We start from the raw sequence: 266,176 nt of genomic DNA on the forward strand, positions 1-266,176 counted from the left end.
AATGTAATAGTTATTAGATATACAATATGGAACATTGATGGAACATACAATATGGAAATATTGATGTAGAATATTTTTAAGGGTAAAATGAACAAAAAATAAAATGAGGGTTTAATGTCAAGGAAAGTCAATAAAGGTGAGAGCCTGAAATAAACATGGCTACTTGAATGTTTAGCTCCAATAATAATAGAAACAACTCTCTCTGAAGCCAAAGAATATACACTAAGAAGAATCAAAATCAGTGTGTTCAGAGAATTAGGACACTATCCAAGGGCTATTTCTGCACTGGCCTGCCAAGATGTCAGAGCTTTCAGACCTTTTCCTGAAGAGACTCTGTAGCTGATGTGACTGGTCCTGTTTGCTCCCTGAGCAGTCTCCTCTCCACACAGAACCCAGGAGCCTGGATCCACCTGGACCTGGGACTCTGAGAGTCCTTTCTGCCCTCCACCTCTCTTCTCCTGGTCCAGCCAGGAAATCACATCTATGTAGAGTCAAAAACCCTCTGTGGAAAAATGTACATGGATGTGCAGTTCTGTGTTATCTGTGTGTGGTCTTCAAGTTCCCATCAGGAGGAGAGGCAAGGTGAACAGTAAAGAGCAGCTCAGGAAAAGACGTCTTGAGCCCTGGACACACTGCCAGCCCCTTCCCAGAGCAGGGAGGACACTGACGCTGGGCTCAGAAGTCCAGGAACTGTCTACTCATGCTCAAACCCAGGCCCAAGGTGGCTGACAGAATCTCTTTTTCCCCTTTCCTGTGACCACTGTGAATCACCTGTTCTATAGTGGACTGAACTTTATTTTAAAAAAATATCCAGTAACATAACTCAGTCCCAACTCCAAGAATTGTATTTTAAAGGGATAATGTCTGCTCTATTTAACTTTGTATGGTTGAATTCCACCATGGTTTGCACAGCAGAAAGTTTCTATCCATTTAATGCCCCCATGAAATGAGTGCCCAGCACTGCTCTGAGTGTTCTATATGGAGCAATAAGAAAGACATACGATTGTTTTCAGAAAGCCTACAATCGCTTGACATGCTCAAGATGAAATAACCAAATGAACAGAATCTCTTCCTCCATGTCCTAAGTGCTGTAGGAGAGTGTGTGTGTCTGGGTAGAGGGGAGTGAGCTCTGGGGAAGCTCTTCTAGGTGATTCTCTAGTAAGTAAATAAATGCTGACAGTCTCACCCACAGCGAACAGGTGAGCAGATGACCGCTGATCTCTAGCATCGCATCCTTAGGCAGCTTCCTCTGGGAGGGGCCTGGCAGGGCCATCCTTGTCAGATAAAGTTCACAGTCACACTTTAAAGGTCACTGATTCCTAAAAGCATGCTGGGCATTCTGGTCCAGGTCACTCCATGCCCCAAATGTCCAGAGCTGATGGTTGAGGATGACAGTGCTAGGAAAGGGCAGCCGTGTGTGTCAAAATCGCAAGCCTGCTGAATTGAAGTCTGATATTCATTTGGGCTGACTTGGCATTTGCCTTTCAGATTTATCAGAGATGTGCACACTCTGAATACACAATGACTTTCATGAATGAAGGAACATCACATGAGGGGTGGGGTGAAATAACATGGACATTCTCCAACAACAGATCATAAATTCCCACTTACTGACTGATGATTATAAAATTTTTTACTTGTGAGTTTATAAATATATTCTGCTCCACATCAACATTAATTAAATCTACAGACTAAATACAAGGTAAGCAAGAGCCACGTTCTGCCCTTTACCAGCTTTGATGATGGACAAATTATGTCCCCTTTTGAACCTCACAATTTTCATGTGTGAGTAAGGTTCATTACTTCCTGAGAGAGAAGAGTGATTGAAAGATCTAATAGGTAAGTGCTTAGAACAGAAAAAAAACTCAAATAAAAGCTACATATTATATGCTACTTACTAGTTATCCAGGAATGTTGTCATTAAAAAGCGAGGTCTTGATGCAATATCCACAACTCTGCACGACTGAAGGTTTGTCCTAAACGTGGGGTCAGGAGGTGGTGCCTGTATCATCTCCACTGTGACCAGGCATCCTCATCAGATGTGAGGAGAAAGTGCGCACCATGTGTCCAGGAGCCAGAGTTCTGTTGTCCCCTTAGTTGGCACCTGCTGTGGGAGAGAACATCCTTCCATTGGGAAAACTGCTCAAGGCTCACGGAGAGAAGGCTGCACCCATTGGGGTGGGGCCGGCAGCCCCTGTGGGGAACGATCTGTGGCGGGGAGTGGGGGGGGGGGGTACTGAGTGACTGGTTGGGGTGGGGACACCCAGGACGAGGAAGGAGGCCCTGGGGGGAATGATCGGGGGGACTGAGTGAATGGCTTGGGGTGGGGGGGGGGGTTGTGGCGGGCACCCAGGACGAGGAAGGAGGCCTGAGCCCAGGTCTGTAGGGTCCAGGTTGCCTCCCACCCCACTTGGCTCTGGGTGCAGGAGGAGCACAGACATTGAGGGGCTGGGATGCCAGTTGCCAATCTGGAGGCTGTAGTTGGAGAGGGCAGAAAAGTAGGAGGTGTGGCCCATCTTTATTTCTAGAGACGTTCACTTTTCTGACTCCAGAGACTAGGTTACAAGGAAGACTTGATTTTTGTGTTTTTTTTTTAAATTGGTTAAGCAATTTTAATTCCTTTGTCTTTCCATCCAAATTTATTTAAATGATAAATGTTCTATTTTTTGAAAAATAACACCATTGGGAGTTCTACAACTTGTTATTTTCGTTGAATAGTTCATTCCCAACTCCCTTCCAAGTACCTGCAGATTTATCTCATTTAAAAATCATTAATAACCAAAACGCAAATTGCCGATTGTCTTGCGTGGTTGTACTAGAATTTACTACCTACTTCCTCTTAATGGCTATAATTTCAAATGCTCTTCTTCTATATTAAGTAACGCTGATCTCAATTTTTTTTACTATACATGAATTTGCACACGTGTTCCCCAGATACCCGTTTGTTATCATGGGTCTTTGCGAAATATGTAAAGATCAGTTTGTAGTCAATTTTATGGTTCATTTCTTTGATGAGTTCTAGACTTAAAAAGTACTTTACAAGGCCTCCATTCTGAAATCACAGTATGAATGATACATAAAGATTTCTCTGATTACTTTCATGGTTGCAGTTTTACAGTCCATGCAGTTCAAGTCCGCCTTGTTGCCCCCTCCGCGTCGGGAGTCGCGCGAGGGAGCCCGTCTCCGCGGAAGCGCCCCAGGGAGCTCTTTTCCACTCTTCGTCCTCCCCTCCCGCTCCAGGGTCCCGCGCGTCCCCGCGGCGAGCTGTGCGGAGCCGGGAGCCGCTCCAGGGCAGACGGCCCAGGAAGAGCTAGGGCGTTTGCCGGCGCGGCTGTGTCCTCCGCGGCAAGCCGGTGACAGGGATCCGCCCTGGGGCTGTTCCAGCCGGCTGTCCGGAGCCGCTAGACTACCGCTTTGAGATTGTTCGTTCCCTCTGGTGGCGCTCGTGGTAAAGACCCTGCCTGCCAGTGCAGGAGATGGAAGAGACGTGAGTTCGATCCCTGAGTTGGGCAGATCCCCGGGAGGAGGGCATAGCAACCCGCTTCAGGATTCTTGACTGGGAAATCCCACGGACAGAGGAGCCTGGTGAGCTACATAGTCCGTGTGGTCGCAGAGTCTGACACGTCTGAGCACTCAAGAATCACACTTCCCTTTGGAGCGTCTGCGACCTCTGTAAGGGCTGTGACTTGGCAGCCAGGCGCGAGGAAGCGTTCCAGGAGCCGGCAACACTGGCGGCGAAAGTCCCGGCATTTCTGAGGCCTAGGTGTTTCCTGCTATCGCTGAAGATTGTGCTTGCAGGGCTATTTAGGATGGTGACCGTTGAGGCGCCCTGAAGTTCCTGGTTGCTTGACTGGGTCGATCAGCACTCCTGGGTGCTCTTCTGCTCACAGACCCGCCTGTGGTTGTACGATGTGATGTTGGTGCCTGAGACTGTCCAGTGTGTTCCGTTTACAAGTGGCCTGGAGATGGAACAACCGCGCCGGCTGTCCGCGTCTCTGACCCGTGCATCCAGTTAACCCTAATCCCCAATCTCTGACATCTTTCCCGGGGGAGGGACGGGCCCGAATGCGCAACTAGGACTCGGAAATCGAGCCCGAACCTCCGCTTTCTCCATCCTGTGGGACCGCGATGACCCTGCCCACGGGCGGCTCAGGGTGCGTTCTTCGTCCTTGGGGCCTAGGGCCGCCCCGGCGCGGCTGTTCAAAGGCGGCCACGTTCGCTTCTCAGGTCCGGCGGGAACAGGGCTCCGGACGGTGCCGCCGCGGACCCCTCCGCAGGTCGTGTTGACCCTGACTTGGGAAACACCGCAGGTCTCCTCCCTGCGGTGGCCACGGGGACCCCGCAGGTTGGCGGGGGGCACGCACGTCCCGTACGCCAATCCCGCTGGGGGGTCGGAAGCGCCTAACGGATGTTGGGAGACAGGGACCTGCCTCCGCCACACAGTGATGGTCAAGAGAACCCCAACTGAACTCCTGGCGGGGCCGATCGTCAGAGGCTTCTCCAGAATCTGGCCTCCGTGCGCGGGGACACTGAGTGCTCTGGGACGGGCAACGCGATGCCTAATGGCCGTGCTTGAAGCTGGGTGCTCCCGCGGACCTTTGCCCGTGTGCGACCCAGGTCCCCCAGGTGAGGTGCGCAAACAGTGGTGCGTTGTGTGGTGTCTGTGGCGCGAGGTCGATCAGAAGGCCGCACGGTGGTGTTTCACATAATAAAAATGAGTGAATCGTTTTCATTAAGTCACTAGAACAATATAACCAAATTCTAAAATTCACAATAGTGAAAGTCGCCTTTGTTCCCACTGTGATCACTTTGCAGTCAATTTTTAAAACGTTGAATACAGTTTCTTTGTCCACACTATTTGAAGATCATGAAAGACATGTTCCACGATTCAGAATTTTCTAAATCCTTCCTGGGAGCCGCTGATCCTCTCCCTCCAAACAGGCCCACACCTTGTAGCAACCAACCCAGGAAGCCAAATCCCACCCTCTACAGCAATACGCCCCAAGATCAATGCCTCACACCTTCCTCCTTTCCAGCCTTTCCCTTTACAGTGGAAATGTAATGCCAAATCTGTTCCCCCAAGAAATCACGTGGGAACACATCTCTGTCAACCTGCCTCCAGCTCATCACAATTTCAAGCCTGGAAAGCCTGCCTGTTGTTTCACCAGAAATCGTCCCCACTCCCACGCGTGCCCAGTGTTTCAGCCTCAGGTGAGTAGTGGTGGCTGACTCCTCTGCTATACGGACAAGTTCTGGATAAACTTGCTTGTTCCTATTCGGAAGCTTTGTGGGTGCCTCAGTGGCAAAGAATTCACCTGTCAATGTGGATGTGAGGTCAATCCCTGGGTTGGGAAGAGTGCCGGGGGAAGAAAATGGCAACGGAATCCAGTATGCTTGCCTGGAGAATTCTGTGGACAGAGGAGCCTGGAGGTTTACAGTTCATAGATTGCAGAGTCTAACATGACTGAACATGCACGCACATTCTCCTTTGAGGAGGAGGTCTTTGCTCGTGTCTGCAGAAATTATTAGCGTGAGAACCAAATTTAGGATGTCATGCTTTCATGTTCTTTCTAAAAAATTGCATGCTAATGTTTAAAGAGAAAATGTACATCATAAAATTCACCCTTTCAGAAGCTTACAATGGAATGATTCAGTTTACACAGAAATTTGCTCAACTGTCATCACAATAAATTCAGAATATTTCATTACCTCAGAAAGAAATCAAAAACTCACTAAACAGCCACTTCCCCTTTCCCTAGCCCTCAACAATCACCTGGGTGCTGTTTACCGGTGGGCTTGCCTGTTCTGTGTATTTCAGATAATTGGAGTTGCACAAGTGGACATTTCTGGCTGGCTTCTCACACTTAGTGTCAGGCTTTTGAGGCTCACCCATGTTTTAGCCAAGGGTTGGTTCCTCTCTTTTGCTTAAGAATTGCCCATTCTAAGTGCATTAAGAAGCTTAGAGACACAATCTTTTTTACTGTGAACAATACACAGATTATAACAATTGCCATCATTTTATACATTCCAGTCCAGGGCATTGCATCTTGCTATCCTGCAGATCCTCAACTCGCCCCACCACCCCGGAGCTACCATCAAGCTCAATGGACAGAAGCTCAGCCCTGCTGCCTCTCAAAACCCCACATGCCTGCCACCCTGAGCAGGACTCCACCGATGGATGTCTCCTGATAGCGGCTAAAGAAAAGGGGTCCTGTGCAGGAGGAGTTGAGGTTAGTGTGACAAACGAGAGGGCAGAAGAGAAAGGTGGCAAAATCCTGACCCTCCAGAATTTGAAGTCTCCCAACCAAGTACTGACCAGGCTCCTCAGGGAGGTGTGGCCACTGATGCCCCCAGGCTGGGCACCCCACCAGCCAGGCTCCAGTCCCCAGTGTGCTCTGAGCCCTGGGCTTCACAGGTTCCTGTGTGTGGGCTGCTCCTGACATGCCCTTCAGCCCTCTTCGGGCCGTGCCCCTCAAGCTGGGACTTTAGCACATGGGAGCTTGTGTTGCTGACTTAAAATTCATAATGTTGAGAGTGGTGAGTTGTCTTATTTGGGGCAGAATGATGGCCTGGGGGACAGAGTCTCAGATGGCATTGAGAAACTGCTGCAGAGGTAGGGGAAGTTCTGTAAATGTGACTTTGGTGGAGATGTAATCAAGCCTGTAGATTTTCCCAGAAAGTTTGTCTCATGCAGATGACTGTTTCGTCAAAGAGCAGAAGTTACCATGAAGGATTTTAGTGCTTTTCTAAATATGAGGAGATACAAGGCTGGGCTCATAAAATCATCTTCTGAAAATGTCTATCTGAAGCCTTGTCGTGCCAGTTTTTCCCACAGCACACGTGACTCCTTTACGCTCTCCACCCTGAGCTCCTCTAGGGGTGCTGAAAGGCAGCAACTGCAGCAGCTCTTTAATCCTGCAGAGGTAGAGGGCAACTGCTCATGTAGTGGCACGCTCAGGGAATGTGGCCCGTGGCGTTACACCGGGGCCCACTGGAGGTGCCCAAGGTCCAGTTCTCTGTATTTTGGTGCCACCCTGACAGTGTCCACCTTCCCTACTCGCTCCCATGTTCCTCCATAAGACATTCACCTCTATGTTGCAGGCTGGAGGTTTAGGAACAGCAAGAGCTCTAGCCTCTCACAGTCATCGGGAACTCAGCCAAGCCTGACCTATGGAAGGTTGTCTGGCAGAGAAAAGCAGATTTACTTGGCATTAGGAACAGAAAATCCAAGAGGAAGAGTGACTTGTCCTAGGTCACACAGAGAGCTTAGAATTGAGGTCTGCTGCTGCTAGGTCGCTTCAGTCATGTCCGACCCCATAGACATCAGCCCACCAGGCTCCCACATCCCTGGGATTCTCCAGGCAAGAACACTGGAGTGGGTTGCCATTTCCTTCAATGCATGAAAGTGAAAAGTGAAAAGTTGCTCAGTCGTGTCCGACTCCTAGCGACCCCATGGACTGCAGCCTACCAGGCTCCTCCATCCATGGGATTTTCCAGGCAAGAGTACTGGAATGGGATGCCATTGACTTCTCCAAGAATTGAGGTCTGGTGGCCTCTAAATCTGTCTCCAAAAGACATACCATCCAAGGAGAGACCTTGAATTACAGCTGTAGTCAGCTAATTATGAGGCATGTTGGTTAAGTCCAAAGAGGGAGCAAGTGTGTCCTGGTGGCAGAGGGTGAAGACTGCACCCATCTGTTTGTTTTCCTACTTCCTGCTGCCCAGGGGCCCAGATATCTTATGTCCCAGAATGTCTTATTTTGGCTCGGGTATCTGGAAGGAGTCCTGCCATTTGTTTCTCAAGGAGATACAGTCATGAAATTTCTTTATTCAATTGAAAATAAAAATTCTGCTAACTACTAAAGTGTCAAATGAGGTGAGGGTGAGACACGGCCCCTCAGCTCCTGGTCCCAGAAAGAGGGAAGACAAGAAAGAGACCTTTGATGAACTCACATGTGGTGTGTTTCTTTTACTGCTCATTGAGGCATCATCACAGTTTGAGTTCCTTCCTCACAGATCTCACAGGCTGGAGAGGTAATCAAGCATGATCAGAGCCCTGGGGAGTTTCGGATGAGCCCAGATGCACCAAGAAGAAGGGGTGGCCATTAGCAAGTCTTCATGGAGTGGGCACCTTCTGAACTGGGCCTCTAAGGGTGAGTTAGTTATCTAGCCGAAGACTGGCACTGGGTGCAAAGACAAAACACAAGGTGAGTGAATGAACGGGGCATCCCTCAACACAGGAGGCAGCCCACCAAGACGGTAGCCTGAGATCACAGGCCCCCCTGAGGAACTGGGGGAAGGGGCTGCAGTGTGCTGCCTGCCTCAACCCCCGTGTGAACTTTGCTGCCACACTGACCTGTCTCTACCTGCTCAGGGAGACCTTTCTGCTCTCTGCTCTGGCATAGCTCCTCTTCACGGGCAATGACCACACATGGTGTTCTGTGTGCGATTGCCCTCCATTTGAGGGGAGTGGCTTGGTGCAGAGGTGAAGGACAGTGTGCAGTCTGAGGCTGGAGACAACGGTGGGGAGTTCTGCAGTGGTGGGATCACGGTGGGAGGTGCTTGGGTGCGACGAGGCAGACGCCACTCCTGGGACTTGAGGGCAGGGCAATTAGTGACTACCCTTAAAGGATGGACTCATTTGGGGCCACATTGCCTTTGAGCAGTTTGGTGGATCTTTGGTTAGAAACATTTGGAAGGAATTACAGAGGATGAAGATATGAGAGTATTTGGACCAGAATTCACGACCCAGGTGAGGGCAGGAGAAAGTGGCCTCAGGACATGGTGGAAATTCATGACCAAGGTCATCAAGGGAGAGACTTTCATGTCCATTCCACAGCCTCCTGGTTACTCCCACAGTGCCAGGCCCAGAGAGACCACTCAATAAACAGGTGCTCACTTGATCCAAAATCACTGAAGCTTTCACTTTGATTCATCACAATATAATATGCTGAATTCCAGAGATTGGTGCCCAGGTTTATATTAATGAGCTAGAAAAGAGAAAGGAAAATAGACTCAAGAAAAATCAAAGAATCCACACTATTAAAACTCTGAACATGCTTTCCACTGTGGCCTCAGGGTCTTGGCACTTGCTGCAGTCCCAGCTCAGAACACTCTGCCATCCCCATTGATTACTCTCTAAACACACTCTGAAATTTACCTAAACTTCCTGATTTTATTTTTCTCCAAGATACATATTACCATTGGACTTTGTGTACATTTTATTTTTTCTGTCTCTGAGCCTGTCAGTTTCATGTAAGAATTGGGGTCTGCAGCATCCTGCTTGACATACAGCTGAGCCCATGTCTGGAATGGGCCAGAAACAAAGTGGGGCCCATGCTCTGGGGAGGGAACCCTGAGTGTGTAGTGGACAGCAGGTGTCATGAAGCACTGTTCCAGGCTGTGAGTGAAGAGGTTGGAGGGCAACCTGATGAAGGTCTTAACTCTTTTGTTTTGCATCTGTCTTATGTAATCAGGATTGAACATCAGGCCCAGAGAAGGCGGCTGCTCTGACCTGGGGACAGCTGTACACACAGTAACCCGCAGCTCTGGTGCTGAGATCAAGAAGGATGGATGCCAGGTCCAGGCTCTCACCGGGAGCTCTCCTCCTCTACCATCGCCTCATTTCTCTCTGAGAAACCTGCACTCAGGACTGGTGAGTCCTGCCCAAGGCCACAGAAGCCGAGCCCAGGACCAATGACACTTCTGAAGGTAACTCAGCCCTTTGTAACCATTGCCAAAAACCCCCAATCATCACTAATAAGCTTCCTGACTCCCAATTAGGCAAAGATGCCCACTCCAGTAAACACCCCATAGCACCCTAATCAATCACCTGATGCCAGCCCTACAGCAGGAATTTTTTTCTTGAGCTATAAAAATTGGTTATTAAACCCACAAAAACTGCCAAATCTCCCTGGTCTACAGGAGGTCAGCCCACTGTGCTGGCAATGCCCACATTTATCTCTTTGTTTGTAATCAACCCACTGCCTTCTGAAATGCTGTGCCTGGAGATTCCTTTCCAGCCCACACTCAGACTGCCTCAACAAGGATGCCAACCAATCCCTCCATTTGGTGGGGCAGGTTCTGAGCGGTCCGTAATTCCAGCTCAGAAAAGACTTGGCCTGTGCTTTGCAACTTAGAAACCCCTGCCCTCCACACTGGACCCACTTGAGTCTCACCTGCCCTGCAGCCACCCCACTTCCAGAGGCATTTGCAGTCTTTGTTCAGCGGGTGAGAACCCAGAGGGCAGGCACTGAGGCTCTTCAAGCTGCCAAGATCCCCCTACACCTCCGTGAGGAGTCCTGAGCCTCTGAGGGGATGGGGCCCCCTCCGTGGGTCTCCCTGGGGCTGTGACAGAACCTCCTTCCTCCTGGACTGGCACAAGGATGACTTGTCCATATCCATAAAGGGTCAGGTAGGAGTGCAGAGCGGCCCTGAGGGCCCAACGCCCTGGGATCCTGGGGGTGGAAGCGGCAAGGGAAGGGGCCAGCAGGGTGGCTCACCCGGTGTGGGGGCCGGGACGCCAGGCTGCTTCCAAGTGTTGGCCGCACCAGCCACAGACGCTGATGGGGACAAAGTGCTCCGTGTCTATGCGAGCCAGTCACTCAGTGAGTGCTCTCAGAACCAGCGTTTATGGTAAAACACCTGTGCTGATTGGCAACTGGAGAAGGGATGACTGTGACCCGGGAAACTCTCCCCTAACCTTCAGGAAACACTCTGACAGGGTCTCTGAAGATGCAAAAAAAAAAAAAAAGTCTGCTTTGGTTAAGAAGACATGGGAGGAATTGAACATTGGCTGCAAAATTACATTTTTGAAGAAGTAGAAAACAGCATTATTTCTAAATTAAAAGCCTATGTTTAGAACAAGATTACTTAGATGACTAATTGTATAATGCAGGCATTGGTGAAAATAAAAGCTATGTTATAAGCTGTTTTAACATCAATTTGTATTTTCCTAAATTCCACGTTAGTCTAAAGTTGGGTGTCACTGTTTGGGAGGTGCTAGTTCTGCGCCAGTGTGCTTCAGTCTTTAGGAGAAGTGATAACATCTGTTTACACCTGTGTGCGGCGTGGGGCACAGGTGTCTGGGGCCCCTGGGCTGTGGAGACAGAAGGAAGAGGGTTGTCCAGGGAGGGTGGGTCCTGCCCTCGGGCTTCTGCTTTGCCCACTCAGGGTCCCCTGGTTCACTTTTGACCTACTAATGGGGGAGACAGACAAGAGGAGCCATAGGGGGAGCTGTAGTCCGCGCCTTCCATGTACTCTCCATTTACATCTTGGGCATGGAGCACTCTTGAAGCTCTTCAAAGGTCTAGGTTCTTCTGATGTCTCTGGTCTTCACTAGTCTTCTTGCCAATGTGTCAGTGTGTGCATACATGCTGTCGCTTCAGTCAGGTCTGACTGCGATGCTATGTACTATAGTCTGCCATGCTCCTCTATCCACAGGGTTCTCCGGGCAAGAATACTGCAGTGGGAGCCACTCCCCTCTCCAGGACATCTCCACCTGGGGATCGAGCCTGGGTCTCCTGCACTGCAGGCAGACTCAGACTCTTTACCATCTGAACCATCAGGGAAGTAATTACTTAATTGTAGTTATTTTCCTACAACACTATGTGGGGGTTGACCCTAAGTGTATCCCCGTGTTTTCCTTTCCCCTGTGATGTTAAGCCTCTGCTGACACCTTGGTGCTCCCACTGGGTACCTTATTATTGTTCGCCCACACTGCCTGCCCCAGTGCTGCCCCGGGCCAGAGACACTCTGTGATTCAGCAATGGAGTTCAATCAATGACCTACCAGCAAATCTAATGAAAACGACCCATGAACTTATGATTTTCAGCCCATTCCTTAAATGTGAATGGATGCAATTTGAAGGACAAACTCTCATACAGCAAGAGCTCTGGGAAGGGCGTGGGTAGAGGGAACATGGCAGAGACGCCCATTTGGCTCCTAGAAGTCTGGTCACTTCTCTCCTGGGGTGATTGCACACTCAGTTTTGAACTGAGCACATGGATGCCCGAGACTACAGACATTCCCAACATCCTCTGAAGCTGGGATGCTTGTGAGACAAGCTGTCCTTCCTGGATTTAGGAAAAACAATTTGTGCAACTTGTTGACTATTTTCTAGGTGAGAGAACCTGGCTCTTCCTTCTCCTGCTGTCTTGCTGCTGGGAACGTCAGCCTAGAAGGGGAAGCTCCATTCTGCTCCATGTCCACCCTGGAGGGGGCAAATGCCCCTGGGATGACAGGACAGTATTCCTAGGACAGGAGTGGAGCTTTCTGGAACAGCCCTGCCAGACCAACCCTGGGCTGCCTCCCTCTGCATCTAAATGCACACTTCTCCTGGCTGTAATTTTGTGGGGACTTTTTTTTTTCCCACAACCTTGACTGGCACGTTGGGCTTTGAGGGGGGTTTCTGTGCAGTGGCCTTGTCAGGCTGCTCCAACATGCAGTAGTCTGGTATTTTCAGCTCTCCTTTCTGTGGAAGGACAGCCAAGCTCAGCTCCAATCCGCTGTCCTCACCAGCTGCGTCTCTGAAAACCTATGTGGAAAACAGATGCTCCCGACTCAGTGAATCAGGAGCTGATCCCTCTACCTTCCAGGGAGATGGACTTGTTCCTTCCCCTGCATCATCCCCTGCCCCCACTCTCCCCTAAACACATAGTTTGCTTTGAAATGTGTGCTCTTTCCCTGATAATATGGGCAGTTTCTAACTGCACAGCCTCAAGGCACAGGCATCTTGTGTGTGGAGTAACTGGATTATCACAAGAAAGATGAATTTCACTCTGGTAGGTCCCCTGCTAAACTGATGCATTGAAAACTTTAATTGGAAATATCACTAAAATCCATTTTCAGTATTAAGCTAAAATTTGGGAAGTTGCTAAGTTTTGCCCTAACCTCTCAGTTCAAGGAGACAGATATCTAGGACTTCCCAGGGGTCTGATCTTGTCTATGTAATTTCTTAGATGTCCTTTACCCTTATGGAACCTACTAGTTTATAGAGAAAAAAACCCATATAGTGAAATATTAAACTGCTTGAGAACATGGTAATAAGTTTTAGAATTTATTTATTCATTTGTGCTTGTCTTAAAAGTGTCTTCTCTTTCAGGGCTAGTTTAAAATAGAATTTATTAATAGAAAATGTCCTTCAGGTAAATGTGAGCCTTAGAAGAGGCAGGGGGGATGAGAGTTGACTCTGGCCAAGCTGTTCTGGGTGATTCTCTATTAAATAGTGACAGTCTCACCCACAGATGACTGATGTCTCCAGCATCACAAGACAGGGCTGGTCTTTTTGGATGAAGCTCACAACCACATCCTTACAGGTCACTGATTCCTGAAAACAAAGTGGGTGTTCCACATCAGGTGGTACTGTTGCAGGAAGGGAGACCCCTTCCAGGGCCCGAAACTGGGCTCCTGTTGAACACTCAGAAGTGAATTGTCTGAGGAGACACATGTCTGACAAAGCCAGAGATTTTATTGGGAAAGGGCACCTGCATGGAGAGCAGTAGGGTAAGGGAACCCAGAACAGCTCTGCCACACTGCTCACAGTGGTTTTATGGTGATGGGATTAGTTTTCAGGTTGTCTTTAGCTGGTCATTCTGACTCAGAGTCTTTCCTGCTGGTGCACACCTTGTTCAGCCAAGATGGATGTCAGAGAGAAGGATTCTGGGAGGTGGTCGGACATGTGGTGTGTCCTTTTGACCTTTCCTGAACTCTTTTGGTTGGTGGTGGCTTATTAGTTCCGTGTTCCTTACCAGGACCTCCTGTCATAAAACAACTCGTGCAAATGGTTACTGTGGTTCCTGGCCAGGGTGGGCAGTTTCAGTCAGCATGCTTCCTCTCACAGTTCCACTGTGGTTTTATAGATCAGGCCATAGCATCCTGCATCCCCTGGGTCAAATTCTACCACAACCTGTGCTGGTTGGACCTACAAGCTGAGAATGGTTTTTATTATTTAAAATGTTATAAAGTTTTTTGAGACCTATGAATTATATGACTGCCAAATTTCAGTGTCTATAAAGATATCTAAGACTGCTTTCCTGCTGCAATAACAGAATTGAGTAGATGCAGCAGAGGTCATATGACAGTCTAAAATATTTACTATCTGCTCTTTAGAAAAACTTGCCAGCTCTCGCTCTGGAAAGTAGTATTTTTTTAAATACTGTATGATGGAGTTTTGCTTGAAGAAAGGTAAAGTTTTATTAAATTTTGCCCCATGAAATAAATATTTTTAAAGTAAATGTAAAACTGGTCACGTTACTCTCAGTAATCTCAGAATAAACACAAGGACAACAAATATTTATTGATAATTGAAAATTTATTAAAGAATCAAGTCATTTAGATGATCTTACTTCTGCAAGACACATTGACATGGTTGATTCCAGAGTTGCATTTTCCCTTAGGATCAGGTGGATTCTATAGCCTCTCCTGTGTGTGTGTCTGTGTGTGTGGCTTGAATGATTGCATGCTGCTTCTTTATTCTTACCACCCTGGTGTTGCTTAGAGACCCTGGATATTTCATGAAATCAATGGCCACACCACACTAAGAGGCCTAACCCTGTCTCTGTCTTGTGTCTTCAGGAGCTGAGTGCATACCAAATGTGCATGAAAGGTCCAGATATAAAAGCTCAGGAGTCCCATTGACTCACACCTCCTATATAAAGGCAATGGTCTTCTTTTACCCTCATGGGGATAATAGGGGCCAGATGTGAGGACAAAGTGTACGATGGGTCCAGGTGCAAAAAGTCAGTTATCCCCTTGCTTCATACCTGCGGTGCAAAGGGAAAATCCTTCCTTTGGGAAAAGAGCTCAGAGCTCATAGAGACAAGGGCTGCCCCCTGCAGAGTGGGGCCAGTAGCCTCTGGTGGGGAAGTCTGGGGTGATGACTGACTGGCTGGGGGCTCCCAGGATGAGGCAAGAGGCTGAGGAGCCCAAGTCTGCACAGCCAAGGTCATACCAACCCCTCCTTGGATCTGCGTCTGTCTGAGTGGAGCAGTGACTTTAAGGGCCTAGGATGCCAGCTGCCTGCCTGGAGGTTACAGGAGGAGGAGGGGGCAGAAAAGCAGGCGGTGTGGTTCCTTTTGATTTCTGAAGACACTTCTTTCTGGCACCAGGTGCCAAGCTATGGGAAAGCTTGTATTCTTTTTATAAAACTGCTTTAGCTGTTCTAATTCATATGCCTTTCCATCTTAGTTCATGGATAAAAGATAAATGTACAAATGTATATATTTTTCTTTTAGCACCAGTGGAAATCCTATAACTTGGCTACTTTTATCCAACAATTCATTATACAGATCTTTCCAGGTCAGTACCGATACAAATTTCCTTCCCAGATCCCTCTTAATGGCTGTTTCCTGAATGTTCTGTTTTTATACTGAGTGATACTAATATCAATAATCTTAGTACACAAGTATTTGCACAAATATTCCTCCCACGCTGAGTTGTTCTCATTGGACCTTCCGGTGTACAATATGAAATGTGGATTTATGACTGTTTATCATTCATTTATTTGATGGCTTCTGAAGAGACTGTTTTTTTTTTAATGTTGTATCATGATTCCAATCTTTCTACTCCACAGAATAAAAATCATTCATATATGTTTTTACCCAGTCCTTTCATGGTTTCAGTTTTACAGTCCACACAATCTAAGTTTCACTAAATTCCTAAGTCCGCCTGGGAGCAGGGACCTGCCCTCTGGGCCGCCTGGGTCCGAGCCTCGAGCCTCGGGAATCGCTGAGGAGCGCGCCTTCTCCCGCAGCTGCCCGGGGAGGTCTTCCCAGCTCCCGCCCTCCCGTCTGGTGTCTGGGTCTCCGCGCCCTGCCGGGCCGGGAGCCGGCTCCCAGGCGGACGCCCGGGACAAGCGGGGCGTCAGGGCGGCCCGGCGTTCGGGGTCCGCCCGGGGCCGTGTGCGCCGCCCGTCGGGAGCCACCCAAAGGACGCCGTGAGCCGGTCCCTTCCCGGGGAACGTTGGCGACTCCCGCGAAGGTTCGGCCGCCGAGCCCGGGGCAGAGCTCCAGAGGCCGGGGGTGACAGCGGCAACGCTCCCGGTGCCATGAGACCCGGGAAGAGCCTGCTGTCGCCGGAGATTCGAGCTGCAGGTCCGCGGCCTGGGCGGGCGGCGGCGGTCGGTGTCGCTGCCCGGCCGGGTGGACCAGAGCGCCGCGAGGCCCCTTCTGCCCCCGGGCACCGCTGGGGCAGCTGAGCACGAGCAGGAAAGGTCACGGCGCCGGCGTCCGCGGGGTTACACCTTCTCCATGTTTCCCACTCGCCCGGAGGTGCGGACCACACGGACGCACGCAGACATGTCCAGTCTTCCCAGCCTCCCCCATGGACCCCGATAGTCCCGATTCACAAACGTGTGTCCTCTCCCCGGAGACGGCCGGCCCTGGTGTCCAGAACAGGAGGCACCGGAAGGGACCACGGGCCGCCCGTCCTCCTCCCCAAAGGGCGCCCGGAAGCGCTTCCTTGCCACCTTGGGGGAACGGTCGTCCCGCTGCCTTCCCGGCGCTGACGCTGCTCCCAGGCGGCCACGGTTCCCGGTGACGTGCTCAGGACTCAGCAGACGGATTTCCTGCGGGTCCGGCTGCATCTATTCGAGGGGCGCCAGGAGTCCCTTCTGTTCTCCTCGGGCTCGGAAGTAGAAAGGATGGTGTCCGTGTGGAGGCGCTGTGTTTCGTGGGTGTGAGACGCGGATACGTCTGTGTGAGGATCACAAAGCCGACAGATTGGTGGCCGCTGTGGCGAGGTCGACCAGATGGCCCGACAGGTTGTTGGGGATTTTTGTTACTATCTGTACTGTAATGTAGGTATTCAATGAGAAATCTTGAAATTAATTATAATGAAAATCACCATTATCATTGTTACTCAACAATAACGTAATTATTACCTTTGTTTGCAGTTAATTTAAGAAACACTGTTTCAAGTTTATCCACAGAGTATCCAATTGAAGACGACCAGAGAAGGATGTTGAAGTGAAGAACTTTCTTAACACACTGGGAAGTTGGGGAACCTCTCCTTCTAGCCACGAGGCCCTGCCCTGCAGCAACCGACCTGGAAAACCAGACCCCAGCCCCTGCAGCAATGGGCTCCAGGATTCAGTGCGTGGTCAGTGACTGTCACCTTCCTTATTTTTCTTCCTTTCAATTTAGTACCAAATGGGGGAAGCCAAATCTCATCTAAGCAGTCACCTGGTATGGCCCTCTTCCTGCCAGCCTGTCTCCAGCTTCCCCACATTACACGCTCTGAGCAGGACACACTTTCCCTCTTTCCCACCAGAGTGCGTCCCCACTCCTGTGTGTGCCCTGAGTCTCAGCCTAGGTGAGTGGTGCTGGCTGACTCCTTGCTCTGGAGACAAATTCTGAAGAAACAGTGAAGGATCAGGAAAATGTCCTGGAGTAGGAAACGGCCACCCACTCCAGTATTCTTGCCTGGAAAATTCCATGAACAGAGGAGCATGGCCTTCTGCAGGCCATGGGGTCACAACGAGTCAAACATGACTGAGCACGCACACACAGACACAGGCACCTTTGTTTATGTCTACAGAGCTTAGAGTGAGAACCACATAAAGCACTGAGGATAATATGTGGGTTTTGTTATTTTTGAAAAAAAAATCAAATTAATCATTTTAAGTTGAGATATATATCATATACCAAAAAATTCTCCTTTGAGCACTATATTTTAGTGATTGCCTATTTATATAGTTGTGTAGCCATCATCACTATCTGATCCAGAATATTTTATATTTTATCTCCCTACAAAGACACCTAGTGTTCCTTAATCAGTCACTTTAAATTCCACATTCCTCACTCTTTCATCCTTATGGAATTGCCTATTCTGTGTATTTCAAGCACATGGGTTTGTACAACTGTGGCCATTTAGGTCCGGTTTCTTACACAGTGTCATGTTTTTGAAGCTTATTCATATTTTATCATGTGATCCAATTTTTTGTTTGACTTCAGAATTTTCCTAAGTCTTTAACACACGCACACACACACACAGAGAGAGACATGCTACAGTTTTTTTAATGTGGAAAATACACAGAGGTCCAATGTCACCATTAGAACCATTTTATGCAGACAGTTCCATGGCATAAAGTACTGCCTTCCTGTAGGCACTCAACCTGCCCACCAACCCAGAGCGGCCAGCAAGCACAGAGGATGCCAGCACAACTGTGCTGCCCATTGTCAGAACCCCGCACAGCACCCACCCAGGCCAAGACTCAACAATAGGTGCACCTCCCAATGGCCAAAGGAGAGCCCATCTGTGCCAGCAGAGGGGGCGGTGGACAAGGGTGAGAGAGATGAAAGAAGAGACAAGCGGGAAAGTCCACAGCACCTGGTCTTTCCAGCTGGTCTTGCAACCAAGTACTAATCAGGCTCAACCTTGCTTTAGCTTCTGAGCTCAGAAATTACCAGGGGCCTTCATGGTGCTATGGCCCTAGATGATGGCAGCTCCAACCAGGCACCCCAATACTCTGTGCTGTGGGGCCCTGCCATGCCAGCCTCACCAGCCCCTGTCAGAGCCCTGGAGTGCCCAGCATCTGTGGGCAAACCGCTCCTGACACATCCTTCAGCCCTCTGGAGGCCCAGCCATCAGGCTGTGACTTGGAGTTCCCAGGAGATGGTTATCACTCAGGGTATGTGGCCAGTGGCAATAGGGCCTGACCCTCTGGAAGTGAGTGGAGAAAAGCCCAGTGCTCTAATTCAAGTGCTGTCCTGGCACCAACTGAGTGTCTCTTGCTGACATCTTGACTGCTTCATCCAGATATTCCACGTACCACTCGTGTTCCGGCTGGGGTTCTAGGGGCAGCCTTCACAGGGCTGCAGCCTTTCCCAGTGACCAATCCCAAGTGCCGATGCCTCTGCCTCTGGACCCTCACATAGGTAGTACCGCTGTCAATGCTTAGGGATAAAACAGCAGATCTAAGACGCTGAAGACTTGTCCTAGGTCTTGCAAACAGCTCAGAACTGATGTCTGGTGGCCTTTAATGCTGTGACCTAAGACCATACCATCTACCAGCAGACATGTCAATCTCCAGATAATCAGAATCAGATTGATTAAGTAAAAAGAGAGACAAATGTGTCATGTTGGGAGGAGGGAGGTGGAAACAACACCCCTCTGCCTTTGTCTCCCTCCTTCCAGCTGCCCAGGGGACCAAGTCATCCCAATATTCTGTGTTCACATATTGTTCTCTTTTGACTTAGACAACATGGAGGGTCCCTGCCCCTCAAGTAGTAATTTTCTCAGTTTTGAGGGGTACAGTCATGAAATGTCTTCCAGTGTACAAATAGAGAAAAGATAAAACTCACCCAGACCACTGGAGTTCCATATGAGGTGAGGGTGATATAAGGTCCCTTGAACTTCTGTTCTGGAAAGAGGGAGGGAGGAGGAAGAAAAAGCTAATCTTCAGTGAATGTAACCTTCACATGGACTCTGTTTAGTCATTTTATCTGTACAGCTCTTCAGTCATCATAACATTTACTCAAGGTCTTTTATCTTTCTGGCCTGATGTTCTCATGGAGCTCACAGGCTGAAGAGGTACTCGAAGTGAGAGAGTCAATTCCTAGGCAGGTTGATAAGAAGCCCAGGGGAAGCTGAGGAGAGAGGGGCCTGGAGTTCTCAAGGAGGAGGAAAGGACAAACATCTTTTTTTTTTCTTCTCTACATTCCTTAGTCTTAGTCACTTAAAACATTTGTTTTTGTTTTGTTTCTTTCTTTCTTTAGGCCCAGAACTGATGATTACACAACTGAGTTTAAACTCTGTGAAAGAAAGTAAAGTTGCTCGGTCATGCCTGACTCTGCAACCCCATGGACTGTAGCCTACCAGGCTCCTTTGTCCATGGGATTTTCCAGGCAAGAGTACTGGAGTGGGTTGCTGTTTCCTTCTCCAGGGGATCTTCCCAAGCCAGGGATCCAGCCTGGGTCTCCCACATTGTAGGCAGATGCTTTCCCATCTGAGCCACTTAAACTCTGTACTAGGGATCATATAACAACAATGTATCCTGCTTGAGGACAGTTTCTCCTTCCTGAAAACCTTCTGATTAATCCTGATATCTTAGAATGTATATTATGGGAATGGGTCTGGTAGGATCTTTCTGTTAAATTCTAATCCTGTTATCCTAAAATGCTAATTGTGGGAGTGGGTCTGGTAAACCTTTCACAAACTTGAGACATTCTTTTGATTTAATGTAGAAACTAATTTAAAAAGTATATACATCCCTTGCTAACACTAGCAAGGGGGGGCACTCTCCACCCCCTTCTGCTGTCCATGTCAGAAGCTTTCTCTGACCTTTTCCCACTGTCATGAAACTCTGCTACACAAACGCTCTTGAGTGATCAATCCTGGTCCCTGGTCCTGAAGCTAAATCTTCTTCGGAGATCCTGAATCCGACATCGTTCATAGTAAGCTCAATTGAATCTATAACAATCTCTTAAAAGCCAAATATAATCTTAAAATAAGCTATGCTGCTGCTAAGTCACTTCAGTCGTGTCCAACTCTGTGTGACCCCATAGACGGCAGCCCACCAGGCTCCCCCATCCCTGGGACATGCCCTCTTGTGATGCATGTCCCAGGGATATGCGTCACATATGACACTTCCTGCATGTCCCAGGGATATGCGTCTTATGACACTTCCTGCAGTGTTCTCCAGGCAAGAACACTGGGGTGGGTTGCCATTTGAAAAATCAAAGTGAAGTCTCTCAGTCGTGTCCGACTCTTAGCGACCACATGGACTGCAGCCCACCAGGCTCCTCCATCCATGGGATTTTCCAGGCAAGAGTACTGGAGTGGGATGCCATTGCCTTCTCCAAAATAAGCTATAAGCCCTATTAAAATAAAATTCAACTGAGTAAAATTTTAAATCTTATGTGCCTTTATTTAAATGAATGAGGCAGCATCCAATTTAGCAGTTAGAAACTCTGAGGAGTTGCACAAAATGAAAGACTTTTATAGGCATAAGGGATCAGGAACAAGGAAGTTGTACTGGGCAAAGAATCCAAGTGGTTACTGCGAGGTTACTTTCCAATAGAGGCTGGAAAGCTTTCTCAGGCAGATGACTTAACTAGTGATAGTCAGAAGATTCCTGGCTGACTGGTTCAAGATTTCATTTCTGGAAGAGCCAAAACTGCATTTAAGTCTATTTTGCTAGCATGGTTCCTAACTAGGCAACTCCTCTGGGGCTGTTGTCTTGTTTTTAACAGTCCCCCGGGGGCAGCAACAAGGCTTCCCACTGCTGGTTCTTCCCAAATGCTGAGAGCGCACGTGCTCTGTGCCAGGCCTGTGCTGGGGGCAGGGACCCAGCCACGACACCTCACAGTCCTTGACATTCAAGAGGAGAGTAAAACAGAAGACCACCACACTTTAAAAAGAAAGGATTCTGCTGCTCCCACAAAGCTGACGCTGTGGAACCAGACAAGGAATAAACAGAACAGCTTGTAGAAGAATCAGCTCCATGAAGTGAAGGGCGGGAAACGGCACAGCGGGATGGGGGGGCTGGGGCAGAGAGGGGCAGGGAGGAGAAGAGTCCTGGGGCCCGAGGATGGATGGGTGATGAGCCCCAGCGGGTGCAGACAGGGCCGGCCCTGGTGCTGTGAAGGACCGAGGTGGTAAGGGTAGGAGACATGGGGGAGCTGTCACCGCAGATGCACACGGGGACGTGTCTCTGAGGAGGTGACATTTAAGCTGCGCTCTGGGCCACTGTCCCCTTCCCTTGTCACCCAGAGCCAGACACCGAGGATGGCCGCTAACATCACGTGCACCAGCTAGTCCTGAGCCTGTGCACCCAGCTCACTGTTCCCTCCTGAGGAGTCACAGTCAAGGCCCCTGTGCTGAGTTCCCCTCCCTCCCTCTCTGGACAAGTCCATTCCTTTCCCATGTGGCCCAATGGCGTGGCCTGTCCCTCCTCTTGGGAACTTTAAGTCATCAACTCTCTTCTTGATGACAGTCATCTCCTGATCTGTTTGCCTTATTATGCCTCCAATTTCCTATTAATACACTATATTTTAAATTAGCCAAGAATGACAGCGCACTCTCGACACAGAGTGTCTTAACTGAGCACACTCAATTAAGTGTGGACAAATGGAGAATGAACTAGGACACTTCCCGCAATGTCCTCAATCAGTTTAACGTTTATTGTGTGTTAAGCGTGTGTTTTGTGTTTTCCCGCCTGGTTAGTTTCCTCTGGGTCAGCTGTGCTTTCTTTCACCAACTCTTTCTCCTGACAAAATTACTTGCAAGCACAACTGAAGTTCAGAATATGTTCAAATTGTTCCCTACAGGGCAGGCATCTTAGAGAAAACTTTACTGCAGTGCTGATAAGGTGTCATGTCTTTCTCCAAGTTGGCTGAGAACGAGCAGAGTAGGACTTGTGTGGTTAGTCCCTCTGTTGTGTCCAGCTCCTTGTGACCCATCCTTTGAGAGGAGCCTGGCAGGCTACAGGCCCTGGAGTCCCAAAGAGCTGGACACGACTGAGCGACTATATATTCTTCTGGATTCTTTCCCGTTACAGGTCGTCACAAGATACTGAGTATAGCTCCCTCACTACACAGCAGCTCCTTATGTCACCTGGTGTACATACAGCAGTGTGTGCGTACTGACCCCAAATTCCTGACTCACCTCTCCCACATGCCCGTGTCCTCTTTGGTAACCATAAGCGTGTTTTCTATGTCTGTGACTCTACCTCTGCTTTGTAAATAAGTTCATCTGTATCATTCTTCAATATTCCACATATGTGATATCATACGATGCTTGTCTCTTTCTGTCTGACTTACTTCACTTAAAGTGAAATCACCATGTTCATCCATGTTGCTACAAATGGCATTATTTCATTTGATTTTATGACTAATTTTCCATTGTATATATATTCCACATCTTCTGGAGCAAGCACTTCTTAGACTGTACAGCTTGACTTCCTTTAAAGGAACAAAAATTGTGAGGAAACCTAAGTTTTTTTAGAGATAGAGAATTTCTCTGCAATGATTCATATATCATTAATTAGCATTCAATGGATTAGGAGACCAAGAATAGTAGGTAAAATTGGTGTGTCGTTTTGTTTTATGTCACTTATGTCAAGTTCTCATGCTGCTGCTGCTAAGTTGCTTCGACTCTGTGTGACCCCATAGATGGCAGCCCACCAGGCTCCCCCGCCCCTGGGATTCTCCAGGCAGGAACACTGGAGGCGGTTGCCATTTCCTTCTCCAATGCACGCAAGTGAAAAGTGAAAGTGAAGTCACTCAGTTGTGTCTGAATCCTATCAGGGTTAAATTATGTTCACAAAATACAGATTTCTTCTGTTCGTCTATTCTTGATTCTCTAAAATTATGTGGTGCTTTTGTAGTCAGTTGTTCTTTGCTTGCATAGCCTTCACATGATTTTCAGAAGTAATTCTTGAAAAAATTTTATTTTATAGCCTTCCTTGCTTATTTTTCTTTTGTTACAGCTGCTTTAAATATTGGTCTTGAGAATTCATATTTTTCCAGAAAGTAGTCAATTTCTTGAATATTCTCGTATATTTGCAGTGTATATAAAGGGGTTTATATTCATTTTTGTGGGTGGGTATGAGATAATATGAAATATACATTGGACTTGTTATCTGACACAGGACCCCTAAATGTCTTGAAGTTTCCTGGGTGATAGAAATGTCTTTTGGTTTGTTTTCTTTGTATGTTTCCTGAAAGTGTTAATTTTGCTTTTTCCTGATAGGAAATGATTACCTTCATAGCAGACACGTTTGAGGATTATTGCTAAGGTTTGTTAGTACAATTCTATGTGCCCTTTATTTTAAGGCTTGTGATTAGTTTCATCTCTTTCTCTCTCTCTCTCTCTCTCTTTTTTTTTTTTTTTTAGTTTCAGCTCTAATATATACATTTTCTGTCTCAGTTGAATGCCCCACATATTCAAGGAGGTTTCTTCACTCTGGCTGGTGAGGATTCTCAGCCCCACGTGAATGTTGCACATTATTCAATGCATTCAGTTCAGTTCAGTTCAGTCATTCAGTCATGTCCAACTCTTTGCAACCCCATGAACCGCAGCACGCCAGGCTTCCCTGTCCATCACCAACTCCCTGAGTTCACCCAAACTCATGTTCATTGAATCGGTGATGCCATCCAACTATCTCATCCTCTGTCATCCCCTTCTCCTCCTGCCCCCAATTCCTCCCAGCATCAGAGTCTTTTCCAATGAATCAGCTCTTCACATCAGGTGGCCAAAGTATTGGAGTTTCAGCTTCAGCATCAGTCCTTCCAGTGAACACCCAGGACTGATCTCCTTTAGGATGGACTTGTTGGATCTCCTTGCTGTCCAAGGGACTCTCAAGAGTCTTCTCCAAAAGCATTAATTCTTCTCTGCTAAGTTTTCTTTATAGTCCAACTCTCACATCCATACACGACTACTGGAAAAACTATAGCTTTGACTAGATGGACTTTTGTTGGCAAAGTACTGTCTCTGCTTTTTAATATGCTGTCTGGTTTTGTCATAACTTTCCTTCCAAGGAGTAAGCATCTTTTAATTTCATGGATGCAATCACCATCTGTGGTGATTTGGGAGCCCACCAAAATAAAGTCAGCCACTGTTTCCACTATTACCCCATCTATTTGTTGAGCTATTTCAAATCCTAAAAGATGATTCTGTGAAAGTCCTGCACTCAGTATGTCAGCAAATTTGGAAAACTCAGCAGTGGCCACAGGACTGGAAAAGGTCAGTGTTCATTCCAATCCCAAAGAAAGGCAATGCCAAAGAATGCTCAAACTACCATACAATTGCACTCATCTCACACGCTAGTAAAGTAATGTTCAAAATTCTCCAAGCCAGGCTTCAGCAATATGTGAACCGTGAACTTCCTGATGTTCAAGGTGATTTTAGAAAAGGCAGAGGAACCAGAGATCAAATTGCCAACATCCACTGGATCATCAAAAAAAGAAAAGAGTTCCAGAAAAATATCTATTTCTGCTTTATTGACTATGCCAAAGCCTTTGACTGTGTGGATCACAACAAACTGTGGAAAATTCTGGAAGAGATGGGAATACCAGACCACCTGACCTGCCTCTTGAGAAACCTGTAGGAAGAAACAGTTAGAACTGGACATGGAACAACAGACTGGTTCCAAATAGGAAAAGGAGTACATCAAGGCTGTATATTGTTATCCTGCTTATTTAACTTATATGAAGAGTGCAATGGCACCCCACTCCAGTACTCTTGCCTGGAAAATCCCATTGATGGAGGAGCCTGGTGGGCTGTAGTCCCTGGGGTCGCTAAGAGTCAGGCACGACTGAACGACTTCACTTTCACTTTTCACTTTCATGCATTGGAGAAGGAACTGGCCACCCACTCCAGTGTTCTTGCCTGGAGAACCCCAGGGACTGGGGAGCCTGGTGGGCTGCCATCTATGGGGTCACACAGAGTTGGACATGACTGAAGTGACTTAGCAGTAGCAGTAGTAGAGAAGTACATCATGAGAAACGCTGGGCTGGAGGAAGCACAAGCTGGAATCAAGATTGCTGGGAGAAATATCAACAACCTCAGAGATTCAGATGACACCACCCTTATGGCAGAAAGTGAAGAGGAACTAAAGAACCTCTTGATGAAAGTGAAAGAGAGAGTGAAAAAGTTGGCTTAAAGCTCAACATTCAGAAAACTAAGATCATGGCATCCAGTCCCACTCAATGCATAGATCTCCAGTAATAATTCTTTCCTCAAAAGTTGTTCCTGCCCAGCCTTGTGGAATGTCACCTGTGTGTGATCAGATGACAGAGACTCAGCAGGCTCATTAGGCACTTGTAATCATTCTTTCTGTCTGAGTAGCTCTCTCCTTTGGATCCCCTGCCCAACACATATCACCTTCTGAGCCTCCCTGGCTCACCTGTGTTCTAAGATCAGGGCTTTGCTGGGCTGCATCTGGGTTCCCCTCCCTGTACCTGCAACATGGAAATTGCCTGAAGGCAGACAGCCAGGAGTCATCAGATGGATTTGTGTATCCATCTTCACTCTAGGAACTTAGTCCTGTGTGGCCTGCTGTCCAGGATCTGAAAACAGTTGTTCCCAGTATTTTGTTCAGGTTTCTAATTACCAGTGCCAGGTGAGGAAGTTCAGATACTGTTCCTCTTAAAGCTGGAAGTCGAAGTCACATTTTATTTTTACAGACACTCTTTCAATCAGTAATTCTAAGTCAGTTAACCATATATGTTCAAAAGTACCTTTTGCTTCATTTTATGTGTTTTGCTCTTGCAAATGTAAAACAAAACCAAATATCAAGAGACACACTAAAACAGGTTTTGTTTTCTGTTTTTCCTGGTTGAACTTTATGCCAACAAGTCCTAGGTAAGGACTTAGGAAGCTGCAGTAAGTCAAGGCACCAGCAAGATCACAGGATCTGCAATCAACAGGGATCTTAATGGTACCAGAGAGCCTTTTTTTTGCCATGCCATAGGAGGTGGATGCAGTAGTTGAGGGGCTAGAGACATCCCAGGACCTTAATGACACCAGTGAGCCAACTAAAATACAGGAGGCTGAGGCCAGGTACAGCATGTTTGGCCAATGTGAGCTGAAACATATTTCATTCTGAATTTCCAGAACCATAACCTCAAATAAAATGTTCACCTTTTTCTGATATTCACATAGAAAGATTGCACAGAATCTTTTGCCCAGAAATTCTACTTCCATGAAAGAAAGCCACCAGGAAGATTGCTTGGAGAATTTAAGAGATGTGTGGTTTTTAGGTGGAGAAAGATGAAGTGAGTAAATGGCAAATGTGGTTCAGAAATGGAAAGGGGTCTGTGCAAACCCAGCAGGCTCTCTTTGGTGGAAGGCAGGCCGTGCACTCACTGCTCCTTCCCCCTTTTGCTGAGGTCACTTTTATCATGTTTTAGGTAGCTCCAATGAAAACTTCAAGTACAGGGGCTTCCCTGGTGGTCCAGTGGTTAAGAATCTACCTTGCGGTGCAGGGGACACCGGTTCAATCTCTGGTCCCCAGAAGATCCCACATGCCACAGAGAAATTAAGTCTGTACACCGCCAATACTGAGCCCAGGCATCCTAGAGCCCAGCGCTCCACAGCAAGAGGAGCCACCAAAGCAGGAAGCCCAACCACCCAACTAGAGCACAGGCCCTGCTCGCTGCAAGTGGAGAGAGCCTGCAGGCAGCAAAGAAGACCCAGGGCAGCCAAAAGGAAATAAAATTATATTTAAACAAAAACCCCTTCAAGTACAGTGACTCTCAATGGCTCAAGTAACTCCTGCTCGATGTTCTCAGCACACCGGCATATGGGGTCTACAGGACCCTCCTCGTCCCGTGAAGGCCCAGCGTCTCCATCGACCATGTGTCTCCACCACTGTGCTGTGCCATCTCCCCGTTCTCCTCTGCACAGAACTGCTTCTGATGGTGTCACTCTTTAGGCAGGGGAGTCATTCTTGTGAATCACCATCTAAGAATTAATATCATCTCACCTGCAATTTTATTTCTATATTCCTTAAAAGGAGTTCCTTAAAATCCCAATTGTATTACTTAAAAGGGCGTTTTAACAAAATCTTGATTTGAACATCTATGTTTTTATTTATCAACTTTTATGTCTCCTTCATTGTGTCCTGTACTCTGGCTCACCCTCTCTTGGTCTCTGCTCTTGGCCTCTCAGGAAACAGCATACAGGATGTATTAGTTGCATCCGCCCTCCCCTCTCACTGGCTCTTTTCCATCCTCCCTCATCTCCGTGACATGGGTAACTCTGTGCACATCACTATCACCATGACACCCTCCCTCCCTTGGGAAGCCTGTTATCACCTTCCTGCTCCTTTCTCTGCTGCCCCGTGTATGTCCCTGCCCAACACTCACAGCAGCCTCACAGCAGGCGCTCTCCCTCACTCTTCTCTCCAGAGCTCCTGCTGGAATTTCTGGACACCACCTCCCAAGTATTTACCTCTGACTCTGACTTCTCCTTCCCTGGTGGGCCCTGTAGCATCTTCCCCTGAATGAAGACCACAGATAAAACCTAAATTCTCCTTCGTCCCCAGTTACCTTATACTCCCCTGTGGATGTCTCCTTCTTATCCAGGCTCAGTGATTCAATATCATCCATGAACCATTTTTCTATACTCAACCATCTATCTGGCCGTATTGATACCGTCTCTAGGGGAGTGGGTGGAGCAATGATGGGCAATGTTGAGATGGCAGGTAGAGACCAGACCAGGCAATGAGGGCGTGAGAATGAAGGACAGTGCTAAGAAAAGGAGCAGATTATAGAGAAGTCACAAGGGTAGAAGAGGTTGGAGAATTTTTAAAAACAGATCAGGGAGAAATCTGGGAGAGGAGAGGTTGAGTCTTAAGGAAAGAGAAATGATCATTGCATAGCTCCTCGGTGGAGTGGGGGAGGGGGGGGAATCCAGCAACCTGCTAGTTTACCAGCAACATCCTATCAGATGCTACATTTCAGTTGGAAACACTTCAGGCTACAAATCCGTTACATTTGTAGAAATTCCTAATGCATTAGAAATTGATACATTTTCCTGCAATGGAATAAATTAGGCTAAGATTATGCATTACATTGCTTATTGTGATGTCAAGATGTCATTTTATATTAGTGTTTATTCCAATGTGGACCAGTAAAGCATATTATAGTACATCATCTATTCAGTGGACTGATTTGTGGAAAATAGTGTCCCAAGAGAGAATATTCCCCAAGATATTGTCAGCTGAATATAAGCAAGATACCATAGAACACTGTGCACAGTGTGCGACCATGTATGGTTTTAAATGTGGTTGTGCTCAGTCACTCAGTCATGTCCCACACTTTGTGACACTATGGACTGTAGCCCACCGGGCTCCTCTGCCCATGGCGATTCTCCAGGCACGGATACTAGAGTGTGTTGCCATTTCCTGCTCCAGAGGATCTTCCGGACCCAGGGATTGAATCTGAGTCCCTTATGTCTCCTGCACAGGGAGGTGGGTTCTTTACCACCAGCACCACATGTGGAGTGAAGAAGAAATAGATATTCATAGTTGCTTGTGTATCCATAGAATGCCATTCTGGGCCGTCTCTCCTGATCCAGGGGCTAAGACTCTGCACTCTCATTGTAAGGGCCTGAGTTTAATCCCTTGTCAGGAAAGTAGAACCCACAGGCCACAGCTAAGACTTCCCATGGAAAAGGTCCCGCAGGCACAGCCAAATAAATACTTAGAAAAAAACAAACAAACAAAAAAAGTCTGGAAACTATTCCTGAGAAACAAAACACGTGGCTGACTGTGGAAGCAGCAGGGCCTTGACAAGAAGAAAGGGGGTAGGAAGAACGATGTAATATAAAGTATTTTATATTTCTAGGTTCTTGAACCTTGTACATGTATTACAAGTTTCTCAGAAATGCCAAGACATTACAAAAAAATTTTAAACCTCTAAAGAATAAAACTCACAGCGTTATTTCTACAAACTGAAAGAAAGTCAAGTTTGTTTTATCAGAAAGATTATCTGGCTTCTCTAACATATCTTCTCAGGCTTTTCCCACGCTACCCAGACAGTGGTCCATACGGCACTGTCTGGATTCTTGTCATAACGTGAAGTGAATCTTTTGCACTATCCTGGGTCCTTGATGTCAGGCAAATGAAGGACGACACCATCACATTCCTTGCAGCAGGGGCCCTCTTAGGTAGCACCGATTTTTACTTCCCAATGGAGCAGTACATCTACAGAAGGAAAAGTGGCGGCGTCTACATTAGGAATATGAAGAGAACCTGGGAGAAGCTTCTGTAGGCAGCTCATGCCATCGTTGCCACTGAAAACCCAGCTGCTGTCACTGCTGTGTCCTCCAGGAACCTTTGCCAGCGAGCTGAGCTGCAGTTTGCTGCCACCGCTTCTCTGGTCGGGTACTTTGCTCCTGGAGCCTCCACTAACCAGACCCAGGCAGCTTCCAGGAGCCAAGACTCCTAGTGGTTACGATCCCAGGGCTGACCGCCAGCCTCTCCCAGAGGCATGTATGTGAACTTCTTACCATCGGTCTGTGTGACACGGACTCTCCTCTGCACTCTGGAGACCACCCATCCCCGGCAACTAGGGAGTTCAGTTGGTGGGTCTGACTTGGCAGATGCTTACCCAGGAAGTTCTGCCCATTTCCTGTGAACATTCTTGGGAGATAGTGCCTGATCTCTACGTCTGAAGATTCTGAAATGTTGGGAAGCGCAGTACAAAACAGCCGGTTGGAAGAAGTCCTTGGAAAAATGGCGAAGGGCCAGAGATACCCTGGCTTGATGTGCTGTGGGCAAAAAAACATCTCCTGCCTTTGGTTATGCCCAGCAGCAAGATTTAATAATAAATATTAAAGATGTTACTTGAAAAAATGGGTTACAGGATAAACACACAGGTCACTTAGAGAGTGCTGTCCTTAAAATATTTTTACTGATTAGATGTTAACCCCGTACACACTCTGCTGGCTGTATACTCTAAGCTCTTTGTTCCTGCTTCTATAAAAAGACTTGACTACAAAAATAAACTTGTCAGTCCTTACAAGAGACTGTCTGACTGTCTTCTTTCAAGTTCATCGCTTCCAAGTCCTGGAAAAAAAATCCCCAACACTGAAGAGATTAAAAGGGAAGAGCAGGCGGCAGCTGAGCAAGCTCTGACCAAGGAGGACTTCACCGTGAATGGGTCACTTCAGCAGTTCAGTGCAACGCTACTGGATCTGAGGTGCTGGCCTAGTCCACAGGCGGGCAGGCGAGCTCGCTGCCTACTCCGCAGTTTCCCCTGAAGGCTGGCCTGCAGCGCCCACTGCTCAGGCCACTGGGTGGGTAGGCACAGCACTGGGTGGGCTTCAGCTGTTCCTTCACAGGCTCTTTTCTTGGGTGGGGGCTGTGCTGGGTCCTTGCTGCTGCACAGGTTTGCTCTGGTTGCAGTGAGTGGGGCGCACTCTCTGGTTGTGGTGTCTGCCTTCTCGTTGCAGCAGCTTCTCTTGTTATGGAGCGTGGGCCCCAGGGCCCCCAGGCTTCAGTGGTGGCAGAGCGTGGGCTCAGTGGCTGTGGCCCCCAGGCTGTGTAGCACAGGCTCAGTGGTTGTGGTTCACAACCTTAGTTCCTCTGAGGCACGTGGGATCTTCTTGGACCAGGGATTGAACTCATGTCTCCTGCATTGTCAGGATTCTTTACCATGAGCCATTATGGAAACCCCACAAACTCTTAAAATGGAAATTGGTTGACAGAAAATAAGCAGTTTCTAAATAAATAAAAATAAATAAATATGTCTACTCATGAGGATGTTCTGTGACTTTTGCTGTTTTCCTTTCACATAAGAGGAAAATTTCCTAATTCATAATTCATTATGTTCTTCCCTTAAACAACATTTGCAACTGCTAATTTTATTAGCTAAGGTTGATCCAATTTTTAAACCACTTTTCTCCCACTTTCCCCTATGCACTGTACATTCATTATCAATTGAAATAATATTTTATCATTGTTCAGTCACTCAGTCATGTCCAACTCTTTGCGACCCCATGGACTGCAGCACACCAGGCTTCCCTGTCCTTCACCATCTCCCAGAGATTATATTTATATACTTCATATGGATAGGAGGATAATCAGTTGACTTCATCCTTGAATTATTTCTCTGAATCCGACATATTAATATTCTAGTAAGATATAAAACACTTGACTGACTTCAGCATAATAAAAAATAATAGAATCAGGTGACCATATCTTAAGACTGATTATAAAAGCAGCAGCCATGTTGATGAGGAGCAGTGACACACGGGGGGACATTTTATGTGGTGAGAGAGAGGGGTGCTGGCCTCAGGGATTTAAAGGGCTGCTTGAAAACAGAATGGAACTTGGCTCAGTGGCTGGACCTCCTGGGAGTCACTTCCCAGGGACACACAGGACAGAGTCCCGAGCATCCTGTGTGCCCACAAGGCAGTCTGAAGCGGTGGCCAGGGCACCCCTCTGGGTATCAGTGGAGATGGTAGCTGTATTGTGTGTCTGTATGAGTCTGTATAAGGTGACCCTGCGTGAAGAAAAGTAAATTTGACTAAATGGCAGATGGCCTCAGCTCTAATAGTAAGATCTTTTCTTAAATCAATTTCTTTCTCCTCTCAGCTTTTCCATCTGAACGGATTTACTCTTCATGAGACCCATTCTTTTTTAATTCCCTTCTTCAAAGCCTCAAATTTTGTAGCTTTTTTTCAGTTAGTATCTTTCCATGTTTATTCCTCAGACAAGATAAACAAGAGTAAAATTTTCTTATTGGACTTAAAAGATACACAAATACTTTTAAAATCAGAAGTTCCAAAAGTTCTAAATTCAGTCATGTTCTCACTTTAGTGTCTTCAATCCTAAGCCTATAATTAGCATTTTTACTTGACTCACCGGGAGAAATATCAATAACCTCAGATATGCAGATGACACCACCCTTATGGCAGAAAGTGAAGAGGAACTAAAAAGCCTCTTGATGAAAGTGAAAGTGGAGAGTGGAAAAGTTGGCTAAAACCTCAACATTCAGAAAATGAAGATCATGGCATCTGGTCCCATCACTTCATGGGAAACAGATGGGGAAACAGTGTCAGACTTTATTTTTGGGGGCTCCAAAATCACTGCAGATGGTGACTGCAGCCATGAAATTAAAAGACGCTTACTCCTTGGAAGGAAAGTTATAACCAACCTAGATAGCATATTGAAAAGCAGAGACATTACTTTGCCAACAAAGGTCCAGCTAGTCAAGGCTATGGTTTTTCCTGTGGTCATGTATGGATGTTAGAGTTGGACTGTGAAGAAAGCTGAGCACCGAAGAACTGATGCTTTTGAAGTGTGGTGTTGGAGAAGACTCTTGAGAGTCCCTTGGACTGCAAGGAGATCCAACCAGTCCCTTCTGAAGGAGATCAGCCCTGGGATTTCTTTGGAAGGAATGATGCTAAAGCTGAAACTCCAGTCCTTTGGCCACCTCATGCGAAGAGTTGACTCATTGGAAAAGACTCTGATGCTGGGAGGGATTGGGGGCAGGAGGAGAAGGGGACAACAGAGGATGAGATGGCTGGATGGCATCAACGACTTGATGGAAGTGAGTTTGAGTGAACTCCTGGAGTTGGTGATGGACAGGGAGGCCTGGCCTGCTGTGATTCATGGGGTCGTGAAGAGTCGGACACGACTGAGCGACTGGACTGAACTGAACTGAACTGAAGTAAATTACTTTGATTTTTTTGTTGCTGCTGTTATTGTTGACTCTGTATCTCTGTAGAGGTTATAGACCTACAACAATCTTAATTTCATTGCTTTGAGTGAACCTTATAACTGGCCTCTCATATTCCATCAGATGATTATACTTAAAGTCTAGATTTTAAGGTGAACTGTTGGCCTCAACATATATAAAACACAAGTCTACACGATTGGAAGAGGTGGTGCTGAATTTAACTATCTCTCATCACTATGAGATTTGAATTGCAGTATCTTTGCCTCTAAACAGGTAAAATAATTTCAGTTCCCTGGCATTTCCATTAAAAATAAGTATTTTTTACTCTTAATATTCTGTAAAATAAAGTGAGATAAGGTAAAGGACTGTGTGCTTTGCAAATTGGTATTCAAATGTGAAGTATTATTATATGATATATAATAAATTCTGTTATTATATGATATTATTATAACTGTTTTATGCAATATGGGTTGATCTAATAGTTTAGACATGTGTATTATCAAGAAAGCTGAGCACCAAAGAATTGATGCTTTTGAACTGTGATGTTGGAGAAGACTCTTGAGAGTCCCTTCAACTGCAAGGAGATCCAACCAGTCCATCCTAAAAGAAATCAGTCCTGAAAAGTCATTGGAAGGACTGATGCTGAAGCTGAAACTCCAATACTTTGGCCACCTGATGCGAAGAACTGATTCATTTGAAAAGACCCCGATGCTGGGAAAGATTGAACATGGGAGTAGAAGAGGCAACAGAGGATGAGATGGTTGGGTGGCATCACCGACTTGATGGACATGAGTTTGAATAAGCTCCGGGAGTTGGTGATGGACAACGAAGCCTGGTGTGCTGCAGTCCATGGGGTCACAAAGACTCAGACATGACTGAGAGGCTGAACTGAACTAATTATCAAGTCACGTTTTATCTCTTTGTGTGTGTGTGTGTTAGTTGCTCAGCCATGTCCGACTTCTTTGTGATCCCATGGACTGTACCTCACCAGGGTCCTCTGTCCGTGAAATTCCCCAGGCAAAAACATTGGATTGGATTGCCATTTCCTTATCCAGAGTTCCTGTAGGAGAAATTAGAATTGGACACCTCAAGTCCAAGGGAGCTATGCATATCTATGTATATTTCTTTACATAAACTTTTAGGTAACACTCGACCAATTAATCTTGTTCCCCTCCCAAAAAAAAAAGTCCCAAGGAGGGGAAAAAAAAAAAAGCCAGAGATAAATCACAGGAGAAAAGTGTGATTTGCTGAGGACCATGTCTCTTGTGCTTCAGGCTAAAGAGAGTGTGACATGAATCAGTCATGGGTGTACATGTATCCCCCCCATCCTGAAACCCCCTCCCACCACCCTCCATCTCCCATCCCTCTGGGTTGTCCTAGAGCACTGGCTTTGAGTGCCCTGCTTCATATATTGAACTCACACTGGTCATCAGTTTCACTGATGGTAATGTACAGGTTTCAATGCTATTCTTTCAAACCATCCCACTCTCGCCTTCTCCCACAGAGTGCAAAAGTCTGTTCTTTACATCCGTGTCTTTTGCTATATTGTATATAGGGCTGTTACCATCTTTCTAAACTCCATAAAAATGTGTCAATATACTGTATTGGTGTTTTCCTTTCTGACTTACTTCCCTCTGTATAATATACCCAGTTTCATCCACATCATTAGAACTGACTCAAATGTGTTCCTTTTTTATAGCTGAGTAATATTCCATTGTGTATATGTACCACTTTTCTTATCCATTCGTAGGCGGATGGACAGCTAGGCTGCTTCTACTTCTTAGCTATAGGAAATAGTGCTACAGTGAACACTGGGATACACATGTCTGTTTCGGTTCTGGTTTCCCTCCATGTGTGTGTCCAACACTGGGATTGCTCAGGTGCATGAAAGTTCTATTTCCAGATTTTTAAGGAATCTCCACACTGTTCTCCATAGTGGCTTACTAGTTTGCATTTCCCCCAGTCTAAGAGGGTTTACTTTTCTTCACACCGTCTCCAGCATTTCTTCTTTGCAGACTTGTTGACGGCAGCCATTCTGACTGGCAGAGGTGGTACTCGTTGTGGCTTTAATTTGCATTTCTCTGATAATGAGCAATGTTGAGCATTTTTTCTTGTGTTTGTTAGCCATCTGTATGTCTTCTTTGAAGAAATGTCTGTTTAGTTCTTTGGCCCATTTTTTTTTTGATGGGATCATTTATTTTTCAGTTATTGAGCTGCTTGTATGTTTTGGAGATTAATTCTTCATCAGCTGTTTTGTAAGCTCTTATGTTCTCCCATTCTGAAGGCCGCTTATCACCTTGCTTATAGTTTTCTTCATTGTGCAAAAGCATTTGAGTTTAATCAGGTCCTATTTCTATTTTTTCTTGTATTTCTATTATTTGAGACCTGGGTCATAGAGGATCTTGCTGTGACATATGCCAGAGGGTGTTCTGACTATGTTTTCTGCTAAGAGTTTTATAATTTCTGGTCTTATGTTTAGATCTTTAATCCATTTTGAATTTATGTTTGTATATGGTTAGAAAGTGTCCTAGTTCCATTCTTTTACAGGTGGCTGACCAGTTTTCCGAGCACCACTTGTTAAAGAGATTGCTATTTTCCATTGTATATTTTGCCTCCTTGTCAAAGATAAGGTGTCCATAGGTACATGGGTTTATCTCTGGGCTTTTTATTTTGTTCCATTGATCTATATTTCTGTCTTTGTGCAATTACCATACTGTCTTGATGACTGTAGCTTTGTGGTATAGTCTGAAGTCAGGCAGGTTGATTCCTCCAGTTCCATTTTTCTTTCTTAAGATTACTTGGCTATTGGAGGCTTTTTGGTGTGTTTCCATACAAAGTGTGAAATTATTTGTTCTAGTTCTGTGAAAAATACCATTGGTAGCTTGATTGTGATTGCATTTAATCTATAGGTTGTTTTGTGTATTATACCGATTTTCGCTATATTGATCATTCTGATCAATGAACATGGTATGTTTCTCCATCTATTTGTGTCGATTTTTATTTGTTTTATCAGTGCTTTATAGTTTTCTGTAGGTCTTTTGTTTCTACAGGTAAATTTACTCCTAAGTATTTCATTCTTCTTGTTGCAATGGTGAATGGGATTGTTTCATTAATTTCTCTTTGCTTTCTCATTGTCAGTGTATAGGAATACAAAGGATTTCTGTGTGTTAACTTCATATCTGGCAACTTTACTACATTCATTGATTAGCTCTAGTAATTTTATGGAAGTCTCTTGTGGGTTTTCTACATAGAGAATCTCATCATCTCTAAACAGGGAGAGTTTTACTTCTTCTTTTCCAAACTGGATTCATTTTATTTCTTTTTCTACTCTGATTCCTGTGGCTAAGACTTCCAAAACTATGTTGAATAGTAGTGTTGAGAGTTGGCACCTTTGTCTTACTCCTGACTTTAGAGGAAATGCTTTAAGTTTTTTGCCATTGAGGATAATGTTTGCTGTGGGTTTGTTATAGATGGCTTTTATGTTGAAGTATGTTCCTTTCATGCCTGTTTGCATCTACTGAGATAATCATATTGTTTTTATCTTTCAATTTAATCTAGTGTATTAAGTTAATATGGTGTATCACATTGATTGGGGAATATTGAAGAATCCTTGCATCCTTGGAATAAAACCCACTTGGTCATGATGTATGATCTTTTTAATATGTAGTTGGATACTGTTTTCTAGAATTTTGTTGAGGATAATTGCATCTATGTTCATCACTGATATTGGCCTGTCGTTTTCTTTCTTGTGGCATCTTCATCTGGTTTTGGCTAAGGTGATAGTAACCTCATAGAATTAGTTTGGGAGTTTACCTTTCTCTGCAATTTTCTTGAAGAGTTTGAGTAGGATAGGTGTTGGCTCTTTTCTAAATTTTTCACAGAATTTACCTATTAAGGTATCTGGTCCGGGGCTTTTGTTTGCTGAAAGATTTTTTTTTTATTACATTTTTGATTTCCATGCTTGTGCTGGGTCTGTTAAGCTTTTCTATTTTTTCCTGGTTCAGTTTTGGAACATTATGCTTTTCTAAGAATTTGTCCATTTTTTCCAAGTTGTTTATTGGTATACATTTCCTGATAGTAGTGTCTAATGATCCTTTGTATTTCTGTGTTATTTGTTGTGATTGCTCCATTTTCATTTCTAGTTTTATTGATTTGGTTCTTCCCTAACCACCTGATGCGAAGAACTGACTCATTAGAAAAGACCCTGATGCTGGGAAAGATTGATGGCAGGAGGAGAAGGGGATGACAGAGGATGAATTGGTTGGATGGCATCACCAACTCTATGGATATGAGTTTGAGCAAGCTCTGGGAGTTGGTGATGGACAGAGAAGCCTGGTGTGCCTGCAGTCCATGGGATGGCAAAGGGTCGGATATGACTGAGTCACTGAACTGAGCCCCAGTGTTCATTGCAGCACTATTTACAATAGCTAGAACATGGAAGCACCTAGATGTCCATCGACAGATGAACAGAAGCTGTGGTACATATACAGAATGCAATATTACTCAGCCATAAAAAGGAATGCATTTTAGTCAGTTCTAATGAGGTGAACGAACCTAGAGCCTATTACACAAAGTAAAGTAAGTCAGAAAGATAAAGATAAATTATCATATACTAATGCATATATACAGAATCTAGAAAGATGGTACCAAAGAATTTATTTTCAGGGCAGCAATGGAGAAACAGATAGAGAACAGACTTATGGACATAGGGAGAGGGGAGGAGAGGGTGAGAGTAAGTAAGTATGGAGAGAGTAGGATGGAAACTTACATTACCATGTGTAAAATAGATGGCCAATGGGAATTTGCTGTATGTCTCAGGAAACTCAAACAGGGGCCTGGTATCAACCTAGAGGGGTGGGATAAGGAGGGAGATAGGAGGGAGGTTCAAGAGGGAGGGGATATATGTATACCTATGGCTGATTAATATTGAGGTTTGACATAAAACAACAGAAGTGTGTAAAGCAATTATCCTTCAATTATAAATAATTGAATTTTTTAAATATTAGAGAAATGGAAACCAAAATGTCAGAAGAGCCATTGTTTAAAACTCCACAGACAGTATGTTGTAAAGAGGGTGTGAGCAAAAGGGAACTCTCCCCCACTGCAGCTGAGGATGTAAATTGGTAACAATCACAATAGATGACATTGTGGAGGTTCCTTAAACAATGAAAATGAGAGTGAGATGGGAAGAGTTCCTAATGCCATACACCAAAAGAAACTACAAGCAATGTAAGCCCCCAGAACCCCTGGTACAGGCAGGCCCTCCTTGAGGAAATCCAAGTCCACCGCACAGAAACGAAGTGGAGCCTCTAGGCTGCAAGAGCTTTCAAAAGACCCTGGGCTCCATGTGTCTCTTGGGCTGGGGTTTTCGCCACTGGCCACTGGTCATCTTACTATGACCACTATATGGATGATCACATCCTTCCCAGTGTGGTTTTGCAGAAGCTAGGATGTGTCCCTGGAATCAAAGGTAAAGGGAAAAAGTGAAGAGACACAAGCCTTGGATGTTTCTCCTAGCCCATTCCACTCCAATTGACAATTATCGCACACAGAATTTTCCCTGAGGCTCTGCTTGCCCAAGGAACAAGTCAGGCATGAAGAAACGCTTCCATCTTGTGACCACATCCTGTAACAACAAATGTGAAACCAGCTCCTATGTGCTCTTAGCGTTCAAAGGGCCTTTGCTGTGTTCAGTCGCTCGTCCTGTCTTGAGATCCCATGAACTGCAGCACTCCAGGCTGCCCTTTCCTTCATCATCTCAGTAATGTTTCCAGAAAAGAAAATGGGATCGCAATGGGAAAATGCATTTCCATACAGTTGGGATGGCTGGTGACGTTTGAAGTGGGCCTGTGAATAGGATTATAAGGTGGAACCATAAAATTTCCTTGTTTGAGGGTTATGTGCTGGTTCCCGGGAACAGTGTCCCTGTTTGGGGTAAAACACACTGGAGTATTTTGAGTCAAGTATCAAATGCATGTTGGCAATTACTGAAAAGTGGATTATTTCTCAAAACAATCATGGCAATACCACATCAGAGAAGCAGGGAAGACATCAAGCCTCATTATAGAGGCCAGGCCTTACTGAGGTCCAATTCAACCAAAGTTGCTAAAGACCCTGTTAGGAGTCCACTGCTTATTAAGGAACATTGCGAAGATTATATTAGAAGCCATCATATCTTGGGTGCTGTGGATGATCTGGGATATGGTAGAAACAGTGGGATTTTATAATTAAAATTTTTCACATCACTTCACAAAAAAATTGAGAGAAAAAATTCACTAAATTTACAGAGTACAAAAACAAAGTACAAAAATCAGTTGCCTTTCCAAACACTAATAAACCATTAAGAAGAGAAATTAAGAAAACAATCCCATTTACAATTACATCAAAAAGAACAAAAATCCTAGGAATAAATTTAACCAAGGGCATGAAAAACCTGCACACTGAAATCTATAAGACATTGATAAACAAATTGAAGAAGACAAAAATAAATAATCTCCTGTGTTCATGGAATGGAAGAACTAATATTGCTAAAATGTCCATTCTACCAGTGTATATACATACCCTACCAAAATTCCAATGGCATTTTTCATGGAATTAAAATAAACCATCCTCACATCTGTGGAGAACAACAAAGGACCCTGAATAGCCAAAGGGATTTTGAGGAGGCGGGGCCGGGGGCGGGACAGGCTGGAGGCATCTCGTTCCCTAACTTCATGCTACATCACAACACTGTGATCACCAAAACAGTGTTGAATAGGCACAAAAACAGACATGCAGACCAGAGAGCTCAGAAATAAACCTACGGGCGTGTGGTCAGTTAATTCACAAGACAGGAACCAAGAACACACATCGAGGAAAGCACAGCCCCTCAATAAACGGAGCGGGAAACCGGACACTGCACGTCAAAGAGCAACGCGCCCTGCCGGTACCACGGACACAAGCTGGCTGAGACCCCAGAGTTGTCCGCATCAATTCCTTCCCCTCCTGGATCCTCTAAGGATAGACTCCCAGCAGTCAGGCAGGCACAGAAAGCCTCTCCCCACCTTTTCCTCCAACAGCACCACCTCCTGGCAGGTCCTGGGGAGACCCGGCTCCCATCAGCTACCACTCAGTCACTGCGGGCCTCAGGGAAGCACAGGCCACGCAAGCGCACAGTCCAGTCAGGCCCCACACCGTTAGCAGATCTGCTTCATACAGTACCCTTTGGAAAATCAAGCTGAAATGCAGTCAAGCATCCTGCTGTGTCTTTTGGTTGAAAGACGGTGTTATAATTTAGAACCATTGTTTTCCAGATCCCAAGGAGTAATGAGTAGGGTTGCAATAAAATACCATTTCTTTTATTCATAGCAGTATAGCTGAAGATCTTCCCAGCTTTGCAAAGTATACCCTAGGGGACTACAGGATGGAGCAGAGCTCTGATCACCCACACTCTATTTTTCACTACCAGTGTTGTCAAATATCAAATAAACATCAAACCAGGGCAGAACAGTCTCTTAAGGCAGCAGTTCCCATGGCTTCCCTGATGGCCCAGTGGTAAAGAATCTGCCTGCCAACGCAGGAGACACAGCTTCGATCCCTGATATGGGAAGATCCCATGTGCTGCAGAGCAGCTAAACCTGTGTTAACTATCGAGCCTGTGCTCTAGGCCCGGGAGCAGCAACTCCTGAGCCCGGGCGCTGCAGTGGAGATCATGCTCCATGGCAAGAGAAGCCACGGCAGTGAGAGGTCTGCATGCTGCAACCAGAGAGTAGCCCCTGCTTGCCACAACTAGAGAAAAGCCCGCGCAGTGAAGACCCAACACAACCAAAACTGAATCAATAATTAATAATAATGATAATAAGGTCACAGTTCCCAGCACCCAAAAAGGGAGATTCCCAACCAACACCCCATCAGTCAGAGATGAATCCAAAAGACCAAGCTTGAGTCCGAAAGCAAGAACGCCAACCAACGCCCCATCTGAGACGGGGTCACATGGCCAACCAACGCCCCATCTGAGACGGGGTCACATGACCAACCAACGCCCCATCTGAGACGGGGTCACATGACCAACCAATGCCCCATCTGAGACAGGGTCAGATGAACAAGCCTTAGTCCCAACCAGTGCTCTGCTGTGAGCAAAGCCAATGTGGTGGGAAGAACATCTTGGTGTCATCACCCTCGAGCTCCGTTACCAGGGACATGACAGCCAGCCAGAGCAGGCACTGATACACACACGCTACAGACAACAAACACCATGGTTCAGATAAGAGATCAGATGAGGTGTCGTCCGAATATTCCACTCCCACTCCCAGATGGAGGTGGCCAAACAGGTAGGCCCAGCTCCTGAAAGGGAACCCAGAGTGGCTCCTTTCTCATGGAATGAACTCAGATGGAGCAGGTAGAACTCCTAGCCGGCACAAACTGGAGTGACTCGCCCCCAAACAACTCTGAGTATGGACTGTGGCTCAGGATATTTATTGGCCTCAAACAGTCTCATGTCTGGAAGGCCAGTGCCTGTCAGGAAGAATCCCTTCAAGTTCCCTGGAATGAAATGAGTTCCAGTAGCTACTGCGGACTCAGGGAAGGGGCTTCCCTGTCTGGGGTCACCCACCATGGATACGGACTCCTAGTTGACTTGAAAAATTGCTGTTGATCCAAGTTTGTATGTCCAACACATAGTGAGGACAAAAAAGTTGAAACATCAGAGTTTGGAGCAGAGAAAAGTTATTGCAAGAGCAGAGCAGAAGAACAGGTGGCTCATGCTCAAAAAACGGGAACTCCCAGATGGTTTGGGGGGAGGCATTTTTAAAGGCAAATTAAAGGGTGAGAGCTGCAGAGTACGTCACTTTCTTCTGGGGTAACACAGTGGTGCTCCAGGAATCTTGCATTCAGCAAGAATTTACCATCCTCCACCTGGGTGGGGGCCTTAGCTCCTGCAGAAGAACTCAAAGATATGTTAAGTCCATCTCTCAAGGAGGAATCAGGACCTGGCTTTATTGCTGCTCTATTGTTACTTGACTGCTCCTCTTTTACTCCTGTATTCCCTCCCTTCCCTAATCAGTAACTGCATCTGTCCTTTGGAATTCAGAGAAGGTCTAGGAGGTTGAAGCCTTTTTCCTACAGAAAAGAAACAGGGGACATGGAAAGGCTTTTGTAGCCAAGAGGGCCCCACAAGGTCCTGCTTGGTTTCATTATTTTTCATTATAACTTGGTGAATACAGTTATTGATAAGATGGCAATTGTTCCAAGATATATGTAGTTTGAATGCAGCTGCTGCTGCTAAGTCGCTTCAGTCGTGTCCGACTCTGTGCGACCCCATAGACGGCAGCCCACTAGGCTCCTCTGTCCCTGGGACTCTCCAGGCAAGAATACTGGAGTGGGCTGCCATTTCCTTCTCCAATGCATGAAAGTGAAAAGTGAAAGTGAGGTCGCTCAGTCGTACCCAGCTCCCAGCGACCCCATGGACTGCAGCCCACCAGGCCTCTCCGTGCACGGGATTTTCCAGGCAAGAGTACTGGAGTGGGTGCCATTGCCTTCTCCAATGCATGAAAGTGAAAAGTGAAAGTGAAGTCGCTCAGTCGTACCCAGCTCCCAGCGACCCCATGGACTGCAGCCCACCAGGCCTCTCCGTGCACGGGATTTTCCAGGCAAGAGGACTGGAGTGGGTGCCATTGCCTTCTCCAATGCATGAAAGTGAAAAGTGAAAGTGAAGTCGCTCAGTCGTACCCAGCTCCCAGCGACCCCATGGACTGCAGCCCACCAGGCCTCTCCGTGCACGGGATTTTCCAGGCAAGAGGACTGGAGTGGGTGCCATTGCCTTCTCCAATGCATGAAAGTGAAAAGTGAAAGTGAGGTCGCTCAGTCGTACCCAGCTCCCAGCGACCCCATGGACTGCAGCCCACCAGGCCTCTCCGTGCACGGGATTTTCCAGGCAAGAGGACTGGAGTGGGTGCCATTGCCTTCTCCAATGCATGAAAGTGAAAAGTGAAAGTGAGGTCGCTCAGTCGTACCCAGCTCCCAGCGACCCCATGGACTGCAGCCCACCAGGCCTCTCCGTGCACGGGATTTTCCAGGCAAGAGGACTGGAGTGGGTGCCATTGCCTTCTCCAATGCATGAAAGTGAAAAGTGAAAGTGAGGTCGCTCAGTCGTACCCAGCTCCCAGCGACCCCATGGACTGCAGCCCACCAGGCCTCTCCGTGCACGGGATTTTCCAGGCAAGAGGACTGGAGTGGGTGCCATTGCCCTTATGATGATGTAAAAAAACACATATTAAGTTTTAGCCTTATTACCAACCAAACTGTTAGCTCTAAGCCATATGAGATCTAAACTATTTTCAGATATGATGGTTATCCAGGGGAGGATTCGTACTAAGAGACTTTGACTACAGAAAGAACTCTCAGTATTTCTACAAGAAAAACAGCCACTTTCAGCCTCTGGCTCATTCACAACATGAATCAGACAGTCTGACTTACCAACGTGATATCTTCAATGCCAGAACTGAATGTCACATACTTTCATGAGGGCACTAAAGTCATAGGGCACAAATAAATGTTCAAAAACTAGAAGAACAGAGACTTTAAAGTTTGAGGAGATGAGTTTCATAACTTAACAAATATGATCTTGTATTTGCACATCTCTGAAAATTCCAACTGAGCAAATTATGGATTGATAGAATCCGGTGGGGTCTTTTTAAAGAACATTTTGACTGTAATTTTCCATCAAAAGAAGATCCATGCCTAAAGTGTTGATGAATGCAGAGTCTACTTTTTGCTCCCCATTAGCCAAACCCAACCTGAAAACAGAAGACTGGGAGCCTCCTGGGGCTCCAAGTGAGATTAAGTTGAGTGGAGAGTGGTCTGAGGAGCCAAGAGGAAGCCCCCCAGCGCTGGTGCTACGGGGCAGCTTTTGTTGTGCTGTATTTGGCTTACAGATGAGTCATGTTATAGCAGGAGTAAATGTCGATGAGGATGATGCAGTAGAGATAAAGACATGATACTGCAGAAAGAGATGACAAAGCCTTTATTTGGGGAGAAGTGATGGAGGAGGATTGTCTTTGGTGTGTGTGAAGACAGGTCCTCTCTCACAAGGCAAGGTCTTAGCATGAGGTCAGCACATCCTGCTGAGTGGGCAGGAGGAGAGAAAGAGGTGGCACCAGCCAGTGTTGGGGAAGAGGGTGCGAGGGGAAGGGTTTTGGTGTGACTGAAGAAAGGTTCCTAGCCATGGCCCAGAGATCCAGGCCAGGTGGACTGTGAAGGTTCACCAGAGCAGTTTCTAAGTAACTGCTGGGCACCAGACGCAGCAAGCTGAGGGATGGGACATAGCCAGAGGCAGGGGCACTTAAAATGGAAATTGAGAAGGGAGTGCAGTTATCTTATCGGTATTACAGAGACCAGGGAATAACCTTGACAGTGACTGACTGAAGTGTGTGGAGGGCAAGACCACAGTAGGTGAGGCCTGAGGGATGAGGGTCCGGTGAGATGGGTTAGCTATGTGTGTAGCAAAGTCACCAAGAATGGTGCCTGGAGGAGTAAGCGGAGCAAGACAGAATCGAGATGCTCGAATCCTCTGCAACTGTGAGAGATTGCTGGGGATCTGTAACTGACAGTGCCTGTGAAGGGCTTCAGGAGCACCACTGAATAGCATGTCACCCCAGAGGGCTGGGTTTGCTGAAAAAGAACATCAGCAGTCCTAAGGTAGTACAGGGGGCACCTCGTCCTCCACCAGTCTGGGGAGTTATTTTGTTGGGAGTGGACAGCAAATTATGCTTGAGACTGAGATTGTCTTTGCCCATAGTTTATTTAACACAAAATTATAACAATTGCATAAGCCAGTAACATGCAGGATAATGTTTCCGTGTAATAAACCAATAAAGAAATAACATAATCCAAACAAATGATAAATTAATTACACTGCTGTTCCGCAGAAGGGGAGATGACAAGAATAAAGTCCAAATTCAGTTGAAATTATTTATTGCTTGAGGTGTGGCTTCTCTAAGAGGTTCTCCAGAGTCAGGAGCCAGCCAGGAGCCGACATTCCATGGCCTGTTGCTAGGGAATGATCCTGACACTGCTCGCTTCATTCTTAAATCAACTTTACTTCCAAAACAACCTCTTTTGGCCTTTGTCATAAAGAAGTATATTAAAACAACTTCACTTACATCATAAAAAGTGCATTTGAAATCATATCAAACCAACACACAGCACTCTGGAGACTGGGAGGAAGTGGAGGAAGGGGAATGATGCTGGCCCCTCTCTGCTGGGGCCGGAGGGATTCAGAAGGACAGGGATCCAGGCCCCACCCCAGGGACCCTGCTTCCATGGGTCTGCACCGTGTCGAAGCCGTAGGGACAGCACTTTTAAACGTCTCTCCAGGTGACCTGGCAAGCAGCCCGAGGACCACAAAGTTAAAGAAGGTGATGGGTCCATCGGAGCGCAATCAGAGCAAGGGCTGTCCCACTGACTAGATCCTTCGGGCCGTGGGGACAGGATGGGGCTCACATTTGCTGACTGCAGTCTCACCCATACAGCCACGTTGTTTTGTTACAGATGACTTCACTACAGGTTGCTTCTCCTCAACTCTTGGAACTATGTGTACAAGTAGGTTATATCATCTATGGGTTTCATTTCACGTTAGCAAGGGGATTACAGACTGCTTGTGATAAACAGACGGCCAAATGGATGAGAAGCTCTAAGTGCTCAGAGGATGCAGGACAAGGGTCTGGGGTCTGTGACAGACTCAGGACCAGTTAGAGGCACGTGAGAGGCAGGGAGAGAAACAGGGCAGGTGGCCAACCCGGACGGAGCCGCCCTGGGGGCCTGGTGACGGCACGAGTCGATTCTGAGCAGGGTCCCCGGGTTCAGGTAGGGCGGAAACCGTGGGTCCTTGCAGAGACCGTGCGGGAGAGTGGGCTGTCCTGCTGGATGCCATGGGCCGCCAGGTGGCAGCATGGGACAGGAGAAGAGGGGCCGGGCCCCGGGCAGGAGGGTCAGCGCTGCTCCTGGGAGATCAGGTCAGGGGCCCAGGCGGCCCAGCCCGTGTCTCCATTACAGCACTGGACTGTCTCCCCCAGACCCTGGACTTCCCCAGGCTGGAGGACCACCGAAGGAAGCTAAGTCAGAGCAGCCCCTCCCTGCTCCCCGCAGTGATATTGGTCATCACACCAGGCCTCAGAGACAGTCCAGCTCCTCGCCGCTCGGTCACTCTCAGGCCCACCCTCTGTTCCCTGGAGGCTGCTGCCCACTTCAGGCCTCCTGTGGCCCTGGGCCCATCTCCCAGCACTCAATCTGTAAGACCCAGGAAGCCCTCAGGAGTGCCCCACCCCTCTGCACCCACCCCCTCCCCAGTGGAGATCTTCAGGCTATCTCAGGGCTCAGAGCTCAGTACTGGTCCACGAAGCACATTGAGTGGAGGGGGTTTTCCACTCCAAAAGAAAGGCCTGGGCCTGGGCCCAGCCCAAGAGCCTGCCACTCTCAGCCACAAGCCAAGCAAGGCTAGAGGCGCTCAGCGTCCCTTCCTTCCTCACTGACCAGGCTCACCTTGCCCCCCTACGTATGTCCAGGCACCCCAAACGGTTTGCCAACCAGCCCTCACAGAGCACCCTGGGCCCCTTGCTGCTTGGCACCCACTAAGGGCAGGGGGTGAGGACACACCCCCAGCTGCCCTTCTTGTGCTCTCACTGGCCAGGCCTTGACAAGCAGGTTGGACCCACCCCCCAGACTGGCCTGTGAGGCATAAAGCCAGCAAGGCAGCTCATGAGTCACCGCCGCTCTGCGCCATGAAGAGAAGCAGCGCCCTCCTGCTAGCAGCTCTCACCGTGCTCTGCACCTGCGGTGAGTCTGCACTGACAGGGGCTTCCAGCACATTCGGGAGGCTGGGGCCAGAGGAGCAGGTGGGAACCTCGGAAACTAGATCTCCAGGCACTGGCCCTGCAGTGATTGATGCCCTCCTTCTCAGGCACCCCGACCCACTTCCATCACAGAACGTGGACATGGGCAATGACCCTGGTGCCCTTGCTGACCCCAGTCCCCAGGCAACCCTACCCCAACCGTAGACTGATCCCAACTGGCCCCAACCCCAGCCCAGCTTCAACCTCTGTCTCAGCCCCTGTGTCACCACCAAGCCCAATGTCACCAACTCAGCCCAACTCAGGCTGACCCTGACCCCAATCAAAGCTCCAGGTAAGCCAACCTCACAGGAAGGGGAAATTCCCACCACATCAGAGGCTTGGCTTTCCTTCCTCAGTGATTCCAGGGAGCCCAGAGTGAAAAGAGGCAGCTGAGGTTAGGGTAACGGGAGGGATCTGAGGGCAGGTGGAATTGGGGGATGTTGTGGAGGAAAATCTGGGGCAGGTGGGGTGGGTGTTGATGGGGAGGGTCTGGAGAACCACTGAGGCTGGAGGTGGGAAGTCTGGGGCTGGGGTTGGGAAGAGTCCTGTCCTGGCATCATCTCACCCCTGCAATACAGGGCTGGCCACAGGGGAAGACACCGAAGAGCTTTTCATGGACTTCCTGCAAACGCTGCTGGTGGGGTCCACGGAGGAGCTCTATGAGGGGCCCCTGAGCAGGTACAACATCAATGCAGATGCCAAGGCAGCAATGGAAGAGCTCAAGTCCTGCATAGACGGCCTACAGCCCATGCACAAGGCGGAGCTGGTCAAGCTGCTGGTATTGTGGCCGGGGTGGGGGGCACCCATTCCCTAAAGGCCTGCAACCCTGGCAGGACCCACAGCCCTATTCCTTAGGCCCTTGACTAAATGCCATAGCCCCTCATCGCGCACCCAGTATAGCAACCCCACGCCCCACCATCCCACAGACACCTTCCCCACCTCCGCCAGCAGAGGAGGACATCCCAGACCTCACCGCCCACATCAGCCTTCAGCCTCCCCCTACGTGCACATACGTGCATACGCACACGCTCACCTCTGCACACACATGCAAGCACATGAACACACCCTGCTTCCCCAGCGGCTGGGAGGGGACTGGCTGCAGTGTGCAGAGGCAGGCCTGGGCCTGTTTGCCTGATGGGGCTGTGCTCTCCAGTTACTGATCACTGGGCGTGGAGCCACCAGGCCCTTGGCCCACATGCATCTGCCTTGCAGGTGCAAGTGCTGGGCGGTCAGGACGATGCCTAGTGGACCCCAGATGTGGCTCCAAGCAGCCATGGGACCAGCTACACAAGCAGCCATGATGACAGCACCCCTACCACTTCCATATGCATGAATTTATCCTCAAGTCGTCCAATCAATAAAGCCTCCTGTAGCTCAGGCTCTGGCTCCTCTCTCTCCCCACCCTCAGGGACACTACAGACTCCCATACACAGGGTCATGTGAGTGGAGCACACATGTGTAAGTAACCCCACATAGAGGGCAGACCCACCAACCAAAGTCCAGGCAGACTCCCTTGTAAGGAAGTAGACAAAGCAAGCCAGCGTGTAGGCAGACATGTAGATGCAGGGAGGCATTGGACACAAGAAGCTCTGCAGAGGCAGACGCAGGGGCAGGGGCTCAGAGCAAGGAGCGGCAGAGAGCCCCAGAGAGAGGCAGTGGCCAGGGCTGAGGGTACAGGCTGGGTGGGGGCGCTCTACGTCTGAAGGTTACCATTTTGAGACAATAAATGTGCACAATGCATACATGACATGGGTCCGGGGTTGAGAAGTTACTCAAGGAAAGAGACAAAGTCCCAGCTGGAGCCCCAGGAGGATTCTGCCGGTGAGGACGCTCAGGGTCCGCGTGGTCGGGGCGAGCAGTGTCAGAGGAAGGCCCCTCAGCAGCTCCCCATGCCAACACCTGCCCCCAAACCAGGGCAGGCCTGCCCTCTCCTGGATCCCTGGACCCTCAACAGCCTTCTTGTGCCTCAGTTTCCCCAGGCCAGTAGTCTCAACTGGGGGCAGGATTGAGCAGCTTCAGCTCTGCCCCTAACAACCTTACTCCTTGCCTCACTGTGCCGGTCCTCTGCACTCTACCCTGAACCCTGCAAAGAAGAGCAAAGAAAAGTCTTGGTCCTGAGCCAGCCATGGTGTGGGTGGAGGTCTCGCGGGCTGAGGCCATTGTCTCCATCACATAGACAGTGATCTAGAATCCACCATCCCACAGAGCCACATTCTAGAGCTCAGAGGCAGGGACACTTCCCCAATTCTTGACGCCCCCAGGGGGAGAGGGGAGGCCTTCCTCTCCATGCTCCTTTTCTGGAACACCCTGGCACCAAGGCTGGTGCGACGGGACCACCTCTGAGAAGGCTCAGTCCATAGGTCGCTCTGAGTGCTGCTCCCAGACCGAAGAGGTGAGGGCCCCTCCAGAGCGGCCCCCTCCCCACTCCAGGGCAAGTCTCATGCAAGAAGTTCCCCATCTTTGTCCACTGCTCCTTACCCAGTCACACTCAGAGTCCTCTGAGCAGGAGGAACCTGCCCAGACCCCCTCAGAGCCGCTGTGGGCAGGTCCACAAGCACTCAGAGAGCTTTGTGGGCTTGTCTGTGAGGCTCTGATGCTCCTCCTCTTGGGGGGGTGCAGCAGAGCCAACCCACTGCTCTAAGCAGAGGCTCCCAGTGACCCTCCGTCTGGGCCCCAAGTCGAGACCCCACTGCAGAGGCACAGTGCCTGCAGCTCTGCCCATCAGGCAGGCAAAGGCAGTGACGGGGGTGGAGGGCCCAGGCCTTCCAGCACTCGGTCACCCTCCCATCCACGGACAGAGCCAGTCATGGCGGAGGAGGTATGGGTGGGCACCTGGAGGCCCCATCGTCCCCGGGGGCCCATCATGGCCCTCTACAGCAGCCCTGGACCCAAGTACCTGATTCCACCCACCACGGGTAAGCCCTTGGGACTCTGGGAGGGCGGGGCAGGGGAAACAGATGCCAGGTCTGGGGTGGGCCTGGGGTGGGCCTGGGCTCCTCTCTCACTCCCAGCCCATCAACTCCTCTAGGGTCGATGGGGGGTTGGGGGGAAGCGCATGGTCTGGTTCCAGGCCGCTCAGAATCCCTGCCCCACAGGCTTTGTGAAGCACACACCCACCAAGCTGCGTGCACCAGCCTACAGCTTCCGTGGGGCTCCCATGCTCCTGGCAGAGAACTGCTCCCCAGGGCCCCGCTACAGCGTGAACCCCAAGATACTGAGGACTGGCAAGGATCTTGGCCCCGCCTACTCCATCCTGGGGCGCTACCACACAAAGACCACACTGACCCCTGGCCCTGGTGAGGGCCCCTGGCTCAGCCCCAGCCCTGCCCAAGCCTCTGCAAACCTAGGGGCATGAGTGAGTGAGGGGTGCAGCCGTCCTCACCCTCCCAACCCACCTTCTCCTCACAACAGGGCAACATCGGGCCTGGTGGGGAGCTGGGACCCAGTGCAGCCTCTGAAACTCTGGTGCGCAACTCTGATTGAGGGCCTTCCTTGTCTGATTGAGTCACCACACCAGGCCCACATCAGACTCGCTCTCCAGGCCCCTGTCTCTCTAACTCCTGCAACCAGAGTTTTCATACCGGACACCCCTTGCAAAACCACGGTTGTCTCTCACTGGGGCCCAAGGCCCCACACCTGCCACGTTGGGGGTCCTCCTTGAGCTGACCAGCGCCAGGCTGTTTTGATCACCTGTTTTGATCTGTAGGATCGTCCTTACCCTCCAGCACCCATATTTTTCCCCCACCCCATCCCAGGCGACTACTTTCCAGAGAAATCTACCAAGCATGTGTTCGACTCGGCGCCCAGCCACTCCATTTCTGCCCGAACCAAGACCTTCCGAGTGGACAGCACCCCAGGTCCGCAGCAGCCTCGGTGGCCCATGGCTGACTGGGTTGGGGACCCTGGGTAGGGTGGGTGAGGGGGGCCACCCTGATGGCTGGTCTCCTGGAGGTGGAAAGCCCAGGGAAGAAGCCAGTGGAGAATCGGGCACAGGGTTCTGTCCAGCCTGAGACTCGACGCTGGTGCATCTGCAGGCCCTGCAGCCTACATGCTACCCATGGTGATGGGTCCCCACACCATCGGCAAGGTCTCCCAGCCCTCCTTCTCCATCAAGGGCCGCAGCAAGCTGGGCAGCTTCAGCGACGACCTGCACAAGGCAAGGGTCACCAGGCTGGGGCACAGCACTGCTTACCCCCTAGAGAGATGGCCCGTCTGGTCCCTTCCCCTAGACCCCAGGGCCTACCAGCCTGGCCCCCATCCTCCTGAAACTCTGAAGCTCTTCCTCCTCTGGGAGCCTGCCACCTATCTGGCCCCACCCTCACTGGGCTACATTCCAGAGGTGAGGAGGGGCAGACGGGGGACAGGGTGAAAGGTTAAGACTCGGGCAGGAGGCTGACAGTGTTGAGGAGTGACGAAAGCAACGTGGGCGCTGCCTGAAAGGCGAGGAGAGTCTGAGACAGCGCAGCGCGCAGGGAGAAGCTGAGCAGAAGGAGGAAAACGAGCTGTGACGTGTTTGGGGGAGGAGGGCTTGGCTCCAGAAATAACCAGCGCCAAGCCCTGAGGTGCTTGTGTGCCTGGGAGCCTGGCGAGGCTGGCATCACAGCACTGCCAACCTCACCAGCCCAGCCCATGGCCCTTGCGTCCCCAGTTGGGAAGGGGCCTCTTTCACACACACTCATGGAAAGGAAAGTCTGGGGCTGGCGCAGACTGGGGTGTCGTTGCCATGGTGAGGCTGAAGAGAGTGACGTCCACACAGAGCAGGGCCCACAGCACTGGAGCGCTGTCCCACGGTATGGCCATTGTTTGGAGACAGAAGAGGCCCCGGACACAGACACACAGTGACCTGGGGCCTGAAACCCAGTGTCTGGTGCCAGCCCCTGCCCTTGGAGGCCCCACGCTCTGGCAGGCCAAGCCTGTCTGAGCCTCTTTCACTTTGCAGACCCCAGGTCCCGCAGCCTACCGCCAGACTGATGTCCAGGTGACTAAGTTCAAGGCTCCACAGTATACCATGGCTGCCCGGGTGGAGCCTCCAGGGGACAAGACCCTAAAGCCAGGACCGGGAGCCCACAGCCCTGAGAAGGTGTGGCAAGAGCACGGCCTAGACGGGTGGGGTGGGAGCAGGTGGGGGTGACGTGGCTCAGAGGGGTGGTGCGGGGAAGGGCCTGCAAGCCTGCAAGGGTCACGGTGGCCGGGTACCCTCAGGACACGCGCGTTCCAGCAGCAGCCTTCTCCCCCGCTGGCGGGCTTGGTGTTCCCAGACCCCCAGACACAGGATGGTGAGCACTGCCGAGCGCTCACCACACCCAGGCTCTGCAGTCAAGCCTGGCGGAGTGGACTTCCTGCTGGCCACCTTGGCCCAGGGTTCCAGGGCTACAGCAAAACCACCGTCGGCAGCGCCGGCCCGTGAGGGCAGAGCCTGCGGGGTGGGGCGGCGGCGCCGGCTCCTCACCGCCGCTCCTCTCCCAGGTGACGATGACCAGGCCCTGCGCCCCTGTCGTCTCCTTTGGCATCAAACACTCTGACTACATGACGCCCCTGGTCGTGGACGTGGACTAGCCCCGGCCCCGCCCCCACTGCCGGAAGCCTCTGCACGTCGCCCCACCAACGGATTCCCCAAGCTGAGGGCTGTGGGTGCCTCCTCCTCCAGCTGGGCTGCAGCTGGCCTGGCCCTGGAGGGCAGAGCATGCTTCTTTGGACAATTGCAATCAGTTATTTTTTCTATGTGTTCCCATTTGCTAACCTTGTTTCTTGCTGTGCCCAGATATATAATAAAATCATGGATTCTACTAGCAATGGTCTCTCTTGGGGGAGGATCCAGCTTTTCCAGAAAGAGGCCCCCATAGTCGATCACACCATCCCATGTTAGGTTCCAGGGCCTGGGATCTGAGCTGAGAGAAGGGCTCATTCTGCCTCCATCCCTGCCCTCCACGTTCTGTTGTATCCTCCAGACGGTCCCTCCAGATGGTTTCTCCCTGTGAGACTGACTCTTCGCTGCTGCGATATGGAGTCTGTGCCCCTCCCCTGGATTCTAGAATAGAGCCTGTGACCATCCTGAATAATCATGCTGTTACTTGACTTCTGAAGCCAGGCCACTCAACATACAAAGGGTTTCTGCCTGGACACCCCCCTTCTCTTTGCTCATCCTCCCATCAGCCACCACACTGTGCGTGAGCTCAGCACACAGCAAGGCAGTGAAGCCAGGTGGGCCCTCAGCTCCCATTCTGCAACCACCTGCAGACATGTGTTGAGCTTTCAGGGGTGGTAGTGCCAGCCTTGTCTCCAAAAGGCTGTAACTAACATCCTAAAGCAGAGAGAACCGTCTGTCTCAAACACAAGCAGTCCCCATGAGACATAACCCCACTGCGACTACACCTGCAGGTGGTCTGTTACACAGCACACAGGAAGCACAGGAGGTGTGGACAGGGTGTGGACAGGGAAGGGCTGTCCGAGCGGGGATGAAGAGGGGTGTTTCAGGGGGGTACCCTGGAGTCCAAGGCCGGCACACCCCAGCCCTGCTGCACCTGTGCCTGCAGCTGTACAAAGCACATGACAACTGCTGACCTCACCAAGCTGTGACCATGGCAGGCTACTCGTTCTAAGTACTCACATACATTCCCTTAATCCTGAAGCAGCAATGCTATCATCTTTCCATCTGAGTCACAGAAACCTGGGCAAAGAAAGGTCCAGGAGCAGGAATTCTCAAGCCCACATCTGCCTGCCCAGGGGGATGAGTGAGGAGCAGAGCAGGGCCCAGAAAAAGAGCAGCGGAGTAAAGACCACCAGTGCCTGTGGCCAGTTTGTAGACCAGGGTGATTTCCAGACAAAACTTTCTGAAGCTCGCAACGAAATGAAAACACCAAAGGCCATGTTTACTTTGATACTGTTTATTTCAAGTTTTTATTGCTAAATGCCTTGTCTTTGACTTAAAGGACAGAGCCTGGCTGTTTGTCCACACCTGACACTGAAGGTCCTCAAGTCCTTCTGTTTTATGGTCTCAGCAATCAGTGTCAGCAACCCCCACTTATCCACAGTATTAGGTGCTCAGTGTACAGGGCTGAGGAGGAGGAGGGTGAAGGCCCCACAGGAAACCCTGCTGACACAGCACAGCAGAGCTCCATGCCCGCTTCAGGAATGCATCTAACACAGAGAAACAAATACCCAGACCCCAAATAGCTGGAAAGGCTACCAAGAGTCATAGAGATGGAGAAGCAGGGAGGCACAGATGGCAGCCTGAGCGGAAACACACAGCAGAGACGGCCAAGTCCTCCTCATAGAAGGGACTTCACTGACAGTTCAGTTGGTAAAGAATCCGCCTGCAGTGCAGAAGACCTGGGTTCGTTCCCTGGGATGGGAAGATTCCCTGGAGAAGGGAAAAGCTACCCACTCCAGTATTCTTATTTGGATAATTCCATGAACTACAGTCCATGGGGTGACCAACAGTCAGACACGACTGAGCAACTTTCACTTTCCTCAGAAAAGACCACCCTGAAACACGAACTCCAAATTCCTGGTCTGCTTTGGAGCAGGGCAGCGGGGCAGGGCTGCCCTGGCTGAGCCACTTTCTCAGGAAACAAGGCTAGCAGGCCGAGAAAAGGCAGGGGCCACGGAGTTCAGGTCTGTGGGTATCTGCTGTGCCTGCAGTGATCAGATGGAGACACTATATGGGTACAGCTCTGAGCCTGGTGACCAGTGGACAAGTCCCTATGACTAGGTTCACTGTGAGATGGGCAGAGGATGAAGTCAAAGCCGTGGCACACAGAAGAATGGGGAACAAGGCATGACCACAGGGGCCTGTGGAGGAATGTCAAGGAGGACAGAGAAACACCCAGGCCCCAGGGACACTGAGGCAAGTGAGCCAACCTTACTATGTGAGAAGCACACACTGGAGGGATGGTGACAGAAGGCCAAGGGCCCAGCCAAGTGCAGTGGAGAGAAAAGGGCTCCGTGGCAAGGGTCTGAGGAGAGGCCAGGCCTGCTGGGCACGGAGCAAAGGAGAGGAGGAGGAGCAGCAGGAGTGGCAGGGCCAGAAGGCGAGGTCCGCCTGGCCAGAGAAGAGCGCGAGGTGGCGAGAGGAGCCGATACACCACCCGTGGCACAAGCGTGCGGGCAGCTGGACAGTGCGCCACCAGTCCTCCGAGTAAGGAGCGTAACCATGAGATGGGAATGGGAACCGTGAAAGACAGAGCCAGTGACTTGTTTCTTACGAGGGTTTTTAGGGGAAGACAAGCAGACTGGGGACTCACAGTCAGGTACAAAGCAGCCACTGGTTTGGCTGGGCCTGTTAGTTCAGTTCATAGGAGCAGGGGACTGACCAAGTGGACACTGAGGGCCCAGGGCGGGGTGGGCAGACATTGCAGGGCTAGGGTTAGCTTAGTGTAAACCGCCCACAAACCCTCAAAAAGTGACCTATAGGGCCTAAGAAAAGGCATTATCCAGAAACCTCCTGCCTACACCAATAAAAGCCCCGCCTCACACCTTGCCTGACTCTTAAATGTCAGATGGACCTGTCTCTAGAGATCTAGTCTCCTGGCAACAGATCTCTGATGCTGGGTAGATCCTGAATCCCATGAAAACATTAGTTTCTGCTCCTGGATACATAGCTGGGAAATTGCCAGGATCTGGACCCCAAGTCTTCAGCCAAGGCTGCAGTTCCTTCCTCCATCCACATCCCCCTGCCCATCCCTGAGGGTCTGGTTTCAGTCGTGGGACTGGAGGGCAGGAAGAGGCCACTCAGCAGCACCTTTGAATCTCTCTGGCTCATGGATGACCAGCAGCCCTGGCCAGAGAAACTGCAATATCCGGGCTGAGGACACTCAGTTGGAGGTGACAACAATGATTTGAGCTTCACAGCCACACCCCCTTCCTGTGTCAGCTCCAGGCAACTCAAACATCAGACACAGCCTCATCCAGACCAAGACAGCGTAGAGGAGCCTTGAGACGTTCAGAACCTTGAGGGCCGAGGGAAGGACTGCTGCTCACAGGTGGCCGTGTCCAGGATTCCCAGATGCTCTGCTTGGACCCAACACTGCTGGGGCTTCTAGAGCCCAAGGTGGCGAGGGAGCCGGGCCTTGGCTACCCCATAGGGATAGGGCCCTTGCACACACAGAACCAGTTAACGTGAGCTCACTGGGTTAGAGGCTCCCAACCACGCAGGAAGAAGATTCCTAAGCCATGATCATCATTTCAAAGGAGTATTTTGCAAACAAGTTCTCTGGAGCCCAAAACACCAGACAGAGGAAGATCCTGGTTGCCCCAGGCACCCACAGAAGCCAGCTCCCACTGGCTCACGTCCTTGCCCTCGACAGGAGGTAGGAGAGGATGAAGAAGGCCACAATCAGGCCCACAGCCACACCACAAAGCAGCTTCCGGTTGTCTCGCCCAGATCGTGCCATTGTGGAAAACCGCTTCACACTCCCCGTGAGTAGGCCCGTCATACTTGTGAAATCTGAGTCCTGGGGGAGAAATTCCAACACTGTCACGAAGGCCAGCGACTCCGCAGCGAACACACACAGATGGGGCTGCAAAGCAGGTGGTGGGGCGCTGAGCTGACCGCGACACTTGCAAACCGCAGGCCCTTACCATGCCATCCAGGTACCGGTTCTGGTCCTCCGCATCCCTATCAATGTCCAGAGCCAGCTGGTCAGGACACAGAGGGGACAGGGTCAGCCCAGGACAAACACAGTGACCAGCACCTGACCCCCAACAAGACCAGCAGGGATCAGGAGATCCAAATGCCACCTGGGCCGCACACAGATAAGTGTGCCACGATGGGACAAGGAGAACGGAACTACCTGAAACCCATCCAGGTCTTTACCGCCCTCCGATCCCCCCTCCAGGGTGCCAGGTGGAGGCAAAAGGAGAGGACCACCACTGACCGATTTGAGCCTGGTGACCTTGGAGGCCAAGCTGTCAGCCATCCGCTTGTTTTCTCGGTCTAGAATCTCCTCCACAGCACCAGGGCTCTGAGCTGCGAGGAGAGAGAGAAGCTGAAAGCATGACTCCGCCCGTGAACATCCCCGTGACCCCGTACCTCAGCCTTTGTGGCCTCGGACTCCAACCCCACCTGGCCCAGTCAGGTGTCTAAGGGAACCGGGCCTTTGTGCGACTGTTGAGCAGGTCCTACACTGGCCCAGGATCCAACACTTCACACGTGAGACAGACTGTACAAACAGCAGTGTGTGCCAGCACAGGCCCTGGGCACATGGCCAGGCCGGGATGGTGGGCGCGCACCTCCCAAGGGCTCCGTTCAACCAGTGCTCTCAGACATTCTGTGACAGAACCTGTACCATCCCGCCGCAGACGTCACTAGCAAGGTACACAGAACCTGTTCTCAAAATAAGCCCCAACGAGCTCCGGTAAAGACTTGGGAAAGACTAACAGGGCTTGAGACTGATCCCACACAGGGTCTTGTGTGTCACCCAGAGCCTGGTACCTGCTGAGACCTGGCCCGTGACAGGCGCTGGGCCTGGTGATTCAGAATTACCATCCTATAAGGCTGGTGAGAACTATTTATCACAAAGTTCGGAATGCATATCTGCCTCGGGCCAGATGCTTCAAGGAGACTCATCAAAAACGGGCACAGTCTAGGAACCATGGATATTTGCAAACCCCAAAATAAGAGGTGTACAAGTCCTACCAACCGATTGTACCATTAATTCCTTAAAAGTCACAACAGCCCAGCGAAACAAGAATCAGCATCCCACTTCGCAGGTGAAAAGAGAGACTCCCAGAGGGCAAGTGGGGTACTAGGCATGCTTGGGCCCTCCTATCACGCGCAGCTCTCACTCCGAGGGGACCTAGCCTCCGGGACCCGTCGACCAGGAGACCCGGCCGAGGTCCTGTGCAGAGTCATCTCCCAGGGACGGAACGGGTGGGGACTGCGGGCATCCGGACCCCGCATTTTCACGCAGCAGTTGGGCAGGAGCGCCCACAAGGACCCAGCGACTCATCCACAGCGCGGCGGGCTGCACCCTGGCCGCCCTTCCCAAACTACGCCCGCCCGCAGGGTCTTCCCAACAACGCCACCTAGTGGCGCGGAGAAAGGCGAAGGCAGTTCCTAAGGGCAGCGGAGTCGGCCCCGGCGAGCCCTGTAGCCATCCGCCTCCGCCGTTCCGCGCTCACCCCGAGCCCAGTCCGCCATCGCGTCCAGCTCCGACCCCGGGGTCTGTCACCGCTCGATTACAGCCTCCTCGGACGTGGCGCAGTCGCCGGAAGGGGCTCCCGGCCCCACCCCTTCCGCCTCAGGCCCCCCACTTCCGGCCGAGATCTGGCCGACGGACTCGGCGGTGGGAACCAGAAGGATCTGACGTTTCTTCCGTCGTTTGACTTGGGGATGGGGCTGGCGTTTACTCTCGGGACTTCCGGATGATTTGTGTTTTTAGAGGCAACTATGGTGCCGACAGACACTCCAGCAGCCATTCCCCCCTAAGGCGGTATCCGGGTCCTAACCGGGAAGAGCACACGGGCCTTTCCCTGGCCAAAGAGGCTCCTCGCCGCGACCCAGCGGGGGTTGAGGCCTGGAGCGAACTCGGTGGGAAGCCCGGTTCCAGTTACTGCCGGCAGGACAAACTGGAGATCAGTGCCTAGAAAGTGCCTGGAACGAGCGAGCGGTGCAGAAGTCGCAGGAGTGAAGCCCTCCGAAGAAAACAAGAAACCAAGAAGAGGGGTGGGAGCGTGAGGGAAGTGGGTAAGGTAGGAGCCAGTGCTTTTTGGCCTTGCACGCGGTGCTGACAAGGGGCGTGACAAAGTAGATGCTTAACAAAGCCTTCTTGCCCGGTGGATGGATTATATTTATAAGTTACCCACCCATCGTAATGGAGCAATTGCTGTGTCATTTACTCGACAATCCACTGAAATGGGAACTTTTATCATCTCCGCTTTTCAAAAGGAACAGTCCAAGCAGACCAGCAGGTGTGCCGGCTCACACAGCAGTGAAGTCACCACACACAATCAGACGGTCTTCATCCTGACCTCCCTCCCCAGTCTCTCTTTTCTCTCAGCCCCAACAATGATGTTTCTCTCTCCCACCACGGCCATTCCCACCCTTGCACTGGCCACTCCTGCCTTGCAAAACCTTCCTTCAGAGCCTTTCCTGGCTCACTCCTTGGGCTCCGGTCTCAGCAAAAACTGGCACTTCTTCAGATCTCCTTGCAGCCCATCAAGCCCCTTTTCTTATTCAATCACAGCACTATAGCTGCCTAACGTTGTCCTGTTTGCCCGTTTTGGTCTTCACGTCTGGCACAGAAGCGCCAAGAAGGCAGGGACCTGTGGGTTCTATTCACCCGCATCCCGGCTCCTCGCATGCAGTAGGCACTCAAACATCTGTTTAGAAACCAAGTGGTCCGGAGGTTGTAAAGTCCTTCCCCCCTCGACTTTTCCCTGGACATTTCACTCGTTCTGTGCATCAAGAGGGGTGTTGGTGTGCATGTGATGGAGAGGTGCGCGGCTGAGGCCCTCTCCGGTCAGGAATCCTAGCCCAAGGAGTGAGGCTCACCGCTCGGTTCAGGGCGATTCCGGCCCATAGGTCGGACGATCACCGACCCGGAGCTTAAGGCCAAAGCTGACTCGGCAGCAAAGCCTTCAAGTTCTATCCAGCTGTTCCAGGCCTCGCCCCTTTAAGGCGCCACACACCCCATAGAGCACGGCGCCCGCAGGTTCCGGGTTTCCCCCACGCACACCCAGGCCACACCCTGTGGCGCCGCGCACGCCCCGTCCCGGCCTCCCACGCGCGCAGCCCAGGCCCCGCCCCTTTAAGGCGCCGCGCAGCCCAGAGAGCTCGGTGCCCGCCCCGTCCCGGCTTCCCCTGCGCTCAGTCCAGGCCCCGCCCCGCGGCGCCGCGCACGCCCCGTCCAGACCTCCCCCGCGCGCCGAGCCTGGGCGGGGCGGGCAGACGCTGGCCCGGAATCGCGAAACCGGGATCCTCTGGCTTCCCTGGCATCGGGTCCTGGCGGTGCCATGGAGCCCCGGGCAGTTGCAGATGCCTTGGAGACGGGGGAGGAGGACGTAGTTATGGAAGCTTTGCGCGCGTACAACCGGGAGGTGAGCGGGAGTTGTAGATTTGGGACGTGCAGAGAGGAGGTGGGGCCGGGTGGGGCCCGCGCGCGTGGCCGTCAGGAGGGGCGGCAAGAGTGGTGAGCGTGGCAAGGGGCTGAGGGTGGAAGGGAGAGCGATGGGGAGGAGCACCGACTCTCTGAGGAGTTGCTAGGGTGCTGATGTGTGGGGCTGGGGCGCCATTTGTTCATAGAGGTGCCTTTGGCCTCAGGCCCTCATCCGCGGAACCCGGGTTCTGCCGCGGTAGGCCTGTGCCTTCTGAGCCTCTGGGTTTCTTTGCAGAACTCCCAGAGTTTCACGTTTGATGATGCGCAACAGGAGGATAGGAAGGTGGGTGCTCACCGGAGGTAGAGGGGCATGATTGGGTGGCCCAGGTAGAAGGACCTGGTGGAACGGCTCTTCTCCCTGCCCACAGAGACTGGCGAAGCTGCTTGTCTCGGTCCTGGAGCAGGGCCTGCCACCCTCCCGCCGCGTCATCTGGCTGCAGAGCATCCGCATCTTGTCCAGGGACCGCAGCTGCCTGGACTCCTTCACCAGTCGCCGGAGCCTGCAGGCTCTTGCCTGCTATGCTGGCATCTCCGCCTCCCAGGGGTCGGTCCCTGAGCCGCTGAACATGGATGTTGTACTTGAGTCCCTTAAGTGCCTGTGCAACCTCGTGCTAAGCAGCCCCGTGGCACAGGCGCTGGCGGCAGAGGCGGGGCTAGTGGTGAGGCTTGCAGAGCGTGTAGGACTGTGCCGCCAGAGCAGCTTCCCACACGACGTCCAGTTCTTTGACTTGCGTCTTCTCTTCTTGCTAACTGCACTCCGCACCGACGTGCGCCAGCAGCTGTTTCAGGAGCTGCAGGGAGTGCGCCTGCTGACCAGGGCGCTGGAGCTGACGTTGGGAATGACTGAGGGCGAGAGGCACCCTGAGCTCCTGCCTCCCCAGGAGACTGAGCGAGCCATGGAGATCCTCAAAGTGCTCTTCAACATCACCTTCGACTCCATCAAGAGGGAGGTGGATGAGGTGAGGGCTGACCTCAACCTGTGGGTGGAGTTTAACAACTTGGACATTTCTTGCACATGCTTCTTTGCTGGGTTCCTTCAAATTTCTGGATTAGGTGTGCTTAGTTAGCCAGTCGAGAGAAGCAGGGCACACCTATCTTGGACGGGTCTCACGGAAGTTTTCTGAGGGAGTTGGAGAGCATAACTGGCTCTTGAAGCCTGGCTGGACGGCTGTGTGGTGTCCGGGGGAGGCTCTGAGATTCTTCACGGTGAGACTGAGTGTGGGGCTAAAGCACAGAGCAGCTGTGTCCCAAGGGGATCCATTGATATTCTTAACCAAGAGAGTTCTCTTGAGGTCTCCTGGGAGAGGACAAGCAGCAGGGTGTACAGTAGAGATGCAGAGGTAATGCATGTGGTCTTCAGGGGCATCCAGAAGGCAGACTCTAGTTGGCAGCAGTGGGGGCCAGTGGGGCTCTCTCTCACAGGAACTCCTGTCTGTCTGGTCAGGAAGACGCTGCCCTGTACCGGCACCTGGGCACCCTGCTGCGGCACTGCGTGATGCTTGCTGCTGCTGGAGACCGCACAGAGGAGCTCCACGGGTGAGGGGTGCCTGCCATGCGGGGTGGCGGGAGGAGTGGCGGTGGTCTGCTCACAGGTCTCTGTGCTGGTTCCCAGCCTTAGAGAGTCTTCATCCTTCTGGGTGGGACCAGACAAAAGTGTGTTTCTGGGGCGCTCCAGCACTTAACGGTCTAGGATCAGAGGTGTGAGTCCAAGGCAGGAAGGTGCCAGGGGGCCTTGGGTAGGGGCAGCAGGCACTGTGGTATCGATAGGGTAGTATGTTTCTTCACTTTCGTTCCTGGTGGCCTGTGCCTAGGCTGGTTCTCAGTTTGAGCTGTGTTGCCTCAACCTAGGTATGTGGTAGGCTGGGCATCTGCAGGAAGTAGTACCCTTGGCTCTGGTGCCTGGTTCTCCTGCTTGGGCCCCCAGACACTGGTTCATGGCATTTATGTCCCTGGCAGCTGGCAGCAGGGAGTTGTATTTACCAAGTGCCCCTTTCATCTGCCCCCAGCCACGCAGTGAACCTCCTGGGGAACTTGCCTGTCAAGTGTCTGGATGTTCTTCTCACGCTGGAGCCACACGAAGGTTCCTTGGAGTTCCTAGGAGTGAACATGGATGTGATTCGTGTCCTCCTCAGCTTCATGGAGAAGCGTCTCCATCAGGTGGGCAGGGAGACTACTGTGGCTTTGGCCCAGGCTTTCCTGGCTGCTGTGGTCACTGAGTTTTTGCCGTCCACACTGGTGAGGGGAGATCAGCTCCCCAGTGTGATTCAGGCAGTGCCTCCAACTTCATGGTCAAGCCAACCCTTCCTTCCTGAGAAGCATGTGGAAACAACTTTTCAGAATCTGGCAAAGTACTCATTTTTCAGATCTCTTTGTGCATCCTCTTGAGGGGTCCTGAGAAGCTCCCCACCCCTTCCCCCTTGAAGCGCCACCACACTCCCCGTCCTTCTCTGCGACCCTAGACACAGAATGTCACTGTGCATGAGCAGCCCTCGAGATGAGCGTTAGCTGTGCCTTGGCTTCCCTCAGAGGACCCACGGGACCTTAAGAGCCAGCGGCTCCCTGATCCCTGCAGCTGCACCGCGGGACGCTGGCTGGCCGGCGCTCTGACCAGCCTCTCTGGGAGTCTGCAGGCGTCGTGCGGGCTCGAGTGTGGCAGACTCAAGACTCAGTGCTCTGTGGGCTGTCCTGTGTGCTGGTGGTTAATGACTTTAAACACGCTGTTTCCACCCCCTCTCGTTTAAAGGTGGGGAAAGTAGTTAAATGATTTGCCCCAACGTACGAATGCCTTCTGAGTTAGGATCTGTGCCTGTTCTTTTTGAAGCTCATACAGACACCCACGGCTCGCTCCTGGTCCCTCAGCTGGGCCACTTCCCGAGTGCCTCCCACCAGGATCATCTGGGGCAGGTGCCTGGCCCCCTGGTCTTGAGTAAGGGGGGCCCAGTCCAGTGACCGAGGCCCCTCTGCAGACACACAGGCTGAAGGAGAGCGTGGCCCCCGTGCTGAGCGTGCTGACGGAGTGTGCCCGCATGCACCGCCCCGCCAGGAAGTTCCTGAAGGCCCAGGTATGGGGCAGACGGGCTGTGGCCGGGCCCTGGTTGGAGACCCTGGTCCTTCCAGGCCCAGGCTCAGAGACAGCTACCTCCTCAGGTGCTGCCCCCACTGCGGGACGTGAGGACCCGGCCTGAGGTGGGGGAGCTGTTGCGGAACAAACTAGTTCGCCTCATGACTCACCTGGACACTGACGTGAAGAGGGTGGCAGCCGAGTTCCTGTTTGTCCTGTGCTCTGAGAGCGGTGAGTTGGGGGCCTGCCCCCGCCTGCCCCTCCCCAGTCACACTTTCACACTGACTTCTGCCCTGCCCTTCAGTGCCCCGGTTCATCAAGTACACGGGCTATGGAAATGCCGCTGGCCTCCTGGCTGCTAGGGGCCTCATGGCAGGGGGCCGGCCTGAGGGCCAGTACTCGGAGGACGAGGACACAGACACGGACGAGTACAAGGAAGCCAAGGCCAGGTATATGTTGAGACTCTTACTCAATGCCCCCATCCCTGTTCCCGCACCCATTTGAACCTGCAGGGTAGATGGGATAAGGGTGACCGATGGGTAAACCCTTGCAGAATCAGGCCTCTGTTTTTAAGGGCATATTCTAACACCAGGGTGTTCCATTGAGAACACGGTGAAGGGGTCTGACCAATGTGGGGGACCAGGTAGCAGGAGCTGGTGACCTGCTGTTCCTGGAGGAAGGTCCTTCTGCAGTTGCCTTGCCTTCCTGGCACCATTCCAGGCCCAGGCAGGAAGATGGGAACTCCACCCACCCCACGCAGCCCTCCCGCCCTGGAATCACTAATGCGTTCCCCACACCTCTCTCTCGGGAAACAGCATAAACCCAGTGACTGGAAGGGTAGAGGAAAAGCCTCCCAACCCCATGGAAGGCATGACAGAGGAGCAGAAGGAGCACGAGGCCATGAAGCTGGTGAACATGTTCGACAAGCTTTCCAGGTGCGTGGCATGGCAAGGAGGGCTGGGGCTGGGGCAGAGGAGGGCGCCCCGTGCCCCGTCGTGCGAGCCGAGGAGGTGGGCTTGGAGTGGGGTTTAGGTTCTGGCAAGACTGCGTTACTAATGTTGGAAATCCTCTGTCTTGGAGAAAGTTCTCTAAAAAAAGGCTAGGGCTGAGGTAAGTATTATGTCCATTTTTCAACTGATGAAAACTGAGGCCCAGAGACAGTAAGAGACTGCCCAAGTCTCAGAGTTGAGGTAGCCGTGAAGATTTGGGCCTGACCGAGACAGCTCCCCTCCAGGTTTCCCCAGGCCACAGGAGCAGCTTGGGGAAGCAGCAGGTCACAGTGGGGGAACCTCTGCTCCACCTCCAGGCCCCCTTTCCCATCCCCACCACGCCTTCTTCCCACAGGCACAGGGTCATCCAGCCCATGGGGATGAGTCCCCGGGGTCAGCTCACATCCCTGCAGGACGCCATGTGTGAGACCATGGAGGGGCAGCTCTCCTCGGACCCTGACTCGGACCCTGACTGAGAATGGCCGCTCTTCTGCTCCCCTTCAGAACCGGTGCTGCTTCCAGAGGTGTCCTTGGGGCCAGGACGTGGGGAAGCTACGCCCCTCCCTCCAGCTTGGAGGTCCCTTTCTCTTTACTTCCAAAGTTCTATTCATGATTTGCCTTTGGTCCGTTTTCTTCTCTGTAGGACTGTGAGGCTCCTGTCCTGCTAGAACTCTGGGAACCCGGTCTTTGTTCCTGTAAATGAAGTGGTTTCTTTTGTGTGTGCCTGAGGGCAGGGCTTAACTGAAGGCAAAAGTGTACATGCATTTGGGAGGGTGGGACTGAGCATGGGAACAGGCATGAGCACAGTCAGCATGCTGGCCCAGAGCTGGTGTTGAGCAGGTACCGCATTTCACAGGGCAAAGAACCTGCTGGAACTTTATATGCTAATGCCAGAAACACACTTCTGATCTGCTGTTTTTGTCCCCACTGAGAGCAGAGCTGTTAGCCTCTTGTAAAAGCTGTTAGCCTTTTTGTTCCTGGCTCAGTGCCCAAGTATCAGTGGCTCTGAGAATCTCAATCCTTCCTGCTGGCTTAGATCATTAAATATATGAAGGAAAATGTCTCTCCTGAAACCATAAGTCTAGATTTCTGTTGTGCACCACAGAGCTTCATGAAAACATCTTTTTGAAATAGTTCCAGGCAAGAGTGTGTGCGCGCGCATGCGTGTGTGTGAATCTATGTGCAGAATATCAAGTAAAGGCACGTTAAGTAGAAGTAGAATTATGTCTTTCTTAAAATCCAGCACTTTTCCTGGATGACCACTCATGTATTAGGCCACCAGGTCTCCTGAGCAGTTTGTCAGTGAAATCTGCTCCAGGGGGCTCTAGCCCAGGGATCCAATGGGGAGATAAGACTCCAAGAAGGACGGAACACTGAGGGGCAGGAGCTGGGCCTGGGGGCAGCCCCAGACAGGGCCTGTGCCAAAGCAGGAAGATCCCAGTAGGTTCTGCCCAGACAGCAGTGTGGCTGTTAACAAGTGAGCGATGCCTTCTGTCTTAGAGGTTAATTCAAGCAGCATTAATGGAAAAAGGCCTGGTTGGGCGGGAAGGCTGCTAGAATGGTCTGAAACAGATGAGTTTCTGGGGTTGACGTGAAAGGCATCAGGGACAAGGGTGTGTGGGGTGATCTGAAGGGCCTGTGGATGAATTCAGGGACAGATGTTCTCAGTCCTCAGGCAGTAGAGGAGAAACACCCACACCTCGAAGTTTCCACATTCCTGTCCCGTTTAGGTGACAAAAATGAAGGGATGCCCAGTTTCTACATTAAAATTTATTTCATGCCGGAAAAGAAGGACAGACTAAAAATAAGCCTACTAAAGAGGCCAGAAGACTAGCGCGTTACCTGGGACCCAGACCCACTCCCAGAAGGCGGCTGCAGCTGCTCACCCCAGTGGACAGATGTTGATCCTGCCCTTCACATGGATCCCAACTTGGGGTTCTAGGCAGTCTGATTCAAGAGATTCGCCATCAGGAGAAAGCTTCTGACATTGAGAGCTTCAGCAGCGTGAAGAGTTAAACAGCAACGTCAGCCCAGGCAGTGCCATTAATCTGTGGCGAGTGGCCCTGAGTGCACGGGGTTACAACCCGGGAAGACACTCCAGGGGCAGCCTCAGGTTGCGTGTCCTGGTTCAGCCACAATTTGTAAACGTGCCCGAGCTCTTCTTCAAGCAGAAGTCTTCATCAGAAATGGGCGGTGACTCCCAAGTAACCTCTGGTGTGAGAGGCGTTCCTCACAGTCTGTCCCAGCCATCAAACTGGAACACAAAGAGGACGTCGGTTACTGAAAACACTGGGCACGTGCGAGGGCCTGGAATCAAAGTTCCGTGAAACGGAAGCTTTTCTGTCTGCAAATGCTATGCAGCCAAGTTAAGATGATGCCAAGCAGGGCTGGGCAAAACTGGGCGGCTAGTAGGGCTTTGCTTAAGTAACCAGTACAGACATACTGAGGCGCACGTGCTCAAGAACATTCACTATTTGGAAGAGATCCACCTTTCACTTCCATTCACCCCTTAGTGTTTACTCTTGGGCAGCAACTCTTTTAAAATAAACCCCTAAAATCATAACAGTACACAAATTTCTCTGGAACTAGAAAATGGCTCAGGTCAAATCCTTTAGGACTAATTCCAAAAGCCCATAGCGACTACTTGACTTGTGACTATATGAAAGGAGGAAGTCAGTCCCTAGGTAAGGAAAGGCTCCTGTGTAAGCTGCCAAGTGGATATGACCGAGGCCTCTACTCTCCTGTGAGTGAGGCATCTGCTACTGTTCCTCTGGAGACAAAGCGTCGTGTTAGCTGGACTTTACTAGGTGATACAGCAGTGTGACAGACACGATGGTCTTTATTTCCTCCAATGAACTGAGAAGTGACACCACCCTTTAGCTAATCCTTAAGAGCCAGACTCTGGATTGAGGGGCAATGATGTCTAACTCCATGAAAACATACACTGCAAGTTCTCATAGCCTTAGAAAGCCTCATATGCTCACTTTGGTCCAAACCGGTAAGAAAAGAGCCTATTATAGCCAGAGGCTGGGGCTTTTGCCAGTGGAGATGAAAGGGCCGACCCGTGGCGCTGAAGCCCTGAGGCCGGGCACAGCCAAAGGCAGGGAGGTTTCCCGAGACGAAGCCGTGAGCGCTCTGGTGAGGTCCACCTGGGGCAGTGCTACACCCGGCTGTAATCGTGAACAATCCTCTTGAGAGACGGGCTGCACCGTGTAATGCTGCCCCTGTAGAAAATAACCCCTCACGTGAAGGCTATGCATGCCAACTGATTCTCATGGGAAACTTCACTTGTAGGAGGTTTGATATCTAGAGCAATGAAGGCTCTGGCTTACTACCGCCAGTAGATAAGTCAATGGCTCTCACACTGTCCTAAAAGCATCATCCCATACTGGTTCAGAGAACTTGAGAACCACATCTTAGCCTGAAGCTGTGTGGTGCTCCTTCAGCTTAGGGTACAAAGAGCTGAAGTGTGATGATTGTAGAACGACAGCCCCGTGGGCCTGGACCCTCATCGGCCCTCAGAGCAGGCACGAGGTGGCAGTTTCTGCATGTCTAAATGGCGGGAATAAGAATCAGAGCACCCCAGTAATAAGCACACAGACGGCCCGGAGGTGCCTGGTGTGGAGTTAACAGCAACATTACCTGTTACTGCGACAGTGTTAGCCAAACAGGGCTCTGCTCGAGGTCAACCAGACCCCGGAGCAGAAGAGACCCCTCCTGTGACCGTGCAGCAGGCCATACCTTTCCAGTTTCCCTCTGGATGAGGTCCTGGATGTCGTCTGTCCAGCCGAGAAGCTCCACCAGCCTTTTCACACCATGGACCACATCCCCAAGCTGGGCCACGTCCCTGCCCCGAGGATTCCTAGCCAAGGACCCCACCAAGTCCCGGTTGATGAGCAGTCGGGGCACCGAGCTCCGCACAGCATCGGACAAGCTGGCAAAAGGTTCCACCTGAAAAATTGCCCAAACATGAGGAGCGGGTGCCCACTTTCCCAGGCCCTCAGGACCTTTGTGCCACAGTCCCTGAGGCCCTGGAGGTACTGCCTGACCAAGGTGAGACCATGGATACGGAGAAAACCCGGCACCGCTTCACTTCTGCGCTAGCGCTCCTGCTGCTTGGTCTCAGCATCCTTGCGTCTCCCCCTCCCCGGAGCCTGCCTCTCATCCACGCCCCTTGCTCTCCTGGCTCCTGCAGTCTCCCTGCTGAAGTTCACCCACACCATCTCACCTGCCCTCCCCGTCCACGCAGTGTCTTCTCCCGGCTCACCAGGGACATGACAGCCCATCTATCTGTTCCTGCTCCCTGAGGGCAAGTGCCCGACCCTCAGAGGGACCGCCACTGAGGGGCTCCCGAGGCACCCGCTACAACAGGGCCTGGCAAACTCAGGGAAAACACACACAGCTCTGGGTCTCTAGCTGGTTGGAGGCCTGGGCACAGGTCTTTCTGGCCCCTCTGCCCCCGTAGTGCCTGAATCCAGTTAGGCACAGTGCCTTCAGGGTCTCATCACAGCCTTTAGAAGTTTCCTGAACGTCCAGTCCAGATGCATCTCCCAAGCACCTCAAACGCATGTGCAGAACTGAATTCAGCAACCCCAATCCAGACTCCTCAGCAAAGGCCCTGACCTCCCACAGGAGAGACAGACACCTCCCTCTTAAAGTCCTCAAGACGCCAGGCTCGAAGTCCAGCCCTCCTCCCCCTGCCATCTCGCACAGTCCCCAAGTGTGACTATGCTCAGCCTCCTGGACATGTGCTCAATTCATCCTGTTCCCAGATCTCTCTGATCTCAAGGATGACCAGATACACCCCTGGTTTCACTGCTTCTACAGAAAATCGGTCTCTGTGATAGATGTGACCTTGGAAGCCTGCTCCTGCCTGACATCTTTGCCCTCACGCGTCGTGCCCACCCACACTCTGGACACCTTCCTTCCCCCCGTCCTCCCACGCAGACTGCTGCTCTCTCGGCCTGGAACACCACTGCTTCCTCACATGATGAATCCACTCATATTCCAAAGGTAGGGCCCCAGAGTGTCCCACCAGCCCTCACTTCCTCTGCCTTGTCTCGCTAGCCTCCTCCCCACACATCTGTGCACCATTAGGCCTGCTGACAAACCTCCAGGGAGGTCCCAAGGATGAGCAGCAGGTCTGCCATGGGGAAGTCAGCCAGATGCAGCAGGAACCTAGCAGGCAGCGGCTCCCCGAAGAACACGATGTCAGGCTTCGTGACGCCAGAGCAGACGGGGCAGCGGGGGACCCTGTCCGCCATCACGTCGGCCTGGTGACACAGAGAGAGTGGGCCAAGGGAGCCACACGGCACACTTGAAAAGGGAAAACCAACTTCTCACTGAGGACGCGTCAGTCCCCACAGCGAGACGGTAGCACAGTGAGGCCCTGTGTATGGAGAACCCGGCTTCAGCAGCTATTAACACTGCCAGCTTTATCTCATACAGCCCCCAGAGTCTGGGGAGATGGCAGTAAGTTTTTTGTTTTGAGGTCGCAGTATTTGAAAGCAGATCTTGGATACTACGTGACATCTGACACACTGAACACTATGCTCTGCACTCTGCAGGAGCGCTTGTCAGAAGACACTCAGCTGGTGAGAAAACCCAGCCGACCCTCAAACAACGCAGGGGCCAGGGCAACAACCCTTTGCACAACTGAAATCTGCACAAAATGTAGGTTAAGCCCTCTGTACACATGGTTCCTCCATATCTGTGGTTCTGTATCGTGATTCAATCAGCTGTGGATCATATAGTCCCAGAGTTCACAGTTATTTTCTTAAAAATCCATGTATGAGTGGACCCACACAGTTCAAACCCATGTTCAAAGTCAACTGTACTACTTAGATAGTCCTCAGCAGCACTCTGTAGGTATCTGGCTTACAACAGGTGTTAGTCAGTGAAAACGACTGTATAAATTTGTCCCTGATTTCAGCTGAAGCGATCCTGACGTGACCTTAGCCCTGAAGACATTCAGGTCAGCTTGAACTCACTGGCTGGAGTCACGACTCTCAACACCATCCACAGACCTCCTACTTGCAGGCCACGGTGGAGCAGTGTGAGTCGTCATATCCTGCTACACTTGTTCATGCTTGGGCTAGACATCAGAAGAGGAAACTAAGGGAAAAGACACTTGCCTTATAAGGTAAACCTTTACTGCTAATGCAAATTTGTTTTTGCAGGCTGAACCCAGTAAGGAGCAGCAGAAACAACAGACAAAAGAAACAGACTGTTCAAAGACTTTAGATATTAGCAGATCCACATAAAAATTGTATTATGCTTAAATTTTTTAAAGGACAGGTTTGAAATACTTGTTGGAGATAAAAAGCTATACAAAGTATTGCAGTGGATTTGGAAAGGAACCAGATAGGACTTGAAGTAATAAAATGTACAGTACTGAAAATTAAAGCTCAGTGGAGGGGCTTTATCCTCTATGGAAGAACAGTGTATCAATCAACTGGAAAGTAGATCAGGAGGAAGACTCAGAATGCAGCACCCAGGGGAACAAGACAGGATGCAGAAAAGAGTGGCCAAGGCTTCTGGGCAGAGCGTGAGCCCATCTCAGAGGTTTTAACCCAGGGTCTAAAGAGGGAATACAAGGTCCACATGTGTGGGGCAGCCACTGTCCAGAGGAATTACCATGACTGAGGGCTTGGGTTTTTTTAAGCAAAAATGAAGAAGATATCAAACTACAGATTCAGAAAGCTCTACAGAAGCCCAGAGGGTCACAAAGAGTCAGACACAACTGAGGGCCGAACAACAACATGGAGACAGTGAAGCGCGAAACCCCCCAGACAGGAGCTCTCAGATAGTCAGAGAAGAGCGAAAGTGCTTCCCAAGTTTATACAGAAAGCAGGAGACTCAGACTAGCCAATACAATATGGAAAAAGATGATCATGGAAAGGAAAACATGGTAAATCAGACTTCATTAAAATGAAAAACTTCTCCTCTGTGAAAGACAACGTCAAGAGGATGAGAGAAGTCACAGACTAGGAGAGAATACTTGCAGAAGACAAATCTGATAATGCAAAGAATTCTTAAAGCTCAGCAATAAGAAAATAGGCAACTCAATTTAAAAATGGGCCCAAGACCTCACCAAAAAAGATACAGATGGCAAATGAGTATAAGAAACAACTTCCACATTATATGTCACTGCTGCTACTGCTGCTGCTAAGTCACTCAGTCATGTCCGACTCTGCGACCCCATACGACTCTGCGACCCCATAGACGGCAGCCCACCAGGCTCCCCCGTCCCTGGGATTCTCCAGGCAAGAACACTGGAGTGGGTGCCATTTCCATCTCCAATGCATGAAAGTGAAGTCGCTCAGTCATGTCCAACTCTCAGCGACCCCATGGAACGCAGCCTACCAGGCTCCTCCATCCATGGGATTTTCCAGGCAAGAGTACTGGAGTGGGGTGCCATTGCCTTCTCTGTTATGTGTCACTAGGAAACTGCAAATTAAAACAATGAGATACCACTATCCACCTACAAGAACGGCCAAAATCAACACCAAGTGTTGTTGATGCAGAGCAACAGGAACTCACATTCACTGTGGCTAGAAATGCAAAATGGGGCAGCCACTTTGGAAGACACAGACTAAACACAGTCTTAGCACAGGGTCAGCAGTCACAGTGCCTGGTATTTACCCAAAAAGCTGAAAACACATCCACAGAAAACCTGCATGTGGATGTTTGTAACAACTTTACTCATAATTACCAAACCTGGAATTAACCAAGGTGTCCTTTAGTAGGCCAATGGATAAACAAACTGTGTTACATCCAGACAATGGAATATTCAGTTCAGTTCAGTCGCTCAGTCGTGTCCGACTCTGTGACCCCATGAATCACAGCACGCCAGGCCTCCCTGTCCATCACCAACTCCCGGAGTCCATCCCCAACCCATGTCCATCAAGTCAGTGATGCCCATCCAGCCATCTCATCCTCTGTCATCCCCTTCTCCTTCTGCCTCCAATCCTTCCCAGCATTAGGGTCTTTTCCAATGAGTCAACTCTTTGCATGAGGTGGTCAAAGTATTGGAGTTTCAGCTTCGGCATCAGTCCTTCCAATGAACACCCAGGACTGATCTCCTTTAGGATGGACTGGTTGGATCTCCTCGCAGTCCAAGGGACTCTCAAGAGTCTTCTCCAACACCACAGTTCAAAAGCATCAATTCTTGGGCACTCAGCTTCCTTCACCGTCCAACTCTTACATCCATACGTGACTACTGGAAAAACTATAGCCTTGACTAGACGGACCTCTGTTGGCAAAGTAATGTCTCTGCTTTTAAATATGCTATCTAGGTTGGTCATAACTTTCCTTCCAAAGACTAAGCATCTTTTAATTTCATGGCTGCAATCACCATCTGCAGTGATTTTGGAGCCTCCCCAAAATAAAGTCTGATACTGTTTCCACTGTTTCCCCATCTATTTGCCATGAAGTGATGGGACCAGATGCCATGATCTTAGTTTTCTGAATGTTGAGCTTTAAGCCAACTTTTTCAACTCAGTCTCAAAAAAAAAAAACAGCGATCAGGCCATGAAAAGACATGGCGGAACCTTAAATACATAACGCTAAGTGAAAGAAGTCAACGAGAAGGCCGCACACTGTGTTATTCCAACTCGTCGACGTTCTGGAAAAGGCAAAATTATGATCGCCAACCTAAATGAAACACTGACACAATGACAGAGGAATGGATAAAGAAGATGTGGCACACACACACAAACGGAATATAACTCAACCATTAAAAAAGAATAATAATGATATCTGCAGCACCATAGATGAACCTAGAGATTATCATACTGAGTCAGACGCAGACACGTATCAGGTAGTGTCCCTCGTATATGGAATCCGATTTTTTATATGATACAAATGAACTTATTTACAAAACAAAAAAAGACACAGATTTCAAAAACAAATTTATGGTTACCAATGAGGAACTGTGGTAGGGAGAATTAATCAGGAGTTTAAAATATACACACTACTAAATGTAAAACATAAAACAGATAACCAACAAGGACCTACTATATAGCACAGGGAGCTCATAATCTGTGATAACCTCCATGGGAAAAGAGTCTGAAAGGATCCACACGTATAAACTGAACCCCTGTGCTGTGCACTCGAAACTAACAGCACTGCCAACCAGCTGCTGCCATTTGTCGTTCAGTCACTCAGTCGTGGCCACTCTCTGCAACCCCGTGGACTGCAGCACGCCAGGCTTCCCTGACCCTCACCATCTCCTGGAGTTTGCACAAACTCCTGTTCATTGAGTCTATGATGCCATCCAACCATCTCAGCCCGTTGCCCCCTTCTCCTCCTGCCCCCAGTCTTTGCCAGCATCAGGGTCTTTTCCAATGAGTTGGCTCTTCATGTATCAGATGGCCAAAATATTGGAGTTGCAGCATCAGCATCCGTCCTTCCAATGAATATTTAGGGTTGATTTCCTTTAGGATTGACTGGTTTGACTATACTTCAATAAAATAATAAGAATAATCATAAAGATCTGTGGTTGCTAAGGGCTTGGGTTCAGGGAGGGAATTAAGGTTGACTGATTACTGGATACAGGGTTTTCCTGGGGGGTGATGAAAATACTCCAGAAGTAGACAGAGGTGGTGTTTGCACAATACAGTGAAAATACTAAATACCAATAAAGTGTAGACTTTAAAATGGTTAATTTTATGTTATGTGAATTCATCTCAATTAAAAAAAGACAGGATTCTGTGCCATGTCATTATTTCAGTTTCACCTTTATTTAAGATTTTCCACTCTACCTTACTCTACTTAAAAAAAAAAAAGCCATTCTAAGATTAAAAAGATATGGTATATATATACACGATGGTATATTACTCAGCCATTAAAAAGAATTAAATAATGCCATTTGCAGCAACATGGATGGAGCTAGAGATCATAATACTAAGCGAAGTCAGACAGAGAAAACTGAATACCATATGATATCACTTGTATGTGGAATCTAAAGTACAGCACAGGGACACCAACACGTGCTCACAGGAGCCCAAGGCTGCAGGTCTGGCGATCACACTTGGATGAACCACTGTCTAGAGGACAGGAGACACGGTGCTTGCCTGCCTTTAGCCCAGGCCGCTGTGTGAGGTCCTCCAGCATCCACGTGGGAACTCTCCCAGACTGTGTGTTACAGGCCCCCGGCTTTGGCCTGCCGGTCCTCCTCCATCCAGGCCCTCTCTGAGACGGCACTGAAGATCAAGCCCTGAGCCTTTGGTGTGGAACACTGACTCCAAGACGCTAGACTAACAGAGAACTAACCCTAGGGCGTTTCAAATAGCGAGAACTCACACAAAGGAAACCACCTGAACATAAGACCCGGCATCACCCAACCACCAGGAGCGCCCTGTGCGGGGCGCCGCATCTAAGCAACAAACAAAGCAAAAGTACAAACCCAGCCGTCAGCAGACAGGACTCCACCTCACTCAGCCTTGCCCAGCAGAGGAAAAACAAACCGACAACAAAAAGAAAAGACTCAGCGCATATCTCACCCTATGGGAAGCTTACACAAACCCCTGGACCAACCTTAGGAGGGCAGAAACCAAAAGGAAGAAAGAATTCAACACTGAAGCCTGGGAAAAAGAGACTTTAAACACAATAAGTTAAAAGAAAATAATGAAAAGTCAGAGAAATACTACACAGATGAAGGAACAAATTAGAAACACAGAAGTCCAAATAAATGAAGAGGGAATAGGCAAACTACCTGAAAAAGAATTCAGAATAATTATAGCAAAGATGATCAAAAACCTTGAAAACAAAATGGAGAAAATGCAAGAGTCAATTAACAAAGACCTAGAAGAATTAAAGAATAAACATACAGGAACAAACAACGCAATTACTGAAATTAAACATACCCTGGAAGGAACCAATAGCAGAATATCTGAAGCAGAAGAATGAATCAGTGAGCCGGAAGATAAAATGGTGGAAATAACTTCTGAAGAGCAGAATAAAGTAAAAAGAATGAAAAGAACTGAGGATAGTCTTAGAGACCTCTGGGACGATCTCAAATGCACCAACATTCAAATTATAGGGGTCCCAGAAGAAGAAGAGAAAAAGAAAGGATATGAGAAAATTGTCAATCAAGTCCAAGAGGCACAAAGAGTCCCATACAGGATAAACAAAAGGAGAAACACACCAAGACACATACTAATCAAACTAACAAAGACTAAACTCAAAGAAAGAACATTAAAAGCAACAAGTAACATACAAGGGAAATCCCATATGTTTAATAGCTGATCTTTCAGCAGAAACTCTGCAGGCCAGAAGGGATGGCAGGATATGTTTAAAGTACCGAAAGGGAAACATCAACAACCAAGACCACTGTGCCCAGCGAGGATCTCATTCAAAATTGATGGAGAAATAAAAGGCTTTTCACACAAGCAAAAGGTAGGTGAATTCAGTACCACCAAACCAGCTTTACAACAAATGTTAAAAGGATTTATATAGTCAAGAAATAGAAGAAAAAAGATAAAAATCAACCCCAAACAATTAAGAAAATGGCAATAGGAACATACGTATCAATAATTACTTTAAAGGAAAATGGATTAAATGCTCCAACCAAAAGACACAGACTGGCTGAATGGGTACAAAAACAAGACCCATACATATGCTGTCTCCAAGAAACCCACTTCAGACCTGAAGACACACAGAGACTGAAAGGGAGAGGATGGAAAAATATATTCCACACAAATGGGAAGCAAAAGAAAGCTGGAGGAGCAATCCTCATATTAGATAAAACAGACCTTAAAATAAAGTGTATTACAAGAGATAAGGAAGGACACTGCATAATGATCAAGGGATCGACCCAAGAGGAAGACATAACAACTGTAAATACCTCTGCACCCAACACAGGAGCACCGCAGTACATAAGACAAACACCAACAGACGTAAAGGCAGAAACCAAAAGCAGGAGACTTTACCACCCCGCTCACACCAGTGGACACATCATCAAAACAGAAAACTAATAAGGAACCATGAGTCTTAAAGGATACATTAGATGAGATGGATCTCATTGATCTCCTCAAGACACTCCATCCAAATGCAGAAGAATACACCTTCTTCTCATGTGGACATGGAACATTCTCCAGGACAGACCATATCTTGGGTCACAAATCAAATCTCAGTAAATTTAAGAAAATTGAAATCGTATCAGGCATCTTCTCCGACCACAATGCCATGAGACTAGATATCAATTACAAGAAAAAAACTGTAAGAAACACTTGGAGATTAAACAACACATCTCTAAATAAGCAACAGGTTACTGAAGAAATCAAAAGGGAAATCAAAAAATTTCTGAAAACAAATGACAATGAAAACACAACAACTCAAAGCCTACGGGATGCAGCAAAAGCAGTTCTAAGAGAGAAGTCTGTAGCAATACAATCCTACCTCTAAAAAACAAGAAAAACATCGAATAGATAGCCTAACATTACACCTAAAACAACTCAAAAAAGAAGAACAAAAAAAAATTAGTATGGAAATAAATCATATAAATGAAAAAAAATGAAAGAAAAAATAGTAAAGATTAATAAAACTAAAAGCCGGTTCTTTGAGAAGATAAACAAAATTGACAAAACATTAGCCAGACTCAATATGCCAGAAGATCTAGAAAACTCAGCAGTGGCAACAGGACTGGAAAAGATTAAGTTTTGATTCCAATCCCAAAGAAATGCTTTGCCAAAGAATGCTCAAATTAACATACAATTGCGCTCATTTCACATGCCAGCAAAGTAATGCTCAAAATCCTTCAAGTTAGGCTGCAATAATACGTGAACAGAGAAATTCCAGATGTATAAGCTGGATTTAGAAAAGGCAAAGGAACCAGAGATCAAATTGCTAATATCCGTTGTATCACAGAGAAATCAAGGTAATTCCAGAAAAACATCTACTTCTGTTTAACTGACCACACTAAAGCCTTTGACTGTATGGATCACAACAAACTGTGGAAAATTCTTAAAGAGATGGGGATATCAGACCACCTTACTTGCCTCCTGAGAAACCTGTTTGCAGGTCAAGAAGCAACAGTTTGAACCATACATGAAACAATGGACTGGTTCAAAATTGGGAAAGGAGTACATCAAGGCTCTGTATTGTGAAAAAGCTGGCTTAAAACTCAACATTCAGAAAACTAAGATCATGGCATCTAGTCCCATCACTTCACGGCAAATAGATGGGGAAAAAAATGGAACAGTGACAGACTTTTTTTTCTTGAGCTCAAAAATCACTGTGGATGGTGACTGCAGCCGTGAAATTAAAAGACACTTGCTCCTTGGAAGAAAAGCTATGAAAAACCTAAACAGCGTATTAGAAAGCAGAGACATCACTTTGCCAACAAAAGTCCATATAGTCAAAGCTATGGTTTTTCCAGTAGTCATGTACAGATGTGAGAGTTGGACCATAAAGAAGGCTGAGCTCTGAGGAATTGATGCTTTCAAACTGTGGTGCTAGACAAGACTCTTGTGCGTCCCTTGGACAGCAAGGAGATCAAACCAGTCAATCCTAAAGGAGATCAACCCTGAATACTCATTGGAAGCTCTGATGCTAAGCTGAAGCTCTAATACTTTGGCCACCTGATGCAAAGAACTGACTCATTGGAAAAGACCCTGAGGCAAGGAAAGATTGAGGGCAGGAAGCGAAGGGGCAACAGAGGATGAGATGGTTGGATGGCATCACTGACTCAAGGGACATGAGTTTGAGCCAACTCTGGGAGATAGTGAAGGACAGGGAATCCTGGCATGCTGCAGTCCACGGTATCACAAAGAGTCAGACACGACACAGCAAATGAACAATAGCAACGCTCTATAGTTAACCAAAAACAGTAATCGGAGCTGTAGTTACTGACACAAGGTTATCTATGAAATTTTGCTCAGGGACAAAGCAATGTGAATATTAGTTATCCCATTAATGGAAAAAACTAATTGTGTGTGGGTGTAGGTACATAGAAATGTGCATGTATGTTTATACATACACACACATATCCAATGGGCTACAGGAACTGTCAGAAGGCAGATTCACTTTTCCCTACATATTTTGTATTTGCTTAATTTTTTTTTAATCTACAAATATCCTATGGCCCAATAAGTTTGTATTTATAGATACTGGGAGTTAGGACTTGCACATTAAAAAATAACTGAAGTACAGCTGATAGCAAAGTGATTCAACTATACACACATATGTGTGTATATTCTTTTTATTCTTTTCCCTTATAGGTTATCAAAGATACTGAATATAGTTCCCTGTGCTGTACAGTAAATCCTTGTTGTCTGTACTGCCTTAATTTTGACAAGTAAATATTGATTTTTTATTTTAAAATTTAAGAAAATCATTTTCATAGTATTACTGTTCTGTTGTCCTTCCAACACAATGCTTATAAAATACCACTTCTCAAGGTTACTCCCAGTGAGAAGTGCAGAGGAAAAGAAGTCTCTGTGACAACTTACCCAGAAGTCCTCCCCTGGGTAGGGTCTTCGGCAGACGGTGCAGGTGGCAGAGGCAAGGGATCCATGAGCTTCAACGAGCTTTGAGTCAGGGATGCCAGATGCTGAAATTCAAACTGAAGGTAAGTGCTGCTGCCTCTGGGGCGGGGACGCAAGCCCCTCAGTGTCACCTCTGGGCGTGGCAGGCCCCCAGGAGAAGCCTCAGCCCTCCGTGGAAGCCTTACCTCTATAGCCCACAGACAAAAGCCCGCTGATCAGAATAAGCTCCGTGACGAGGTTCTGACAAGGAGCCAAATCACAGTTAAAACAAAGTCTGTCTAACAGCACGTGGAAAAAATTATCAACATAGCTCGTAAGTGTGTGTGTGTGTGTGTGTGTGTGTGTGTGAGTTGCTCAGTTGTGTCTGGTACTTTTTGCAACCCTATGGACTATAGCCCACCAGAAGCCTCTGTCCATTGGATTTCCCAGGCAAGAATACTGGAATGGGCTGCTATTCTCTTCTCCAGGGGACTGTCCCAACTCAAGGATCAAACCCAGTCTCCTGCATGGCAGGCAGATTCTTCACCATCTGAGCCACCAGGGAAGCCCATGAAAAGATACTCAGCATCACTCATAACTAAAAAACTGCAAACCAAAACTACAATGAGATACCACCTCACACCAGTCAGAATGGCCATCATCAAAAAAATCTACAAACAATAAATGCTGGAGAGGATGTAGGGGAAAGGGAACCCTCTTACACAGTTGGTGGGAATGTACATTGATACAGCCACTATGGAAAACAATATGGAGATTCCTAAAAAACTGAATAAAACTACCGTATGACCCAACAGTCCCACTACTGGGCATAAACTCTGAGAAACTATAACTGAAAAGACACAAGTACCTCAATGTTCACTGCACCACCATCTACAAATAGCTAGGACACAGAAGCAACCCAGATGCCCATCGACAGACGAGTGGATAAAGCAGCTGTGGTACATGCAGACAGTGGAGTACTAGCTATAACAAGGGATGTGTTGGAGTCAGTGCTAACGAGGTGGATGGACCTAGAGCCTATTATACAGTGAAGTAAATCAGAAAAACAAATATCGTATATTAATGCATGTATATGGAATCCAGAACGATGGTCCTGATGAACCTATTTACAGGGCAGCAGTGGAGATGCAGACATAAAGAACAGACTTAGGGACACAGGGTGAGGAGGAGAGGATGGGACAGATGGAGAGAGCGGCATGGAAACACACACGCCACTACTGTACACTGGGCCGCCGGTGAGAACCCGCTCTCAGACGCATTCCTTCTTATAGCTCCCTGTATGACTCGGGGAGCTCAGCTGGGCGTCCGTGGCAACCTACAGGGGCAGGAGGCGGGAGGGAGGCTCAAGAGGGAGCAGACGCATATATACCTATGGCTGATTCATGTTAATGTATGGACTTTTTTTTAATTAATGAATAGCAAAAAAAAGCCTGTGAAAACGCAGTAGAAAAACATTTGACGTAAGTCTAGATCAAATTACACCCAACCAAGAAAAACATTTTCTATGCTACAGACACCAAGAGTAAGAAAATACTGCTAATATAAATACATTTCCCAAAACCTGTGGAAAAACAAACAAAAGGTGACTTATCGTGCAAGTTCTGTTACCACCATGAGCTTTGGAAGGCCACTGGTATGAAGACCTGGTTCTTGCTGCCATGTCCCCACCGTCCCCACTCTACACATGTGAAGGTCACAGCCGCACGCTCCCACTTCCCACAAGCCTGCGCTGCTGCATTTCCAGGAAAGAGATCATCCCCACTGCCTATGCGGTTCCAAGTTGTAGAGTCCTTCTAGCAAGTAAACATTTTTCTGGAGTTGAGACAGCTCTTTTTCAATTCACAACACATCTGTAGCCTGGCTGAGCTGCCACTGGCTTGCTGAGAGCTGCCTGTCAGCAACTGCAGAAAAGAAAAGGCCCAGCAACTGCTTCTCCAGGGCGCACGGCCAGAGGTCAGCATGACCCACGAGTCACTGCGCGTGGCCACCATCTAGGTACAGTCAAGAAATCACCACACTGAATTTGATATTAAGGAACTGTTAGTGACTTCTTTCTGTGATAATGATATCACGGTTGTGTTTTAGAAGTCTTTACCTTCTAAAGATACCCATTGCTGGATTTATAGATTAAATTTATGATAAAGAGTATTTGCTTCAAAATACTCAGGGGTGAGAGAAGATGGGGGTAGGACACAGGTTAAACAGGCCTGGCCATGATGAGATAACGAGGCCATGAGCATTCATCACATACATCTCACTGTGTGCTTAAAAAATTCCATAATGAAAACTTGAAAAAAGAAAACCATCAGATCAACAAAACCAGAAGCTCCCAATGTCAACTTTAGCTCTATCCCAAACTCACGACCTAGAAAGTGGGTCCACCAATGAGGTCCTAACAGTGATACTTAAAACACAAAGAGGACATTTTTGCTGGAGATGATGGCAAAACTTCTTGGGTCAAAATCAGCCACAAGGATGGGGAATAAGAACTAGGCCTCAGCCCTACCTAGAAACAGGCACCTGAGCCTTCCCTGCGGGAGCGAAAAGGTGTGGAACAGGAGCAAGGCTCACCTCTCTCGAGCCCGTCGATGTTCTGGGTGTAGAGCCGCAGAAGCAGCCCCTTCTCGTGTAGCAATCGGAGGAAGTAGTGAGTAGCATTGGGCCTATAGTTCCCAGGGTACAGCTTCTTGGCAAAAGTGAAAAATGGCTTGGGGTCATGAAAGAAAAAGGAGAGCTCAAAAATGGCCTCAGGGTAGGGGAGCTTGTACTGCTGGAGGATGCTGTAGTAGCCAACCCCCGGAGACCTGCAGAGAGAAGCGAGAGGCTCTGAGCCATTCAAGAGACAGCAGGGAGTGGAGGGAGCTGTGGGACGAGCTCTGGGAGTGCAAGGCACCTGAAGTCTGGGATGCCGCTGGGTGTGCTGATGCCGGCCCCCACCATGACCACCACCTTCTGGCAGGCTCTGGTCTTAATCAGCTCAGCGATGTCCTGCAGGAGAAACTTCTTCTGACTGTGGTCTCCCCCTCCAGTGTCACTTGAGGCACCAGCAAAACAAGATATGGACCATCCTCCACCTGGAATACTGATAGAAAAGGAGAGCAGCCAGGTAACCGATGATAATCGAGCTGATGCCGGCAAGAATGAGCAATGTCTGCCTTCCACCAACCCCACCACTAAGAATGACTACACTTCCTTCCCACCCCACAAACGACCATCTTTCTTATCGTGGGATAAAACAGAAACTCTGACATCAAGATCTATTTGGGAGCAAAAATTTCAGGTTAATGGGAACTGTGCAATTCAGAAAAGTATCATTTCACAATTCCTGTTATCAAAAGCTAGTGAAGGCTCAAGCTAGAGCCAAGACATCTGGGGATGCTCTCTGCAGAGCCATACACCCTAACATAGAAAGGATGTGACAAATACTCAGTGACATTTAAAGCAAATTAAACATCTCAGACTTTACGCCAAATATTCAGTGCAGTCACTTAGCCACATCCGATTTTTTGTGACCCCACTGACTTCAGCACGCCAGGCTTCCCTGTCCATCACCAACTCCTGGAGCTTGCTCAAACTCATGTCCATTGAGTCGGTGATGCCACTCAACCATCTCATCCTCTGTCATCCCCTTCCCCTCCCGCCTTCAATCTTTCCCAGCATCAGGGTCTTTTCCAATGAGTCAGTTCTTCGCATCAGGTGGCCATAGTATTGGAGTTTCAGCTACAGCATCAGTCCTTCCAATGAATATTCAGGACTAATTTCCTTTAGGATTGAACTGGCTGGATCTCTTTGCAGTCCAAGGGACTCTCAAGAGTCTTCTCCAACACCACAGTTCAAAAGCATCAATTCTTTGGCACTTAGCTTTCTTTATAGTTCAACTCTCACATCCAAACATGACTACTGGAAAAACCATAGCTTTGACTGAACAGACCTTTGTCGGCAAAGTAACATCTCTGCTTTTTAATATGCTGTCTAGGTTGGTCATAGCTTTTCTTCCAAGGAACAAATGTCTTTTAATTTCATGGCTGCAGTCACAATCTGAAGTGATTTTGGAGCCCCAAAAAAGATAAAGTCTCTCACTGTTTCCATTGTTTCCCCATCTATTTGCTATGAAGTGATGGGACCAGATGCCATGATCTTCGTTTTCTGAATATTGAGCTTTAAGCCAACTTTTTCACTCTCCTCTTTCACTTTCATCAAGAGGCTGTTTATTTCTTCTTCCCTTTCTGTCATAAGGGTGGTATCATCTGCATATCTGAGGTTCTTGATATTCCTCCTGGCAATCTTGATTCCAGCTAGAGTTTCATCCAGCCTGGCATTTCACACGATGTACTCTGCACATAAGTTAAACAAGCAGGGTGACAATATACAGCCTTGTCGTACTCCTTTCCCAATTTGGAACCAGTCTGTTGTTCCATGTCCAGTTCTAACTGTTGCTTCTTGACCTGCATACAGATTTCTCAGGAGGCAGGTAAGGTGGGTCTGGTATTTCCATTTCTTTAAGAATTTTCTACAAGTTTGCTGTGATCCACACAGTCAAAGGCTTTGGCATAGTCAATAAAGTAGAAGTAAATGTTTTCCTGGAACTCTCTTGCTTTTTTGATGATGATCAAACCAGTCTGATCTCTGGTTCCTCTGCCTTCTCTAAATCCAGCTTGAACATATGGAAGTTCACATTTCATGTACTGTTGAAGCCTGGCTTGGAGAATTTTGAGCATCCCTTTGCTAGCATGTGAGATGAGTGCAATTGTGCGGTAGTTTGAACATTCTTTGGCGTTGCTTTTCTTTGGGATTGGAATGAAAACTGACCTTTTCCAGTCCTGTGGCCACTGCTGAGTTTTCCAAATTTGCTGGTATTTTGAGTGAAGCACTTTCACAGCATCATCTTTTAGGATTTGAAATAGTTTCATTGGAATTCCATCGCCTACCACTAGCTTTGTTCGTAATGATGCTTTCTAAGGCCCACTTGACTTCACCTTCCAGGATGTCTGGCTCTAGGTGAGTGATCACACCATCGTGGTTATCTGGGTCATGAAGCTCTTTTTTGTATAGTTCTTCTGTGTATTCTTGCCACCGCTTCTTAATATCTTCTGCTTCTGTTAGGTCCATACCATTTCTGTCCTTTACTGTACCCATCTTTGCCAAATATTAACAGAATGTTAATTAAGTAGGTTCAAGACACCATTCCAAAAAGAAACACTCATATCCTGACACCGAGGGATTCAAACAGCTGCAGAGCCTCCATCTTCTATGTTCGCAGCCATTCAGAAGGCTGCTCATTTTTTATAGCAGCCAAACATATGAAACAACCCAGACAAGGCAAGAGCCGACTGGAGCTGGGGGTTACCCTGCAAAACTCCAGGAGTCTCAGGTCATCTGCAGAAGCCAGGAGCTGAGACACTCACAATACTAACTGTTTGGAGTATGAGATAGTCTTCCACAAGAGAAAAAGAGCAAAACACACAATAAAGATGCCACAGGCTTCGGAGAGGCATCAGGACTAAGAGGCTCCACAACCAGGAAGCACCAGAAAGACGACAGAGACAACACAAGCTGCACAACAGGCGCAGCACCTGGACACGTCCACCTGAGGCAAGTCTGCAGCCGCAGGGCGCACAGGCAGAGCCCAGTGCGGGCCTGAAGGCGCCAGACTGCCTGATCTGCTCTCAGGGCCTCATTTGGCATCTACCTGAGCTACACAACTTCATCACCTGCTGGTAGCATGTTGGCAACCTGTCCAGAGTTCAAGACGGCCAGCCCCACTCCACAGAGCATCTGCCTCTCACCCCAAGGCTGGCAGCCACCACGCCCATCTTCCAGAAGGCCCTGATGTCCCACACCTAGGACTTCGGCCCTCAGTATAGACCCCTCCACCCTGACAGGAAGAGATTAAACAAACTGAAACGAAAACCCACCCCAAATGATTGATAAATCTGAAGTGAATACAGACACAAAAAGAGGGAAGAGAGTATTTATTTTATCATTTGTGACACAGGTAAGAAATAAGCACCCTAAAGGCGTATCTTCAGATCCAGGCCAGGACAATCCAGAGCTTATCTTCCAGGAGTGTGGTCCTAGCTCACTTTGTTTGCCCGTTGTCTCTGGTTTTCCTTTCGCTCCTGCACAATCTGCACACTCACCTGCTCACACTCTGCTGCTGAGGTTCTCCCTGATGCCCTCGGACCCCACAGCGCCAGAGCATCTTAGCACCACACACCCCACCCCAGTGACAGTTTCAGGCCCACTACTCCCTCTCATAGACCTCTCTTTTCCTGGTTTGTACTCACTCTAAACCCAGCTCCTTTACCTGAAAAGACCTTTTTACCCCTCAGCATGTCTAGAATCTCCCAGAGCCAAGGCCACTCCTTCATAAAGCCACTGCCCAACCCAGTAAGAAGTCACCTTTGCCCTCCTCTGAAGAGTGACAACTCTGGCTCCCCTTCTTCACTTTAGGGCCTGTCACCCCTGCCCTCCTGAAGTAACAGTGCACAGCTGCCTCGCACAGTCCACTCTGAAGTCAATGACAGTGCAACTCAGGAGCTCACTGGCCACTCAGTCCACTTGTGATGCCTCTCCTGGCAAACCATCATCTTGGTTTTCCAAAGAACAGGCCTCAGAAAAGTATGTAATGAGAAAGAGGAACTGGCAAGGGAAGGCAGGGCTGAGGGCACCAAAAGGGGAGTCAGAGCCCTAGTCACTGTTGCCGCATTAAGTCACTCAGCACCCTGAGCCTTGGCTGCCAAAGCCAAATGCAAGGGAGCCAGAGCTTATTCCAGCAGCCTTTTGAAAAACCCACAGCTGTAAATGTCCCAGCAGGAAGCACAGGAGACACAGCGGAGAAACAATGCTTTCCCACTCCTCCCCATGCTCTTCCAGAGATGCCCATGGATTCTGAGGAAAGTGCTCCTCCACCCAAGTCTTCCATAAAAGCACCAGACAAGGCAGCTCTCCTGAGTGTACATCAGTGAAATCTCCGAAGGGGGGTTTCCAGTGAAAACCATAGTTAGGAAGGGAAAAGATGGCTCTGGCTACAACCACAGCTATTAAATGTCCACTTCACATGGCGTCAAGAACATCTGTTCACCTAAGGTCCTCAAGCAAACATTTCTGTGCTCCTTCCAAATGCAAATTATGGGGAATACAAAAGGAATCAGAGGAAAGTTGTGATACTGTGATTTAGAATTATATGTATCTATTCAGCTCAGTTCAGCCGCTCAGTTGTGTCTCTTTGCAACCCCATGGACTGCAGCACGCCAGGCTTCCCGGTCCATCACCGACTCCCAAGGCTTGCTCAAACTCATGTCCATCAAGTCAGTGACCCCATCCAACCATCTCATCCTCTGTCACCCCCTTCTACTCCTGCCTTCAATATTTCCCAGCCTCAGTCTTTTCCAGTGAGTCAGTTCTTCACATCAGGTGGCCAAAGTATTGGAGTTTCAGCTTCAGCATCAGTCCTTCCAATGAATATTCAGGACTGACTTCCTTCAGGATTGACTCTTTGGATCGCTTTGCAGTCCAAGGGATGCTCAAGAATCTTCTCCAAACAGTTCAAAAGCATCAATTCTTCGGCGCTCAGCTTTCATTATAGTCCAACTCTCACATCCATATATGACTACTGGAAAAACCATAGCTTTGACTATATCTAACAATATATATTTTCAGTCTTAGTCCCAGAACCCTTAGAATTTCCTAAGAGCAATGGGAACACCTTTTGTTACAGTATTTGGTCTTTTGGCCTCAGGCCCTGAAATCCCTTCAGAGCTATGAAGTGAAATAAGTGTCCTGTTATTCATAACAAGCCTCTTACAACTAGGCTGAGTTTATGTTAATGAGGTGATTATTGGAAATCCCCTAAGGATGGGGTATGGTTGCCAGGGAAACCAACCACAATTAGAGAGTTGGAATCTCCATGAAAACCCAAAAACAAGAGGTTCAGAAAGCTTCCACGTGCCAGGCCCCAAACTCCACAGGGACAGAGGCTCCTGCATTTGGAACTCTCCCAAACCTCAGCCTGGGTATCTCTTTATTGGCTTGTTCATTCATACTTTTTAATATCCTTTATAATAAACTAGCAATCTACTAAGTACACCGGTTTCTTGAACTCTGTGAGCGGCTCTAGCAAATTAATCACATCAGAGGAGGGGTCACAGGAAGCTCCGACCTGTAGTCAGTGGGTCAGAAGCACAAGTGGACCTGGGTCAGTGGCTGAAGCGATGTCCGTCCTATGGGACTGAGCCCCTAACCTGCGGAACCTGGTGCTGTCTCCAGGCTGACGGAGTCAGAGTTCAGTTACATTTGACATCCGGTTGGTGTCTGTGGAAAACTCAAAAGTTTCTCGCTGGTATTGAAATAAAACCCATTGTTGAGTGCCTAGTCGAGTGCAAGGTATCACTTAGGGTACTTAATGTGTACTTCTCATTTACACAAGTAAAATGTCCGCCACTGAAAAACACATGGACTGAATTTAACCAAACGTCTAGAAAATACTGAAGGTGTATGACTTAAAGTAAATGCTCCATGGAATGAGATCTACTCAGAGTAGGGGTAAGCTGAGGAGCAAGCACAGATGCTGCTTGGGAAATGGAGACAAAGGACACCTTCAAACAGGAGCCCCTAAGATACAAGCTCAAAGGGCAGAAATTTCAAATTGTAGACAGCCTATGCAAGCAAACTGCTCTTCTCAGGTACCTTCATGCCTCCAGTTTGGGCTGCAAGTGGTGGCAAGGATTTACTGATTGATAAGGTCACTATTTAGCCATGCCCCAACCACACAACTGCCTGCAGATTCTGAAACTGAAATAAGCTCCATGGAGGCAACAATTTGACCCCTGCTCCATCACTGCATCTGGAACAGTCTGGTAGATGATAAGTTTCTTGGATGAAAGAAAGACTCCTCCTTGGTATCTCTTTATTAAAACTCTTCAGTATTTTTGGTAGTTGTGTAAGAAGGCATTAAGTGAATGTACCACTATTTACTGAAATACTTGTCCATTATTGGGCATGAAGTTAGTTTCCTAACAACTGTGATTAACAACTATGGTCTTAAGATTTTTCCACTTGTACGTCCGATTTCTAGACAAGGATTCAAAATGTGCAATTCCTGTGTATGAACCTGAGGAAGGGTATGAACATATGCTGGTGGGAATATTAATTGCACGACGTTTATGTGGGGCAATAAAATGTAGACACAGGAGTTCCACTACTAGAGATTTATCCAAAAGGTGGAGTACGAACAAGGTTATTCAACACAGCACTATTTGTAATAACTAAAGATTAGAAACATTTTCAACACGAGACTGGTTAAATTAAGTATGAAACGTCCAAAGAATGGAATTCTACAGATTAGCATAAAAGACTGAGAAAGCATTTAAGTTTAGAATGGAAGTAACCCCAAAACACGTTAAGTGGAAAAAAAAAAAAAAGGTACAGAACAGAATCTAACTAAAACGGGGTCCGGATGTCAAGAATGAACATTAAGTGTTGTTTACACACGTCCAAAATACCCCTGGGAAGAAACGAGAAACCGTTGCCGTCCGGGACTCCAGAACGCCCTTCAGAGCCGCCTGAGCCGTGACTCGCCATTTTCAGGTTCTCCAATCGTCCCGCTGACCACACAGGGGGGCCTGACATCCCTGCTCGCCTGAGGGGGTCGGTCTCCTCCCTGGGCCCCGCCCGGCACCGCAGCCGCCCCCGCCCGGAACGAACCGAGGCCAGCGGGTCCACGCCCGCGCACCTCGCAGGCCCCAGAACCTGAGGGCTGGAACAGCTGAACGAGGAAACAACGCCATGCTTCTCCGCAGTGCGCAATGTCAGGTGCCCAGGGGTCTCGTGCGCGCCCCGCCCCCCGCGAGCGCGCCCCGCCCCCCGCGAGCGCGCCCCGCCCCCCGCGAGCGCGCCCCGCCCCCCGCGAGCGCGCCCGCCCCCCGAGCGCCCCCCGCGAGCGCGCCCCGCCCCCCGCGAGCGCGCCCCGCCCCCGCGAGCGCGCCCCGCCCCCCGCGAGCGCGCCCTTTCCTTAGCCTCCCGCTCTTTCCCCGCCCCTGTGCGTGTTTCCTGCGCGTCCTTCCTGGCCGTCTCGCTCAGCTCGTCCCGCCCCTCCAAGCGCACCTTCGCCAGGTCTTCGCGAGCCCTTACCCTAGCCTCACGTTCTCTTTCCCCGTCCCAGCAGCCCAGGTGGAGGTGGACGTCAGGTGGGGGCGGTTTCCTATTCTATTGCGTTCCAGCCTCTGGTTCCCAAGACCAAACCTGGAACCTGCATTCTCTACCCTCGCTCTCACCTTTTTTCTGTTGAGATGGAGATGAGAACTAACACTTTGGGGAGCGCTTTTTGTGGTCAGGCATCATATTTATACTTAGTCCTCGCAAGCCACTACTAGGAAGGTGGCATTGTTAACCTCACTTGAATCAAGAACATTGGGTCACAAAGCCAGCTCGACCTAGGCGCCCGTACTCTTCAATGCCTCAGTAGCACGGCCAGCCTCGAGGGGAAATCCGTTACAAACCCTGGAGAGAACTGGCTCCAAAGCCAAGAGGCTCGGTTACTATGACAACCAGCCGGCGCCTAAAGCTGAGCATAGAACTCCCAGCTTGCCCCGCGTGACGCAGCGCCGGAAGTGAGTGAGCACTTCCGGCGGCCTCCCCTTCGCCCTGGCATCTCCGCGGTACTCCTTTCCCCGGTTGTTCCTGCAGTCATGAAGGACGTACCCGGCTTCTTACAACAGAGTCAGAGCTCCGGGCCCGGCCAGGCCGCCGTGTGGCACCGTTTGGAGGAGCTTTACACCAAGAAGTGAGCGCCGATCCGAAGGGCCGTGGGCCTCCTGGGATAGGAGAGCGACCTAGGGGACGGGGTGGGCCTTGATCTTGGTGGACTGAGGGCGCTCGGACCCGTGTGGATTGAATGGGGACAAGCTAGACAGAGAAGGTGTGCTGAGGGACCCGGAAGGCAGGACCGAGGAGGGAAAAGGGTGACATCCCACAGGACTGAGGAGGAGAGCCAGACTGGGTTTTGGGATCTAGCGTTCACTGCCTTCTGGACCTGTGACTGAACAGATACCGATATCTTACATTTAGCCTTGTCATAACCTACTGTTATTTTTCTCAGCAGTCTGGAGAAACAAGACAAACCAGAGACCAGTGCATTTTTTTGCCCTGTTGATTCTGCCACCAGTGACCAGTGGTTGCTGGCGTGCAACCCCTTCTCCGCGTGCCATGGCCCCTGCTTCCCTTGCGTTTCATATTGGGCTTTGTGCACCTAGAAAGATCTTAGAGTGTGGGTTTGTTTAGAAACAGGATGAATTTCAGAACAATATCAGTTGATAAACAACAACCTCTTTTTAAATACAGAATAAAATGTTAGCCGTGGGTTAGTGATTTTTCACAGGAAAACACAGCTCTTGTAATGCTCCCCTGTTAACAACCTTAGCCTTTAGCATTGTGTCTTTTGCATGGATATTCACTATGTGTTTTGATGATAGCAGCCTTCTGCTATTAGCAGATTTTGAGGGGGAAAATATCTTGGTTTTTGGCAAATAATTGCTTGTGTAGCCCTTTGTACTTTTAGTGCATTTTACTTGCATTCTTAAGAATTAGCCTCTGGTTTCAAATGCGCTGTGTCATTGTTTTAGAGATTTTCTGTATTAGCTCATTCAGTCCTTCATCCTATTCATAGATGAGGAAACTGAAGCTCAGTTTAAGCTCCTTCCCTGAGGTAGTCAGCTACTAAGTAGAAGAGCCAGAATTTCAAATTCCATACATATGATTCCAAACTTCTTGTTTCCAGTCAAGGCTTGCAGTAACCCTTTGAGGTAATCTAGAAAGATGTTCTCCATTTATAGCTGAGAAAAGAAAGTGATCTCTCGGTGACGTAACCATTGAGTGGCAGAGACAGGGGAAGAACTAAGCTTTAAAAAGCATGTGCTCTAGCTTTCTTGTGGTAAACATTAGAGACGACGAGTGTTGTTATCTGATAGGACCATCGAAGGTGACGGCGTCTGTGACTGGCGTTAGGTTGTAGGTCTCAAGAGCCTTGTGTTTTTCAGGTTGTGGCATCAGCTGACACTTCAAGTGCTTGATTTTGTGCAGGACCCCTGCTTTGCCCAAGGAGATGGTCTCATTAAGGTAAATGATTTGCCATGCCATGTCACAGTATTTAAATATGCTCAGGTACTTTTTAAAAATAAAAGGTGGACTTCTCAATTATATATATATATGTCTACTCAGCAATCACTTTATGTCAGGTACCATTCTGAGTGCTTTACACATTTATTCATCTACTCCTCATAATAACATTGGTAGATTAGTACTACTGCTGTTCTGTTTTTCTTATGTAGAGGCAGACACCAAGAGCTTAAGTGACTCGTCATAGATCACAGCTGATAAGTGACAAAGGAAGATTCAAACATAGACATTCTAGCTTCTTCTAGAATCCCAGCCTTGTCGACATCGGTACTTGTCGACAGATGTTACAACTGCCATCGCTCCTCTTCCCCTCCCCCACTGACTCTGCTTGTTTCCCTCAACACTGTCCTGGACAGCGTGGAAGACGTGCTTCACTGGGAGTGGGAGGCTCAGTACCATGGAATGCTGCTTAGTACCATGCTGCCTCTAATAGAGCCTTGTAGAATTTTGTCAACAGAAAAACACAGTCTGCCGGAGCCTTTCCCAGATCCCCTGCTTTCCACCCCACAAACCCCTCCCTTTGCCCAGATTTGTATACTGGTAGACTACTGACTCGGAGAAGGCAATGGCACCCCACTCCAGTACTCTTGCCTGGAAAATCCCATGGATGGAGGAGCCTGGAAGGCTGCAGTCCATGGGGTCGCTGAGGGTCAGACATGACTGAGCGACTTCACTTTCACTTTCATGCATTGGAAAAAGAAATGGCAACCCACTCCAGTGTTCTTGCCTGGAGAACCCCAGGGATGGGGGAGCCTGGTAGGCTGCGTTCCATGGGGTCGCTGAGAGTCGGACATGACTGAGCGACTTCACTTTCATGCATTGGAGATGGAAATGGCACCCACTCCAGTGTTCTTGCCTGGAGAATCCCAGGGACGGGGGAGCCTGGTGGGCTGCCATCTATGGGGTCGCACAGAGTCGGACACGACTAAAGTGACTTAGCAGCAGCAGACTACTGACTTGATGGACATGAGTTTGAGCAAACTCTGGGAGTTGGTGATGGACAGGAAAGCCTGACCTACTGCAGTCCATGGGGTCACAGAGACTTGGACTTGACTTGAGCGACTGAACTGATCTGGGACTACTCTTTGAAATCTTTCCTGATATCTTTCTCCTTGATGCCTTTCTCTTGGATTCTGAATGAATCAGAGGTGTATAAATGCATTGGAACTGAAAGCTAGTTTGTAATGATTGTTTCAGTTATTTGCTTTAATGGTACTTATAGTGAGGCTTACCACTTTGACATTCCACCATCTGGACTTCTAAGGTTTTCTTGTGGTTTATGTCTATCGGTTTGACATTTTACCACTCAAAGGAACTTGTAACCTTCTGTAAGCCTGGAGATTTTGCTGGCCATGCTATCTTCTGGATTATGTGAAAAAATGATAAATTAGAGCTGTCTCAATAGTTATTCCCTAAGGTTCTATATCTTAGTAGTGGATAACTCATAACTGCTCTTTTTTTTTTTTTTTTTTGCTCATTTCTGTTGTTTGGTTTCTTATCTTCAAATCACTTTCACCTCATAGCAAAATATTTGCTCAGCCTCTTGGGAATGTGACATCATATTTAGGTCAGTAGATTTGTTTGCTATTTCCTTGGACAAAATAAAATTATTGGGCCCCAGCCCTCGTCATTCTCAGATAGATAGTATTGATAAAAATGCAAATTAATCATCAAAAAGGAATAGGGGGGGTTTATTTGAGCCAAATTGAGGGTTATAACCTGGGAGACAGACTCTCAGAATGCTCAGAGAACTATGCAACATGTTAGGGTACAAACCAAGCCCCGGTCAAAAGCACAGTCATACACATGTGAGACACAGGGCAGTGCGTCAGAATGACGTCCTGATACTTTACATACAGTCCATCAAGGAGGCACGGCCAGGTAGGGTCGTAGACAGAGAGCAGCAAGTCCCCTTGACCACTACAGAGCTGGAAAAACACGCCCTTCACTTAAGAAGTTACACTGTGGGAAGAAAGGAAGCATCGGTGTTTGTGGTGGAGCAGGCACCCTAGTGCAGATGCGCAGTGCAGACGAGGGGGCAGGAGGCCCAGAGCAAGAAACGCACGTGGTTTTTCTTGTCCTGCTTAAAAATATGAATTGTTTGTATTCTTTATTCAGTTTTAAGTTTATATATTTTAGTGTTTAATATAAATTTATTTCATCAGTAGTAGTCATGAATTTTCAGTCCCCAGAAATAATTTTGACTTTCTAGACTTACTGAACTTTTTGCCTTAGAGAGCTTTTTTTTTTTTAGGTAATTTCATAAATCATAACATATCAGAGAAGTTGAAACACTCCCTCTTAATGATAAAGGTATCTTTCAAATTGTTGTCTGTAATGAAAAATCCACTTTATTACATTGACTCTTTGCTAGGTGCCTGATACGAATATCTAACTGGCTGCTACAGGTTCGTTTTTCCCGCTAAGTTTCATTGAGAAATAATTGACATCTATGGACATGAGTTTGGGTGAACTCCGGGAGTTGGTATGGACAGGGAGGCCTGCCGTGCTGCAATTCATGGGGTCACAGAGTCACACACGACTGAGCGACTGAACTGAACTTTGTTTTAGTTTAAGGTGTCCAGTGTAATGATCTGATGTACATATGTATGCAAAATGACCACCACAGTGAATCTAGTTAGCATATCACCTCACATTGTTCCTGATTTGTTTTTCTTGTGATGAGAACTTGTGAAATCCACTCTCCTAGCAACCTTCAGGTGTACTGTGCGGAGCGGTTAGCTGTCGTCGCCGTGCTGTGCGCTGCACTCCCCAGGACTTAGGTATCTTATAGACAGGAGTTTGCGCACTGACCTGTTCCACCTCCACCCCTGCTTCTGGCAGCCACCATTCTGCTTTCTGTATGAGTTAGCTTCTTAGGTTCCACGTGTAAGTGAGGTTAAATAGTACTTGTCTTTCTCTGACTTATTTCACTTCACATAATGCCCTCAAGGTTCATTTGCGTTGTCATAGATGGCAGGACTTTCATTTTTTAGGCTGAGTGATAGCCCATTGTGTATATGTATTAACCACATTTTGTTTCACAGAGACATTTCCATTTTTCAGTCTTCATACCCAGGGGAACTTTAAATGCTCCTTAGCCAAAGTTGACTTGTCTGAAGGTTCCCTCTCCCAGCTTTGCCCATACGAGGCACTCCCTTTGCCACCCTGTTGCCCAGCTGTGAGCTCAGAGGTTGTCAGCAGCTCCCCTCTGTGTGACCTGCCCACACTGAGCAGGTCTGCAGTTCACTTGCAGATTTCTCAGACACTCTGTCATCCTCACTGCCTTTGCTCCTGTCTCTTCTGTCATGACTACTCATGGCCTCAAGCTGTTCTGTTTCCTCAGTCCTTTTCCTTCCTGTCCTCTTTGCATCCAGCCATGTGTATAAAATACAAATGTGGTTGTACGTGTCCACTGGTATAGCTTTGACTTTAGGATAGAGACCAAGGCCCAGTCTCTGTGTCCTTCTGAAGTACTTCTAAAACATAATGCAGTTATTTCTTTGGTGCTTTTGCATATGTTTGTTCCTGTCTGGAATGGTGTCCCAACTACCCCGTCACATCAAATTTGTCCACCTCTTACTGCTCTTCATTCCTTAAGGCTCAACTATCAGTTTCTGAAATAACCTTGGCAATCTCTTTCATGGGCTAATCCAGCTGTGTGCTTTTTTTCCTTGCTTTGTAACTCACAGTGTTGCCATTTGTTTCCAAGTCTGGCTTCTCCACTAGGCCAGAAGCTCCTCACAAGTTCGGTTTTCGTCTTACACATTCTGTGCTGTAGTACTTAGTAAACAGTCTCAGTAAGTGCTCAAGTGTTTGCTGAGTGACTGTGATACTGGATAATGGGACATAATTAGCCTGCAACTTTCTGACTTCTGTTTAGTTAGTGAGCCTTTCAAACAGATAGTCTGTTTTATTCAGAGTACTTTGGAGGACAAATAGATGAGTTGGTCCTTGGGAGAGTCTCATGGGACAAGGTTCTAATTCTAAACGCTAGGGAAAAAAAAAAAAACTCTAGCTTTTTTCAGTAGTTCACTGGTGATCGTTTTAAAATCTTTTATCTATTTGGCTGTGTCGGGTCTTAGTTGTGGCACTCAGAGTCTTTCTAGAGTCCTAAAGAATCTTTGTTTAGGAACACAGGCTCTCTAGTTGTGGCACAAGCTCAGTTGTTGCAACACATGGGCTTAATTGCTCTGCTGCATGTGGGATCTTAGTTCCCCAACCAGAGGTTGAACCCATAACCCCTGCGTTGCAAGGTGGATTCTTAATGCCTCGACCACCAGGGAAGTCCCTAGTGGTGATCATTTATGTGAGCTTAATAAGCCCCAATTTGGGTCTTCTGTTCCTCAGCACATGCTTAGGCAGTGCCTGCTGTGTGATGGGTATCATGCTAGTGTCTGAAGTCTTGGTTTTGCAGAATGAGAGACGTCCTATAATTGCTCTCCATGTTGTGTCTGAAGTCTTGACTTTGCAGAATGAGAGACGTCCTATAATTGCTCTCCATGTTGTGTCTGAAGTCTTGGTTTTGCAGAATGAAAGACGTCCTATAATTGCTCTCCATGTTGTGTCTGAAGTCTTGACTTTGCAGAATGAGAGACGTCCTATAATTGCTGTCCATGTTTTGGTTCCACAGCTTTATGAAAACTTCATCAGCGAATTTGAACACAGGTAAAATTCTTTTGTTTGTTTTTGTTTTTGAAAATGAAGACATTGATTTGTTGACGTTCAAAGACTGGGTTTTTATTTCAGGGTGAATCCTTTGTCCCTGGTAGAAATCATTCTACATGTAGTTAGACAGATGACTGGTGAGTCTCACTTTGTTTCATAAAGGAGCAGATCCTAATGATAATTAAAATGATCTCAAAGTATAAGTTAATTGAGCTTTTGGATTTCAATAGACATAAAATTCTGAGTTTTGTATTTTATGGTCTAAGCCTAAAGGTTATCCCACCTGTAAAGATGGATACTTTACAGGTTCAACAAGACACTCTGTTGGCGATGCTTCTGACTTTGGTCTTTCTTTTCTAGATCCTAACGTGGCTCTTAGTTTTCTGGAAAAGACTCGTGAGAAGGTAAACGTGACGTCTGAGCCAGATCTTTTAAAACATGTGAATTACAGCCTGTGTCTGTGCCCACTGTTCACCACTCTGGAGACCAGTGTGTCCGTAGTCATGCACGTTAAGTCAGTGTGCAGACACCTTCCTTGTTACTCCACTGCCCACACTTCTGAGGTCCCTCATTTCTGATGTCTTTAGGTGAAAAGTAGTGACGAGGCGGTGATCCTGTGCAAAACCGCGATTGGAGCTCTGAAGCTGAACATCGGTGACCTGCAGGTTACAAAGGTGAGGTTGCCACAGTACAGATTGATGGTTGTTTAAAACTGTAAGGGGGGAATCCTAATGCTCCTCTTCGTTTATTTTTAAATAATTTTAAGTTACAGGAAAGTTGCAAAATAGCACAGAAGACCCTCCTTTGCCCTCACCTCAGGTTGCTGTTCACATCGCTCCTCTTTGCCCCGCCATTCTGTGCTGTGTGTGTGCGCGTCTGTGCTGTGTGTGTGTGCTTGTAGGTTCTTTTTTTTTTTTTCCAAAGCCGCTTAAGAATAAGTTGCTAATATGATGCCTGTTACCCTTAAACAGAGTTCTCTCCCTTGTGAGCACGTACGTCCAGCAGGATACCACACAGGATGAACTGAAGTTTTACATTTTAATGTAGCCAAATTTATCAGTCTTTGAGGCTTATGCTTTTCACCTTGTCATACATCACTTGATAAACGTTTAAGTTAGAAAGCATTCTTGCTTCCTGTGTATAGGAAACTATCGAAGATGTTGAGGAAATGCTCAGCAACCTCCCTGGGGTGACATCCGTTCACAGTCGTTTCTACGACCTCTCCAGTAAATACTATCAAACGATTGGAAACCACGCGTCCTACTACAAAGACGCTCTGCGGTTTCTGGGCTGTGTGGACATCAAGGATCTGCCAGGTAACATGACCAAAGGGCTGTGTCACATGAGGAGCTTGCTCACATGACCTAGCAGTTGTGACATGCCTGAGGCACCTGATCTCAGAAATTACCCAAATGTGTGCATTTCTTCTAGAAGAAAGCCCATGTGCTCGGAAGCGTTGTTTGAGCCTTAGTTTTCGCATTTGTTTTCAGCCTTTAATTCGTTGACAGGGAGGCCGACCCTCATAGCCCCTTCACTGTCCCTGCTCCGGAACTGCTCCTTTCTGTGGTTTGCGTCAGGGAGAGGCAGAGTGATGTGGACGCCTTGACCCCGGCAAGGCGCCGTGATGGCCCTGAACCTGGGACTTTAGTCATGAAGCAGGAGTGCTGCACCCGGGGCAGCAAATCGCAGACGTCTCCCAAGGGTTTGGGGGTGGAAGAAAACTGACCAGCGACTTTGGGGATAGTGCAAGAAACATGTGTTTACAAGAGAACTTCTACCCTATTTTAACATGCATTAGATGCTGCACAGTATACCATTGAAGCTAAGGAGCTCAGCAGCTCCTAAAATTGTTAGTGCAGTTTTAATTGCTACATTTCAAGACAACTGTATTGGAAAAAGCAACTAATATGGTCAAAAGAATAAGGGGACAAAATGTAGGTTAATTCTAGTCAAAAGAGGCTAAACGTGGTGGCTCTAAGCTGGATAAGAAACCGTGCTGCTTCCACAGCAGGCAAGGGGGGTGAGGAGCACACCCCCCCAGGAAGAAGATATAATGAAAACACAAGTAGATTCACATACAGTTAGGTAAAAATAAGCAACGAATGCCTTTCCTACCAAAGCTGTATATAGGGTTCCAGGTACAGTCTGAGTCAGTCCAGTACTTAAAACGAGATAACTGATGTTAGGGCTTTGTAATATAACAATTACAGAAAACAGTTTGTTTTTTATGGGAGAATTCTGCGCAAAACAGAACTGAGTCTTAGGCCTGGAGTGTGACTGGAGCTGTGTTGCCGCCGTAGTGTCTGAGCAGCAGGAGAGAGCTTTCACGCTGGGACTGGCGGGACTTCTTGGCGACGGAGTTTTCAACTTTGGCGAGCTGGTACGTGGACCGGGGGCACAGCTTCCTGAGCCCGGGGAGGCTGAGCTGCTGTCGCTGACCACGTCTGTCCTCGCAGCTCATGCACCCCGTGCTGGAGTCGCTGAGGGACACGGACCGGCAGTGGCTGATCGACACCCTCTATGCCTTCAACAGCGGCAACGTGGAGCGATTCCAGACCCTGAAGACCGCCTGGGGCCAGCAGGTCAGTCCCCTGGGATTGGCTGTGCGCCTGGGGTCACTTTGCTGTCTAACCCTCACCCTTCCTGCCTTTGCTTGTGCCGAGAGTCCTCTCGAAACACCAGCACACGCCTTGTGGTCCTGCCCCCTGGTGTTCGTGACAGTGGCACAAATCTTACTTTGTGAATTCTTTGTCTTGGAAAATCCTGGGTCTTCAGCTAAGCACTCTTGTAATAATTTCCTGAGAAAAGTGAAGTTCGAATCACTTGAAGCTAATAATGAGCCTCAGTGATCTAAAGTGGGAAATACTGGGGCTGCCCAGTTTCTTTTTCTCTGTTGACGACTGTAGAAAGAGTTTCAAACCCAGGCTAGGTAACCGATGTTGCGTTGCTTTACAGCCTGATCTAGCAGCCAACGAAGCCCAGCTTCTCAGGAAGATTCAGTTACTGTGCCTCATGGAGGTAAGCAGACCCAGGGCCTACGTGGTGACCTAAGACCCTGCCGGGAGCCGTGGGGCCCTGCAGACGCTGAAGGCCCTCGGGGTGCAGCTTAAGCTGTGGTGGTGGTGGTTCTGCCCCGCCCCCCAGCCACCTCTGCTCTTCCTCTGCCACCACTTGCTTTTTTAGTTTGTATTTGAGCCTTAGCTTGGGTGACCCCTGCTCAGGGTGGGACTCCCCATCCACCTGTGCTGAGAGAACTGCGGCCTGCCTTTGCTGGTCTGCCCGCCCTCTGTCCTGCCCTGGAACGTAAGCTTCTGGACCACAGGCACTTGGTGTTTCTGGCTCGTCGCAGGGTTGCCCGCTCCACATCCAGCCCTGGCACGTGGCAGCCTCAAGTATTCGTGCAGGAAATGAGCAATGACTGTTCCAGAAAGTGACCATAAAGCCTATTGCACCTTCTTGTCTAAGAATGGGAAGCTTAGTCTGAGTTAAGATAAGATATGTGACTAATACTAAGAAAATTTTAGTATCTGGAGTACTGATAAGGTCTGTGTTTTCAGAGCAAGTATTGACAAAAATATCTTTATCAGTTCTCTGACGTACGAAAAACTTTTTTCAGATGACTTTTACACGACCTGCCAATCATAGGCAACTCACTTTTGAAGAAATTGCCAGAAGCGCTAAAATCACCGTGAACGAGGTATGTGGCTTAGACTCGGGGCTGCAGCCCAGAGCTTCACTGTGAACGAGGTATGTGGCTTAGACTCGGGGCTGCAGCAGAGCTGCTTCCTGGGCTCCGGACTGCGGTGTGAGCTCGCCGCCCCTAGGCTCAGGTCACAGAGACACTGAGCCGTGCTCCCCTCGTGTTTCACAGCTGGCGGGGTCCACGGGGATGTGCGTGTTGGCACCAGAGTGTCTTACACAAGCCCCTCTATGCGCAGGTGGAGTTGCTGGTGATGAAGGCCCTCTCGGTGGGGCTGGTGAAAGGCAGTATTGACGAGGTGGATAAGCGGGTTCACATGACCTGGGTGCAGCCCCGCGTGCTGGATTTGCAGCAGGTAATGTGCTTGAAATACAGAGTTCACCTTCCTGGGTGTTTGGGGTTGTGTCTGTGCTGTCTTTAGTTTCATTTGGATGGAAGCCATTTAGGAATAAAGCATGGTTAGATGAGAGATTTCAGAGAATGAATTACTGCTCTATGGACTAAGGGCTTTTCAAAGAACCTAATTGAATGCCAGCTTGAGATCTGAACCCTGCGTTCAAAGCTTACTGTGATAGCGGTGCTAGTTGTGCCTGATGATGGCTTTTAATCTTAAAATTGGTACTCTGATTAAATATTCTTCTGGATCTGTGATTTGAGCTAAAATCTGTCTTATTTATATTTTCTGGAAATTTAATCCTCTGGATTTCCTCCATTCTCGCCTGTTTTCTTTCATGCAAGTTTTTCTTAATGTCCTTCTGGTAAAAATTGACTGGGACAATCCCATCTCACACACCCAGCTCCCCCAGCTCGGATGTCCTTTTTAATAATGCTGCCCTAAAGAATTAGATGGGCATTTAGGACTGCCCCATCAGCTGCTATGATTCCCAAGTGCCTTAACACGTGTGTGTCCTGGCTTGCACACAGATCAAGGGGATGAAGGACCGCCTGGAGTTCTGGTGCACCGACGTGAAGAGCATGGAGATGCTGGTGGAGCACCAGGCCCACGACATCCTCACCTAGGCCCCGGGCCTCAGCCCGTCCGTGGAGAGGTGTTGCGTGGCGGGTGGCCCAGGCAGCAGGAAGACCTGCGTTTAATCGGGGGTGGGGGTGGGAGTCAGTTTGGAGTATGGACTGTTCTTCCTGGGCCAATTGCCCAATGACGGAGGACTGTCATTGACGACGGAGCCAGCCATAGGCAAAAGCCTCCTTTGTGGATGCTGCTGTAGCCCTCAGTGGAGAAGGGTCACTGGGGCTCAGGTGAGGCAGCGGGAATGTGTGGGTACCTCCAGGAATGGGGAAGAAAACCCCTCACAGGTGGAGGGCACCCATTCCCGCACTGGCCTCCACTGCACCCACATGTGTGAATGGCTTCTCCAATGCAGCTTGAGGACGTTTCTGTAATAAATGCCTTGCTCTGTCCTTTTTATGGTTCTGTTTCCTTAGGCTTAGCTCCCAGGTCAAGCCTATGCCTGAAGTGGTTAAAAAGCAGGAGATGGAACCTGGTGGAAATTTGGCTTTGGTTCTCACTGTCTACTCTGAGAAGAAGGCATCCCTGACCACACTGGCCATGGGGCAGAGCCAGAACAGAGGGTGGTGGGCACAGCAGCCAAGGAAGCAAGTCCTGCCTGTATTGTTGCTCAGGGAGACATGGTGTCTGTTTCCTTCTAATATGTGTCTTCCCATTGCCACTGAGCCAGCAGCTTCTGTGGCCCGAGTACCCCGATGCTGATAGGAACCAGCTTTCCGACAGCCCAGTCCTGGGCATCCAGGGGGAGTGGGGGAGGTGCATGATGCACATACAGAGAATCACCAGAGACGTGAGGAAAGAGGAGGGCTTTAATCTGATCTTCCTGTCTGTGCCAGGTGTGGGGCCCGCAGAGCCTTCATGCTGCTGAGCTCTTCTTGTAGTTATCCAGGTGGTACAGGACCCAGCCGGCAGGAATCAGGAAGCTGAGGAACGTCACAGAGAGCCCAATGGCCTGCTCCTGGGTCGAGAAGACACACATGAGCCCACTTGGCCCAGGCCCACTGCCTCTGCCCCTGGGGCTTAACCAGAGCAGGGTGAAGAGCTAGACACGCGGCCCTGCCCCTTGGCTCCCACTGGACCCTGGGCCCAGCAGTGTTCGCTCCATCTGCCCCAGATAGCCTTATCTGCAAGATGTGAGCAGTGAGCACTGCCATGGTAACGGAGGACAGCCTACTGGCCTCTGTTCTCTGGGTGGGGCCTTCTATCACAGCCCCACCCTCTGCCTGGAGAGCCTGGCCTGTCCTTGACCTTGAACTGCTTCCCACCGAGCGTGATGTGCGCCCTCCCTCCTGGTTACCTGCGGACTTGTGCACGTCAGGTGTGCTGTCAGGTTGCCTGGAACAAGTCCAGGGCCCTTTCTCTGAGTGGTGGTCCTGTTCAGAAGCCTGGGTGGGATTCCCTATACGTGTGTGCGCATGCGCATGCATACACATACGTAGAGGCCACGCCACCTGGCACCCTGTGTTCTCAGCGGCTGCACCCTTGGAGCCCAGTTCCAAAGCACCAGCTATATTTCACCTTCATTGTTTCCTCCTGAGACAGCCCAGACTAGTCGCCCCACCCCTCCCCAGAGTGAATCACGACGCCAGGTTTGAGACCAATCCTTCCTTACTGACTTTTCACCCCCAGAGATTTAAGCAATGTTGGCCCAGAATAGGGACTGAAGGCTGGGTTCAGATCTAGTCCTATGACCTTGGGCAGTGACCTTGGCTTATTTATGCTTAAAATAGAGAGAGGTTGTTGACTGTCCTGGAGCCCCAGGGTCGCAGGTTTGCATTTTCACCTGGGCTCTCACAGACCCTCAAAGCAGCCCACTCTGCTTTTAATAGGTGGTAAAGCGAGGTGCCCTGGGCACCCCCCGACCTCGGCCGGCAGCAGTGTTGTTTACAAGCGGGGCCTGAGAGCAGAGGGCCCCTGCCCACCGACTGACTGCAGCTTTGGGAGCCTGGCCTGCGGGTGATGGCTGCAGGGACCCCATTTGGAAACTTGGGACACTTCCAGCCTGGTGCTCCTGAGACTGAGCACCAGGATCCCCTCTGTAAGCAGGCCTGAAGGAAGCCCCTCTCCCCTCTGCCTCCTGCCCCAAACCCACCTCATCCTGAAAACATCTCAGGACCACCCACTCGCCCTGCCTGGGGTAGGGGTCCCCACCCCTCACCCCCCACTCCCCACTGCCCTGGTGGGACCTACCTTCGGAGAAGTGGGTGTTTTGGCTGGCTTGGCAGTGATGTGTGCCTTAGGGACCGCCCAGCCCCTCAGCGGGGCTTGCAGCAGCCTGACGGTGGGGGCCAACCTCAGCATAGTTGTAGGGCTGAGCTCCTTAGTCTAGTGAAGTTCCGGGTGTGCACGCGGTGTGCCCTCTGCTCACTTGGTTGCTGGAGCTTTTTATAGCTCACGGAAGCAGCTGCAGCTGTCCCCTCCTGTCACAGGGCTTGGCAGAGGGAAGCCTGCTTGGAACTGTGAGAGAAAGGGCCTCAGACCAGCAACTCCAGGCCCAGCCCCTGCTATGGCTCCCGAGGGGGCCTTAGCCCCTCTGGAAAGGACGTTCACTTCTTTGTGGGGAAGGAGCTCAACAAAAGAGCAGGACCAGAGAAGTTGGTTTGAGAAGGCAAGAGGGAAAAGTGACATAATTTAAGAGTTAGCCCTAAATATCTGGGAAGTCAGCAGGCAGTGCTCTGTGGAGCTACTATGAAGTTCTCTGACGCTGGAATTCTGGTTGAATGGTCAGGCCTTCTCTACCTGAACATGCTGGGCAGCCCCGCTCTACCCTGGGCACAGCCCGGGTCTAGCCCAGAGCCCGCTGTTCCTCAGCGGCTGGGCTGCGGGGGAGCAGAGGGGAAGTTGAGCAGACAAGACACTTCGAGGATCTGCCTCCAGGCCCACGTGCGGGGACAGGTGCTCAGGGCTGAATGCCCTGGGTCGGCACCACCTGCTGGCCCCGGGAGGTCGCTGTAGCGCTGCCGGTCACTGCGTGTGAGCTGAAGCCTCTTTCTCTTCTGCAGGCGATGAGCTATTCATCCCCTCCCACACCAAACGCTGCTTAGTGAGTTTGTTTTCACGCTGAGAGTCTTCCACATTCCTTCTGTGCAACAACCCCTCACCCGCTGCAGTGAAAACCCTGTGCTAATTTCCCTGAGAGAATGGAAGTGGCCAAAGACCGCTGCCTGGCCCGTCAGTGTCCTCTGGAGAGCAGAGAGCCATCTGTGGGGCCCAGTTAGCCTGTGCCCTCAGACTGCCTTCTGCCAGAGGCCAAAGGTGTCATCTGTCCTGGCCTGGGGCTCTGAGTGCTTAACCCACTGAACCCACGCCTGCCCTCCCCACCCAGCCTCCACAGGTGCTCCCCAAAGCAGCCAGGACGTGCCTTCCAGAGTACTCAGGTCTCCTCACGGCTCTGCCCAGAACCCTCCAGCAGGGCCCAGAGGCCTGAGTGGTCTGGCCGCTGCCACCTGGCCCTCCCTGCTCCCCTTGCACCCAGCACTGGCCTCCCGTCTTGTCCTGGACGTGCCACAACCTGACCCACGCCGGTGCCTCAGTCTAGGGACCTTCCCCTCAGCCTCTCGTGTGTCTTCAGGGCATGCAGGCCCTTGGCAAGTGACGTCTCCTTGGACGTATCTTTTCAGGCCCACAAGGGCAGGGACTAGTGCGTTCACCACTTTGGGGCCCAGAGAAGGTTTTCGGTCAATGTTAAATGGATGGAGGGTGGGGAAGGAAGGGATGGGTGAACGAGTGGGCAGCTAGGAGGCTGGGCGGAGCCTCAGTTCTGCGCCGCTGAGGGTTAAGCTGGAGGAGTGCAGAGTCCGAGATGATAGGAAACTGCGGGGTCACGACCCACCGTCAGAATGACTAAAAGGTTGTTGGTGACAGTGATCAAGGCCTCATCTGTCTCCAGACCAGGCAGTGTGGGTGTGAGCCCAGGGGCCAAGCAGCAGGACGTCTCAGCACGTTGGTCCTAAGCCCCAGACTTAGCGTTGGCCTCCATCCTCATAAACGATTACACCCCGATGGTGACTGATGATGTGACTGCATTCCCCAAGGAACATCAGTCTACCTGTTCTTCCCTGGGGGCTACGCCTGTTCTAAATGTGGGACTCGCTTCTGGGCTCCCAGCCCCGCCTTCCCGGGCCCCAGTCTGACCGTCCTGTAACTTGGTTTCCCAGGAAGGAGCCAAGTCCTGGGAGGCCAGAGGAGGAAGTGTGTCCTGACCATTATCTCCAGCCTCAGGCTGTGGGGGGCGCTGCCCCTCCCCTAGAATAATCCCTTCCGCCTGAACCTTTAATTATAGCTTTGGGGTTCAGTTGGAGATAAAGCTGTGGATCAGAGGCTCAGTCATCCTGCCCGTGGCATTTCTTCTCTCACAGATAAGACCTCCTGCCCCCATCGTGCAGGCCTGGCTCTGAGGGAGGCCTCCTCCACCCATCCCGGCTTGAGGAGCTCGAGGTATAGGTGGGGGGTGGGGGGCAGTAGAGTGCCCGTTGTGCTCTGGGGCATGAGCCCCAGGCTCCCAAGAAAGACCCTGGCCAGCTCAGCGCGAGTGGGTGGAGCCCAATTGAGGAGCAGGACAGGGGAACTGGAGGCCACTCTCCAGGGGAAAGAGATTCCAAGCCTGTGCTCAAGCCTGGATGGACACTCCAGCCTGCCTATCCACCTTCCCCAGCCCTTTTGACCTTCCCAACCGTTCCAAGCATAAGCCGGCCCACCTCGCCCTCTGTTCACGCAGCTTCTGGGGCTCAGCTTCAGGCTGCACCCGAACCGGGATTTCAGCCCCCAGAACCAGTCATTCAAACCAAACTCTATGCCAATCCCTGCTCCCCTACCCACACTGAGGCTGCCAGAGGTGGGAAGCCCGGCACAGCCTCTCTCTCCATCGCCCGAGGTCAGGCTGCCCCCGCCCCACACACAGTGCAGCCCTAAGTCCTCGACTCCCTTGCTCCACTGGAGTCTGCCTTTTCTGGAAAGAAAACAATGTGCCCTGTGGAGAAAGCAGTGGTGGCCAAGTGGGGGTCACTTTGAACAAGGAAGTAAAGGGCCCTGAGGGGGGCAGGGTGGGGGCAAGGACCCCCTGCAACAGCTGGACAAACCGAGCCACAGAGGGAGCACAGCCAAAGGCTGGGGCCGGCCAGACCCGTTCTGGCCTGTCCTGGGGAACATCAGGAAAGCCTCGCAGGGCTCTATGGACAGACGTACCCCTTCTTCACCCTCAGCACACGTCTGTGGATCCGGGCCCTAGACCTGGATCTAGGCCCTAGACCTGTCCCTACTGCCCCCCAGGGCAGGGAGATCAGCCACCGTGCACACCATCCTTCCCAGAGGCCACCCGGAAGTTCTGGGGCAGACTCTGTGGACACGTGGCACCACCCTGTGTCCACATTCGGAACCACAGAAGCTCTTGAGGAAGAGAAGCACAGACCATGGGGCACAGCCCTACTCTGTAGCAGCATTCTAGACATCAAGGACGCAGACAGAATGCACACGGATGCAAACATTTGCATCTTATTTTTATTGCATTGGAAATCTGTTTTCAACACATAAAATATAGCTTCTCAAAGTATGCTGTCTAGACCAGAGCAACAGCATCACCTGGGACGTTGTTAGAACTACCAGGAGCTCCGGATGGTCCCAGTCATCTGTTACAAGACGTCCCTGGCCCAAGGCTTTCTGATGCGCAGTCAAGTTTGAGAACTATATTCATGTCATATGAAAGCTTTATGCTTCATAACCACTGAAAACTAAATGACCACTTTCAGAGAGGTTAAAAATCTCACCCAGGCTGCAAAACTCACCTCGCACTCCCTTAACCTACAAATATGCACCTCCACTAAGTATTTTTTAGGTTTAGCAAAATGTACTGAAACCGAGGGTCACCGGCAGAGATTCTGTGAGAGGCCTGCTGCCCGATTTCTGGCCCCAGCCCCCACTTTGCACACCCCTCCTCTGAAACTCAGCTTCTACCCTCTTCACACAGGACGTGCTCACAGACAAGTGCTGGTACCCAGGACCAGGGCATTTTCACAGTTCTGTTGGTTTGGTGGTTAGTTTCATGTTTCAGCTTGGCTGGGCCATGATGCGCAACATTTGGTCCAACATTGTTCTGGGTGCATCTGTAAAGGTGTTTCTGAGGGAGATTAACATTCACAGTGGGGGACTAGGTAAAGCAGTTTGCCCTCCAAAATGTGGGTGGGCCTCGCCCAATCAGAGGACTGAATAGAACAAAAAGTTGGCCCTACCGCGAGTGAGAGGACTCCTCCTGCCCGACTGCTTCATCTGGGACATGGTCTCTTCTTGCCTTCAGACTCAGCTGAAACGTTAGCTCTCACCTCTTGCAGGGTTTCAAACCTGCGTTTCTCAGGACGGAGCTGACTGTCAGGCGTCCTGAGTCCAGCTCGCCAGCTACAGGTCTTGGGACTTCTCAGCCTCTCTGGTCATGTGAGCCACTCCTTATAATAAATCTACATCTGTATCTATATCCTGTTAGTTCTGTTTCTCTGGAGAATTTCAGCTGATACAGTTGCGTGCCATGTTTTGCTGCAGTCAGTGAACCAACATTGATAAGCACTCAGTTGTCTCAGTCGTGTCTGAATCTCTGCGACCACATGGACTGTAGCCCGCCAGGCTCCTCTGTCCACAGGATTCTCCAGGCAAGAATCCTGGAGTGGGTTGCCACGCCCTCCAGGGGATCTTTCCACCCAAGAATCAAAGCTGGTGTCCTGCCTGCAGGTGGATTCTTCACCCATGAGCCTCCTGGGAACCCCCAGTATTGATACACCATTATTAAATAAATTCCGTAGTTTCTTCATATTTCTCACTTTCTCTCTGATGTCCCAGGGCCCCATCCAGGGCCCACATGACAGTCCTCTCATCTCTGTAGTCTCCTCTGGGCTGTGACCAGTCTGACTTTCCTTGACTTTGATGAAATGGACAGGTTTTGAGAACTGTTTGGGTATGTCTTTGGGAGCCCCTCTGTTAGCATTTGTCTCCCGCTCTTCAGGATTATCGGGGTTATGAGGTTTGGGAGCATGACGACAGAGGTAGAGCGCCCTTCTCGTCACACCATATCGAGGGCACAGTCCAGATCAGTGTGGGCTCGTGCATGTTTGTCTTATACTTTGGGTTTTAATCAATACTATTGTACATCACCAGATGGTCAACACCAAAATCAGATTGATTATATTCTTTGCAGCCAAAGATGGAGAAGCTCTATACAGTCAGCAAAAACAAGACCAGGAGCTGACTGTAGCTCAGACCATGAACTCCTTATTGCCAAATTCAGACTTAAATTGAAGAAAGTAGGGAAAACCACTAGACCATTCAGGTATGACCTAAATCAAATCCCTTATGATTATACAGTGGAAGTGAGAAATAGATTTAAGGGCCTAGATCTGATAGATAGAGTGCCTGATGAGCTATGGAATGAGGTTCGTGACATTGTACAGGAGACAGGGATCAAGACCATCCCCATGGAAAAGAAATGCAAAAAAGCAAAATGGCTGTCTGGGGAGGCCTTACAAATAGCTGTGAAAAGAAGTGAAAAGCAAAGGAGAAAAGGAAAGATATAAACATCTGAATGCAGAGTTCCAAAGAATAGCAACAAGAGATAAGAAAGCCTTCTTCAGCAATCAATGCAAAGAAATAGAGGAAAACAACAGAATGGGAAAGACTAGAGATCTCTTCAAGAAAATCAGAGATACCAAAGGAACATTTCATGCAAAGATGGGCTCAATAAAGGACAGAAATGGTATGGACCTAACAGAAGCAGAAGATATTAAGAAGAGATGGCAAGAATACACAGAAGAACTGTACAAAAAAGATCTTCATGACTCAGATAATCACGATGGTGTGATCACTGACCTAGAGCCAGACATCCTGGAATGTGAAGTCAAGTGGGCCTTAGAAAGCATCACTACGAACAAAGCTAGTGGAGGTGATAGAATTCCAGTTGAGCTATTCCAAATCCTGAAAGATGATGCTGTGAAAGTGCTGCACTCAATATGCCAGCAAATTTGGAAAACTCAGCAGTGGCCACAAGACTGGAAAAGGTCAGTTTTCACTCCAATCCCAAAGAAAGGCAATGCCAAAGAATGCTCAAACTACCACACGATTGCACTCATCTCACACGCTAGTAAAGTAATGCTCAAAATTCTCCAAGCCAGGCTTCAGCAATATGTGAACTGTGAACTTCCTGATGTTCAATCTGGTTTTAGAAAAGGCCAAGGAACCAGAGATCCAATTGCCAACATCCGCTGGATCATGGAAAAAGCAAGAGAGTTCCAGAAAAACATCTATTTCTGCTTTATTGACTATGCCAAAGCCTTTGATGGTGTGGATCACAATCAACTGTGGAAAATTCTGAAAGAGATGGGAATACCAGACCACCTGATCTGCCTCTTGAGAAATTTATATGCAGGTCAGGAAGCAACAGTTAGAACTGGACATGGAACAACAGACTGGTTCCAAATAGGAAAAGGAGTTCGTCAAGGCTGTATATTGTCACCCTGTTTATTTAACTTCTATGCAGAGTACATCATGAGAAACGCTGGACTGGAAGAAACACAAACTGGAATCAAGATTGCCGGGAGAAATATCAGTAACCTCAGATATGCACCACCCTTATGGCAGAAAGTGAAGAGGAACTCAAAAGCCTCTTGATGAAGGTGAAAGTTGAGAGTGAAAAAGTTGGCTTAAAGCTCAACATTCAGAAAACAAAGATCATGGCATCCGGTCCCATCATTTCATGGGAAATAGATGGGGAAACAGTGGAAACAGTGTCAGACTTTATTTTTCTGGGCTCCAAAATCACTGCAGATGGTGACTGCAGCCATGAAATTAAAAGACGCTTACTCCTTGGAAGGAAAGTTATGACCAACCTAGATAGCATATTCAAAAGCAGAGACATTACTTTGCCCACGAAGGTTCATCTAGTCAAGGCTATGGTTTTTCCTGTGGTCATGTATGGATGTGAGAGTTGGACTGTGAAGAAGGCTGAGCGCTGAAGAATTGATGCTTTTGAACTGTGGTGTTGGAGAAGACTCTTGAGAGTCCCTTGGACTGCAAGGAGATCCAACTAGTCCATTCTAAAGGAGATCAGCCCTGGGATTTCTTTGGAAGGAATGATGCTAAAGCTGAAACTCCAGTACTTTGGCCACCTCATGCGAAGAGTTGACTCATTGGAAAAGACTCTGATGCTGGGAGGGATTGGGGGCAAGAGGAGAAGGGGACGACAGAGGATGAGATGGCTGGATGGCATCACTGACTCAGTGGACATGAGTCTGAGTGAACTCCGGGAGTTGGTGATGGACAGGGAGGCCTGGCGTGCTGTGATTCATGGGGTCGCAAAGAGTCGGACACGACTGAACGACTGATCTGATCTGATCTGATCTGATTGTATTTCATTTTGTTGCTTGAATATTTCTGGGTTCGGTGTTGGGAGTTCTTTCTTTTGACTGTTGTGCCCCCTTGGCAAACTGTTTTCATTATGGAGTTTTCTCATCTTTTTTAATTTGTCTTGAACATTTTCTTACTTACTTGCACTATAAAATGCTCCACACTCACCCTGTATATATTCTGACCCAGTCCTAGAATAAACCAAGGAACCTTGATCTTTTTATTGGTGAATGGCATTAGAAACCAGGATCTGGGTAACAGGTGAATGTGACAATATGTATCAGTCAAAATTCACAGAACTTTACAGCACAAAGAGTGAACATTAATGTCTGCAAATTTAAAATATCACTCGAGATGTCAGGGAATCCAGGACTAATACACTAATCCAGTCCTGTACTCCGGGACTAATACAGTGTATGTCACAAAAGATTCTAACCATAACACAGATGTATGCAAGAATCTCAGGGAAAGGAATGGGAGGTGGGAGGAAGGTCCTAAGGAAGGGGACATATGTATACCTTTGGCTGATTCATGTTGATGTATGGCAGAAACCAGCCCAATACTGTAAAGTAATTATTCTCCAATTAAAAATAAATCAATTTTTAAAAGAAGAATCTTAAGGAAGAGAGTGGGGAAAGTTGTGATCTAAGTAAACTCCGGAAATGAGTGGACTCTGTAAGAATAAAGGCAAAAGAAACTGCCAATAAGTAAGCTCTGTCCTCCAGTCATAACGTGGCTCCCCATGGCGTGTGTGTGTGTTTATACACATACGTTTATGTAATTCTGTACAAACGCATCCATAATTTCCACACACAGTGTATACATACGAACGTATACATGTCTGTGTGTGCATGTGTATATGTGTGTAACCCTGTGGGTGGTACTAGAGAGACAGCTCCGCAGAATTCAGGGCTGAGCAGCACAGCTGAGACTGCTAGTCAAGCTCTGTTGAGGTCCTTTAATGGACCGGAACTTGGTGGTCCGGAGTTGAAGATAAGAAAGTAAAGGAGAGAAAGAGGCTGATATTCCTTGGTTTACACAGAAAGCCAATAAAGCCCCTGACACAGGACTTGCTCTGTTCACAGAGGCCTCAGGCACCCTCTCGATGGAGTGAAGACACAGATCGCCTTCTCCAGAGGGTCTTAGAAGCCCAGGCAGGAAAGTGAACTCAGAGGGCCTCTGTGCTCCAGGGGATCAGCCTGAAAAAAGAGAGAGAGAGAGAGAGAAAGAGAAAGACAGGGGACCAGAGCTCTGATGCAGCAAAGGTGTTTTAATCAACATGGTGGGGGCATATATACCGTCTTACAAAGTAGTTATTCTCAGCAAAGATAAAGATTAAAATTCCAGACTTACAAAACATAGGCAATCCATATTAAAGAGAGAGACTTGTAAACACTTTTACCATATGGTTTACAAGAAGGAAGAGGGTACTTATCACCATATAGAAACGCTAATGAAGGAAATGCCTGGATTCCTCAGTCCTGGGAGAGGCTTGCCTCTCCTCTTAATTCCTGAATATTCAGGAATTAATAAGGAGCAGAGAATTCCTGACAGATCCAAAACAGCACACAGGAAGCCTCCTGTTAAATGCTTCCTGACAATTCCCCTATTTTATTATATTTGTAAAAAAAAGTCTTGACCAAATGAGTTTAGTCAGTATTAACCAACTTTATAGAAAGGTGACAGTAAACAACAAATATAATTATCAAGACAATCACGAGTTACATTTCCAGACCTGATACTGTGAGTAATACTTTGAAACCATCCTCGAGGGTCTAGCCCAGATAATTTGTTCAGCTAAAGTTTCCAAATTAGGGGAAGAGGGCAGATTTTTAGAAAAAGTTTTAAAGGTTTTCTTTTGCAGTAATTGTACATTCAGAGAGGCATTATCATGTATATTTTGTAAATGAAATTTGATGTAAATGTAAATGAAATTTGTTCCCAGTTGTAGGCACTATGATTGAATTGAGCAGGAGTAACACAAAATTGAGTAGCTTAAAGACATAGAGGAGTTAAGACAAGTGTATAGTTTGCAATTAATACAAGTTACAGACTGTAAAAGTCTTATTAAATTGTAAATTTTCTATGGCTATAACAAAAGGAAGTGGGACACAGGCCTGTATAAAATATGACTGATTATAGCAAAAGGAAGAGTTACCATGACCACGACTGGTCCCTATGAAATGTCCAGTCCAAGTCCCAAGTTTTTCCGTGCTCTGGTGCTCGCAGCAAGTTTCCAGATGTCCCATTGTTCTGGCCCACTCTGTTTATCAAGGACGATCCTAGGGCGAGGTGGGGTTAATCCACCGTCAGGCCACTCAAGAAGTCCTTTGTCACAGCAATGTTCCATCGTGGTGTCAGTGACCTTCCACATCACACACAGTGTTGTGAATATCCTCTGAGCAGTCAGATAACCACATACCAAGGGGTCCCCAGTCAACAATTGTGTGATTAGCCACAAACACTGATTTTCTTGATTTGGTTTGACATTTGTCCCAACGAACGGGAGTATAAGTAAAGTTTTTATAAGTAAACCCTTTGCTTAATGTTCTTTGTTCTTTCCCTAACTCTTTCTCTAAAGTCTCAGTAGTATAAACACGGTTTACAGACAAAGAAAGGGCAGTACATAATCCAAGCTATGTCTGAAAGTCTTCTTTTGGAGGCAGGACGAAAGCCCAAGTTTGTGGGCTGACGGTTATGCACAATTCTGCTGCGCCCATGCACAAAGGAACGACTTCATGGCTTAAAGAAATGTTAATTAGTTTTCTTTCCTGCCCAGGGTGTGAGGGCCCTTTCATGTTCTAGGGAGAAGGCATATGTATAGAGTCATTAGTTGAAATGATTGGTCCTCTCTCATCCATTCGACCACCTGTAATAGAGGGGGGTTGGGTATTAGTCCAAGCTCAAGCGGGGGTGTGAGGGGGGAGGTAGAGGCCAAAAGACTGAGCATTGCCAGGAGAATGTATTCAGGACTCGGAGGCAATCCCTGTTGAGAGACCAAATTTTCAGCTTGATTAGTAGGGTTTTTATTTGTCTCCAAGTGGGGAGATCATCGGGGTGATGCCCCCAAGGGTGGTGCTTTCTGGAGATCTTTGGAGCAGACGTGGCCCGTATTGGAATTTCTTCCTCCTGGGGTTCTTGTTTCATCTCCATTTTGAATGCCGGGGGCCCCCTTGGGTTGAATCTTAAGAAGAGGTTAAAAAATTTAAAACAAATAAAGCTGTATTAACAACAGTTACAGGTTTAGAAAATATGTTGGAATCTAGTAAAGTCTGCTTTAGATAAGGAAGACAGTAGTATTCCTGTGTATCCCCCCTTTTTAATTTCTTTATTTGTAACTTCAGTGTGTGATGTGCTCGTCTGACTATGCCTTGTGCCTGTGGACTCTAAGGAATGCCTGTAATATGTTTAATAGAAAGAGATTGTAAAAATTCTTTAAAGTGTCTAGAAACATAGGAGAGGGGAGTATAAACAATTCTAGAGGTAAATCTAGTTTGATGTGAGTAAGAAATTGTTTTTGTAATTTATTTTGCACAAAACAGATTTCCTCTCATGCCTCTTGAGAAAGTGAATGAGGGCTATTTAAATCAGGATCTCCTTTTAAAGTATTAAATAGGTTATTCAGTTAATAATTAGCAATGCCTAAAGAAGGTCTAATCCAATTAATATCACCTAAGAGCTTTTGAAAACCATTTAAGGTTGATAATTTATCAGTACGGATCTGAGTTAGTTGGGGAGTAATGCGTTGCCTATTAACAACGAACCCCAAGTAATGGTAAGGTGTAGAGGTTTGAATTTTTTCAGGGGCAATGATTAATCCAGAGTTTTTAAAGCATATTTGAGCTATATCAAACATGTGTTGAGTTTCTAAGATAGATGGAGCCGAAAACAATATATCATCCATATAGTTAATAACAAGAAAATTAGGAAATTGCCTTCTCACGGGCTCCAAGACTTTGGCTACGTAGTACTGACACCTGGTGGGAAGATTCATCGTCCCTTGTGGCAGTACAGTCCACTGGCACCGTTTACGAGGCCCAATATGATCAGGATAAGGGAGGGAGAACACGAACCTCTCTCGGTCTAAAGGGTGTGAAGGTATGTTAAAAAAGCAATCTTGTAAATCAATAATAATAATATGCCAATTTTGAGAAATAGTGGTAGGTGATGGGATTTCTGGTTGTAACGCACCCATAGGTTTCATAGATGCATTAACTTTTCTAAGGTCTGTTAGGAGACGCCATTTGTTAGATTTAAATAGGAGAGTTCTAAGGAGAACAAGATTCCTCAATACGCTTTAATTTTAGTTGTGTATCTATAAGTTCTTTAGCCGCCTATAATTTCTTTTTCATGAGGGGCCACTGCTCTGTCCAAATAGGCTTGTCATATTTCCAGGTTATTTTAATAATTTTATTGTTTGTTAAATGAGCAGTGGCCCTTAGGAAAAATGTGGAATGTATATCTGAGTTTGTCATATCTTATATCTTTTTATTAAAATCATATATCTTACTTTTCCTTAGCAACTATGAAGTGTCTTGTATATTAGCATTTTATAGATTGGTGAATATATTTTTATATCATATTATAATATATATTTATTATATATATAAATATATGTTTATATTTATATATGAATATATTATACATTACATATTTATTAATAGTTTAAAATCTCTTTAGTTTTTATGTAAGAAAAACTTTTTGTAAGAGGAAGTTAATGTTTACTAATGAATGCTTTAAAATCTTATTTTATTTGGAAATGACCTAGCTATTTAATAAACTTTTATTATTTAGTTTAGTACAACTCTAGAAATTTAAATTATCCCAGTCTTAAGAGATTATTTTAGATTATAACAGATTATAATAATAGATTATTCTATTGAAAATACAATTATTTTTAATAGAGTTTATCTAAAAGGTTTTATCTCATTTATATATTTATATATATGTATAAAGAGTTACTTTTTTGTTGACAATTTTAGTTTATCTTAAACCTAGGCATAATAAAAATATTATATAATGTTGATGACTTAAGACATGTCTTAATTAGATTAGCAAACAATTATATTTAAATGATATTCATATGTAAGTAATTATATATATTTAATCTTTTTCAGTTCACATGAATTTGAATTTAAATAGAGCTCATTAACTTCATAGTATCTAAAAACAAAGCTGGTATGTCGATGGCAGCACTGCCAGACGTTGAGGGTTTCAGGTAAAAGATGGAATTTGTCTCAAGTTTTTGCTGAAGGGGACCTGGGGGGTCCCTGCTTGGAGTTTTCTGGAATAGGTTTTCTTTCAATGTCGGATTTAGACTTACAATCTTTGGCCCAATGCATTCCTTTACGGTAGCGAGGGCAGATTTTTGGAGGTTTTTTATTTTTATATATTTTTTCTTTTCTTTTCTTTCCTTTTTTAGCTTTCTTAGGGCCGTCCCTTTTTAAATGCTTCTTATTTCCACATGTAAAGCATCCTTTATTTCCCTTTCTTAAGGCAGCAGCTATTATTTCAGCTACCATTTGCATCTTCTGAGTTTCTAATCCTAGATTGCGACAAGCCTTCAAATAATCAGTAATCGTCCCTTTCTCACGAACTGGAGCTATAGCTTTTTGACATTCCTGATTTGCATTTTCATAAACAACTAATTTCTCTAGTTGCCTTTTGGCTTCTTCTCCAACTACAGTACGGGAAATAGCAGTTTCTAATCTAGCTAAAAAATCAGCATACGTTTCATTAGATCCCGGAACTTTAAATAAGTGATGAAGTAAAGTAGAAAAGTGATGGGGCTTTCCAGCAGTATTACCCGTGTCTTAGTACTTACCGGCCTCAATTGGCCCTGGGGTCACTCCGTCCGAGAATCTGCCTACGTGTACCAAGTCCCTGTTCTGGGCACCACTTGTTCAGATCCTTTAATGGACCAGAACTTGGTGGTCCAGAGTCGATGATAAGAAAGTAAAGGAGAGAAAGAGGGTGATATTCCTTGGTTTACACAGAAAGCCAATAAAGCCCCTGACACAGGACTTGCTCTGTTCAGGAGGCCTCAGGCACCCTCTCAATGGGGTGAAGACGCAGAGCGCCTTCTCAAGAGGGTCTTAGAAGCCCGGGCAGGAAAGTGAACTCAGAGGGCCTCTGCGCTCCAGGGGGTCAGCCTGAAAAAAAGGAGAGAGAGAGAGAGAGAGAGAGAGAGAGGGGACCAGAGCTCTGATGCAGCAAAGGTGTTTTAATCAACACGGTGTGGGCATATATACCATCTTACAAAGTAGTTATTCTCAGCAAAGATAAAGATTAAAATTCCAGACTTACAAAACATAGGCAAACCATATTAAAGAGAGAGATTTGTAAACAATCACTTTTACCGTATGGTTCACAAGAAGGAAGAGGGTACTTATCACCATATAGAAACGCTAATGAAGGAAATGCCTGGATTCCTCAGTCCTGGGAGAGGCTTGCCTCTCCTCTTAATTCCTGAATATTCAGGAATTAACAAGGAGCAGAGAATTCCTGACAGATCCAAAACAGCACACAGGAAGCCTCCTGTTAAATGCTTCCTGACAGTGCTCCTGCCCTCCTGACACGAGGCGAGACAGCATCTCCCACCCTGGCCTGCCATCAGGATTGGCGCCACGATTCTGAGTGGAAGAGACATACACAGCCTCCTGATCTGCACGTCACGCGTCAGCACTCTAGAGCAGGGGAAGTGGACTAATCCAGTGTTTATTATCAGGGCCCTGGTCACACACCGCAGGCAAGTATGATGAAGCTACAGAGAATGAGGTATATGCTCAGAGGGTAAAGCGTCTGCCTGCAAGCGGGAAACCTGGGCTTGAATCCCAGAGTCAGGAAGACCCCCTGGAGAAGGAAATGGCACCCCACTCCAGTACTCTTGCCTGGAAAATTCCATGGACAGAGAAGCCTGGTGGGCTACAGTCCATGGGATTGCAGAGTCGGACACGACTGAGTGACTTCACTTTCACCAGCATGAAAAGATGTCCAAAGCATAACGGTTATTAAATGAACAAACTAAGTTAAAAAGTGTACTATAATATCCACACATGAGCTACCACTCGGCAACGAAAAGGAACCAAGATGCACAGCCACATGGAAGCATCCACCCATGTTACTCCACGTGACAGAACTCGGGCCCGGGCCCAAACAACACACAGTCTCAGGTGCTGACAAACTGCGGCCTGTGTGTCAAATCCAGCCTGTTTCCAATGAGAATAGAAAGCCCACACATAAACGGTCAATTAATTTATGATAAAAGAGCCAAGAATAACAATGAAGAAAGATGACAGTCTCTCCAATGAAAGGTGTTGGGAAAACGGAACAGACGCAAAAAAGTGAAAGTGAACCACCATCTTACACTGTGTGCAAAAATTAACACAGAATGTATTTAAAACATGAACGGAACACTTGAAGCCATAAAACTCCTAGAAGAAAAAGCAGACCATGGTGAGCTCCTTGACATCTGGTGATGATTTTTTTGGATTTGGCACCAAAAGCAAAGGCAGCAAAAGCAGAAATAAACAAGTGGGGGCTTCTGCACAGCGAAGAACGTCACCAACAAAGGGAAAAGGCAACCTGCTGAATGGAAGAAAATGTGCGTGAGTCGTGTATCTGATAAGGGGTTAATACCCAAAACACAGGAAGAACGCATACAACTCAATAGTGAAAAAACAAATAATCCAATTAAAAATGGGCAGAGGATCTGAAGAAACATTTTCCCAAAGAAGAGATACAGATGATGCATAGCTGATGCATAGCCGAACAGCACTTCCCAGGTGGCACAGTGATAAAGAACCTGCCTGCCAAGGTCGGAGATGCAAGAGACAGGTTCGATTCCTGGGTTGGGAGGATCCCCTGGAGGAGAAAATGGCAACCTGCTCTAGGATTCTTGCTGGAGAATCCCGTGGACAGAGGAGCCTGGCAGGCTACAGTCTGTGTGGTCTCAGAGAATCAGACATGACTGAGTACTGAGCACACACGGCAGAAGGTAACACAGCATTGTAAAGCAACTCCACTCCAGTACAGTTGTATAAGTGTAAGAAGACATTCAGATGGCCGACAGGCAAAGGAGGCAGGGACAGGGTGGGCCCAGAGCACGGCAGGAGCCCGCGGTGGGGGTGGGGGTGAGGCCCGTGGGTGCAGAGGCAGTGAGTGTCTGGCCACCCCAGCTGGCAGGGGTACAGTGACCTCTCCAGTCTTTCTCCAGCTGCCCTCAGCGCCACACGTCAGACAGGGTCAGTTAGACTTTATCCAAGTGAGAACCACGGAGAGGGGAGGTCCAGGGCGTTCGTAGTGACCACAGTGGCTGCCGTGGCCTGTGAGCCAGTGGACACTAGGGATAAGGACGCTGGAAGACTGGGATTCGCAACTGGCAGTCCTGGTGGGTGGGGTCCGGGGGCTGAGGGGGGCCTCCCCACCTCCGCCCTCCCCTTGCCTCGGTGCTCCCCCTGCGGCTCCGTCAGCTGTGCGGAAAGTGCCCCCGCCACCGCCCGCCCTCCTGGTCCCCAGTCCCAGCAGCAGCCCCTCCCTGGCAGCAGGCCTCAGACCTCCTCTCCCTGCACAGCCGCCTGTGTCCTGAAGAGGCTGGCGCCCGCCAGACCTCAGCACAGCTGTCCCCAGGCCAGGGTGCTCCCCGCATGGCCCTGTGACGTCCCCCACGCCCACCTGTGCACCCACTTCCCGGCTCCTCTCTCTGCTCCGCTCTGTCCTTGGCACTGTTTAATTCGTGTGTAGTTTACTGATTTATCCTGTTTATTTTCTGTCTCCCCAGCAAGGGCACACGCTCCTTCCAGGCAGGAGATTTTGTTCCCGTCGCTCCACACCACATGTTCAGGGGCTGTGGGGCAGGTCCTTCTGTTTATTGTGTTAAAGTATACCTAATGCAAAATGTTTCATTTTAACCACTGTGAAGTGTAAGATTCAGTGGCATTGATTACATTCACGACATTGTGTTACAGCCACCACTGTTCCAAAACCCATTCATCACCATCCCCTTTCCCTCCCCCCACCAGCCCCTGTAACTTCTCTAGTCTATTTTCTAGGGAGGCACCTGTTCTGTTTACTTCATGTAAGTGGAATGGTGCAGTATTTGCCCTCCGTGTCTGGCTTATTGCACTGAGCATGTTTTCAAGGTTTACCCTGTCGTAGCCTAGGTCAGAATTCCATTCCACTGTGTGGCTGAATAAGATTCCACTGTATTACACGTCACATTTTATCTATTCATCTATCAATGGACACTTGGTTTCTTTCTATCTTTTGGCAATTGTGAATAATGCCGTTAAGAACATTTGTGTACAAGTATCCATACAAGTCCTTATTTTCAATTCTTTTGGGTCTTTGGAGAAACAACCGAACCATTTCCCACAGTGGCTGTGCTACTTTAAACTCCCACCAGCAATGCACAAGGATTCAAATTTGTCCACATCCTCGCCAACACTTGGGGTTTTTTCCATTTTCTTTTTTTTAAAACTAGAAGTCATCCTAGTAGATGTGAAGTGATATCTAATTGTGGTTTTCAATTGCATTTTTCCAATGACTAATGATTTGGGGCATCTTTTCATGTGATTATTGATCATTGGTACACCTTCTTTGGAGAAATGTTTATTCAAATCCTTGCCCATTTTTTAATTGGACTTTTTTTGGGTTTTTTAACTTAAAGAGCAATAGGAACTCTTTATATATCCTAAGTATTAATCTCTTATCAGATATATGATTTGCAAATACTTTCTCCCATTCTGTGGGTGTCTTTTCACTTTCTTGATAGTATCCTTTGGTGCACAGAAGTTTTTAATTTTGATGAAGTAAAAAAAAATTTTTTTTATTGCTCATGGTTTTGCTGTCATTATCTAAGAATTCATTGCCAAATTCAAGATCATGAAGATTTTCTCCTATGTTCTATCGTTTTAGCTCTTGAATTTAGCTGTTTGGTTCACTTTGAGTTAGGTACTGTGTGTGATGTGAGCTAGGGGCTTTAAACTATTTTTACTTGTATTTCCTCCCTTTAAGCTCACAATCCCAAGAAGTTCAGATGAACCAGATGAAGGAAATTGGCCACAGGAATGTCAAGAGCATTTCTAGTGGCCAGTGAGTTGCAGAACTAAGAATTATGCTGTGCACAAGACCCCGCTGGCCCCCAGACTTCACCACCCGTGGACACCTGGTCAAGGATGAGAGGAGGAGAGTGGAGGGAGGCTGTTTAGGCAGGTGGCTGAGGCCTCTGGGGAGGGACATCTGAGCAGGAGGCGGAGGAAGTGAGTGATACGCTGTGCCCACTCTGCGTGCCCACACGAGAGCTGTGCTGTGGGCCTTGCCCAGGGAGAGGAGGTGCTCACAGTTGTGTGTGCCAGGTCGGGGTGAGCCCACAGACCACAGCAGAGCATGAGCCACGGGCAGGGGCGGGGCTTCAGGGACAAAGGCCCCTCCCTGGTCTGCAAGAGGAGCTGGGGCCTGCGAGGGGCTCCCCACTGCAGCAGCAAGGCCCCGGGGGCTTCCCTGTTCCAGCCCTCCGTGGCCTCCGTGGCCAGGAGAGCCCCTAGCCCTGCGAGATGACAGGGACTCTCAGCAACCCCCTCCTAAAGAAGAGCTTCACGTGGAGGGCAGCCCCGTCTCTGTGCCCCCTGGCTCAGGGCACTTGCCAGCCATCCGGTCCTCCCTGAGCCTCCCGAGAATCCAGATGGTGCCCCTCATCCACCTGATGAATCCAGACCACCTTTGGAAGAAGAACCTCATCCATGATCCTCCACCAAGCCCCACCTACAGAGGGGCTGAGGAGCAAGACACCCCTACACACACACAAGCAGAGACCAAGATGAACCTGGGGGTCTGTCAGGGAAGGGCCTGCCCTTCCCTCCTGGCAAGTGGGGCTGTGGCCAAAGACTTGGACTCTGTGATGGTGGGAGGCCCCCACAGCTGCAGCAAGACAACCAGGGGATCTCAGTGTTCTTACAAGCCCAGTTCGCAGACAGAGGAGGTCATGGGGCGGGCACTCAGCAGCCCCCCAAGCCTTATCAGACTTTAGGGCCCCAATTCTCCCCGGGCGGCACTGCTGGTGCCAAGGTCCTGCCGGCAGCCCTTCCGGCTAAACAGAGGCCTGATTTCCAACCTTGGGAGAACACTTGAGCTAATCATTAATCAGATTATTGACATGAGACTTTGTCTTTTTCTTAACTGTGGTAAAACACACATAACATTTACCGTCTTAGCCATGCCCAAGCGCAGCTCAGGGGCATTAGCATATCCACACTGTGGTGCAGCCACCAGCTCCATCCACCTCCACGACTTGCCCACCCTCCCAAAGGGACACGCCGTCCCCGGAAACACTCACTCCCCTCCACTGCCCTCCTGCAGCCCCTGCCCCACCGTCTACTTCCTGTGTCAGTGAATCTGACGCCTGCAGGGTCCTTTTGTGAGTGGAGTCAGACAGGGTATGTTGTTTGGTGACTGGCTTATTCCACTGAGCATCATGTCCTCAGGGTCCATCCACACTGTAGCATGAATTCCCTTCCTTCTGAAGGGTGAATAGTACTCATTTGACTTATTTTAAAGGCCCCTGTAAGCCCCTCTCCTTGGCTTCTCTGCATAGGGTGAAGTATTTAGCCAGCAGGATCCTGGGGGAAGGAGCCTCCCGTGTGCTCTGGGGGAAAAGAAGAGGGCATTCCTAGGCACTGTACCAGGGTGCAGGGGGCTGGGTCTGCTCTTTACGAGAGACAAAGCAGCGGAGGGCCTTGCTGGGGACGCAGGCGTCAGAAAGGAGTCTGAGCAGGAACTGCCTCGGAGATGGGTCTCTGAGCGTCAGGGACGCTGCCTGGGGCCACGTGGGACAGAGACCCACAGAGGACGAGTTCCCACCCAGCAAGGGCTCGGGAGGCAGGCTCAGAGCTGGGCCTCCCCCAGCCAGGCTCCTTTTCTCCTCCTGGCCCTCTGCCCTCAGAGAGCTGTTTCCATCCTCACAAGAGCATCACTCCTGACCTCCAGGCTCTGTGCCCACGGCCACACAGGACACGGGGCAGGGAGGGGGCAAGACCAAAGGCTGCGCCCGCTCATCTGCTCTCCCCACCAGCAGCACTTTGCTCCCCGACACTCACCAGGCAGCTTCCTCTCCCCTCTCATTGTCCAAGGCTCTGTCCCATGGTTGTCCTGGGCAATCAGACTTCATAGGGTGACACTGAACTAGTCACAGGGTTGCGGGAGAAGGGCAACATGGGTCTTGGGCCCGCAGCTGGCAGAGCCTGCTGCCTCTGGTCCGTCTGTGACCCCTGGAGTGGCTGTTACAGTGCTGGGCGACCACAGAGGGCGGAGGAGACAGGGAGTGATGTATGCGGACAGCGGGTAGGGGACACGGAGAGGGAGGCGGGACTGTCAGCCACTGCCCTGAGCACCGGACTTCAGGCAGAGGGAGAGGCTCCGAGGGTCTCTTCGAGGAAAATCCTGCTGTGATGGGGCCCTCGGAGGAGCTGAAGCCCAGAGGGCACTATGTTTGGAGGCCCCCAGCACCACCCAGATGATTCTGGATGTGGCTGTGAGCCTGAGCCGTGAGGCTATCCAGCTTCAGGAGGGTTCTGTTGGGATCTGTAGGGACTTCGGACCTAAATCCAATTGTCTGCTGCACCTTGAACTGAAACCATCCTCTCCTGAGCCGGGAACAGCAGCACCAGCACCACCAGCTGCTGGATTTTGATGCAAATTCGCTAGACTTGAGCCACGCTGGTCCCTGGCATACTGTCAAGGTCAGGGCACTGCTGTGGTCAGACCACAGGTCTTGGGAGAGCAATCTTTGGTGATGGACTTTAGGCTGGAAATGTGGCCCATACTTCCTCCAACTGGGAGTAGCCCCATGAGTAACACCTGGCCTGATGCCATGATCTTAGTTCTTTGAATGTTGAGTTTTAAGCCAGCTTTTTCACTCTCCTCCTTCACTGTCATCAAGAGGTTCTTTAGTTCTTCTTCACCTTCTGCCATTAGAGTGGTATCATCCACATATCTGAGGTTACTGGTATTTCTCCCAGCAAACTTGATTTCAGCTTGTAACTCATCCAGCCCAGCATTTCTCATGATGTGCTCTGCATGTAAGTTAAATAAGCAGGGTGACAATACCCAACTTCCCTCTATTCAGTTCAGTCACTCAGTCGTGTCTGACTCCTTGCGACCCCATGGACTGCAGCACACCAGGCCTCCCTGTCCATCACCAACTCCTGGAATTGCTCAAACTCATGTCCATTGAGTCGGTGATGCCATCCAACCATCTCATCCTCTGTCGTCCCCTTCTCCTCTCCTTCTTCTCCTCCTCATACCCCTCCTTCCACATCTCACATCGTGGCAAAGATTCCCCGAAACCTTGGTCCCTGTTATCAAAGGCTTTTCCAGGGCTGTTATCAGCAGGTGCTAAGAGTTTATGGAGGCACAGAGTCCACTGAGGGAGAGTCCATCTCAGGAGATAGGCTGACCTTGGCACCCTCACAGCACAGGGCCCAGGGTCCCCCGCAGGCTGGCTGTGGCAGAACACACCAGACAGACGCTGCCTGGGCCCCACGGCTATCTTTGTGCCTTTGACAAGAGGAAAAGGCCATTTTGAGGAAAAGTTCATGGTCAGGTGTTAAGTGCTGGGGAGGGGTTAAGTGGAATCAGAACTGGAGTTTAGAGATATGGACATTCTTGGTGACCCCAGAAGACATGACTTCATGGTGAGAAGTCATCCACAGAACATAAGTGATGATAATACACACCTAGAATGCGGCAGACACATTCCTTCCAGCTTGGCTCCCCTCAGCCCTCGACACTGAAGTGCCAGCACCATGCCATTCTGCAGAGGAGACGGAGGCCCAGAGGTTAAGTAACTTGTTCAAGGTCATCCAGCTACTGGACTGTGGGGCCAGGATTTGATCTCAGGTAGTCCGTCTAAAACAATGAAAGGGAGATGGTTCATTTGCAGAGAACTCGCTTTCTAGAATTCGTACTGTGAAGACGAACGAGTGAATGTGCAGTTAGAAGAAACAGCCGTGGCTTGTGTGTGACGTCTGTCTGTGCAGCAGCTCCGTGAGGGGTCCCTGGAGGAGGTCAGTCAGTTCAGTTGCTCAGTTGTGTCCAACTCTTTGTGACTCCATTGACTGCAGCACACCAGGCCTCCCTGTCCATCTTCAACTCCCAGAGTTTGCTCAAACTCATGTCCATTGAGTCAGTGATGCCATCCAACCATCTCATCCTCTGTCGTCCCCTTCTCCTGCCTTCAATCTTTCCCAGCATCAGGATCTTTTCCAGTGAGTCAGTTCTTCACATCAGGTGGCCAAAATATTGGAGCTTCAGCCTCAGTATCAGTCCTTCCAATGAATATTCAGGACTGATTTCCTTTAGGATTGATTTCCTAAAGGAAATCAGGGAGGGGGTCAGGAAGGGGCTCAAGGAGGGGATCAGGACTAGGACTGTGGTCAGGGGCCCCGAGATGCCCAACAGCTGTGTAGGGCCAGATTCTGTCCACAGCTGAGCTCTAAACCATCTGCTTTTGTGGTCTAGGCTGTTGCTTTCCCTGGCAAAGCCCCCTCTGCAGAATCCCAGCATGCCAGATGGGCTGAGAGAGGGGCCAGTGAGTTGAAGCATCTGGGATCTCACCCAGGGCTCACAGTGGTCCCTCTGGCAGCTGAGGCCAGACTTTGCTCAGGGCTTGTCTCCAGGACTCAACTCCAAGGAGACCCCACCCGCTCCTCTGCTTTGCTGAATACTGCCCACATTGCAGTATGGAAGGAGCGTCTTGTCCCTGCTCTGGGCCTGGCCCGAGGGGGCTGCTTCAGCACAGCAGGCAGGCGCTCTGCTCCACCCTCTCGGGGTTCTGTGGGAACAAGCGGTCCCCTGCCAGCAAGGTGTGTGCCGACAGTGTCTCCTCCAGGCTCTCTCCTCACCCACCCTGCCTGTGCCCAGGAGGCTACCTGTGTAGGGGGCACACGGCAGGAGCTGGGAGCAGGAAAGAGTGAGGAGGCAACCTGTGTAGGCCTGAGTGTGGATGAACAGAGCCTTACCTTTCTTCTCCCTTAGACTTCTTCGGGGACAGGTGGGGTTTTATTTGTCTCACACAGAAACAAAACTCGTAACTAGAAGGGGCATCGCTGTGGACGCTTTCCTCCCGGGGAAGGGCAGCAGAACAGAGGCTCCAGGACTCTGGGTCCCTCCCCAGGGCAGCTCCCAAGGCCTGAAGGCAGCAGGACTGAACGTGGGGGTGGCTTGTGGAGCCTGAGAGACTGTGACGATGCTACAGCCTCTCTTTCTGCAGAGCCCCTCTCACAGAAATCCACACTCACAGAGGTTCTCTCAGTGAGACCCTGAGCCATTACTACAAACTTGGGTGCCGAAAAAAACACCCATTCTTTCTCTTCCAGGTTTGGAGGGCAGAAGTCCAAAGTAAGCTTCACTTGCCTGAGGTCAGGGTTGGCTCAGCCTCACTCACTCCGGAGGCTGCGGGGGAGAATGTCTTCCTTTCCCAGTAGCATCTCCAGCTTCTAGGGCTGTGTCCCCTGCACGCCTTGGCTCGTGGTCCCTTCTGTCAAAGCCAGCAGCCTGGCACCTCGTCACAGCACCACACTGCCTTCTGTGCCAAACCTCCTCTGTCTCCATCCCGTGACACTTGTGACGACCCATCTCAAGATCCTGATCTAACCACACCTGCTAAGTCCCCTTTGACAGATGAACCAGGCACTAGGATCCGATATCTTTGGGGACTACTATTTAGCCCACCACAGATACATTCACACAAACACAGTATGAAGACAGTCACACAGACAGACACAGACAAACACACACACCCACGTTTCACACAAGCAGACACTGTCAGTAGAAACCCTCATTCATGGGTCCCACGTGGTCACACGCCCATTCAAACCTCTTGCCGTCAACCTCCTTAAGCCAGGTCTGGGAGGCCACAGAGCTCTTTCCAGTCCCATTATCTCACAGCTCCCAGGTGACAGCCTTCCTTTCCCCAAAACCACCATGTAAGTCCCTCCTCTGTCCCCTCTGCCTAGGAAGCCCTGGCTCTCCCCCACCTTCAGAAATTAACCTATCTTGAGGCCTTGAAGTTTAAGGTCTCATTCTGAGCTAGCTGCCTCCTCCACGCAGCCCACCTTGCTCTGCCATTTCCTGCTCACAGCCTGCCTCACTGCCACACCCGCAGGTTCTCAGAGCACTGAGCTGAACAAAGGGACAGTAAAGACTCAAAGGTCACCAAGCAGAGCTCTTAAAGGCTGGCGGTAAGCGTGCGCCAAGCCCCTGAGTTTGAGAGCTTGGTGGCTGTTGGACGGACATCGCAGAGCTGGCTGAGCTAGGACACTTTGGTCTGGGGTATGGACAGGGCTGGAAGTCCCCCAGGACTTGACCCCAGATAGGCTCCCAGATCCCCACCTCTGCGCCTGAGTGCTGGACCTAGTGATCGACTCTGCAGGCCAGCTAGAGGCCTCCTGCTCCAGGTGAGTACTGGCTTTCTGAGAGGTCGCTTGGCTTCAGCTCTCCAGGTCCTCCACCTGGCACCCTGCAGACACATCCTTCCCCCACTGCACACCCAGGCTCCAGGTGTTGGGGACACCATCCCCTCAGAGGGTACCTGTAGGGTCTGTCCCCCACCAGGAGCTCAGTCTCAGTGACTGGTGCAAGGCCCTCAGGCTAGTCCCCACTAAAGGGTGCAGTGACCACAGGTGAGCTGGGGAATTCAGGAGCACTGTGACGGCCCGGTGGTGAGTCTGCTCCAAGCTCCTGGGGAAGAGAATGGGAGGGAAGCAGAAAAAAGGAGAGCACAGGCCCTTACAGACACATCTTACTCGGGACATTTGACATGGATGCCTAGAAGGGATGAGCAGAAAGCGGGGTGCGGGGTAGGAAGGCGCCCTCTAATGCTGGGGTCAGCGGCGGCCAGTGCCCGCCTGGGAGTAACTCCATTTCGCCACCAGACCGCGATGCGGTCGGCGGCATGAAAGCCTTGGAAAGCCTTGGAGGAAAGTCCTCGGTCGCGATCCTGGGAGGAGAGGACGACCCTTCCAGTAGAGCGCTCCTTCAAGCGTTGGCCTGGAGCCACCTGGATAGATGCGGGCGCGTCAAAACCCCTGCCCGTGGGCGCCCGGGGCTGCGGTCGAACACGAGGGCAAGAGGCCAGGGTCACCGGGGCGCGGCACCCTGCTGACCGCGTGCGCCCGCCCCCAGCATGGAGCCCCGCGCTGCCGCTGCCCGCGAGCTGCTCCTGGGCGCACTGGAAGACCTGAGCCAAGAGCAGCTGAAGCGCTTCCGCCACAAACTGCGGGACGAGCGGGTGGATGGCCGCAGCATCCCGTGGGGGCGGCTGGAGCGCGCGGACACCTTGGACCTCGTGGAGCAGTTGGTCCACTTCTACGGGCCGGAACGCGCGCTGGACGTGGCCAAGAAAACCCTGAAGAGGGCAGACGTGCGCGACGTGGCGGCGCGGCTCAAGGAGCGCCGGCTGCAGAGTGAGTGCCAGGTGGGGCTTCACCTGGGTCCCCCCTCGGCCTCTCCCGCCTGGGCAGGTTCCTCTGGCTTCCCTCAAAGAGCGCCCGCGTGCCCCGGGGCCCGACCCCTGACGCTCCCTTCTGCACCCCGCCCGGTCCTCGGGACCCACCGCAGCTCTCCCTTCCAGGTCTCGGCCCCAGCTCCCCGGCGCTGCTCTCCGTCTCTGGTAGGTCTCTCTCGGCGGAAAGCGCAGGCCCCGAGCTGTCCGGACACTTCGGGTGTCCTCAGAGTCACTCGGAGGTTCCGCACAGCTGGCCCCGGGGAGGAGCGCGGAGAGGGGGTTGTGAGGCAACGGGGGAAACTGAGGCCGGAGCCCGCCGGGGAGGGCAACGGGCCCCGGAGCGGCACTGACACAGCGCCCTCGACCCCTGTTCCCCTTCCCTCCGTCCGGCGCCCCCCTACCCGCAGAGTACAAGAAGAAGTACCGGGAGCACGTGCTGCGGCAGCACGCTAAGGTGAAGGAGCGGGACGCTCGCTCAGTGAAGATCAACAAGCGCTTCACCAAGCTGCTCATCGCCGAGGAGCCGGAGGCCGAGCGCGCCCGGCGCTCAGACACCCACACCTTCAACCGCCTGTTCGGCCGCGACGAGGAGGGCGAGAGACGGCTGACCGTGGCGCTGCAGGGCCCGGCGGGCATCGGCAAGACCATGGCGGCCAGGAAAATCCTGTATGACTGGGCGGCGGGCAAGCTGTACCATAGTCAGGTGGACTTTGCCTTCTTCCTGTCTTGCCGCGAGCTGCTGGAGCGACCGGGCACGTGCAGCCTGGCCGACCTGATCCTAGACCAGTGCCCCGATCGCGAGGCGCCGGTGCAGCAGATGCTGGCGCAGTCCGAGAGGCTGCTGTTCATCCTGGACGGCGTAGACGAAATGCTGGCACCGGAGCCGGCCGAGGCCGCGCCCTGCAGAGACCCCCACGAGGCCGCGAGCGGCGCGCGGGTGCTGGGGAGCCTGCTGAGCAAGGAGCTGCTGCCCGCGGCGCGCCTGCTAGTGACCAGGCGAGGCGCCACCCCCGGGAGGCTGCAGGCCCGCCTGTGCTCACCGCAGTGCGCCGAGGTGTGTGGCTTCTCAGACAAGGACAGGAAGAAGTACTTCTACAAGTTTTTCCAGGACGAGTGGAAGGCGGAGCACGCCTACCGCTCCGTGAAGGAGAACGAGATGCTCTTCTCCCTGTGCTTCGTGCCCGGCGTGTGCTGGATCGTGTGCACCGTCCTGCGCCAGCAGCTCCAGCGCGGCCAGGACCTGTGTCGCACTTCCAAGACCACCACGGCCGTGTACTTGCTCTTCGTGGCCAGCGTCCTGAGATCGGCGCCCGCGGCCGACGGGGCCCAGCTGCAGAGAGAGCTGCGCAAGCTGTGCCGCCTGGCCTGTGACGGAGTCCTCGGGGGCAGGGCGCGGTTCTCGGAGGAGGACCTGGAACGCCTGCAGCTCTGCGGCTCCAAGGTCCAGACGCAGTTTCTCAGCAAGAAGGAGATGCCAGGCGTGCTGGAAACAGAGGTCACCTACCAGTTCATTGACCAGAGCTTCCAGGAATTCTTAGCTGCTCTGTCCTACCTGCTGGAGGACGAAGGGGCTCCCAGGGAACCTGCTGGCAGCATAGAGGCACTTCTGCAGGGGGACCCGGAGCTGCGCGGCCACCTCAACCTCACTACACGCTTCCTCTTTGGACTACTGAACACAGAGAGGATGTGCGAGATCAAGCGCCACTTCGGTTGCACAGTTTCAGAGCGTGTGAAGCAGCGTGTCCTGAGGTGGGTGCAGGACCAGGGCCAGGGCCGCCCCAGGGCGGCGCCAGAGGGGACGGAGGAGATCCTGGCACCCCAGGACACTGAGGAGTCAGAGGAGGAGGAGGGCGAGCAGCTCAACTACCCGCTGGAGCTGCTCTACTGCCTGCACGAGACACAGGAAGACGCGTTTGTGCACCAGGCCCTCCGCGGCCTCCCTGAGCTGGTGCTGGAGCGAGTGCACTTCAGCAGAATGGACCTGGCCGTCCTGAGCTACTGTGTGCGGTGCTGCCCGGCCGGGCAGGCGCTGCGGCTGGTCAGCTGCAGACTGGCCACTGCGCAGGAAAAGAAAAAGAAGAGCCTGATGAAGCGTCTACAGGGCAGCCTGGGTGGCAGCTCGTGAGTCTCCAGGGCAGGGCTGCCCTCTTCTGTGGGCCCTCTGTGTGGGGCATGTGTGCCAGAGCATCTTATGTCCACCTGGGCCTGGGGAGCGTGTGCAGACCTGACGCCTGCTCCCCAGAGGAGAGGCACGACTTCATGGCTGGTCTTTCTTACCTCCTCAAGGCAGCTCCCAATGTCCATCTTCTTCCCCAGGGTGCCTTCACCATGTTCCCCACCCTAGCATCCATGTCCAAGGCAAACCTCCCTCTCCCATCACCGACACGAGGCTTTCTCGTAATGATTTCTGGAATACACCACACGCGCTGTGCTCTGAGCCTTTGCTCCTGCCGTCCCTTCCACCCAGAGCACTGCCTATCCTCAAAGTCGCTCCAAACTCTCCTCTGTAGTCTGCAGCCGTTTGGCCTCAGAAGTGCCCCCACTGACTACTGCAAGCCATGACATCTGCCCATACCCCTCTCCTCCACCAGACCCGCGTCTCCTGGGCAAAGCTCCTGCCATTGTTTCTGTGCACTTGACCCCAACCCAGCAGCTGACTCAGATGCTCAGCATCTGTTGGGAGAACGAATGTCAGGATGTTGACGGGGGTGGGGCTGGGCACACCCACTGCAGGCGCAAGGACAGGCCCACCTGTCCCATGGGACTCACACAGACAGCTTCCGTGGGGAGGTGGACGAGGTCACAGAGAAGTGGTTTCACTCTGGGCTCAGGATGAAGAGGGAGGGGGTCCTGGCCCAGCTTGAGGGTAAGGGCAGAAGCAGCTCCAATGTCTCGGAACTGTAGGAAGGAGTCCTTCTCAGGAGTGAGGGGCTGGAAGGGGCAGGGATCTTCACCTTCTTTTCTCTCTTCGTAGCTCTCGAGCCACCACAAGAAAATCCCCAGGCTCCCCCCTGCGCCCACTCTGTGAGGCCATGACCGACCGGCAGTGTGGTCTGAACAGCCTGACGTGAGTGAACAAATCCCAGCCCTTTCCCTGAAAAGGACACAGAGCAGGATACCCTGGGCAGGGGCAGGGGTGTAGCCCTGTCTGGGGACAGCTGACCGAGGGGGTGCTGAGACAGGCTGAGAGCCTATGGTCCCTTGGCAGGATCAGCAGGCTCTGCCCACACAGGACAGAGGAGGGAAGCGCTTGGGTGCTAGTTAGAACAGAGGGTTTGGCCCCTGTGTTGAGTGGGGAGCAGAGTACGCTGAGCTTCTGGAAGAGGGATAAAAGCCAGACTGTCATTTCCCTTCCCCAGGAAGGCTGCTAAGGGCTACTGGACACTGCTGGGTGGTCCTTCTGGATCTCAGAAGTAGTTGTGGAAGGTGCTCAGGGCGCAGGCTCTGAGGCCAGCCTGCCTGCCTCTTTGCCCTTGGCAGGCCAGTCTGCCTGAGTGTCAGTCTTCTCCCGGGGAACGGAGCCTGTAGCTTCCACCTCAGAAGGTTGATGTGAGACTTACTGAGGCAGTACTTAGTATGTAACCTTTTCCATTACTCTTCACTACCACCAAGTAAGCAGATAGTAAGATACGTTATACGAGTTAGTCTGATTAGGTATGGTGAATTATACAGTCATGTGTCAATGCTGACATGGTAACTTAACGTGGCACAAACATCAGGAACCCCTCAACTCTGCTGCCAAACTAACTGCGTGAAGATGCCCTCACAGCATTGTCTATAATGCCAAAAAAAGAGAGCTGACACCCTGCCCAACCGTTAGGACCGGCTGCCTAAATAAGCTCGGTCCCCCTGTACTTGGTGGATAATGCTCTGGAGTTAGACACGTCGAGAGCAAGCTCGTGGAGAATGTCCTAAGAGACAAGGGAGTGCGTCCAGCGGGTGCCCACGAGGTGTGCACACGGGTGGCGACGGTGCAGGAGAAGCTCTGTGGGGCCCAGGGAGGCGGGTGTGGAGCCAAGTCTGCAGACTGAACCTCAGCCCCCCGGGGAGCAGGCAGCTCGCACACCGCGGACTCGTGTGCTTCTTGACCACAGGCTGTCCCGCTGCAAACTCCCCGACTCGGTCTGCAGAGATCTCTCTGAGGCCCTGAGGGAGGCCCCGGCCCTGGCAGAGCTGGGCCTCTTCCACAACGGGCTCAGCGAGGCCGGCCTGCGTGTGCTGAGCGAAGGCCTGGCCTCGCCCCAGTGCCGGGTGCAGACACTCAGGTGAGGAGCAGCCTGGAAGGGACCGAGGGAGGGACCAGGGCCCCCACAGCAGCTCCTGAGGTCAGCCCTCCCCTAGGGTTCAGCAGCCAGGCCTGCAGGAAGCGCTCCAGTACATGGTTGGCAAGCTCCAGCAAATCCCAGCACTGACCACCCTGGATCTCAGTGGCTGCCAGCTGTCAGGACCTACGGTGACCTGCTTGTGCACCACCCTGAAGTGCCCAGGATGCCACCTGCAAACCCTCAGGTGGAGACAGGGCTGGGAAGGGTGCTGGGAACACAGCCTCTCAGCCCTGGGCTGGGGTGGGTGCCGGGGCTTCCCCCAGACCTTAAAGAGGAATCTCTCCCAGGGCCCTCCTGAGGTAACCCCGCTGTAACTCAGGCCCTGGAGCCCCACCCTCTAACTCCGTGGCTCCGGCCCAGGGCCTGGACCCACCATTAGACCAAATGCCCATTGTCAGGTGCCCGTGCCCAGAATATGGACCAGTGCCCCCAGATCCCGCTTAGTGCCCTGAAGGCTCTGGCCCCTAGTCCCTGCCCCTTCCCCACCCTCTGGCAGTCCCCGACTGGCCACCTCCTGTCACCGCGTGCCTCTGGCACAACCCAGGCCAGCAGCCCAGCACTGTCCCTGCCGCTGCTCCCCGTCACTGCACCCGCAGGCCCCCTCCCTCACCAACCCCGCTGCCATTCTCTGCACACGGCTACAGGCTGACCTCTGTGGAGCTGAGCGAGCAGGCCCTGCAGGAGCTGCAAGCTGTGGAGACAGCAAACCCGAGACTAGTCATCACACACCCAGCGCTGGACGCCCATCCCAAGCCCCCCACAGTGCCCATCAGTGCCCTTTGAGGTCCTGCAGACCAGAACTAGGGAGGAATCCGCTCAGCCCTACACAGCACACCTCCCCATTTCAAGGGCGAGAGGATGGTGCTCTCTGCTCTGGGCAACCGTTGAGCCTGAGGGGCCCGGGACAGGCAGGTGGGACACTCAGACAGACACGGCCCTCACCTGCTCCGGGGCAGGCCCAGGACATGTCCCTTCCCCCACACCCTGGGGACAGCTTGTGTCTCTGTCCTCCCCACAGAGAAGAGGGCCTCCTCCCCTAACCCTCGCCGCTGCCCCACCCAGGTTTCTCTCTGGGGACCCTCCAGCCCTCTCACTGCAGGGTGAAGCTGAGAGCACCAGGCACTGAGCACCGACCATGTGTGGCCTCTACCTGGTGAGCTCAGCGTGAGATGACCCATTTGCAGACCCTGCCCCACTCAGTACAGGCACCCAGAGCCCCGCCACTCTGCTCTGGCCACAGGGGACCAAGCAGGGGCCGAAGGCGCCCAGAGGAGTCCAGTTGCTCCCTGAGGACTTCAGAGACTAAGGGGAGTGGAGATGGAGCTCTGAACGGGGCTGTGATGGCACAGGTGGTGTGAGCCCCGTGTGCTGATAATAAATTCTCCTTGGGGTTCAGCTCTGTCATTCTCGGCTGCACTTAGCCAGGCATCCTCACGGGTGCTCACGCCCTTGCCTTCGTTCCCCAGCCCATCTGAATGGGGCAGAGCCGCAGCCCCCACTTCCTGGGTGAGCTCGAGGGAACAGCTGGATTCAGGAAGCTCTGATGGGAGGTTTGGCCTTGATGGGCAGAGCCAGCAGCAGACAGCCCGAATCCTCAAGTCTTCTCTGCTCAAAGCTGCTGGACTCCACCAGCTTCTGAGGCCCTAGTCAGAAGGGCCTTCTGGGTCCCTTCACGTCCCCCAAACTTCCTTCCATAACCCATTTTCAAATCCAGTTATTCATTCCACAAAACAGACAAAATATCCTTGCCCTCCTGGAGCTGGCATTCTAGGCAGCTGATAAATGCTGTGAAGGAAGGAAAAGAAGGGGTGGGGGATGGAGCCAAGGGTTTTCTCTTACCTGTAAGGAGTCTGGGACAATCTAGGGAAGACAGGGCACTTGACAATGGAAGGAAGTGAGGGGCCAACCTAAGGACGTCTTGAGGAAAAGGCAGTGGGTCAGCAAGTGTAAAGGCCGCACAGCGGCTCGGCCTGCTGTTAACAACATACCGCAGAGCAGGTAGCTGACCAACAACAGAAGTGCCTTTCTCACAGTTCTGGAGGCTAGGATGTCCAAGGTCAAGGTGCCAGTCAATTCGGTGTCTGGTGAGGACCCTCTTGGTGCAGATGGCTGTCTTCCAGCCGTGTCCTCACAGGGTAGAAGGAGGGACCTCTAAGGCCTCTTCTTCAGTTCAGTTCAGTTCAGGCGCTCAGTCGTGTCCAACTCTTTGAGACGCCATGGACTGCAGCACGCCAGGCCTCCCTGTCCATTGCCAACTCCCGCAGTTTACTCAAAATACCTTCTTTATAAAGGCACTAATCCTACTCTTGACTGCTCGTGACCTATGTACCAAAGGCCCCACCTACAAACACCATCACAGTGGGGATCAGAAGTCAACCGATGGATGTGGGGGGACACACTGAGCCCATACTAGGGAGCCTGCTTGGGATGGTAGCAGAAGCAGCAGGGAAGCCAGGTAGCAGCTGGGGGGGCGGGGGGGGGCGGGGGGGGGGCGGGGGGGGGGGCGGCGGGGGGCGGGGGGGGGGCGGCGGGGGGCGGGGGGGGCGGGGCGGTGAGAGGGGAGGGGCCGGGGCGCCTCCTGCCGGTAAGGTGGACACCGCGGCAGGCTTTGAGCAGACCCTCACTACTCTCAGGGTGGCTGTGGCTCTGCTCGCAAGAGCTGTGGGGCCAGAGCAGGCCTGCACCAACCCAGGAGGGTGGCCTGGTCTGAGAGGAGGCAGTGCCTGTGGATGGGGAGAGCCGAGAAGGGGGCCTGGTGGGGGCCCTGGGAGTGGGGATGGAGGGGCCTGGGTGGGGGATGGTGAGGTCACCATTGCTTGTGCTGGGGAGGGGTAGGAAGGCCAGGTTTCAGGCACAGGCTGAATCTGAGTGTCTGGTTGGGCCAGTGGTCCCAGCACAGTCATTTGGGTCAGGCCGGGGTTAGAGAGACAAGGTCTAGACAGGCCCAGAGCCCGGAGCTTCCAGAGGCAGGGGGGCACGTGGGGAAGATGGAGACTGAGGAGGGGGTGCAAAGCCAGCCAGTGGGGCGGGGACAAAGGAAGGCGGGGCTCCAGAGGAGAACCCCGGCCCCACCTCTCCTGGGAGAGGGCGGTCGGGGAGAGAGGAAGGAACCGGCCGCCGGAGAGGGGACCGGTGAAAAAGCCCTGTCAGATCCACCCTGGAGAAGCCTCAGGGCAAAGCTGGAGCTGGGCCTGTCTCTGCTCGGCCTCGCAGGCTGGGCCGCCAGAGAAGCCCGGCCCGCCCTTCGGCCCTCCTCGCGCACGCCCGGGGGTGGGGACGCGCGCCTGGCCCGCCCCGCGCGGCCCGGGGCGGGGACCGCGGGACCTTCCGGTGGCACGGCCGCCGCTGGCTGCTTCTCCTCCTGCCCCTGAGGGGCAGCGCCGCTGGAGCCGAGGGACGCCGCGGGGCTGCGGACCCAGAGACGGGGCCTCTGGCCCGCCTGCCCGTCCCCTTCCCCAGCTGCTGACCACACCCCGCCCTGTACCGACTGGCCTCCCGGAGGGTGAGGCCCGCGGGCTGAGGCTCCGCCCTTCCTGCCAGCAGGACCGGTTCGTGGGGGTGCGGCCCTGAGGTGGGAGCCGGGGCATCCGTGGGTCCCTGGATCAATAGTGGGGGTGGGGGTGAGCGTCTTCTGGCGGAGGGTGTTTCCTGGCCACCCAGGAGGGCACACGCCCCTCCCTCCACCTCTGGGGCCACTAGCCGAGTTCCAAGGAGAGCTTTGGGAGTTCCAGAAAACAGAGGCCCAGCCAATTGTGGGGCCTCTGTCCCCCACTTTTGCAGGCCCCTCCGCCGAGTCACCCTGTCCATGGAGGATGCTGGCGAGGACGCCACCAGATTCACTGCCCGTTCTCTGCCCAGTGACCCCCGGCTCTTGGCCACCGTGACCAACGCATACTTGGGCACACGCGTGTATCATGAGACACTGCATGTGAGCGGTGTGTACAATGGGGCTTTGGGGGATACCCACCGGGCCATTCTGCCCAGTCCCCTCAATGTCCAGCTGGAGGCCCCAGCAGGGACTGGAGAGCAGCTAACCAAGACCTATGTTCTGGACACCAACACAGGTAGCCACTGCCTGCCCTCCGCCCAGCCCTTACCCCGCCCCACCCCCGCCATTTCCAAGCGAGCAGAAGGCCAGAGGTCCCATCCCGGCACCTCCTCACTCAGGATGCCAGCGTCCTGCAAAAGGAGGCTCTGAGCGGCCGCTTTGTGGGGCTTCCAGCCGGCGGGGCTCCCGAACGAGCAGGAGCCTGGCAGCCCCCATGCCGCTGTTGCTTCCCGAACAGGACAGCTGGGGCTTGGAGGTGGCTCCCTCACTGAAGGGAGAGGGGGACTTCACTCCCAGCCCAGAAAGGCCGTTGATTTGGACCTGTCCTCGGTGGCCCCAGGGCGGGTGTGAGAATTGCCCCGTCTTCCTCTCCACCCTTTCCCAGGTTCCTTCGTGCACACCCTGGAGGGCCCAAGCTTCCGCGCCTCCCAGCGCATCTATGCCCACCGCACACTGCCTCATGTCCTGGCCTTCAGTGTGTCCATCACCCGCCTGGCCAAGGGGAGCTGGCCGGTCACAGTGCGGCTGCAGTCAGCCTTCTCCCCAGAAAGCCCAGACCTGGACCTGCATCTGGGTCCTGACTTCCAGGGAGCCCGGTGAGGATGGGCAGGGAGCCGGCTAGGTGGCGGAGGAGAGGCTGGTCCCTGAGACACAGCTGCCCTCTTGCAGGTACCTGTGCGGCCGCACGCTCACCCCCGAGCAGCCTGGGGGCGCGCAGCAGGAGGTGCACATGCTGTGGACACCGGTCCCCCCGGCCTTGACCCTCGGAGAAGGGCAGGAGGATGCGACGTGGGAGTTCCTGACGGTGGTGGGTGGCAGCCAGGCTGAGGCCCAGGCCTGCCTCGCAGAGGCCCTGCAGCTGCAGGCAAGGCACGCTCTCTACACGGCCCACGCCCAGGCCTGGGCCCAGCTCTGGGCAGACTGTGGCCTGGATGTGGAAGGGCCACTGGCCCTGCGCCAGGCCCTGCGTGGCGCCCTCTACTACTTGCTCAGCGCCCTGCCCCAGCCCGGGGCCTCGGGATACGTCTGCCATGGCCTCAGCCCCGGGGGCCTCTCCAATGGGAGCCGTGGGGAGTGCTACTGGGGCCACGTCTTCTGGGACCAGGTGCGCACCACCCCCACCCCCCCTCCACCCGCCAGTCCACGTGCACTGCGGGCCTCTGCTCTGCCCGGTTGGGGCTGCGGCTGGAGAGACACAGGGACGTGACGGGGGGAGGCCTGCTGAGGGCAGCAGAGTCACAGCTGAAGGAGGAGGGGTCAGACCAGAAGGTGCAGAGGCCCAGAGCTACGCAGCTGCAGGACTCCTGGCCCGGGGGAGAGGTACTCCCCTCTGGGGAAGGAGTCACTGTAGAAGGGCCGAGGAGGCCACGCAGACTCTACCTGGGGAAGGGCACAGCCAGCAGTGTGCTCTGGAAACACCCCTGGGGCTGCTGAGGGGAGGGAGGGTGGAGGAAGGTGAGGCAGCCAGGACCAGGTGACCGCGGGGCCCTCCACCCGCTCCCCACACCCAGACTCTGGCCTGAGCCCCAACAGACGCAGTGCCCACCAGGTCTGAGGAGTGTCTTGGTTTGGGGGATGTGGCCATAGGGTTGGCGGGCAGAGCGTCATCGGGGACAGACCTGGGGGCGCACTGGAGGAGGAAGCTGGATGTGGCTGCAGGGAGAGACCAGGGGTTCTTCCATGGCTGTGCTCCAGGACCTCTGGGTGCTCCCGGGTCTCCTGCTGCTCCACCCGGAGGCCGCCAAGGCTCTCCTGCAGTACCGCATCCGGACACTCAGCGGGGCCCTGGACAACGCCCGGAGCCTGGGCTACCAGGTAAGGGGCCCCCAAAGGGCCTGAGGCCCCACACCCCTCTCAGGCCCCCTCGGTGCGTGGGACCCGGACGTCTTGGATCCCTCCCCCAGCCTGTACTGCACAAGTGGGAACAACAGCCCAAGGGGCCCTGCAGGGCTTCCCTCGCTGCCCTGCCCCAGGGCAGGGACACAGTAGATGCCGGGCAGAAGCAAGCTGGCCCACGGCAGGGACACCGTGGGCACTCAGAGCCCGCAGGGCCCCACAGCGGCCCCCACCTCTGTCTGCCCTCCATGGCTGAAGGCTGGCAGCGAAGGGAAAGGAGCGGACTACCCCTGGCCCCCAGGAACACAGTCATCTGCTCCATCCCCCAACCCCCAGGGAGCCAAGTTTGCCTGGGAGAGCGCGGGCTCTGGCCTGGAGGTCTGCCCTGAAGCCATCTACGGGACCCAGGAGATCCACGTCAACGGGGCTGTGGTGCTGGCCTTCCAGCTGTACTACCACACCACCCAGGTGAGGTGTCACTGTGCCCCCCGGGGCGACTCTCCACGCTGCACGACTGCCTGTCTGGGGCTAGTCCTGTGGAGCATCTCGGAGCCAGGCCTTCACTGCTGGGCGCTCAGAGGGCGGGCCTTGACGAGAAATGCAGTCACCGGTGGGAGCTAGAATCACAGGCGTCATGGCCTCTGACGTGCCCCTTCCCCTCAGGACTTGGAGCTCTTCCGAGAGGCTGGTGGCTGGGACGTGGTCAGGGCTGTGGCTGAGTTTTGGTGCAGCCGCGTAGAGTGGAACCCTGAGGAGGAGAAGTACCACCTGAAGGGTGAGAGCGTGGCCGTCGCGGGAGTGTGGGTGACAGGCAAGGGATGTGGAGCGTGGACAGTCACGAGTGGAGGGGCAGGTGGACACGTGTGACCGCCAGCCCCACAGTGGCTACTGGGACAGGGCAGGTCCCTAAGCCCCTCCAAGAAGTACCATCTTGCCCTTCTGTGCCCAGGAGTCATGCCCCCCGATGAGTACCACCCAGGGGTCAACAACTCTGTGTACACCAACGTCTTGGTCCAGAACAGGTCAGACCCCACCCTTCCTCCACTGAGAAGGGGAAGGAGTGTGGTGGCTGCAGCCCGCCTCCCCCTGCCCCCTTCCCCCCACCTCCCCCTGCCCCCTCCCCCCACCTCCCCCTGCCTCACCCCTGCCCCCTCCCCCTGTTCCCTCCCCCACCTCCCCTGCCCCTCCCCCACCTCACCCCTGCCCCCTCCCCCGTTCCCTCCCCCCCGCCTCCCTCTGCCCCTCCCCCTGCTTCACCCCTGCCCCCTCCCCCTGCCCCCACCCCCGCCTCACCCCTGCCCTGCCACCTCTGCTCCTAGCTTGCGCTTTGCTGCTGCCCTGGCCCAGGACCTGGGGCATCCTGTCCCCAACCAGTGGCTGGTGGTGGCTGATAAGATCAAGGTGCCCTTTGACCCGAAACTGAACTTTCACCCTGAGTTTGATGGGTACCGGCCTGGTGAGTGGACTCGCAGCTCTTTCAAGGCCCTTCTGTCCTCCCACAGGACCTTGTGTCCACCTGGACACCCCCTTCCTAACAGAGCAGTCCCCACCCCACCCCCACCCCTTCAGCAGCACCTTGCCCTCCCCCGCCAGGAGAGGAAGTGAAGCAGGCAGATGTTGTGCTCCTGGGGTATCCTGTCCCCTTCCCCCTGAGTCCCCACGTTCGCAGGCAAAACCTGGAGATTTATGAGGCTGTGACGTCCCCCCATGGCCCCGCCATGACCTGGGTAAGGAGACTGCGGGGCGTGGGGTGGTGGTCCTCACAGCACCTTGGCATTGTTCCATTGGCCTCAGTATCCCCTCCCTGTGCTGTGGGCCTCATGCCAGCATGTCCTCTGACCCCAGAGCATGTTTGCGGTGGGCTGGATGGAGCTGAAGGACCCAGGGCGGGCATGGGCCCTCCTGGAGAGGAGCTTCGCCAACGTCACGGAGCCCTTCAAGGTCAGCCTGGCCCCAGCCTGGCCCTCCATGCCCACCGTGCCCAGCCCTGCCCTGACCACCTCGCCCCTGCAGGTGTGGACGGAGAATGCAGACGGGTCGGGTGCTGTGAACTTCCTGACGGGCATGGGGGGCTTCCTGCAGGCGGTGCTCTTCGGGGTCACGGGGTTCAGGTGAGTGCATTGGCAGCGGAGGGTGATTGCCTGCTGCCCCCTGCCCTCCTCACAGAACCTTCCCTTCCCCCCAGGATCACCAGGGCCGGTCTGACTTTCAACCCCATGTGTCCGGTGGGGATCTCTGCAGTGTGTGTCTCTGGCATCTCCTACCAGGGGAGCAGGCTTGACTTCTCCCTCTCTGTGGGCTTCGTGACAGTCGAGGTCACGGCCCAGGCAGGGCCTTGGGCCCCCTCTCTGGAAGCCGAGCTGTGGCCGTCACGTACTCGCCTCCCCCTGCCTCCAGGTAGGCCACCCCCCAGACCCCACCCAAGGCGGCCCCATTGTGTGCCTCGCCCCACGATGCCCCTCTCCCTGCAGGACGGAGAGTCTGTTTTCCCTGCTCAGCGGGTCGGATACAAAGGTCAGGCCTGTAGGCCGCACGCGCTGCCCCACGAACTTCCTGGGAGGCTTTCTAAAGACGTTGAACAGCTGCCCCGAGCCCGCAGGCCCCGCTCTGGGACACCCTTGGGCCCTGAAGCTTCATGAGCCCCTCCCTGCAGATGGCCAGGGTTGCCCCCCCTGGCCACGCCCCCCACGGGTGCCCCCAAGTGGCTGTACCCGCCCCTTCTCAATGCCCTCCTGGACCCCCACCCGCCTCTATATGGCAGCCAGGCTCCCTCTGGCCTGAGTTCAAGCCGCTGCCTCTAGCCGAGCCCCCAGTGACCCCCGTGGACAGGCCGCTTCCCTGCTGCTCAGCCCTGTCTGCTCCCAGGCCCCTCGTGCCCTTCCTGAGGGGCCAGTTCTGCGAAGAAGACTGAGGCAGGTGCAGGCCTCTCTGGGGAGGACCGCGGGGTGCAGGGCGTGGGGAGGACTTAGGACCTGGGCCGCAGCTTCACCACCAGGGACTGTGTGTCACACGCCTGAGCCCAGGCGCTCCTGGACTGCCGGGGGGCCCAGCACCCTCAGTCCTTGGCTTCTCTTGCCTCTGGGCCACTTCGGTCACATCTGATGGTCTCTGTCACATGCCTTCCTCGAGGAAGGAAGGGGTGTGGGGTGTGGAGCAGGGACCTGCTCTCCCCCCGACCAGCGGGAAGGATGGGGCTGCGGTGCTGAGCCTGCCTGGCCTGGGCACGCGGCCTCGGCCGAGGCTCCACCTGCTGTCTGCTCCGGGCCTGAGCCCCCCAGCTGGCACAGCTGACTTGGGCTCTTGGGTCTTCCAGGGTGGGATGGCGTCTGCTGGGGAAGTAAAGCTCGGTCGGTGCCGGGCAAACTGTGTCTGTGGTGAGGAGCCAACGGGCACCCTCCTGAAAGGGAGGCTCTCGTCAAAAGTCAGGCTTCCCTTCCCTTGCTCGTGTGGAACAAGTAAGTGGGTCCCATCACGTCTGCACCTGCCTCCCTCCCCACCCCACCACCACCCCCTGCGGCCTTCGTCTGGCAAACTGCTGCTCTCCGTTCTCAGTGGAGAATTAGCCCAAGTTCTCCCAAAAGCAGAGACCAGCAGGTGAACTGTGATAAACTGAAGCCCCTGAGGAAGAGAGGACAGGGTGGCGGAGGAGCTGGGGTCACCAGGGCCTGCCTGCGTGCGGCTGCAGGGAGCGTGGCCGAGCTACAGACCAGCTTCCTGAGTGCACGTGGCCTCAGAATGGAGGCAGCGCTTGATGGGGCTCCCCCGGGTGCCTACAGGCTCTCATTCAGCTGCTGGCAGTGCAGCAAAGGCCCAGGAGGTCTGCTGGAGCCAAGCATTTTGGCCACGGATGGTCCCCATGAAGCAGACACTTGGCTTTGCAGCCCTGGAGCCAGATGTGGGCACAGGCATTAGGTGGGGCTGGCAGGCGGCCCTTTGTCCACAGGACTGACATAAGCTGACATTTCCCCAGGCGTGTGTGTCAGGCGTGTGTGCCATGCATGTGTGTGTGCACCCACCTGTGCAGGGGAAGGGCAACCCTCTGAGGGGCCTTAACAGGGTGGCAGCCTGGCTGTGTGCTGTCTGGCTGATCCAGTCCACGGCAGCCCACTGTCTGAACTTGACCAGGTCCCTTCCTGAGGCAGGAAGCATTGCTGGTGACTTCATCTGTACCTGGCCTAACTGCACATTCTCTGTCCTCACCTGGGTGTGGGCTGGACACTCTGCTCCCCTCACCGAATGTGGGGAGCAGCAAACCATCCCCTGCTTGGAGACGTGTATGCGACCACACGCAGGCTGACCCCAGCCTCGACCACACGCAGGCTGACCCCAGCCTCGACCACACGCAGGCTGACCCCAGCCTCGACCACACGCAGGCTGACCCCAGCCCCCGGCCTCTGTGTCCAGCATGGGTTGTTCCCTCCCTGGGTCAGACCTGGAGCTTCGTGTTGAAACACCGCCTGCATGCTAGTCTGAGCACTGGCCTTGTCCTTGGTCCAGTGTAGGCCCAGCCCAGGAAGGGGCAGAACTCCTCCAGCCCAGGTCCCTCCGGCACAACCTCTGTCTCGGGCTGGCTCAGAGCAGCACACAGTCGGCACGGGGCTGGGGCACCGCTGGCCTGCAGCTGGGACTCATCACTGCTGGCCTGTGGTAGAGACAGCTGGGCCAGCTGTTGGCTGTCACAGGATGGGGGCTACTCCAGGGGCTCCAAACACAGCAGCTCCACAGAGACCTCCACCCCCAGCCCAGGCCGGGTGGGAAGGGGCCATGGGTGGGGTGCTCGAAGCCCTGAGCCACCCTGTGGTTAAGGCCCCTGCAATTAGCCTGCCCTGTCATTGGCCTGGCCACAGCAAGGCCCCAAGGGCCTCGCCCCAGCCACACAGAGTGTGCGTGTGTGTTTAGCAACCCCCTTCTCTGCATCTGGTAGGGGGTTGCACAGGAAGGTAAAATAGGGAAGTACTTGTGCCAAAGACACTTAGAAATGTCCTCACCCCAAGTGTCTCCTCTCTGTACAGTTGTTGGGGGTGCTCCTGTGCTGTGTGTGTGATGGGCGTGTGCACGGATGGTGGTGTGACTGCGCCTGTCTGCGTGTGTGTCTTTGTCCAGCCCCCCTGATCTAGGAGGGAGGGAACCCACTGCTGGGACGGAGATCAATCAGAATTAAAGGAATGTGAGGTCAGGAGGACAGCGTGACACAAAGAGGGAGGTCAGCACAGGCCCAGCCACAGACAGGAACGTGCAGGGCAAGGACGGATCTCACTGGCCAGGGAGTCCCCTTAACAGGCGTGCACACACACTGACTCGAGGATGGGCACACACGTGGACTCGGAGACTCACCACACATGTTCTGGAAGAGCGGCCACTAAACCACAGCGTGGCAGAGATCAAAAGCCCAAGTTCCCCAACTTCATTCTAAAATACTCAGGCGCCTCCACCCAGAAGCCGCAAGCTGCCTGGTGCCTGCACGGAGGGGACAGTCGGCACAGCCAAGCCAGCGGGACACAGCGGCCCGCCGCGGACGCTGGGGGCAGTCCAGGGGGACTTGGCTGTGGTGGTCCCTAGGGTAGCTCGCCTCGGGAAGACGCCCTCCCCAGCCCCAGCCAGGAACAGTCCCAGAAGGCACTTTCTGGAACCAGGTCTTTTTAATTGAACAGCCGAGGCTGGTGAGTGGGGAGGAAGGAGCTGGCCTGAGGGCCAGGGGTTAGGGAACTGGGGGCATCGAGCTGAGGGGAAGTCCCTGAGGCCCGAGTGAAAGACCTTCAGAGTCAGTGTTAGATGCCCGGGCTAGGGCGGGGGTAGGCCTCAGCCCTGTAGATGGTCAGGGCTCCAGGGGGCTGGGGTAGAGCCCTGGGGTTGGGGTCCCTGGTCAGGACAGGGACAGGGCCCGGCCTGTCAGTCATAGTCGGCGTCATCGAACTTGGTGCTGAAGAAGGCGGCAGAGCCCTTGGCCAGCCGAGACAGGTGCAGGGCGCCGGTCACCAGCAGCACCAGGAGCAGGACCGGCGGCACCAGCGCCCACATCGTGGCCAGGATGTTGTAGCACTTGGCTTTGGAGCCGAGACGCCGGGCTGCCTCCAGATCTCCAGCCACCTTCTGGTCTCGGGCCTGCGGACCAGCAGCAGGGCCAGGTCTCTACAGGTTCGCAGGCACTGCGGGCCCCGCCACCCCCATCCCAGGCAGCCAGAGTCCACACCTTGGGGGACCCATGATGGACCCAAAACCTGGATGGAGGGGAGAGGCCTGAGGGGATACTGTCTGGGCTGGGCTCACTCCCTTCACTGCCCCCAGCTGGACACATGGGCTCGACCTTCCTTGGGGGGCCTTGGGTGGTAAAAGGTTCAGCCTAAGGTGAGGCTGAGGGGAGCCGCTGCACCCTCCCACTCCAGTTAATGGGCCCAGTGGCCATCCCAAGCCAGCATCTACCTTCCACGACTCCCGAGGGTAGGGAGTCCTCATTGGTGCTGGGAGGCCGCCACCACAGGAGCTGAAGCTAGGAAGCTGTGCTAACAGGAGCCCCCACGTGTGAAAAGCCCCATTTGAAAGAAGAGACCCCCTTCGGTAAGGCCTGATCTACCCTGGGTTCTTTGGGACAGACTAGACACCGCCCTTCATTTTTATGAACAGCAGTCAGACTCAGAAGCCCTCGTGGGAGGCAGGCCTCCCCCCACCATCAGGCTGGAAGACACCCAGCAGAGTCCTCCTGCATTCCGGCTTGATAAGCAGCCCCCATGAAATGCTCCTGGGCCCCCACGAAGCCCCCCAGGCCCACCTTGATGGAGTAGGCCAGCGCCAGGAAGCCGAGACAGCACAGGTTCAGGTAGAGGGTGCTGAACACGGACCAGATCAAGTGGTCTCGAGGTGGGGGTCGCGGAGCCCCCAGCGTCAGGGCCGTGTGGGCGTTGCCGTCGGCCTTGCGGGGCGTCGGGGCCCGGGGGTCCTCGCGGGGGTACGACGTGTCCATGGGTTCCAGCGCCGTCTCCTCGCTCGGACTCCTGCTTCGAGGGTGGGCGCCCCGCCGCTTATAGCCCTCGCCGCCGCCCGGCTGATCGCCCGCCGCTAAATATAACGACAAATGACAGCCCGCCGAGCGCCGCCCCGCCCGCGAGCCCACCGCCCGCCCCGCAGGGAGCCCCGCCCCTCGGAGAGCTACCCCCTCACCGGGAAACGCTACCCACAGGCTGGCGGGCGGTGGGGAGCCGCCGGAGCCCCTCCTATCCTGGGGTCCAGCTGGGAAGCCCCCATCGAAGGCGGCCGGCCGAGGCACGCTGTGGCTGCGGTCTGCCCACCAGAGCCCCCTCCCCCGCGGACAAAAGCGGGTGGAGGCGCCGGGTCAGGGCCAATGTGGCTGGGTGGCCGCCTTGGCTTCTGCTGTCCTCGGCAATGCCCAGATCACCGTCTGATCACCCGTGTCCAGCCTTAGGGATATGACAGTCCCCGTGAGTGCCGGTGGAAGGAAGCAGGCCACATCCAGGTGGAACTGGACAGTGCTAAGGAGAAAACGGAGTGTGGAGAGAGAAAGCCGGGGGTGCGCGTGTTGGAGGGCGGGCCTTGACCTGGCCCTGCTGGTGGAAGCTGCAGGGAGCCCTCCTCCCTCATGGCAGGCAGCTGCCTCTCAGGCTGGCTGCTGCTTCCTCCCCAGTCCAGAGCTGTTTGTGGGGGGTGAGCTTTTTATGTCTTAAGCCTGGTTTCATCTCCCTCCAGACGGCCCAGCGGCATCTGTGTGCCTGCGAATCCCATGTATGTCAAGGGCCAGATTGGATGTAAGAGTTGGACTATAAAGAAAGCTGAGCACCAAAGAATTAATACTTTTAAACTGTGATGTTGGAGAAGACTCTTGAGAGTCCCTTGGACTGCAAGGAGATCAAACCAGTCCATCCTAAAGGAAATCAGTCCGAGTATTCATTGGAAGGACTGATGCTGAAGCTAAAACTCCAATACTTTGGCCACTGGATGCAAAGAGCTGACTCATTGGAAAAGACCCTGATGCTGGGAAAGACTGAATGCAGGAAGAGAAGGGGACGACAGAGGATGAGATGGTTGGATGACATCACCGACTCGATGGACATAAGTTTGAGCAAGCTCCAGGAGTTGATGATGGACAGGGAAGCCTGGGGTGCTGCAGTCCATGGGGTCATAGAGTCGGACACGACTGAGTGACTGAACTGACTGAGATTGATGTAACCAAGTGCCCCCTCCGTGGAGGAGGGCTCCTGGGCTCTCCAGCCTGCTCCTCTAAGAGAGACCTCAGGCTCCCAAACCTTCTGTCTGAGTTGGGACTGCTACAGCTAGTGCCCAGACCAGTGACTCATAAATAATAGAAATGCATCTCTCACTTTTCTTAAGGCTTGAAGGTCCAAGATAAGGGTGCCAGCGTGGATGGGCCCTTATTGCAGACAGCCTACTTTCCTCTGCTCCTCACTGGTGGAAGGAGCTGAGGGAGGGATCCACCCTCATGACCTTCTAACCTCCTAATACCATCACTTTAGCATTTCAGTAGGAATTTGGGGGAACACAAGCATTCACTCCACTGTGCCCTCTGCCCAGTCCCCGCCCCTGGCACAGGAGGTGGCCACTGGCCACCTTGCATGATGGTCCTCTTCTGCACACTTTACCTGCCACTGGAAGAGGTGAGCACTGAGACACATCGTCTTCTTTCTCTCGTCAGAGCCAATTTATCCTCTGCCTATAAATCTTTGAGCAGCCCTTCAAGAAGCTGTATCAGATGTGCCTTAATCTTTGTATTACTCATTTCTTAAAGGAATTTTAATCTATTGGGCTTTAATTATACATCCCTCACCCATCCAGCTCCACCCATCCCCTGCCCCTCACACCGAATCTACTTGGTCCCAATTCCAGAATGGGCAGAATCTCAGCGCCACTGAGGCCAAGTCAAGCGCCCTTCCCCTGGATTAGCGCAGCCGCTCTGCATTCCCTCTACAGCAGCCAGAGTGGGCTTGTTACAGCGTGAAGCACATGTTTCCTTCAACTTCTTTGATTCAGGGAATTTGCTTCCAGGTCCACCTTTTATGTTATATTACCTACTTGGAATATCCCTCATAAATGGCCATTCTGTTCTAGGTGGTTTTAGTAGGACTTTGCCATTTTTGTGATATATACAGCTTCTGAGACAGTTCTTAGATATAAAGTAAACAGTTGGCCGGCAGGTGGCGAGCTCCTTTCTTATATCTAATCTGTGGGTTCTGTCTGAGACAAACAAATACCTCAAAAGGACTTGCTGCTGCAATGCAGATTGTGCGTGATTCGTGGTGTACCTCGCTGCTCAGTTTTCTTGGGTTTGATGAGCAATCTGGAGTCAATACAACCAATTCCATAACCAACCTACCCTAACATGTGAGTCCTTAGGTCAGGAGGCCAGTGGTGTAGCAGCTTTTAAATGCTTAATCTGCACTACCAGTTTTTGCTGCTTGTCTTTCTAACTTGTAAATTCTGCATTCCCAGTAGGACTTGCATGAGACCCACTCCAGCTTAAACTGGAAGTAACTCATTTCAAGATCCAGTTCGGTTTTTAAATGAGACCCAGCCCGACTCCGGATGGTAAACACCAACAGTTCCTAACGTGGAGTCTGAGGACTGGGAGAGGGTTGGACCAGCAGAACTCCACACGTGAATAGTGCAGCAGGGGGCCCCACACCGACCGGAAACTGTGCGTTGGGACTCACAGTTCCCACATAGGTGCTGAGACAGATTTGGGGGGCTGGGGTTTTACATCCAAAATAGGGAACTCTGAAAACTGCGGCTTGGGGGACCCTCCCAGTGAGAGATTGGTTGCCCAGTGCAACCAAGGCAAGGCTGTGGGTGCCCAAGGGGTGGGGATGGGGGGTCTCTGTCTCCATTGTCCCAAGACGTCCTCCTTCCCAGCCTCCTTAGAAAAGTTATATCCTTCACACTCAGATAAATTCAGATCTCGAATCTGGTCCAGATAACAGAAAGGCGCTGAAAGGACACTGCCCCCTGCTGGGTGAGTGGCCAGCGAAGGGGCTAGAGCGGAGGGAGGGCGAGCCCCGGGGCTCCTGGGGAGGCTGAGAGTCTGGGAGGAAGAGATGGAGGCCCAGGACGGGGGGCCCACCGGGCACTGGCCTGCTCAGGCCCCAGGGGATGGGCGGAAAGGACGGGCACTGCAGTCCAGCAGGGGGGCCCCTGAGTCACGGCCCCTGGCTGTCACCTGGACCCTCACCACCTCTTCTCCCCTAGTCTAGGGACCGGAAGATGGTGGCCAATACCACCGGGGCCCAGAGCCATGCCCCACCCCCAGTGCCTGGACATCTGCACCCTGGGCCTGGGCCTCCTGACCATCAGGCTGATTGTTCTTGTGTGTGCAGACCTGACCACCACCAGAGGACTTTATAGTTTGTGCAGGATAGCAGAGGCTATTGCCCATGACAGGCACCCCACGAGCTCCCCTGTCCACTGCTGGTCTGCACCTGGGGCTATGGCCCTGCCCTTGTCCCCACCCTTTTATAAAGCAGTTTATACCTGAATATTTGTTGGAAGGACTGATGCTGAAGCTGAAGCTCTAATACTTTGGCCACCTAATGTAAAGAGCCGATTCATTGGAAAAGACCCAGATGCTGTGAAAGATTGAGCGCAGGAGGAGAAGGGGGCAATAGAGGATGAGATGGTTGGATGGCATCACTGACTCAATAGCCATGAGTTTGAGGGAGATAGTGAAGGACAGGGAAGTCTGGCGTGCTGCAGTTCATGGGGTCGCAGAGAGTTGGACATGACTTGGGAACTAAACAATACCTGTCAACAATTGAATTCAACATGCGTGCTAAGTCACTTTAGGTGTGTCTGACTCTGTGCGACCCTATGGAACTAGCATCACCTGGGAATGCTCTCTTCTTACCTAGAGCAGACAGGAGGCTCCTTCCCCCAGGATCCTGCTGGCCAAATGCTCCACCCTTGGGAACTTCAGCTACGCACAGGGCTGGCAGAGCAGCCAAGGAGAGAAAGGCTTTTATGCTCAGTGGCTCAGTCATGTCCAGCTGTCTGTGACTGCATGGACTCTAGCCCACCATGCTTCTCTGTCCATGGGATGCTCCAGGCAAAAGTACTGGAGTGGGTTGCCATTTCATCCTCCAGGAGATCTTCCCGACTGGGATCAAACTCTCGTCTCCTGCATTGGCAGGCAGATTCTTTACCACCAAGCCACAGAGGAAGCCCCAGAATGGTAGCAAATCTGAAATTTGTTTTGAAAACTCAACATGGCTAATTATAGGGCTTCCCTGGTGGCTCAAGATGGCTCAAGGAGACCTGGGTTCGATCCCTGGGTCAGGAAGATCCCCTGAAGAAGATAATGGCAACCCACTCCAGTATGCTTGCCTGGAGAATTCCATGGACAGAGGAGCCTGGCGGGTTGCAGCCCATGGGGTCACAAAGAATTGGACATGACTGAGTGACTAACACCTTGACTTTGATGGCTAAACTATATGACCCAAAACATTTAACCTACTCCTGTGTATCATATTCATGTTCCAAATACAACTTAATCCTATCCAGCATTGGAATTGGCACATGTCAGTTCTACTGCAAGACAGATGGGAGACAGTAAAATGACAATGAAATCATATTAAAGAGACGGAAAATAACTGAATATCTAGATATAGTCAGAATCTCTTTTCTAAAGTCCTAGAAGAAAGTTTTACTGTTCTGCCTGATTTTCTCTAATGGGTCTAGGCATTGCGATGCCATCTCACTTTGGATGTAACTGTGAAGTAATCTATTAACTGCACCTACAAAAAACAGGAAACAAACAGAGATCATTCTGTCATTTTTGAGATTGCATCCAAGTACTGCATTTCGGACTCTTGTTGACCATGATGGCCACTCCATTTCTTCTAAGGGATTCCTGCCCACAGTAGTAGATATAATGGTCATCTGAGTTAAATTCCCCCATTCCAGCCCATCTTAGTTCGCTGATTCCTAGAATGTCAACGTTCACTCTTGCCATCTCTTGTTTGACCACTTCCAATTTGCTTGATTCATGGACCTAACATTCCAGGTTCCTATGCAATATTGCTCTTTACAGCGTCAGACCTTGCTTCTACCACCAGTCACATCCACAACTGGGTATTGTTTTTGCTTTGGCTCCATCCCTTCATTCTTTCTGCAGCTATTTCTCCACTGAGCTCCAGTAACATATTAGGCACCTATCGACCTGGGGAGTTCATCTTTCAGTGTCCTATCTTTTTGCCTTTTTGTACCGTTCATGGGGTTCTCAAGGCAAGAATACTGAAGTGGTTTGCCATTCCCTTCTCCAGTGGACCACATCTGTCAGACCTCTCCACCATGACCCGTCTGTCTTGGGTGGCCCCACACGGCAGGGCTTAGTTTCATTGAGTTAGACAAGCTGTGGTCCATGTGACAGATTGGCTAGTTGTCTGTGATTGTGGTTTTCAGTCTGTCTGCCCCCTGATCCCCTCTCTGTTTGTTTCCAAGGCAAACCATTCAATATCACAGTAATCCAAGTCTATGCCCTGACCAGTAATGCTGAAGAAGCTGAAGTTGAACGGTTCTATGAAGACCTACAAGACCTTTTAGAACTAACACCCAAAAAAGATGTCCTTTTCATTATAGGGGACTGGAATGCAAAAGTAGGAAGTCAGGAAACACCTGGAGTAACAGGCAAATTTGGCCTTGGAGTACAAAATGAAGCAGGGCAAAGGCTAATAGAGTTTTCCCAAGAGAACACACTGGTCATAGCAAACATCTTCCTCCAACAACACAAGAGAAGACTCTACACGTGGACATCACCAGATGGTCAACACCGAAATCAGATTGATTATGTTCTTTGCAGCCAAAGATGGAGACGCTCTATACAGTCAGCAAAAACAAGACCAGGAGCTGACTGTGGCTCAGATCATGAACTCCTTATTGCCAAATTCAGACTTAAATTGAAGAAAGTAGGGAAAAACCACTAGACCATTCAGGTATGACCTAAATCAAATCCCTTATGATTTATACAGTGGGAATGAGAAATAGATTTAAGGGACTAGATTTGATAGACAGAGTGCCTGATGAACTATGGACGGAGGTTCATGACATTGTACAGGAGACAAGGATCAAGACCATCCCCATGGAAAAGAAATGCGAAAAGGCAAAATGGCTGTCTGGGGAGGCCTTACAAATAGCTGCGAAAAGAAAAGAAGTGAAAAGCAAAGGAGAAAAGAAAAGATATTCCCATCTGAATGCAGAGTTCCAAAGAATAGCAAGGAGAGATTAAAAAGCCTTCCTCAGTGATCAATGCAAAGAAATAGAGGAAAACAACAGAATGGGAAAGACTAGAGATACCAAGGGAACACTTCATGCAAAGATGGGCACAATAAAGGACAGAAATGGTATGGACCTAACAGAAGCAGAAGATTTTAAGAAGAGATGGCAAGAATACACAGAAGAACTGTACAAAAAAGATCTTCACGACCCAGATAATCACGATGGTGTGATCACTCACCTAAAGCTAGACATCCTGGAAGGTGAAGTCAAGTGGGCCTTAGAAAGCATCACTACGAACAAAGCTAGTGGAGGTGATGGAATTCCAGTTGAGGTATTTCAAATCCTGAAAGATGGTGCTATGAAAGTTCTCCACTCAATATGCCAGCAAATTTGGAAAACTCAGCAGTGGCCACAGGACTGGAAAAGGTCAATTTTCATTCCAATCCCAAAGAAAGGCAATGCCAAAGAATGCTCAAACTACCGCACAGTTGCACTCATCTCACAGGCTAGTAAAGTAATGCTCAAAATTCTCCAAGCCAGGCTTCAGCAATACGTGAACCGTGAACTTCAGATGTTGAAGTTGGTTTTAAAAAGGCAGAGGAACCAGAGATCAAATTGCCAACATCTGCTGGATCATCGAAAAAACAAGAGTGTTCCAGAAAAAACATCTGCTTTATTGACTATGCCAAAGCCTTTGACTGTGTGGATCACAATAAACTGTGGAAGATTCTGAAAGAGATGGGAATACCAGACCACCTGACCTGCCTCTTGAGAAACCTGTATGCAGGTCAGGAAGCAACAGTTAGAACTGGACATGGAACAACAGACTGGTTCCAAATAGGAAAAGGAGTTCGTCAAGGCTGTATATTGTCACCCTGCTTATTTAACTTCTATGCAGAGTACATCATGAGAAACGCTGGTCTGGCAGAAGCACAAGCTGAAATAAAGATTTCCAGGAGAAATATCAATAACCTCAGATATGCAGATAACACCACCCTTATGGCAGAAAGTGAAAAGGAACTAAAAAGCCTCTTGATGAAAATGAAGGAGGAGAGTAGGAAAGTTGGCTTAAAGCTCAACATTGAGAAAACTAAGATCATGGCTTCTGGTCCCATCACTTCATGGGAAATAAATGGGGAAACAGTGGAAACAATGTCAGACTTTATTTTTGGGGGGCTCCAAAATCACTGCAGATGGTGATTGCAGCCATGAAATTAAAAAATGCTTACTCCTTGGAAGGAAAGTTATGACCAACCTAGATAGCATATTTAAAAGCAGAGACATTACTTTGCAAACAAAGGTCCGTCTAGTCAAGGCTATGGTTTTTCCTGTGGTCATGTATGGATGTGAGAGTTGGACTGTGAAGAAGGCTGAGCGCCAAAGAATTGATGCTTTTGAACCGTGGTGTTGGGGAAGACTCTTGAGAGTCCCTTGGACTGCAATGAGATCCAACCAGTCCATTCTGAGGGAGATCAGCCCTGGGATTTCTTTGGAAGGAATGATGCTAAAGCTGAAACTCCAGTACTTTGGCCACCTCATGTGAAGAGTTGACTCATTGGAAAAGACTCTGATGCTGGGAGGGATTGGGGGCAGAAGGAGAAGGGGAAGACAGAGGATGAGATGGCTGGATGGCATCACTGACTCGATGGACGTGAGTCTGAGTGAACTCCGGGAGTTGGTGATGGACAGGGAGGCCTGGTGTGCTGCGATTCATGGGGTTACGAAGAGTCGGACACGACTGAGCGATTGAGGTGAACTGAACACAAAACTGGAAAACACTGTCTATAAAGAGGACTCTAAACGTGGACTTGTGATGTGCAGTATGTTTTTTCTTGCTTCATCCCTGCCAGAAAGATGAAAGTGAATCTCTAATTATGGCAAAATGTAGCTTCCCTCATGGAGAAGGCAATGGCACCCCACTCCAGTACTCTTGCCTGGAAAATCCCATGGACAGAGGAGCCTGGTAGGCTGCAGTCCATGGGGTCGCTAAGAGTCGGACACAACTCAGTGGCTTCACTTTCACTTCTCACTTTCATGCATTGGAGAAGGAAATGGCAACCCACTCCAGTGTTCTTGCCTGGAGAATCCCAGGGACAGGGGAGGCTGGTGGGCTGCCGTCTATGGGGTCGCACAGAATCAGACAGGACTGAAGTGACTTAGCAACAGCAGCAGCTTTCCTTATCAGCCACACACCCTTGGGCTGACATTCAGACTAAAGAATTCTTCACATCATATGAAATTGGAGTAATAGCTATAAAATATATCAAACACCGAAAGCTGCCTAAAACACTGTTGTTTATTCTGAATGAGAAGGAACAGTGTAAAAATCAATTGTTACCAAACTTACCTAGAGGGGTCTTTAAAATAAGTCAAATGAGTACTATTCACCCTTCAGAAGGAAGGGAATTCATGCTACATTGTGGATGGACCTTGAGGACATGATGCTCAGTGGAATAAGCCAGTCACCAAACAACATACCCTGTCTGACTCCACTCAAAAAAGGACCTTGCAGGTGTCAGATTCACTGACACAGGAAGTAGACGGTGGGGCAGGGGCTGCAGGAGGGCAGTGGAGGGGAGTGAGTGTTTCCGGGGACGGCGTGTCCCTTTGGGAGGGTGGGCAAGTCGTGGAGGCGGATGGAGCTGGTGGCTGCACCACAGTGTGGATATGCTAATGCCCCTGAGCTGCACTTGGGCATGGCTAAGACGGTAAATGTTATGTGTGTTTTACCACAGTTAAGAAAAAGACAAAGTCTCATGTCAATAATCTGATTAATGATTAGCTCAAGTGTTCTCCCCAGGTTGGAAACCAGGCCTCTGTTTAGCCGGAAGGGCTGCCGGCAGGACCTTGGCAGTAGCATGCCACCCGGGCAGAATTGGGGCCATAAAGTCATAGTGAAGCCTCAGGCATCTGTTCCACCCAACAAGGTCCCAGACAATCCAACCAATTTAGAAACAACAGGAAATAGAAAGTATGAGAAATAAAAACTAACCCAGAATGGGAGTGCCCACTGAAATCCACTGGCATCTCAGACTATAAAACAGGAAACTTGTTTCTCAACCTTTCCCTCTACATTCAGCACATCGATCTCCCTACACAAGACATGCTCAAGGAGGAGAACGAGATGGCCGTGCTGGGGGCGCCCCAGAGCCAGGCGCCCGTGACGACCACGGTGATCAACATCCCCAGGGAGAACTCCGTGCCCGACCACATCGTGTGGTCCCTGTTCAACACCGTCTTCCTGAACTGGTGCTGCCTGGGCTTCGTGGCATTCGCCTACTCTGTGAAGGTGGGTGGGCACCCGGGGCGTCTCCACGGAAGTGTGTGTGAGCCTGGAGAGGCCCTGCCCAGACGGCACGTGCATGGGGAGCCCCCGTGTGTACGGGTCTGTGTGCACGCTCTTTCGTGTGTGTGTTGTGTGTGTGTGAGAGTGTGGCCTGGGGGATGGTTCCCAGGGAGACTCATGGCGAGGCTGCCTGGGTTCACATGGGGTGGAGCTGGGGGTCTGTGTCTCTCGCACCCCAAGACGGCCTCCTTCCCAGCCTCATCAGGGAAGGCGCAGCCTTCACACTCAGCTTCAGAACACGAGTCTGGTCTGGAAACGAGGAAGGTGCTGCAAGGACCCTGACCCCTGGTGTGTGAGTGGCCGGTGAAGGGGCCTGAGAGGACGGGAGGCTGAGCCCTGGGGCTCCTGGAGAGGCTGACTCTCTGTGAGGACGCAGACAGAGGCCCCAAGAGGGGACGGTATCACCGGCCACTGTCCTGTCCAGACTCCAGGGAACGGGCCATCGGGTGACTGGGAGCAGCAGGGGAGGGCCTGAGCCACAGCGCCCGGCGGTCACCTGGACCCTCACCACCTCTCCTCCTCCAGTCTAGGGACCGGAAGATGGTCGGCGACATCACTGGGGCCCAGAGCTACGCCTCTACCGCCAAGTGCCTGAACATCTGGGCCCTGGTCCTGGGCATCTTTCTGACCATTGGATCGATCGTTCTTCTCATTTTTGTCTACATGGCAGCCTACGAGACGGCTTTGCGGATCAGTGGACATGGAGGCCACTAGCCGCTGTCCATGGAGGCGGTCCAGGGCCTCCGCCTTCCTTGGTGGCTTTGCCCCCAAGCCATAGGCAGCAGTTTATAGACACAGATTGTCAACCACTGAATCAATAAAGCACCCTTGTCTGTGAAGCTGCTGTGATGTCTCCTGCGGAGGGGACACTGCTATGACCCTGGCGGCCTCTGGGGAGCCCACAGCAGTCAGCTGCGGGCTGACTGAGAGGGCCAGAACAGAGCTGGTGACCCCACCGCAGTCAACAGGAACCCCCAGAGGAAAGACCCCTTCGTCCCCTCAAAACCAGCGGGCCCTGCTGGGTGGAAGAGTCTCGCAGACACTGGGGACCTGGGACATTGTTGTGAGCCTGGGATGCAGACGGGGAGATGGGGCCGCTCCTAGCCCAATGCGAAGAGACACCCGGGCAGGTATTCCTGTCTCTGACGCCCCAGGGGGAGTGGGTGGGGGGCCGCACCCCAGCTGCTGAGCCACTGTGCCCTGCACAGGGTGTCTGGGGTGTCACCCCGAGAGGCTGGAGGAGTCCCGGCAGCCACAGGCTGCGCTGGGAAGTGACCCCGTCCACACGCCCTTTGGGGACCCAGGCTCTCCTGGGCTCACTCAGGGCCCAGGGCCAGTCCTGTCCAGCTCTCACTGAAGTCAGCAGCTCTTCACAGTGGGTTCCCCTCCTCCTGGCACTCAGAGGAGATGGACGCCCCATCCCCACTGGGCCCTACTTGGATCCTCCCTGGAGGACGGTGGCTCAGATGAGGTTGCCCACTCTCTCTTGGGTCCCACATGAGAGCAGGAGGGCTCAGCCTCAGGGACGCTGAGTCCTGCGGAAGGAGAGGCTGGCAGACTGCCTCTCTGAGTCCAGGAAGGACTGTCTCCCAGGCAGGGACGGGGGGACAGATGTGTGACCCTGACCCCTGGCCTGTTAACCCCAACCCCGGCAGGCCCTAGGGGGTCCCCACATCCTCTCAGGCAGGCAGCAGTAGCGAGGGCTGCTGGCACTGAGTGTAGCCCGCCTGAGCTTCACCGATTTGCGGTGAGGGTCCTGCTAGGTGGGAGCCCCCGTGCAGGCCGCAAAGGCCCGTGTCCCGGACCTTCTGAAAATCACAGGAGGCCCGAGGCATCAGGCAGAGGAAACCGAGGGCCCTTCCCTCGACGGCCCCGGGTGCTGACGGCCGGGCCGTGAGCAGCTGTGGTCCTCGGAGCCACGGCCCGGCCTGGTTCCCAGCGGACGGTCCCGTGTCCCCTGTCAGCTGTGGGTGACCTGGGCTGGGGTGAGTTGGGGGAGCGGAGGACAGAGCGGGAGGTGGGAGCCCTGGGCCAGGGTGACGTGGGGGTCGGCAGCGGGGCAGGAGCCCGTGGGGAGAAGGCTCTGCCTCTGCTTTGCCTGGACTGGGCCTCGAGGAATTCAGAAGGCACGGCTCTTCAAGACACCGGGTTTGGTCCCAGCTGGGGGAGGGCAGAGCAGGGCAGATGAGTCCCGGGTGGGGGTGGGCAGGCGGGCTGGTGTGCCCCTGGCCTCGCCCCTGGCTCCCTTCCTGTCGCTGCTGGTGCGGGAAGATTCTGCCTCCCCAGCCCACCCAGTGGGATCTGCGCGCTGGACAGCGCCCCTGCCGACTCCAGGGCTTTGCGGGCCACTGGCTCTTCCCACCCTGGAGGCAGTCCTTCTCGACCCCGAGGGACGTGCCTGCCAGCCGTCCCTCCTCCAGGACTCCCTTCCTTGGTGCTGCCCCTCCCCGCTCACGGGTGTCAGACCCACAGGGAGAGGGGCTCCCTCCTGGCCCACCCTGGGATCCCAGCCTCCCCGCAGCCTCTCCAAGTCAGGGGGCTGGCGTAGGGACAGATTGGGGGGAGGGGGCACCCACACGAGGAGTCAGGGGACGAGGGGGTGGCTCCGCTGCCCCTCCACACGCCCCAGCCCAGCTGGCAGTGGGCGGGTCTGCCCTGCCCCTCGAGTGCCCCCGTGTCTGGAGGCCACGGCAGAAGCAGGGATGGGGCTGATGTCGAGGGCGGGGCAGGGCAGGGGCCTCTCCTCTAGCTGAGCAGCACGGGGCTCTCTCTGCCGTGGTGGACGCTGTGCTCCTGTTGCCTTTCCGGCAGAGGGGCCTGCGGGGCCGTGTGAAGGACAGTGACGAGAGGGACGTGCCGCAGGGTGTGAGGGAGCTGGGCGCCAGGAGAGCCCGCACTGACCAGCGTCAGCGTGTGGGACAGTGCGGGGTGGGAGGAGGTGGGCTCGGGCTCACGTCCAGGCTGGACTCTCGAGGGCCCCCTCCCCAGGTCAAACCACAGCGCCCTCACACACAAACCCTCCTTTTATTTCACGGGGGCAGGTGCCTGGATAGGCTGCGGGGAAAGGGGCGACTGCCTCGGGCTGTGGGCAGGCCTAGTGGCCTCCGTAGTTCTGCATGAGCTCCGAGACTGCCTGAACGATCATCAGGGAGCCGGTGGACACGAGGACGATGAGGACGACAGTCAGAAGGATGCCCAGGACCAGGGAGCAGATGTTCAGGCATTTGGCGGTGGAGGCGTAGCTCTGGGCCCCAGTGATGTCGCCGACCATCTTCCGGTCCCTAGACTGCAGGAGGAGAGGTGGTGCGGGTCCAGGTGACCGCCGGGCCTGTGGCTCAGGCCCTGCCCCGCTGGTCCCCACTGCCCCGTTCTTCCCAGCGGGGACCCACGCCCGCCTGTCCCCTGGAGTCTGAGCGCGACAGTGGCCGGTGAGCGCTCCTCCCCTCCTGGGGTCTCCATCTGCTTTCCCGCAGACAGTCAGCCTCTCCAGGAGGCCCAGGGCTCTCCCATCCTTTCTCTGGCCGCCTCACTGGCCCCTCACCCACCAGGGGACAAAAGGCTGACCCTGGTCATCCCCACGCACCCCCTGCAGCCTCATCATGACCTGCACGTGTACACACACACACACACACACACACACACACAACATGCAGCAGAACAACACACACGGGGGCTCCCAACCCCACGTGCCGTCTGGGCAGGGCCTCTCCAGGCTCCCAGACACTTCCGTGGAGACGCCCCGGGTGCCCACCCACCTTCACAGAGTAGGCGAATGCCACGAAGCCCAGGCAGCACCAGTTCATGAAGATGGTGTTGAACAGGGACCACACGATGTGGTCGGGCACGGCGGTGTCGCTGCGGATGTTGATCACCGTGGTCGTCACGGGCGCCTGGCTCTGGGGCGCCCCCAGCACGGCCACCTCGTGCTCCTCCTTGAGCACCTCATAGGCTGGGGGCACTGCCCCGTTGGGCCCCAGTGAGTAAGAGCTGGGATGTGCGGTTCATGGTGGGGACGGAGCAACTGCAGTCCAGATGAGCAACTGCGGTCCAGATGCCACCACACACTTGGGGGGCCCTCCTTTACCCAGGAGTTTCGATTTCCCCTAAGTTTCCTTTTCCTGGGCCGGTTTCGTTTCGTAAGTGGAAATGGGCTGGGCTTAGGAGGTGGGGTGGACCACTGAGTGTCAGGTTACACCGGAGTCAGTGGGAGGGAGGCTCCTTTCCCAGAGGCTGGAAGGGGCTGGAGGTTTCCTTCCACCCTCCCAGGTTTTTGGCTGGGACTCCCCTCTGTCATAATAAAAAGACAGTTTAACAGGAGAAAAATAACAGTTTACCAACCCATATACCTCCTGTCTATGAGAGGGACCCAGAAAAGCTCAGCAACTTCCCCAAATGCTGAAGTCAGCACCTAAATGCCATCTGAGCTCAAGATGAGAGGCTGCGGTGGGCAGGAGAGGCCTCCTTGGGGAAGTTACCCCGAAAAGCACAGAAACAGGGTGGTTTCCTGCAGAGGTCATCCTTGCCGCCTCCACCCATGAAAGTTTCCAGGAAATGCGGTCGCCCCCTGGTCGCTCAGTCGTGCCCGACTCTTCGTGACCCCACGGACTGCAGCCCACCAGGCTCCTGTGTCCATGAGATTTTCCAGGCAAGGATACTGGAGTGGGTTGCCATTTCCTTCTCCAGGGGATCTTCCCAACCCAGGGATCGAACCTGGGTCTCCTGCACTGCAGGCAGACTCTTTACCAACTGAGCTACAATGGAAGCCCCCTGGTACAATAGGGTCACCCTTACAGGGAGGTTTGCCTTGTTCATTAAATGTCTCTCGTAGGCTGACTTCTACTCAGCCTCAGAATTAAAAATAACCAGTTAAAATAATCAATGTACCAAAGAGGCTTGTTTGGGGTTATGAGTTCTACTTCCCTTAACACCCGAGTCAGGCCCTGTGTTAGCCACACCCCCTTCCCTATTTAGGGATGTGGTCTGGGGACCCTTCCCCAGCCTGGGGGTCTCAGGCCCAAGCCTGCTGCCGCGCCCACTGTCCCCACTCGGGCCCCTGCCAGGCCCCACTCAGCCTCACCCCCGGGCCCAGAGGAGCCCCGCCCCCACCACCAGCCCCCCAGCCGCACAGGCCTCCCCTCTGAGGGGCACTGGCCCCCCAGTCCTGAGTCCCCGCTCCAGGCGGGGTTTGGGTCCTTCCTGGTTGCAGGTCAGCACCCAGCAGCCCGTGTGGCCTGCCCCCCCTCATTTCTCATGGGACCTGGGGTGGCTCCAGAGGGAGCCGGCGTGCTGGCAGGACAGTTCCTGGGCTTGGGGCTGTGCCCCCTCCTTAGGGACAGGGTGGGTTGGCTCTGTGGCCAGGCCTCCGCTCTCTTCAGACTTCTTGAAAAGAGCCAGTCATTTTACCAGCAAAAACGTTTACACACAGGAATAACAGATAACTGCAATTCAGGACAAGAAAGTCATAGCAAAAACTGTAAACACATTCGGGAAACAAAGGGGAAGATGTTACTCTGTAGAGAAAAAGGAAGCGGTTGAAGGGGCCGCTATGAGCAAAGTCCATCAGAGAGACGCGGCGAGCAGGGTGCTGGCGGTTCCTGTGGCTGAGCTGCAAGGACTCTCGTCGGCCGTTGTTGTTGGCGTGCGGAAGCACCCCCTTCTCCTCTGGGTTCTCTTGGCTGGTCTAAGAATTAAGTTGTCATAAGACAATTAGGACAGAATACACAGAAGTTTAGCAACATGTACACATGGGAGAGACCCAGGAGAACTGAATCACCATCGAAATGGCCAAGACCCTCACCTTAAACACCATCTTCAACTAAAGACAAGGGAAGATGCTGGGGTAGGCTTTCATGACTTGAAGGGGGAAACTGACCTGGAAATAGAAAAGCAAATGTTTGGGAAGCAAATGTTCACTGGGCCAGGCAGGGACACAGACTGGACTCTGATCTCCAACAAACCCTTTATCCAAATTATTTCAGGCTGTTATGGGAGGCAACAATAAAAGCTTCCCAAATCTTCTGTTTCATTTTCTTTTTTTAAAATCAGCCTAAATTAATCCTTATGCCAAAGAGAAACATTTGGGATAGTAAATTCTGCTCCTCTCCAGTGGGCACTATCATTACAGATGTTACAAGAAAACCAGAACCAACCTTTCGGCCAACCCAGTATGTCCTTGTGGAAGCCCCCAGCTCTCCTCGGGCTGTGCACAGGCTTCTCGTCACGTTTTCTTTGAGCCAAGGGAAAAACTCTCCGGGCAAAGCTGGAACCATGTGTGCCTCCTGGAAGTTTCTGGTTAAGGTGTTACGGAGGCTCGATGACCAGCAAGAGGCCTCTGATCCCTCATGAGGAGAAAGCAGAAGGTAAACGCAGCAAGCGCACACCGCCCTTTACCCTCCAGCTGCCCGCAAAGGCTTTGCCCAAGCACAGACGCCGCTGCCAACTGTCCCCTTTGAGGGGTACTGAGGGGTGCTCGTGAGCTGTAGCTTCTGCAGACCCTCGGGTCAGAAGAGAGGCGTCAGCATCAATCAACCAAGGCTACCTCAAATTATGGGTGTCCCAAAGCTGACAAATAGCCCGATTTACATGGATTGCCCTTCAGTTATCTTACAGATCTTGTTTTTCCATCCAGAGATAGATTGCTTTGAAGCAAGGAATGGGGCATGGAATTAATTAAGGAATCTGAGCCCAAGTTGGAGTTGGGACAGGCCTGCAGGCTAAGCTTTCTCGCCCTCAGTGCATCAGTGGTGACCCCAAACAGGAAGACATGTCCCTCTACACCTCCAACAGGAAGGCCTCTCCCCTTCCCATCCAGCAGGAGGAAGCAGGTTTCTCTCTGCCGCCCCCCACCCCACCAACAGCCCAGCCAGAGACCTCAGAGGCCCAGCCCCCGGAAACCTTGTTACTTTGCACCGCGGCTCCTCCAATGGACTCTGGTCACCCCCGCCCCTCCCATCTCCCCCTTCTCCCTCTGTCCAGGTTCTCTGGGTTTCCGTGTGTCCCACCATGGTTTGCATATCCTGAGTTGCATTTCCTCTGCTATTCCTGAGTAAACCTGTCTCTGCTGGTGCTGACTGGAAAAAAAGGCACAAACTAAATGTTGAGAATTATGTTTTATTTGGCAGATGAAACTGAGGCCTTAAGCCTGGGACAAAGCCTCTCTGAAGATAAGGGAGGAGCCAGGACATATAGGAGTTTTGCAACAAAAGCCAAGTAGTCAGAACATCAAAAGATTACTGTTACTTAAAGAAAAAGCAGACATCTTAAGTGATGATTTAGTGCTGTTCTATGAGTGGGAAGATGCAAGTGTCTGGGCTCACTGGAATCATTCCTCTGGCTGCACCTCAGCTCTCTGGGGCAGGGTCCCGCGCTTCCCCATCCAGAGTCCCCTCAGAAGGGCGGCTGTGGTGGCCAAGGGCTTGTCCACAAATCCTTGTTTACTGCTGTGGCAGGCGGCATTCTATGCCTGCAAGCTTCTCCTGCACTTTCAATTCTTGACCTACAGAGTACGCTGTGTAGTTCATATTTATTGAATTCCAATATTCATTAGTTTTGTAAGTTTTTCTTGGGCAATAAAAGTACCCTAGAAACTATAAACCATGTTGCCTGCCTAATGGACACCTGGCTGTTTGACCCATCTGGGTCTTGGGCAGACTAGGGAGCGAGATGCAAGTGTGGTGGGGAGGCCGCCCTGCACCCCCTGGGCCCCGAGGCGGTCAGTGTCTGGTCGTCTCCCACGACGGGGTTGGTGGAGGTTTTCCTCCCTGCTGGGCCAATTCCAGAGTCCCCCCAGCCAGCCCCACGGCGTGGCTCTTACCCCGAAGCCGCTGACCCCACGTAAGGACAGTCCAGCGCCACCCGATTCCGTGTCTATCGCGCCTCGAGGTAGGGGGGTGACTGCTGGGGTGGGGCCACCCGTTGCCCGGTGGCCACACTGAGAGCTAGACTTGGGTCCGGGCCCCGCGTGAAGTCACGGTTGGCGCCACGCTGCCCTCTGTCATCTGTCGTTGCTTTTGTCGTTCTGTGGCTCTTTACCTTCACTTTGTGCGCTAAGTAACTCAGTCGTGTTCAGCTCTTTGTGACCCTGTGGCCTGTAGCCCTCCAGGCTCCGCTGCCCGTACAATTTCCCAGGCAAGAGCTGGAGTAGGTAGCCATTCCCTTCTCCAGGGGATCTTCCTGACCCAGAGATCGAACCCAGGTCTCCTGCACTGCAAGCAGATTCTCTACCCTCTGAGCCACCAGGGATTGTCTTTGTACTTTTTAGCTGGTGTCTATCTTCACTGATACATGCAAACCTTATCTGCTCAATTTTTAACACCAGAGGCACTGAGAAGCTCATACAGTAGACATGAGGCCACATGTCCCAGAGCTGCAGCCAGTTCCTGCCCACATCCGGGGCTGGCCTCTCCATCACCAGGAACATGTGCCAGTTATGGAAAACCACACAGAAAAATAGTGGGGTGGAGAATTCTCGAAGCCCATCTCTCCACAAAAGCAGGAAAAACTTTGCAAAAAATTTCAGAATCAACATTTTCAGCCTCTGAAAGTAGAGAAAGTCTTGCAGAAATCAGAGGAGTGCTTAATCAAGAAAAAATAGTGTAATTTCAGCACAGGGCTGTGTGGCACTTTAACTTACCCTGGTTCCATCCCTCATGTCTAAGCTCTGTGGCAGCCTCGCAGACAGCAACCTGTAATCTATTTCAGACTCTCGCCAAAGTCTGAAGAGGCAGGGGCACTTCCTAACTCATTCTCTGAGGCCAGAATCACCCAGACACCAAAGTCAGAGAGAGAGACTACAGAGAAAAACAAAGACCAATATCCCTTACGAGCATAGGTTTAAAATCCTCGTCAAGTTCTAGCAAACCGAATCCAATATTACATATACACCACGACTGTTACCAGCTGGGCTGGAGCCAAACTCAAGGTCAGCTGCTCATTACTCCCTGTTTGGCAGACAGGCAAGTTTTGTTGGCTGCAGAAGCAAGATGCTTTATTCAGGAACCTGGCAACCTGGGGAGATGGCAGACTGGTGTCCCCCAAACCACTTCTGAGTTGCCGATCAGGGCAAGAGCTTTTAAAGGAAAGCGTCGAGGGTTTGCAGGTGGTGGCTACGTGCAGAGCAGCACAGTCAGCTCTGACCAGCATCCTGAAACTGTGGTGCAGGCTCTGGTGAGCATCATCTTATTTGGAGTGAAGTGAATCTTCAGCTCCACGGTCGAGTTGTTCTTGTTTTCTTGAGCGCAGGTTTTGGAAGTGTGCCACATGGAGCAACTTATGTCATTTCTGCAGTCTGGTCATCATGCAGTTAGCTTTTTCCCTTTGGTGGCAGTTTTCAGTTCAGTTCAGTTCTGAGTCAGGTCCAACTCTTTGCGACCCCATGGACTGCAGCACGCCAGGCCTCCCTGTCCATAATCAACTCCCGGAGGTTACTCAAACTCATGTCCATCGAGTCAGTGATGTCATGCAACCATCTCATCTGCTGTTTTCCCCTTCTCCCTCCGGCCTTCAATCTTTCCCAGCATCAGGGTCTTTTCTACTGAGTCAGTTCTTTCCATCAGGTGGACAAAGTATTGGAATTTCAGCTTCAGCATCAGTCCTTCCAATGTATATTCAGGACTGATTTCCCTTAGGATGGACTGGTTGGATCTCCTTGCAGTCCAAGGGTCTCTCAAGAGTCTTCTCCCAACACCACAGCTCAAAAGCATCAGTTCTTCAGCACTCAGCTTGCTTTATGGTCCAACTCTCACATCCATACATGACTACTGGAAAAACAATAGTTTTGACAAGATGGACCTTTGTTGGCCAAGTAAGGTCTTTGCTTCTTAATATGCTGTCCTGGTTGAACATAGCTTTTCTTCCAAGGAGCAAGCATCTTTTAATTTCATGGCTGCAGTCACCATCTGCAGTGATTTTGGAGCCCTAAAAACTAAAGTCTCTCACTGTTTTCATTGTTTCCCCATCTATTTGCCATGAAGTGATTGGACCATATGCCATGATCTTAGTTTTCTGAATGTTGAGCTTTAAGCCAACTTTTTCACTCTAACTTTCACCAAGAGGCTTTTTAGTTCTTTGCTTTCTGTCATAAGGGTGGTGTTATCTGCGTATCTGAGGTTATTGATATTTCTCCTGGCAATTTTGATTCCAGCTTGTCCTTCAGCCAGCCTGGCATTTCTCATGATGTACTCTGCATGTAAGTTAAATAAGCAGGGTGACAATGTACAGCCTTGACGTACTCCTTTCCCAATTTGGAACCAGTCCACTGTTCCATGTCCAGTTCTAACTGTTGCTTCTTGACCTGCATACAGATTTCTCAGGAGGCAGGTCAGGTGGTCTGGTATTCCTATCTTTTGAAGAATTTTCCACAGTTTATTGTAATCCACAAAGTCAAAGGCTTTGGCATAGTCAATAAAGCAGTAGATGTTTTTCTGTAATTCTCCTGCTTTTGTGATGATCCAATGGATGGTGGCAATTTGACCTCTGGTTCCTCTGCCTTTTCTAAATCCAGCTTGAACATCTGAAAGTTTACATTTCACGTATTGCTGAAGCCTGGCTTGGAGAATTTTGAGCATTACTTTACTAGCCTGTGAGATGAGTGCAACTGTGCGGTAGTTTGAGCATTCTTTGGCATTGCCTTTCTTTGGGATTGGAATGAAAACTGACCTGTTCCAGTCCTGTGGCCACTGCTGAGTTTTCTAAATTTGCTGGCATATTGAGTGAAGCACTTTCAGAGCATCATCTTTCAGGATTTGAAATAGCTCAACTGGAATTCCATCACCTCCACTAGCTTTGTTCGTAGTGATGCTTCCTAAGGCCCACTTGACTTTGAACTACAGGATGTCTGGCTCTAAGTAACTGATCACACCATCACGGTTATCTGGGTCATGAAGATATTTTCTATATAGTTCTGTGTGTTCTTGCCACCTCTTTGTAATATCTTCTGCTTCTGTTAGGCCCATAGCATTTCAATGTTCCCTTGGTATCTCTAATTTCTTGAAGAGATCTCTAGTCTTTCCCATTCTATTGTTTTTGTCTATTTCTTTGCATTAATCACTGGGGAAGGCTTTCTTATCTTCTTGCTATTCTCTGGAACTCTGCATTCAAATGGGCATATCTTTCCTTTTCTCCTTTGCCTTTCACTTCTCTTCTTTTCTCAGCTATTTGTAAGGCCTCCTCAGACAACCATTTTGCCTTTTTGCATTTCTTTTTCTTGGGGATGGTCTTGATCACCGCCTCCTGTACAATGTCACGAACCTCCATCCATAGTTCTTTAGGCACTCTGTCTATCAGATCTAATCCCTTGACTCTATTTGTCGTTTCCGCTGTATCATAAGGGATTTGATTTAGGTCATACTTGAATGGTCTGGTGGTTTTCCCTACTTTCTTCAATTTAAGTCTGAATTTTGCAATAAGGAGTTCATGATCTGAGCCATAGTCAGCTCCTGGTCTTGTTTTTGCTGACTGTATAGAGCTTCTCCATCTTTGGCTGCAAAGAATATAATCAGTCTGATTTCAGTGTTGACCATCTGGTGATGTCCATGTGTAGAGTCTTCTCTGTGTTGTTGGAAGAGGGTGTTTGCTGTGACCAGTGTGTTCCCTTACAAACTCTGTTAGCCTTTGCCTTGCTTCATTTTGTACTCCAAGGCCAAGTTTGCCTGTTACTCCAGGTATCTCTTAACCTCCTACTTTTGCATTCCAGTCCCCTATAATGAAATGGACATCTTTTTTGAGTGTTAGTTCTAGAATGTGTTAAAGGTCTTCATAGAACTTTTCAACTTCAGCTTCTTCAGCATTACTGGTCCAGGCATAGACTTGGATTACTGTGGTATTGAATGGTTTGCCTTGGAGACAAACAGATCATTCTGTCATTTTTGAGATTGCATCCAAGTACTGCATTTCGGACTCTTGTTGACTATGATAGCTACTCCCTTTCTTCTAAGGGATTCTTGCCCACAGTAGTAGAAGGCAATGGCACCCAACTCCAGTACTCTTGCCTGGAAAACCCCATGGACGGAGGAGCCTGGTAGGCTGCAGTCCATGGGGTCGCTAAGAGTCGGACACAACTGAGCGACTTCACTTTCACTTTTCACTTTCATGCATTGGAGGAGGAAATGGCAACCCACTCCATTGTTCTTGCCCAGAGAATCCCATGGACAGAGGAGCCTGGTGGGCTGCCGTCTGTGGGGTCACACAGAGTCGGACACGACTGAAGCAACTAAGCAGCAGCAGTAGATACAATGGTCTGCTGCTGCTAAGTCGCTTCAATCGAGTCCAACTGTGTGCGACCCCATAGACGGCAGCCCACCAGGCTTCCCTGTCCCTGGGATTCTCCAGGCAAGAACACTGGAGTAGGGTGCATTTCCTTCTCCAATGCATGAAAGTGAAAAGTGAAAGTGAAGTTGCTCAGTCGTGTCCGACTCTTCGTCTGCAACCCCATGGACTGCAGCCTACCAGGCTCCTCCATCCATGGGATTTTCCAGGCAAGAGTACTAGAGTGGGGTGCCATTGCCTTCTCCAGATACAATGGTCAGCTGAGTTAAATTCACCCATTCCAGTCCATTTTAGTTCACTGAATCCTAAAATATCTATGTTCACTCTTCCATCTTTTTTTGACCACTTCCAATTTACCTTTGAGAGTCATTTCCTAGGCAGGTTGATAAGGAGTCTAGGGGTCCCCAAGGAGAGAAGAGTCTGGAATTCTCAAGGAGGAAGAAAGAACAAACTTTTTTCCTTCTCTACATTCCTTAGGATTATATAACAATAATGTGTCCTGCCTGAAGACAGTCTCTGGATTAAATCTTCTGGCTAATTCTGTTATCTTAAAATGTAAATAATGGGAGTAGGTCTGGTGAGGTCTTTACAACCTCCAGACATTCTTTGGATTCATTGGAGAGGATATAACTTCATTGCTAACACTAGCAAGGGGGTACTCTTTCTGCCCCCTTCTGATGCCTATGTCAGAAGCTTTCTCTATCTCCTTTACACTTTGATAAAATTTTATTACACAAAAGCTCTGAGCGAATCCCGGTGTCTTCGCGTGATTCAACAGCAACCTTTCACCTTGATTCATGGCCCTAACATTCCAGGCAATATTGCTCTTTACAGCATCAGACTTTACTTCCATCACCTGTCACATCCACAACTGGGTGTTGTTTTTCCTTTGGCTCCATCTCTTCATTCTTTCTGGAGTTATTTCTCCCCTGATCTCTAGTAGCATACTGGGCACCTACTGACCTGGGGAGTTCATCTTTCAGTGTCCTATCTTTTTGCCTTTCTGTACTGTTCGTGGGGTTCTCAAGGCAAGGATACTGATGTGGTTTGCCCTTCCCTTCTCCAGTTTAGTGTTAGTATCTGTGAAACAACCAAGGAGTGTGCAACAGACACTGCTATCTGTGTCCTTCCGGAGGAACTAAAGATTCTGTGACAGGTAGGTGATGGCTGAGTCACTGTTTAAATTGTTACCTGCTTTTCTGGCCCAACTGCTATTATTTTTATCACTACATAGTCACATCTTTTAGATTAATTCTTGAACCAGGCTTTTATGACTAACGCCTTTTTCTACAAATAAGAATCAGGTCACGTGGAGGGACCTTTGTACCTGGGAGAGCCCCTGCAGGTTCCTGCTGGGTTTCATGACCAAGAGGGATTTATTCCAGAAATGCAACCATGGTTTAAGAATACAAGTCAATTAATAAAGTCAAAGTACTTAATACATGGTCCTAATAAATGAAGAAAAAACACTATGTGATTATCACAATTACTGCAGACAAAGCCTCCGACAAAAATCCAACAACATTTCATTTTAGAAGCGTTTCAAAAGGAAAAAGCACTTCTTTAACTTGATAAAGGACATCTACAGAAAAGGTACAGCTCACATCATACATAAAGGTGAATGACTGAAAGCTTCTCGAACCTGTAGACCGCTTTGGGAAGCATATGGTCATTTTCACAATATTGGTTCTTCCAGTCCAGGAACGTGCTGTATCTCTCTGCCTCTTTACGTCGTTTTTTCTTTCTTTCATCAGTGCCGTATAGTTTTCTGCTACAGGTCTTTTGTCTCTTTAGGTAGGTTTATTCCTAGGTATTTTGTTGTTGTTGTTGCTGTGGTGAATGGGATTGTTCCCTTAATTTCTCTTTCTGATTTTTTGTTGTGTATAGTGTATAGGAATGTATCCTTATCAAATTGCTGATGGCATTTTCCACAGAACTAGAACAAAAATTTTACAATTTGTTTAGTAACACAAAAGACCCCAAACAGCCAAAGCAATCTTGGGAAACAAAACAGAACTAGAGGAATCAGGCTTCCTCCAGGTGATTCCTTCCTGTAGGAATTCCTTCCTGGAGGAATCTGACTTCAGACTATACTGCAAAGTTACTGTAATCAAGACAGTATGGTACCAGCACAAAAACAGAAGCATAGACCAATGAAGCAGGATAGAAAGCTCAGAGATAAACCCACACACCAGTGGGCACCTTATCCTTGACAAAGGGGCAAAAATATACAATGGAGAAAAGACAGCCTCTTCGATAAATGGTGCTGAGAAACCTGGACAGCTACATGTGAAAAATGAGATGAGAACGCCTCCTGGCCTCCCTACTGGCCCCAGAGGGAAGTCTCTGTGTGCGTGGGGCTGCAGTGACCTGTCGCTGATTGGTGGCCCCTCCCCAGGCCCAGCATGTGCCTGTCATGGCAGAGGGCACTCCTGGCAGCTGGCTCGAGGTGGTCCTGGTGGTGGCAGTCCAGCTGGGGCAGCAGGTGCTGGAGTGCCGGTGGTGCTGGGGTCCGTGGGGCCTCTGGCGGGCCGTGCAGTTGGAGCAGGAGGACTTGGGGATGGTGGGCATGAACTGCATGGAATTCCGCTGGGGCAAGGCCATGGCCCTCATCTTTGTGGGCGGCGTGCCCCAGGGTGGCACCATGCTGGACGCCCGTGCCAATGCACTGGGGAGAGGAGACCACATCATCCCCCACGTGCTGGCTGTGCACCAGGCCTGGTCCAAGTGAGGCTGAGAGAAGCTACAGCCGGATGAGGCAGGCATGACAGGCAAGGTGCTGGACACCGCCGTGCAGGCCTTCATCCTGGAGGTGATCACCTAGCACCAGGAGCCAGCCTGCATCCTCTGCGACAAAGACTCCTTTCCCCTCAAGTCCTACATCAGCCTGTTGGCCTCTTCCCCAACTCCAAGTTCCTGCTGGTGGTGCAGGACAGCCTCTGTGTTCTCCCTGGTCACCCACAAGGTCACCATCGCTGGCTTCAAGCCTAGCAGCTACCACGACTGCCTCACCAAGTGGAGCAGGCCATCGAGGCGATGTATGTCCCAAGCATGGAGGAGGCAAGGACAAGTGCCTGCCATGTCCTATGAGCAACTGGTTCTGTACCCTTCGCGCTCCCTCAAGCTCATCCTCTGCAGCAACAGCATCCTATATCAGGACCACCTCATCTGCAAGCCCTGCAGCCCAAGTCCAAGATTGAGCTCCATATACCAGGTCCTCAAGCCTGTGAACCTGGAAGCTCTCTCCAAGTGGACTGGCCACATTCCTGGGGATGTGTTGAGGGACATGGGCTAGATGGCCCCCATGTTGGCCCAGCTCATCTATGACCCCTATGCAAACCCACCCAATTACTACGACCCCAGCCCCACCCCACAGTCATCAACCACACACACCAGGTCCTGAAACAGGGACTACAAAACACCGGTCAGTCTGAAAGGCTACTTTCAGGTAGACAAGAACAGCACCTCTTCCCACCTAAGAAGCTCGTGATTTCCAGATCTCTGCAAATGGCTTTGTTGCCAGGAGAAACTGCATTAGAGTGGAAACTGGACCTTTAATCCAAGCATATTATTTGCTGTTATATTAATCACCAAAACAGGACTCCTCATGAGGAAGGTATATGCATATGTTTGCAAAAGCTGAATTATTGAAAACTTACCTCTTCACACTCTATCTTAGGACCGTCTGGGGTAGAGAACCAAAAGTGTGGAAGTAGTCTGGTTTTTGAAACTTTGGTATTTTGCATTTTTCCCCTTGAAAACTTGTTTTAAGAAGTGGATTTGCAGGACTGCCTTGGTGGCTTTGCCTGCAGGGACAAGGCCCACCACCTGTGCCTCTCCTGTAGACTCTTATTTTTTAATTCAAAGAATCCAATTAAGAATTTAACATATGAGGTCTTCTTTGATTCTCCTTTTCTCTTTGGTTGACTCAGTTTCACAGAAGAACTATATATATATAATTTGAATAAACCGAATGGGGGAAAAAAAACAGTTCCCAGCACCATACACAAAAATAAACTCAAAATGGATTAAAGACCTAAATGTAAGGCCAGAAACTATAAAAACTCTTAGAAGAAAACATAGACAGAACACTCTGATATAAATCGCAGCAAGATTTTCCTTGAGCCACCTCCTAGAGTAATGGAAGTAAAAGCAAAACCAACAAACAAATGGGACCAACAGTTAGAACTGGACATGAAACAACAGACTGGCTCAAAATTGGGAAAGGAGTACAACAAGGCTGCATATTGTCACCCTGCTTATTAAATCATATCCAGAGTACATCATGCAAAATGCCAGACTGCATTAATCACAAGCTGGAATCAAGATTGCCAGGAGAAATATCAACAGCCTCAGATATGCAGGTGATACAACTCTAAAGGCAGAAAGTGAAGAGGAACTGAGGAGCCTCTGGATGACCGTGAAAGAGGAGAGTGAAAAAGCTGGCTTAAAATTCAACAATAAAAAGCTAAGATCATGGCACCCAATTCCAACACTTCAAGTAAATAGAAGGGGGAAAATTGGAAGAAGTGACAGATTTCATTTTTGGGGAGGCTCCAAAATCACTGCAGATGGTGACTGCAGCCATGAAATTAAAAGACGCTTACTCCTTGGAAGGAAAGTTATGACCAACCTAGACAGCGTATTAAAAAGCAGAGACATTACTTTGCCAACAAAGGTCCGTCTAGTTAAGACTATGGTTTTTCCAGTAATCATGTATGGATTTGAGAATTGGACTATAAAGAAAGCTGATCGGTGAAGAATTGATGCTTTTGAACTGTGGTGTTGCAGAAGACTCTTGAGGGTCCCTTGGACTGCAAGGAGATCCAAACAGTCCATCCTAAAGGAGATCAGTCCCAGGTGTTCATTGGAAGGACTGATGCTGAAGCTGAAACTCCAATACTTTGGCCACCTAACGCAAAGAGCTGACTCATTGGAAATGACCCTGATGCTGGGAAAGATTGAAGGCAGGAGGAGAAGGGGACGACAGAGGATGAGATTGTTAGCTGGCATCACGGACTCAACAGACATGAGTTTGAGTGAACTCTGGGAGTTGGTGATGGACAGCCTGGTGTGCTGCAGTCCATGGGGTCACAAAGAGTTGGACACGACTGAGCAAATGAACTGAACTGAACTGAACCTTCTGACTAATCTTGTTATCTTGAAACTTGTATACTGTGGGAGTGGGTCTGGTAAGAGCTTTCTATTGTTAGTTCTAACCTTGTTAATTTAAGATGCATGTTGTGAGAGTGGGTCTGATAAGAGTATACAAGGCCTTGGTAAGACTTGCAGGGGGGCACTCTCCGCCCGCTTCTGATTCTATGTCCGAAGGGTTCTCTGTCCCTTTTCAGGGCTTCCCTGGTGGCTCAGGTGGTAAAGCGTCTGCCAGCGATGCAGGAAACCTGGGTTTGATCCCTAGGTCGGGAAGATCCCCTGGAGAAGGAAATGGCAACCCACTCCAGTGTTCTGGCCTGGAAAATTCCATGGACAGAGGAGCCTGGTAGGCTACAGTCCATGGGGTTGCAAAGAGTTGGACACGACTGAGCGACTTCAGTTTCTTTCACTTTCATACTTTAATAAAACTCTGATACACAAAAGCTCTTGAGTTATGAAGCCTGGCCCTTGGTCCCGAAGCTAAATCTTTGGAGATCAAGAATCCGACACCATTCACCACAAGCTATCAGGTAGCTAGTGAGAAATCTGCGCGACACAGGGAGCTCAGCCTGGGCTCTGAGATGACCTGGAGCAGGGGGATGGGGGTGGGGGAGGTTCAGGAGGGAGGAGACACGCGCGTACTCGTAGCTGATTCCTGCAGCTGTACAGCAGAACCCAACGTAACGTGGTAAAGCAATTGTCCTCCAGTTAAAAATACTAATAATAAAAAAGACTGAAAGCTTCCGCTGAGATCAGAAACAAGATGAAGCTGTTGCTTAAATCCGGCATCATTCTGAGGGCTCTGAGAAAGGCAGTGAGACAGAAAATGCAAAGGGAGGGGACACGCAGCTCAGAAGTGAAGCGCCTTGGGAACATCTCCACACGCAGATGACGCGACTGTGTGTAGAAAATCCTGTGAGAACCACAAAAGTCTATTTAAGAGATTAGCAAAGTTGCAGGTGACAAAATCAACGTCCAAAAATCACTAGCAATGATTAACCTAATGATTATAATTAAGAAAACAATTCCATTTGTAATAGTGTTTTTGAAATACTTGGTAAATATTTACCCAAGTAGGTGTTTGACTTGTATGCCGAAAACTACAGATCACCGCTGAAAGGAATTAGAAAAGCCTAAATAAACGAAAAGACACCTATGCTCACAGACCTGAGCTCTTAGGCAACACTCCACAAATGACCTTCAGTTTCAACACAATCAGTATCAAAATTCCCACAGTTTTTATTTTATTTTTTCCAGAAATGGATAGGCTGATCCTAAAATCCACATGGAATTGTCAGGCCAAAACAATCTTGAAAAAGAATAACAGAGTTAGGGGCTCATGATTGCTTCCTGATTCAAAATTCACTACAAAGCTGCAGTCGTCGAGGCGCTGTGCTCCTGGCGTAAGACACACACGTGGGCTGTGGGACCGAAACTCGAGTCCATGATAAACTCATACGTAGACAGTCAAGGGAGGCAACCAGGCTGCCAGGACTGTTCACAGCTGGTGCAGGTGCGGGTGTCCACATGGAGAGGGAAGAAGCTGGACCCTTGCCTCACAGTTCATACAAAACTCATGGATGCAGTGAGACAGGCCGTGACCTGGGGCCTCTTGATACAGGGCTTATACCTGGGCCAACTCGTCCTAGAGCAACAAAGGAACTAGAAGGGACTCAGAGAGACTGCGTGCGTGGGCACCTGGGGCCAGGAATGGGACTAAGAGAGACCGCATGCATGGGCACCTGGGGCCAGGAATGGGACTAAGAGAGACCGCGTGCATGGGCACCTGGGGCCAGGAATGGGACTAAGAGAGACCGCGTGCATGGGCACCTGGGGCCAGGAATGGGACTAAGAGAGACCGCGTGCATGGGCACCTGGGGCCAGGAATGGGACTAAGAGAGACCGCGTGCATGGGCACCTGGGGCCAGGAATGGACATGAAGACACAAAAAGGCTGGAAGAAGGGACTAAGAGAGACCGCGTGCATGGGCACCTGGGGCCAGGAATGGGACTAAGAGAGACCGCGTGCATGGGCACCTGGGGCCAGGAATGGGACTAAGAGAGACCGCGTGCGTGGGCACCTGGGGCCAGGAATGGACATGAGGACACAAAAAGGCTGGAAGAAGGGACTAAGAGAGACCGCGTGCATGGGCACCTGGGGCCAGGAATAGGACTAAGAGAGACCGCGTGCATGGGCACCTGGGGCCAGGAATGGGACTAAGAGAGACCGCGTGCATGGGCACCTGGGGCCAGGAATGGACATGAGGACACAAAAAGGCTGGAACACAGCTGCCCGTGCAAAAACCGCGCCCTCCCACGAGCCCCGCGCGCAGAGCCAGCAACGGGGCAGGCCGTCGAAGCCCCCCGCAGGCCGGCCCACCCACCGGTCCACACCCTCACCCACCGAAGGGACCAGCTCGCCCCATCTGGGGGCGAACATGGGCCCCTGTTGCTTGTGTTCGCTCCCTCCTCCTGAAGCAGGGGCCCCAGTAAAGCCATGCCTCGATTCCTCATCTGGCCGTGTATCAATTTCTACAATTAAAGAGTCCAGGAACCCGGGTTGGCAACAGCAGGACCTAGAATAAAAGCTGAGCCGCAAACGGTTAGAAAGAAAGACAGCGTGACTTTGGATCGGGCAATGGCCCCTTAACTACATGACAAGCAACTAAAGAAAACAGAGATAAATTGTAGTTTGCCAAATTAAAAATGTTTGTGCCTCAAAGGACACTCAAGAAGGTGAAAAGACAATCTAAAAAATGGGAGAGAGTTTGGAATTCATGTATCTGACGAGGGACTAGTATTCAGCATATGAAAGAACCGCAATTCAACAACAGCAAGACCCACAGACCAAGGAGTCAGTGGACAAAGGCCAGAGCAGACATTTTCCGAAGACACGTGAACAGCTGGTGAGCAGAAGCCACGCTCGGCACCGCTGGCGGGCAAGGACGTGCCCATAAACCACCACCAAGGGGACAGCTGCTGTGGTTTTATACGACCCAGCGCTTCCACTCCAAGATGCAGACCGAAGAGAACTGAAATCTGTGGATAGAGAAAACCTTGACCACAAATGTTTCTAAGCATTATTCATAATAGCCAAAAACTGGAAATAGTCCAATGTCCATAGGTTGATGAAGAAAGAAAAAAAATATGGTATCCTCTTACAGTACCACATTAACCAGCCGTAAAGAAGTGGCGTTCTGACACAGCCTACAGCATGTTTCAGAACGCTATGCTCAGTGAAATACTACAGAAACAAAAGGCACATAATTTATATGAAACACCCCGAAGAGGAGAACCCATGCTGAGAGAGCAGACTGGTGTTTGAAGGAAGAGATGAGTTGAAGGGACGAGGGAGGACCACCTAAAGGGAAGGAGAAGGCGATGCTCCCACTCCAGTGCTCTGGTCTGGAGAATCCCACGGACGGAGGAGCCTCGTGGGCTGCAGTCCATGGGGTCGCTAAGAGTCGGACACGACTGAGCGACTTCCCTCTCACTTACCTAAGGGAATGGGGTTCCCTTACCCTGAGGCGGGCGGGGAGAGTGGCTGCTGGAGCTGGACCGTGGCGCTCTAACATCACACCAAAAACGTGCTGGCGAAGCTCACTTGTGCGCTTTCTGAGGGTAAAACAAAAATGCTCTGTTCTGCAACTTTCAGGTGATTAAAAATAAGCCATATAACCGATAAATGAAAGCGCAGGGAACCAAAGGCCTGAGTGTCACCGCAGCGCTGCAGGCGGGCCATCCTGTCTACAGACCCGCCCCTGGGGAGAAGCTGCCGGAGGCTGAGCTGCGGCCCCTCTCCAGCCAGGAGCAGGGGGCCTGTTGAGGGCCCGAGGCCGCGGGGGAGCCTCACCCCATGCGGTTGAGGATGCAAGCCTGCGCAGGCACGACCACTCAGCCTGTGGGTGTCCGTCCTGCCCATGCTGACCCCGCCCTCTGATGGCCCAGCATGCACATCAGCTCGGCCGAAGGACGGCCTGCTGGGTCAGTGCCGCCAGCAGGAGCGCAGAGCACACAAGATACCTCCACAAGGAGGGCTTAACAGGGGCGCCTGGGTGCAGAGCACAGCTGTCCCAGGGAGATAGGAGATGAGGAGGTCCAGGGTCAGAACACCAGGCCTCGGGGCGGTGTGGGGGCCGCTGGGGCACCTGAGGCTGGCCTGGGAGCCTTGCCCCAACGGGACCCAACCAGTGGGATGGCCTTGCTCCTAACAGGAAGGTCCAGGCCTGGCCATCACCTCCCACAGCCTCACGCACAGGTGAGGACAGAGACAGGAGAGCACTTGGCCCTGCGGTCTGAAGAGAGCAGAGGCCTGGCCACAGAGCCGACCCGCCCTGTCCCTGAGGAGGGGGCACAGCCCCAAGCCCAGAGCCGTCCTGCCAGCACACCTGCTCCCCCTGGAGCCACCCCAGGTCCCATGAGAAATGAGGGGGTATGGGGGAGGGAGGAAGGACAGGCTGCACAGACACGCAGGCCCAGGGCTCCCAGCGGCTGCCAGACGCCCAGCAGGCATCCTGCCTCCGCACAGCCGGCCTGGTCCCACTCCTCCAGCCCTTGGGGGACTGCGGGAGGCTCCTCAGGGCAGGCCACATGGGCTGCTGGGTGCTGACCTGTAACCGGGAAGGACCCAAACCCCACCTGGAGCGGGGACTCAGGACTGGGGGGCCAGTGCCCCTCAGAGGGGAGGCCTGTGTGGCTGGGGGGCTGGCAGTGGGGTCGGGGCTCCTCTGGGCCTGGGGGTGAGGCTGAGTGGGGCCTGGCAGGGGCCCGAGTGGGGACAGTGGGCGCTGCAGCAGGCTTGGGCCTGAGACCCCCAGGCTGGGGAAGGGTCCCAGCCCCAACCAACCCCTAAATAGGGAGCAGCTGTTGCTGAGACAGGGCCTGACTCTGGTGAGACCCCAAATGTGCCTCTTTGGCACATTGATTATTTTAAGCTGTGTGGATGAAAAGTGTCATCTGCCCTATCAGGAAGCAAAGGTCGCTGCAGACCTGAAGGCCTCACCCTGCAGCCCCTCAGGGTGGAAAAGCAGGCTGCTGCCCAGACAGCTGGGAGGCATGTCAGGGGAGTGATTTCACAGGGGCCAGAGTCTTGCATGTTCTTATGGCAGAAAGTGAAGAGGAACTAAAAAGCCTCTTGATGAAAGTGAAAGTGGAGAGTGAAAAACTTGGCTTAAAGCTCAACATTCAGAAAACAAAGATCATGGCATCCGGTCCCATCACTTCATGGGAAATAGATGGGGAAACATTGGAAACAGTGTCAGACTTTATTTTTGGGGGCTCCAAAATCACTGCAGATGGTGACTGCAGCCATGAAATTAAAAGACGCTTACTCCTTGGAAGGAAAGTTATGACCAACCTAGATAGCATATTCAAAAGCAGAGACATTACTTTGCCAACAAAGGTTCGTCTAGTCAAGGCTATGGTCTTTCCTGTGGTCATGTATGGATGTGAGAGCTGGACTGTGAAGAAGGCTGAGCGCCGAAGAATTGATGCTTTTGAACTGTGGTGTTGGAGAAGACTCTTGAGAGTCCCTTGGACTGCAAGGAGATCCAACCAGTCCCTTCTGAAGGAGATCAGCCCTGGGATTTCTTTGGAAGGAATGATGCTAAAGCTGAAACTCCAGTACTTTGGCCACCTCATGTGAAGAGTTGACTCATTGGAAAAGACTCTGATGCTGGGAGGGATTGGGGGCAAGAGGACAAGGGGATGACAGAGGATGAGATGGCTGGATGGCATCACTGACTTGATGGACGTGAGTCTGAGTGAACTCCGGGAGTTGGTGATGGACAGGGAGGCCTGGCGTGCTGCGATTCATGGGGTCGCAAAGAGTCGGACACGACTGAGCAACTGATCTGATCTGATCTGATATGAAGAAAAGGGCTAACTTCTCTAAATTGAGACATTGAGTTTTCTTTAATTAACAGAATCTTTTGATGTTCCAACTACCTGGTTTTACTGCTCAAACTCCTATAAATTCTGCCCCTCCCTCATCTCTTTGGAGCAACCTGTCAGTGGCTGTGCCTTTTCGGTATAATGTGATAGCTACAGATCTGCAGGATTCTTTCCTCACCATTCCCCTGGCCCTCCAAGATTGTAAGCTGTTTGCCTTCAGTCTCCCTTCAGCTAATTTTAAACAGCCCTATAGAGGGTTTCAATGGAAGGTTTTGCCTCAGGGAATGAAAAATAGCCCTACCTTGTGTCAGAAATTTGTAGACCAAGCTGTGCAAAATGTTAGAGGAAAGTATAAAGATCTATATTTGATACATTATATGGATGATATTTTGGCAGCTTGTAAGGACAGAGCCTTGTTGCAACAAATTTTATCTGAATTGATTGAGGCCTTGGAAAGCTGGGGTTTAAAGATAGTTCCAGATAAGATACAAGTTCAGTTCAGTTCAGTAGCTCAGTCGTGTCCCACTCTTTGTGACCCCATGAATCGCAGCATGCCAGGCCTCCCTGTCCATCACCAACTCCCGGAGTTCACTCAGACTCATGTCCATTGAGTCAGCCATCTCATCCTCTGTCGTCCCCTTCTCCTCCTGCCCTCAATCCCTCCCAGCATCAGAGTCTTTTCCAATGAGTCAACTCTTCACATGAGGTGGCCAAAGTACTGGAGTTTCAGCTTTAGCATCATTCCCTCCAAAGAAGTCCCAGGGCTGATCTCCTTCAGAATGGACTGGTTGGATCTCCTTGCAGTCCAAGGGACTCTCAAGAGTCTTCTCCAACACCACAGTTCAAAAGCATCAATTCTTCAGCGCTCAGCCTTCTTCACAGTCCAACTCTCACATCCATACATGACCACAGGAAAAACCATAGCCTTGACTAGATGAACCTTCGTGGGCAAAGTAATGTCTCTGCTTTTGAATATGCTATCTAGGTTGGTCATAACTTTCCTTCCAAGGAGTAAGAGTCTTTTAATTTCATGGCTGCAGTCACCATCTGCAGTGATTTTGGAGCCCAGAAAAATAAAGTCTGACACTGTTTCCACTGTTTCCCCAACTATTTCCCATGAAGTGATGGGACCGGATGCCATGATCTTTGTTTTCTGAATGTTGAGCTTTAAGCCAACTTTTTCACTCTCAACTTTCACCTTCATCAAGAGGCTTTTGAGTTCCTCTTCACTTTCTGCCATAAGGGTGGTGCATATCTGAGGTTATTGATATTTCTCCCGGCAATCTTGATTCCAGCTTGTGCTTCTTCCAGTCCAGCGTTTCTCATGATGTACTCTGCATATAAGTTAAATAAGCAGGGTGACAATATACAGCCTTGATGTACTCCCTTTCCTATTTGTAACCAGTCTGTTGTTCTATGTCCAGTTTTAACTGTTGCTTCCTGACCTGCATACAGATTTCTCAAGAGGCAGGTCAGGTGGTCTGGTATTCCCATCTCTTTCAGAATCTTCCACAGTTTATTGTGATCCACACAGTCAAAGGCTTTGGCATAGTCAATAAAGCAGAAATAGATGTTTTTCTGGAACTCTCTTGCTTTTTCTATGATCCAGCAGATGTTGGCAATTTGATCTCTGGTTCCTCTGCCTTTTCTAAAACCAGCTTGAACATCTGGAATTTCACTGTTCACGTATTGCTGAAGCCTGGCTTGGAGAATTTTGAGCATTACTTTACTAGCGTGTGAGATGAGTGCAATTGTGCAGTTGTTTGAGCATTCTTTGGCATTGCCTTTCTTTGGGATTGGAGTGAAAACCGACCTGTTCCAGTCCTGTGGCCACTGCTGAGTTTTCCAAATTTGCTGGTATATTGAGTGCAGCGCTTTCACAGCATCATCTTTCAGGATTTGAAATAGCTCCACTGGAATTCCATCACCTCCACTAGCTTTGTTCATAGTGATGCTTTTTTTTTTTTTTTTAACTTTACAATATTGTATTGGTTTTGCCAAATATCGAAATGTGTAGTGATGCTTTCTAAGGCCCACTTGACTTCGCCTTCCAGGATGTCTGGCTCTAGGTGAGTGATCACACCATCATGATTATCTGGGTACTGAAATCTTTTTTGTACAGATCTTCTGTGTATTCTTGCCACCTCTTCTTTATATCTTCTGCTTCTGTTAGGTCCATACCATTTCTGTCCTTTATCAAGCCCATCTTTGCATGAAATATTCCCTTGGTATCTCTAATTTTCTTGAAGAGATCTCTAGTCTTTTCCATTCTGTTGTTTTCTTCTATTTCTTTGCATTGATTGCTGAGGAAGGCTTTCTTATCTCTTCTTGCTATTCTTTGGAACTCTGCATTCAGATGCTTATATCTTTCCTTTTCTCCTTTGCTTTTCACTTCTCTTCTTTTCACAGCTATTTGTAAGGCCTCCCCAGACAGCCCTTTTGCTTTCTTGCATTTCTTTTCCGTGGGGATGGTCTTGATCCCTGTCTCCTGTGCAATGTCATGAACCTCTGTCCATAGTTCATCAGGCACTCTATCTATCAGATCTAGGCCCTTAAATCTATTTCTCACTTCCACTGTATAATCATAAGGGATTTGATTTAGGTCATACCTGAATGGTCTAGTGGTTTTCCCTACTTTCTTCAATTTAAGTCTGAATTTGGCAATAAGGAGTTCATGATCTGAGCCACAGTCAGCTCCTGGTCTTGTTTTTGTTGACAGTATAGAGCTTCTCCATCTTCGGCTGCAAAAAATATAATCAATCTGATTTCGGTGTTGACCATCTGGTGATGTCAAACCTCTGGCCTCATGTTTTTGTAAAAGTATAAAAGAGAATCTTAAACATGGAATAAACAGGCAGTCCATAGAAACGAGGCTGCCTCATTGGCCGCCGCCGTCATCTCTTCAGATTGAATCCCTGGTTGCTGGAGTTGGACTCCGGCAAGAGACGTCCTGGGGCTTGTCCTCGAGGTGGAGAGTGTTATGCTTGGGTTCCCACCACAGGTCTAGGTTCTCAGGGGTGGGGACCCCTACCAGGAAATAACAGGGGGCAGAGTTGCCTGTCCGATTTAGAAACCAGGGTGTGGTTTTTTGGTTGTCCTAAACAGAACATGGATTTTTGAGACTGGTTAATGGCATCTGAGGAGAGAGTCATGTCGGGGAATAGTTATAGCAGGTCAGTTCTGCCAGAACCTCTAGTTCCCAGTCTTTGGGCTAAGTCATAATACCCCAGAGCAGTTTCCAGATCCTGGTTTTCTCCATCAGTTCTGAAACTGAAGGCTATTCCACATCTTGAGTTGTCCAGCTCCTCCACAGACACCCCTGCCAGGGAGTCACTTTTGAAACAGATGGGGAAGGTCACTTGGGGAATGTTAGTCAAGAGAGAAAAGAAGGGGTTGGGTGGGATTGCAGATGTTATCGTGGGAGGAAATATAGACAGCTGTTGCTGATACCAAGTCATGAAGTTTTCCTCCCCTTTTACCCAAAAGGTTATGCCATGACCAGACGGGGTAGGTTGAGTGGTAGCATGTAGCTGGGCTGGAAGGGTTGGCCGCTGACACCCTGGGATATGTGGGACATGTCCTCACCTTCCGCTGCTAATGGGGTAGGAAGGTTAAGGCGAGTCGTGTGTGGTTTGCAAGTGTACAGCCCACTCCAGTGTTCTTGCCTGGAGAATTCCATGGATAGAGGAGCTTGGCAGGCTACGGTCCAGGTTGTAAAGAGTCAGACACGACTGAAGATTCGGACATGGCTGAAGAATCTGATGCGACTGAAGAGTCTGACACAAGGAAGTGACCAAGCAGACGCCCCACTAAGGGAGAGGTTAATAGCTGGGCAGGGAGGCACGATCCGGAAGAGGAGGGGCTTCACAGGACACATTCACTTCTCTGAGGGAGGCTGGATGGTGTTTCGCCTGAACAAGACTCTGAGTCTCCAACAGGCTCACAGGAATAGCTGGCCTCTGGCTTTGGGGTCTCAGTCCCCGTGTCCCGCTCCTGTGGACTGTAGGGTTTTACTCTAGAACTGTGGGCCCCGGCAAAAGGTGCCACACCTCTACAGCAGTCGAGGTCACGGAAACAACCGGGGTGGCCTGGCCCATGTCTCTGGCAGCTGGTTTGGACTCCCTTTCTCTTGCCTGGTCTTCACTAATATTTGGTCCCCCGGCTCTACGTGGGGGTTTTTCAGTCTTCCTGCGGTTTAGGGAGGACTTGCTTTCCATATCATTGGAGTCCTTGCTGAAACCTTCTAGATCAATTATAGTTTTAGGAGTGCATTGGTGTCCTCGTCAAAAAACAAATCAGAAGTTAAGAAGGGACATCCATACATCATTTCATAAGGGTTTAATAATGACGGCCATTTGGGGCTGCACGCGCCCTCGTGAGGGTTACGGGCAGCATGTGGAGCCACTTATCATGTGCTTCTTGACTTAGTTTGGCCAGAGCTCTTTTAAGAGTCTGGTTGGCCCGCTCTACCTTCCCTGAGGCTTGAGGCCTCGTGGATGAGTGGGAGTGGTGTTTGAATCCTAAACATGTGGCCAACTTCTGGGATATCATGGCCACAGATGATGGCCCACTGTGGCTCTGAGTGATCAAGGCAGCCGAAACCTCGGTGCTGTCTCCTTTAGCAGGGCTTTACAGACTTCTGTTGCTCTCTCTGTCCTACTGGGAATGCTTCAGACCATCCTGTGTCAGCAAAGATTAGCACATGAGAGAATCCTTGGGTCTTGCCTGGCTGTACATCCACCTGCTGGTCCTCACCTGGGTATGATCCCTGATGCTGGACAGGTTTAATTAGGGGAGGTGGCAAGGGTCTGGCTTTGGAGTGGTTTCTTAGGTATCACAGTTCCGTGTGGTCTGCCCAATATCTTCAGCCACTGGAGGTGGTAGAGAATGGGCTTGAACAAGGTTTCCAGGTGATCTCTTCCAAAATGGGTACTTTTGTGTAAAGAGTTAATAATTTTCCAGACTTGAGAGTCAGGGAGTGTTATTTGCACCTCGTCCGTCTGGAACCACCCGTGTGACCCCATCTCCCAGCCCCGCTCGGCACACAGGAGTGTTCCCCTGGGGTATTACTTGGAGTCAGGGTTTCCTTGGGGAAAAGCGGGCAGATGGCAGTGATGCGGGAGCTGCTCTAGCCGCTCATTTTGCCTCCTGGTTAGTTTTCCTGTTCCCTTGGGCCTCCTTTTCTTCTCTCTCTCGGTGACCCTTGCATAGATGACAGCTACTTGAGCAGGAAGTTTGGCTGCCTCCAGGAGCCTGAGAATGAGCTCTTTGTGTTTAGTAAGAGAGCTTCGGGCACTGAGCGCTCCCGCTCCTCCCAGGCATGCAGGATGAGGAAAGCACGCTTAGGGTCTGTGTAGATCCTCTGTCCTTCCCGAAGTCCAGAGCTCTCCTCAGGGCAAAAAGTTCAGTTTTCCGGGCCGAGGTGCCTGGGGGCGGAGATCGACTTTCCCTGGTTTCTTCCAGGCTCACTGAGGCGTGTCCTGCCTTCCTCTCTCCTCTCTCCACAAAAGCACTGCCATCTGCGCAGCCTTCCTCCTCGGGGTCGGAGAAGGGTGTCTCAGGCAGGCCAGGGTGAGGAGCGTCATTTGCTTATGGCTTGCATGCATTGCTGGTCCAAAGAGGAAGTATGGGGATCTGGAGTCAATGCGGCTGGATTTAAAGTCTGACACCCTTAACCGCACTTCTGGAGTGTCAGGGAGGAGGGCATGGTGTTGGCTGGTCCTTGCCCCTGTCGCTCACTGTGCCCTTTAGTCTCCAAGACTGCTCGCACCCGGTGACGTGTATACACTGTGGCGGGCTGACCCAGGGTCAGCGTTAACCACAAGAGCGATGCCCTGCTGCCTGGCTACAGGGGGCCACCCTCTGGCTACCTGGTCTAGTTGCTTAGAGAGGTAAGCCATGGGTTGTAGTACAGGCACACACCCTCCTCCGCCCCCATCCACATTTGTCCTAACATCCCGAGAGCAGTTCCTACTCTCTCAGAGACATACAGCCTGAAAGGCTTTTCCATGTTGGGAGGCCTACACCTCCTGAGTTCAGGAGCTGGGATGCCAGCCTCTTCCAGGGCATTAAAGGCAAGCTTGCAGGTCTCATCCCAGTTAAGTGGCCCTTCTTCTTTCCCTCTTAATTTTTCATGTAGGGGTTGGGCCAGATTCCCATAACCAGGAATCCAGGTCCAGGAAAACCCAGTCATTCCTAAAAATGCCCTAAGCTGTTTCTTTGTTTGGGGACAGGTGGTATTTAAGATGAGCGTTTGGGGGTCTAGCATTCTTTTCCCCTCTGTAATTATAAATCCACAGTGTCTTACTTGGGTTAAACTAATCCAAGCTTTCTTAGGGGATACTCAGTATCTCTTTTCATAGAGAACATTTAAGGTTTTAATTGTATCCATTTGAGAGCTGGTAAAATCTGTGCTATGAGCAAGTCACCTGCCCATTGTATTATTGTCTGCAAGGAGGTCCAACCAGTCCATCCTAAAGGAGATCAGTCCTGGGTGTTCACTGGAAGGACTGATGCTAAAGCTGAAATTCCAGTACTTTGGCCACCTCATGCAAAGAGTTGACTCATTGGAAAAGACCCTGATGCTGGGAGGGATTGGGGGCAGGAGGAGAAGGGGACGACAGAGGATGAGATGGCTGGATGGTATCACCGACTTGATGGATGTGAGTTTGAGTGAACTCTTAGTTGGTGATGGACAGGGAGGCCTGGCGTGCTGCGATTCATGGGGTCGCAAAGAGTCAGGCACAACTGAGCGGCTGAACTGAACTGAAGGTTAACTCTCTTAGATTTTTCCCCAAGGACATTCTGAAAATATGAGGGCTATCTCAAAACCCCTGTGTTAGTTGAGTCCAGCAAACTCGTATGGCCTCCCTGGTCCCTGGGTCCCTCCACTCAAAGGCAAAGATCTCTGGGGATGCGGGATGGAGAGGAATGCACAAGAAAGCGTCTGTCGGGTCCAGGATTCAAGTACTTAGCAGTTCCTGGGACCTGAGATAGGAGGGTATGTGGGTTCAGGACTATAGGGTGGATGGCAACCACAGCCTCATTGACTGCTCCTAGGTCCTGCATGCATCGATAAGATCCACCCAGTTTCTTAACAGGCAGGACTGTGTGAAACAGGGAGACTCACAGGCAAATACGATTCCAGTATCCTGGTCCGTGGTAACTAGCGGTCTAAAGCCGTCGAGAGCTTCTGGTTTTAAGGTCTTTTCCAGGGGTAGGAAGCACTTGGCCTCAGGAGAATCTCTACTGGTGAAATATTTACGGCTGGCCGGGGGCAGGAGACGCCCCACACCTGGGTTTGACCTCATCTGAGAAAGGTAGGGACTCTCCCTCTTCTACGTCTGACTGCAAGTGTTCAGACACCAGACAAAGGAAATTGTTTGTTTCTAACCCCCCAGGTCACTGTGGTCTGGAGGTGGTAACGCAGGCCTCCCCCAGTGGGGGAGCAGGGCCCCTGGGGACGCACAAGGAGGGGTGGGTCCCTGGCCAGTCGCCCACCGCATAATGGAGGGGCTTTGGGGTTCTCCATCTGTCCCATCGCCATTTTAGTCAGGGAGTCTAAGGTCCTGATCAGAAAGGAAGAGCAGAGAAGGCAGCCCCCGTATCATTGCCTTCTCTTTGCACAGTCACCCAAGGGTCGAGAGGAGTGATCTGGAGCTCACCATTCGCGGGGGCTTCTCGAGCCACTGGGCACCGTCAGTCCCAGTCGCCCAGGACTAACACAGCAGGTGCAGGGGTCTCCACACACCTCCCCTTAGGGCGATATGGACTCTCCCCTTTCCAGTGCCCATCCTCTTTGCAGTAGGCACTCTGGGGATGGATCCTTAAGATTCTTTTTCTTTCTCACTTTTCCTGTGACTCACATAGTAGTAGGGTGAACCAAGGCTGAGATTTTAGTGTGTTGGCTAAGGCTTAGATCTGCTTCTGTGTCTTAGATCTGATCTCTTATCTTGGACCCTCCTGTTCTTTCCAGCTTCTCTTTCCTCCCTTTCGGCTTTCTCCTCCAGGTCCCTACCCAAAACCGTCCTATTTGCCTCCTCTGCCAACTCAGAGACTGGCGTCTCTGGTCCTTTTTCTAGTTTTTGCGATTTTCTCCTTATATCCCAGGCTGCCTGGGTTATGAAGGAATGGTTATGAAGAAAGAACAAGACTCTACTTAATACTTTTTAGGTCTTCCTGCCGAAGAATTGATGCTTTTGAACTGTGGTGTTAGAGAAGACTCTTGAGCATCCCTTGGACAGCAAGGAGATCCAACCAGTCCATCCTAAAGGAAATCAGTCCTGAATACTCATTAGAAGGACTGATGCTGAAGCTGAAGCTCCAATCCTTTGGCCACCTGAAGTGAAGAACTGATTCATTGGAAAAGACCCCATGCTGGGAAAGATTGAAGGCAGAAGGAGAAGGGGACGACAGAGGATGGGATGGTTGGATGGCATCACTGACTCGATGGACATGAGTATGAGCAAGCTTCAGGAAGCCTGGCGTGCTGCAGTCCATGGGGTCACAAAGAGTTGGACACGACTTAACTGAACTGAATTAAGGTCTGCCTGGGTAAAATTTTTAAAGACCACTGTGAGCCTTTCCAAAAAAGGACTGGATTTTCACTCTCGCCCTGTATAACTTCTTTTTTCTTACTATAATCAACGCCCTTCTGGACGCCCAGGCCGTTCCCTGTAGCAGGTAAGCAGTGAGGTGTCTTAGGGACCCTCTCCTTGCCCTTACATTGGGATCCCAATCCAGCTCCGTAGAGGCGACTGCCTCTTCTGCCAGGGCCAGACTGGCATCTGCACACTGTCACCAGTTCAGCTGCTTTTCTAGCCTGATCTAGGATTCTAGCTTTTTCTTCATCATTACAACACTGGGTGAGAATGACCATTACATCCCTCCAGGTGAGGGAGAAGTTGAGACTAAGACGCTTGAATGTGTCCCTAAAGTTTTGGGGGTTTTCAGAATATGAACCCAGTCGCTCCCTACACTGCATAGTATGTTGCATAGAAAAGGGAACGTGAACTTGCATGGTTCCCCTTCCCCGTCTGGTAGCTCTCTTAGGAGACAGATTTTGTCGGAGAGTAAACTTTCCTTCTGTGGTGGGCAAAGCTTACTACCTGATTGTAATCCCATAGGGGAAAGGGGCGTAGGGAAGCAGAGCTGGGGTGACCCTGCGGGACTTTCCCTCAGTCTCGTGACTTCCAGGGCTGCCTGAACTTCCCTTTCCCTGTTCTCTCTGTCCAAGCTGAGGGGGTCAGGAGAAGGGCAAGGGGGTCCTTGGCTTCGGACCTCGCCAAAAGAACTTTGAAAAAGCCTTTGTTGCGGTCTCTGAGCTTGCATTGTCTCCTTTTCTGGGAATCCTGGTAGAGGGCCATAAAGGCCTGGACATTGGGAACCTCCTTTTATTTACCCTCGAGTTTGCAGTATAGACTGAGCTACAAAATGGTGTTAAATCCAAGTCCCCCTGACTGGGGCCATTTCCCCCTCCTCCCAGGAAGTGAGTAGGCCAGTATCAAGTATAAGGTTTCGTATGTTTTCTTCTTTTTAGTCCATTCAGGTGGTATCCTTCCCAGTGGGCCCAAAGACAACCCAGTGGGGTGTGTAAAGGGAAGCTGGGCTCGTTTCCCATTTCGATGGTGGTCTAGCCTATGTCCTGTCACCAGGGGACCAGTATGGGGTGGATGCGCCTGTGTCTGACTTGAGGCTGTAAGCTCTCTCCTGGTCCCAGATTGCTTGATGGTATATGTGCCAAAGGAAATGCTCAGTGGTGAGCACAATCGGTGGGGATGTAGGGCTTGTCCCGAAAGGCTAATGAACCCCTAGGCGTATGTCTAGGGTATTAACTTTCCCCCAAGACCAGGTGAGACTGTGCTGAGCCTTGTCAGTCACTTCCACTTGGAGGCACTCAGCCAAACGAACAATCAAGTGACTGAACTGATAGAAACAGGGCGCCTGATGGAGGGAAAATCGCCTGATTTCCTCCCTGAGGACGGAAAACACGGCTGACGGGTAAGAGACGCGGTCTCTCAGAAAATCGCTCACGAAGACTCAGAACTTCAGACCCAAATGTTGATTGAGTAAATGGAAATACTTTGGGTCTTCAAAGGGAGGGAAAGAGGCCCGGTTAAGTAAGAAGGAAGGAGACAGAGGAAAAAGGGGTTAGGGTTAGGAGAGAGAGGGAAAAAGGGGTGTCTTTACAGACATCTCCTGCCACCTGCAGACGCCCGGCATTATGGGGCTTTACCCGGAGCTTCCAGCAAAGGGAGGACTGGAGCTCGGCCCTACCAGTACCCAGAAACCGGACTGGAACCAGAACCAGAATTTGAGTTCTGTGCCAACCAGAGGTGACCAGGCGCCAGCCCTCAGCTCAGGCTGAGCCCCTTCTACCAGACTCCTGCGTCCAGTGCCAGGGGACAAGGGGAAAGTAGGGTAGCAGGCGTTGAACAGGAGGACGAGAGAAACAAAGGCATCCCCAAAGTCGCTTGCTTCTACCCGGTTAGGGCATCCAGACAGTCGTCTGTGTCGGGAAGAGGCCAGGGACCAGAGTCCTGGTTGCGGCTGCTGGGTCTGGTTCCTCAGCAGGCAAGCTGGCCTTTGAGTGCCCTGAGGAGCTGGGACATCAGTCGCAGTAAAAAGGGGTCCCTTCATGGTTGCCAGTTGCTGCAGGAAAGGCAACCCCTTCCTGGGCTTAACAGTGGCTCTTGTCTAGCGCTCGGCATGAAGTTGTTCAGGGAGACGTGCTGACAAAGGCAGAGACTTGACTGGAAGATGGGCGCCTGGCGGGAGGGGACAGTCGGGACCACGGAGGACCGCCCTGCCGCGTGGCTGCAGTCTTGGGTTTTATGGTGACGGGGTTCGTTTCTGGGCTGTCTTTGGCCAATCACTCTGTCTCAGGGTCCTTCCTGGGGGAACACACGCTGCTCAAGACGGATGTCAGCAAGAAGGACTCTGGGAGGTGGTGGGACATGTGCGGTCCCTTTTCACCTGTCCTGAATCTTCCAGTTGGTGGTGCTTGTTAGTTCCATGTTCTTTACTAGGATCTCCTGGCATAAAATAACTCACACAAATGGTTACTATGGTGCCTGGCCAATATGAAGGGCTTTAATCGATGTGCTTTCTGTAACATTTATGCTGACGAGAGATAATGAAGCCCGTCAGGACTCTGTGGGCTCCTGGGCATGAAACCCTTTCTGTGTCCCCGGCTACGTGACCTTCCCTGAATTCAAAAGGGCAAGGTTGGACAGTTGCTAATCAGGGAAGAGAGGGGACTCAGAGAGCAGCAGTGCAGCCTGGTGTCAGGGTCCGGGTTCAGGGGTGCACAGCAGTGTCTTTGAGCTCCTTACAGAACTCAAACCCCCAACAAATGGAGATGTCAGCCTGACAAGCATCCTTCTTTCCGGAGAGCATTGCAGTTTGGTAACCTTGAGAACCAGAGACGCTCATCAGGGGACCACCTGAGGCCAGGTTAAAGGAGGCTAGCCCTACACACACCCTGGCCCTCCGCACAGCCGCACCCTTGATCCACTGCTACAAAACTGCCTCGGGGTCAGGACACAAGGTTTTGAGGGCACAGCCCTGCTGTGTCCCCCTTTGCCTGTCAGGCAATAAAGCTGTTCTTTTCTACTTCACCAAAAACTCTATTTCTGAGATTCAATTCAGCACCAGTGTACAGAGGCCCAGTTTTCAGCATCAGTATTTTTGGCGGCAAAACCTGCTCCCCTTCAGTTTGAAGAAGAAAATACTTGTTGGGGATTTTCCGTGGCTCTGCCCCTCCGAAGCCTGGAGTTCGCAGGGGGAAAGGCTGGGGTGTCCCCTGAGCACTTTCCATCCCGCCCGCCTTCCTCTCCCTGACTGGGGCTGACTCGTCAATACCTGGAGTCTCTCTCTTTTAAAAAGGCCCAAGGGTTACTAGGATGAGTATGATTTTCACATCACCAGCTCCACAATGGCACAATCTGGAACAAAGCTCTCTCTTCCCAGAGATTTTCCAGGAAAAACCCAGGACTCTCCAGGAGCAGAGACTGGGGGGTGTTTGAGGGAGAAAGGAGAGGAAGGCGGGGACCCTCTGGTCAGTGGTCAGTTCGGTGGCGGTGGCACAGGCTCTTCCTTCCTTCCTCCCTCCTCCTCCTGCTCGGCTCCCGGCTGGACACCAGGAGGCTCTCCCTTGCCTTGCCCTCAGGCTTTGCTAAGGAGGAGGCCCTGCCTGGCAGCAGGGCTGGAGGACAGTCATTCGCATGCCCTCCCCCGCCCCCACCCCAGGATTCCCAGGAAATGGGAGCAGCTCCCCCAGAGCAGGAAGAGGAGACTTTAAAAAGAAAAACAACCCTTTGGCTGACATAGCATTTGACTGAGTCATCACACCAGATGGACCCAGAACAGTGAAAAATGTGGTCAACATAATCAACTCCCCACAATCAAATCTGCTGGTGCTGGGACAGCAGACAGACCTTGGGAATGGAACAGGAGCACCCAGCACAGAGGGTGCTCTTGCATGGGGCGCCGATGAACTGGAATCTGAAACACACAAAACACCACAGGAACTCGGTGACTCCCTCCTGACCTCGGGGATAGCTGGTGAAGGAAAAAGCGGAGGCCCAAATTTGCGTCACCTGTGCTAAAGTCCACGTGCGCAAACCTCGCCTCCTACTCGACTGCAGTTCAGCCTTCCCCAGAATGTCCTAGGATTCCCTGGTCAGCACCGAGGAGGTGATGTGTCCTGTGGGTGCCCTCCATCCCTGGAAGATGAGGGACATCCGGCTGTTCCTCTCCCCTCCCCCCGCCCTCAAGAGGAGCCATCCCGCCCCAGTCGCCTTGCTTTCTTCAGCTAGTGATCTCCTTGCCCCATCTTCCTTCCTGTAAAATGTCCCACTTTGTGCTGCTCCTCTGAGCACCCTGGTGCTTGCTGGATGAGACACTGCCAATTCATTAATTACCAAATAAAGTGGTTCAGTTCAGTTCAGTCGCTCGGTCGTGTCCGACTCTTTGCAACGCATGGACTGCGGCACTCCAGGCCTCCCTGTCCATCACCAACTCCAGGAGTTTATTCAGATTCATGTCCATCGAGTCAGTAATGCCATCCAACCATCTTATCCTCTGTCATCCCCTTCTCCTCCTGCCTTCAATCTTTCCCAGCACCAGGGTCTTTTCAAATGAGTCAGCTCTTTGCATCAGGTGGCCAAAGGATTGGAGCTTCAGCTTCAGCATCAGTCCTTCCAATGAATATTCAGGACTGATTTCCTTTAGGATGGACTGGTTGGATCTCCTTGCAGTCCAAGGGACTCTTAAGAGTCTTCTCTAACACCACAGTTCAAAAGCATCAATTCTTAGGTGCTTAGCTTTCTTTATAGTCCAACTTTCACATCCATACATGATTTTGTAAAGTGGTTAGAGCTTCAGATTTACTCAGTTAAATTTTGTTTTTTACATAACTAAGATTTAGAATCCAGACAAAAGGTGAATAAATTTGACTGCATAAACAGTTTTCAAAGTTGCATGACAAACACTCGTATAAACACTTGTACAAAGTACAAGTACTTGACAAATTAGGAGCAAATATTCAGAGCATACACTCAGAAAAGGTGCTTGTAACCCTGATGTGCCAAGAAGTCCGAAAGATGAGCAGGTAGATGGAGAAAATACACGAACAGACAGTTTATACTAAAAAATCCTAAGCATATGAAAAAACATTGAAATCACTCATTAATAGAGCAATGCAATTAATATAAGACCAAGGTCTCACTTCTTACCTCTCAAAGTGGCAAAAAATTTAAAACTATGATAGCTCAGTTGGTAGAGAATCCGCCTGCAATTTTGGAGACCCTGGTTCAATTCCTGGATCGGGAAGATCTGCTGGAGAAGGGATAGGCTACCCACTTCAGTATTCTTGGGCTTCCCTTGTGGCTCAGCGGGTAAAGGTCCGCCTGCAATGTGGGAGACCTGTGTTTGATCCCTGGGTTGGGAAAATCCCCTGGAGAAGGGAACAGCTACCCCCTCCAGTATTCTGGCCTGGAGAATTCCATGGACTGTATAGTCCATGGGGTCTCAAAAAGTCAGACATGACTGAGCGACTTTCACTTTATGACTGGCTCTGTTGTTGAAACTGCCGAGAAACCAGCATCCTCATACAGCCCTGGGGAACCCCAAATGGTAAATCCTGAAATGGAATTGGGTCAGACAAAAATGTGTATGCACTCTCCTTTGACCAATAGCTCTGTTTTTAGGAACCTACCCTGAAGGTGGCTTTACAGGGGGTGCAGTGGTAGAGAATCTGCCTGCTAATGCAGGAGATGCAAGAGACATGGGTTTGATCCCTGGGTCTGGAAGATCCCCTGGAGAAGGGAATGGCAACCCATGCCTGTATTCTTGCCTGGGAAATTCCATGGACAGAGGAGCCTGGAGGGCCACAGTCCATGGGGTCGCAAAGAGCTGGACACGATTGAGCACACACACATACCCTGAAGATGCGCTTCAAACAACGGGAAACAGATATGCAAAGAGGATTCACTGCAGACTTGTTTGTAACCACAAAACGTTAGGAACAACCTAAATGCCCACACTTCTGAGAGCGGCGTGCAGGCCCTGAAGAAAAAGGAGGAAGGTCACTCCAAGTGGGTGGTGTCACTTCCACGCACTATGTTAAGAGGAGAAGCACCGAGAGTCACCTATAGCAGTTCCTTTCTTTCTTTCTTTTTATAGCACAACTTATATATTTCACATGGACAAAAATTCGTATCATTCACAGTATCTTAAGATAAACTGCCTTTGAGTGGGAGCTTTCTTTCCAGTACTTTGAGGTCTACAAGACGAATCTAGAGAATTTACCACGTGGAAAATGAAGACTGCTTAAATCGGATGGGGGCAGGGGAGGCCTGTGGTTTTTCTTTTGGATTGAGCTGTAACACTGTCCTTCAGGCGGCTGAGGGAGTTTCATATTTGCTTTAGACATCATGAGGCGCCGAAGCTCTCTCAGGACAGCTTCGGTGCTACACGAATTCTGCCGTTTCGCCAGCACTGGCACGGCTCTTGGGTCCAGCAGTCCGTTAGAACTATTAGCTCCGTTCATGTTAATGTTTGTTACGAGTCTTACAAAGGGGGTGCTTCTGGGTATTTAGGTCCACATTCTATTTTAAGGCTGTATATTCAGTTTTCATAAATTGTTCTTGGAGGCCCAATTACCACCCCGTCCATCTTGTAGGTGTCATGTCTTCGTCATCTTCTAGACTGCAGCTAACTGTGCCATCTCCTACTCCTTTCTGGCCTTCTTCGAGTTCTGCCAACAGTCGGAAATTGCGAGGGACTTTTACTCCCGAGCCCATGGTGGCTGCCATCTGGCGTCGCTGTCGCTCAAAGGCCGGCCCTTTCTTCACCCCCTCCCAGTTCCTTTCGTTTAAGAAGGAAGATGACATGTGTCTGCTCATTTGTGGAAAAGAGACACAGGGCAGAGTAGGGAAAGCTTGCCACATCTCGTGGAAAGAGGAAGTTGACAGGAAGCCACAGGCTCCCGGCAGAAAGGGCTGTGTGTGAGTGTGGCACCTGGACTTCCCTCTAGCTGTGTGACAAATATGTAAATCTGTGCGGGTAAAACTGGGAAAGGTCAGTTTTCATTCCAATCCCAAAGAATGGCAATGCCAAAAAATGCTCAAACTACTGCACAGTTGCACTCATCTCACACACTAGCAAAATAATGCTCAAAATTCTCCAAGCCAGGCTTCAATAGTACATGAACTGACAACTTCCAGATGTTCAAGCTGGATTTAGAAAAGGCAGAGGAACCAGAGATCAAATTGCCAACATCCACTGGGTCACAGAAAAAGCAAGAGAACTGCAGGAGAACATCTACTTCTGCTTCACTGACTACACTAAAACCTTTGACTGTGTGGATCACAACAAACCGCGGAAAATTCTTCAAGACCACCTGACCTGCCTCCTGAGAAATCTGTGTGCAGGTCAAGAAGCAACAGTTAGAAACGGACATGGAAAAACGAACTGGTTCCAAACCAGGAAAGGAGTACATCAAGGCTGCATGCTGTCACCCTGCTTATCTAACTTATATGCAGAGTACGTCATGTGAAATGCTGGGCTGGATGAAGCACAAGCTGGAATCAAGATTGTCGGGAGAAATATCAGTAACCTCAGATGTGCAGATGACACCACCCTTATGGCAGAAAGCAAAGGAGAGCTAAAGAGCATCTTGATGAAAGTGAAAGGGGAGAGTGAAAAGGCTGGCTTAAAATTCAACATTCAAAAAACTAATATCGTGGATCCACTTCTATCACTTCATGGCAAATAGATGGGGAAAAAATGGAAACAGTGAGAGACTTTATTTTCTTGGGCTCCAAAATCACTGCAGATGGTGACCGCGGCCATGAAATTAAAAGACACTTGCTCCTTGGAAGAAAAGCTATGACCAACCTAGACAGCATACTAAAAAGAGACATTACTTTGTCGACAAAGGTCCATCTAGTCAAAGCCATGGTTTTTCCAGTAGTCATGTATAGATGTGAGAGTTGGACCATAAAGAAAGTTGAGCGCCAAAGAACTGATGCTTCTGAACTGTGGTGTTAGAGAAGACTCTTGAGAGTCTCTTGGACAGCAGAGAGATCAAACCAGTCAATCCTAAAGGAAATCAGTCCTGAATATTTACTGGAAGGACTGATGGTGAAGCTGAAGTTCTAGTACTTTGGCCACCTGATGGGAAGAACTAACTCACTGGAAAAGACCCTGATGCCAGGAAAGACTGAAGGCAGGAGGAGAAGGAGATGACAGAGGATGAGATGGTTGGATGGCATCACCGACTCAATGGAACTGAGTCTGAGCAAGCTCCAGGAGCTGGTGATGGACAGTGAAGCCTCACATGCTGCTGTCCATGGGGTCACAGAGAGTCAGACAGGACTGAGCGACTGCACTGACTGAAGAGGTTAGCGACCTTGCTGTCCGAGAACGTAAGAGAAGGAGGGGAGGCAGTGTCGGGTAGGGGTCCTGTGAGTCTGCACTTGTGGTCTGTACTCTGCACCCAGAAATATACAGAACAGAGGATGTAGGGTCCATTATGACACGCATGTGTATTTCCCGTCTCTGCTGAGAGTCCAAGAGGCAAGGAGCACATGGTGCCCAGGTCTCGGTTTCCAAGACCACTCGTTCTCCAGTAAAGGAACCAGGCTCCCTGGAGAAACGGCCCATTCCAGGCCTAGGCAGGGAGCCCCCACGATGGGCCTGGGCGCTCTTGTGGCGTCAGAATGAGAAGGTAACAGGCAGGAAGGCCAGGGGTCTCCAAACGGAGGAAATAGCCTGCAAGTATCAGACATCTTTATCTCTCTTAAGCGGCAGGAGGAAACAAACTAGCGATGTTTTTTCCTTCTCTACAAATTTAAAAGGAGGTTTCTCTTAAAATACTGTGTTGCCATAAGGACACCTGGTTTGGCCTGAAGTTAATTATTCTCAAACCTTGAGTTAACCAATGCCTTTTTCTTATGGAAATGCTTGTCTTAAGCTATGCTAATGTGCTATGCATTTACCCCAAACTCTGTCTTCAAGACAGTTCCCTTGGAACCTACTTGACAAACCAGTATGTTATACTCAAATATTGTTCCCCTAATCTATGTAAATGAAACTATTTGTATGGTGGTCTGCCCTTCTTCAAGATTCAAGTTAATCATTTTATGGCCCAGGATGAACCATTTGGTGCCAAGATTATCCCAAAAGGCACCTTATGGGTGAGGGGCCTGGTGCTATTCTGAGTTTTAAGACATTCCTTTCTGTCATTAACAGACTGCTAGTGACTGTATAACATCCAGCTGAAGACTAGCAGGGGGGTACTCTCTGCCCCCTTCTGATGCCTACGTCAGAAGCTTTCTCTGTCTCCTTTATACTTTAATAAAACTTTATTACACAAAAGCTCTGAGCGATCAAGCCTCATCTCTGGCCCCGGATTGAATTCTTCTCCTCCAGGGGCCAAGAATCCTGGTGTCTTTGCATGATTCAACAACAACCTTTCAAGAACACAAGGAAGTACTCAAAAACACACACTAAACCGGATAACTGACTGTGGCTCAGATCATGAACGCCTTATTGCAAAATTCAGACTTAAATTGAGGAAAGTAAGGAAAACCACTAGACCATTCAGGTATGACCTAAATCAAAACCCTTATGATTATACAGTGGAAGTGAAAAACAAATTCCAGGGATTAGATCTGACAGACAGAGTGCCTGAAGAACTATGGATGGGGGTTCATGACATTGTACAGGAGGCATTGATCAAGACCATCCCCAAGAAAAAGAAATGAAAAAGGCAAAACGGTTGTCTGAGGAGGCCTTAAAATAGCTGAGAAAAGAAGAGAGTGAAAGGCAAAGGAGAAAAGGGAAGATATAGTTATCTGAATGCAGAGTTCCAAAGAATAGCAAGGAGAAATAAGAAAGCCTTCCTCAGTGATCAATGCAAAGAAATAGAGGAAAACAATAGAATGAGAAAGACTAGAGATCTCTTCAAGAAAATTAGAGATACCAAGGAAACATTTCATGCAAAGACGGGCTCGATAAAGGACAGAAGTGGTATGAGCCTGATGTTCTGGAGTCCATGGGGTTGCAGAGTCGGACACGACTGAGCAACTGAACTGAACTGATACCGTGAAATTTTTGCACCTTGTTTTATGTCCCTAGATATGTTCCAGTATCTTCTGATTTATAGTCTGTGGGAACTTGAATAGAATTTGTATCCTACTGTTATGTGAAAATTATATGAATCTTAATTATGTTGAATTGGTTTACAGTGTTTTTCATGTCTACTATATCCTTCTACCTTTCTGACTTCCCTGGTGGCTCAGATGGTAAAGCGTCTTGCTTACAATGTGGGAGACCTGGGTTCAATCCCTGGGTGGAGAAGATCCTCTGGAGAAGGAAATGGCAGCCCACTCCAGGACTCTTGCCTGGAAAATCCCATGGACAGAGGAGCATGGAGGGCTACAGTCCACCGGGTCGCAAAGAGTCAGACACCACTGACCGACTTCACTTTCACTTTTCACCTTTCTATTCATTCGATTGATTTTTGAGAGTCTGATATTGAAACTCCAACTAAAAAATCTCAACTTAAAAAATAATCTAATATACAGTGGAACTATATGTATTTTTGTTTTGTATTTTCCAAGTCTCCTTGGAAAATAAAGGTGTTATTATACTTTCATAATTTAAAAAAGAAAGAAAATAAGTAAAGTCACTCTTTTCTTTGTAGATAATTAGTATATTGGGGTCTTACCTGGTTGTCCAGTGGTTAAGACTTGGAGCTTCCAGTACAGGCTGTGTGAGTTTGATCTCTGGTCGGAAACTAAGTTCCCACATGCTATGTGGCAAAATAATTACTTAAAATAGTAGTTCTCTGGGGAAATGAGCAACGGATGCGCCCAGCAGCTGAAGGAGGGGCAGCAGGTGCAAAGGCTTCTGGGTAGGGCACCAACAACGTCCGGTTCAGAGGCAACCTCAAGATGCCTACGTGGGGATGGAGGAGCAGACAGAGAGAGGAACACGTCTCTACAAACCAACTCAGGAAACCTCCCATCAAAATGAGCCTGCAGTCCAGCATGCCTTAGTCCAAGAAAGAAATAGAATTGTACAACAAAGAACAAGATCAACAATCTCAATGAGCTCACTTGAGATGAATTCAATATAATAAAATGATGTGAAAAAAAAATTTTTTTAATTAGTATATTGGGGAGATACTTCAAGACCATGCAGAATTCCCTGGTGGCTCAACTGGTAAAGAGTTTGCCTGCAATTTGGGAGACCAGGTTTGATCCCTGGGTCAGGAAGATCCCCTGTAGAAGGAACTGGCAACTCACTCCAGTATTCTCGCCTGAAAAATCCCGTGGATGGAGGAGCATGGTGGGCTGCAGTCCGTGGGGTCACAAAGAGTCGGACACGACTGAGCAACTTCACTTTCACTTTCATGCACATGTTTCTTCCCCAATTTCACGCACAGATTTAGCACCCATTAGTGGATCATGCGGAGAAGGCGATGGCACCCCCACTCCAGTGCTCCTGCCGGGAGAACCCCAGGGACGGGGGAGCCTGGTGGGCTGCAGTCCGTGGGGTCTCACAGAGTCGGACACGACTGAAGCGACTTAGCAGCAGCAGCGGACCATGTCTTTGACTATTATTGTTGGATGTTGTGTGATTTCCTATTTACCTGTTTCCTTCTCCGCTTGTTAATTGGAATTCTAATGTGAAAAGAACTTTTCCCTTATCCTCCATTTTTAAACAAAATTGATTGATTGATTTTTGGCCGTGCTGGGTCTTTGTTATTGCACACAGGCTTTCCTTAGTTGCAGCGAGTGGGAGCTACTGTCTAGCTGTGGTTCGAGGGCCTCTCACTGAGGTGGCTCCTCTCGTCGAGCACAGGCTCCAGCTGTGTGGGCTCAGCAGTTTCGGTCCCGGGCTCTAGAGCACAGGCTTAACAGCTGTGGGACACGGGCTTAGCTGCTCTGCGGCACGTGGGACCTTCCTGGACCAGGGATCGAACGTTGTAGAGGCGGGTGGGGATCGTCCCCTGCATTGCAAGATGGATTCTTAACCACTGGGCTACCAGGAAAGCCCCCTCAATTTATTTAATCAATTGCTTGTTCAGAGCAGCAAGGATGTGGGGGTATTGTTTTATTTTTGGCCGGCAATCGTAATTCTCATCACGTTGCTGACGTTGTCCCAGCTTTCGTCACCTCAGGGTCCTGAAGTCTGTCCACAACCCTTATCTGGTTTCAGTTAGTCGGCCGTCTCTCAGTTGTGTCCAGCTCTTTTCGACCCCATGGACTGCAGCACACCAGGCCTCCTTGTTATCAACAACTCACAGAGCTTGCTCAAATTCATGTCCATCGCCTTGGTGATGCTATCCAACCACCTCATCCTCTGTCGTCCCCTTCCCCTCCAGCCTTCAACCTTTCCCGGCATCAGGGTCTTTTCCAATGAGTCAGCTCTTCGCATCAGGTGGCCAAAGTATTGGAGCTTCAGCTTCAGCATCAGTCCTTCCAGTGAATATTCAGAACTGATTTCCTTCAGGATGGACTGGTTTGATCTCCTTGCAGTCCAAAGGACTCACAAGAGTCTCCTCCAACACCACAGTTCAAGAGCATCAATTCTTTGGCACTCAGCTTTCTTTAGAGTCCAACTCTCACATCCATACGTGACTACTGGAAAAACCATAGCTTTGACTAGACAGACCTTTGTCGACAAAGTAATATCTCTGCTTTTTAATATGCTGTCTAGGTTGGTCATAGCTTTTCTTCCAAGGGGCAAGTGTCTTTTAATTTCATGGCTGCGGTCACCATCTGCAGTGATTTTGGAGCCCAAGAAAATAAAATCTCTCACTGTCTCCATTGTTTCCCCATCTATTTGCCATGAAGTCAGAGGACCGGATGCCATGCTTTTTGAATAATGAGTTTTAAGCTAACTTTTTCACTCTCCTCTTTCACTTTCATCAAGAGGCTCTTTAGTTCTTCTTTGCTTGCTGCCATAAGAGTGGTGTCGTCTGCATATCTGAGGTTATTGATATTTCTCCTGGCAATCATGATCCCAGCTTGTGCTTCATTCAGCCCAGCGTTTCTCATGATGTACTCTGTGTATAATTTGAATAAGCAGGGTGACAGTATGCGGCCTTGACGTACTCATTTTCTGATTTGGAACCAGTCTGTTGTTCCATGTCCAGTTCTAACTGTTGCTTCTTGACCTGCATACAGGTTTCTCTGGAGGCAGGTCGAGTGGTCTGGTATTCCCATCTCTTTAAGAATTTTCCAGTTTGTTGTGACATACACAATCAAAGGCTTCGGCGCAATCAATAAAGCAGAAGTAGATGTTTTTCTGGAACTCTCTTGCTCTTTCTATGATCCAATGGATGTTGGCAATTTGATCTGTGGTTCCTCTGCCTTTTCTAAATCCAGCCTGAACATCTGGAAGTTCACGGTTCACATACTGTTGAAGCCTGGCTTGGAGTTCCCATAAACTATATATCAGAAGACACTGGAACATATCCAGGGACATAAGACAAGGTGCAAAAATTTCATTGTATAAAGGTATTGAAATCATACACAGTCTGTTATCTTATCACTGTGGAATTATGTTAGAAATCAATATCAGAATACATGTGAAAATAACATCCATATTTTCAAGTGCAGTGTGACATCTACCAAGAGAGATCTATGACTTAGCCACTGAAAGCCTCAATAAAATTAAAAGACTGAAAAAACACAGAGGGTGATTGCAGAGAAGAAAGCATTTAAATGAGAAATTAATATCAAAGATACTTGAAAAAAACCCATGTATTTGAAAATTACATGTCCACTTTTAAATGATGGGTGAAGCATAGCAAGGAAAATTAGAAGATATTCGTAAGAGAATAAAAATGAAAAGAGAATTTATCAGAATTTACTTCATGCAGCTGAAGCTGATCAATGTAACTAAATACAATGTGGAATCTTGAATAAAGTATGAAAACGAATATTGGACACTAGCAAAAAATTCTGTGAAATTTGAACAAAATCTGTATTTTAGTTAACAACACTGTAACATATGTTAATTTCCTTCTTTTTTTTTAAACCATAGCATTTTTTATATTCTCAGAATTGGACTACAAGTGTCAAGCATCATTCAATATTTTTTTTTTAATCACTAAAACAGTAAGCTTTCTAGACATTTAGCAGCAATACTAGATGCCAGAATAAATGGAACTATATTAAAGTTTTGAGTGAACATAAATTAGAAATCTAATATTTTGTTCATACTTAGACAAATTAGTGGAATTAAAAATGTCATAAATTTTTTGGCTAGGCCAGAAAAAAAAGGATCTCTAGTCTTTCCCCTTCTATTGCTGTCCTCTATTTCTTTTCAGTGATCACTGGGGCAGGCTCTCTTATCTCTCCTTGCTCTTCTTTGGAACTCTGCATTCGGATGGCTCTATCTTTCCTTTCTCCTTTGCCTTTCACTTCTTCTCTCAGCCTTTGTGAGGCCTCCTCAGACGGCCATTTCGCCTTTCGCGTTCTTTTCCACTTCACCCCGACTCTGTCTCCGGGACTCAGGTGGCACCACTGCGGAGGCTGATCCCACTTCACCCCGACTCTGTCTCCGGGACTCAGGTGGCACCACTGTGGAGGCTGAATTGTTGGCATCAACTTTGGTGTCCAGGTGGAGCTGACTTGGAGATGCCCCTGGGAGGGCACCAGCTTGCTTGGGCCCTGAGGCTTTCTCCATGCCAGCCTCTTGTAAGAGAGTGGAGGGCTGGATAATTCCTTCAGACGCCAAATCTCCTGGGACCTTTGACTGGAAAGGCTGAGCCCTAGTCATACTCCATCTGCCATCCTGGTAGTTGGAACTCTGAGGTGGGAGTGGGCAAAGGAAGAGGGACCATCTTAACATCTTCCAAGGCCATCTTTGCCTTGAGGACATTCCTCTCTTCCTCCTGCCCATGCTGGCCTGAACATCCTGCTCCAAGGAGTTATTTTGGAGAAGGAGAAAAGTAACATTTGGGACTTTGTGACATCTTGGCCTGCGTTTGGGTAAATCCCCTGGCATGTACTCTGAGGCCCTGTTAGCCTTGTCCTTTGGGGGAGACCTGTATCCCTTTTAGGGAATTTCTCACTCCAGGAAATCCCATTTGGAAGGTCTGCTTCTTGGACAGAGGTCACAGGCTAAGTGGAACTTGGAAGCCAATTTGAGCCTGTTTGTATTTTGGTTCCTTTGGTTTGAGGCTTTCATTGCCATAAGGATTTTGTTTATTCTTGGTCTGCACTTGAGTGTTCTTTTGAACAAACATGAGAAATACGTCTTCAATTCCATCTGATAGCCACCTGGGCAAAATCTTGGCAGACTTGTTGATTTATAGCTATGAACATGTGGCAAAAAAGGATGGTATTCTACTGTAATTTGGTTTGGCCAATGTACATTCCTAAAAGTGTGGAGACGTGGCCTTTGTATGGTGGCTGAAGCTATTATATCACTTTCAGCTGTAATTATTTTGTCACAGGAATGGGAAAGCTAGGTGCTGTCTCCACTCCACGTGAGCTAGCCACTCTGGGCTCCCTGAGAGCCATCTCGACGTTAGTTCTTTTTTAAGAACTGAGTAAGTCTGTTTAGAAGCCTCCATCTGGGAATGAAAGTGGAATTTTTAGACTATGCTTCTCTGATTCTCTGTCTGTGCAACTGTAGCTTATCAGTTATTTGTGTTTGTGTGTGTGTGTTGTTTTGGGGTGAGTCTCTCTGGCTTGTGCAGGACGAGAAAATCCTACTTGCTCATTGCCAGCCACTCTGGTGCCCTGTCTGGAGTGGAGACGGCCTCCGGGCCGCATCTTGTCTCATCTGTGGTCTGCGCGCCGTGTCTGCGGTTTCTGTGTAAGTGTGTGAGCCCTTGTGTTGACTGGCTGAGATGTCTGGTGACTAACAGGGCTCACATCTGACAACACCAGGGTACCCTTCCTGACTGCCTCTGACTTTGCCTGTGCTGGAGCATTTGCTGGGATTTTTTCTTTTGGAGTAGCCTTGTTAGGGGCGATGAGAGCTCTTTTCCATCTTGTAGTCCTCCCCCACCAGGGTATTTTCACAAAACAGGGAGATCTTTAGTTATGTTCCCATAAATTGGTACTTGCCTGTCAACTACAAACGCGCTTGCCAAGAGCATTGCCGGGCTTCCCTGTGGTTCAGTGGTAAAGAATCTGCCTGCAATCCAGGACCAGGTTTGATCCCTGGGTTGGGAAGATCTCCTGGAGAAGGAAATGGCTACCCATCCAGTGTTCTTGCCTGAAGAATCCCATGGACAGAGGAGCGGGCTACAGTCCATGGGGTTGCAAAGAGTCGGACATGACTGAGTGGCTAACACTTTCAAGAGCATTGCCAGTGACTGAACAACAAGGGCGTTTGCCATCTGCCGCTGTGGAGGCTGAAGCCTATGCTGCTGCGGCTGCTGAACCTCCAACACCGCCTGGAGGGTCAGGGCGGAGCGAGGCCATCTGTGCTCCACGGGGCCTGATGGGACTGGTCTTTAGATGGCTGGACATTTTCAGGAACAGGTTTCATGATCCCAATCTTTGCATCTCCTTAATCTAGAAAAGCACCAAATCCCTTCATGATGACATCAGATACTCATGACTAGCAGAAAACTTGTAAGCGCTTGATTTACTTGGCGACTTTAATTCAGATGACCCTTATATCTACTGTTGAGAGGAGTGCAAGAGGGCTTCCACCCTGAAGACTGTCATCCATCTTAAGGCAGGATGTGGACTGGGCCCGAACCCTGTTAACCATTGTTAAAGAAAAGGCAGAAAACCCCCTCTTCACGGATGGCAAACCAAGACTGGAAGTAAAGGCCAGGTTGGCTCCGGCGATTGATGACAATGCCCGCACCTGCGTGGCGTGAGACTCATCACTAACGTGTAACGGCTGTGTGGCCGAAGCTGTAAAACCGAGTCCTCTGACATCATCGGGGTCCTTGTTGGAAACCGGCTCCCCTTGGACCTGCTGCGTCATAAACTGTGCTCTACTGTCTTGAGTGTCCTCTGAGGCGTGCTTTATGCCTGATTCTATAACACTATTACTGTGGGCGAGAATCTCTTAGAAGAAATGGAACAGCCCTCATAGTCAACAAGAGTCTGAAATGCAGTACTTGGGTACAATCTCAAAAGTGACAGAATGATCCCTGTTTGTTTCCAAGGCAAACCATTCAATATCACAGTAATCCAAGTCTATGCCCTAACCACTAATGCCAAAGAAGCTGAAGGCGAACAGTCCTAAGAACACCTACAAGACCTTCTAGAACTAACATCCAAAAAAGATGTCCATTTCATCACAGGAGACTGGAATGCAAAAGTAGGAAGTCAAGAGACACCTGGAGTAACAGGCACATTTGGCCTTGATGTACAAAATGAAGCAGGGCAAAGACTAACAGAGTTTTGCCAAGAGAACGCACTGGTCACAGCAAACACCCTCTTCCAACAACACAAGAGACAAGTCTGCACATGGGCATCACTAGATGGTCAACACTGAAATCAGATTGATTATATTCTTTGCAGCCAAAGATGGAGAAGCTCTATACAGTCAGTAAAAACAAGACCGGGAGCTGACTGTGGCTCAGATCATGAACTCCTTATTGCAAAATTCAGACTTAAATGAAGAAAGTAGGCAAAACCACTAGACCATTCAAATATGACCTAACTCAAATCCCTTATGATTATACAGTAGAAGTGACAAACAGATTCAAGGAATTAGATCTGATAGACAGAGTGCCTAAAGAACTATGGATGGGGGTTCATGACATTGTACAGGAGGCGGTGATCAAGACCATCCCCAAGAAAAAGAAATGCAAAAAGGCAAAATGGTTGTCTGAGGAGGCCTTACAAATAGCTGAGAAAAGAAGAGAAGTGAAAGGCAAAGGAGAAAAGGAAAGATATAGCCATCTGAGTGCAGAGTTCCAAAGAATAGCAAGGAGATGTGAGAAAGCCTTCCTCAGTGATCAATGCAAAGAAATAGAGGAAAACAATAGAATGGGAAAGACTAGAGATCTCTTCTGGAGAAGGCAATGGCAAGCCACTCCAGTACTCTTGCCTAGAAAATCCCATGGATGGAGGAGCCTGGTAGGCTGCACTCCATGGAGTCGCTACGAGTCGGACATGACTGAGCAACTTCACTTTCACTTTTCACTTTCACACAATGGAGAAGGCAATGGCAACCCACTCCAGTGTTCCTGCCTGGAGAATCCCAGGGACGGCAGAGCCTGGTGGGCTGCCGTCTATGGGGTCGCACAGAGTCGGACACGACTGAAGCGACTTAGCAGCAGCAGCAGAGATCTCTTCAAGAAAATTATACATTCCAAGGGAACATTTCATGCAAAGACAGGCACAATAAAGGACAGAAATGCCTAACAGAAGCAGAAGATATTAAGAAAAGGTGGCAAGAATACACAGAAGAACTATACATAAAAGATCTTCACGACCCAGATAATCACGATGGTGTGATCACTCACCTAGAGCCAGACATCCTGGAAAGCAAAGTCAAGTGGGCCTTAGGAAGCATCACTATGAACAAAGCTAGTGGAGGTGATGGAATTCCAGTTGAGCTATTTCACTTCCTCAGAGATGATCCTCTGAAAGTGCTTCACTCAATATGCCAGCAAATTTGGAAAACTCAGCAGTAGCCACAGGACTGGAAAAGGGCAGTTTTCATTCCAATCCCAAAGAAAGGCAATGCCAAAGAATGTTCAAACTACTGCACAATTGCACTTATCTCATACACTAGCAAAGTAATGCTCAAAATTCTCCAAGCCAGACTTCAACAGAACATGAACTGAGAACTTCAGATGTTCAAGCTGGATTTAGAAAAGGCAGAGGAACCACAGATCAAATTGCCAACATTCATTGGATCATAGAAAAAGCAAGTGAGCTCCAGAAAAACATTTACTTCTGCTTTATTGACTACACCAAAGCCTTTTAGTGTGTGGATCACACCAAACTATGGAAAATTCTGCAAGAGATGGGAATACCAGACCACCTGACCTGCCTCCTGAGAAATCTGTATGTAGATCAAGAAGCAACAGTTAGAACAGGACATGGAACGTGGACTGGTTCCAAATTGGGAAAGGAGTATGTCAAGGCTGTATATTGTCACCCTGCTTATTTAACTTATATGTAGAGTACATCATGTGAAATGCCAGGCTAGATGAAGCACAAGCTGGAATCAAGATTGCCAGGAGAAATATCAATAACCTGAGATATGTAGATGATACCACCCTTACAGCAGAAAGTGAAGAAGAACTAAAGAGCCTCTTGATGAAGGTGAAAGAGGAGAGTGAAAGAGTTGGCTTAAAGCTCAACATTCAGAAAACTAAGGTCATGGCATCTAGTCCCCTCACTTCATGGCAAATAGATGGGGAAAAAATGGAAACAGTGAGAGACTTTATTTTCTTGGGCTCCAAAATCCCTGAAGATGGTGACTGTAGCCATGAAATTAAAAGACGCTTGGTCCTTGGAAGAAATGTTATGTTCAACCTAGACAGCATATTATAAAGCAGAGGCATTACTTTGTCAACAAAGGTCCATCTAGTCAATGCTATGGTTTTTCCAGTAGTCATGTATGGACGTGAGAGTTGGACCATAAAGAAAGCTGAGTGCTAAAGAACTGATGCTTTTGAACTGTGGTGTTGGGAGAAGACCCTTGAGATTCCCTTGGACAGCAAGGAGATCAAACCAGACAATCCTAAAGGAAATTCTGAATATTCATTGGAAGGATTGATGCTGAAGCTAAAATTCCAATACTTTGGCCACCTGATATGAAGAACTGAATCATGGAAAAGATCCTGATGCTGGAAAAGATTGAAGGTGGGAGATGAAGGTGATGACAGAGGATGAGATGGTTGGATGGCATCACCAACTCGATGGGCATGAGTTTGAGCAAGCCCCGGGAATTTGTGATGGACAGGGAAGCCTTGCATACTGCAGTCCACGGGGTTGCAAAGAGTCGAACATGACTGAGCAACTGAACTGAATCGATGTGTAACAGCTAATAACCTCTGATATGTATATGTTAATGCTACACCATAAGTTAAAAACTGCCGCCGCTGCTGCTGCTACGTCACTTCAGTCGTGTCCGACTCTGTGTGGCCCCAGAGACAGAAGCCCACCAGGCACCCCCGTCCCTGGGACTCTCCAGGCAAGAACACTGGAGTGGGTTGCCATTTCCTTCTCCAATGCATGAAAGTGAAAAGTGAAAGCGAAGTCGCTCAGTCGTGTCCGACTCCTAGCGACCCCATGGAGTGCAGCCTACCAGGCTCCTCCGCCCATGGGATTTTCCAGGCAGGAGTACTGGAGTGGGTGCCACTGGTAAAATCATACAACTGCTACAACAAGTCTCCCAAGTTCTACACTGGTTTGCAGGCTTATTCTTCCCAGTTCCTCAGGAAGTGGGATCTATTTGTCTATTAAAGTTGCAGCTATCTCTCCTCCTACTTCTAACTGGGTCTGTTGCATCAAAATGGCAGACAAAGAGATTGAGATTTTAATCATACAATACTCAGATCCAGGACTTGTAACTCAAATATTTCTAATTTGGTGTTAATTCACCTGAAGACTGAGGCAGGACTACACACCATTTCAGCAGAAAGTAGCCAGGGCAGTCACCGCTCTGTTGCTTGAACAATCTGAGGAAAGATAAAACAGAAGTGGGTATTAAAAACCAGTACCCCTAAAACTGAGCTCCTCTGCCAAATTTATGATGAATGCCTCTGTCTGAAACAATTATTTCCTTTCTTTTCCAATGTCTGCTCTCCTCAAGACTGAAGAGTGTCAGAAAACAGTGGGGAGTGAAACCAAGTGGGACCCTTCGAGGCTCCTGGGCATGAAAGGCTTTCTGTGTCCCCTGTTTCTTGACCTTCCCCGAAGTCCAAAGGACAGGTTCATACAGGTGCTAACCAGGGAAGGGAGGCAGGGTGCAGAGACAGAGGAGGAGCAGCCCAGAGAACAGCAGTGCAGCCTGGGCTTTGGCCTCAGGGTTCTGGTTTGGCCTCAAGGGATAGATGTAACCATCTTTGAGCTCCTTACAGGACTCAAACCCCCAACAAATGAAGATGTTAGCCTGACAAGCATCCTTGTCTCCAGAGAGGATCGCAGTTTGGGAACGCTGAGACCCAGAGACGCTCATCAGGGGACCACCTGAGGCCAGGTTAAAGGAGGCAGACCCTGCACAGACCTGCTGCGCCCTTGACCCATTGCTACAGAACTCCTCACCAAACGCTCAGGGTCAGGACACAAGGTTTGAGGGCATGGCCCTGCTGTGTCCCCCTTTGCCTGGTAAAGCAATAAACTGTTTTTTTCTACTTCACCCAAAACTCAGTCTCCAAGACTCAATTCAGCACCAGGGGCCCAGGTCATGGCGTCACTGTCTCTCTCACCCTCAATCGTCAGGCAAAGTCGAGAGAACTATAGGGATTGTCAAGCTGAAAATGTCTAAATTTGCCCAAACTACTGGACTCCCCAGGCCTAAGATCTTGCTGACAATTCAAAGGACCCAATTTGGGAATCATAAACTCACTCCACAGCAGAGTCATCAGCAGAGAGACAGCAGACTGGTGTCTACAGGGGTCCAACCGTCTGCTGACCCCTTGCCCTATGCCAGTGCGACCAGCTACTGTAAGTCTCCAGTTCTTATGCTCAGGCTTGTCATCAACAGGCTGAAGAAGCCTTCCCAGCTCCAATTCAAAGGATCCTGCTGGTCAGTCTACAGCCTCATGACTGCGTCTTCTGGAAACTTCACCAGAGGAAGACAGCCTTCAATGTCACGGGAAGGGACCTTACTGACCACCAGCACAGCTGCAAAATTAGTTCTGGAGCCTTGGATACACATCTCACAGCTAAACAAGGTCCCACTTGACATCTGGTCTTGCTCAGACGCTGCGGACCTCCAGATCAAACAGACAAGCAGAGGCTTCAGACTCTAAAACGCAAAACCCTTTCTTATTCTTTCCTTCACTCTGGCATTGAAGCTGAGTCCCCCTTAAACTGACTTTCTCTGCAGAGTTTATGATGAGCCTTTCTATCCAAAAGTTTGCTCCTTTTCCTGTCTCCCACCACCCCATTCCCCTCAGGATCAAGGAGTATCAAAGAACAGGGAGGACTGAAACCGAGCAGGGTCCTGTGGGCCTTCTGAGTACAAACACCCCTCTGTGTCCCCTTGGTTCTTGTTCGTTGAACAAGGCTGTGGTCTCCCAGGCCCTCCCTGTGTTCCAAAGAGCAGGGAAGGTAGTTACTGATTAGGGAAGCGAGGGAACGCAGAAACAGAGGGAAATCAGTTAAAGGGGGAAAGTAACGACGACAGTTCAGGATAAACCGAGTCCTAGCTGCTCCTCAAGGGGTGTACCCAACAATCTGCCAGAATTCTTTGTTCTCAGGCAATGAAGACCCACCTGCCTCTTGTTTGAGGATCTTGCCATCCGTCTCTGCTGCTGCTTTAACCCCTGAGTCATAAGCCTCTGCTCAGCCTGCGTACACACGTTAGTCACGGCAGGAATTCTGCCCACAGCTTGGGGTGTACACGGCAGCCCCCTTTCAAAGAAACCCACGTGGTGATAAGGAAATGTGAACAAGAAAAACAAACACTTGTTTATTTGATCTGAAGGAGCATCGTGACCACATCAGATTAATGTCAGTTCAGTTCAGTTGCTCAGTCGTGTCCGACTGGAGTCAACTGCCCAAGAAGAGAGGTCGTGGCCTGTGGCCTCTCCCTCCTCCTGACCTCGTCTCTGCAGGCTTCCCACCTTCCTGTCCTGAGAGCAGTCTGCGTTAAGACGGATCTTAGGGTCTTAGTCTGCCATCTCCTCGCTTTGCCTGCTTCTGAATAAGGTCACTCTTCTTCCCTAACACCTTTCTCTCAACCCACTGGCCTGTCCTGTGAGCGTGGATGAGGTTCCAGTTACAGACATCGTCCTCGTCAGTATCCCCTGCGCTCTGGCCTTTCGTGCACTGACTGTATCACCCAAAATCCTGATTTGTCCATGATGCTGGAGACCCCTGGTGCTCCCTGAGGCAATTTCTTTTCTATTCCAAATGTCACTGCAAACTACAAAAGACCGTTTGGAAATCTCTTACTAAGTTCAGCTCTTACTGTTCCTGAAGCCAAGCTTGTATGCTTGCCACCTGACAGCCAATCAATGCATCAAGAAGCCAGGTGTTGGGAGAACCCATAGTAACCTTATTTGCGCAGATGAAGAAGATGTCCGACTCACGTTCCAAAGAACCGTCTTCCCTGAGCTAGAATTCAGGTTTCTTCTATACTAAAGGGGAGGGGGTTGCTGCAGCCTTCTTCCAGACCTTGGAGGGGATGTGATAACTCTTTGTTCTTGGAGCTGCCTGTGTAGGTCTGGTCACCAACCTCCAGGAGAGGAGTCACCAACCTCCAGGAGAGGAGTATTATTCTCTGTTCTGTAGCCTTTTCTCCTCTATTTGAATGAAACATTGTTATGCCTTTAAAGGTCTAGCTTGGGAGGCAGAGCCTTGAGAAAGGGCTATTATGTATATTTCAGGCTATAGGCAACATTCATTTTTTTTTCAATTTTTAAATAGTGGCTGGTCACACAGCTTGTGGGATCTCAGGTCCCCAACCAGGGACTGAACAACGAGGGCACAGAGTCCTAAGCACTGGACTACCAGGGACTCCCGAGGCAACATTCTTTCAGCTTTGAGGAGCTGGGGTGAAAAGCCAGTACCACAGAGATTAGCGCTAAGGCCATAGATCCGATTTGGAGTCAGGCTTGCGGCTTGTTTCCGTATGTGTCTTCTTTTAGCCTGTACCCAATTATGACTGTACTTGCGCTACACACAGTACAATCCAATCACACACGCGCTACACACAAATGCCTGAATCTCAGCGCGTTGCACCCTCAGCTCCCTGGGGTTGTCTAGGTCAGAGCTGCCGCAGCTAAGAAGCATCTCCAGCAGCAGTCATATCTGCCGGGTATTTAGAATGACTCTTTACTTTAGACTAGAAGATTTCTTACCATATGTGCTTAAAATCTGATTGACCCCTGGCTTAAAAAACAGGTTAGCACAGCCAGCAGGCCCCGTGAACAAATCCATGAGCAGCGTGCCCTGATGGGAGGTCAGCAGGCCCCGTGAACACATCCATGAGCAGCGTGCCCTGATGGGAGGTCAGCAGGCCCCGTGAACAAATCCATGAGCAGCGTGCCCTGATGGGAGGTCAGCAGGCCCCGTGAACACATCCATGAGCAGCGTGCCCTGATGGGAGGTCAGCAGGCCCCGTGAACACATCCATGAGCAGCGTGCCCCGATGGGAGGTCAGCAGGCCCCGTGAACAAATCCATGAGCAGCGTGCCCCGATGGGAGGTCAGCAGGCCCCGTGAACACATCCATGAGCAGCGTGCCCTGATGGGAGGCCCTGGGCGTGGCTACCACCCTTCTTGGGCCGTTGGAAGCCCGGATGCTGGCACACAGCCAGGCAGTGCCTAGTAGGTCGTCAAGTTGTGCCCTTAGCTTTCCACAAAGACCCCCGTTGGTCAACTCCCCTGGATCCACATCAAGGTTAGGAAGGACCCACCAGGAGGCCTTCATGACTCAGGATTCGCTCCTAGCGAGGGCCATACCTGCCTGGGCAGAAGTGTAAGTGAGGATATGATCAGAAGCCTTAACTCGAGTCACTCCAAAGGTGAGAAACGCTGCACAAACCAAGCCGAGGGATATTCTGCAAAAAGCCGATGGACACTCCTCAGACGTGTTGTGATCATGAGGGCAAGGAAGCACTGAACTTGTTACAGGCCGGAGGAGGCTGGGAGGAATAACTGAATGCAGCCAGGGTCCTGGAACAGAGAAAGGACACTGGTGAGAACACTGGTGACCCTTGAACAGGTCTGCAGTTTAGTCATCAGCATCATGCCCATGTTAATGTCCCGGTTTGATGATGGTACCATGGGGAGCCTGGCTGAAGAGGGACAGCGGCCCTTGGTACCGCCCTCGCGATTTTCCACATGTCTAAAATTGCTTCAAAATACAAAGCTAGGGAAAACTCAATGTTAGGCTTGCTGAAATAAGTACTTGGTGCTAGGATAAGCAGGCTGGAGCCCGGAGGCCGCCTGCCTGGGCACCTGGGCCTGCACTGCTGTCCAGCATGCGGTGCTGGAGAGGCTACCTAAAGCCTCCAGTGCTTGTTTTCTAAAATGAGGAGAATAACCACACCATCTGATCAGGTTGTTAAGAGGTTAAACCTATTAACACACATGAAGCATTCAGTGTTTGGTACAGACTGAGTCCCTGGAAGGGCTGGCTCTTACCACTCTTCTGATGACCAGAACTGAAAACAGGGATGGACCCCTGAAAGGCAGGTTGGTGTGTAGGATGTCAATCTAGAGTGGTCCTGAGAGGTGACAGGGGACATGCAGGAGGCAAGGATGAAGAGGGAGCTTAGTTATTGGGAAAGAAGTGCCTCATGTCCTGGGATAGAAGGAGAAAGGAAATGAGAGGACGGAATGCTTGAGGAAGAAGCAGAGCCAAACTTCCCAGAGGTGAAGAAAGATGAAGGGCTTCAGACTAGGGTCACAGAGAGGCAAGATAAGACATAACCCACACTTAGACGTACTGCGGTGACGTTTAAGAGGATCAGAGAAAAGTGTCTGAAAAGAAGGTTCCACAGAGAACGAAGAGACCACATACATGGGAACAAGAATCATACTGATCCCAGATTTCTGTACAAACCACATGAGAAGATATGGGACGGTATTTTAAAGAATTACAAGTAAAAAAATAGAAAATTAAATATTCAGCCAAATTGTCATTCAAATAACAAAGATATTTCCAGAAAGCCTCAGAATGTGCCCCTCCCAAACACGTACCTTGATAACATTTTTGAAGCAAGAACTGAAAAGGAGGAAAAACACACCCAGGAAAATCCACAAGCCATCAAGGAAGTGAGGGGCCAAACATCTTTGCAAAGCTTTTCCCTATTTTAGGAACAAACCACCACCACCAAAAGGCAGGAACAAAGGGCAAAAGGGCAGCCACACAAGCCCCACATAAAATTCTGGGCAAGGCCAGCGTGACAGGGCACGAGAAGGGACGCCAGAGAGCGAAGGCGTTGGGGCCTCGATGGGCGGCGCCGGGAGCGGACAGGCTGCAGACGCAGCAGCGCGCCCGTGTCCCCCACCCCGACAGCTGTGGGCCACGAGGGCGCTTAGCGCTCACTGGTGAGTGAGTGAAAAAACTTCTTATGAAAGTTATAAATTTAAAAACATCCAACAAATGAAAATCAGCAAAAATGAAGAAAGAAACAGGAGAGGAGAGCAAATAACAAACGTGAGAAACAAGACAGAAATGAGTCCCAGCAGAAGAATTATTATACAAATTAAAAAACAGATCCAACAGGGATGTAGTTAGGAAAAGACCCAGAAGTATGGAGAAATCTCTGTCTCTGAAATTGGATTTATTTTAAAATTTTTATTTCTTTTGATGTGGACCATTTTCAAAGTCTTTATTGAATTTGTTACAATATTGCTTCTGTTTTTTGGCCCTGAGGCATGGGGGATCTTAATTCCCTGACCGGGGATGGAGCCCACACCCTGTGTATTGGAAGGAAAGTCCAACCACTGGACGGCCAGGGAAGTCCCTGAAACTGGGTTTAGGTGATTCCTTGCCAAAATCATCAGGGTCCTCTCTGGGGTGAGATACCCTCTCAGGCCTGAGACCAACTGTGGACCCAGAACCCAAAGAGACGAGAAAACTTGGTTGAGGATCAGCAGGAAAAACATCACAGAACTCTGAATACTGGAATTTCCAGATAATGAACCAGCTGTGCTTACTAAGCTCTTGGAGGTCAACAGAAATATTTTAGCAGGCATAGTAAGCCGTTAAAAGTGACTTTACAGAACTGAAAAGAAACTAATTAGAAATCATAGAACTGAAAGTCAGTGTAACGGAAATAAGAATCACTGCGGAGTTTATAACACCTGAGCACACCTGGAGTGACCCTGCAGTGAGTCTCGGACCTCATGGAAACTCTGCTTCCAGGTGAGGCTGACGCTGCTGCCCAGGACCTTCACTTTGAGAAGACGGATGCAGAGAAACCCTGCAGACAGTGGATGAAACCACAGTCAGCAATGAGAGATAGAGGGCAGTGAGAACTTTTAATCTGTGTTTAATTGGAAGTCCAGAAAGAAGGAGAGGAAGTGGCTGCTGCTGCTGCTGCTGCGCTAAGTCGCTTCAGTCGTGTCTGACTCTGTGCGACCCCTGAGACGGCAGCCCACCGGGCTCCCCGTCCCTGGGATTCTCCAGGCAAGAACACTGGAGTGGGTTGCCATTTCCTTCTCCAATGCATGAAAAGTGAAAGTGAAGTTGCTCAGTCGTGTCCGACTCTTCGAGACCCCATGGACTGCAGCCCACCAGGCTCCTCCGTCCAATGGATTTTCCAGGCAAGAGCACTGGAGTGGGGTGCCATCGCCTTCTCTGGGGAGAGGAAGTGGAGAGTGGAGGAAATCGGGATCTGAAAGCGCACTGGGTGAGAACATCCTAAAGCTGCTGGGAGACCAGCCCACAGACGAAGCGCCCGGAGAAGCCTCCGCCAGAACAGACACAAACGAGTCCACGCCTCTACACAGCGAGTAAGTCTGTAGCAAATGAAAGGTGTAAACATAGACACACACACTCTGGTGATGTCCAGAGCTCCTGATAAGGAGCAGCAGCTCCATCGTGGCTGACGGCACAGAAACTGCAGAAGCAGAAGCTAACGGCCTGTGTGTTCAGCTCAGACCTGAAATTCTTTACCATGTGAAAGTACTTTTCAAGAATGAGGTAAGATTTCTATTTTTTTGGAAAACAAAAATGGAGGGGCTTTGGCCACCAGCAAGCCCCCACCAAATGGAGCTCTCCACACCAAAGGGAAAGGACTTGGATGGACTGGGTGTGAAGCGGTGAGAAGCCACAAGATCTGCGTGTGGTCCGTCAGCCCGTCGTAGTGGCACCAGCAGCGATCACATCGTCATGTGTTAGAAAATGAGAAATCACAGAGCATGGAACCATGGCATAATCAGGAGGGAGGCAGGCCCTCCGTCCCGGCGTCAGGCAGGGAGGCACCTCAGTGTCTCAGAGTGATGTGATTACTGTAAGCAGCCCCCGCTCGAATAACAGGAAAGTGGGGTGGAGTAGCCACACTTTTGATGAAGTCATAAAATAACAAACATTAGCCTAACTAGAGATATTCTGGAATTAGTAAGAGAGTCTGGTGGGGATGCCAGACGCAAAGTTCACATACAAACACTGGCTGTATTTCTGCCTCCAGCCAATGGCCATCAAGCATGAAGCAAGTTGCCAGCCTTCTCTGGTGGGTGGATTGCAGAAGTGGAGCCAAGCCTCCAGCCAGCCCAGCCCCCAACAAGGGTCCTGGGTGAGGAGCCACTTTGGCCACTTTTCGCACCTCTTGCTACACGTGTCTGTCTAATGAGTGTGCAGCGAGCGACATGGCCAGTCCCCAGACCGCACGGTAGAGCCCCTCACACACCTCTCTCTGAGCCCTAAGAACAAGCCCCGCCTGACATGCTGGAGGATGAGCGTGCCCATAGAAGGGCTGACATTGTCCCCTCAACACGCAGCTGGCAGCAGATGATGACGGGCTCTGCCAAGGCCAACCGAGGCTGGTCCAGGTCTTGGGCAAAAGCAAACACTTATTGGTATATACCTTTGGAGAAGGAAATGGCAACCCACTCCAGTGTTCTTGCCTGGAGAGTCCCAGGGACGGGGGAGCCTGGTGGGCTGCCGTCTCTGGGGTCGCACAGAGTCGGACACGACTGAAGCGACTTAGCAGTAGCGTTGGTATATACCACTGAGGTTTTGTGGCTGCTCATTATGCAACTTTATTGTGGGAATAGATAAATGAAACAGGAAAGAGACAGCGTTACACAACCCCCAGAGCAGCTGCCCTTGGTGTCAGGCGGACTCTCGACAGAAGCATCGTCCGTTGTCGCCACCAACGGCAGGCGGCTCTGCCCTTGGACAGACAAGGTGTGGAATGGTCACGCCGAGGACACGACACCGGCCAGGATAAATGAAGCGCAGCTACAGCCAAGGCAAGGCTCAGAGCGCGATGCTGAGAAGGACGAAAGACGCAGAGAGGACAGCGCCCTTTCACTTTTTTTGCTGTTTTGCTGTTTCTAGTCGCTAAGTCGTGTCCGACTCTAGTGAATCCTGGAATGGTAAGCTTCCAGGCTCCTCTGACCCATGAATTCAAAATAGGCAAATTCGTTTTCAGGTTCAATCTGCACTGAATTAGGCTCAGTTTAACCTCCACTTAGGGGTCAAACGTCGCATCGAGGGCAAGCATGTGCACAGCATAAAGGCCCAGAGCGTTGCGAGCTTCGCAGGGCTGGCACGGGACCCTCGTGGGGCGGTGGCAGTGGCCGACCTGTGAATCGGTAGTTCCGCAGGCATCTTAGCCATTTGCGAGGCAGAACTTTCATGTTTCTCGCATTTTGGTGTATTTGTGAAATTTCACAGCAAGAAAAGGTTAAAAGTATACGCACCTAACAGCCCAGATAGCAGACAAGGCGCCAGCAAACGCTGGGAGCGGTGGGTTTGTCAGCAGCTGTTTTCCTAAGGTCATCAAAATTCTACCAGGAGAATGCCTGGGAAAACATGAAGGCAAGGCCAGGGTCTCCTGTGGGAAGGAGATGAGCTGGGGCCCCAGCTGACCGCCAGGAAGGGTGCATCGCTCAGGACACTTGGGTTAGGCTGTGGCGAGGACAGCCCCAAGTCCCTGTGTCCTGATCTGACTGCACCCCAGGAAGGGGCCCGGGGTTTTGCCTCCCTCAGGCAGGCAGGGACCAGGGAAGGGGGCCTGCAGGCTGGATGCAGAAGAAGGGCACTGGGGACTCAGCCTGGCTGCACTGGGACCGGGCAGAATGGAGCCCCACCTTCACACCTGGCCAAGAAGACCTTCGGGTGCTCCTTCCTGTGTCCCCTGGGGGGCTATCTCAAAGCCTCCTCCAGCCCCATGAAGACTGAAAGTGAGGCAAAGGAGGCCTCGAGAGGCCTTGCGTCAAGTGGCTAAAACAAGGGACCCCTGAGGCCCACAGTAGCGGCCCAGACCGGGGAGCAGAGGCGGGCGTGGTTCTGCAGGCCCCGGCAGCCGTGCTGAGGAGCCGGCCTGGGCGCACGCATTCCTCGGCAAGCCTGGAGGGCGCGGCCACTTGCTGCTCTCACGGCCCTGGGAGACCCCAAGGCTTTCCCAGCCCCTTCTCCCCACAGAGAGCCAGGGCCCCAGGGTTATTGTAGGTCTGGAGCCGGCACAGAGTTTTTGGCTCCAGGCGGATGCTTCTAGGGGCCAGGAGAACGCTTTCATATACGCGTCAGCTCCTAAAACTTCAAGTTCACTCAGTTCAGGTGCCAGTCACACCTGGCGCTCCTCTCCCCAAGTGCTCGTTTCTGCTCTTCTTCACTTTTTCAGCCTCTGCTCTGCACGCCCACTGCCCCCACCGCCCCCACCGCCCCTGGCATCTGACGTGCCAGGCTGAGGTGGGCAAGCGGCGCCACCCTGGAGCGCCTGCCGCGCCGTGCTTCACTGCGGGGTTGAGGTGCTGTTGCTCTTCCCACCCCGCCTCCCTGGACTTGCTGTGTTTCTTTTCATCTGATCTCACCACAAGCCCTCTTCTCTGAACTCAGGGGCCAGAACACGCAGAGCAGCAAACAGCACGCGGTGGGTATTTCTGACCAACCCCTGGTCCCAGGGGTAGAAGGCTTCAGGTTTCGGGCCCACCTTCCTAACATGGCAGGGAGCCGGGTGCCCCTCCATCCCCTCATCAGGCAGCGTTCTCCAGATAAAAGTTCTGCTCTGGAGGGCTGGGGTGGGGGGGGGTAGCCAGGCCCAGGCCCACGGAAGGCGGGTCTCTCTGCTGTACTTTCTACTAGGCCCTCTGAGGGGCTGCACAGGCCCCCTACGCCGGGGAGGGGTCTGCTTCACTCAGCCCACCTTTCAAAGCGAGGCTCATCCAGAAACACCCCCAGACCCCCGGGATAACCTCTGACGAAACCTCTGGGCCCTGCGCCTCGGTCAGGCTGATGCACAACTTTCAGAGCACACGACTTCACTGGGTTGGTCTTTCCAGCCGCTGGGAACACGGTTTTGTTGCTCTCTCCTGGCCCGAGGCCACAGTTCCAGGGCTTCCCCACGCTGGTCAGTGTGAGCTGGACAGTGCCGAGGTGACAAGTGACTCTGATCCCAGTGCCGGCCCAGCAAGCTCTGTTCCTGCTGCCACTAGACGTGGGCGGGCGGCCGTGGGCGGTAGGTCCCTCTCACCCAGGGGCCAGGAACCCCTGGGCCGGGGTAAGGGCCCACCGTGGGCTTCCTGAAGGCCACAGGGATGTGGGGAGTCCACGTGGTGCTCGCGAGTGACCCACACCTACGCCCGTGTCCCGAGTGCTGCGGGACTTGGAAGCGGGGCGGTGGGCATGCGGGCAGCGGGCTCGCAGAGGGGAGAGGAGGCGCCTCCAGCCGCTCCGGGCCTGCCCACTGCCGCCAGCGTGGGAGGCAAGCAGAGCCTCCCCGAAAGCGGAACTCGCTCCGGCGGCCCCGTCTGGGCAGTCCCCAGGCAGCTGGGCCATGAGCCCTGACTTCAGGGCCGCTCTGGCCGCGTGGCAACTGCGACGTGCAAAGGTGCTTCGTGGGGACACCCCTGGTGGCCCAGTGGTTCAGAAAATGCCTTCATATGCAGGAGAGGCAGGTTCAATCCTCGCTCGGGGAATTAGGACCCCACATGCCTCAGGGGCAGCTAGACCCACGCCAGGCGACTGCTGCGTGGGCCTGCCCCAAGTACGACCCCACGCAGGGAAATGAATAAGTAACTATTAGAAAGAAAGAAAAGGTACTTCCTGCCTGTAGCAGCCTGAGGGGCTGGACCTCATACCTTCAGGAGAGGGTAGTTCCTAAAGGACAGTGTGTCAGGCTGCTTGTGGCCAAGGCCGATGTTGTGTGCTTCTGATTTCTCTGTGAGGCAAAGCTCCATTTATTGGCTACTCTGTTTTGGCCAGTAAGAGACCCTGTAGAGACTTGCTTTTCCTTAGAATGCTAATTCATGAAATTTCAGAGGCTGGGTTTCACAAAAGGAGGAGCTATGTTTATACACCTTAGACATGTTCAGAAATCTGTTTTATACTGTGTTAACCTGATAACCAGGATGATACGATCACTCACCTAGAGCCAGACATCCTGGAATGTGAAGTCAAGTGGGCCTTAGAAAGCATCACTACGAACAAAGCTAGTGGAGGTGATGGAATTCCAGTTGAGCTATTCCAAATCCTAAAAGATGATGCTGTGAAGGTGCTTCACTAAATATGCCAGCAAATTTGGAAAACTCAGAAGTGGCCACAGGACTGGAAAAGGGCAGTTTTCATTCCAATCCCAAAGAAAGGCAATGCCAAAGAATATTCAAACTATTGTACAATTGCACTCATCTCACATGCTAGCAAAGTAATCCTCAAAAAAATTCTCCAAGCCAGGCTTCAACAGTACATAACCAAGAACTTCAGATGTTCAAGCTGGATTTAGAAAAGGCAGAGGAACCAGAGATCAAATTGCCAACATCCATTGGATCATAGAAAAAGCAAGAGAGTTCCAGAAAAATATCTACTTCTGCTTTATTGACTACGCCAAAGCCTTTTAGTGGGTGGATCACAACAAACTGTGGAAAATTCTTCAAGAGATGGGAATACCAGACCACCTGACCTGCCTCCTGAGAAATCTGTATGCAGGTCAAGAAGCAACAGTTGAAACTGGACATGGATCAATGGACTGGTTCCAGACTGGGAAAGGAGTGTCAAGGCTGCATATTTTCACCCTGCTCATTTAACTTATATGCAGAGCACATCGTGCAAAATGGAGGGCTGGAAGAAGCACAAGCTGGCATCAAGATTGCCAGGAGAAACAGCAATAACCTCAGATATGCAGATGTTGTCACCCTTATGGCAGAAAGTAAAGAATAACTTAAGAGCCTCTTGAATAAACTGAAAGAGGAGAGTGAAAAAAGTTGGCTTAAAGCTCAACATTCAGAAAACTAAGATCATGGAATCTGGGTCCATCACTTCATGACAAATAGATGGGGAAACAATGGAAACAGTGACAGACTTTATTTTTTTTTTTTTGGCTCCAAAATCACTGCAGATGGCAGATGGTGACTGCAGCCATGAAACTAAAAGATGCTTGCTCCTTGGAAGAAAAGCTATGTTCAACCTAGACAGCATATTAAAAAGCAGAGACATTACTTTGCCAACAAAAGTCCATTTGGTCACAGCTATGGTTTTCCAGTAGTCATGTATGGATGTGACAGTTGGACTATAAAGAAAGCTGAGCACCGAAGAACTAGTGCTTTTGAAGTGTGGTGTTGGAGAAGACTCTTGAGAGTCCCTTGGACTGCAAGGAGATCCAACCAGTCCATCCTAAAGAAAATCAATTCTGAATATTCATTGGAAGGACTGATGTTGAAGCTGAAACTCCAATACTTTGGCCACCTGATGCGAAGAATTGACTTGTTTGAAAAGACTCTGATGTTGGGAAAGATTGAGGGCAGGAGGAGAAGGGGACGACAGAGGATGAGATGGTTGGATAGCATCACTGACTCGATGGACCTGAGTTTGAGCAAGCTCCAGGAGTTGGTGATGGACAGGGAAGCCTGGCGTGCTGCAGTCCATGGGGTCACAAAGAGTCGGACACGACTGACTGACTGAACTGAACTGAACTGAATCCAACCCTTGGGGGACCGTGGGAGGCTCCTTCAGGGCAGGCCACACGGGCTGCTGGGTGCTGACCTGCAACCAGGAAGGACCCAAACCCTGCCTGGAACGGGGACTCAGAACTGGGGGGCCAGTGCCCCTCAGAGGGGAGGCCTGTGCGGCTGGGGGGCTGGCAGTGGGGGCGGGGATCCTCTGGGCCCGGGGGTGAGGCTGAGTGGGGCCTGGCAGGGGCCCGAGTGGGGACTGTGGGCGCGGCAGCAGGCTTGGGCCTGAGACCCCCTGGCTGGGGAACGTCCTGGGACCACACCCTAAATAGGTCCTGACTTGAGTGCCTGGGGCAGAAAGCCAGCTCTTGGATTGCGACCATCCCACCCTGCCTGTGTGTAACTTCTCCATGATTTGTTTACCTTCCCAGTGTCAGGCCAATTCATGCATTTACAAAGCAACAAGAAATTGAAGCTTCTGAGGAAGCAAAACTGACATGAGGTAGGGTTTGGGCCCCACGAAGGACCACCCTCCAGCATCCGGCTCACTCCCAAAGTGGTCAAAGCTCGGCCTCATGACTCCAGCTCTTAGTCCTCCTCACTGGTGTCCACCCCTGCGGCCACCACCCTAAGACATGTTCTCAGGGGAGCAGGAGGTGGCTGTGATGGGGGGACCTGCAGGCTCGGCTCCCATGAAGAACGCAGTGATCAACATCCAGACTGAGAACCCTGGACGTGATCACATCGTCTGGTCCCTGTTCAACACCCTGTTCATGAACATCTGCTGTCTGGGCTTCGTGGCATTCGACTACTCCGTGGAGGTGGGTGGGCACCTGGGGGCATCTCCAAGAAAGTGTGTGTGAGCCTGGAGAGGGCCCTGCCCAGATGGCACATGGGTTGGGGAGCTCCTGTATGTATTGTTCTGTGTGTGTGTGTGTGTGTGTGTGTGTATACCAATGTGCCGGTCATGATGAGGCTGCAGGAGGTTCATGGGAATGACCAGGATCAACCTCTTATCCCCTGGTGGGATGAGGGGCCGGTGAAGGGGCCTGAGAGGAAGGGAGGGGGAGCCCTGGGGCTCCTGGAGAGGCTGACAGTCTGCGGGGACGCAGATGGAGGCCCCGGGAGGGGAGCGGCATCCGTGGGCACTGGCCTGCTCAGACTTGGGGAACGGGCAGGGGAGAGTCCCCGTTGGGTGAACGGGCACTGGGGGACCAGCAGGGGAGGGCCCAAGTCACAGGCCCGGCGGTCACCTGGACCCTCACCACCTCTGCTCCTCCAGTCTAAGGACCAGAAGATGGTCGGCGACATCACTGGGGCCCAGAGCCACGCCTCCACCGCCAAGTGCCTGAACGTCTGGGCCCTGGTCCTGGGCCTCCTTCTGACCATCACGTTCATCACTGTTTTTGGCACTGGGTCAGGGCCAAGGTTCAGTCTACGTGTTAGGGTTTCACACAGCAAGGAGGCTGCAGTAGCTGTTCGAGGCCGACACCGGGTCCTGGGCAGCTGCAGCAGGCTCCGCCCCAGTGGCGGCGGCCCTGCCCCCCCCCACCCCCCGCCCCTTCCTGCCGCAGTTTACAGAGACCCAGCTGAAGGCCGGTGAATTCAGTGAAGTGCACTGACTCCCCAGCCTGCCTCTGTGGCTCAGCGCCCTCCCCGCCCTGCCCGTGCTGCTCTGGTTTTGCCGGTTTCTGGCTTCCAGCCGGGAGCAACAGCTGAAGCAGGGTCCCAGGATAGGGGTCCCTCCTTTCCCAAGGTCTGACCCTGATCCAAGGGCACTCTGTGTCCAGAACACCCTTGACCCTCGGGATCAGGCAGTCGGTTGGCAGGGAGCAGCTGGGCTAGGGTGACTGCGGCAGCCCAGGCTCTCTAGGGAGGGACTGCTTTTAGTGTCTGGGGGCCCGTCTCCCTCCCAGCTGCCGGGAAGGTCCAGCCTGCTGCATCCTGCTACTGCCTTCTCCAGCCTGTCCCGGCTCCTCCGGAGGGTGCTGGGAGAGCAGTGGCCTGAGGCAGGACAGGGCAGCTAGAGTGAGGAGCAGCCACCTTGGCACCACGCGCTCTGGGAAAGGTCAGCCCCCGACGAGGGAGGCAGCCCCTTCCCGTCCTCTCAAGGCCCTGGAGGTGTGGGCGCTTGGACAGCCCAGGGCAGAGCCGTTCACGAGCCAGGCTGCTCACGAGCCGGGCTGCGGTGGTGGAAGCCCCCCAACACTGATGTCCGTCCCCGCTCCCCGCTGTGATCCCCAGCCCTCCCTCACTTCACCCTACATCCCCCACCCCTCAGAAGTGGCTGGGGGTGGAGGTCTCTGGGCAGGTTGTGGGGGCCCCAGGGGGGTGAGCAGAGGTGGGCAGCTCCAGGGAGGGTGTGTCCTGGAGGCGGGGCTGGACCACCTGCTTCTCTGGGTCTGGGAAGGACTCTGGAGGCAGGAAGTGACTGGAGGCCAGCCCAGACCCCCTTCACGGAGTGGGACTCATGCACAACCCAACCCCGGGCTGTGCGCTGCAGAAAGGAGGTCAGCAGAGCTCGGGAAGGACAGGCTCCCAGTCACATGGAACTCTTGGTCACGCTCTGCCACGGCCCCTCCCGGGGGGCCGCTCGGTCCCACATTTCCTGGAGCCCCCCGGGTGACTGGGCATCTGCAGTGTCCTGCCTTCTACTGTGACCCCCAGGACAGAGTGCATAAACCGGAAAACCCACCAAACACCTGAGCCAGGGCGGAGGCTGGGGCAGCCACCTGTCCTGCCCCAGGACTGTGCTGCGGATGTGGGCAAGTGGGCAGACCAGAGATGGGGTGGCAGGACTGTGACCTCCCCAGGACCCACAGCAGAGAGTTCTGGAGACATTCACAGGTGTGTCCCTCAGGGCACAATGGAGGACGGAGAGCAGAGCCCACCAGCCCCGGAGGCAGGACGGCCGACGAGGACTGGGGGCAAAACCTCGGCACCTGCTGACCCCACGGCCCCTGTTGTGAACTGGTCTTCAGACTCGATCCCGTGGCTGACTGAGAGCAGGGCCCTGGACAGGGGAGCTTGCGGGCACATCCCCCAGACTGCCCTGGGGTGGGGGAGGGTGGGGAATAGGTGGGTCCTGGGTAACAGAGTCCAGGACTCGGGATTCCCAACATCTCAGGAAGTGGGCTCAGGGCCCAGGTCAGTATCTCTGAACATCACCAGGTGCCCTTTCCCGAGGGGCGCGTGGGCCCTAGTCACACTCGGAGTGGGGCCAGCCCCCGTGGGCACCCAGCCCTGGGAGAAGAGGAGCGGAAGCAGCTGGTGCTGCCAGGCCCCTCAGGCGCTCAGTGGCTTCTGGGTAAGAGCCTCAGAGATGGGGTGGCTGCAGGGGGACTCTGGAATGGCTCCCCAGCGCCCACCCCAGCAGGGAGGAAACCTAAACCAACATCCCATCCTGGGAGAGGAGCGGACATTGACCACCTCAGGGCCTGGGGGTGAAGGGGTGCCACCCCCACAACACTTCCATTCCGCTCTCCAACCTGCCCAAATCCCAGGTGGACCTGGAGGAGACTCAGGACGCAGTGGACTAAGCCCACCTAGGAGTCCAGGCGCAGCTGCCATGGCAGCCTGTCAGCCTGGCCGGGGGCACCGGAGGCTGGCCTGGGAGCCTTGCCCCAGCGGGACCCAACCAGTGGGATGGCCTTGCTCCTAACAGGAAGATCCGGGCCTGGCCATCACCTCCCACAGCCTCACGCACAGGTGAGGACAGAGACAGGAGAGCACGTGGCCCTGCGGTCTGAAGAGAGCAGAGGCCTGGCCACAGAGCCGACCCGCCCTGTCCCTGAGGAGGGGGCACAGCCCCAAGCCCAGAGCCGTCCTGCCAGCACACCCGCTCCCCCTGGAGCCACCCCAGGTCCCATGAGAAATGAGGGGGGGACGGGGGAGGCAGGAAGGCCAGGCTGCACAGACACGCAGGCCCAGGGCTCCCAGCGGCTGCCAGACGCCCAGCAGGCGTCCTGCCTCGGCACAGCCGGCCTGGTCCCACTCCTCCAGCCCTTGGGGGACTGCAGGAGGCTCCTCAGGGCAGGCCACACGGGCTGCTGGGTGCTGACCTGCAACCGGGAAGGACCCAAACCCCGCCTGGAGCGGAGACTCAGGACTGGGGGGCCAGTGCCCCTCAGAGGGGAGGCCTGTGTGGCTGGGGGGCTGGCAGTGGGGGGCGGGGCTCCTCTGGGCCTGGGGGTGAGGCTGAGTGGGGCCTGGCAGGGGCCTCGAGTGGGGACAGTGGGCGCTGCAGCAGGCTTGAGCCTGAGACCCCCAGGCTGGGGAAGGGTCCCAGAGCCGGAACTCAGCGCTATATGGGAAGCGAGATGGCTGGGGCTGGGCCTGAAGCCCCCTCCACCAGCTCATTTCCTCTGACCCTGGTGTAACAAGATGCGCAGCAGTTCCTCCCACCTCCGGCAAAACATTCAAGAAACGAAACTACTGGGCAGGCCCAGCCCCCAGCCCCCAGCCCCGGTGCTCCTGCCTACATCCGGACCACATCTGCGCCGGCTCTGCCTTGGGGAACACACGTCTCGATCCTGCTCCTCAGCTTCAGTGCTTGGTTCCCTCTGCGCCAGAGATGATCAAGGAGGAGCACGAGGTGGCCGTGCTGGGGGCGCCCCAGAGCCAGGCGCCCCTGACGACCACGGTGATCAACATCCGCAGCGACACCGCCGTGCCCGACCACATCGTGTGGTCCCTGTTCAACACCATCTTCCTGAACTGGTGCTGCCTGGGCTTCGTGGCATTCGCCTACTCTGTGAAGGTGGGTGGGCACCCGGGGCGTCTCCACGAAAGTGTGTGTGAGCCTGGAGAGGCCCTGCCCAGACGGCACGTGCGTGGGGAGCCCCCGTGTGTACGGGTCTGTGTGCACGCTCTTTCGTGTGTGTGTTGTGTGTGTGTGAGAGTGTGGCCTGGGGGATGGTTCCCAGGGAGACTCATGGCGAGGCTGCCTGGGTTCACATGGGGTAGAGCTGGGGGTCTGTGTCTCTCGCACCCCAAGACGGAGTCCTTCCCAGCCTCATCAGGGAAGGCGCAGCCTTCACACTCAGCTTCAGAACACGAGTCTGGTCTGGAAACGAGGAAGGTGCTGCAAGGACCCTGACCCCTGGTGTGTGAGTGGCCGGTGAAGGGGCCTGAGAGGACGGGAGGCTGAGCCCTGGGGCTCCTGGAGAGGCTGACTCTCTGTGAGGACGCAGACAGAGGCCCCAAGAGGGGAGGGTATCACCGGCCACTGTCCTGTCCAGACTCCAGGGAACGGGCCATCGGGTGACTGGGAGCAGCAGGGGAGGGCCTGAGCCACAGCGCCCGGCGGTCACCTGGACCCTCACCACCTCTCCTCCTCCAGTCTAGGGACCGGAAGATGGTCGGCGACATCACTGGGGCCCAGAGCTACGCCTCTACCGCCAAGTGCCTGAACATCTGGGCCCTGGTCCTGGGCATCTTTCTGACCATTGGATCGATCGTTCTTCTCATTTTTGTCTACATGGCAGCCTACGAGACGGCTTTGCGGATCAGTGGACATGGAGGCCACTAGCCGCTGTCCATGGAGGCGGTCCAGGGCCTCCGCCTTCCTTGGTGGCTTTGCCCCCAAGCCATAGGCAGCAGTTTATAGACACAGATTGTCAACCACTGAATCAATAAAGCACCCTTGTCTGTGAAGCTGCTGTGATGTCTCCTGCGGAGGGGACACTGCTATGACCCTGGCGGCCTCTGGGGAGCCCACAGCAGTCAGCTGGGGGCTGACTGAGAGGGCCAGAACAGAGCTGGTGACCCCACCGCGGTCAACAGGAATCCCCAGAGGAAAGACCCCTTCGTCCCCTCAAAACCAGCGGGCCCTGCTGGGTGGAAGAGTCTCGCAGACACTGGGGACCTGGGACATTGTTGTGAGCCTGGGATGCAGACGGGGAGATGGGGCCGCTCCTAGCCCAATGCGGAGAGACACCCGGGCAGGTATTCCTGTCTCTGACGCCCCAGGGGGAGTGGGTGGGGGGCCGCACCCCAGCTGCTGAGCCACTGTGCCCTGCACAGGGTGTCTGGGGTGTCACCCCGAGAGGCTGGAGGAGTCCCGGCAGCCACAGGCTGCGCTGGGAAGTGACCCCGTCCACACGCCCTTTGGGGACCCAGGCTCTCCTGGGCTCACTCAGGGCCCAGGGCCAGTCCTGTCCAGCTCTCACTGAAGTCAGCAGCTCTTCACAGTGGGTTCCCCTCCTCCTGGCACTCAGAGGAGATGGACGCCCCATCCCCACTGGGCCCTACTTGGATCCTCCCTGGAGGACGGTGGCTCAGATGAGGTTGCCCACTCTCTCTTGGGTCCCACATGAGAGCAGGAGGGCTCAGCCTCAGGGACGCTGAGTCCTGCGGAAGGAGAGGCTGGCAGACTGCCTCTCTGAGTCCAGGAAGGACTGTCTCCCAGGCAGGGACGGGGGGACAGATGTGTGACCCTGACCCCTGGCCTGTTAACCCCAACCCCGGCAGGCCCTAGGGGGTCCCCACATCCTCTCAGGCAGGCAGCAGTAGCGAGGGCTGCTGGCACTGAGTGTAGCCCGCCTGAGCTTCACCGATTTGCGGTGAGGGTCCTGCTAGGTGGGAGCCCCCGTGCAGGCCGCAAAGGCCCGGGTCCCGGACCTTCTGAAAATCACAGGAGGCCCGAGGCATCAGGCAGGGGAAACCGAGGGCCCTTCCCTCGACGGCCCCGGGTGCTGACGGCCGGGCCGTGAGCAGCTGTGGTCCTCGGAGCCACGGCCCGGCCTGGTTCCCAGCGGACGGTCCCGTGTCCCCTGTCAGCTGTAGGTGACCTGGGCTGGGGTGAGTTGGGGGAGCGGAGGACAGAGCGGGAGGTGGGAGCCCTGGGCCAGGGTGACGTGGGGGTCGGCAGCGGGGCAGGAGCCCGTGGGGAGAAGGCTCTGCCTCTGCTTTGCCTGGACTGGGCCTCGAGGAATTCAGAAGGCACGGCTCCTCAAGACACCGGGTTTGGTCCCAGCTGGGGGAGGGCAGAGCAGGGCAGATGAGTCCCGGGTGGGGGTGGGCAGGCGGGCTGGTGTGCCCCTGGCCTCGCCCCTGGCTCCCTTCCTGTCGCTGCTGGTGCGGGAAGATTCTGCCTCCCCAGCCCACCCAGTGGGATCTGCGCGCTGGACAGCGCCCCTGCCGACTCCAGGGCTTTGCGGGCTACTGGCTCTTCCCACCCTGGAGGCAGTCCTTCTCGACCCCGAGGGACGTGCCTGCCAGCCGTCCCTCCTCCAGGACTCCCTTCCTTGGTGCTGCCCCTCCCCGCTCACGGGTGTCAGACCCACAGGGAGAGGGGCTCCCTCCTGGCCCACCCTGGGATCCCAGCCTCCCCGCAGCCTCTCCAAGTCAGGGGGCTGGCGTAGGGACAGATTGGGGGGAGGGGGCACCCCCATGAGGAGTCAGGGGACGAGGGGGTGGCTCCGCTGCCCCTCCACACGCCCCAGCCCAGCTGGCAGTGGGCGGGTGTGCCCTGCCCCTCGAGTGCCCCCGTGTCTGGAGGCCACGGCAGAAGCAGGGATGGGGCTGATGTCGAGGGCGGGGCAGGGGCCTCTCCTCTAGCTGAGCAGCACGGGGCTCTCTCTGCCGTGGTGGACGCTGTGCTCCTGTTGCCTTTCCGGCAGAGGGGGCCTGCGGGGCCGTGTGAAGGACAGTGACGAGAGGGACGTGCCGCAGGGTGTGAGGGAGCTGGGCGCCAGGAGAGCCCGCACTGACCAGCGTCAGCGTGTGGGACAGTGCGGGGTGGGAGGAGGTGGGCTCGGGCTCACGTCCAGGCTGGACTCTCGAGGGCCCCCTCCCCAGGTCAAACCACAGCGCCCTCACACACAAACCCTCCTTTTATTTCACGGGGGCAGGTGCCTGGATAGGCTGCGGGGAAAGGGGCGACTGCCTCGGGCTGTGGGCAGGCCTAGTGGCCTCCGTAGTTCTGCATGAGCTCCGAGACTGCCTGAACGATCATCAGGGAGCCGGTGGACACGAGGACGATGAGGACGACAGTCAGAAGGATGCCCAGGACCAGGGAGCAGATGTTCAGGCATTTGGCGGTGGAGGCGTAGCTCTGGGCCCCAGTGATGTCGCCGACCATCTTCCGGTCCCTAGACTGCAGGAGGAGAGGTGGTGAGGGTCCAGGTGACCGCCGGGCCTGTGGCTCAGGCCCTCCCCCGCTGGTCCCCACTGCCCGTTCTTCCAGCGGGGACCCACGCCCGCCTGTCCCCTGGAGTCTGAGCGCGACAGTGGCCGGTGAGCGCTCCTCCCCTCCTGGGGTCTCCATCTGCTTTCCCGCAGACAGTCAGCCTCTCCAGGAGGCCCAGGGCTCTCCCATCCTTTCTCTGGCCGCCTCACTGGCCCCTCACCCACCAGGGGACAAAAGGCTGACCCTGGTCATCCCCACGCACCCCCTGCAGCCTCATCATGACCTGCACGTGTACACACACACACACACACACACACACAGACACACACACACACCATGCAGCAGAACAACACACACGGGGGCTCCCAACCCCACGTGCCGTCTGGGCAGGGCCTCTCCAGGCTCCCAGACACTTCCGTGGAGACGCCCCGGGTGCCCACCCACCTTCACAGAGTAGGCGAATGCCACGAAGCCCAGGCAGCACCAGTTCATGAAGATGGTGTTGAACAGGGACCACACGATGTGGTCGGGCACGGCGGTGTCGCTGCGGATGTTGATCACCGTGGTCGTCAGGGGCGCCTGGCTCTGGGGCGCCCCCAGCACGGCCACCTCGTGCTCCTCCTTAAGCACCTCATAGGCTGGGGGCACCGCCCCGTGGGCCCCAGTGAACAAGGGCTGGGATGTGCGGTTCATGGTGGGGACAGAGGAACTGCGGTCTAGATGCCAGAACACACTCCGGGTCCCCTTTTTTTACTCAGGAGTTTCGATTTCTCTGAATTTCCGTTTCCTGGCTTTTGGAGTATTGGGGATGGGCTGGTCCTAGGAGGCGTGAGGAACCAGTGAGTGTCAGGTTACACCGGGTGGGTGGGAGGAAGGCTAGGGCCTGGAGGGATTTCCTGTCCCAGAGGCTGGAAGGGGCCGATTTCCCTCTCCCCTCCCCCTTCTTTTGTAATAAAGAGCTTTAATAGAAGAAATACAAATAACAGTTTAAGAACTTGTAACCTCCTGTGTATGGGAGAGGCCCAGGAATTGTGAGTAAACAGTTTTCTGTAAATGAGAAAATGTGGAGAAGTTTCTCCCGGAGATGCTGAATCCACCCGTTAAATGCCACTGTGAGTTAGAGACAAAAGGCACTGGGGTGGACGAGAGGACTCTTTTGGGAGATGACCCCGAAATGCATAAAAATAAAGCTGATTCCTGCAGAGGCCAATCCTTCCCTCCTCCATCCCTGAGAGTTTTCTAGGAATGTGCCCCCCCCCCCCCGCCCACCCCCATCCTGGTACAAGAGAAAACACCCTTTCAGGGCAGTTTCTCTTGTTGACTGAAATTTAAAAAAAGTACAACTTAATAGATGAGAACCGTCTTTCATTCACCATAAACCTGAGCACCTAAGTCCAAGACCCAGCACGCTCGTTCACTGGGGAGGGAGGCCCGGCTGGAGGCCCCGCGTCTTCCATAGTTGCGTTTATAGCTCTCAAATCTTGTAACAATCTCCATTTTCCTGATTTTTTCTTAATAACAAAAATGGGAGTATTCCAGGGGCTATTAGAAGGCTCTATATGGCCGGCTGCCAGTTGTTCCATAACTAAATCCTCAGCTGCCTGTAACTTTTCAGCTGTTAAAGGCCATTGCTCCACCAATACCAGATCATCCGATTTCCAGGTAATAGGGGTGGCAGCGAGAGCAACAGCCTCTAGGATAAATTTGAATATCCCAGACCTTCTCTATTCTTGTTGGGAACCACCTCTAATGGCGAAACAATTCCCTGCTGATCTTTACCAAGCCCCTTATCAGGATTGTAACCTTTTCATCTGGGCTATATAAAAGCATTCCCATCTGAGATAATATGTCTCTCCCCCATAAAGAAAAAGGTAGTGAAGGAACCACATATGGGCAAAAAGTGCCTTGTGCCCCCTTCTCATCTGACCGTGTCAAAATCTGTGAGCTGTTAGCAACCGAGGGCACTGACCCTACTCCTACCCGGCCGGTACTGGTCAAGCGGGCTGGCCAGCATGAGGGCCAATCTTTTCCAGCAATGCAAGAGACGTCTGCTCCAGTATCTAACAGCCCTGACATTTTATTTCCTTGAATGAAAAGATCTTTTAAAGGCCTAGAAGCTGTAATTTCCTGCAGCCAAAAAGCTAGATCACTAGATCCAAATCCTCTGGGGCCCCTAGCTTGAGAAGTTAAGGTTTTTCCTGTCTGATAATAAGGTAAAAGCAAAAGCTGTGCTAATCTTTGACCTTTATTTGCACAGTTTTGGTAGGCAGCGAGATCAAAACTTTAATTTCCCCAGTATAATCAGAATCTACTACACCAGGCACCACCAAAATTCCTTGAAGGGAAAGCGAGCTGCGCCCCAGCACAGGTCCTACAATGCCCTCAGGTAGAGGCCAGCCACTCCCTTTGGAATCAGAGTAACCCTGGAACTGAGGTCCAGTCCTGCGCTGCCTGGGGTTGATTGGCAGGCTTGTTGTCCCTGCTGGGCAGGACACTGCCGGCAAAAATGCCCCATTTGGCCACAAGAGAAACTTTTTTTATTTGTAGAATCATTTTCATTAGGATTAATCTCTCTTTTGTTTTTAGCCTGGGTGAGGCCCCCCTGAGGGGGTTTTCTCCGGGGAGCAGGCTCTGTATATTATGCATGCGTCTGCTTTAAAAGCTCCTTTGTTTAAAAAAAGCTCTTAATCTTTCTCAGCCTTACGCCCCCTCTGGGCGGCTTTGGAGGCAAAGTGGGGAACTCCTGGGCCCTGGGAGGCGCAAGCGGAGCTGGTGGTGGTCGCCTTAAATCAGAAAGTGGTGGATAAATTTTTAAAGGTTTGTGTAGAGTGGGAGGGGGCTCGCCAGGGCGCCCAGCCGCAGCGTCCTGTAAGCTCTCTCCTTCCTCGGGAGGTAGAGCACAGTCTCCCTCCTTTTCTTTGTCAATGGCAGAAAACATGATCTGCGCAGAAGGTGGAGACCCACCACCATCCACCGCTATAGCCTCCCCCATAGGCTATCTAACAGCCTCATGACGGGGTCCAGGACATTTCTAATCATATCCCACAGAGCAAAAGCATCTACAGGAACCTTTTCTGGCCCATGCAAAGTATAAAACAAACGTAGAAATCTAGACAGTCTTCCTGTGCTTACTTTAAAGCCTCTATGGGCTAACATGTGAAGTAATATTCAATAAACATTTGTCTATTCTTAGATGCAGAGAAACCCATTCTTGTAGAGAATGTTCTTACTGATTCTGTACCCTCCTCACCCTGCCTAAACTGCAGAGGGGTGCCAGCCACCCACAGGTTCCCAGATTACTTCCTCTTCAGTGTCCCCTGTCCTGAGCGCCACTTGCCCAAGTGCTGATCCAGCAGCCAAGGATTCAACCTGAAGAGATGACGGTGTCGGCCAATGAGACAGCCTCTCAGTTTTCTATGGACTGCCTGTTTATTTCAAGTTTAAGATTCTCTTTTATTCTTTTACAAAAACATTAGGCCAGAGGTTTGACATTTTCAGTTCCCCCTCTCCCAAATTTATCATCTCCATAAATCATTGTTGCTCTTCAGAGTTCCTGCTTCAGGGATTCTCTCGGAATCAGCCTTATCATCTATTATCTACCTCCTCTAACATGTCCTATAGTTAACTTGTGATTACATTGTAACTCATGCTACGTTCCTCAGTTTACTACTTATCTTCCTAAATCCTGTTTGCCCCTAACATGCTGAGCTCACTATCTCTTAAAAAGGCTTCTAGCTATAGCATCTCTAAAAATTCCTAACTTCTATAAGCTATAGTAAAATATGCTAACTTTACAACATTGCTTAAATCTTTAACTTCTAACTATTTTAATTATTTCTAAGCCCTAAATTCAGTAAACTTAAACATTTTCCTCACAAATAGGCTTCAGATAGCAATCCCTTCCATGGCCTCAAGCTACGGCCTATGTGCTCATCCTGGAACACTCTTTTATAAAAGTCCTTGAACAAATGTCAATGATTAACTTTATGAATTATTTTCTGAGCACAGCTGCAGAAGGCTTTGTGCCTTCTCATGCTCCTCTCAAGAACAATAAGCACCTTAATATTCCTTTTCAGTCAACTCAGCCGAGGAGAGGAAAAGACAAGTGAGAGTTACAAGGCCTAACTCCTTCATCCTGGGATCCGCGCCTGCAGAATGAGGGGAGGGGGCTGGGGCCATGCCTCCATTTTGTCAGTAATGCCTAATGCAGCTCCTGACAGTCTCTCAACACTTGAATCCCATCCTAAATCCCCTCGCTGCTGCCACCTTTGCAGCAAGTGGGGTGACCTTCTCCTCCCAGTTGCCAAAGGACTGCCCCTATTCCATCATGCCACACACCAGTTGTAAGGCAGATGGAAACCCTGCTCCCCTTTGGCAAATCCGTTTTGTTGCCCAGCTTGAACACAGCCATGGTGTCTACTTCATGTGTGGGAACAGAGCTTACCTCCCTCTGCCCTCTTTTTTGGTGACGAAGCTGCTCAGTAGGGCATGTCACACGCCACAGAGAGGTGATGCCCCCTTGCTCCCGCCAGTGTACGCCCACCAGAGCATGCGTCCTGCAGTGGGACTTACCCCCTTTTCCCGGCACTAAGCTTGACCACCGGTTTGGCAGGAGCTGCCACTAGGGCAACTTCTTCATATAAATTCCATCAACTTTCTGTCAACACTGCTGTATCCACAGGAAAAACTGCAAGAACCCTCCTACGTCTACAACCCCAGTTAGACTTCCTAGCCACTGTGGTCCTCAAAACTGTCAGGCCCGACACTGACTGACGGCAGGGCGGCGGGGCACTTGACTTTCTCTGAGGGAAGAACACTGTTTTTATTATAACCGGTCTGAAAAGGCCCAAGAAGATATCAAGGGGCCCTCAGAACAGGCTACAGGGATCCAGGATTTGGGTTCAATGGACGTTTAGAGTCCTCCCTTACCTTCTTGGCTCCTGCCATTTCTGGGTCCAGCAATGACTATCCTTTTAGGCCCCCTATTTGACCCCTGTATACTCCACCTCCTTACAAAGTTTATCTACAACAGGTTCCAATAGTTTCAAATCAAACTGATGTTACTATAAGGGTGGAAACAGGTTTCAGATTTGGAATACTTTGACTTAAATCAGGTAGAAAGGGACTTCTGCTCTGCTAGGCAGGACGATGTCCACGCCCAGCAGGAAGTAGTTAGAGAAGGAAGAGTATCTTGAGTATGAAGTCTCTCTGGGGGAGTTGTTAGGGGAAGCACACTGACTGAAACCCCCACCTCAGTTCAGTTCAGTTCAGTCGCTCAGTCGTGTCCAACTCTTCGAGACCCCATGAATCATAGCACGCCAGGCCTCCCTGTCCATCACCAACTCCCAGAGTTCACTCAGACTCACGTCCATCAAGTCGGTGATGCCATCCAGCCATCTCATCCTCTGTCGTCCCCTTCTCTTCCTGCCCCCAACCCCTCCCAGCATCAGAGTCTTTTCCAATGAGTCAACTCTTCGCATGAGGTGGCCAAAGTACTGGAGTTTCAGCTTTAGCATCAGTCCTTCCAAAGAACACCCAGGACTGATCTCCTTCAGAATGGACTGGTTGGATCTCCTTGCAGTCCAAGGGACTCTCAAGAGTCTTCTCCAACACCACAGTTCAAAAGCATCAATTCTTTGGCACTCTGCTTTCTTCACAGTCCAACTCTCACATCCATACATGACCATTGGAAAAACTGTAGCCTTGGCTAGATGGACCTTTGTTGGCAAAGTAATGTCTCTGCTTTTGAATATGCTATCTAGGTTGGTCATAACTTTCCTTCCGAGGAGTAAGAGTCTTTTAATTTCATGGCTGCAATCACCATCTTCAGTGATTTTGGAGCCCAAAAAAGTAAAATCTGACACAGTTTCCACTGTTTCCCCATCTATTTCCCATGAAGTGATGGGACCAGATGCCATGATCTTAGTTTTCTGAATGCTGAGCTTCAAGCCAACTTTTTCACTCTCCACTTTCACTTTCATCAAGAGGCTTTTGAGTTCCTCTTCACTTTCTGCCATAAGGGTGGTATCATCTGCATATCTGAGGTTATTGATATTTCTCCTGGCAATCTTGATTCCAGCTTCTGCTTCTTTCAGCCCAGCGTTTCTCATGATGTACTCTGCATAGAAGTTAAATAAACAGGGTGACAATATACAGCCTTGACGAACTCCTTTTCCTATTTGGAACCAGTCTGTTGTTCCATGTCCAGTTCTAACTGTTGCTTCTGACCTGCATACAGGTTTCTCAAAAGGCAGGTCAGGTGGTCTGGTATTCCCATCTCTTTCAGAATTTTCCACAATTTATTGTGATCCACACAGACAAAGGCTTTGGCATAGTCAATAAAGCAGAAATAGATGTTTTCTTGGAACTCTCTTACTTTTTGAATGATCCAGTGGACGTTGGCAATTTGTTCTCTGGTTCCTCTGCCTTTTCTAAAACCAGCTTGAACATCTGGAAGTTCACTGTTCACGTATTGCCGAAGCCTGGCTTGGAGAATTTTGAGCATTACTTTACTAGCATGTGAGATGAGTGCAGTTGTGTGGTAGTTTGAGCATTCTTTGGCATTGCCTTTCTTTGGGATTGGAGTGAAAACTGACCTTTTCCAGTCCTGTGGCCACTGCTGAGTTTTCCAAATTTGCTGGCATATTGAGTGCAGCACTTTCACAGCATCATCTTTCAGGATTTGAAATAGCTCAACTGGAATTCCATCACCTCCACTAGCTTTGTTCGTAGTGATGCTTTCTAAGGCCCACTTGACTTCTCATTCCAGGATGTCTGGCCAGGCACATAGTAACCATTTGTGTGAATTATTCTACAATAGGAGATCCTGGTCAGGAACACAGAACTAACAAGCCTCCACCAACCAGGAGAGGTCAGGAAAGGTCAAAAGGAGACACCACGTGTTCTACCACCTCTCAGAATCCTTCTTGCTGTCATCCATCTTGGCTGAGCAACGCATGCGCCACCAGGAAGGACCCTGAGTTGGTGATTGGCTAAGACAACCAGGAAAATAACCCCATCACCAGAAAAATCTGAGACTGCAAGCGTGTGGCAGAGCAGCCCTCCTGGGCTCCCTCGCCCTGCTGCTCTCCTCCCAGGCACCCCTTCCCAGTAAACTCTCCTGCTTTGTCAGCATGTGTGTCTCCTCGGACAATTCATTTCAGAGTGTTAGACAAGAGCCCACTCTCGGGCCCTGGAGGGGGGTCCCTCTTCCTGCAGGATTATTTTGAGAGAAAGGCAAAGTCTAGCAGATTTAGGAAAAGAGCTTTACCTCCCCAACCACCTGATTTACAGCGGAGAGGGGGTTGGGCCAGGAAGTGGGCTGTGAGATTTGCGGTAGAGCGGGCTTCCTGTGCTAACCTCCCCTGCCCGCCTTCCTCTGCACCCCAGGACCCACCCCGCCCCTTGTCTTGGGAAGTTAACAAAAGCCGCAATTATCTGGCTGTCCTTTGGCTGCCAGGCTTTCATGGGATTCCGGTAAACACAAAATGTATTTTTCTGCTGTTAACTTGGTTTATGTCAATTTAATTATTATCAAGCTGAAAACCCTAGAAGGGAAGAAGGGGAAAGTTTCCTTCTCATTAACAAAACAGCCTTTTTTGATGTCAAAGCAAAGCCTGGGCTGTGAGCTCCTGCTGCCAGAAGCCTGCAGACTCAGGCCGGCCCCAGTGTCTGGAGTCCATCCAGCCTTCCTGACAGCCACGCCCAGAGCCCAGAGCTGCCGCGAAGTCACGTGATCTGTTTATCAGACCTCACAATAGAGAACGGTGATTCGTTTGGGATTGTTTTTCTTACAAGTACTTGAAACTTGTTTGGACTTGAACTTAAGAATTTTAGTTCCATTTTTTTGAGGCTTACACTGCTTCAGGAAAGGATGAATTCTTGTACCATAATTTCTCCTGGGATACTGGACATCGGGAAAGGTTTATACTAAAATTGGGGCTATCAGTGTCTGTGCTGCTGTTGACCTGAAGGTGTAATTTCGGGTTAAGGGTAACCTGGGCTGGAAAGCAGGATGCGATGGGAACCGGCCCAGAACACAACGTGGATTTAATCTGAACAGACTGCTCCTGTTCACGTCAGGGTGTTAAGGAGGCGCAAGCCCCCAGCCCCCAACAGCCCCTGCAGGACACCCACAAGGCTGCTGTTGGTAGGGAGGTCTGACCTCACCCTGATGGACGGTGAGCAGGCAGCCTGGTAGTTGGCTCCACAGCAGGTCTAACTGGTTAAGACAACAAAGGCTGGAATCTGGGGGTGGGGTGCGTGGGGGCGGGGGGCAGAAGCTTGAGGGAAGGAGGGGATTGCATGCTGAAAGGAAAGGCCCATGCTGATCTCTTCCGAGGACTTGTGAAGAACCAAAGGATCTGAGATTTCACCCACATTACAAGCTGACAGGTGAACCCACAACAGTTTTAGAGGGTGCCGAAGCCCTGGATCAGAGAGAAAGGACCCACTTCCTAATATCTCAGGGAAGAACCAATTCTGACTCCACGTTGGAACTCTGTCTTTGCCTTGCTTTCCGTGTTGCTGTTCTTACTCTTGTTGTTCAGTCGCTCGGTCATGTCCAACTTTTTGCGGCCCCATGGACTGCAGCATGCCAGGTCCCCCTGTCCTTCACCATCTCCCGAAGCTTGCTCAAACTCATGTCCATTGAGTTGGTGATGCCATCCAATCATCTCCTCCTCTGCCGTCCCCTTCTCCTCATAACTGCCTGCCTCAAAGGACCCCGCCCCTCTGCCTGACTGTTAGAGCTCCTTTGGTCGGCTCACCTGTGACTTTGCCCACCTGTGAACAGAAGAGATTAACACACCTTCCACAGGCTGGCCCTTCCAGATGTTCTGCAAGACTGAAGGCCCTTTTTACTTTAGTTCCTCATTGCTTCTCTCTGACTTTATATAAAGGACCTAGGATACAGACCCCGACAAGGTGGTTACTTTAAGACATTAGTCTGCCATCTTCTCAGTCACCCAGCTTTCCAAATAGTCTCCTTGCCTCAACAACTCATCTCTCTGATTCAGGGGCCTATCTCCAGCCAGCAGAGCGAGCTGGGACTGGGTAACAACAAATTCCCAGACGTCCTCCACAGGGGGGTCTGAAGACCCTGGGTTCTCAGAGAGGAGGTCTAGATCGTCAGAGGAACCTTCACCCCAAGGATGACAGCACACCACCAGCGCGTGTCCCCACTCCCCTCACCAGCTGGCCCCCATCTCGGAAGTCCGTGCCCCCCAATTCTCACTCTGCAGGCAGGTCTGGGCCAGCTCCTGCCCACCAGCAGGCTCAGGCAGTCTGAGGTTAAGGGCAAGCTGGGGTGGCGGTGGGGGGGCGCCGGCCTGCCTTCCCGCCAGCAAAGTTGGCAGGGCGCCACCGTGGCCGCTTTTCTAAGCTGGGCTGCGACCCAGCAGCGTCACAAGCTCGACCCCCTGCCTGCGCCGCCCCTCCTACTCCGAGCAGGGTCTAGGAGCGCCCACAAACCCACGCACGTGACACGAGTACTTTCACCACTGCTCTTACACACAGCGCTGCTGACCGCAGGGCGCACGGGACCCACGACCTGCGCGCCTCCCGGAACCGGCCGCGGCCCGGGCCTCCGGGGTTCCCGGCTCCCCCGCCCTGCGCGCCCGTCACTTCGGAAAAGCAGAAAGTTCGGGTGGAGCAACCGAGCCACCGCCCCGCGCCCGCCCCGGCCCCGCCTCCTCCGCCCCAGGCCTGCGACCCCGCCTCCTCTCCCCCACCGCCCCTCCCCACCCCTTCCCCGCCCACTCCCCAAGGCCCCTCCCTCCCCGTCCCTTCCCCCGTCCCTTCCCCCGCCCCGCCCCGCCCCTCCCCCTCCACGCCCCTCCCCTCGCCCGCCCCGCTCGCTCTCCCCCTCCCTCACCGCCCCCGCCCCCTCTCTCAGACCCTCCGCCACCTCCCCAGGCGGAGCGACCGAGGGAGAGGAAGCGGGAGGGTTCGCTGGGCGCCCCAGAGACACTCTTCACCACCACCCGGCCGGCGGCCCTCGGGCGCGCCGGGAATCGCGTCTGCCCCCCAGGACACTACCCCAGCGGCCGGAGGACTTGGGCCTCGCCGCGCGCGGAGAGAGGCCCGGCGGAGCCCGGCGCGGGCCTGCGGCGCCACCTGGCGGCCGCGGGAGTCCCGGGACCCGGGTCGGGGTCCTGTTTTAACCCGCGGCTGTCGGCCCAGCGACGAGAGATACTGACTTCAGAGGTGGCCCGGGGCGCCGGCCGCTGCGGGGTGAGGGCCGGGGTCTGCGGGAGGGGACCGCCCGCTGAGCAGGAGGCCTTCCCCCCAGTGAGCTGGGTGTACACTGGGAGGGAGGGCCAGGCTGCCCCCCGGAGCTTAAAGCAGGGTACACGTCACCTGAACCTCAGTTTCCCCAAGCCTATCCCCCAACCCCTCCTGTGGCACCCATGATGGCCACAGCAACCGCTCCACGTCAAACTGTCGGCCCGCAATCTGGCCGTGCAGCCGGAACACACGGAGTGCAAGGGCCCCCAGCTGACAGCCTTCCCCGGCAATCACACCCTCAGCCAAACTCACACCATCACAGGTGGAGGTGCTGATGGGGCTGGCACCCCGCCCACCGTGTCCCACACTTGTTCCACTTGCAGGGTAAGGCGATCAAGGGAATGACCCCTGCCATACTCCCTGGATGCGGACTCAGACCCTCATGAGTCCCGGGTGGGTGCAGGTTGCATCTCAGAGGGCCTGACGCTGGCATCAACTCAAACATGGCAGGAGGTGCTTCTCCCCTCAGCCAAGACTGGTTCAAACTGGCTGGCTGTTGTCCATCGTGACCCACACAGGTGCTGACCTCGGGCTGCGCTATCTCACCAGCCTGGTAGGTGGAGTTCTGACCATTGTCTCTGGGCATAAAGACAGGAGTCTGTCCCCCACCCAGGATAACCTGGGGTCCAGTGAGAGGATGTCGTTGGAGATGGGGTTACCTGGCGATAGTTAGAGGTGATGATGCCTAGAAGGGAGTGCCACCCCTACCCCACCTGCACCCCTACACACACACACACACACACACACACACACACACACACGCAGAGGTGTCTGAGGCCTAGCCTCCCCACGTGTGGCCCAGGTTGAGTTGGGTTTGAATCTCTGCCTTCTGGGTTTGCTTAAGCATGAGAGCAATGTCATGGAGCATTGATACATGTAGCTTAATTCAAGACCACTTGGGCAGGAATCAAAGAATAAGTTTCAAAGAAATTATAAGAAAAGGATTTGGACTAAAATGAAAATACAGCTTACCAAAATTTGCGGGACGCAGTGAAAGCACGCTTAGAGGGAAGTCTATACTATAAATGTGTATATTAGGAAAAAAGAAAGATCTAAAATCAGTAACCTAAACTTCTTATTTAGGAAACGAGAGAAAAAAAGGTAATATAAGCCAAAAGAAAACCGAATAAAAGAAATGATAATAAACTAGAACAGAAATCAATAAAATTGAAAATAGGATATCAATTTTTTTTAAATGAAACCAAAAACTGGTTATTTGAGAGAAAAAAGTGAATAAGATAGATAAATTTCTAGGAATGTAAGCCAGAAATAAAAAAAAGAGAAAAAGGAGATTATTGTAATGCGAAATTAAAGAGGGGCCATCACTACAGTTCCCACAGACGTTAGGAGATAATAAAAGAAAACTATAAACAACTCTGTGCCACAAATGTGATAACTTGGGTACAATGAACCAATTTCCTGAAGGACACAGACGACCAAAGCTCCTACAAAGAGAAATAGGTAAATTAAGTAGGCCATATCTGTTAAAGAGACTGAATCAACAGTTAATAATCTTCCAAACAATAACCCCCTGAAATGCAGGAGGCCCAGGTTCAATCCCTGGATTGGGAAGATACCCTGGAGAAGGGCGTGGCAATCAACTTCAGTATTCTTGACTAGAGAATTCCATGGACATGGGGGGCTACAGTTGTAGCATGGCGGGCTACAGTTCATGAGGTCGCAGAGTAGGACACGACTGAACAACTACACTCGCTTTCAATCAAGAAGCCCCAGGCCTGGGGGCTTCCTAACTGATTCTGCTGCTACTGCTAAGTCACTTCAGTCGTGTCCGACTCTGTGTGACCCCATAGACAGCAGCCCACCAGGATGCCCTGTCCCTGGGATTCTCCAGGCAAGAACACTGGAGTGGGTTGCCATTTCCTTCTCCAATGCATGAAAGTGAAAAGTGAAAGTGAAATCGCTCAGTCGTGTCTGACCCTCAGCGATCCCATGGACTGCAGCCCACCAGGTTCCTCCGTCCATGGGATTTTCCAGGCAAGAGTACTGGAGTGGGGTGCCATTGCCTTCTACTCATTCTGAGGCCAGCATTAACCTAATAAAACCAAAAGCAAATAAAGACATAAACAGAAAAGAAAATCACAGATCAATATCTCTCATGAAAATAAATGCAAAAATTCTCAACAAAATATTAGCAAATTCAATGATAAATTATACACCACAAAACAATTACACACTACTATCAAGTGGGATTCATTCCAGATGTGCAAAGCTGCTTCAGTATTTTTAAATCAATTAATGTAATTTATGAAATCTACAGGCTAATTAAGAAATATAATACCAGATCAATTGATGCAGAAAAACACTTGACAGAACCCAACACCAATCCATAATTAAAATTCTCAACAAACTGGGAACACAGGGGAATTTTCTCAACTTGATGAAGATTATTTACCAAAAAATGCACCACTAACATCATACTTAATTGTGAGAAACCAGATGCTTTCCCCTTAAGATCAGAAACAAGGCAATGTTGTTGTCTCTCATCACTCCTGTTCAACTTCGTTCTAGGAATCCAGGATAATCAAATAGTCAAGAAATGAAACACACAGATTGAGAAGGAAAAAATAAAACTATCTTTTTTTCACAGGTGGGAAAACTAAAAATTAACAAATCAAAAAACAGAAAACACCCGGAATGCATAAGGAATTATAACAAAGTTGCAGAAAACAAGTTTAACATACAGAAGTCCATTGCTTTCCTATATACTAGCAATGAACAATGGAGATTTGACAAAGCACAAAACCATTTACATCAGCATCCTAGAAAATTAAATATTCAGGTGTAAATATAAAAAAAAAAAAAAATGTGCAGAATCTGCATAAGGAAGACTACCAAACTTTGATGAGTGAAATCAAAGATCTAAATAAAGGGACAGATACTGTATTTCACTGGTAGGATCTCAATATTTTTAAGATGTCATTTCTTTACAACATGACTTGTAGATTCAATGCAATCCCAATTTAAATCCCAGTAAGTTATGTTGTACATATTGAAAGTTTATATGAAAAGGCAAAAATCCAGAATAGCCAACATTACACTGAAAAGAATGACAAAGTTGGAGGACTGATGCTGTACGACTTACTATAAAGCTACAGGCATTAAGGCAGTCTAGTATTGGCAAAAGAAACAAACCTCTCAGTGGAACAGAAGAGAGTCCAGAGATAGGTCCATACAAACATAGTCAACTGACTCTTGTTAAATGCGGAAAGGTTCAACAAAGCCCTAAGCAACACAGTGCAGAAAATTTGTGGAAATTCTTCTCCACAAACTTTCTGGAACAAATGGACATCTATGAGCAAGATATAACTAGATACAGACCTTATACTTTTTATAAGAATTAACTAAAAATTTATCATGTGGATGCTCAGTCGTGTCCAACTCTTCGTGACTCCTTGGACTGTAACCCGCCAGGCTTCTCTGTTCATGGGATTTCCCAGGCAAGAATAGTGGAGTGGCAGCCATTACCTTCTTCAGGGGACCTTCCCAACCCAGAGATTGGATCTGTGTCTCCTGAATTGGCAGGTGGATTCTTTACCATCTGAGCCACCTTATAGACCAAAATTATAAAGCTTCCAGATGAACTTTGGGGATGATGTTTTAGACACACCATAAGCGCAACCCCTGAAAGAAAAAAAAAATTGATTAGCTGGATTTTATTAAAATTTTAAAACTCTGCTCTGCTAAATACACCATTAAGACAATGAAAAGATAAGCCATCGAGTAGGAGAGAATATTTCCAAAACACATATTCAACACAGGATTGTATCTAATGATACAAGGAACTCTTAAGACTCAACAGTAAGAAAACAAATAACCATTTTAACATGGGCAACATATCTAAACAGACGCCTTACCAAAGAGGATATACAGATGTCAAGTAAGCATCTGAAAAGCTACTCAACATCATAGTTGTTAGGGAATTGAAAATAAAATAACAAGACACCACTAGCAAGGCTAAGATTTAAAATTCTGACAGTACCAAATGAAGATGAGGACCTGAAGCAACAGGAGCTTTCCTTCATTGCTGGTGGGGATTCAAAATGGCACAGTCACTTTGGAAGACATTAGACAGTTTCTGAATTATATAATGAGTCACACATAATCTCACTATATAATTCAGTAGTTGCACTCCTAGATATTCATCCAATTGTTGAAAACTTTTTACTCAATTCGTTGAACACTCATGTCCACACACAAACCTGCACACAACGTTTATAGCAGTTTTATTCATAACTGACCCAGACTGGAAGCAGTCAGAATGTCTTTCAAGGGGGCAGATGAATAAACTACAGTATGTCCACACACGGAACGTTATTTAGTGATAAAAATGAAATGGCTACCAACTAAGAAAAAGTCACGGATAAACCACAAATGCACACCGCCGAGTGAAAGAGGCCAGTCTGAAAAGGCTACGCACTACTATATGGTTCCGACTCTGGACTTTCCGGAAAGTGGGGACAAAGGAGACAGGAAGAGGACGCGCGGCTGCCAGAGACGCCGAGGGCGGTGGGCGGGGTCGGCGGTGGGCGGGGTCGGCGGTGGGCGGGGTCGGCGGGGGGCGGGGTCGGCGGGGGGCGGGGTCGGCGGGGGGCGGGGTCGGCGGGGGTCGGGGGTCGGGGGGGGAGATGCACGGAGGTGGGCGGGGGGAGGGGCGGGGTGTGGACTTTGCGAGCCTTGAGGCTGTCGTGTTGATGTTGTAACGGTGAATACATGACCCTGTGCGTTTGTCAAAACCCACAGGACTGAACACCAACCTAAGTGTGCAACTTGTAAAGACTTTAGCAGGCGGAGGACCCCAGGCGGGAATGCCGCCGTGAAAGGAGGAGCCCCTGCCTCAGCGTGAGCGCAGCGCCTCAGGGAGGGCGCTGACCATAGTCACCGGAGAAAATGAAACGCTCAGGTGTAAATGGAAAAAAAAAGTGTACAGGATCCACGTAAGAAAAACTGCAAAATTTTGATGACTGAAATCAAAGATCTGAATCAGGGGACCGATAGTCCGTGTTTGCTGATAGGATCTCAGTATTGGTGAGGTGTCATTTCTTCTGGGCCTGTGGATTCAGCGAGGTCCCAACCAAAGCCCCGTAAGTTGCCTTGTAGCCGTGAGTGGGGTCTGTAGGCGTGAAGGCCCGGGCCGCGCACAGAGCACTGTGCCCTGGGGCGACGCTGGTTCCCACGGGCGCGGGTCAGCAGCAGGCTCCCTGCTGCCCCGAGCCCTGGGACCACACAGGCGGCGGGTGGGGGCCGAGGGCCTCAGCGCTGGGAGCAGGTCACAGGCGACCGAGGGGAGAGCGACCCGTGGATAAGAGGTGCTGCTGGGCATCAGTGAGGACTCGGGCGCAGTGTAATTGGAGCCGGGTTGCACACAGGCGAATCTGCAGTGTGCGTGTGTGCAGGGTTGGCACACGTACTTTCTTAGCTCTGTCTGCTGAGAGCGTACAGAGACAAGGTCGCAGCAGCAATGAACACATCTGCCTCCAGATCTGGGTTTCTAAGTCGACTCTCTAGCAAAAAGAAGGAAACAGAGTTTCTTGAGGAAATGACTGACCCTAGGACTGGAACCAGAAATACACAGGATGAGCCTGGAGCATTTGCAGCCGGAAAGTAAGGAGGCGCTCAAAGAAACAAGGCCAGAGCACACAAAGACGGGGTGTGTCCCAGGGACGCGAAAGTTAACTGACAGGGTTCCTAGCGGCCAGAACCGGAACAATTTGAGAAACAAAGTCGACAAAGCAATGTTGTATCATAACCTGAAGTATGAAATACATACCCACGTGATCATACTGACATAATGGACTGAATAAATCAGTAAATGGAGGAGAAGAGGTAAATTGGCCATGCTGAGAATTCCAAATAAATCATGTGGACATTCTGCCCCCTACATGCAGGCTGTGCGTGAGGACCTCCACCCCCAAAGCACAGGACAGAAGGGAGGGGAGTGATTTTACAGCAGAGAAGCCTGCCGAACACAGCTCAGCCATGTGATCAAGGCCAGCGTCAACAGCCATAAATTAAGTTGACACGAGGCACCCTGGATGTGGCAGGATGAAAGGGGGCCTTTATATCTGTTTTCTTCATCCCCCAAACCCGTAATCCCCATCAAATCCTGAAAAAAGCAACAGACCAGTTTCTACATCCCACAAAATACCTGCCCAGTCTTCCTCAAAACTGTGCAGGTCATCCAACAGTCTGAGGGCCTGCCAGAGCCCAGAGGAGCCTGAGGAGACGGGACTGTCGTGTGGGGGCTGGGGGGGCCTGGAGCAGGAGAAGGACATTCGCTGAAAAGTAGGGAAATCTAAAGTACAGCCTTTAGTGAGTAATAATACGTCAGTATCGCTTCACTGATTGTAGCACAGGTGCCACATGAGTGCACGGTGTTGATAACGGGAACTCTGGGCACACAGGCACCCTGTCTGCACGACCAGTACTCGTGTAAACCCAGCACTGCTTTAGAAAGCACAGCCTGCGCGTTTTTTGCAGCTGCACAGGCCAGGGTTAGTGCTCGCTCTCCTCCTCCCTGACAGTGTCCCTGGGGGATCCGGGGCCCCTCCTCACCGGCCCAGGCTCCGATAGACGCTTGGGCGAGGGGAGCCCGTCCTGGGGGAGCTCTCTGCAGACAAGGAATGACACTAAGATGGGGTCTCTGAGGGTCTCAACAGGCAGAGATCGTGCTACACGTGGGACTAAGACCACGGGCAGCCTGCCGTTCGTATAAGCAGGAGAGCCCAGACATGAAAAACGCGCGAGCCGCAGTCTGCTCGGTGGCCAAACCAAATCCCCAGACTGAGGGGTAAACAACAGACATCTGTCTACTCAGAGCCCAGGGGGCTGGAAGTCAGAGGTCGTGGAGCCAGCGTGCCCGGGCCCTGCTGCAGGCGTGTGGCCTCTGCAGCATGCACGGGCTCTCTCTGATGTGCTCTCGGAGAACCAGCTCTGGCGTCTCCTGTAGCAGACACTGACCCCACCAGACCAGCCCCACCCTCATCCAACCCCAGAGACCTCCCAAGGCCTGTCTCCAAATGCCGATGCACTGGGGTCAGGGTTCCGCGTGTGAATTTGGGGAGGAGGACCCCAGCGTTCTGTCCATGACAAGAAGCCTGGCTTGAATCACGATGACAGAAAGCTGCAGAGCCCCAGCCAGCTTCCTGGTCTGAGCTGGTCTGTAGATCCAACGCCCCTGTGATGAGGGCGAGGCTGTGTCCTTGAGGAAGGGTCTTGTCACCAGAAACGTCCTGTCACCCTTCCTCCTGGCCTTCCCTGGAGGCACCGAAGGGACACTGACCAGCGTCTGAGGAAGAGGAAGCAGAAACCCCATGCTTTCCAGGGTCCCCAACCCACCAGCGGGACCACCAGTCAGAGCAGGGGCTTGCGGTGATCAGGTGATCGGCGGTGTTTGGGCCACGCCCATCTGACAGTGGGGCCATTGCACCCTGAACCCAGCGGTGGTTGCCCCTGTCACAGATGGATCGCTGCAGCAGACACACAGCTGGCAGCGCACCGGCCCCCAGCCCATGGAGTCGGCGCCGCTGCTGTGGGAAGGCTTCCTCCTCCTCCTCCTCCTCCTCCTCCTCCTCCTCCTCCTCCTCCCAGGGCAGTGGACCACAGCAGGAACGCCTCCCAAAGGCACCGTGGGGGTTGGCATCACAAGGACTCAGGGCCCAGGAGGGGGCTCCCACCACGTCCCCATTCAGTTCTCCTTGGGGGGCCAGTGCAGGAGACAGAGGGCCTGGGGACCGCCAGCCAACAATCACAGACTTAACCGGTGGTGACTCCCGCCGCAGCCGTGTTCCTGACGGGCCTTCGTGGCTGAAGCAGATCCCAGCAGGTAGCCCAGCCATCAGGGGTGGGTCTTTCCACGCCCACTAGCAAGACCAGCGGGAGAGGCAGTGGCATCTGCCCACTGCTCTCCTCAGAGCAGGGCAGCCCCCAGAAGCCTGGCTCACTGGCCCTCTCGCAGCCGTCACACTGGCCCATGACACTGGTGACGCCATGTTGTTTGAACCTGATAAGCGGAAAGTAGCAACTACCAGCTACCCTGGTCTGCCCAGGACTTTCCTGGGTTTGAAACTGAAAGTGCCACATCCTGGGAGTCCCCTCAGTTCAGGGCAAGCCCTACAAGCCTTCCACCAGGTGGCACATTAGACTGGAGGCCGCCGGCCACTCGGCCACTCGGGGCTCCTCACTCCAGGGAATCGACACAGGGTCACAGCACTGGTGGGGAGGGTGGTCATAGAAGGGGGCTGAGTTTTCATGACAGCACTGGGTGAGCATGTGGCAGTCTGGAAGGCAGGAGACCGTCTAGCGTGTCTCTGAGTGTCCCTGGTCCTGGAACTAGAAACACCCAACGTAGGCATAGCCCTTTGGGATCACCCCACCGGACAAAGACCCACAAGCAGCTGAGGTGCGAGCTGAGGATACAGGGAATGTGGAGTGGGCAGGGCAAGAAGGCAAGTGGCTGTGGTAGCCACGAGAACCTCGTCCTTCCTTCACGCGAGGTACGTGCACACTACTTCCACCCACCCCCTCCCTTTCTCCACTCCCCCCACCAGGCCTTCCCTTGTGGCTCAGATGGTAAAGAATCTGCCTGCAATGACGGAGACCCAGGTCCAGTCCCTGTGTCGGGAAGATCCCCTGGAGAAGGGGATGGCAGTCCACTTCAGTAGTCTTGCCTAGAGAACTCCACGGACAGAGAAGCCTTGAAGGCTGCAGTCCGTGGGGTCGCAAAGAGTCAGACACGACTGAGCGACTAACACTCTCTTTTCACTTCTAACTTATGTTAACAATAGTTGACCTTACATCTTGGTGTTTGTGTTATTAACACTCAACACGCTCTGAGAGTGCAACATTCTTACAGAGGATGTGTTTTCCAGTTGGGCTCCCCAGGTGTCGCTAAAGAACCCACGTGCCAATGCAGGAGACCCAGGAGGCATGGGTTCAATCCCTGGGCGGGGAAGATCCCTTGCAGGAGTGTATGGGTATTCAGTTTGAGTCAGCATCACCCAAAGATGGATCCAGTGACGTGAAGCATCCCTCCACCTCTTTTTGGCCAGACACGTGCATCATATTAAGCAGAAGCATGATTTTGCCTGTTTTTATTTGGAAGTTAAGCATGGTTTAAAGTAGAAGTGTGTATGCATGCAGAGTTGCTAAGGAGCCTCTGCTGGGTGTTCTGTTGTTCAGCTGGGAATCCATTTCCCAGGATCCCCTTTCCCATATGGTTCAGGTCAGAGTTGAGCAAGAGAGGAGTTTGTGTGAAGCCGGAAAGGCAGGAGCGGGCAGTGGCTGCCACTCTCTGAAGGGTTGTCGTAGCCATGCGTGGTCTCCAACAGAGCAGCCGTGGCCAGCATATGCTGGCTGCCCTCTCGCCCACCCCTGCCCCCTGCCTTTCACCCACCTGCTGCCCTCCAGGCCGAACCAGGAGCCCTCCTGGGCCTTCCCAGGCAGTAGTGTCCCCAACTCTTCCCTCCTGGAACCCACTTTCTGGTGCTTGCTTTTTAAAGACTGCATTTATGCTTCAGATCCGACGTCACTCCCCCAACAGTGAGCCCCTAGTGGCCGCTCCGATGGAAGAAGCCCTCCTCAGTCTCCCTAGTCCATTAGCTCTTTATTGTCTTCACAGCACTTCTCACCATCCTTGTTCACATATGCCTCTGCCTAGGAAAACAGAAACTCCACAAAAGGAGGGGCTGTATCTGCCGCGCTCACAGCTGTGCCCCTAACGCCTCTGGCTCATAAGGACCCTGGGCACCTGTTGGCCGAATGCGCATGGGGGAGGGCTGGGAGCAGAGGGAAAGCATCCCACACACAACAGCATGGAGACGTGCGTTTGTGAGTGTGAAGTTTGGAGAAAATACAGGGAACACAATGAGATTTACAGCACAAAGAACTATTGATATAATGCTTAAAATACACACAGTTTGACATATACCGTAATGAGTGTTCAGATAACATGGGCGTGGAAAGTGGATAGGAGGGGAGGGACGAGATGTGGACGTTGTTCACAGGACAGATGACAGAACAGCGGAAAACGGCCCTGAGGTTAAAATAAAAGGGGAAAAAGGATAGTGTAACAGTGTTAAGACCTCAACTCCCTGGACCCTCCCTCCCTGGGGGGATCCACAGCCCCTCCGCTGGAGCCTGGGGAGCCCACGACAGCAGGGGCAGAATTGGTGGGTGGGGACTCTCCAGGTGTGTCGCCCTATTTGCTGGAGTCCAGAGGCCACCACCCAAGTGGCCACCCCCAGGTACTCTGGTTAAGCATCCCAGCCAAGCCCAGCTGGCCTTGCCAAGGCCCTGACATGAGGGTGTGGAAGTCTTCAGATGACCCCAGCCCAGCCACCAGAGTCATCCCCAACTGGTCACGTCTTCCCACTTGAGGCCTGAGACGTCCTGGAGCAGAGGAGAGCTGTCCTGTGGGGCTGCATCTAAACTCGCAGACCACAAACTCCACGAACTCCGCGAGCTTAACCAACAGTTGTTTACAACCCAGGTCCTAACCGGCTGGTTACACAGTAACAGAAAGTGGAGCAGATGGAGGGGCAGAGAGAAGAGTCAGGCTGGCAGCAGGGCAGGGGTGGGGGGACAGGGCAGGCAGGGTTGGCGGTGGCTGGGGCAGGAATGGGAACCAAATGGGGCAAAGTTCAGCCATCAGCCCACACCACCCCCCTCCCTCCAACCTCCAGCTCAGCAAGAGCCACACTCCTGGCTCGGGTCAGAAATGGGAGAGCTGGGTTCCCTCCTACCGGCTTCCAGACAGCCCTGCCCCTCCTGCCTGGGCTCCTCCTCCCCACCGTACTCAGTGGCTCCCTCAGTGGAGCCCACCACCTCGAGTCTGCGGCCCGTGTCCACCTGGTGACCAGGTCAGACCCTGGCCTCCAAGCTAAGTCCTTTGGTAGCTCCTCATGCCCCTTACTCAGTGTGAAGCCAGGTGCTTTGAGACCCTGCTCAGTCTTGCCTGCATGGAGCCTGTGCGCCCAAACCCGCCCCAGCTGCCCTGACCCACCACCTTCACCTATCCCCCCGTGTCTCTCCCCCAGACCCTTTTTTTCTCCACGACGTCTGAGCCCCATTCCTCCTCGCTGCATTGTTAGCAGGAGGCTCAAGCTGCAAGCCCACGCTGCCCACATCCTTCGCCTTCGTTCCACAGGCGCGTATTGTCTCTCCATCACGACTCCCTACACCCTTGTCTCCGTGTCCCCATTGTCCCATGATCCATAGCCGGCTCCTCCCGCGGCCTCCACCACTACACCCTTTGACCCCAGTCCCTGTCCCCAGCACCTCGCGTGCCCCGCGTCCCCCGGTCCTATGCACTACCCCGCGCCGCGTGCTTTCTCTGATCCTTGGGCCCTGGCCCCGGCCCCGCTCCTCCCGGTGCACCTCCCGGGTGCTCCGTATTCCCGGGACCCCGCGTTCCCGCGCTGCGCGGGCCGTCTTGCCCAGGTGGATGCGCGCGTTGCGTGGAGACGAGCGGCGGGCACACCCTAACATTTGGCCCCGCCTTGCGCGCCGCGGATTGGCTCCCCGCAAGCCGGCCGGGCCGGGATTGGCTCGCGCGGCGCGGCGGCCGGGCCCGTTTCACGGTGGGTAGCACCGCAGCGTGGATGCTGCTGCGTCCCGCCGCGGCCCCCGGGAGCTTGGAGCCCGAGCGGCCGGGCGGGGCCGGGCGGGGGAACCGCCGGCAGCCGCTCCACCGCCCACCCCGGGCCCTTGGCCAAGGGCAGCCCGGGGTCGCGGCCGCAGCCCGGGGCCGCGGGCGGTGGACAAAGGGCCATGCGGGGTCGGGGGACGCGGCGCGGAGCGCGCAGGAGTGGGGGGCCGCAGCGACGCCGCTGAGCTCGGCCCCGGGCGGGGCGGGGTCGGCCGCGATGCCGTGGTTCCCGGTGAAGAAGATCCGCAAACAGATCAAGCTGCTGCTTCTGCTGGTGCTGCTTACCTGCGCCGCGTGGCTCACGTACGTGCACCTGAGCCTCGTGCGCCAGGGCCGCGCGCTGCGCCAGCGGCTGGGCTACGGGCGAGGTACGGGAGGGGGCGCGCGCCCGGGGCGGGGGCGGTGAGGGTCCCAAGCGGCCCCGGGCCCGGGCCCTCCCCTTGCGCTCAGCTCTCGGCTCGGCCCAGAGCTGCCTGGAGACCCGGGCCGCCCTTCCCAGCTCGGCAGTATCCGGGCAGGGGGCTCGGTTCGGCTCTACCCGGCCGGAACGCCGGATGACGTCAGTCATGACGTGCGCGACCCTCTTGAGCGTCCCCAAACCCGGGCTGACTCGGGGGTCTGGCCCGGGGCGGATAGCGCCGGGGTAACAGTGGTCTTGGAGAGCCCTCAGCTACCAGGCCCTGCCAGCTGGGATTTCGCGGGGCCAAGTCCGGCTACGCCTCCGGCTCTTCCTGCTTAGCAGAGCCTCCGTTTCCCCGTCTGCTGGGGAAGAGGCTGGTGGGGGGACCTGACCCTCGCAGTCGGAAAGCTTCCTGGAGGAGGAGCCCTAGGTAAACCTGTGATCAGGGACTGAGACGCTTGTGTGTTGGGAGTGAGTCATGGGGATAGGGGTGCAGCCTGGGGAGACCCGAACTGCCTGGAGTGGACGCTTCCAGACTCAGGCTCACGCTCCAGTGGGAACAGACAATGAACCCACAAATAAGGTCCTGGTGAGTGATGTGGGGGGAGAGTCAGGGGAGAGTCCTGCCACTTTAGCTAGGGGATCTTGGAAGGGCTCTTGGAAGTGGTGACCGTTGACACATATTTTAGGGAGGAGAAACAGAGTGCCTAGGACAGGGCTGGGGACAGGGAGGTTGGTGATGAGAGAGAGAAGGAAGCACTTCAGGGCAGGGAAGGTCCCAGCCAAGCTGCCCCTGACCCTTCTTAAGAAAGTGGGGTATTTTAAGGGTGGGTGATGAGAATCTTGCTTCCTGAGGACTCAGAACGATGATTTTGATCCATTAAGTCCTGGCCACTCCCACCAAAGGGTCCAAAGCTCCCTGTTCAGTCACAAACCCAGGCCAGGGGTCAGAGGCTGGTCCCAACCTACCCCTCCCCAGAGTGCACGCATCTTGCAGCTACCACATCCCTAGGGGCCTCCAGTTACCATCACATAAGGCAGGACCCCAGAGTGTGACCCAGTGACACAGAACATAACCAGCCTCCTACCTAGCTGCCTTGTGGTTTTCTGAGCAACCACAGTCCTCCCCAACCTGACTTCCCGAGCAGCCAGGGAGCCTAGCTCAGCAGCTAGGAGGGGGTGGAGGTGTGGGAACCCCATTTCTGAGGCCTCCTCTTCTCTCAGCTGGACCAGCGGGGAAGCCGTCCTGCTGTTCCTGAGCGGGCAGGAGCTGTTCAAGGTTACAGACCATCAAACCCTCGTGCAGCTCCAGCCAGAAGCAGCCCCAGCCAGCAGGTCTCGCCTCCTGCCTGGCGACCTGGCTCCACCAGTGCAGGCTTGTGGAAGCTAAGCAGCTGAATGTGTCTGACGCCTTCCTGACCGTCCTGTCAGCACTGTCTTCACTCCCACCAGAAAGACTACCTGCCCCTTGTCCAGCAGCCTGTGCGGGTGGAGGGGCCGGCAGGAGGCCATCTGGATCTCACTGCGCTTGGGCTCGGCCCTGCAGGACCGTGGTGGCAGCCTGGGTGTGGCTCCCCAACAGAAGTTTTCCAGCAGTCATAGAGTAACCTTGGCGGGCGGGGAGCATCAGGGCCAGGCTGTGGGGGGTTTTCCAGGAGCCTCTTAGGGGCTCAACTCCCAGCCGGACAAAGGATAGTGACTAGGGAGAACCAAGCGGACAGGCACCACTGGGGTCTCACAGGCAGGAGACCATGGGTAGCCCCTATCCCCCCGAGAAGGGGCCCAGGCCGGCCATGTCAGTATGAGACTCTCACTTCTGGGGTCTGGATCACAGAGCAGGCATAGATGTTGAAGCCAGACTTGGCCCTGGAGCAGAGGGGTTCCTGGACTGGGGGCCTCTGGATGGGACAGTGAAGCCTCACCTTCAGTAGCTAAGACCCCAGGGTATGGGCCCCCAGGTCCACAGCTTGAGGAGGAGGTCTGGGACATTGAGGGCATTGAGGTATGCAGGTGGTCTGCCCAGGCTTGGGGGGCTGGGGTGTGCCATGTTCTAGAGAAGTCCACAGAAGGGATCCCGTGGACAGTCTCCCCGCAGGGCCACCTTGGCCCCGGGGCCTCTGACAGCCAGACCAGCATGCCAGGGCTCCTTTGGTCCGGGACTGTGGCCTCAAGGGCAGCAGGTAGCACATGTGCCGTGGGCCAGGGCTGGTGTAGCCTCAGGACCACAGCGCTGGCTTGCCTGACAACACGCTCCAGCACTGACACTTGGCTCTCAGTTCTGGCAAGGGAGGCAGACACGCTCCTGCATGTGGGGGATACGCTGAGCGCACAGAGCAGTCCTGGGGGCCCTCCCAGAGCAGAGTCACCGATGAGGACGCCCAATCGGTGTGCACGTGTGCGCGTGTATGCTAGGATGTGCACACACATACCCACTCCCTCACACCAGTGGGGGCTGAAAAGAGTCAGGTGGAGGACTCAGGCAGGGCCATCCCCACAGAGGCAGGAGGTGGGAGAACAGCCCGGTAGAAGGCACTTCACTGGGGGCAGGAGGGGCTTTCAGGCAACATGAGGGAGCAGACATGGGGAGGGGAGGCTTCAAAGGGGACACCACTGGCCATCCTGCCTCCACTGACCCTGGCGGCAAGGGCTGTGGCCTTGAAGAGCCTGGGTCCCACCCACAGCCACTCTGCCACCCGCAGACGGCGAGAAGCTGAGCGGTGTGACCGACGGCCGGGGCGTCCACGCTGCGCTGGCCACACAGAGGGCAGAGGACTCCAGCGAGAGCCGCGAGGAGGAGCCAGTGGTGAGCAGGACTGTGGGGAACAACACAGCTGCGAGTACGAGATCCAAGGCCACCACGTGCCAGTGGCTGTGGGCAGGGGACGCGGCCACTCACGTGCCCAGGCCTGGGGGGACGCAGGTGCTGCACACGGGGTGACCAGGGGTCTTCTGGGTGTGCGTGTGGCTGGGCTGTGATGGATTCGGGGCTTCGTGGCTAGATGTGGAGGGCCGTGTGATGGGAACCGGCGTGTGTGGCTGGCAGTGTCACACATTGCGCTGAACCTCTGCGTGTGTGTGTGACTTCTTCTGCCCTCATACTTCTCAGCTGTGACCTTGGTGCCCTTTCTCTCCCGCAGTCTGAAGGCCGGGACCCAGGCGTGCTGTTTCCTGGCGGGGCTGGAAGACCCCTGGTGCTCAACCTCACCCGTCAAGTGCCGGTGTGGCGGGAGGAGGTGAGGTCCGCGGGGCTCGGGCGGGGAGGGCGGGGGCCGCTGGGCGGCTGGTAAGCCCTGCTCCTCCGCAGTACAAGGGGCAGGTGAATCTGCACGTGTTTGAGGACTGGTGCGGGGGCGCCGTGGGCCAGCTCCGGAGGAACCTGCACTTCCCTCTCTTCCCTCACGTGAGTGCTGGGGGGCAGCGGTCCCGGGTCGGGGGGGCGGTGGGCAGGCACCTTGACGTCAGCAGCCGCTGTCCCCCCAGACTCGCACCACTGTGAAGAAGCTGGCTGTGTCCCCCAAGTGGAAGAACTATGGCCTCCGCCTCTTCGGCTTCATCCACCCGGCGAGAGATGGTGCGGGGGTGGGGGCGTGGGGGGGAGTGTCGCGAGCGCCCCACCCGCCCCTGAGCCCTGTCTTACGGCCTAGGCGACGTCCAGTTCTCTGTGGCTTCGGATGACAACTCTGAGTTCTGGCTGAGCCCAAATGAGAGCCCAGCGGGTGCCCAGCTGGTGGCCTTTGTGGGCAAGGTATCCCCATCCGCCCTTCCATCCACACCCCTTCTGTCTTTACGGGCCTCCTGTGGCCTCGGCCACCTGTCCCCTTCAACTTCTCAGGAAGGGGCACTGGGTGGGGCTGGTGCCCCAAGGAGACGGTGAGCCCCCTGCCCTTTTCTGTCGCCCTCCAGACAGGCTCAGAGTGGACAGCGCCTGGAGAGTTCACCAAGTTCAGCTCCCAGGTGTCCAAGCCCAGACGGTGAGTGACTGGGAGCAGGTGCGTGTCTGTGTGTGAGGACGGGGTGATGCGTACACGCGTGAAATTGCTGCTGCTGGCCCTGGGGCTCTCCTTTTCTCGGGGGCTCCTGGGGTGCAGCAGGCCAGCCCTGACTCCTCCTCCCCAGGCTCATGGCCTCTCGGAGGTACTACTTTGAGCTGCTGCACAAGCAGGATGACCGCGGCTCGGACCATGTGGAAGTGGGCGTGAGTGCAGCTGCCCCCCACCGGGGGGCTTCTGGAGACCCCCCTGCCCTGCCCTGCCCTCCTTCCGGCCGCTCCCCACAGAACAGCAGCATGGACGCTGCCCCCACCCCCCCAGGACTTCCCATCTGGCTGACAAAGCAGCTGCTCAGGGAGGGGACTTGTGCTCCGCTGTGCCTGCTCAGCAGCTGCACAGAGAAAGTGGCCCCTGAGCAGATTCTTGAGAGAGACGTTCACAAGGAGACCCATGGGGGGAGAATTCGGGGTGCAAGGATGAATTCCTGGTCTCAAGAACAGTCTTCTGGAACTCCAAGCAGTCTGGTGGCCAGATCAGGAGGGGCTTCCTCCTGAGAATGAGGCAATGGGATTTGCATGTCAGGGAAGACCCTCTAGCCACTGCCTGTTGGGAAGGATTTTCCCATCGGTCCCTGAACCCGCAGGTCCTGTGGGGGCGGGGGGAGATGTCCAGTGATTGAGCCTGAGTTTAGCTGGATGTGGGGTGGTGACCAGGGAGGGCTGGGATGTTGCAGGCGTCTGGTTTGTGTGTGGAGGGCATCACCCCAACTCAGCTTGGCAGAGGGTCTAGACTGGAGGTGCAGATTTCAGGTCATCTTGTGGACGCTGAGGGGGCGACTAAGGGCCCAGGATGAGCTGGGAAGGGAGGAGGGCCTGGGACAGCCCCCAGGAACCCAGCATGAGAGGGGTGGGGAGAGAGTCTGCAAGGGAGACTGAGAACCACAGAAGCAGGAGAAGTGGGGATGGGGAGGCCCACCAGGGAGCTGGGAGCCATTGGGGCTCGCCCTTGGAAGGCCAGCTCTGATCTCCAGAAGGGCAGGGGGGCCGTAGAATCACGAGCAGGTGGGGGCGGAAGTCATAACCGGAAAGTCAAGAAGTGCCCAGGATGTCAGGAAAGGCCTGAAGGGAGCGGAGGAGGTTCTCACCTTCTTCCAGGGACCCCAACCTTCTGGGCCTCCACAGCTTCCCTGCCGTGCCTTCTTAGGACTCCTCCCCCGTCCACCCGCCCAGCTTTCTGCATCCTTAAAGGCGTTGCCCTGCTAGCTCCCCGTCCCCATGCCAGGAAGATCCACTCCTCCCTGACCCAGGGTGTCCCCCCACACCCCCTTCCTTTGGCCCTGACCACCCTCTTCAACCCCCAGTGGCGAGCATTCCTGCCGGGTCTGAAGTTCGAGGTCATCGGCTCTGCTCACATCTCCCTCTACACAGGTCCGGAGCCCGTGCCTCTGGGGAAGGGGGCGGCGCCAACAGGTGGTCTCGGGGTGGCTGGCTGTGGGTGAGGAGGGCTCTGTGAACTCCTTGGGGGCCTCACACATCCTCTGCCCCTAGACGAGTCAGCCCTGAAGATGGACCACGTGGCGCACGTGCCCCAGTCTCCTGCCAGTCACGTGGCGGGGCAGCCGCTGCAGGAGGAGCCCAGAGCTGACATGCTGCGGCCGGATCCCCGAGACGCCTTCTTTCTCAGTGAGGGGGGTTCACGCACAGGGTGGAGGGGGTGTCGAGGCGAGGGTCCGGGCCACAGTGTGACCTCCCTTTCACAGCGCCTCGGGTGGAGCCCTCGGATCTGGAGAGTGTGCTGGAGCCCTGCGCCTACGCCCCGACCTACGTGGTCAAAGACTTTCCCATCGCAAGATACCAGGGACTGCAATTTGTAAGTGCCCCTCGCCAAGGTCTTCCCCAAGACCCAGGCCTCCCTCTCTACCAGGGTCCCCGAAGCCGCCTCCAGACCCTCTGGAAGACGGCCCACCCTGAGGCCTCTGCCCACCCCAGGTGTACCTGTCCTTCGTTTATCCCAATGACCACACGCGCCTGACTCACATGGAGACGGACAATAAGTGCTTCTACCGGGAGTCGCCGCTGTATCTGGAAAGGTGGGCGGGGGGCGGGCGGTTCCCGGGAGAATGGGCGGGCCTCGGCGAGCGGGTCTCTGATGCCCCGCCCACCCGCCCCAGGTTTGGGTTCTACAAATACATGAAGATGGACCGGGAGGAGGGCGGGGAGGACAGAGAGGAGGTGCAGCGACGAGCCTTCCTCTTCCTCAACCCGGACGGTGAGTGCCCACAGCGACCCCACCCCCAGCTGGGTGGCGCTGTAGCGGCTCACGCGCGCTTCCCACAGACTTCCTGGATGACGAGGACGACGGAGAGCTGCTCGACGCCGGCCTGGGGCCCACGGAGGCCCCCCGAAGGCAGGGCAGCCGCCAGCTCCCGGCCCCCGCAGCCCCCTCCGAGGCCCCGGCCACCCCTGCCGCGCCGACACCCCGACGCTCCCGGGCGCTGAGCTGGGCGGCCCGCCAGCTCCCGCTCTTCTTGGGCCGCGCCCCGCCCCCGCGGCCCGCAGCCCGGCCCTCCAAGGTGTACGTGACCCGCGTGCGGCCCGGCCTGCGGGCGCCCCCCGGGGCCCCGCCACTCGGCGCACGCGGCCCACCCCGGCCGCCCTTGCCTGGCGTCTTCCTGCGCCCCCGACCCCTACCCAGGGTGCCGCTGCGGGCGCCCCCAAGCCCACCCCGGGCTCGAGGCCACAGGACGAGCAGCCCCCCGGCCACAGAGCTGAGAGCCCCGGCCCCGGCGCCGGCCACCCGGGAGGGCCGGGAGGGCCGGGCGCGCGCGCCGGGACTCGCGGCCCCCACGGCGGACTCCAACTCTTCCTCTGAAGCGCAGCCCGTGACCTCCTTCCTGAGCTTGTCCCAGGTGTCCAGGCCACAGCTGCCTGGGGAGGGCGAGGAGGACGAGGAGGAGGAAGGGGACGATGACGAGGAAGGGGCGCCCGGCGACGAGAACGCGTCGGAGGACAGCGAGGAGGCGGCAGGCCTGGTTCGCGGCCGCTGGCGCGAGGATGCCATCGACTGGCAGCGCACGTTCAGCGTCGGCAACGTGGACTTCGAGCTGCTGCGCTCCGACTGGAACGATCTGCGCTGCAATGTGTCCGGGAACCTGCAGCTGCCCGAGGCCGAGGCCGTGGACGTGGTGGCTCAGTACATGGAGAGGCTCAACATGCGCCACAGCGGGTACGGGGCAGGGGTGCCGTGGGAGGGGCGGGGCTTGGCCTCGATGGGACCCTCAGCTCTTCCCCAAGGTCTAACGAGGCACTGCTCTGGGAGTGGTACACACCCGCACGCACACACAACTGTCGGAAAGTGTCTTCTCTCCTTGCTGGGGCCCCTGTCCTGTGTTAGGCGCCTTCCCCTTACCACCCAGGGCTGGCTCCTCTGTCCTGCAAACCCCTCGCCTGCCACCTTGGACCTGGACTAGGACCTGAGGATGGATCTGAGCCACCCAGGTCTCTCCTCAAAATAGACACACACACACACACACACACACACACACGATCAAGCTAAAAGCCCAGGATCCCTCCCCCCGCCAGCACCATGCTGACTGGGGTCTTAGTCCTCAGAGGTGAGCTCAGGGTTCCTGCCCCATTGATCCCTCTGATTGGGTCCCCCAGGTCCCAGCAATTGAATGTTGTCTGCACCTCAAGCAGGTGTGGGGCTGGAGAATGGGAACCCCAGTTTGCCCTGAGGGGTTCTTAGAACTATGTTGAGCCTTTAAGGAGGGGCAGGACCTGCAGACAGAAGGGATAGGCAAAGGCTGGCCAGGAGGCTGGTGGGCAGAGGGCAGGCCTCATGGGCATTGAAGGCTGGGTTCAGGAGTCATTCTTGCCTCTGATACAAAGTTTAGAGCAGGACACGTGTTTGGCCCATCTGGATCATAGACGAAGGTGTGGTAGCCTTGGAGAGGAGGGGGTAGAAGGCGGGGCCTGTGACCTACAGGCTTGGTCCAGGGCAGGGATGGGACAGCCTAGACCTTGGCAGAGGCAGGGGCAGATTGACTCTAGGTGGCTGAAAAAGCCAGTGTGCCCTTGGCTCAGAGCCTCCTGAGAGCAGCTCATCATCCTAGGGTGTGAGGGCCTCTGTCCAACAGAAAGGTTATGGCTGCAGCCCCATCCTCCGAGCAGGACAAGGGCGTGAGTGGCCCCAGGAGCGAAAACACTGACCCAGAGCCTTTGGGGCAGAAAGGCCCTGACACTTGGGGAGACCGTGGTGGGAATGGGCATGGGGCGAGGGGAAGAATCTAGACCCCTGGAGGTCACACTGGTAGGCTCCCAGGTGAGTGATACTGGCTGTACAGGGGAATCATGTGACAGAAAGAAGAGCAACCTAGTCAGGGGCAGGGCCCTGTCTTCCTGGGAGGAGGAGAAACCACTTTTTGTGGGCGGAGTGGAGGTGAGGTGCTCAGGGCCGGGGTGAAGGGGAAGGGCCAGAGGCTTCTTCCCAGGAGAACAGGGTAACCCTGGGCTTGTGCCAGGGAGGCCAAAAGGAGGTTTCTCACAGGAGGTATCTAGGACCCTGGCGGCGGGTGGGGAGGATAGGGCCCAGCATCCAGGCGGGGGCACCCAGGACAGAGCCCTCCCGCCAGAAGAGGAAGCTCGCTTGTCTGCGGGACAAGATACTGAGACAAGTCAGAGACGTTGAGGCCATGAGTCCTGTCCTGGGGGCAGCGGGTGCCCCTGAAGGTTTCTGAGCGTGTGGCTATAGACAGCAGTGGCGGTGGGGAGGACAGAGGACCGGCCTGGGCATGGAGACGCCTCCTTCGCGGGGTGTCGCGGGAGGAGGAGGCCTGAAATGTGGGTCTGCCTTCTGAGATGGCACGCCCCTCAGGCCTTGGCCTTGAGGGGGGATGGGATGGGTGGCGACTGGGACACCTGGCCACTGGGGGGGAGGGGTGCATGGCAGCCACCCCCCGCCCCCAGTCACTTGAGTGGCCGCCTAACCCTTCGGCAGCGGCGATGGGGAGCTGGGGGGGCCTCCACTCTGCGGCTAACCAGGCTCCGCCCCCAGGCGATACGCTCTTCTGCGCATCGTGAACGTGGAGAAGCGCCGGGACTCCGCGCGAGGAAGCCGCTTCCTCCTGGAACTGGAGCTCCAGGAACGCGGCGGGCGCCGCCTGCGCTTGTCTGAGTACGTCTTCCTGCGCCTGCCCGGGGCCCGTGCCGGCGACACGGAGGAAGACCGAGAGAGTCCCGAGCCCGCCGCAGCCTCCGCGCGCCCCGACGGCCGCCCGGAGCTGTGCCGGCCACTGCGCCTGGCCTGGCGCCAAGATGTGATGGTGCACTTCGTCGTGCCCGGTGCGTGGGGTGTGGCGGGCAGCGCCACCTAGGGCTGTGGGGCGCGGGGGCCGCCGGGCTGGGTGCAGGTGGGCTCAGTGTCCCCATCCTCCTCCAGTGAAAAACCAGGCGCGCTGGGTGATGCAGTTCCTGGCAGACATGGCCGCTCTGCACGCGCGCACAGGCGACTCCCGCTTCAGTGTCGTCCTGGTGGACTTTGAGAGCGAGGACATGGACGTGGAGCAGGCCCTCCGCGCCGCGCGGCTGCCCAGGTAGCGGCGCCCCCGCTCCCTTCGGGGAGGGTGGGCCGAATCTCTCCTCCTCCCCAATAGAGGTGGGTTTTCCTGCCCTCACCCCGTTCCCAGAGGCCGCAGTGTGTGATCCCACCCGCTCGTCCCTTCTCCCAGATACCAATACCTGAGGCGAGCCGGGAACTTTGAGCGCTCTGCGGGGCTGCAAGCTGGAGTGGATGCGGTGGAGGTGCGTGGTCAGGGTAGGGCTGGCCGGAAAAGCCCGGTGGGCTGGGGCGGGCGCGCCCTTCTGGAGCGGAGGGCGAGGCTCAGCCCTCCCCGCTGCCCCCAGGATGCCAGCAGCATCGTTTTCCTCTGCGACCTGCACATCCACTTCCCCCCCAGCATCCTGGACGGCATTCGCAAGCACTGCGTGGAGGGCAAGCTGGCCTTCGCGCCAGTGGTCATGCGGCTGAGCTGTGGGAGCTCACCAGGGGACCCTCATGGTAATGCCCTGGATGCCCCCGGGAGGGTGCGGGGTCCCACAAATGCCAGGATGCCTTCGTGCCCATGGTCATGTGGCTGGGCTGCGGGAGCTCACCAGGGGACCCGCACGGTAATGCCCTAGATGCCCCCAAGGAGGGCCCGGGGTCCCACAAATGCCAGAGTAAAATCTAGGCTCCCCAGGGGCCTCCCAACCTGCAAGGGAGGCCTGGGGCCCTATCAGGGTTCCCTGTAATGCCCAGAACTCCTTGTGGCATCTAGGAACCCCACAGTGCCCAGGACCCCAAGTTCCTCCCCGCCCCCCCCCCAGTAACCCCAGGGTTATGCTTGGCCTCTAGGAACCTCCTCCAGCACCCAAATCATGCCCAGGGTCCAAGGTATGACCAACATGTTGGAGTGACCCGGAGAGCCCACCAGCCTTTCAGGACCTGGTGTCTGAAGGGTACCCCCTCCCCACCAGGTTACTGGGAGGTGAATGGCTTTGGCCTGTTTGGGATCTACAAGTCTGACTTTGACCGTATTGGAGGCATGAACACTGAGGAATTCCGGGACCAGTGGGGAGGCGAGGACTGGGAGCTCCTGGACAGGTGACCCCCCCCCCCCCCCCCCCGCCACCCACCCAACACACAGAGACAGACAGGTCTACGTCCTGCCCTCTGGGTGGGGAGGGGCCCATGGTCCTCACTGCTGACAAGACTCTGCTGTCTTCCTCCTCCTACCCCCAGGATCTATAGGCCTAGGGAGATTCTAGATGCCCCCCTTCCACTCCCCTAAACCCCTTCCCAGCTCCAGGGTCCTGCAGACTCAGGGAAGCCCCCAGATCATATAGGATCTGGTGGTGGCCCTGGGGCCCCCGGCCTCAGCAGGGTCCTGCAGTAGTGGAAGGCCCCACATCCAGCCCTTGGACCTGGTTATGACCTCTTCCATTCCATCCCACCCCACTGTTCTGTAGACTCAAGGGCCACCCTGACACACGTGCCCTCCCCCTCCAGGGTCCAGGATGAGGGTAGCCCCATTCACCCCCATTCCCGTCTTGATCACCCCCAAAGACCCTCCAGGCTGCAGGGCAGCCCTGACCACCCCTCGCTACCCGCAGGGTCCTGCAGGCAGGGCTGGAGGTGGAGCGACTCCGCGTACGGAACTTCTACCACCACTTCCATTCCAAGCGGGGGATGTGGGGTGCGCGCAGCCGCAAGGCCGCCCGAAAGGAGGCCCCCCAAAAAGAGGCCCCTTGAGGACCAGCGACCCCTCCCAGCCCCACCCGCCGGCCTGTGCTGGCAGCTGGAGGCCAGGCTCAGAGCCTGGACCCTGGGGACCCGGTGGGCTCATCCCGGGGCACAGCCACCATCGTGCCTGCCTGCTTGGGCCCCCAGGCCACTGCGCCCCCGGCCCCTCCCAGAGAGGCGGCCTCTGTAGCGGGCGGGGCCCAGGCTCGGCCCCCACGCCCCGTGCGATGATTTCTGTGAAATTTTGCAGTAGCGACGACATTGTTTTCAGGATTTCCAAGAGTTCTGTCTGTTCCATTTTTTATTCAGAATGAAATGAAATATTTTTTTTAGTTCTGACTCGCTCTCTGTGCCTGGTTATCTTGGGGGGCAGAGGGGCCTGGGCGCTATGCCTGCTCCTGACACCCCTTCCTGCCCTGAGCGTGGGACACTGCTGATCCCACCTTCCTCCACCTTCATGGCTTCCTGCCTCTCCAACATCTTCCTTTTGAGCTTCGGGCCCTGAAGAGAAGGGGCTTTGGACCTCCTCCCACCACCCTATGTATGGAGCCAGCGGTCACGGGCGAGGCACAGGGCCTTTTCACCCACGAACAAGTAACATCCAACCATGTTCTGTCTCCCTTGTAGTGAAAACAACGTTGGATGTGAGTCCTGCCTCATCCTCCTCAAAGATATGGGAGCACTCAGCACCCGGGACTAGGGCGGGGGGTTGGGCAGGGGTGTCCTGTGACCGGGTTGGGGGATATAGTTAGGACTCAGTTGCCATGAATGGAGACCCCAGTGCAAACTGCTTTAAGTATAATGAGAGGTTTGCCTGTTTGACTGTTTTCATGTAACCCTCGTTCAGGGTCAGGAGCCCTGGGGAGTCACACACAGGCTGGACGATGCTGTCAACAGGCAGCTCTTGCCTGGGCTGCCTGGCACTGGGTGCACCTGCCCATATGAGTTCCTTGTGGCTGCTGTAACAGATTGCCAAGAACAAAATGGCATTTCCTGTCTTACAGCTCTGGACATCAGAAGTCCTAAAATCGAAGTTTCCAGCCTGCATTCTCTCTGGAGGCTTTAGGAATGAATCTGCTCCCTTCCTCTCCCAGTTCCTAGAGGGCACCAGGATTTCTTGGTGCATGGGCTCTTCCTCCATCCTCAAAGCCATCCGCTTACCATCTTCATATCACTCTCACCTTTGCTACCATCACCATGTCTCCTCTGACTCTGACCCTCCCGCTTATAAGGACCCTTATGATGACACTGGACCCATGCAGATACCCCAGGACAACTGCTGCATCTCAGAGAACATCCTTCATGGATGGAAACACTCAATACTGTCACGATGTCAGTTTTCCCCACTTGATTCAGTGCAATCCAAATCAAAATCCCACCAACTGGGGCTTCCCTGGTGGTCCAGGAGTTAAGAATCCAGCGTGCCACGTCTCTTGCCGTGGAGGTGACAGCCAGAAGTTCTGGGGATTAGGGCATGGACATCTTTGGGGCTGTTACTCTGTGTATGTCCTTATTCCGTGGGAAGGCAGCATGTCTGCCCAGAATTCCAAACAATTTTCTCAAGATTTACCTCACCATGGGGAGGATTTCAATGAAAGAGGGATCAGGCCCTGGGAAGACCCCAGGGATGCCCACAGCACTCAGCTCTGTGGCTGCCGACCAGGGCAGCCAGTGGGTGTCTGTGAACATTAAGTCACTTGTGACTTGAACTTCACCACAGGTCCTCCTGGTTCATAGAGGGCGAATGCCCACAAGGTGGAGGACACAGCAAACCTGCCTCCTCAAGCTACCAGATGCCCCAGCTCATACTGTCCACTCCTTCCTAATTGTCTAGTTCAGAAGGAATTGTCCCCAGTTACAGATATTTGTAACAAGAAAAAACTAGCAGTGAAATTAAGAATTGTTATTCAGTCGCTCAGTCGTGTCTGACTGTGATCCCATGGACTGCAGCATGCCAGCCTTCCCTGACCTTCAAAATCTCCCAGAGTTTGCTCAAACTCATGCCCATTGAATCAATGATGCCATCCAACCATCTCATCCTCTGTCGCCCCCTTCTCCTCTTGCCCTCAATCTTTCCCAGCATCAGGGTCTTTTCCAATGAGTCGGCTCTTCACATCAGGGGCCAAAGTATTGGGGCTTCAGCTTTAGCATCAGACCTTCCAATGAATATTCAGGACTGATTTCCTTTAGGATTGTCTGGCTGGATCTCCTTGCAGTCCAAGGGACTCTCAAGAGCCTTCTCCAACACCACAGTTTGAAAGCATCAATTCTTCGGCGCTCAGCTTTCTTTATGGTCCAATTCTCATATCCATACATGACCACTGGAAAAACCATACCTTTGACTAGACAGACATTTGTTAGCAAAGTAATGTCTCTGCTTTTTATTATGCTGTCTACATTGGTCATAGCTTTTCTTCCAGTGGGCAAGCATCTTTTAATTTCATGGCTGCAGTTACCGTCTGCAGTGATTTTGGAGCCCCGTCGATTCAGTCGTGTCCGACTGTGCGACCCCATAGACAGCAGCCCACCAGGCTCCGCCATCCCTGGGATTCTCCAGTCAAGAACACTGGGGGGGTTGCCATTTCCTTCTCAAATGCATGAAAGTGAAAAGTGAAAGTGAAGTCGCTCAGTCGTGTCCGACTTAGCGACCCCATGGACTGCAGCCTACCAGGCTCCTCCGTCCATTGGATTTTCCAAGCAAGAGTACTGGAGTGGGGAGCCCCAGGCCCCCCAAAATAAAGTCTGTCACTGTTCCCAATGTTTCCCCATCTATTTCCCATGAAGTGATGGGACCGGATGCCATGATCTTAGTTTTCTGAACGTTGAGTTTTAAGCCAACTTTTTCACTCTCCTCTTTCACTTTCATTAAGAGTCTCTTTAGTTCCTCTTCGCTTTCTGTCAGAAACATGGTGTCATCTGCATATCTGAGGTTATTGATATTTCTCCTGGGAAACTTGATTCCCCGCTTGCGCCTCATCCAGCCCAGTGTTTCCAATGATGTGCTCTGCATATAAGTTAAGCAAGCAGGGTGACAGTATGCAGCCGTGACGCACTCTGCATAGAAGTAATCAGGGTGACGATATGCAGCCGTGACGTACTCTGCATAGAAGTTACGTAAGCAGGGTGACAGCATGCGGCCATGACTCCCTCCTTTAATCATGAACCAGTCTGCTGTTGCATGCTTGTTTCTAACTGTTGCTTCTTGATCTGCACACAGGTTTTGCAGGAGGCAGCTAAGGTAGTTTGGTATTCCCATCTCTTTCAGAATTTTCCAGTTTGTTGTGATCCACACAAAGGCTTTAGCATAGTCAATGAAGCAGAAGTAAATGTTTTTTCTGGAACTCTTGCTTTTTCTATTATCCAGCGGATGTTGGCAATTTGATCTCTGGTTCCTCTGGTTTTTCTAAATCCAGCTTGTACGTCTGGAAATTCTCGGTTCATACCCTGTTGAGGCCTAGCTTGAAGGATTTTGAGCGTTATTGTGCTAGCGTGTGAGATGAGCGCACTGGTGTGGCGGTGTGAACATTCTTTGGCATTCTTTGCCTTTTGGGGACTGGAATGAAAACCGACCTTTTCCAGTCCTGTGGTCACTGCTGAGTTTTCCAAATCTGCTGGCATATTGAGTGCAACAGCATCATCTTTTAGGATTTGAAATAGCTCTGCTGGAATTCCACCATCTCCACTAGCTTTGTTCATAGTGATGCTTCCTAAGGCCCACTTGACTTCACACTCCAGGATGTCTGGCTCTGGGTGAGTGGTCACACCATCATGATTATTTGGGTACTGAAGATCTTTTTGTATAGTTCTTCTGTGGATTCTTGCCACCTCTTTTTAATATCTTCTGCTTCTGTCCTTTATTGTGCCCATCTTTTTTGTGTGTGTGCCCACCTTTATATGAAATGTTCCCTTGGTATCCCTAATTTTCTTGAATGGATCTCTCGTCTTTCCCCTTCGATTGTTTTCCTTTCTTTCTTTCCGTTGTTCACTTAGGAAGGCTTTCTTACCTCTCCTTGCTGTTCTTTGGAACTCTGCGTTCTGATGGTGTGTCTTTGCTTTTCTCCTCTGACTTTCACTTCTCTTCTCAACTATTTGTAAGGCCTCCTCAATCACTTTGCCAAAAGGGGGAGAGGGGATGTAACAGCCAGGGGAAGCATGTACATCAGAAAAATAATTACCTCTGGAAGCAGAAAAAAAAAATGTCAGACACTCATCTAATCTAGAACACATACATATCATGATTTACTAGCCCATTCCAACAACTACTGAGTACTCGCTATGTGCCAGGTACTGACACTGGTGAATGAGACAGACACGAAGCCCTGCCCTGCAGACTTTACATTCCAGCGAAAGGTGAGGGGGAGCAGACGATGGCCACAGCCAAGAGATGTCTAGTGTACTAGCTGGTGGCAGCTGCTGCAGAGAAAAATAAAGCCAGGAAAAAGAACAGTGAGTCTGAGTGAGGCTGCCATTGTAAATAGTGGTCAGGAAAAGTCTGAGACAGTGACATCCCAGCAAAGCCCTGAGGTGGTGGCGAGTCTGCCAAGGACACGAATAGGGGAGGGGAGGGTGTATGTCAGTGTTGACATTTAAGCAAATTTTTAGAAATCAATGTTCAATCCTTCTCATCTGTTCTTTTCAATGTTATACTGGAAGAACTAGTTAATGCAGTAAGACAAGGAAAGGAAATAAAAGGTTTACAGGTTGAGGAAGAAGAAATACAATTGTTTGAGTTCGCAGATGACACACTCATATACGTATAAAATCCAAAAGAGTTAGCCTAGAAGAAAAAGAAAGACACTCCTGGAACTAATAATCAATTATAGCAAGGTTGCAGGATACGAGGTTAATATACAAAAGTCAGTTGCTTTCCCATATACTAGCAATGAACTATTTGAAATTTGAAATTTAAAACACAATAAACAGCATTTACATTAGCACCCCCAAAAATAAATAAATACCCAGGTAAAAATCTAACAAAACATATATAAGATCTATATGAAGAAAACTGCAAGACTGTGACGAAAGAAATCAAAAGGCCTGAATCAACGGAGAGA

The 266,176-nt window shown here is 51.7% G+C and overlaps 15 protein-coding genes, 1 long non-coding RNA gene and 2 pseudogenes across 32 annotated transcripts; 11 read left to right on the forward strand and 7 right to left on the reverse strand.

Annotated features, from left to right (window-relative positions):
• The first annotated feature begins 46,414 nt into the window (after window positions 1–46,414).
• On the forward strand, window positions 46,415–48,373 carry SCGB1C1 (secretoglobin family 1C member 1). Of its 2 annotated transcripts, XM_027532072.1 has the most exons (3): window positions 46,415–46,940; window positions 47,575–47,774; window positions 48,209–48,373. In XM_027532072.1, exons 1-3 carry the CDS (start codon window positions 46,886–46,888, stop codon window positions 48,239–48,241), a joined length of 288 nt encoding a protein of 95 aa, XP_027387873.1. In that variant the 5' UTR covers window positions 46,415–46,885; the 3' UTR covers window positions 48,242–48,373. The 2 variants fall into 2 exon arrangements, with proteins under 2 accessions (XP_027387873.1, XP_027387871.1); XM_027532070.1 differs by lacking the exon at window positions 46,415–46,940 and having other exon boundaries at window positions 46,948–47,774.
• Window positions 48,374–48,468: 95 nt separating this feature from the next.
• ODF3 (outer dense fiber of sperm tails 3) lies at window positions 48,469–52,780 on the forward strand. Its single transcript, XM_027532073.1, has 6 exons — window positions 48,469–49,911; window positions 50,092–50,292; window positions 50,752–50,853; window positions 51,031–51,152; window positions 51,936–52,076; window positions 52,463–52,780. Exons 1-6 carry the CDS (start codon window positions 49,803–49,805, stop codon window positions 52,550–52,552), a joined length of 765 nt encoding a protein of 254 aa, XP_027387874.1. The 5' UTR covers window positions 48,469–49,802; the 3' UTR covers window positions 52,553–52,780.
• Window positions 52,781–53,864: 1,084 nt separating this feature from the next.
• Window positions 53,865–59,692, reverse strand: BET1L (Bet1 golgi vesicular membrane trafficking protein like). Of its 3 annotated transcripts, none has more exons than XM_027532068.1 (4): window positions 58,118–59,692; window positions 56,872–56,963; window positions 56,576–56,632; window positions 53,865–56,448 (listed from the first exon to the last, which is right to left on the reverse strand). In XM_027532068.1, exons 1-4 carry the CDS (start codon window positions 58,134–58,136, stop codon window positions 56,281–56,283), a joined length of 336 nt encoding a protein of 111 aa, XP_027387869.1. In that variant the 5' UTR covers window positions 58,137–59,692; the 3' UTR covers window positions 53,865–56,280. The 3 variants fall into 3 exon arrangements, with proteins under 3 accessions (XP_027387869.1, XP_027387868.1, XP_027387870.1); XM_027532067.1 differs by having other exon boundaries at window positions 59,490–59,665; XM_027532069.1 differs by having other exon boundaries at window positions 58,802–59,013.
• Window positions 59,693–59,832: 140 nt separating this feature from the next.
• RIC8A (RIC8 guanine nucleotide exchange factor A) lies at window positions 59,833–65,216 on the forward strand. 2 transcript variants are annotated; one of them, XM_027532060.1, is made up of 10 exons: window positions 59,833–60,034; window positions 60,329–60,376; window positions 60,462–61,052; window positions 61,538–61,629; window positions 62,100–62,250; window positions 63,060–63,155; window positions 63,241–63,385; window positions 63,459–63,603; window positions 63,970–64,089; window positions 64,499–65,216. In XM_027532060.1, the coding sequence occupies exons 1-10, from the start codon at window positions 59,951–59,953 to the stop codon at window positions 64,617–64,619; spliced, it is 1,593 nt and encodes a 530-aa protein (XP_027387861.1). In that variant the 5' UTR covers window positions 59,833–59,950; the 3' UTR covers window positions 64,620–65,216. The 2 variants fall into 2 exon arrangements, with proteins under 2 accessions (XP_027387861.1, XP_027387862.1); XM_027532061.1 differs by lacking the exon at window positions 60,329–60,376 and having other exon boundaries at window positions 64,499–65,206.
• A 682-nt stretch (window positions 65,217–65,898) lies between these two features.
• On the reverse strand, window positions 65,899–89,200 carry SIRT3 (sirtuin 3). Of its 4 annotated transcripts, none has more exons than XM_027532065.1 (7): window positions 88,907–89,200; window positions 81,526–81,714; window positions 81,204–81,436; window positions 78,597–78,697; window positions 69,255–69,416; window positions 67,885–68,094; window positions 65,899–66,397 (listed from the first exon to the last, which is right to left on the reverse strand). In XM_027532065.1, the coding sequence occupies exons 2-7, from the start codon at window positions 81,570–81,572 to the stop codon at window positions 66,374–66,376; spliced, it is 777 nt and encodes a 258-aa protein (XP_027387866.1). In that variant the 5' UTR covers window positions 81,573–81,714; window positions 88,907–89,200; the 3' UTR covers window positions 65,899–66,373. The 4 variants fall into 4 exon arrangements, with proteins under 4 accessions (XP_027387866.1, XP_027387864.1, XP_027387867.1 ...); XM_027532063.1 differs by lacking the exon at window positions 88,907–89,200 and adding an exon at window positions 88,338–88,473; XM_027532066.1 differs by lacking the exon at window positions 88,907–89,200 and adding an exon at window positions 88,366–88,464.
• A 24-nt stretch (window positions 89,201–89,224) lies between these two features.
• Window positions 89,225–100,593, forward strand: PSMD13 (proteasome 26S subunit, non-ATPase 13). Its single transcript, XM_027532062.1, has 13 exons — window positions 89,225–89,415; window positions 90,668–90,746; window positions 95,440–95,474; window positions 95,556–95,611; window positions 95,835–95,878; window positions 96,062–96,148; window positions 96,619–96,790; window positions 97,775–97,854; window positions 97,931–98,056; window positions 98,430–98,492; window positions 99,091–99,171; window positions 99,413–99,529; window positions 100,099–100,593. Exons 1-13 carry the CDS (start codon window positions 89,321–89,323, stop codon window positions 100,192–100,194), a joined length of 1,131 nt encoding a protein of 376 aa, XP_027387863.1. The 5' UTR covers window positions 89,225–89,320; the 3' UTR covers window positions 100,195–100,593.
• Window positions 100,594–123,964: 23,371 nt separating this feature from the next.
• On the forward strand, window positions 123,965–133,823 carry NLRP6 (NLR family pyrin domain containing 6). Its single transcript, XM_027532609.1, has 7 exons — window positions 123,965–127,038; window positions 127,206–127,244; window positions 127,487–129,200; window positions 130,054–130,146; window positions 131,174–131,344; window positions 131,421–131,588; window positions 132,049–133,823. The coding sequence occupies exons 1-7, from the start codon at window positions 126,759–126,761 to the stop codon at window positions 132,185–132,187; spliced, it is 2,604 nt and encodes an 867-aa protein (XP_027388410.1). The 5' UTR covers window positions 123,965–126,758; the 3' UTR covers window positions 132,188–133,823.
• Window positions 133,824–134,694: 871 nt separating this feature from the next.
• On the forward strand, window positions 134,695–142,275 carry PGGHG (protein-glucosylgalactosylhydroxylysine glucosidase). 2 transcript variants are annotated; one of them, XM_027531366.1, is made up of 14 exons: window positions 134,695–134,952; window positions 135,185–135,468; window positions 135,838–136,048; window positions 136,122–136,557; window positions 137,040–137,267; window positions 137,625–137,756; window positions 137,952–138,063; window positions 138,238–138,310; window positions 138,608–138,744; window positions 138,882–139,015; window positions 139,134–139,229; window positions 139,302–139,399; window positions 139,474–139,685; window positions 139,760–142,275. In XM_027531366.1, the coding sequence occupies exons 2-14, from the start codon at window positions 135,210–135,212 to the stop codon at window positions 139,813–139,815; spliced, it is 2,184 nt and encodes a 727-aa protein (XP_027387167.1). In that variant the 5' UTR covers window positions 134,695–134,952; window positions 135,185–135,209; the 3' UTR covers window positions 139,816–142,275. The 2 variants fall into 2 exon arrangements, with proteins under 2 accessions (XP_027387167.1, XP_027387168.1); XM_027531367.1 differs by having other exon boundaries at window positions 134,696–134,952; window positions 137,148–137,267.
• On the forward strand, window positions 139,815–154,703 carry LOC113885758 (interferon-induced transmembrane protein 1-like). Of its 2 annotated transcripts, none has more exons than XM_027531368.1 (3): window positions 139,815–144,102; window positions 153,598–153,807; window positions 154,390–154,703. In XM_027531368.1, exons 1-3 carry the CDS (start codon window positions 143,902–143,904, stop codon window positions 154,576–154,578), a joined length of 600 nt encoding a protein of 199 aa, XP_027387169.1. In that variant the 5' UTR covers window positions 139,815–143,901; the 3' UTR covers window positions 154,579–154,703. The 2 variants fall into 2 exon arrangements, with proteins under 2 accessions (XP_027387169.1, XP_027387170.1); XM_027531369.1 differs by lacking the exon at window positions 139,815–144,102 and adding an exon at window positions 153,140–153,226.
• IFITM5 (interferon induced transmembrane protein 5) lies at window positions 142,909–144,803 on the reverse strand. 2 transcript variants are annotated; one of them, XM_027531370.1, is made up of 3 exons: window positions 144,461–144,803; window positions 144,055–144,341; window positions 142,909–143,390 (listed from the first exon to the last, which is right to left on the reverse strand). In XM_027531370.1, exons 1-3 carry the CDS (start codon window positions 144,525–144,527, stop codon window positions 143,178–143,180), a joined length of 567 nt encoding a protein of 188 aa, XP_027387171.1. In that variant the 5' UTR covers window positions 144,528–144,803; the 3' UTR covers window positions 142,909–143,177. The 2 variants fall into 2 exon arrangements, with proteins under 2 accessions (XP_027387171.1, XP_027387172.1); XM_027531371.1 differs by having other exon boundaries at window positions 144,457–144,803.
• Window positions 154,704–156,869: 2,166 nt separating the features above from the next.
• LOC113886274 lies at window positions 156,870–157,974 on the reverse strand (annotated as a pseudogene). The gene is made up of 2 exons (XR_003509405.1): window positions 157,620–157,974; window positions 156,870–157,150 (listed from the first exon to the last, which is right to left on the reverse strand). The product of XR_003509405.1 is annotated as an interferon-induced transmembrane protein 3-like (transcript).
• Window positions 157,975–159,308: 1,334 nt separating this feature from the next.
• LOC113886200 lies at window positions 159,309–160,630 on the reverse strand. Its single transcript, XR_003509386.1, has 3 exons — window positions 160,014–160,630; window positions 159,662–159,736; window positions 159,309–159,544 (listed from the first exon to the last, which is right to left on the reverse strand). It is a non-coding gene; the product is annotated as an uncharacterized LOC113886200 (long non-coding RNA).
• A 7,903-nt stretch (window positions 160,631–168,533) lies between these two features.
• On the forward strand, window positions 168,534–169,618 carry LOC113885832 (annotated as a pseudogene).
• Window positions 169,619–175,130: 5,512 nt separating this feature from the next.
• On the reverse strand, window positions 175,131–192,530 carry LOC113886587 (ubiquitin-conjugating enzyme E2 variant 1-like). The gene is made up of 5 exons (XM_027532940.1): window positions 192,339–192,530; window positions 192,032–192,208; window positions 176,284–176,327; window positions 175,749–175,891; window positions 175,131–175,157 (listed from the first exon to the last, which is right to left on the reverse strand). Exons 1-5 carry the CDS (start codon window positions 192,488–192,490, stop codon window positions 175,131–175,133), a joined length of 543 nt encoding a protein of 180 aa, XP_027388741.1. The 5' UTR covers window positions 192,491–192,530.
• A 27,474-nt stretch (window positions 192,531–220,004) lies between these two features.
• On the forward strand, window positions 220,005–220,962 carry LOC113886588 (interferon-induced transmembrane protein 3-like). Its single transcript, XM_027532941.1, has 3 exons — window positions 220,005–220,190; window positions 220,652–220,785; window positions 220,944–220,962. Exons 1-3 carry the CDS (start codon window positions 220,005–220,007, stop codon window positions 220,960–220,962), a joined length of 339 nt encoding a protein of 112 aa, XP_027388742.1.
• Window positions 220,963–223,278: 2,316 nt separating this feature from the next.
• On the forward strand, window positions 223,279–225,024 carry LOC113886114 (interferon-induced transmembrane protein 1-like). 4 transcript variants are annotated; one of them, XM_027532052.1, is made up of 3 exons: window positions 223,279–224,128; window positions 224,382–224,449; window positions 224,711–224,803. In XM_027532052.1, exons 1-3 carry the CDS (start codon window positions 223,943–223,945, stop codon window positions 224,778–224,780), a joined length of 324 nt encoding a protein of 107 aa, XP_027387853.1. In that variant the 5' UTR covers window positions 223,279–223,942; the 3' UTR covers window positions 224,781–224,803. The 4 variants fall into 4 exon arrangements, with proteins under 4 accessions (XP_027387853.1, XP_027387852.1, XP_027387850.1 ...); XM_027532051.1 differs by having other exon boundaries at window positions 223,285–224,128; window positions 224,382–224,473; window positions 224,711–225,024; XM_027532049.1 differs by having other exon boundaries at window positions 223,287–224,128; window positions 224,382–224,477; window positions 224,711–225,024.
• A 2,162-nt stretch (window positions 225,025–227,186) lies between these two features.
• LOC113886115 (interferon-induced transmembrane protein 3-like) lies at window positions 227,187–228,291 on the reverse strand. The gene is made up of 2 exons (XM_027532053.1): window positions 227,945–228,291; window positions 227,187–227,467 (listed from the first exon to the last, which is right to left on the reverse strand). The coding sequence occupies exons 1-2, from the start codon at window positions 228,191–228,193 to the stop codon at window positions 227,276–227,278; spliced, it is 441 nt and encodes a 146-aa protein (XP_027387854.1). The 5' UTR covers window positions 228,194–228,291; the 3' UTR covers window positions 227,187–227,275.
• A 21,151-nt stretch (window positions 228,292–249,442) lies between these two features.
• B4GALNT4 (beta-1,4-N-acetyl-galactosaminyltransferase 4) lies at window positions 249,443–261,461 on the forward strand. Of its 3 annotated transcripts, none has more exons than XM_027532120.1 (20): window positions 249,443–249,820; window positions 252,552–252,655; window positions 252,990–253,085; window positions 253,157–253,252; window positions 253,333–253,423; window positions 253,497–253,597; window positions 253,756–253,823; window positions 253,969–254,047; window positions 255,202–255,268; window positions 255,389–255,523; window positions 255,601–255,710; window positions 255,830–255,930; window positions 256,012–256,109; window positions 256,178–257,066; window positions 258,897–259,183; window positions 259,281–259,434; window positions 259,570–259,642; window positions 259,745–259,898; window positions 260,357–260,483; window positions 260,689–260,960. In XM_027532120.1, exons 1-20 carry the CDS (start codon window positions 249,670–249,672, stop codon window positions 260,723–260,725), a joined length of 3,018 nt encoding a protein of 1,005 aa, XP_027387921.1. In that variant the 5' UTR covers window positions 249,443–249,669; the 3' UTR covers window positions 260,726–260,960. The 3 variants fall into 3 exon arrangements, with proteins under 3 accessions (XP_027387921.1, XP_027387920.1, XP_027387922.1); XM_027532119.1 differs by lacking the exon at window positions 260,689–260,960 and adding an exon at window positions 260,993–261,461 and having other exon boundaries at window positions 249,445–249,820; XM_027532121.1 differs by lacking the exons at window positions 249,443–249,820; window positions 252,552–252,655; window positions 252,990–253,085; window positions 260,689–260,960 and adding an exon at window positions 260,993–261,461 and having other exon boundaries at window positions 253,160–253,252; window positions 253,508–253,597.
• Window positions 261,462–266,176: the final 4,715 nt, after the last annotated feature.

Source organism: Bos indicus x Bos taurus, chromosome 29 (genome assembly GCF_003369695.1).
Source record: "Bos indicus x Bos taurus breed Angus x Brahman F1 hybrid chromosome 29, Bos_hybrid_MaternalHap_v2.0, whole genome shotgun sequence".
Lineage (NCBI taxonomy): Eukaryota > Metazoa > Chordata > Mammalia > Artiodactyla > Bovidae > Bos > Bos indicus x Bos taurus.

Coding starts and splice junctions, on each gene's coding strand:
- B4GALNT4 (XM_027532119.1), top strand. CDS start 249,670: ATGCCGTGGTTCCCGGTGAAGAAGATCCGCAAACAGATCAAGCTGCTG. Junction 255,269..255,388: donor TCACATCTCCCTCTACACAG/GTCCGGAGCCCG, acceptor CTCTGCCCCTAG/ACGAGTCAGCCCTGAAGATG. Junction 257,067..258,896: donor CTCAACATGCGCCACAGCGG/GTACGGGGCAGG, acceptor CTCCGCCCCCAG/GCGATACGCTCTTCTGCGCA.
- SCGB1C1 (XM_027532070.1), top strand. CDS start 47,475: ATGGGGAGGGTCTGGAGAACCACTGAGGCTGGAGGTGGGAAGTCTGGG. Junction 47,775..48,208: donor CGGAGCTGGTCAAGCTGCTG/GTATTGTGGCCG, acceptor TCTGCCTTGCAG/GTGCAAGTGCTGGGCGGTCA.
- IFITM5 (XM_027531370.1), bottom strand. CDS start 144,527: ATGGGGGCTTCCCAGCTGGACCCCAGGATAGGAGGGGCTCCGGCGGCT. Junction 144,342..144,460: donor TCCCCACCGCCCGCCAGCCT/GTGGGTAGCGTT, acceptor CGTTATATTTAG/CGGCGGGCGATCAGCCGGGC. Junction 143,391..144,054: donor CGCTGGCCTACTCCATCAAG/GTGGGCCTGGGG, acceptor GCTGGTCCGCAG/GCCCGAGACCAGAAGGTGGC.
- LOC113886588 (XM_027532941.1), top strand. CDS start 220,005: ATGTTCTCAGGGGAGCAGGAGGTGGCTGTGATGGGGGGACCTGCAGGC. Junction 220,191..220,651: donor CATTCGACTACTCCGTGGAG/GTGGGTGGGCAC, acceptor CTGCTCCTCCAG/TCTAAGGACCAGAAGATGGT.
- RIC8A (XM_027532060.1), top strand. CDS start 59,951: ATGGAGCCCCGGGCAGTTGCAGATGCCTTGGAGACGGGGGAGGAGGAC. Junction 61,053..61,537: donor TCAAGAGGGAGGTGGATGAG/GTGAGGGCTGAC, acceptor CTGTCTGGTCAG/GAAGACGCTGCCCTGTACCG. Junction 62,251..63,059: donor TGGAGAAGCGTCTCCATCAG/GTGGGCAGGGAG, acceptor GCCCCTCTGCAG/ACACACAGGCTGAAGGAGAG.
- PSMD13 (XM_027532062.1), top strand. CDS start 89,321: ATGAAGGACGTACCCGGCTTCTTACAACAGAGTCAGAGCTCCGGGCCC. Junction 90,747..95,439: donor AAGGAGATGGTCTCATTAAG/GTAAATGATTTG, acceptor TTGGTTCCACAG/CTTTATGAAAACTTCATCAG. Junction 98,493..99,090: donor AGTTACTGTGCCTCATGGAG/GTAAGCAGACCC, acceptor AACTTTTTTCAG/ATGACTTTTACACGACCTGC.
- PGGHG (XM_027531366.1), top strand. CDS start 135,210: ATGGAGGATGCTGGCGAGGACGCCACCAGATTCACTGCCCGTTCTCTG. Junction 135,469..135,837: donor TGTTCTGGACACCAACACAG/GTAGCCACTGCC, acceptor ACCCTTTCCCAG/GTTCCTTCGTGCACACCCTG. Junction 136,049..136,121: donor CCTGACTTCCAGGGAGCCCG/GTGAGGATGGGC, acceptor GCCCTCTTGCAG/GTACCTGTGCGGCCGCACGC.
- BET1L (XM_027532067.1), bottom strand. CDS start 59,517: ATGGGCCGGAATCGCCCTGAACCGAGCG. Junction 56,964..59,489: donor GAATCGCCCTGAACCGAGCG/GTGAGCCTCACT, acceptor CTCTCCTCGCAG/CTCAGAGCCCTGGTGCTGTG. Junction 56,449..56,575: donor ACCGGTACCTGGATGGCATG/GTAAGGGCCTGC, acceptor TTTCTCCCCCAG/GACTCAGATTTCACAAGTAT.
- LOC113886587 (XM_027532940.1), bottom strand. CDS start 192,490: ATGGCAGCCACCATGGGCTCGGGAGTAAAAGTCCCTCGCAATTTCCGA. Junction 175,892..176,283: donor CCACCCTGAGGGGCTGCAGG/GTGAGGCCTTCA, acceptor TCCCGGTTACAG/GTCAGCACCCAGCAGCCCAT. Junction 175,158..175,748: donor TGGGAGCCCTGGGCCTGCGT/GTCTGTGCAGCC, acceptor GTGCCTGCGCAG/GCTTGCATCCTCAACCGCAT.
- NLRP6 (XM_027532609.1), top strand. CDS start 126,759: ATGGAGCCCCGCGCTGCCGCTGCCCGCGAGCTGCTCCTGGGCGCACTG. Junction 127,245..127,486: donor GGCGCTGCTCTCCGTCTCTG/GTAGGTCTCTCT, acceptor CCCTACCCGCAG/AGTACAAGAAGAAGTACCGG. Junction 131,589..132,048: donor TGCCACCTGCAAACCCTCAG/GTGGAGACAGGG, acceptor ACACGGCTACAG/GCTGACCTCTGTGGAGCTGA.
- LOC113885758 (XM_027531368.1), top strand. CDS start 143,902: ATGAACAGCAGTCAGACTCAGAAGCCCTCGTGGGAGGCAGGCCTCCCC. Junction 144,103..153,597: donor CCGAGACAGCACAGGTTCAG/GTAGAGGGTGCT, acceptor CTCTACATTCAG/CACATCGATCTCCCTACACA. Junction 153,808..154,389: donor CATTCGCCTACTCTGTGAAG/GTGGGTGGGCAC, acceptor CTCCTCCTCCAG/TCTAGGGACCGGAAGATGGT.
- LOC113886114 (XM_027532049.1), top strand. CDS start 223,943: ATGATCAAGGAGGAGCACGAGGTGGCCGTGCTGGGGGCGCCCCAGAGC. Junction 224,129..224,381: donor CATTCGCCTACTCTGTGAAG/GTGGGTGGGCAC, acceptor AGTCCTTCCCAG/CCTCATCAGGGAAGGCGCAG. Junction 224,478..224,710: donor AGGACCCTGACCCCTGGTGT/GTGAGTGGCCGG, acceptor CTCCTCCTCCAG/TCTAGGGACCGGAAGATGGT.
- ODF3 (XM_027532073.1), top strand. CDS start 49,803: ATGGCGGAGGAGGTATGGGTGGGCACCTGGAGGCCCCATCGTCCCCGG. Junction 50,854..51,030: donor CCGAGTGGACAGCACCCCAG/GTCCGCAGCAGC, acceptor GTGCATCTGCAG/GCCCTGCAGCCTACATGCTA. Junction 52,077..52,462: donor GAGCCCACAGCCCTGAGAAG/GTGTGGCAAGAG, acceptor CTCCTCTCCCAG/GTGACGATGACCAGGCCCTG.
- LOC113886115 (XM_027532053.1), bottom strand. CDS start 228,193: ATGAACCGCACATCCCAGCCCTTGTTCACTGGGGCCCACGGGGCGGTG. Junction 227,468..227,944: donor CATTCGCCTACTCTGTGAAG/GTGGGTGGGCAC, acceptor CTCCTCCTGCAG/TCTAGGGACCGGAAGATGGT.
- SIRT3 (XM_027532063.1), bottom strand. CDS start 88,420: ATGGCGTTGTTTCCTCGTTCAGCTGTTCCAGCCCTCAGGTTCTGGGGC. Junction 81,715..88,337: donor GCGTGGACCCGCTGGCCTCG/GTTCGTTCCGGG, acceptor CTTTTCTATCAG/TATTCCAGGTGGAGGATGGT. Junction 68,095..69,254: donor TCCTTGGGACCTCCCTGGAG/GTTTGTCAGCAG, acceptor GCAATTTTTCAG/GTGGAACCTTTTGCCAGCTT.